This window comes from Vitis vinifera, chromosome 11 (assembly GCF_030704535.1).
Source record: "Vitis vinifera cultivar Pinot Noir 40024 chromosome 11, ASM3070453v1".
In the NCBI taxonomy this organism is placed as follows: Eukaryota; Viridiplantae; Streptophyta; class Magnoliopsida; order Vitales; family Vitaceae; genus Vitis; species Vitis vinifera.
In genome coordinates, this window is record NC_081815.1 from 19,217,031 (window position 1) to 19,494,805 (window position 277,775).

The 277,775-nt window shown below is 34.8% G+C and overlaps 19 protein-coding genes, 1 long non-coding RNA gene, 1 other non-coding gene and 3 pseudogenes across 30 annotated transcripts; 18 read left to right on the plus strand and 6 right to left on the minus strand.

Annotated features, from left to right (window-relative positions):
• Nucleotides 1–1,709: 1,709 nt before the first annotated feature.
• LOC100256457 (xyloglucan endotransglucosylase protein 7) lies at nucleotides 1,710–3,170 on the minus strand. The gene is made up of 3 exons (XM_002274368.5): nucleotides 2,743–3,170; nucleotides 2,299–2,492; nucleotides 1,710–2,203 (listed from the first exon to the last, which is right to left on the minus strand). The coding sequence occupies exons 1-3, from the start codon at nucleotides 3,091–3,093 to the stop codon at nucleotides 1,810–1,812; spliced, it is 939 nt and encodes a 312-aa protein (XP_002274404.2). The 5' UTR covers nucleotides 3,094–3,170; the 3' UTR covers nucleotides 1,710–1,809.
• Nucleotides 3,171–9,491: 6,321 nt separating this feature from the next.
• Nucleotides 9,492–10,857, plus strand: LOC100251303 (probable xyloglucan endotransglucosylase/hydrolase protein 23). Its single transcript, XM_002274516.4, has 3 exons — nucleotides 9,492–9,913; nucleotides 10,013–10,206; nucleotides 10,302–10,857. The coding sequence occupies exons 1-3, from the start codon at nucleotides 9,629–9,631 to the stop codon at nucleotides 10,711–10,713; spliced, it is 891 nt and encodes a 296-aa protein (XP_002274552.1). The 5' UTR covers nucleotides 9,492–9,628; the 3' UTR covers nucleotides 10,714–10,857.
• A 2,367-nt stretch (nucleotides 10,858–13,224) lies between these two features.
• LOC100246166 (xyloglucan endotransglucosylase protein 1) lies at nucleotides 13,225–14,588 on the plus strand. Its single transcript, XM_002274565.4, has 3 exons — nucleotides 13,225–13,606; nucleotides 13,713–13,906; nucleotides 14,002–14,588. Exons 1-3 carry the CDS (start codon nucleotides 13,319–13,321, stop codon nucleotides 14,411–14,413), a joined length of 894 nt encoding a protein of 297 aa, XP_002274601.1. The 5' UTR covers nucleotides 13,225–13,318; the 3' UTR covers nucleotides 14,414–14,588.
• Nucleotides 14,589–16,426: 1,838 nt separating this feature from the next.
• LOC100241056 (xyloglucan endotransglucosylase protein 7) lies at nucleotides 16,427–17,743 on the plus strand. Its single transcript, XM_002274822.5, has 3 exons — nucleotides 16,427–16,779; nucleotides 16,877–17,070; nucleotides 17,167–17,743. Exons 1-3 carry the CDS (start codon nucleotides 16,495–16,497, stop codon nucleotides 17,576–17,578), a joined length of 891 nt encoding a protein of 296 aa, XP_002274858.1. The 5' UTR covers nucleotides 16,427–16,494; the 3' UTR covers nucleotides 17,579–17,743.
• A 6,865-nt stretch (nucleotides 17,744–24,608) lies between these two features.
• LOC100263324 (probable xyloglucan endotransglucosylase/hydrolase protein 23-like) lies at nucleotides 24,609–25,901 on the plus strand. Its single transcript, XM_002274791.5, has 3 exons — nucleotides 24,609–24,958; nucleotides 25,057–25,250; nucleotides 25,346–25,901. Exons 1-3 carry the CDS (start codon nucleotides 24,674–24,676, stop codon nucleotides 25,755–25,757), a joined length of 891 nt encoding a protein of 296 aa, XP_002274827.1. The 5' UTR covers nucleotides 24,609–24,673; the 3' UTR covers nucleotides 25,758–25,901.
• Nucleotides 25,902–27,933: 2,032 nt separating this feature from the next.
• On the plus strand, nucleotides 27,934–29,083 carry LOC100258257 (xyloglucan endotransglucosylase protein 1). The gene is given in 4 exon segments (XM_019223127.2): nucleotides 27,934–28,441; nucleotides 28,548–28,741; nucleotides 28,834–28,954; nucleotides 28,956–29,083. Coding segments are annotated over 4 exon segments (621 nt in total). The 5' UTR covers nucleotides 27,934–28,153; the 3' UTR covers nucleotides 28,974–29,083.
• Nucleotides 29,084–31,534: 2,451 nt separating this feature from the next.
• Nucleotides 31,535–32,844, plus strand: LOC100252949 (xyloglucan endotransglucosylase protein 1). Its single transcript, XM_002270380.5, has 3 exons — nucleotides 31,535–31,873; nucleotides 31,972–32,165; nucleotides 32,262–32,844. The coding sequence occupies exons 1-3, from the start codon at nucleotides 31,589–31,591 to the stop codon at nucleotides 32,671–32,673; spliced, it is 891 nt and encodes a 296-aa protein (XP_002270416.1). The 5' UTR covers nucleotides 31,535–31,588; the 3' UTR covers nucleotides 32,674–32,844.
• A 1,434-nt stretch (nucleotides 32,845–34,278) lies between these two features.
• Nucleotides 34,279–35,679, plus strand: LOC100247836 (xyloglucan endotransglucosylase/hydrolase protein 22-like; annotated as a pseudogene).
• A 1,474-nt stretch (nucleotides 35,680–37,153) lies between these two features.
• LOC100242697 (probable xyloglucan endotransglucosylase/hydrolase protein 23) lies at nucleotides 37,154–38,544 on the plus strand (annotated as a pseudogene).
• A 1,779-nt stretch (nucleotides 38,545–40,323) lies between these two features.
• On the plus strand, nucleotides 40,324–45,451 carry LOC104880784 (uncharacterized). The gene is made up of 2 exons (XR_786930.3): nucleotides 40,324–40,723; nucleotides 45,059–45,451. It is a non-coding gene; the product is annotated as an uncharacterized LOC104880784 (long non-coding RNA).
• Nucleotides 45,452–47,021: 1,570 nt separating this feature from the next.
• LOC100258185 (uncharacterized) lies at nucleotides 47,022–51,564 on the plus strand. The gene is made up of 3 exons (XM_002275363.5): nucleotides 47,022–47,368; nucleotides 49,101–50,315; nucleotides 51,267–51,564. The coding sequence occupies exons 2-3, from the start codon at nucleotides 49,120–49,122 to the stop codon at nucleotides 51,379–51,381; spliced, it is 1,311 nt and encodes a 436-aa protein (XP_002275399.1). The 5' UTR covers nucleotides 47,022–47,368; nucleotides 49,101–49,119; the 3' UTR covers nucleotides 51,382–51,564.
• Nucleotides 51,565–53,842: 2,278 nt separating this feature from the next.
• LOC100264980 (calmodulin-binding protein 60 B) lies at nucleotides 53,843–68,124 on the minus strand. Of its 2 annotated transcripts, XM_019223085.2 has the most exons (10): nucleotides 67,978–68,124; nucleotides 67,763–67,887; nucleotides 65,532–65,607; nucleotides 64,693–64,751; nucleotides 64,527–64,634; nucleotides 57,940–58,433; nucleotides 57,675–57,835; nucleotides 57,391–57,594; nucleotides 56,498–56,732; nucleotides 53,843–55,777 (listed from the first exon to the last, which is right to left on the minus strand). In XM_019223085.2, exons 2-10 carry the CDS (start codon nucleotides 67,876–67,878, stop codon nucleotides 55,194–55,196), a joined length of 2,037 nt encoding a protein of 678 aa, XP_019078630.1. In that variant the 5' UTR covers nucleotides 67,879–67,887; nucleotides 67,978–68,124; the 3' UTR covers nucleotides 53,843–55,193. The 2 variants fall into 2 exon arrangements, with proteins under 2 accessions (XP_019078630.1, XP_002270522.1); XM_002270486.5 differs by lacking the exon at nucleotides 64,527–64,634.
• A 3,399-nt stretch (nucleotides 68,125–71,523) lies between these two features.
• LOC100259784 (bifunctional dethiobiotin synthetase/7,8-diamino-pelargonic acid aminotransferase, mitochondrial) lies at nucleotides 71,524–114,328 on the minus strand. 3 transcript variants are annotated; one of them, XM_002270515.4, is made up of 14 exons: nucleotides 113,467–114,328; nucleotides 108,878–109,048; nucleotides 108,404–108,665; nucleotides 108,091–108,171; nucleotides 95,466–95,586; nucleotides 94,576–94,724; nucleotides 85,080–85,174; nucleotides 83,664–83,779; nucleotides 83,429–83,575; nucleotides 82,368–82,501; nucleotides 82,151–82,282; nucleotides 80,930–81,064; nucleotides 72,685–72,797; nucleotides 71,524–71,923 (listed from the first exon to the last, which is right to left on the minus strand). In XM_002270515.4, exons 1-14 carry the CDS (start codon nucleotides 114,225–114,227, stop codon nucleotides 71,749–71,751), a joined length of 2,592 nt encoding a protein of 863 aa, XP_002270551.1. In that variant the 5' UTR covers nucleotides 114,228–114,328; the 3' UTR covers nucleotides 71,524–71,748. The 3 variants fall into 3 exon arrangements, with proteins under 3 accessions (XP_002270551.1, XP_059596595.1, XP_059596596.1); XM_059740612.1 differs by having other exon boundaries at nucleotides 108,878–109,069; nucleotides 113,467–114,316; XM_059740613.1 differs by lacking the exon at nucleotides 108,878–109,048 and having other exon boundaries at nucleotides 113,467–114,316.
• Nucleotides 114,329–122,831: 8,503 nt separating this feature from the next.
• Nucleotides 122,832–144,883, plus strand: LOC100253052 (uncharacterized). Of its 3 annotated transcripts, XR_009466873.1 has the most exons (16): nucleotides 122,832–123,069; nucleotides 124,391–124,470; nucleotides 124,733–124,850; nucleotides 124,990–125,168; nucleotides 125,925–126,007; nucleotides 126,125–126,309; nucleotides 128,130–128,191; nucleotides 128,396–128,504; nucleotides 128,576–128,695; nucleotides 129,361–129,480; nucleotides 129,585–129,705; nucleotides 129,798–129,954; nucleotides 139,497–139,569; nucleotides 141,748–141,875; nucleotides 143,431–143,661; nucleotides 144,405–144,883. XR_009466873.1 is itself a non-coding variant. In XM_002275649.5 (15 exons), the coding sequence occupies exons 1-15, from the start codon at nucleotides 122,865–122,867 to the stop codon at nucleotides 143,551–143,553; spliced, it is 1,863 nt and encodes a 620-aa protein (XP_002275685.2). In that variant the 5' UTR covers nucleotides 122,832–122,864; the 3' UTR covers nucleotides 143,554–143,758. The 3 variants fall into 3 exon arrangements, 2 of the variants coding, with proteins under 2 accessions (XP_002275685.2, XP_059596573.1); XM_002275649.5 differs by lacking the exon at nucleotides 144,405–144,883 and having other exon boundaries at nucleotides 143,431–143,758; XM_059740590.1 differs by lacking the exons at nucleotides 143,431–143,661; nucleotides 144,405–144,883 and having other exon boundaries at nucleotides 141,748–143,217.
• A 9,033-nt stretch (nucleotides 144,884–153,916) lies between these two features.
• LOC100254679 (probable LRR receptor-like serine/threonine-protein kinase At3g47570) lies at nucleotides 153,917–157,223 on the plus strand. The gene is made up of 2 exons (XM_002270551.5): nucleotides 153,917–156,551; nucleotides 156,768–157,223. The coding sequence occupies exons 1-2, from the start codon at nucleotides 154,106–154,108 to the stop codon at nucleotides 157,106–157,108; spliced, it is 2,787 nt and encodes a 928-aa protein (XP_002270587.2). The 5' UTR covers nucleotides 153,917–154,105; the 3' UTR covers nucleotides 157,109–157,223.
• A 7,210-nt stretch (nucleotides 157,224–164,433) lies between these two features.
• LOC100249567 (probable LRR receptor-like serine/threonine-protein kinase At3g47570) lies at nucleotides 164,434–167,659 on the plus strand. The gene is made up of 2 exons (XM_003633162.4): nucleotides 164,434–166,964; nucleotides 167,182–167,659. Exons 1-2 carry the CDS (start codon nucleotides 164,519–164,521, stop codon nucleotides 167,520–167,522), a joined length of 2,787 nt encoding a protein of 928 aa, XP_003633210.1. The 5' UTR covers nucleotides 164,434–164,518; the 3' UTR covers nucleotides 167,523–167,659.
• A 19,973-nt stretch (nucleotides 167,660–187,632) lies between these two features.
• LOC100854288 (metalloendoproteinase 3-MMP-like) lies at nucleotides 187,633–188,685 on the minus strand. The gene has a single exon (XM_003633161.3). The coding sequence runs from the start codon at nucleotides 188,602–188,604 to the stop codon at nucleotides 187,645–187,647; it is 960 nt and encodes a 319-aa protein (XP_003633209.1). The 5' UTR covers nucleotides 188,605–188,685; the 3' UTR covers nucleotides 187,633–187,644.
• A 1,526-nt stretch (nucleotides 188,686–190,211) lies between these two features.
• LOC100854235 (probable LRR receptor-like serine/threonine-protein kinase At3g47570) lies at nucleotides 190,212–193,513 on the plus strand. The gene is made up of 2 exons (XM_010658518.3): nucleotides 190,212–192,926; nucleotides 193,039–193,513. Exons 1-2 carry the CDS (start codon nucleotides 190,316–190,318, stop codon nucleotides 193,290–193,292), a joined length of 2,865 nt encoding a protein of 954 aa, XP_010656820.1. The 5' UTR covers nucleotides 190,212–190,315; the 3' UTR covers nucleotides 193,293–193,513.
• A 4,258-nt stretch (nucleotides 193,514–197,771) lies between these two features.
• On the minus strand, nucleotides 197,772–197,899 carry LOC132254701 (U11 spliceosomal RNA). The gene has a single exon (XR_009467007.1). It is a non-coding gene; the product is annotated as a U11 spliceosomal RNA (small nuclear RNA).
• Nucleotides 197,900–197,967: 68 nt separating this feature from the next.
• On the plus strand, nucleotides 197,968–199,980 carry LOC100244409 (probable LRR receptor-like serine/threonine-protein kinase At3g47570). The gene is made up of 4 exons (XM_059740572.1): nucleotides 197,968–198,244; nucleotides 198,320–198,466; nucleotides 199,224–199,721; nucleotides 199,943–199,980. The coding sequence occupies exons 1-4, from the start codon at nucleotides 197,968–197,970 to the stop codon at nucleotides 199,978–199,980; spliced, it is 960 nt and encodes a 319-aa protein (XP_059596555.1).
• A 6,382-nt stretch (nucleotides 199,981–206,362) lies between these two features.
• LOC100266729 (uncharacterized) lies at nucleotides 206,363–225,092 on the plus strand. 4 transcript variants are annotated; one of them, XR_009466928.1, is made up of 10 exons: nucleotides 206,367–209,324; nucleotides 209,408–209,512; nucleotides 209,666–209,818; nucleotides 217,355–217,518; nucleotides 217,689–217,836; nucleotides 218,092–218,214; nucleotides 218,348–218,435; nucleotides 224,244–224,427; nucleotides 224,535–224,717; nucleotides 224,807–225,092. XR_009466928.1 is itself a non-coding variant. In XM_059740778.1 (8 exons), exons 1-8 carry the CDS (start codon nucleotides 206,862–206,864, stop codon nucleotides 224,408–224,410), a joined length of 3,411 nt encoding a protein of 1,136 aa, XP_059596761.1. In that variant the 5' UTR covers nucleotides 206,368–206,861; the 3' UTR covers nucleotides 224,411–225,092. The 4 variants fall into 4 exon arrangements, 1 of the variants encoding a protein (XP_059596761.1); XR_009466927.1 differs by having other exon boundaries at nucleotides 206,368–209,324; nucleotides 224,244–224,717; XR_009466929.1 differs by lacking the exon at nucleotides 209,408–209,512 and having other exon boundaries at nucleotides 206,363–209,324; nucleotides 224,244–224,717.
• A 20,977-nt stretch (nucleotides 225,093–246,069) lies between these two features.
• LOC100256441 (transcription factor MYB36) lies at nucleotides 246,070–247,776 on the plus strand. The gene is made up of 3 exons (XM_002270730.4): nucleotides 246,070–246,360; nucleotides 246,501–246,630; nucleotides 246,867–247,776. The coding sequence occupies exons 1-3, from the start codon at nucleotides 246,225–246,227 to the stop codon at nucleotides 247,693–247,695; spliced, it is 1,095 nt and encodes a 364-aa protein (XP_002270766.1). The 5' UTR covers nucleotides 246,070–246,224; the 3' UTR covers nucleotides 247,696–247,776.
• A 2,656-nt stretch (nucleotides 247,777–250,432) lies between these two features.
• Nucleotides 250,433–252,299, minus strand: LOC100251288 (protein DETOXIFICATION 16-like; annotated as a pseudogene).
• Nucleotides 252,300–266,110: 13,811 nt separating this feature from the next.
• LOC100247930 (protein DETOXIFICATION 16) lies at nucleotides 266,111–276,855 on the plus strand. 2 transcript variants are annotated; one of them, XM_010658514.3, is made up of 9 exons: nucleotides 266,111–266,520; nucleotides 274,067–274,611; nucleotides 274,716–274,802; nucleotides 274,925–274,981; nucleotides 275,069–275,307; nucleotides 275,671–275,789; nucleotides 275,902–275,988; nucleotides 276,076–276,148; nucleotides 276,559–276,855. In XM_010658514.3, exons 1-8 carry the CDS (start codon nucleotides 266,251–266,253, stop codon nucleotides 276,139–276,141), a joined length of 1,470 nt encoding a protein of 489 aa, XP_010656816.1. In that variant the 5' UTR covers nucleotides 266,111–266,250; the 3' UTR covers nucleotides 276,142–276,148; nucleotides 276,559–276,855. The 2 variants fall into 2 exon arrangements, with proteins under 2 accessions (XP_010656816.1, XP_002276239.2); XM_002276203.5 differs by lacking the exon at nucleotides 276,559–276,855 and having other exon boundaries at nucleotides 276,076–276,379.
• Nucleotides 276,856–277,775: the final 920 nt, after the last annotated feature.

Sequence of the window (277,775 nt, forward strand, 5' to 3'; positions counted from 1 at the left end):
TAACCGACATGGCAACTAAAGTTCTACCAGTAAGCAAATTCAGGTATTACCTGGATTTGGTCCAAGTAATGTGCAACTACTATTTAAGTCAAATCTTCATCCGAAGAATCCAAATTCAATTTTTGAACCAAGGTGGAGAATGTGGAATTTGGTGGTCCAAAAATTAATTAGCCACATAAGCAAAGTTAGTTGATTAACTAACTGAAAGCATACCTGTTTTGCTTAGTTTTTTCATGTACTTGTATAAAAGTGTGACGAAAAAAAAACAGAGGGGTGTGAGTTTTCTGAATTACAAAACAGGTGTGAGAGGATTTCAAAGTGTGAGTCTTGTTCATTGTACTGTAGAAAGAGTTTGAAAAATCTCAAAGATTCTTGAAGGTGTAAAATGGTTCAATCTTAGTGGATTTTTGGAGATGATCTTGATCCATGGATGTAGGATTCAAATCTTGGATCCGAATCACATAAATTTTGGTTGTTTTGCTCTGTTTTTTCTGACTTCTGGTATTGTTTTTCTTTGTTTTCTTAAATTGGTGTTCGATCTCAATTTATTGAGGAACTTGGATAAAACCTCAACACATATCATCATCAACAATTTGTACTCCTACAACAGAGCCTAGAGATGAAAAAAGAAGGCCTTGGAAAATAAATAAATACCACATATTTTAGGGGCATAATAGGAAGTCTTTGTTATTTGACTTCTACAAGACCATATGTTGCTTATGGAGTTGGAATTATTAGTCGATTTATAAAAATAAAAAAGCATATCAATCATACTTGCAAGCAATAATATGAATTTTAAGGTATGTAAGTTGTACTCGTAATTATGCTTTAGTTTAGTGGCCTACACACACACACTTTTATATATATATATATATATATAGGTGATGGAAAGGCTAGAAATAGTACTATTTCTTATCTAGGAATAGAAGCATTATCGTAATCAACAAAGAAACATTAATTAGTTATAACATTATCAACTATTGAATATATGGTAGTAACTTTTGCAACATGCCAAGTAATTTGGCTTTCCATGGTGGTTAGTGAATTAAAGTGTAAATAATAAAAGGGTCCTACAAATATTTTGTATGATAATAAACTTGTTATTACATCAACAAAGAATATGATGTTCAAAGCAAACAAATAAGTATCAAATTTCATTATATTAGAGAAATCATAAAAATTGATGAGATCAAACCTAAATTTTGTAGATTAGAAGATCAAATTACATACATTTTTATAAAGCCACTAAAATAGTTGTGTTCAAGAATAAGATTTTTTTAGTTTTAAAAATTATTTTTATATATATAAAAACTTATTAAAATAGAAAAGAAATTTAGCTTCAATTTTATACATATAATATTATATAATTCTCCTACCCGGTTAGTCCACCCCAGTCCCACCCCTATTTAACTTTTTTTCATTTTTTCTAAACAAGACTAAGAATATATTTATAAAATAGCAAGGGGTTGGAATCAGTCTCATTTTCCATTCCTAGAAATAGTACACGAATACAACACCTAAGGCTGTAAAGTGTACCCACATTTTCAAGAAACCTTTATGTAAAGTAAAGCTCTCAATGTCAATTACCACCTCACACTTACATATCACCGACAGATACGACAAAGAATTTTGACTTCATATGTTTACTTTCATACCTCTATTCATTGGCCACTTCAATCACAAACAAAAATTAAATTCCAACCAGCCCATATTCAACATTTACACTTTATTGAATACATAGAAATATGTACAGTACCAAGCAAAAGGCCTTGTTTTATACGAAGAAAGTACACAATTTCCATTCAAGTCTTAAGCACATTCAGGGGGAGGGCTTTGTGGGAAGCGCTTAGTGTCAGTGCAGTAGTTGTAGATCATGTAATTCTTCTGCACCCACCTCAGCCTTGCCTGGCTGGTGGAGTCCAGCTCATGTTTCATCCATGGACTGTTGCTGGAGGATGGAGACTTGGAACTGCATGAGGATGCTCCTGAAGACCACACACAGGCATTACTGGCATCAAAGTTCCTGTAGGAGGCAGTGAAGGGTGCTTGGGACCAGTCTGTTTTTACGAGTCCACCTCTTGTAGCCCAGTCATCTGCATTCCAGAGACTGGAGTATATCCTCATGGGCTGCTTCTTTGGGAATGGAATTCCCATGGCCTCCAGGTTCTTGAACACTCTAATGGGTGTGCCATCCACTGAGAATCTGTACAAAAAAATTCAACCCCAAGTTGAGGATTAAATTAATCAATCTTATATGATAGTGATATGTATTTGTAGCAGTTATGCAAGGGTTCTCACAGGATGTTATGGGGATTCCAGAGGACGGAATATGTGTGAAAGTTGGCAGTGGGATCGAACCAGAGGTAGAACTGTTGCTCTCTGTTGCCCTTCCCTTGGCTGAACACATTGGTGTGAAGAATGTAAGGATCACCACTGAGGTTCCCCAAGAATTCAAAGTCTATCTCATCATGGGTTGACCCTAGTGACGAAAACTGCAACACATGAAGCCAAGATTAAAAAGAAGCTGTACTCCCCAACTTCACCTTTATTGCAACATATAAATATATAATAAAGACTAAGTCTTCACGTTATTTTCTCGATCATAAAATATTTGGAAATAAATTTTATCCATTGAATTTTGACTAGTTGTCAATATTTTGGATATACCTACGTATGAGTATACCTCCGGAAGTACTGCAAATTTTTTCTAAAAACTAAGACTAATAGAAAAGTTAGTCATACATAGTAGGCGGTGACCGTGCCTGCAGAGTTGCCAGGGACAAGCTTAAGCTGCATATCGATCTTTCCAAACAAATACTCATTCTTGGACTTGAACCCTGAGCCAGATGCTCTGTCCAAGGAGAGAGTGAGGAGCTGGCCCTTGTCAAGCAGCTTAGCACGGTCATTTCCCCAAGTGATGTCAAACTCTTGGTAAAAATTGCCAGCAGAGGCAGCCATGAGAGAGCAAAACATGTATACAACCAACCCCAATAGAGAAGATGAAGAAAAAGGAGAAGAAGCCATTGAATAAGTGACTGAGACTTGGAAGTGGTATTTTAGTTGGGGTGGGATAATTGAGCATTTTGTTGGCATTTTATAGGAGGGAAGAGATAGAGATGAAGATCGAAGAGAGAAAAGGAGAGGTTAATTTTGAGTCTCAAGCCAAGTACTAGCCAGCCATGAGTCTGCATGGGGGGGCTCGAAGTTGGGTACAGTTGGCTAAGTGAAAGTGATAAGTCATTAATGACATCCCAACCACTACTCACAATACTTGGTTCTCGAGAGAAGACACCTGATTTGCCCCCTCTCCAAGAGATCATCACCAATTCTTAGCCTATTTTAGATTAGAGCAATTGAGAAGATAAGCTCAAACCCTAGTGTTATGCTTGAGGATGTGCCAAGATTTTATTGGTTGATTGGCTTCAAATTTCAAGTTTTCTATTTTATCAATTCACTTTAGGCATGAGGTTGATGTATTTTTTAGAACATGCATGTGAATAAGTTATATTTATATGACTGAATCATCTCTTTCTCGACTAATTTAACTTGGAAAGGAGCATTACTGTTGGAGGAGATGGGCACACCTGTGAAAAACCTTACGACTTTTGTCAAGCATTAGTGGTAAAGTTAAGTACACTGCATCAGAAAAAGAAAAAGAAAAAAATATATAAAAGAAATAGGGGAGGAGGACTTGGACTTATGATGTGATGCTTTTCAATTGGTATCTTAGCTGTGGAGCTATTCAGATAACATCTTACTACTATTGATGGTGGGGGCTATTCAGATAATATCTTACTACTATTGATGGTGGACAAACATCAGTTTGTTACAAATTTAGTGGCTTGCATCTGGATGGAGAGAGAGAGAGAGAGAAAGAGAGATAGAGAGAGAAGTGCGTGGCTAACAAGTGGCTTGTGTTTGAAGATAAAAGAGACGTGTTCGAATAAGAAAAGAGTGACAAAAAAAGGGGAGAGAAAGAGAGTAAAAAGATCTTAAGATATATAAAATTTTCATATATACTTAGATTTTTTTTCACATACCAACCTAGTAAAAGGTTAAAATTAATATCTAAATGAAATTCAAAGCAAAAGACCAAGTAAAAATAAATTGGGTCTTAGTAGGATGTTTACTTTCCTTAGGGCTAGTACAATCTATAGACTAGTTGCAAACGAGTAAAATTGATTAGGTAATGTTAATTATTCTTAAATCATATTTCTTTTAAATTAAATTTCAATGATAGAATGAAACACATCTTTATTCTTTCTTCTTTTTTTCTTTTCAATCCCATAGTGATATTCCATTGATTCAATTATTTGAATAAGCATGATGTCTTTTAGTGGGATCCTATTATTCTAGAATGTGGAATAGGCAGGATCAAATCCAATCAGCTTGATGGTATGTTTGAAAAGGAATGGTTTGTGGAAAAATGAAAGACATCTCAACCATCTTCCTCACTCAAGGAAATTTTACTTTAAAAAATAATTGTTTTAAAGGTAAATATAAAAATACGAAACTTTTTCTCATTGGTTTTATTTTTATCCAAATTTATCTTTTTAAAAGATAACTTCATTTTTAGCCTTTTTCTTTTTAAAAGACAATTCATTTTATATTGAATTCAATTTTTTATCCTAAACTAAATTTTTTAATAGATTGGCTCACTTTTACACTAAACTCATATTTTAAAAATGCGACTTCTACTTGAAATAAAAAAAAGTATGATTATTTAATAATTAATTTTTGTGGTACATTTTTTTAAAACAAATACATTACTTTTACATAAAACTTGTTCACTCAATTGCCTCTCGCTCTTGGTAATTTGCAGCAATTAACATCACAAAACTTTTCATTTATATCTATAATCCTGTTGATCATAGAATTTTGTAATTGGTAATTTCAAGAAAATACAAACAAGTTATAATTTTTATTTTTATTTCTACAAGGGAAATTCACTTAATTTTAAATAAACATTAAAAACTCTTATTTAAATTGATATTTTAAAAGATAAATCTCTTTTCTAAATTCCATATGAGTCTTCACCCATATTTTATGGTTTAATAGAAACATTTTAATTTTCAAAAGCTTAATATATATATAAAAATAAGAGCAATTTCTCTTAGAAATTATGTTATATTTGATTAAATATTTATGATAACAAACTTGTATTTTTACAATTATAATTTTTAATTAAAAAAATAATTCAATTAGAACAAAAAATTTATAATATTGTTCGATTGTGAAGTTCAAATCAATTTTATTATATTTTGCTCAAGATGTCAAGTGTCGAGATATTCAGTCAGTTTTGTTGTGCTTTGTGAAAAAAAAAATTATGTATTAATTAATGAGTTTATCCCTATTATATATTTAAGGTTTTATTTTTTAAAAGTATAGTCATAATTAAAAAGTATTTTCAAAAGTTTGATCGTTATAACTATTTTTTTGGTTCTGAATAATAGATTATTGAATATTTAAGAACCAAGTTTTTTTTTTTTCTTGCTGGCGTATGGTGTGATTAAGAAATATCCCAAATATAAAAATATAGGAAAAGTGGGATATTTTGGGTGTCGGGGACTCTTGGCACCAAACTCTGAAAGGACTATCATCACCATTATTTTTGTATTATAATTATTATTTAGAGTAATGATTGAAAGAAACAACACTATGAAAAAAGAAATGGGAGAAAGTCATAATACCAAGACAGATACATTAAAAGGGAGCAAGAAAATGTGCCCAAAACCAGCTAGCAATCCTTGACAGTAGTGCAGGACATATGGCTGGTGAAGGAGACAGGCTGACAGCAGAGGTTTAGTTATAAATGTTGTCCTTGCATGATGATATTAAATAATTGTATCATTACAAAGTCTCATTGTCAGACTTTTATATCCACAAGTTTTCTTCTCAACAAAACTAAGAAAATTTCTCAACCACTTGACATATATTCTTTCATTATTTATTGTAGACTGACCTTATAAAATATAGCTTTAGGCTATGTTAGGTCCCGAAAAGTATAAAAAAATAAAAAATAAAAAATATAAGAAAAATGATTTTCTTTGTCCTATAAAAAAATATAAAAAAAAAATTAAATATAATTAAAACTAATTAAAAATTTATGTATTTTTAAATTATTTAATCTTTATATTGATGAGTTAAAATAAATAAAATGAGTTTAAAGTAACAAAAAAAATAATTGATCAACTTTTAATCTATTTTTTTATTTTCCTTCACTTTTTATTTCCTTCTACTTTTCCTTTATATTTTCTTTTCCTCGCATTTTCCCTCAAATTTTCCAGGAACCAAACATAGCCTTACAGAATTTTTTTTTTTTAAAAAAGGGAAAAAGAAAAGAAAAAAGTTCAAATTTTCTACACATTTAAGGTGATTAATGACTTATAAAAGAATAGTTTCAAAAATAGATTTTATAGTTTTTAGAATAAAAGTCTATTAGAGGATTTGGAATGGTGTTAACATATTTCTTGTGTTTTCAATTTTTTTTTTAAAATAATTTTTATCTTTAAAGTCTTTTTTCATATTTATATAATTATTTTTTAAAACAATTCTAACAAATAAGTGAAAATAATTGAGATACGTTATTAAAAAATAATTTTTTTTAATTTTTTTTTTTAAAGTTCAGATTTTCCACACATTTAAGGTGACTGGTGACTTATAAAAAGTTGATGCTATTTAGAAACATTTTTAGAAATGATTATAAAAGAATAGTTTTTAAAAACAAATGTGATATTTCTTTAGAATAAATTAAAGTCCATTTAAGGATCTAGAATGTTCTCAACATATTTTTTGTATTTTCAAATATTTTTTTAAAAAAATACTTTTTATTTTTAATCATTTTTCATATTCATATAATTATTTTTTAAAATAGTTCTAACAAATAAGTGAAAACAATTTAAACCAATTGAAGTACATTATCAAAAATAATTTATTTTAAGAACAATTCTCCGAAAATGTAGTTTGAAAACAATTAATAACCAAACATATTTTCCTTTTCTTTTTCTCAAAAATAAAAATTGTTCTTGAGAACAATTGCCCAATATAGTCTTAGGTTTGATAGCTTTTAGTTTAAAAAGTGTTTCTAAAAAAAAAAAATTAACTATTTAAAAAAATTTAGAAAATACTTTTAAAAACTTAAAAAATCATTTTTACGGTTGGAAAATTACTTATAATTTCTAAAGAAATACTTAGAGTCTGTTTTGTAGTAATTTTAGGAAAGTTTTTAATTTTTCTAACACTTTAAATTTTTTGTTATTTAAATATTAAAAATGTTATAAATGTTTCCTAAAATTACTCTCAAACACACTCTTAGAGTCCATTTAACAGTGATTATAGGAAACGTATCTAACTTTTTTAAAGATAAAAATTTTCATATATTAAAAATGCTAAAAATACTTCTTAAAACCACTACCAAACGCACTCTTAATAGATGATTCTTCTAAAAATACTTTAAAAAAAAAAAAAAAAAAGGGAAGAAGAAGAAGAAGAAAACACTTCCACTAAAAAATGCATAAACAATAACAAATACACTTAAAAAGTTGTTCAATGTTGGTCTTGAAATTCATTGCCTCAAGCTAGCATTAAGAGAATTAAGTAACTGGGTTGGGCTTTGCTCGGGGCAACCTCTCATGGCCCAATTAAGTTTTCAGGCTGGACCAAAGTAGGAAGCCCGGGCCAAGCTCAACCTTGGCGTGTAAGTACCTCGAGCATAAATCTAGATGTAGAGTTAGGCTTAGATTGGGTTAGTGAAATTTATACAAAAAATATATAAAAATAAAATAAAATCGGCCTAGCGAATTACATAACTTGGATTGACCACATTGGAACTACTTCGGTTGAGTTCCTTACCAATGTGATTAATACAAATTCAATGACTAAGATTTGATTTTGCTCAATCCAACGGGTGAAAAAAAAATGGAAAAATGGAAAAATGGAGGATAGAGGTTGATAGAATTAAAAAATAAATAAAATTGAAGGAGACTTTTCCTTGACCTAACCCAAATAAGGAAAGCGCAAGTGGAGGGCTAAAAATGTTCAAAATGTTTTCTTAAATTATTATCAAACAAATGATAGTATTTTTATCTAAAGTATTTTCAGTAAAATTATTTTTTTTAAAGCATTTTTGAAAAAATCATTTATCTAGTATTTTTTTAGGAGACATTATAAATATTTTTTCAATATTTTTAAAAGTGTTTCCAAATTTGTTAAACACCTTTTTTTTTTGTGCCTAAAAATCCTTTCTTATATTAAAAATGTTTTCTAAAAATACTATCAAACAGAACTCTTAATAAATACTTCCTCTAAAAATCAATTATTTGTTGTATAGCAAATTATTAAAAATACTACCAAAGAAAGATTCTTTTCTTTAGATTACAACACTAACTATTTCTTTATAAAACCTTTTTTTATATAGAAATGCTATTGATAAAAATATTATAGTTTGAAAGCACTTTTATTAAAATCACTTCGAGTACATAAGCTATGTTTTCAAAAATATGAAGAGGTCTTTTTCCCTTAATAGCATTTTTAGTGGATTAAAAGCATATCTTTAGTGATTAATTTGAGAATGATAAAAAAATATTATTTTTTAAGACATTTAAAAATAATATTTTAGTTGAAGAGTGCATTTACCAATAATTCTAAAAAATGTTTTTAATTTTTTTATCTTTCAAGTATTAGAAACATTAGAAACCTTTTAAGCATTTACTAAAGTCACTATCAAAAATATTTGAAGAAATTTAGAAACAATTTTAGGTCAAAATATGTTGGTGGGAAGGTAACTATTTTTGAATTCATTTCAAATATCCCAAATTAGAAAATTAGCTTTGAGTGAGATTTTTGGAAAAATTCTAATTATTTATCATCTATTAACCATTTAATCTAATAGAAATGCCAATTTAGCAATATTTTGGCAAAATAATACTTAAAAAAGAGTCCTTAAAAAGTTTTTGCAAATAATTACTAATTATTTTTAGGAATAAATTCCATTTAATAATTCAAATACAAAGAATAATTATTTTAATTCATTCTTATAAAGATATTATACATTTAAAAAACAATTGAAAATCCCTTAAATTTATATATATATATATATATATATATATATATATATTTTTTTTTTTTTTAAATTCTCAAATCCATTTTGGATCAAAAATTTTAAGTGAAAAACTAATGTCGGTTGAAAATTTTTGGAAGACCTAAAATTCCTAATAACTGATATCTCGGGAATAGAATATCAAAGAAGCGTCTGAGAAGTAGATGAAAAAAACATTTGTGAGCAACGCGGTTTCAAGGAGTTTGATTCGCTTTTGTTTTGTCACTCAATGGGGGTGGTGGCTTTAGGTATGGGCAATGAATGGTGTTTGGGAAATGGGAAAGTGGGTCTACACTTTTCTCTTTCAAATTCGTGCAAAATCCGCTTGAAAATGAACTGGGTTTTGCTATTTGATGACCCCTCTTCTTTACTTACATTAGGAGTCCATCTGTATACAGCTGCTGACTGAAGCTTCCTCATCTCCTTCCAATTCCCCCAGAACTTCTACTATAAAACCCCACATACCCACGCTATTCTCTTCACTTCCATACTCGAGCTGTTTTTCATTTCTCATCTCTATATTCGCATTCAATGGCTTCTCCTTCTACTTCAAATCTTTCACCAAAGTTGCTCTTGCTCTCTCTTCTGTTTGGTTCCTTTGTGGTTGCTTCTGTTGGTAACTTGTACCAAGATTTGGATATCACTTGGGGTGATGGCAGAGCCAAGATCCTCGACAATGGACAGCTTCTTACTCTCTCCCTTGACAAAGCCTCTGGCTCTGGCTTCCAGTCCCAGGATGAATATCTGTTTGGGAAGATTGATATGCAGCTGAAGCTTGTGCCTGGTAACTCTGCTGGCACAGTCACTGCCTACTATGTAAAGCCTCCTCTTTACCAAGCGTTTTTCCATTAAATGCTTTCTTGGTTTCATCTTCTTCTGACTCACAAATCAATATCCTGATTTCTGTAATTGCAGCTATCTTCACAAGGGCCTACCCATGATGAGATAGATTTTGAATTCTTGGGGAATCTCAGTGGGGATCCATACATTCTTCACACTAATGTGTTCAGCCAAGGCAAGGGAAACAGAGAGCAGCAGTTCTACCTCTGGTTCGACCCTACTGCCGATTTCCACACATATTCTGTTCTCTGGAATCCTCAGCGCATTATGTAAGTATTATTATCCTGATCTCCAAAACTGCAATCTGGTTTATGTTTTTTGGGTTTTGGCATTGATTTGCTCATCCGGGGTATCTCTGTTTCAGCTTCTCTGTGGATGGCACCCCCATCAGAGAGTTCAAGAACTCAGAGTCCATAGGTGTTCCATACCCCAAGAACCAGCCCATGAGGATATACTCCAGTCTCTGGAATGCTGATGACTGGGCAACAAGAGGTGGGCTGGTGAAGACAGACTGGAGCCTAGCCCCCTTCACAGCCTCCTACAGGAACTTCAATGCCAATGCATGTGTTTGGTCCTCTGGATCATCTTCTTGCAGTTCAAACTCTCCATCTTCTACCTCCACCAATGGTGGATGGTACTCACAGGAGCTTGATTCCACAAGCCAAGAGAGAATGAAATGGGTGCAGAAGAACTACATGATCTACAATTACTGCACAGACACAAAGCGATTCCCACAAGGCCTTCCTCTTGAATGCACTGCCACTACCACGTCCTAGAAAGAACCGAATCTAAGTCCATTCAATCAATTCTATTCTTTCATTCTTTATCATTATAGTTGCTGTTACAGCAGCAGAAACATCATACTGTTTACATTGTAATATATGAGCCAATTCGGATAATAAAAGATTCTTTATGAATGACATGCACTGTTCTTCGAGCCTCAATTTGGATGTCAGAAACCACTAGAGAAAGAAAAGGGCATTGTCGAAAATAACTGAAGAGATTAACCATTGTCAATATAATTTTTAGCTTTTTTTCAATTTGTTTTCCCTGTTCTTTAACTTATGAGACACAGATGGGGCCTCGAACCAAATTTAAGGAGTAAATAATTTTGATTTCCTTCCTTTAAATTGCAAACAGCAAGAAAGTACAGTTAAAACCACAAACCAAGCACTGAGTCACATAAAAGCTCCAAGCATGATGAAGGGGGCAAACAGACACGTGAAAAATCACCAATCCATGAACCCAAAAACAGTCCCATGCCCTATGAGTTATCTATTGTTATTTTCTGTCCTGCCTCCTTTGCTTGTGGAAGTCAGCAAGCCTCTTTATGGTGCTGGTGATATGTAGATTGGGTGTGGACTCATCTTAACATTGTAAATGTGTTTTAAAGTTGGGAATGATCTTTAGCCTCAGAAAGAACAAATATCTATTCATTGGGATTGGATTGTTATAAATGATATTAAAATCGATCTCTAACCCCTCACGTGAGAATTTGTATAGTCCCGCAAAAGATGTACGTCTATTTTGCCCCACAATTCTATGAAACACAACAACGACGTTATGTCTATATGAGGGGTGGATAATTGTGATATCTTATATCGGATGAGGAGGAAATTTTTCTGGAGCTATATAAATGTATTAACTCCTCTTAATCTTATAAAAACATTTTAAAGCTGTCAGGATCTTTTGAGTCTAGAGCGGACAATATCGTTTAACATACGAGTCTGATCCTCTTCTTATGACAGATAAATTGATTATTAGTTACTTCTATTACAATAGATAATACATGAATACTAAGCCACCTCTGATTTTTGTTTTATGTTTTTGTTTAAAGTTTCTCCCCTGTTCACATTAGGTAAGCTCTACTGTATGTGAGTAGGTAACTGGATCTTACTATGGGTGTTGAACAGGCAGTGATGGAGTCTTGGGCAGGTGCTGCTTGTCTTTCTCTTGTTGTTTTGACATTTAGGATCTTTATACTTGGAAAAAGTGGATGACAGTGGGTGGAGTTATCTATATAGGAAGCTCTTGTCTAGCACATTTTTACACTAACACGCTCTTTTAAAGTTTGGTTCTGGTAAAAAGAAATGACTTCAATCAATTAATCAGCATCCACCAATCATGACATATTCTTATTGAGATGATATTACAGAGAAGTGAATACATTGTAATGTGGTGTCTGGTGAAGATGCTCTAATTTTTCAAATAATTCAGTGAGTAGGAAGAGAATGATCATTCTTTGAATATAACACTTTATTAAACATATGCAGCAAAAGATGCAAGAGAGAGGACTTAGATTTTGTTAGCACAAGGGACTTCAAAGGAGGAGAACTTGCGTTCTCTTTGGTCGGAAGAAGCTATTTATAGAGTTTTTCCTTGGGTTTCTAATGAAATTTCTTACTTATTCAGATCTCTTTCATTTTAGTAGGATTGGCAACTTTATAAACCTTGGAACTATGATCTTTGACTATTCTTGTTCTTGCAGTAGTTTTTTTTCTCTGATATATGTTTTTGTAGTCAAGCCATCATGTTGGTGATTTTACTGGCCTCCAGAAAAAATGAATACTTTGAGATGCCCAAAGTGGGGATTGTTAAATCTTCTGCACCTCCATCTGGCATTTTTGTTTTTTTTTCTGTACTCTTAATTCAGTGCAAATAATAAGAAATAAACTGCATATGAGAATCACCTGCCTTTTTCGGGCTGTAACTCGGCTTGTGCTATCAGTGTTTATTTGTTGTCTGATTGATGCACTTGCAGCTACCAACTGGCAGTGATGATGGCTTGGGCAGGTGCTATTTGTCTTTCTCTCCCCTGTTTTTTGGCATTTAGGATCCTTCACACTAGGAAAAATGTCTAGGGAAGCTGTAGTCCAGCACATTTTTACACTGAAATGCCCTTTTGTGGTCTGGAACTTAAGCCACAAGCTTTACTACAGTAAAAAGAAAATGATTGGAATCAAGTAATGATCAAACCAATTGATCAGGACAACTTTTTGTTAAGCTGTTAACAACTTTGATATGCTGAAAAGGATTCCAAACCTGGTTGGGGGACGCGGCAGAAGTTAAAAGCAATGATATTTGCTCAGTACTTTTCCATTGGAATACCGTGTGATTGTGATGATTTTAAAAATATCAGGAGGAAGTCGGTTGTGGTTGTATTGTGAGTACTGATGAAGGAGGCCCGTTTGCAAATGGGTTACCACTGCCACCTGTATACAACTCATTTTTTGGCTCTCCAACTTTGAACCTTCCCAGAATTAACACACCCCTCTCTCTCCTCCCTTAGTATAAATGTCGGCTGAGAAATCAATTTCAATTCACTGAAATCAAACATCTTCTCTTCAAACACCTCTTACCAACCATACAGCACATCCCTCAATGGCACCCATCTATTCTTCTTCTTCAGCTGTTTCTACGGCCCTGCTAATCTCTGTAGTGGTAAGCTTCTTAATGGCTGCCTCAGCAGGTAACTTCTACCAAGACTTTGGCATCACTTGGGGGGATGGGCGTGCTAAGATACTCGACAATGGAGAGTTTCTCACTCTTTCCCTTGACAAGACCTCTGGATCTGGTTTCCAGTCCAAGAATGAGTATTTGTTTGGGAAGATTGACATGCAGCTCAAACTTGTTCCTGGAAACTCTGCTGGCACCGTCACTGCCTACTATGTAAGCCCGCCTTTCATATTACTTGTTGCACATCATCCTCCATTTGATGATCATTTGTTCTCCAGATTAATATGTAGTTCTCATTCATGTATGTGTGGATTTGCAGTTATCTTCACAAGGGCCAACCCATGATGAAATCGACTTTGAATTCCTGGGGAACCTCAGTGGGGATCCATATATCCTTCACACTAATGTGTTCAGCCAAGGCAAGGGAAATAGAGAGCAGCAGTTCTACCTGTGGTTTGACCCAACTGCCGATTTTCACACCTATTCCATTCTCTGGAATCCCCAGCGCATTATGTAAGTACTATTATCCAAATCTTCAAAACTGCAATCTGGTTTATGTTTTTTGCGTTTTCATATTGATTTACTCGTCTGGGGTATCTCTGTTTCAGCTTCTCTGTGGATGGCACCCCCATCAGAGAGTTCAAGAACTCTGAGTCAATTGGTGTTCCATACCTAAAGAATCAGCCCATGAGAATATACTCCAGTCTATGGAATGCTGATGACTGGGCAACAAGAGGTGGGCTCATCAAGACAGACTGGACCCAAGCCCCCTTCACTGCTTCCTATAGGAACTTCAATGCAGATGCCTGCATTTGGTCTTCTGGAGCATCTTCTTGCAGTTCAAATACCCCCACTTCTATCTCCCCCAGTACTGACTGGTACTCACAAGAGCTAGATTCCACAAGCCAAGAGAGAATGAAATGGGTGCAGAAGAATTACATGATCTACAATTACTGCACTGACACAAAGCGATTCCCACAAGGCCTTCCTCCTGAATGCACTGCAACCACCACATCCTAGAAGGAAACTCAACATTAAGGCCATTCAGTTGATGCTTTCTTTGTTGGCTTGTATCATTTTTGTAACTCTATTCTTTCATTTTTTTTTTTTATCATTTAATTGTCATCAAAACAACAGAAGCCTCACATTGTTTACAGTATAATATATGAGGATTTCTGAGTAACTTTTATCATCACTTATTGCTTCAAAGTTCAAATGAAATAGGGTGGGAGATTTGAAACTCAATCTAATGATCATCAGTGCGGTAGAAAAGTGTTCTCGTCCGTGCCAATCTCTGTAATGGTTAGCTTCATAATGGCTGCCTCTGCAGGTAACTTCTACCAAGCTTTGACATCACTTGGGGAGATAGGCTTGCCAATATACTCATCAATGGGGAGCTTCTTACTCTTCCCTAGACTTCATGAAAATTTCAGCATTCTTTAACAAAGAAGTCTTGTAATCTAATCATATTGAGAAGTGACAGTGACACGATTCAATTCGCAGTGGCGTTTGTTATTTTAACTTAGGTAAGCAAGTCGTTTTAAAATTTAAGATAAAAGTTAAAAAAAATAAAATACTTTTTTCTTTCAAATAAAGTTGTTTTAAAAAATAATAATAATTCAAAAAAACCAAACCGTTTTAAAAATACTAAACCCTCTAAACATTTTTTTTAAGACTTAATTTTTAGTATCCTAATTTTAAAAAAAAAAAAAATTGGTTTTAAATATATAAGGTAAATTTATTCTTTTATACAAAATGTTCTTTTTATATAGAATTTATTTTTATTTTTTTTAAAAAAAAAAGGTGTATCCAAACAAATATTAAAAGTATAATAATTTTAAAAACTATTTAAAATTTTGAGTTACTACCTCAAATTTAAAACAAAAAAATTAAAGTGATTCTTAGTATATTGTAATCAATACTTTTTATATAAGATGTTTTACTTCTATATAGAAATCAAAAAGTGAAATCCAAATGATGATTGGTATATGTTTAGATAGTTTTTTTTTATAAGATAAAAATAATTATTATTATTTTGTACAAAAAAAAAAAAAAAGATTTATATTGTATCTTTAAAGTCACTTCAAAAGTTTTAAAATTTGAGATGGTAAAAAAAAAATTATAACTCAATTTTTTTTAAATATTTTTAAAATCATTATATTTTCAATAAAAATATCTAAAAATTATGGCATTTTATATAAATATTACTATTATTTTTTATTCAAAAATATAAAATAAGAAATGTATTAGATAGACACTAGTATTAAATATTATTTAGACTTAAATTAAACTACAATCTATTAAATCCACTGTAATCATTATTGAAAAGTAACTTAATTACATTTGGAATTAACTTCATCGTATCCGTAGGTCCATCGTATAATTTGGTCATTATTGGAAAGTAATATACTCATGTATGAAAGTAAGTTGATCATATTTAGGAGATGAATTGGTTATCCATATGAATTTAATTATTAAAACTGAAGATATCATACCTCTACCACCCTACAATGCACAATGTAGACAAAGGTCCATCAATATTACACATTAAGCCCCAAAGCCCAATATAGAAATGAGTCAAATGACAGATAGATACTTCAAAACTTGAACCAAAAAGTGTGAAGTAGTTATTTTCAACACTAGAGATACATTTCCAAAAATCATAAGTTTATCTCAATGACAAACATAGTTTTCAAGTAAATTAAAGAAATTAACTTTCACAAGCTTAAGAATACAATTAAATCAACTAGGTGGGGGTGGTTGGTTCAAACTTCAGGGACGGTGGTGGCTCTAGGTATGGATAATAATTGGTGTTTTGGTAGAAGGGAAAGTGGTTTGGCCCTTCTGTTTCTTTTTTCAAGTGCATGCATAGACCGTGTCAAAATGAAAGTGGGTTGCGCTTGTGCCATCAGATGACAGCTATTGCCTTCACATATTGAGCTCAACTGTGAACAGCTGCTGACTCATCCTTCCTTCTCTCCTTCCAGGCTTCCGCTTTTCCCCCTCACCATCTATACTATAAAACCCCACGTACCCACACCGTTCTCCTCACTTCCACACTCCAAACTTCTCCCCATTTCCCATCCCTATATTCACATTCAATGGCTTCTCCCTCTACTTCGAATCTGTCACCAAAGTTGCTCTTGATGTCTCTTCTGCTTGGTTCCTTTGTGGTTGCTTCTGTTGGTAACTTGTACCAAGATTTTGATCTCACTTGGGGTGATGGCAGAGCCAAGATCCTCAACAATGGACAGCTTCTTACTCTCTCCCTTGACAAAGCCTCTGGCTCTGGCTTCCAGTCCAAGAATGAGTATCTGTTTGGGAAGATTGATATGCAGCTGAAGCTTGTGCCTGGAAACTCTGCTGGCACTGTCACTGCCTACTATGTAAGCCTCCTCTTTACCAAGTGTTTTTGCATCAAATGCTTTCTTGGTTTTATCTTCTTCTGACTCACAAACCAATACCTGCTTTGTGTAATTGCAGCTATCTTCACAAGGGCCTACCCATGATGAGATAGATTTTGAATTCTTGGGGAATCTCAGTGGTGATCCATACATTCTTCACACTAATGTGTTCAGCCAAGGAAAGGGAAACAGAGAACAGCAGTTCTACCTCTGGTTTGACCCCACTGCTGATTTCCACACCTATTCCATCCTCTGGAATCCCCAGCGGATTATGTAAGCACTATAGTAATTAATCTTCAAAATTGCAATCTGGTTTACGTTTTTCGGGTTTTTGTATTGATTTACTCATCTGGGGTATCTCTGTTTCAGCTTCTCTGTGGATGGCACCCCCATTAGAGAGTTCAAGAACTCTGAGTCCATTGGTGTTCCATTCCCAAAGAACCAGCCCATGAGGATATACTCCAGTCTCTGGAATGCAGATGACTGGGCAACAAGAGGTGGTCTTGTGAAGACAGACTGGAGCCAAGCACCTTTCACAGCCTCCTACAGGAACTTCAATGCCAATGCTTGTGTTTGGTCCTCTGGATCATCTTCTTGCAGTTCAACCTCTCCATCTTCTACATCCACCAATAGTGGATGGTACTCACAAGAACTAGATTCCACAAGCCAAGAGAGAATGAAATGGGTGCAGAAGAACTACATGATCTACAATTACTGCACAGACACAAAGAGATTCCCACAGGGCCTTTCCCCTGAATGCACTGCCACCACCACATCCTAGAGGAAACTCAACCTTAAAGGCCATTCAGTTAGATAGTTTGCCTCTGTAGGTTTCCTCAGTTCTGTTCTTTCATTCTTTATCATTTTAGTCGGTATCACCACAGCTCATTGTTTACATTGAAATATATGAGATGAATAAAAAATCCTTTTAGCCCTTTTTCTGTTTCTTCTCCTTGTTCTTTAACTTCTGACAGATACAGATTGGGCCTTATACCAAATTTAAAGAGTAAATAATCTTAATTTCTTTCCACTTTAATCACAAACAGCAAGAAACTTCAGTTAAGAGTCACCAAAACTATGTACTGAGTCACACAAGAAGCTCCATGCATGATGAAGGCGGCACACAGACAAATGTAAAATCGCCCCCAAATCCATGAACCCTATAAAATAATATTTTTCAAACTAAGAGAAATTATTACCTTAATGGCATGGTTGATTTATTCATAAATGAATAATTTATTAATTTATTGATAAATAAATAATTATCAATTAATAAAGAATATTATATTCGTATTATATAGTTCTTGTACATATGACTTATTAATCTAAAAATAATAGATATAATAAAAAGTTAATATATAGAAACTTAAGAAACCTGAAAAAATAAAAAATGGTTATTAATTATAAAAGATAGCGGGACTCTGAAAAGAAAAAAATGTAGTATCAAAACTTAAAAATTTATTTGATAATAATTTTAAGTAACACATTTAATTTTAAAAGCATTTTTTTTAAAAAAAGAAATAAAAAAGACATTTCACAAGATTTGGAAAACACTTTTAAAAATTAATAAAAAAAGGTTTTCAACAAAAACACTTTTGAAGAGAAACAATGTCAAATTCACTTTTAATTGCTAAAACATAAATATTATTCATAAATTTTTTTAAACTCTTATATATTTCTAAAATAATATTATTATCTTTTATATTTAATAAAGTTATTAATTTAGTACACAGCTCGAGGCGTTATCGAGCCTTTACCGTGTCTCCGATGTTCACATTGGGTAAGCTCTTCGATATGTTGTTGGCTGGCAAGGAGATGAGCAGGTGACTGGATCTTGCCAGTGGTGTTCAACTTGCAATTACAAATTTACAACTGGCCATGATGATGGCTTGGGCAGGTGCTACTTATCTTTCTCACCCTGTTTTGGCATTTAGGATCTTTAGACTTGGAAAAAAGTGGATGACAGTGGGTGGTGGAGTGATGTATGTAGGAAGCTCTGGTCCAGCACATTTTTACACTAGAGCCCTCTTTTGAGGTTTGGTTCTGGTAAAAGGAAAATGATTTGAATCAAGTAACCATCATCATCAACTAATCATGACAAGTTTTTTTTTTTGAACTGTTTGATATATTGGAAAGGGACAAAACCAGGTTGGGGAAGCAGGTAGACGAGGCAGAAGTAAGATCTATGATACTTCCTGAGTAGTTTTATATTGCAAAACCGTGTGGTTCTGATGATTTAAAAAGTATTAGTTGGGAGGAGGAAGCCCATTTGTAGATATGGTTGCCACTGCCATCTGTATACAACTTATTCTTTGGTCTCCCACTTTGAACCTTCCTGCAGCACCCTCTCAAGCTCACTAGATCTCTCCCACCAAGTATAAATTGGAGTTGGAAGAGATCAATTTCAAGTCACTAACATCAAACTTCTTCTCTTCAAACACCTCTTAGCAACTATATAGCATATCCCTCAATGGCACCCATCTATTCCTCTTGTTCAACTGTGACAACAACCCTGCTCATCTCTGTATCTCTACATTGATCATAGGATATATGTATGAATTCTGCATGTTTTATTGCAGATAAATGAGTGGTTATTCAGAGGGCAGTGCATTGTAATGGCAGCCTCCAAATCATCTTAGTTCATTCAAAACATTGAGCAGTTTATTATAACATCCTTTCTAGTGCAGGATTACCAGCTAGAGAGAAGAGTTCTTGATACTGATATATGTAGTACAGCTCTAATAGAAGTTGTTCTAAACCTTCAAGGTTTAAATGAAGGTGGCTTCCTAATCTTAGTTGCTTGCTCGAAGCTATATGCAATCTCGATCATATTGTCACTAGTTTTATGGGGCATCCCAGGTTGGTGTAAAAAGTTGACAAAAGCTACCATGAAAAAAGATATTATTTATTGTAATTTTTCTCTTCATTTTTTAAGTGATACACCGGGTGATAGTATGACAATTGAAATGAATCACAATAAATTATTCAAATAACAAAAATTATTACATTGTTTGAATTAATTTTTATTTTTATTAATAAAATAATTAAATATTTTATATCGAAGTTATAAATATTTTTTATTTTTAAAAATAAAAAAATTATCTACATACCAATATACAATTTGTATGTATACACAGAAAAATCATTAAAACATTCATAGATAAGGATGAAAATATTGGTTTTTACAAATATATTAGTAATTGGATTTTATGAATATATTAAAAAATATTGATGAAAATTTTAATAAAAGATATCAATAGGACGAAATTAATAAAACCTCATACAAAATGTTGAAAAAAAATTCTAAAAGATAATAGAAGAAACAACAGTAAAGTTATATATATATATATAATTTTTATGATATCAAGTAATATTATATAGAACTCGGAAATATATTTATAGATGAATGTATTCAAAATAAAAGAGAATTATTATATATTATTTTCAAATTTATGTTTCTGTTACTTTCTTAAAGAAATGTTTTGTTGATTTTGAGAATCTCCTTTGATTTTTATAGCCGTTTGTGGTTGATGGCATAGAGATCATAGTAAATAATTACAATTTTCTGACCATTTTTCTGGCCTATTGTTTTGTTTCGTGAAATTGAAAATTTGGTAATAAAAACCTTTTTCCAATTTGTAACACTGAAAACTTGAAGTTGCAAAAAAGGTAAATTCATGGAAGTTTGTGATTGACATGTGATGGTTTAAATTTTAGCCTGTGTGGGCTACAATGGAAATTTCAGTGGCTAAATGTAACTAGTTTCTGCAACATGTTTTTAACACGCTAGGCAAGAAAATTTGTTAATATTTTTTTTCTCAATTTTATTAATCCAAATAGTCTAACCATAGATGGAGAATGAACAATACAAATAGTGGTGTGTATCACTGAATATAGTTAGAGGGAGGGTTGAATGAGACTGATATCTTTTTTACCAATCTACTCTAAGAGTTTAATTTTTGTTTTCCTGAAATTTTTTTATTATTTAACAAATTGATAATCATCTAAAATAAATTGTTAATTTTATTTTTCTTCCATTTTTCCTTTATTTTATTTCGTGGTTAACCAAACAAAAGAAAATGAATTCCTTTTTTTTTTTCCTTTAATTTTTCATGGATAACCAAATAAGTGAAAAAATTTATATTTATTTCCTTAACTTTTTCTTTTTTTCCATTTTTTCTCCCATTTTTCTTTCTCTTGCATTTTCCCGAACCAAACATAGCCTAAAAAAACAGGTTTTCTCATATTTAGTTTTATCATAGAAAAAATATATATATATATATAAGTTAAAACCTCTTTAGGAACTTCTATCTTGACCTTACGCTAAACCAGCCCACCAACCTATCACAGTTGACAATTGGTTGAGCTCTGGCGGTGAGTGGCTTTTGTCAGAAGCCGAGTAGATTTCAATGAAGCTAGCTAGCACCGATCTTTTGGGCTGTTACTGGGTCCAGCATGAGCGTATTTGCTGGGTTGGTGATGCTTTTTCAGGTACAAGTGGAGATGGTGGTAGCTGGGCCAGGTGTGTAATTTGTCCTTGTCTCCCTGTTTGGCCATTTAGGATCCTTTTGACTGAGAAAAAGTAGCTGATACCGACAGGAGTGATCTCTCCAGGAGCTTCTCTTCTAGGAGAAGGCGGACGCGGCAGACAGAAAGAGTCTTGCAATCAATTTCCAGATTTTTCTATTCCAAAACCGCGTGAGTATTGTTGATGCCTTGCGTTCTAGGATACACATAGCTGCCAAGTGGACACGCGCCTTCAATCAAGATTGAGTCCTGACTCAGTCGGCCCTGTAAAAGGTATCCGGATAGGGTGTCCGGACACACCATCCGATGATTTTGTTAGCCATGACATAAGATGAAGATACTAAAAGGAAAGCAGCTTTAAATGTATCAAGAATACTGATGATGGAGGCCCACTTGTAGACGGCGCTACTGTATACAGCTCAGTTTCTGCTCTCCAAATATGAACTTTCCCAGTAGTATCAGCATCATTATAACTAAGAGATTAGAGAGATTGATTTCATTGATTCAGCATAACCAAATTTCTTCACTTTGAACATTTCTTACCAACCATACAACATAGTTTTCAATGGTATCTCCATATTCTTCTTTAGCTTCAGGCCTGCTGATCTCTCTACTGGTCAGCTTCTTAATAGTTGCTTCAACAGGTAACTTGGCATTACTTAGGGGGATGGGCGTGCTCAGATACTCAACAATCATCCCTATTTGATGTGAGATATCAGATGGCATTACTTAAAATGTGTTTACATGATTAAGAGGAACTCACACTTTTACAGTATTAGAAACTTTCTCCCTATCTGATGTGGGATATCACAATCATCCCCATAAAAACACAACGTCCTTGTTGCATCACAAGGGATTACAAGGTCAAACAAACCCTTACATTGAGGTTAAAGATCAACTTGATACCATTTGTAAGACTCGTTCTTAACTATGTAGATTTTATCCTCTCTAAACCCAAAATAACCCTCAATACTTCAAAACGCATCTACATAATTAAGAGAAGTACACATTTACATAGCGTCAAGAGTTTATCTCGTCTACGATGTAGGATATCACAAAGCACCATTCACTGCCTCCTACAAGAACTACAATGTCAATGTTTGTGTTTGGTTCTCTAGATCATCTTCTCACAATTCAACCCCTCCCTTTTCTACTTCCACCAATGGTGCATGGTACTCAAGAGCTAAATTCCACAAGCCAAAAAAGAATGAAATGAAGGCAGAAGAATTACATGATCTACAATTACTGCACGGGCATAAAGCAATTCCCACAAGACCATGCTCCTAAATGCATTGCTGCCACCACATCCTAAAGGAAACTCAACCCTAATAACATTCAGTTGACTCTTTCTTTGCTTGTATCATCTTGATAATTCTATTCTTTCATTCTTTATTGATAATAACAACAATTGAATCAAGAAAAAAAGTGTGATATCTCATTAATTGTTTAAGTTATGAACAGAGGAATTATTTATACAAGGGCAAGCACTAATTCCATAGCAAGATGACATGTTGGTTGAGTGGTTACAACTGAGTAGTAGCTTGTATAACAGTTTGGTAATTAATCAGTTGTTAGTTTAGTCACTGTTAACTATCTAGCATTTATAATCACGATTTTTATAATGTAATTATGAATTATGAAATTTACTTATTCTGAAATATTACCTTTTTTAATAAATGACCAACATAAATAGAAAAGCTTTAGGTTATGTTTGGTTTCCGGAAAATACAAAGTAAAGAAAAAAAATACAAAGGAAAGAAAAAAAATACAAAGGAAAATGATCTTTTCATGTTTGATTGTTCTATGAAAAATATAAAAAAAATCAAATATAATTAAAATTAATTAAAAACTTATGTATTTTTAAATTATTTAATCTTTATATTGATGAGTTAAAATAAATAAAATGAGTTTGAAGTAACAAAAAAAAATAATTTATCAACTTTTAATTAATTTTTTTATTTTCCTTCACTTTTTCTCTCCTTCTACTTTTCTTTTGTATTTTCTTTCCCTTACATTTTTCTTCAAATTTTCTAGGAACCAAACATAGCTTTAGTCTAGGCAAAAACCTTGGATTTGCAATGGCAAAACTTGTGTATTTTATTATTGTTCTATATATACACAAAAGGACGTTACTTTACAAAAAAGAAGAAATACAAGAAGTATAAATTAGGAAAAAGAAGGAATTATGCTCAGAGAAGATTCAATCACAAATAAAGTACACCAAAATCAAAGATGTACAAAAACAAAATATTCGATAATACTCTCCCTCAAGTTGAAGTATGGAGGTACGAACACCCACTTATGAATGAGGGAAGGAAAAACGTTAACTCTTAAAGTCTTGATAAAGACATCGATTAATTGGTCTTTGATTTGAATATATGCAATATGAACTAAATCAACTTTAATTCTTTCGCGTATCACATGACAATCAATTTCGATGTATTTAGTGTGTTCACAAAATGCTAGATTTACAACCATATTGAGCTTAGGTTGTTATTGCAAAACATGATAGTAGGTTGCATATGGGTAATGTGTAGATCATGGAACAATAAAAGAAGTCATTGAATTTCACAAGTTGTAACCATGACACGATATTTCGGCTTTATTAGAGGTGATTCTTTAAAAAATCACTTGTTTATATATCAAAAATCAAAATGGGTGTTATTTGTAAACACTTCTTGCTTTATTCCTAGATTAAATGTAAAAAATACACTTACCTTTAAAAAGTAATGTATTTTAAAAAGTATTTAAAAAAATTGAAATATTAAAAAAAAATTACTACTTCAAATTTTAAGAATTTTAAAAATACATTTTAGAGATATAAAGTAAATTGATAGTTTTATATAAGAATTATTCTATTTTATATAAAAGTTAATATTTATTTCTATTTTAAAAAATAAATAATAAAAAATATATCCAAACAGGCATTAAACAATTATTTTTTTAAAGGTCCGGGATGAACTGTTAATAAAAGTATACAAACAATAACGTTTTAACTAAAAATCACTCTACAACAAACTTTAAATTATGTAAAATTCAGGGTTTGATAAGTTTCCAACTCAGGGTTTAATAATGTGTTTGGTAAAAGGGAAAGTGGATCTGCCCTTTTGTCCGCTTTAAGTGCATTCATAAACCGTGTCAAAATGAAAGTGGGCTCTGCTTGTCCCATTTGATGACAACTATTTTCTTTACATTTTGGAGCCCAGCTGTGCCCAGCTGCTGACTGAACCTTCCTCATCTCCTTCCAATTCCCCCAGAACTTCTACTATAAAACCCCACATACCCACGCTATTCTCTTCACTTCCATACTCAAGCTTCTTTCCATTTCTCGTCTCTGTATTCGCATTCAATGACTTATCCTACTACTTCAAATCTTTCACCAAAGTTGCTCTTGCTCTCTCTTCTGCTTGGTTCCTTTGTGGTTGCTTCTGTTGGTAACTTGTACCAAGATTTTGATATCACTTGGGGTGATGGCAGAGCCAAGATCCTCAACAATGGACAGCTTCTTACTCTCTCTCTTGACAAAGCCTCTGGCTCTGGCTTCCGGTCCAATAATGAGTATCTGTTTGGGAAGATTGATATGCAGCTGAAGCTTGTGCCTGGAAACTCTGCTGGCACTGTCACTGCCTACTATGTAAGCCTCCTCTTTACCAAGCGTTTTTCCATCAAACGCTCTCTTGTTTTCATCTTCTTCTGACTCACAAATCAATATCCTGCTTTGTGTAATTGCAGCTATCGTCACAAGGGCCTACCCATGATGAGATAGATTTTGAATTCTTGGGGAATCTCAGTGGTGATCCATACATTCTTCACACTAATGTGTTCAGCCAAGGCAAGGGAAACAGAGAGCAGCAATTCTACCTCTGGTTCGACCCAACTGCCGATTTCCACACATACTCCGTTCTCTGGAATCCCCAGCGCATTATGTAAGTACTATTATCCTGATCTCCAAACCTGAAATCTGGTTTATGTTTTTCGGGTTTCTGTATTGATTTACTCATCATGGGTATCTCTGTTTCAGCTTCTCTGTGGATGGCACCCCCATCAGAGAGTTCAAAAATTCAGAATCCATTGGTGTTCCATACCCGAAAAACCAGCCCATGAGGATATACTCCAGTCTATGGAATGCAGATGACTGGGCAACAAGGGGTGGGCTTGTCAAGACAGACTGGAGCCAAGCACCCTTCACTGCCTCCTACAGGAACTTCAATGCCAATGCTTGTGTGTGGTCCTCTGGATCATCTTCTTGCAGTTCAACCTCTCCATCTTCTACCTCCACCAATGGTGGATGGTATTCACAGGAGCTAGATTCCACAAGCCAAGAGAGAATGACATGGGTGCAGAAGAATTACATGATCTACAATTACTGCACTGACACAAAGCGATTCCCACAGGGCCTTCCTCCTGAATGCACAGCCACTACCATGTCCTAGAAGGAACCGAACCTAAGCCCATTCAATCAATTCTATTCTTTAATTCTTTATCCTTTTAGTTGCTGTTACAACAGCAGAAACCTCATATTGTTTACATTGTAATATACGAGTCAATGCAGATAATAAAAGATTATTTATGAATGACATGCACTGTTTTTGAACCTCAATTTGGATGTCAAAAACCACTAGAGAAAGAAAGGAAATTGTTGAAAATGACTGAAGAGATGAACCATTGTCAATGCAATTTTTAGCTTTTTTTTTCAATTTGCTTTCCCTGTTCTTTAACTTATGAGACACAGATGGGGCCTTGAACCAAATTTAAGGAGTAAATAGTTTTTATTTCCTTCCTTCTAATTGTAAACAGCAAGAAAGTACAGTTAAAACCACAAAAACCAAGCACTGAGTCGCACAAGAAGCTCTAAGCATGATGAAGGTGGCAAACAGACCCATGAAAAACCACCAATTCATGAACAAAACAGTCCCACGTCCCATGAATAATCTATTGTTAATTTCTGTCCCACCTCCTTTGCTTGTGGAAGTCAGCAAACCTCTCTGTGGTTCTGGTGACATGGACATTGTTGTATAGACTCCTCTCAATATCTACCCAATTGGGAGGAGATCGTTACAATGATATCAAAGTCGATCATCGACCTCAATATGAGAGTTTGTTTGGCCTTACAAGAAGTGTCTGTCTATTTAATTAGATAATCTTATGAAACACAATGAGGATGTTATGTCTGCATAAGGAGTAGGTGATTGTAATATTCCCTAAATACATATGAGTTTCTCTTTACCTTATAGAAATGTTTTAAAGTCGTGAGGATTCTTTGAGTTTAAAGTTGACAATATCCCCTATCATATGAGTTTGATTCTCTTTGTGATAATAGGTAAATTGATTATTAGTCACTTCTACTATAATAGATATGACACATGAATACTAAGTCACCTCTGATTTTTGTAGTGTGCTTTTTTATAAGTTTCTGCCCTGTTCACATTAGGGAAGCTCTAGAATATGTGAGTAGGTAACTGGATCTTACTATGGGTGTTGAACTGGCAGTGACGGATGCTTGGGCAGGTGCTGCTTGTCTTTCTCTCCTTGTTTTGGCACTTCGGATGTTTAGAGTTGGAAAAAGTGGCTGACAGTGGGTGGAGTGATCTATGTAGGAAGCTCTCGTCCAGCACATTTTTACACTACAACGTCCTTTCAAGGTTTGGTTTGGGTAAAAGGAAATGATTTGAATTAATCGATCAGCATCTACCAATCATTACAAGTTCTTATTGAGATGATATTACAGAGAAATGAAGACATTGTTCTCTGGTGTCTGGTGAAGATGCTATAATTTTTCAAATAATTCAGTGAGTAGGAAGAGAATGATCATTCTTTGAAATATGCAGCGAAAAATACAAGAGAGGACTTAGATTTTGTTAGCACAAGAGATATGGAGGAGAACTCGCCTTCTCTTTGGTCGGAAGAAGCTATTCATAGAGTTTTTCCATGGGTTTCTAGTGAAATTTCTTACTTATTCTTATCTCTTTCCCTTTAGTAGGAATGACAACTTTATAGGCTTTGTAACTATGATTTTTTACCATTCTTGTTCTTGACAGATATGGTATGGGGGGGCGGGGGCGGGGTGTGGTTTCTTGCTCTTAATTCAGTTGAAATAATAATAAATAAACTGCACTTGAAGCCATGAGAATCACCTGCCTTTTCGGGCTGTAACTCGACTTGTACTATCAGTGTTTGTTTATTGTCTGATTGAAGCACTTGCAGCTACCAACTGGCAGTGATGATGGCTTGGGCAGGTGCTATTTGTCTTTCTCTCCCCTGTTTTTTGGCATTTAGGATCCTTCACCCTAGGAAAAATGGCTGATGGAAGAAGCTGTAGTCCAGCACATTTTTACACTGAATTGCCCCTTTGTAGTTTGTATCTCGAGCCAAAAGCTTTACTACAGTCAAAAGGAAATGACTGAAATCAAGTAATGATCAACATCAATTGATCAGGACAAGTTTTTGTTAAGCTGTTAACAACTTTGATATACTGGAAAGGATTCCAAACCTGGTTGGGGGACGCGGCAGAAGTTAAAAGCATTGATATTTGCTCAGTACTTTTCTATCGGGATACCGTGTGATTGTGATGATTTTAAAAATATCAGTAGGAAGTCGGGTTTGGTTGTATTGTGAGTACTGATGAAGGAGGCCCGTTTGCAGATGGGTTGCCACTGCCACCTGTATACAACACATTTTTTGGCTCTCCAACTTTGAACCTTCCCAGAATTAACACACCCCTCTCTCTCCACCATTAGTATAAATGTCGGCTGAGAGATCAATTTCAATTCACTGAAATCAAACATCTTCTCTTCAAACACCTCTTACCAACCATACAGCACATCCCTCAATGGCACCCATCTATTCTTCTTCTTCAGCTGTTTCTACGGCCCTGCTAATCTCTGTAGTGGTAAGCTTCTTAATGGCTGCCTCAGCAGGTAACTTCTACCAAGACTTTGACATCACTTGGGGGGATAGGCGTGCTAAGATACTCGACAATGGAGAGTTTCTCACTCTTTCCCTTGACACGACCTCTGGATCTGGTTTCCAGTCCAAGAATGAGTATTTGTTTGGGAAGATTGACATGCAGCTCAAACTTGTTCCTGGAAACTCTGCTGGCACCGTCACTGCCTACTATGTAAGCCCGCCTTTCATATTACTTGTTGCACATCATCCTCCATTTGATGACCATTTGTTCTCCAGATTAGTATGCAGTTCTCATTCATGTATGTGTGGATTTGCAGTTATCTTCACAAGGGCCAACCCATGATGAAATCGACTTTGAATTCCTGGGGAACCTCAGTGGGGATCCATATATCCTCCACACTAATGTGTTCAGCCAAGGCAAGGGGAACAGAGAGCAGCAGTTCTACCTCTGGTTTGACCCCACTGCTGATTTCCACACCTACTCCATCCTTTGGAATCCCCAGCGCATAATGTAAGTAGTATCGTTATCTTCATAACTGCAACCTGGTTTATGTTTTTGCGGTTCTTGTATTGATTTACTCATCTGGGGTGTCTATGTTTCAGCTTCTCTGTGGATGGTACCCCCATCAGAGAGTTCAAGAACTCTGAGTCCATTGGTGTTCCATTCCCAAAGAACCAGCCCATGAGGATATACTCCAGCCTCTGGAACGCAGATGACTGGGCAACAAGAGGTGGGCTGGTGAAGACAGACTGGACCCAAGCCCCCTTCACTGCTTCCTATAGGAACTTCAATGCAGATGCCTGCATTTGGTCTTCTGGAGCATTTTCTTGCAGTTCAAATACCCCACTTCTATCTCCCCCAGTACTGACTGGTACTCACTTCAAAAAATTGAAATAATAAAAAAAATTATATAAATCTTAACGGTTATTTCTTTATTCAAATATATAAAATAGGAAGCGGATTAAATAGACACTTAATTTTTAATATTATTAAATAGTATTTAGACTTAAATTAAATTAAAATCTATTTACATTTAAGACAAAAAAAAAATAACAAACAAACATTACCTTGACGAAAAAACTTAGAGTCTATTTGATAGTAATTTTAGGAAGCGTTTCTAAAATTTTTAGTACTTAAAAAATTTTATTTTTTAAGTGTTATAACCCATTTGGCAATAATTTTAATAAGTGTTTCGAAACTTTTTAACACTTTAAAATTTGTATTATTCAAGTGTTAGAAAGGCTAAAAGCATTTTCTTGAATCACTACCAATTATGCTCTTAGAAAAGTTAAAAACGCTTATTGGAATCACTATCAAACGCACTCTTAAAACATGTTTAACAGTGTTTCTACTCAAAGTGTTTTTAGTAGAAATGTTTTCTTTTAAAGTGTTTTAAAGATAATTACCAATCAAGTGTTTTTCCATAAAACACTACAAGTGATTTTCCACACCAAAGTGATTTTTTATATTTTTTTAAAGTGTTTCCTCAAATTTGTCAAACACTTAGACCCCATTTGGTAGTGATTCTAGGAAGTGTTTTTAATATCTCTAATACTTGAAAAAATTTATCATTCAAATGTTAAAAATTCTATAAACGCTTTCTAGAATCACTCTTAAAGTGCATTTGACAATTATTATAGGAAGTGTTTTTGGACTTTATAATACTTAAATGATGAAAATTTCAAAGTGTTATAAAAGCTTAGAAACATTTCCTAGAATCACTACCAAACGCACTCTTAATTGTTTTCAAAAACACTTTTTAGATTAAAAATGCTTCCTAAAATCATTGTCAAATACAAACTCTTAATTATATTTAGAGTTAACTTGATGATATTTGCAAGTCCATCATATAATTTGGTCATTATTGGAAAGTAAAATACTCATATATGAAGAGTAACTTGATTATAGTTAGGAAATGAATTGGTTTACTTAGTTCCAAATATATCCATATGAATTTAATTATTAAAACTGAAGATATCATACCTCTACAACATGACCACATGACCTAAAAGGTACAACTAAAACACTCCAAAGGAGGTTGGCATGGATGGAAGAATTTTTAAAATTTGGCTAGGTCAAGTTTGGTATTGAACACTTTTAATCTATAAATTATTTCCATATTGTGTAGATATTATCCATTGTTTTCCACGAAATTCCTTATGTTAGATCTTTGAAACCTCTCATACAAGTTATTCTCATTATTTTCCACAAGGAATCAACTCTGGAATTATTTAGCATACTTCATGCAAAAGCTAAAATTCTTCATGAAAAACTGAAATTTTATTCCATCATTTGTTGGAGATAAAGAGGGATTTTTGCAATTTGGTAGATGCAGAGCGTAATTAGATTGAGTAGGAGGACCACTTTTTGTCATGCAGCTTAGGGTTTATATAGCTAGTGTATTCTATCATGAGTCAAAACTTTTCCACAGGTTGGCACATGGGATAACAGCCTTCGTTCATTAGAAGCCAATAGTTTGTAGTATCTTCTCGTGAGGGTCAAGTCTGTTAGTTTATCATACTCGAGGTAGATCGTTGCCAAGGTATCTATTTTTGGACGAGTCGATTTTAGGTAGCTTCATGGTTTTGTGTCGTTTAACTACAGATACTCTTTACTTGAGACGGCCTTGAAATTGGATGCCTAAAGGGTAGTGCTTTGGGATGGATTCATTCTATCCACTTCACTTCACCTTCTCACATAAATAATATTAGATCTAGACTCATCAACACTCACAATTTCAAAATAAGACCATATATTTTAGAGTAGTAACTCCTTATAAATACTAGGAACTCCTCCGATCCTCTCATCCTATTACCAAAAATCAATATTGGCCGGATTTCACATTTATTTTAGCATATTGTGGACAAAGGTCCACTAATATTACGATCATCTTACACATTAAGCCCCAAAGTCCAACATAGAAATGACAGATAGATACAAATGCAGCTAGCATTTAAAGCTAGCTACTTCAAAACTTGAATTAAAAAGTGCAAAAAAGTAGCTATTTTCAGTGGTGGTTCAAACTTCAGGGGCGGTGGTGGTCCTAGGTATGGATAATACTTGGTGTTTGGTAGGAGGGAAAGTGGTTTCGCCCTTCTGTTTCTTTTTTCAAGTGCATGCATAGACCGTGTCAAAATGAAAGTGGGTTGCGCTTGTGCCATTAGATGACAGCTATTGCCTTTACATGTTGAGCTAGCTCAACTGTGTACAGCTGCTGACTCATCCTTCCTTCTCTCCTTCCAGGCTTCCGCTTTCCCCCTTCACCATCTATACTATAAAACCCCACGTAGCCACACCATTCTCCTCACTTCCACACTCCAAACTTCTCCCCATTTCTCATCTCTATATTCACATTCAATGGCTTCTACTTCTACTTCAAATCTTTCACCAAAGTTGCTCTTGCTCTCTCTTCTGCTTGGTTCCTTTGTGGTTGCTTCTGTTGGTAACTTGTACCAAGATTTTGATCTCACTTGGGGTGATGGCAGAGCCAAGATCCTCAACAATGGACAGCTTCTTACTCTCTCCCTTGACAAAGCCTCTGGCTCTGGCTTCCAGTCCAAGAATGAGTATCTGTTTGGGAAGATTGATATGCAGCTGAAGCTTGTGCCTGGAAACTCTGCTGGCACTGTCACTGCCTACTATGTAAGCCTCCTCTTTACCAAGTGTTTTTGCATCAAATGCTTTCTTGGTTTCATCTTCTTCTGACTCACAAACCAATACCCTGCTTTGTGTAATTGCAGCTATCTTCACAAGGGCCTACCCATGATGAGATAGATTTTGAATTCTTGGGGAATCTCAGTGGTGATCCATACATTCTTCACACTAATGTGTTCAGCCAAGGGAAGGGAAACAGAGAACAGCAGTTCTACCTCTGGTTTGACCCCACTGCTGATTTCCACACCTATTCCATCCTCTGGAATCCCCAGCGGATTATGTAAGCACTATAGTAATTAATCTTCAAAACTGCAATCTTGTTTACGTTTTTCGGGTTTTTGTATTGATTTACTCATCTGGGGTATCTCTGTTTCAGCTTCTCTGTGGATGGCACCCCCATCAGAGAGTTCAAGAACTCAGAGTCCATTGGTGTTCCATTCCCAAAGAACCAGCCCATGAGGATATACTCGAGTCTCTGGAATGCTGATGACTGGGCAACAAGAGGTGGTCTTGTGAAGACAGACTGGACCCAAGCACCCTTCACTGCCTCCTACAGGAACTTCAATGCCAATGCTTGTGTGTGGTCCTCTCGATCATCTTCTTGCAGTTCCACCTCTCCATCTTCTACCTCCACCAATGGGGGATGGTACTCACAGGAGCTAGATTCCACAAGCCAAGAGAGAATGAAATGGGTGCAGAAGAATTACATGATCTACAATTACTGCACAGACACAAAGAGATTCCCACAGGGCCTTCCCCCTGAATGCACTGCCACCACCACATCCTAAAGGAGACTCAACCTTAAAGGCCATTCAGTTAGATAGTTTGCTTCTGTAGTTTTCCCCAGTTCCATTCTTTCATTCTTTATCATTTCAGTTGATATTAGTATTACAAGAGCAGAAAGCTCATATTGTTTACATTGGAATATATGAGATGAATAAAAAAATCTTTTTGAATGACCTGCACTACTCCTTGACCCCCAAGTAATTTTTAGCATTTGTTTGTTTGTTTCCCTCATGTAAGATAAAGTTTATATTAATTATATTTAATTTTTCTTACTGACAAATTTAATCATTTTTGGTAAATTCATTTTTTAGTAAAATTGCATTAGATTGGTGTAATTTGATTTATTTTAACTCAAAATTAACAAAAGATTTCCAAAGTGAATTTTGTTTTATCTAAGTTTGAGTCTTGAGGAAGTTCCATGGATATAAAACGAGCCCGACAAATGAAAAAAATATATATTTTTATAAAATTATCTTAAAATTAATCATAAGTTGAAAATTAACTAGTCCCAAATTGTTTTATAATGTGTTTGATAGAAACTTTAAAAAGCGTTTCTAATCTTTTTAAAACTTGAAAATTTTTATCTTTCAAGTATTAAAAGGTTAAAAATATTTACTAAAATCACTACCAAACTCAATCTTAAAACATACTTTGTTTTAATATTTAAACAAATAAAAAAATTATAGCTTGAAGTAACAATTTTCACCAAGAGTTATAGGCCTCTAAAAATAATATATATATATATAGAAGAAAGTAACCTAGACATTTAAAATAAATTTTGGTTTATGAACTACTAATGTTATTTAGTTTTTTAACTTTTTTGTATTAATTAAATTGGTTTTTGAGTTTCAAATTATTTTTTAAAATTAATAAATTTTATGTATCAAATGTTGTATTTACTTAATGAAAAATTTTAAGAATTAAGAAAAGTGCATATAATTTCAAGAAAGACCATATTTTAAGTTTTTAGGTTTCATAATTAAATCCTAGAGAGATAAATGAAATAATGTCATGTTTAATTTTATTTATTTTTTATAATTTAAAAAAAAAATATGTTTTTCTTTTATTTTAAAAAACTAGTGAAAACTTCTATTTATTCTATAAAAACTATTCTTTATTTTACTTTATTTTTAAAAACCATTTTTAGATAAAAAAAACATCAAACATTATTGAAAGTCTTTAAAAATATCTTTCTATTTTTAAAAATGAAAAAACTGTTTTTAAATCATATGACGAGATAGACTCTTACTCAAGTCATCTTTTCAAAGACTATAAAACAAAACAATATTAAAAAAATAGAGTACCAAATGACATTGTGTGAAATTAAAAGTACTTGATAAAATTTGAAATATGAGAAATATGTCACATAGATACAAAAGAGGAAAATGTCCTCAGAAATTTGTTTCTCTCTTTTCTTTTTTTTTTATCCAAGTGGCGGTGGTGGGTTTAGGTGTAGATGATAATTGGTGTTTGGTACAAGAGAAAGTAGGTTCGCTCTTCTTCCCTTTTTAAGTGCATTCATAAACCGTGTCGAAATGAAAGGAGATTGTGCCTGTGCCATTCAATGACAATTCGTCTTTACATTTTGGAACCCAACGTGTCCAGCTGCTGACTGAACCTTCCTTCTCTCCTTCCACTTTCTCCCACAACTTCTAGTCTTCTACCATAAAACCCCCAATACCCATTCCATTCTCTTCACTTCTGCACTCAAAACTTCTTTCCATTTGTCATCTCTAACATTCTCATTCAATGGCTTCTCCTTCTACTTCAAATCTCTCACCAAAGTTGCTCTTGGTCTCTGTTCTGTTTGGGTCCTTGGTGATTGCTTCTGTTGGTAACTTGCACAGATTTTGATATCACTTGGGGTGATGGCAGAGCTAAGATCCTCGACAATGGACAGCTTCTCACTCTCTCCCTTGACAAAACCTCTGGGTCTGGCTTCCAGTCCAAGAATGAGTATATGTTTGGGAAGATTGATATGCAGCTGAAGCTTGTTCCTGGAAACTCAGCTGGCACTGTCACTGCCTACTATGTAAGCCTCCTCTTTACCAAGTGTTTTTGCATCAAATGCTTTCTTGGTTTCATTTTTTTCTGACTCACAAATCAATATCCTGCTTTGTGTAATTGCAGCTATCTTCGCAAGGACCTACCCATGATGAGATAGACTTTGAATTCTTGGGGAATCTCAGTGGTGATCCATACATTCTTCACACTAATGTGTTCAGCCAAGGCAAGGGCAACAGAGAACAGCAGTTCTACCTCTGGTTTGACCCAACTGCTAATTTCCACTCCTATTCCATCCTTTGGAACCCCCAGCGGATTATGTAAGTAGTATAGTAATGAATCCCCAAAACTGCAATCTGGTTTATGTTTTTTTTGGTTTCTTTATCGACTCAATCATCTGGGGTATTCTCTGTTTCAGCTTCTCTGTGGATGGCACCCCCATCAGAGAGTTCAAGAACTCTGAGTCCATAGGTGTTCCATACCCAAAGAACCAGCCCATGAGGATATACTCAAGTCTCTGGAATGCAGATGACTGGGCAACAAGAGGTGGGCTCGTCAAGACAGACTGGACCCAAGCCCCCTTCACTGCTTCCTATAGGAACTTCAACGCAGATGCTTGCATCTGGTCTTCTGGAGCATCTTCTTGCAGTTCTACTACTCCCTCCTCTACCTCCACCAGTGGTCAGTGGTACTCACAAGAGCTAGATTCCACAAGCCAAGAGAGAATGAAATGGGTACAGAAGAATTACATGATCTACAATTACTGCACAGACACAAAGCGAGTCCCACAAGGCCTTCCTCCTGAATGCACTGCCGCCACGATGTCTTAGAAGGAATGGAATCTATGCCCATTCAATCAGATAGTTTGCTTCTGAAGTTTCCTTCAGTTCTATTCTTTCATTCTTTTATCATTTTAGTTGGTATTACAAGAGCAGAAACATTGTATTGTTTACATTGTAATATATGACACAATTCAAATAAGAAAAGATTCTTTATGAATGAAATGAACTATTCTTGGAGCCTCAATTTGGATGTCAGAAACCACTAGAGAAACAAAAGAAAAATGTTGAAGAGAACTGAGGAGATGAACCATTGCCAAAGTAATTTTTAGCATTTTTTTTCTGTTTGTTTTCCTTGTACTTCAACTTCTGAGAGAATCAAGAGATACAGATGGGGCCTTAAAAAAAATTGAAAGAGTAATAACCTTGATTTCTTTCCATTTTAATTACAGACAGCAAGAAAGTACAATTAAAGTCACCAAAACTATGTACTGAATCACACAAGAAGCTCCAAATATGATGAAAGCAATCAGACAAATGGAAAATCACCAATGTCTCAGACCTAAAGGAAATATTCTCCCCGAAATCCATGAACCCTATAGTCATTGGCCATTGAATTTATAAACATAACCATTTCCCTCATAGGCTTAATGGCTTTTGAGTCTGATTCTCTCTCGGATGAAAAACAGATTGACTATTAGTTACTGTTATACAATAACATGAATAGACAATAAAAAAAAAAACAAAAACAAAATAAGAACACAGATTTACATAAATAAAAAAAAACCCTTAATGAAAAAAATCACTAATAGAAAAGAAGGAAATTCACTATATCTAAAAATTGGTACAAAGAAAGGAGAGATGCGATTGGTTACAACAGAAATATAATCATCATAACCCTAAAACTATACATCATCACACACATGTAATAGATATATGTGAGTAATTAACACATATTTTTTTCATCACAAACCCCCTAAAAAATCTCATAATTATAATTTCATCATATATGTTGCATCGCAAGCTTTTCGGGTATGATCAAATAGATTTTGGATCACCAAATTCTAACAATTGCTATTACAAAAGATATTATACATGAATATATACTTAGCCACCTCTGATTTTTGTAGTATGCTTTTTAAAAGTTTCTCCTATGTTCACATTAGGTAAGCTCTACTATATGTTGTTGTTGGGTGGCATGGAGACGAGGAGGTCACTGGATCTTACTATTGGTGCTCAACTTGCAATTACAAGTTCACAACTGGCCATGATGATGACTTGGGTAGGTGCTACTTATCTTTCTCTCCCTGTTTTGGCATTCAGGATCTTTAGACTTGGAAAAATTGGATTACTGTGAAGTGATGTATGTAGGAAGCTCTGGTCCAGCACATTTTTACACTAGAGCCCTCTTTTGAGGTTTGGTTCTGGTAAAAAGAAAATGATTTGAATCAAGTAACCACCACCACCATCAGCTATTCATTGCAAATTTTTGCTAAACTGCTTGATATATTGGAAAGGGACAAAAGCAGGTTGGGGTGGGGGGGCGGCGGGGGGGCGGGCAGGTAGACGCGGCAGAAGTTAACAACCATGATACTTCCTGAGTACTTTTATATTGCAAAACCGTGCGTTTCTGATGATTTAAAAAGTATTAGGGGGGAGGTGGAAGCTCATTCGTAGATATGGTTGCCACTGCCATCTGTATACAACTCATTCCTTGGTCTCCCAATTTGAACCTTCCAGGCAGGACCCTCTCAATCTCTCTAGATCTCTCCCACCGAGTATAAATTGGAGCTGGGAGAGATCAATTTCAAGTCACTAACATCAAACATCTTCTCTTCAGACACCTTTTACCAACCATACAGTATATCCCTCAATGGCACCCATCTATTCTTCTTCTCCAGCTGTTCCGACAGCCATGCACATCTCTGTAGTGGTGAGCTTCCTAATGGCTGCCTCAGCAGGTAACTTCAACCAAGACTTTGATATCACTTGGGGAGACGGGCGTGCTAAGATACTCAACAGTGGAGAGCTTCTCACTCTTTCCCTTGACAAGACCTCAGGATCTGGTTTCCAGTCCAAGAATGAGTATCTGTTTGGGAAGATCGATATGCAGCTCAAACTTGTTCCTGGAAACTCTGCTGGAACTGTCACTGCCTACTATGTAAGTCCCCCATTCATATTAGCTCTTGCCCATCATCCTCCATTTTTTAAAATTTTCTCCTGATTAGCATGCAGTTCTCATTCTTGTATGTGTGTATTTTCAGTTATCTTCACAAGGGCCAACCCATGATGAAATCGACTTTGAATTCCTGGGCAATCTCAGTGGCGATCCATACATTCTTCACACTAATGTGTTCGGCCAAGGCAAGGGAAACAGAGAGCAGTAGTTCTACCTTTGGTTTTACCCGACTGCTGATTTCCATACCTATTCCATCCTTCGGAATCCCCAGCGGATTATGTAAGTACTAGCTAGTATACTTGAACTCCAAAACTGCAATCTGGTTTATGTTTTTCAGGTTTTTGTATTGATTTACTCATCTGGGTTATCTCTGTTTCAGCTTCTCGGTGGATGGCACCCCCATCAGGGAGTTCAAGAACTCTGAGTCAATTGGTGTTCCATACCCAAAGAATCAGCCCATGAGGATATACTCTAGTCTCTGGAATGCTGATGACTGGGCAACAAGAGGTGGGCTTGTGAAGACAGACTGGACCCAAGCTCCCTTCAATGCTTCCTATAGGAACTTCAATGCAGATGCCTGCATCTGGTCTTCTGGAGCATCTTCTTGCAGTTCAAATACCCCCACTTCTACCTCCACAAGTACTGACTGGTACTCACAAGAGATAGATTCCACAAGCCAAGAGAGAATGAAATGGGTGCAGAAGAATTACATGATCTACAATTACTGCACAGACACAGAGCGATTCCCACAAGGCCTTCCTCCTGAATGCACTGCCGCCACCACATCCTAGAAGGAAACACGACCTTGAGGCCATTCACTTCATTGTTTGCTTCTGTAATCTCAAAATTCTATTCTTTCATTCTTTATCATTTTAGTTACCAAGTGAATAACAGAGACCACATTGTTTACAGTGTATTGTATTCATAAAATGGAATTTTGCTTTCTCTATGAATGGCATGTAACATTATCTCAACCTCAATCATGGATCCCTTTAAATTACTAGACAAAGAACAGAGAAACAAAAAGTATATATATATATATATATATATGTGTGCGCGCGGGCGTGTGTGTGTGTGTGTGTGTGTGTGTGTGTGTGTGTGTGTGTGTGTGGTGTGTGTGGAGAGAAAGAAGAATTTCCTTCCATGTTCAGTACAAACCAGAAGCAAGTTGAATCCACAAAAAAAAACAATCTAGTAAATCACTGAAAGAAGATTATCAGGATTTCTGCTCACATAAACCCAAATGGAGAGGAAAAAAAGGGTCAAAAGAGACTCATAATTTCAGGGGTACAAGCTTCTAAAACAAACATTTTCTTTTTTGCCTCAGCCTGCAGCATGAGTGTATTTGTTGGCTTGGTGATGCTTGCAGGGTGAGGTGTTATTTGTCCTTGTCTCCCTGTTTGGGCATTTATGATTCTTTTGACTGAGAAAAAGTAGCTGATACTGACAAGAGTGATCTCTCCAGGAGCTCCTCTTCTAAGAGAAGGCGACCACGGCAGACAGAAAAAGAGCCTTGCAATCAACTTCAGATTTTTCTATTCCAAAACTGCATTGAGTGTGTATGACATAAGATGAAAATACTAAAAGGAAAGCAGCTTTAGATGTATCAAAAATACTGATGATGGAGGCCCACTTGTAGATGGCCCTGCTGTATACAGCTCAGTTTCTGCCCTCTAAATATGAACTTAATTTCCTAGTAGTATCAGCAACGCTATAACTGAGAGCTTAGAGAGATTGATTTCATCAATTCAACGTAACCAAACTTCTTTACTTTGAACATCTCTTACCAACCATACAACATAGTTTTCAGTGGCATCTCCATATTCTTCTTTAGCTTCAGGCCTGCTGATCTCTCTACTGGTCAGCTTCTTAATGGCTGCTTCAGCAGGTAACTTGACATTAATTGAGGGGGTGGGCGTACTAAGATACTCAACAACGAGGAGCTTCTCACTCTTCCCTTGACAAGGCCTCTGGATCTAGCCTCCAGTCCATGAATGAATATCTCTTTGGAAAGATCGATATGTTTTTCCTGTTCCCTACTGACTTACTCTTGTGCCTCTGTTTCAGCTTCTCAGTAGATGGCATCCCTATTACAGAGTTCAAGAACTCTGAATCCATTAGTGTTGCATACCCAAAGAACCAGCCCATGTCTCCGGAATGCTGATGACTAGGTTGGCTCATCAAGACAGACTGGAGCTAAGCACCATTCACTGCCTCCAACAGGAACTTCAATGCTAATGCTTGTGTGTGGTCCTCTGCATCATCTTCTTGCAGTTCAACCTCGCCATCTTCTACCTCCACCAATGGCGGATGGTACTCACAAGAGCTAGATTCCACAAGCCAAGAGAGAATGAAATGGGTGCAGAAGAATTACATGATCTACAATTGCTGCACAGACAGAAAGAGATTCCCACAAGGCCTTCCTCCCGAATGCACTGCCACCACCACATCCTAGAAGGAAACTCCCTGATAACAAGACCCATGCTAGCTTTGTTTGCTTGTGTCATTTATGTAATTCTATTCTTTCGTTCTTTATCATATTTGTTTACAGTGTAATTATGAAATTTACATGTTCTGAAACATCACTTCTTTATAGGGAAAGTTGTATTTGCAGTGGCCCATTTGAAGGTAATATGGAAATCAAACCCAAAGAAATTGAAATATGGGCTTCGACCGTTAATGGCAAAACTATTATTCTTCTTGTGCACTATATACTGTTTTGGTAAGCTATTCCAAAATTGCCCTTTAGTTTTCCATGTCAGCAGCCATGGGTCTCCATGTCAACAACACCACGTAATTTTTTTCCTTAACGGTGGAGGAACATCGTATCTTTCCTCACGTTTTCTCTGTACTTTCTCTCTTTCATCATCTTTGTCCAGTCCTCACGTCGGCAACACTGTTGCCGATCTATCTCCGTCGACGGGAGGCTACTCTACTGCAAACACAACTTTCCCCTCTAATAAACTACTAAACGGACGACGCAAAGGACAAAGAAAAAGGGATCAAGCCACCCTCCAAAACGGTGTCATTTGGACCATCACTGCTCGTTCGCCCTATACCTAGCGGACCAAACTCTCCGGCAAAGCTCAGGTGCGTCCTTTTCCGAGTCTCTCACTCTACGATCTATATCAATTTCAGATCAATAGATCAATATTGGCCCTTCGCACCCTCATTTTCTTTCTATTTTCATGGCCGCGAATCATCGATTTGTGGAATTTTGAGTGTTTGGTTAGATCTCTGTGCGGTGAAATGATTTTTCTGAGTTTTGTGTGTTTTACGTTTGGTTAGCGTGGGTTCGATTGGAGGAAGCAAAGATGTTGGGGATTATGAGTCGGAATGTGAGTAGGTGTTTTGGTAGAGCTGAGAATATTGATGGTTTGGTTTGTGGAGTGGATTTGTTGTGAATGATTGGTTAGGGAGTGTGGTTATGGTGAATTGATGACTGTTTGTATCAAGTTTTGGGGCAGTCATTGGGGAGGATTAGGCCTACGGTGTCGGCATTGAGGAACTACTCGTCTGTGGAAAAACAAGTGAGAAGTGTGGGTTGTGTTGATTGTGTTACACTTGTTGCTCTATTTGGTTGGTGAGAATTGGCTACAAGAAAAGTAAATTATTGACACAGAAAATCGAGGTCTCCCATTGTAGTTGTTGGGATTTATTAAAATGGGTTTTTAATGTTTTGAAAAACAAAACAAGAAAAGGAAATGAACATGAAAAAAATGGTTGTTTCGTAAAAAGGTGGAGGTTCTGGGTTTGGTTCTTTTTGTATTTAAGTCCATGTTTGCAATAACCTTTTGTTTCTGGCTTCAGCTTCAGCTAAAGCAAAAACCATAATTTTCAAGCCATAATATTTAATAAAATTATCCCAACAGGTATAGAAGCTCTTATTAAACTTATCTAAAATTATCCAATTTAGGGCCTAACTCCACTGGCTGTGAATGTTTCCTTGAACTCCAAAATTTTCAATTCAACCCTTCTAGTTATACATAAAGGGCCAATCTTGTTTAGCAAGAAATGTAGAATGGTGAAATGAGAATTTCACTCATTGGTGGCTCATTCAACATGTGGCCTTCATTCGTATTTCATGTCAAACTTATGATTTTCATTTCTCTGTCCCTATTATCATTTCTCCTCCAAGGGAAGAAATAAAAAAATATACAACAAGCTATCAAGAAGCAGTTTAGATCACAAATAAAAATATCCATTTATATTAAATTTCATATTTTATATATTTTGGTTGATGAGTAAGTGGGATGTTTTGTTTGGTTACTGAGAAAAGGAGGAAACAAAGAGAAAATGACGAGAAAGTGAGTAGTCTCTATTTAATTGTTGAGAAAATAAAGGAAAAAGAACTGATAATTGAATTCTTTCTTCAATTTCATGTTTTACACCTATTTAGATGATGAGAAAGTGAAGATTTTTATTTTTTGTGTTTTTTGTTTAGTTGCCAAGAAAATGGAGAATAGTCAGAAAAATGATTTGTTTTATTTCATGTTTTGCATTATTTTGGTCAATGAAAAATTGAATTTTTTTTTGTTTGGTTGCTTAAAAATGATGGTAAATAAGAGAAAAATATTTTTTTAATACTTTGTTCGGTATCGTTTGGATCTTTTCATTGATAAGAAAAATAAAATTTTCTAGATGATTACCTAGAAACTTGAGTAAATCTTGAAAAGTAGTATTGGCGAAAATTTATTAAATTTTTAATTTCATTTCTACTATTGGCAAACACTTAAATGGAAATGAGGGGTTTTTCCAATTTTTTGATTCCTAACCTGTCCAAAACATAGGAATGAAATTTGAAAAAACTATTCTCATTCTCCAAGAGGAAGTGTAAAGGAATATTCATTCTCAATGTTGCATTCCGATTAACCAAACAAGGCCATAAGGAAGTTGATTTTTTCTATATATGTGTTGATCCGCGGTATGACCTTTTCCCTAGGTACTACCTTAGCTAAACTTGAACTCTACCTCTCCCAAGCATCGGGCCTTCCTTTGTGACCCTTAGACTATGCCATTATGTGGTTCTCTTGTGTACTCAAGTGGTCCACCAATGGTTTTTTTGGGATTGTACCTTAAGTACTACCTTAAGAGCCCTTAGGTACTACCTTAATGGCCTTTAGGTACTACCTTAAGGGACCCTAGGTACTACCTTAAGGGACCCTAGGTACTACCTTAAGGGACCCTAGGTACTACCTTAAGGGACCCTAGGTACTACCTTAAAGGACCCTAGGTACTACCTTAGATAAACCTGAACTCAACCTCTCCCAAGCCTCAAGCCTTCCTTTGTGACCCTTAAACCATGCCATTATGTAGTTCTCTTGAGTACTCAAGTGGTCCACCAATGATTTTTTGGGACTGTAGCTTAGGTACTACCTTAAGAGCCCTTAGGTACTACCTTAATGGCCTTTAGGTACTACCATAAGGGACCCTAGGTACTACCTTGGCTAAACTTGAACTCTACCTCTCCCAAGCCTAGGGTCTTCCTTTGTGACCCTTAGACCATGCCATTATGTGGTTCTCTTGTGTGCTCAAGTGGTCCACCAATGGTTTTTTGGGATTGTAGCTTAGTTACTACCTTAAGAGCCCTTAGGTACTACCTTAATGGCCCTTAGGTACTACCTTAAGGGACCCTAGGTACTACCTTAAGGGACCCTAGGTACTACCTTAGCTAAACTTGAACTCTACCTCTCCCAAGCCTCAGGCCTTCCTTTGTGACCCTTAGACCATGCCATTATATGGTTCCCTTAAGTGCTCAAGTGGTCCACCAATGGTTTTTTGGGATTGTAGCTTAGGTACTACCTTAAGACCTTAATGGCCCTTAGGTACTACCTTAAGGGACCCTAGGTACTACCTTAGCTAAACTTGAACTCTACCTCTCACAAGCCTCGGGTCTTCCTTTGTGACTCTTAGACCATGTCATTATGTGGTTCTTTTGTGTGCTCAAGTGGTCCACCAATGGTTTTTTGGGATTGTAGCTTAGGTACTACCTTCAGAGCCCTTAGGTACTACCTTAATGGCCCTTAGGTACTACCTTAAGGGACCCTAGGTACTACCTTAGCTAAACCTGAACTCAATCTCTCCCAAGCCTTAGGCCTTCCTTTGTGACCCTTAGACCATGCCATTATGTGGTTTCTCTTGAGTGCTCAAGTGGTCCACCAATGGTTTTTTAGGATTGTAGCTTAGGTACCATCTTAAGAGCCCTTAGGTACTACCTTAATGGCCTTTATGTACTACCTTAAGGAACCTTAGGTACTACCTTAGTTAAGCTTGAACTCTACCTCTCCCAAGCCTCGGGCCTTCCTTTGTGACCCTTAGACCATGCCATTATGTGGTTCTCTTGTGTGCTCAGGTGGTCCACCAATGGTTTTTTTGGGATTGTACCTTAGGTACTACCTTAAGAGCCCTTAGGTACTACCTTAATCGTCTTTAGGTACTATCTTAAGGGACCCTAGGTACTAACTTAAGGGACCTCAGGTACTACCTTAGCTAAAGTTGAGGTCTACCTTTCCCAAGCCTCGGGCCTTCCTTTGTGACCCTTCTACCATGCCATTATGTGGTTCTCTTGTATGCTCAAGTGGTTCACCTTTGGTTTTTTGTGACTGTAGCTTAGGTACTACCTTAAGAGCCCTTAGGTGGGACCAATTTCCTGCTTTCTGACTTGATGAGCAACTCAAGTTACTCATTAATGCGGAATGTTTCTTTCAGCTTGAATGATCAGGTTTTCTGTGATCTGTTGATTTAAGTATACCTTAGTTGGTTTTTTCTAGGTATGGAAATAAATGGAAATACTACTTATCTCAACTAAAAATATAGCATTGTCCCTAATATTTTTGGGGTCTAGCATGCAGATTGCACTCTGCCGTTCACTTTATCTAGGTTACAATGTAATACTTAATAAAAAAATCCCACCACTCATTTATTGATCAATAAAAATCCTCTGAAACCGAATTGATCAATTAACTTATCAAGCATAAATACATGCAGAAATTTACTAAAAATTTCTAAAAATTTATGGTGGATTTACTAAAAGTTTAGGAGAAAAATTTGAAACCTGAATGTCCTTCCCCTGTTTCTACTGCCTATGTACAGAGAAACATTGCAGGGCCTCTATAAGGTAAAATTTTGTGAATGGAGCAAATTATGTGGAAACCTATATGATAGTACTATTACATTACATCATAAAATCATTTCTATTTATGAAACATAATTTCATGCCATGTATATTATGGTTTTGTAAATGCATGTATGAAGTTAATGCATAAGGGATGATGATAATGTAATTGAAATTTGAAGACCATTTATTCTACTATATTTGGAAGAGGTTTTGTAATACAATAGACACCTTCTTTTATTCCTTTTTTATCTATTCAAAGGACCTGGTGCAGCCACAGAGAGTTAAGAATTCTTAGATTTTAATGGCAGGTGGATCTCTGGAAAGATGAAACAGCTTTTGAGGAAGTTTTCAAGAAAGATCAACCTTAAGGAACTGTTAGCACCTTCAACCACTGGAGCGGTATCCAGTTAGAGCTTGTGGCCCACTCTTCTTTGAAGTTTCAAGTTACTTTCCTTCTCTGACATATGTTGACCAGATTCAGTAGCTTTGGATGCATTTTGCTCTGGGTTCGCCCAGATATTCTCCTGTTGTGGCCCATTGATTTCTTCTCTGGATGTTAGGCAAATAATGGCTAAGTTGGCATTTTGAAAATAAGCTAATAGTCTCATATATCAATTTAATCAGAATGGTGCCATTTGTGTCATGAATTTGATGTTTAAACAATAATTGAATGGATGTTTGATGCTGAGCTAAAGTTCCTTTTATCTTATAATGGAAAACCATCCTGTTGTGGGAACTAAAGTACTAGATGATTTCTTGTGTAGACTGTTGCCTTTATCTTTGGAATGGTTCCTCATCTTCGGAAGTTAATCAATCCAGGTTTCTGATTTGATGAATGAAACCAAGTTTCTCATATACCAGAATGGGTGTTGCTCAACATGCAAGTTGGTTTTGTTTGTGCTAATTTGTAATTGTTTTGTGTTTCAACAGCCTTAACAAACCAATATTTCCCTGTAAGAGAGTTGATGCAAGGTGGGGCAAGCTGAAATGCGAGCTGAGTGCATGTTATCTGCAAGGAACTCCAGATTTTGGTGAGGGATGACATTAACATAATTACCAGAAACCATCAACAGATGTTCAGTGGTACTATTGCAAATAATAACAGTCACTTGAAATTAATTAACATAGGAAATCATCTGAATGTCTTGTATAACTATTTCAAGGATAATTTCAACAATGGTTGTCTGGTTTTTTCTTAGCAACCAACCAGAACACAACATCCTTCCCAATTTCCAAAACGAGAAGAACAAAAAAAAGGACTCAATAGTAGAACCTACAACTCTAATGTGCTATGTTGAAGCTTCTGCTTGATTATCTGTGGTTGGAAATGGAGGGGCTGGCCAAATTTCCGTATATATGCAGTTTCATAGTTTGATACTTTCCCGCATCATTACCTTGAATTGATCCCACCTCATAACTCCTTCAGAATCCGATTGTTTCTTATTCCACCACTCCTTCAGATTAAAATGCACGAATATAAATGAGCTCTATTAACTAATGAAATAGAGAACGTACAAGAGTTTCCAGCCTATCCTCTGTCCGTCCTCCAGCTGTCCCTCTATACCAAACCTACGAGCCAAATCATGGGTTGGTATTCTGCTGTAAGTGGTCATTCTGTGAGAAGCAAACCGAAGTTGGTGAAGATGATGCGTCTTTCTATATATTTTTTTAGCATTTGGGCTATTCCACATCTTCAAACAGGTTTCCATGCTATAAGGTCCCTCCCTCTCATTGAAGAAGGATTGACCTAAGCAGTACCAAAAAGAGATAATAAAATCTTATAGGCTCTTAGGTGCCTCTAATCATGACCTTGCCATTAAATTAACTCCATTTTGACCACTTATTTGCCTTGCATAGGTGACAACACTGATGCTCTGAGTCTGAGATAGTGCAAGTGTTTTTACCTCAAACCAACTCCATTTTGACCGAGTATTGTAAAGAACACTCTTTTGTCTCTCATGATCCACCTACAAAATTAATGGACTTAAATTAAGAAGAGAAGACAAAATCAAACTTCACTGGCAGCTACTGATCAAAGTCTCAAACAATGAAAAACCACAAAGAATCATTTGCAGCAGATAAATGGGAAAATATTATACATGAACCCAAGTTGCACGTTTTGATATAGGAAGCTTGCTTACCCAATGCACCCTCCTTTTTCCAGGGTGCTAGAAGGGGCTGCCTCATTTCACATACATATCTTTTTTTATATTTAATTATCATATAAATAATATAAAAAAGACTTGTTATAATATTGATTTTCATTTTTTTATTAATCAATTAAATATAATTTAAAATCAAATAATTAGAATTATATTTTTTTAATGATGAACCTTAACAAATTTAAATTAAATATATATTATCAAAGAGTAGCAGGATTGAACCCAAGCCACGGTTTTGATTTAATAAAAATTAAGATAGATAATAATTATTTATATGGAGCAAATTGTTGTCATGATTTGTTTCCCTTTTTTTTTTTATCATACTAAATCTAAAACTCAAAAGGACCACCCACTTCTCTCACTCGGGCATCAAGGAGCCCTTTTCTGAAGTTGCCCTCCAGACAAGAGAATCCCTAAAAAGGCTCTATTTTCCTCTGCCACTCTCAATCTTCCCAGGTACTAATCTAATCACGTTATTAATTTTTTTTTCTTGCAACCCCCGTTTGATTCCCAAGAAAATCCATCCCCCATTTGATTTCCGGGAAAATTCATCCTCGTTTGATTTCCGAGAAAATCCATGCAAAACCCCCAAGGAAAACAAAAAAAAAAAAATTGCTTTTTTTTTTCCTCCCCGTGTTTTCTGGATCTGTTATAGGGGTCTCTTTGCTTTTGTGCCATTGGATTTAAATTTTACAAACCCTAAATCCATGATTTTTGAGCCAGGCTGAAAAATACAACCTTTGCCTGCAAATCGTGATCAGATTACCAAATAGCATTTTATATTTTTTTTTTTAATTTATGTTTTTCTGTTTTTTTTTTGCGTGTATAGGAAGATTAAATAAATTCGGTTTTAAAATTTCATGTTTTTATTTTTGGTGGAAGAAAGGCATTGAATTTTTTTTTCTTTTTTCTTTTTTAGGAAATTATTTTTCTTTTCTCCTTTTAATTTCAGGTTTTTGGTTTTTGTATTACGGAGGAAGTTGTGAATATTGGTTTGTTCTTTCTTGAGATGGAGGAAGGAAGAGAACACAATTTCGTCTCTTTAATTTCATGTGTTTCGGTGTTTGGGTTGCTAGGGATTGGGGAATTTTTGTTCTTCCCTCGAAAAAAAAAAATGAAGAGAAAACCTTTTTTTCTGACTTTTTTTTTCTTTTTTTTCTGGTGTTTGGGTTGCAAAGAAAGTGTGAATCGTTGTTAGGTTGTGCGGAAAGTGGAGGAAAGGAAGAGAAGATGGAGGGTTTTTATTTTTATTCTTTTTTTTCATGGTTTATGTTGTTTTAGTTTATGAGAAAGTGAGGAGTTCTGATTGGTTGTTAGGAAAGTGGATGGAAGGATGAGAAAATGATTTTGCTTTTATTTTAAATTTCCCCTATGTGTTGTTTTGGTTGCTGAGAAAGTGGAGGGAATGCAGGGAAAGGGTTATTGTTTTATTCCTCTTCTTCCATATTATAATAGATTTAAAACCCTAATTATCTCTATGCATATGCTTGTTTGTATCAATTACTAGTGGGAGTTCTTGAGGACTCTCTGAACTTGTTCTAATGTATGGACAGTTTTCTGTTATTTTATCCACTGTTTGGTTTTGAGAAAATTTAGGAAAAGACAGAAGATAGCAAACCTTGAACCTTACGGTTTATGTTGTTTTAGATTCTAAAAGATGAATAGTTGAATAAGTTGTGTGGGGCTAAGTTGAATAAAGGTTTTGGTTTCCTTAAATATCTAAGAATCAAAGTCTTAGATATTATATTTTCTAAGCAACCAAACTTAGAATTATTATGTTTCTAAACATTAGTATTTCTTGTTTGAAATTCATGCTTCATATGCTTGATATATTTTTCTATCAAACTTTATTGCAAACTAGATATGCCAAAATTTGTTTCTAAGAGAGGGTTTTCTCGATCAAGCTTGTATCTGAGTTCAAGCTTGGCATATTGAGAATGTGAGTCCATGTCTTGTGTCTATTTTAACCTCCCAAGAGAAAAAAGGCTAATATGAACTGTTTCTGTCAATTTCATCACACTTGGGCAGAGATAGAAGCTAATTCCTCAAGGCCCTACCTCTTCTTTCTTTCTTCTAAAACCCTAGTCTTCTTTATGGCGGTTATCAGTTAAAAAATTACAAATACAAACCCTAACCTTATCAAGCTTGTACTGTCCTAGAGTTTCACCACTTTTTGTTTTTATTCCAGATATTATTGAAGAACAACAATGTCTGTTACAGCGGGTGTGAGCGATACTGTAATTGCTATTAGGGATAAGCTCAGAGGCAAAATTGGACAAACCAAGGTCAAGCGTTACTGGCCTGGAAAGGCCCCAGAGTGGGCTGATGATGTTGATGAAGATGCCCATATTGGCACCACCAGTGGAGCTTCCATTGCACTAGAAAAGGCCTTCCCCAGTCGGGAAGAAGATGTTGGGATTGTTAAAAAGGATGATCCTAGGTTACGCCGTTTGGCTGAGAGTAGGATTGACAACCGGGATGAAGTGAGGGCCGATCACCGCCGGATCCGACAGGCCGAGATTGTTTCAACTATTGAGGAGGAGAATAAGAGGCAGGAAGGTTTGGATTTGGAAGAAGAGGATGAGGATGCATTGGAGGAGCGAAGGCGGAGGATTAGGGAGAGGTTGCTGCGGCAGCAGCAGGAGGAGGCAGCATTACTGCCGGAGGAAGAGGAAGACGAGGCTGAAGAAGAGGAGGAAGAGGAGTCTGAATATGAAACAGACTCAGAGGAGGAGTTGACTGGTATTGCTATGGTGAAACCTGTTTTTGTGCCAAAGTCGGAGAGAGACACGGTGGCAGACCGGGAGCGGCTTGAGGCAGAGGAGCGTGCACTTGAGGAATCAGTTAAGAGGAGATTGGAGGAGCGAAAGGTTGAGACAAAGCAAATTGTGGTTGAGAAGATTAGGGAGGATGAAGAGATTTTAAAGAATTTGGAAGTGGAGGCAAATGCTGCTGATGTAGATACTGATGATGAAGTTAATGAGGTGGAGGAGTATGAAGCTTGGAAGGTGAGAGAGATTGCAAGGATCAAGAGGGATAGGGAGGCCCGGGAGGCAATGTTGAAGGAGAAGGAAGAGGTCGAGAAGGTGAGAAACATGACTGAAGAGGAAAGGAGAGAGTGGGAGAGGAAGAATCCCAAACCAGCCTCAGCACCCAAGCAAAAGTGGAGGTTCATGCAGAAGTATTACCACAAGGGAGCTTTCTTCCAGTCTGAAGTAGATGATGTTGCTGCTACTGCCGGATCTGATGGTATTTATGCTCGGGACTTTTCTGCTCCTACTGGAGAAGATAAGATGAACAAGACCATATTGCCTAAGGTCATGCAAGTCAAGCACTTTGGTCGCAGTGGAAGGACAAAATGGACCCATCTTGTCAACGAGGATACAACAGATTGGAACAATCCGTGAGTTCACTTTTTCCCTTGGATTATATGCTCCAAATTTTTTTCTGAAATTGCTCTATTTAAGTATATTTACCTCTCATAGGTACTAACTCAGAACTGAACCACATGTAACTTTAGCTTTTGGTTAAGTCGGCATCTGTTTTTTCGATTTTCCACACATGAAGATTAATTACTTGTTGGGTCTAAATCCAAAAATTGCACCAAAAGGTTATATCATTTGAACCTTACCCATGTCTAGAGTTATTGCGTGGAGGCCCCATAACATTCATCTACCAGGAAGTTTTTTATTTGAAATTATCACTATTACTATTATCCTCCTTAAAAAATTGCCCCACAATAGACTCTAGATCCCTGAGACATTTTTTTGTGCGAAGTAAGAACAGAATAAATATGGATTCTTATGACAGTAGGTGGATATTCAATTATTACAAATGCCTCAATAACCGAAAATTAACTGACAAGAATATAAGATGGGATAATGTGGCCCTTCAAGATTTGTAAGCTGGATTTAAAATAAGTTTTTGTTTCTTATGTCACTTTTTAATCCTTGCTGATTTTATAGGATTTGCAGAAACATCTGTTTTATTTACTTCCTTTTTTTTTTCTTTTCTTTCATGATACTCCACTTTAGCTGTGCAGACCTGTACTTCCAAATGATAGAGAAACAAAATTCTAGTATTTTATTCTCATGAATCCATGTCAGAAGTAGGATTAATTAGATTCAAATCCATATTTCAAGTCCTCTCTATTTTTTTCAAAGAAACTTCCTAGCTGAAAGAGAGAGTTGCTGTACCCTTCGCCCAATAATTAGGCATTTGCATTCATATCTAGCATGCAAGAAATCCCACAATTTGTTATCTGATAAACATGCATGGGCATCATGAAATTTGTTTTGAGTTGATATGTAAGATCTCTTAAAACCCTTGATGCTAATGGTTGGTTGTAATGCAGGTGGACATATAATGATCCTCTTCGAGCAAAGTACAATGCAAAAATGGCAGGGATGAATGTGCCGATAGCAAAACCCAAAGGAAGCAAGAAATTGAAGGACTGGGATTCTCGTTAAATTTTTTAGAAAATTTTACTTTCTGTCCTATGCCATTCATCCAAGAGATTGCTAACACATATGTTATGCTTGTCTACCTTTTTCTTTTCATGGCAATCTGAGTAGCCTTGGTCATGTTGCAGTATAGTTGTTTATGCATCTCTGATCCGTGAAATTTCATATAATAGAGTAGCATTTTGGATATTTTGAGTTCCTCTCTCTTCTTTTCTTTCTTTTTCTTCTCTTTTTAGGGATCTGAGAGTGGATGGTGATTACTTTTCTTTTTCTTCATTTTCACTGTGATGCCCGCCTTCTGAGTTGTGTGTAACCCCTGCATTTCAATAGTATTTGGATTTAGGGCTAAACTCTGGTGCCGAAGATGATGCTGTTTCTCAAAATCAGTGTATTTTGAGCAATTATTAGGAATAAGCTCATCTGCTGCATGCCACTTTTGAATTTCATAAATGTCATACCTTGGATGGTTCAAAATTGTAGTTTTAGAGGTTAAATGACATGCTCTCTTGATTTTCAAGACCATGTCCAAAAGAAGGCTTGTTTTGATTGAAATACAGTCTCAAAGAGGTACATTCCCAAAGCTTCCATTTCAATTAGTTTACTTGATCTAGCTAGCTTTTTCAGTACCTATTGGTGGTGTCATGTGCATATTTTTAGGTTGCATTTGCACCCTAGTTCCATCTGTTTGTATCCCTGTACATTGGTCTTCTTGTTTGGTACCTTTAGCATTTTCCTTTCTTTGAAATCAATCTCAAACCATTTCAAATAGAAAAGGGCAGTAGACCAGTTTAGGGTACACCCAGTCTGCTCTCACCCATTTCTCTCCTCCCCCATATGCCCCCTTCTCTGTCTTTTCATCTCTCCCCCATTTTACCTCTTTCATTTCATGGCAAGACAACCACCCATTTCCCTCACTGAGGTATCCTGCGACTGAGAGCTGCTATTTTCAGAGGTTAGAATAAGCCTACCTCACACAAGGCGTTGACCATCTTCATTCAGAGCTCTGATTCAATCTTCCAAGATGATCTTTAAATTCTGGAGATGGGATCAGTAAATTGAAGGTGCGAAACTCTCGTTTCTTTTGTACTCCATGCATTGATTTTTCTTAAAGAGAAAATCCATCGTCTTGAAATCTTATACATCATTTTCTGTTTGGCTGCCAATAAAATGTGGGTGAAGTGAAGAAATGGAAACTTTCAGTTTTTATGCATATCATTTATACTGTTTTGATTTCCAGAAAACTGGAAATCCCAGTTCCATGTAGCCTAGTAATGGTGTTGGGACTTTTTGATAGCCCAGAAATTTGAAGAAAATCATATAATATTTTTTATAGGTTAACATTTTTTTTTCCCTTTTTCATCATTTGTGCCTACTAGGAATTAAATCCAGAACCTCCCACAGATGACAAACCCACCTCAACCCTTTACCGCTTGAGCTTCAATATAAAAAAAAAAAATTTTTTTTTTTTTTTTTTTCTTGGCATTTAACAGAAATCAAGCTAACCGAAATGAAAATGCTATTCGCTTTCTGTGCTCATCTTACTCATTTGGATTTCTCATAGAACTGGAATGAGTTTTGTCTCAGCATTTGCAGACATTGCTAGTGTTTAAGAACTGAATCATAGTAGAAGCACTATTTGCTGCATCTACGGCCAATTGTCTTTCTTCAAATGCCATGACAAATTAATTTTTTTTTTTTCCAGTTATTTTCGCTGAACTTGTGCACTTTCTCTTAGTGGTCATTAATGAGTACCAATTATGTTTGTTAATAACTGCCTTTTTTTTTAATTCTTATCATAAATAACTGCACTTTAGTTCTGATTTTTATATTTTTGTCTTAAATTAGTTTTTTTAATTAATAAATATGTAGCTTTCTCCTCCCTATTCTTGTACTACCTTTCTTTTCTTATTATTTCTCTCATCTTAAAGTAGTAAAGCGTCTACATGAACATTCATTTTGTTAGAAAACAAGGCTCTTTGAGGTTGAAAATGATAAGGTTTGAATTATATTTTTGTTTCTTAATTTTTTTTTAAATAGAAAATTGTGCATTAACCGATGGTAATTGGATAAAGTTTTTTAAATAAATTTAAGTTTTTCTTTATTTGAATTTCTAACGATACCTAATTAATAATAAGAGTAATAGTGTATTAAGGGTATTAAGTAAAAAAAAATTGTTTTATTTTGCAAACTCAATTAAGGGTATTAAGTAAAAAAATAAAAAAATAATTATAAATCATTATGAGAGAAATGTCATTGAAACATATTCCTAAGGATAAAATTTGAAAAAGGGCATCATGTTTATCATATGACAGGTTGTAATATAAAATCATTGGGCGTGTCAGTGCTCAAATACCCACCGTTGTTTTCGCAACATAAATAATCCCTCTTCCGCTCAACAAGGTCACCACAGTTTTTCTCCATTTCAACAACACCCACCCACCCACCCACCAAAAAGAACACCCTACCATCTTCAACCATTATTATTCAATCAAACAAAAAAGTACAGGGTACCAAGAAAATTTTCCATAATAATAAAACCGAAAAAGAGCTGCAGACGTACACCTGCTTCATAGCATCTCACACACAATCTCCACAGGAACTGCATTGAAAGCTTTTTCTACAACTCTGGCAACACACAAGCTAGGAGAGAGAGGAGGGGTATTTTAGAATACCTCATGGGGTTTGGATTTGGAGTTTTTGGTGGGAGCTCCATGGGGGGCTTGGGGGCTTCCCCTTCCACTTCTATCTCTTCTAGTTCTTCTGCAATTAGAAAAAGGAAAAGAACCCACAACCCCAGATCTGTATCCGCATCTCTCTCTCTATTTATAAGATACAGCGGAGGTGTCCTCACCGATCCACCCCTAGGGAGAAATTAACGAGGTAAACAACAAACGGGTGCGGACTCCTGAGAAGATGTGATTTCAAGTTTCAACACGGCTCTCGTGAGTCATGCCTCACCTCTATTTATTTTTGTTTTTTCTCTCTCCCTGTGCCTGCTCACCTCTCTCTTCTATTTACGAGAAAACAATCGGATGACTTACATCACCACCTACACACCATGCTTTGTTAGCAACCAAGAAAAAGAAAATGAATCCAAATACCGTGACGTTGGCATCTGTTTCTGTTTCTAGTATTCTATAAAGGTTTCCGGTCAGCCTCGAGGCCTATGCAATGAAATTGGAAAGACTTCCAAACAGATGATAAAAAGAGTACATGCTAAGAAATTTAGAAAGATGTAACATCATTCTATAACTATGCACACTGGCTTAGCAGTTTCATGAATGGTTTCAAGAATAATCCGACTTGAATGCAAACTTCATACAACTGATTAATGTAAAATCCCAGACTGTTCAATGCACGGAAAAATAGGCTAGCATGATAAGATTAAGAAAAACTACCCATCATTCTTATACCATACAGAATTTCAAAACCAGACTTAAGTTGACATCACCTAGAATTCACAAGTTCCCTAGATGTTGTCTCCAACATGGAAAGGGTTGTTAATTGAACAGCACAACTACCCTTCAGAAATCTCAAATGCATATATCATATCATTCACAAACCAGAGGCAATGTGATGAGTGAAACCAGAGGGAAGTAATAATTAGGGTGTTGAACACAACAACTTACTGTACAGGCAGCTGTACAAGAAGAGATTCCTAGATACCTGACACGAATCTTAGAAACAACTCAAGACTTCTGAAACCAACCTTGAGTTGTTGTCAGCACTGTTGAAGAGTCCCAATAATTGATATAATAGAAATAACGTGGGAAGAAAGGCTTCACAGGAGAAGTCCACGAGCATCCTCACAAAAATTTCTAATCATCTTCTAACTCAACAAGCTGTGCCCGCTTCTCTGCTGCTTTCTTCCTGATAAAGAAGCCCCACCTCATTGCTGCCTTGATCTTCAGCCAACCGACAACAGCTTTTCCAGGACGGCTTCGATCCTCCTCCTCATAGAGACAGTTTGAAGGCGATGCCATGTATGGTGGGAAACCATACCCATCATCGGGAATAATATGGCCTCCCATGCTGAAGACTCGGAGCAATTGCTGCATATCATCGCTCTCAAGCATCTCATGACTTCTAAGCCGAATCTCTTCCTCCGTGAAATAGTCATCAACTCCCTTGTCTCGGTTATTCAACAAGTCACTAAAAGGGTTAAGATTGGAGTGCTGAATAGATGAGTTGAGAGCCTGGAACCCCATTGTAGATGACTGTGGTGGACCAAGGGCCAAACCAACACTGCTATCGTTCCTAGTGCTTTGGATTTGGTGAGAATTGTTGACCAGCTGGTCATGTGAAGGGAATGAAGGGCCATCAAACTGGGCACGGGAACTGGAATTTACAAGCTGGGGCTGAGCCGTGTATCTGGTTGCAAGACCATCATTGTACCCTGAACCTGAAAAAGGAAAAAGATGGAGAAGAAAAAGCATATGGGTGGTTAGTAAAAGCTCGGGTTGAAATAACTAAGCATAGACCACTTCCATGGAACATGCACATGTGTGTGTAGCCAAGAATATTCAATAACGTGGCCTAGCTTTGCTTTTCTTTTTCTTTTCTTTTCTTTTCTTTTCTTTTTCTTCTCTTGTCTCTTCTTTCTTTATTTATTTTTTTCCCCATTACTCCAGTTTCCATTAAGTACTTTTCCACGCCATCATAAAAATGTTAACAGTCACACATAGGTAAAAATTAAGCATATGACACTCCACACCCTGGCTTCATAAATAGCATTTTGAACAGACATTAAAAGTAGGTAAGAAGCTTGTGGTCAAGACAGCATTTAATAGAAACAACCTTGCAGACCTATCTCCCTGTTGATAGGTAGACTAAACTGCACAAGTGATTTTGCTTCCACAACCAGCCATGTGATTTAGAAACTCAGATGCTCAATCACATAGCTAACATCATTAACAGTTTTACAAAACGACAATTCATTGCATCTTGAATTAAAAGAACAAGAAGTTATCCTTCAAAGGTGAACAAGACAAAATAGCAAAATCAGCCACCCTAGAGGAATCAAAAAGTCCAAAACTTCACTAATCTCTATTTATTATCAATTCAGCAAGATAAAATAAATATACAACTACTGAAAGGGATATTTTGTGCCAGAAATGCTTACCTCCAACTGATATGCCTGGATCCATCAAGGACTGCTCAGAAGGACCTGCAACTGGCGGACGTGGAAGAGGTAGCAGAGGCTCTAAAGCAGTAGGATAATCCATGGAGCCTATCATATGTTCATTTCGCGATGTACTTGACCTGATAATTTGCTTGAAGCTCAAAGACTTGCCATCATACTCTTCAACTTGATTCCAGTTTTCGTATGCTTTCTTAACCAAGTTATCGACATAGACCTGCAAGTAAAAGCATTTGACCTTGGATCATCTTAAGGTGGGAGGTTAAGACATGGCTAACTTATTAAGGAGCAACCAATTATGATTCAAGGTCTTTGTGTTATTTTAAATTGCTTGGGTGCCCTAGATACCAGGAGGAGATACTTATGAGTTGGAATGGTAGATGCATCAGTGGGAGAATGATGCAAGGAATTGTCCATCATAATATGGCCTGGTGCATTTGGGAAACAGGAATAATTTGAGTGAACAGAATATACAATCCACAAAATAGAGAGAGAGAGAGAGAGAGAGAGAGGCAAGAAAGAGGGTTGTTTGAGGGAACAGACTTCATGATTTCCAGGTAGCACACAGAATAGAGCAGAAGACAGATGAATACTGAGTATAATGAGTATTGCAATCTGTAATAAGATAACAAGGTTGAGATAAGAATGGTGGAGAGGGACATTTTGTTCTTAGCAATTAAAATGTATGATCTGGACCAGGGGAATAGTGATAAGAATGAAAATTAGCAAAGAATAGTATTATGGATTCAGCAAAGGAATAGTATTCTGGATTGAAACGTCATCATGCAGACTAGATCTTAAAGGGAACCACTTAAACACAATATAACAGCAGAATATCATTTAAAAAACAAAATAAAAGCATATACGATACCAACCTTTTGGCTCTCAGAAAGAGAATCAGCAGAGAAATACTGCTCCCCAGCAATAAGACCACTCAGCTCATAGATGTTGTTAAAAATAACACCAACATTTCTTGTATCATCAGAATAATAAACATAGAACTTTCCACTCATGGTGCAAGTCTTTGCATGCTCTATAAGAGCCTCCCACATCTTATTTGACATGCCACTTCCCAGGATCTACAGCAACCAGAAAAATATATCAGGAAACAAGATTAGATCATTGTATTTCTAATTCAGCAACTAAATATTGCACTTACACTCCGCAATTTTTGGGAGTCTCTAACCACAAGCCGGAGGAAATCTTCCACTGTGTAAATGTGGGAATTATTTAGCCTCTTGTGGAATGAACCATCCTTGCCAATCTTCTCCAATCTCCACACATCATCAGTTAATGCAGGTGGATAGTGTTTCTTATACACTACCCAGGGAAAAACAGCAGATTCAATAACATGTCATCACAGATAAGAAAAAGAACAATAAAATAATTCAATAAATAAAAGACAAGGATGAGCCTGAACCTACATTCCCCCCTGTGATCTTTAACAGTGAAAGCTTCTGTTTTGGCTTCACGTATGTGTATGCCTTCACAAAATCCCAAGGCAACCTTCAGCCCAAGCCTAAACTTCCTGCTCCGTATCCAACTAGAATTATCTGTAAATGTGAGGTCTCCTAGTGTTCCAACACCTTCTTTGAGTGTTACTTGCAAGTCCCCAGTTAAAAGTGGTCTCTTTCCTTCACGCTCTTTAACCACATGACTGTCAAATTCTTCCTGAGTCCAGCCCTCTTCATCTTCATTATTGAAATCACCTTCAAGGACAACAACATCCAGTTTTACAGAGGATTCAGGTCCAGAAGTTACAACACTGCCGCTGTTGGCATCCACCAGGACAATATGGATTGCAGCACCCTGCTCCCCCTCTACTTTTCCTCCTGTAAAAAGGGGAAGAGACAGCCTGGACCTAAACTGCAACTGCAAGTTCCTTCCATCAGGTCCTTCAATTCGTTTAGGGGAAGACCTGAAATGGCAATTGTTAGAAATAAAAAACCACCAAGCCAGATATGAAACAAGTCATTTACCATAGCAGTGAGATATGATCAAATAGGGAAGAAGGTAAATCAGGGAAAAAGGAAACATTTTAGGCCAGAAGAAGATTATTTAATTGCAATATTTTCCCAGCAGATAAAGAACCAATGGGCTCAATTGACTCTTTCAGCAGCATAGCCACCCTTACACACCATAAGTTATAAATATGTCATGCATGTTAGGTGAAACATGATTATGCTTGTACATCTAAAATATTATGGTTTACATACAAAAAGTTGAAGCTAAGATAAATTGCTCAAATATTTGACATCTTTAGCAATTATAAACATAATAAGAAATTACTTCTGATTGATTTCAATTGTTACTAGATTTAATCAATTAGAAGGAATGAAAAGATCCCAAATTTGTAAATTTAACCTCTCCAATTTTTGAACTTGAAAAGTAACTCCTGTTTGACATAAATGCCCTTCAACATGTAAATTATTTATGTGTGTTTAAAAAGAAAAGGTTATTTTAGCAAGAAAAAAGTGAGGGATTTTTGTTCAAAATGAATATTTTTTAGGGTGAAAAAATGGAGGGTTAGATTTGCAAATTGGGGATGATTTCATCCCTTTTAATCAAATAACCCTTGTTACTATCATATTTAAATTTATAATCACTTCAAGATATCATGATTCTCTTGCAATTCAATCCCCTTATGTTGATAGATGCATAACTTTGCAAGGCATGCTCTCAAGCTATGATAATGTAACAAACATTGTGAGCAATGCAAAAGATATTAAGAAAAATAGCAAAAGACATTAAGAGAATTAATAGCTCAATCAACTTGCAAACAAATTTGGGTTGAAAATTTCCAACCCTATGTAAAGAAAGTTTGGGTCTTGATTCAACTTTGACCTACTCAAATAGTAGCCCTAAGTTCAAGCAACTCCACAGAACTGCAAAATGGTAGGTGCAAGAAAATGATACCCAAATAATGAAAAAGCATTAGAGGAGATGGCTGAAAATAAAGGGGCAATATTGGAGGAAACTTTTGAGTTGCATTGTCACATCTATGGCTCTAAACTGCTGTATCCAGGTCTTTAGAGTGGACAGAGAGTGGAAACCAACTTTTGGAACTAACTCATCTTGGCTGGAGAGGTGCTTTGAGGATGAGGTTGTCAAAGAGATTGGTCTCAAGATGGTTAGGACTAGGACAGGAATACGATACTGAGACTGTTGGACATTTTTGCCATAGCCCTCAAGAATTTGGAATGAGATCAAGGGTGACCTTTCTTTATAGGCAATAACAAATAAATTAACAAGCGACTAACAAAGCAGGGGTCGCCATCTAAATACACAAGAAGTATACATAAAGCACTACAAAGAAAGAAAAGGAAGAAATAAACAAAAACAGCACCCTAGCCTAGATTTAACCCATCAATGAAATCCACCAAAGAACTACTCTGGAGCCCAAAAGGAATTCTAGACCAATCTAATAGAAGTTTGATTAAGAGCTCTTCCCACTTCTAGTGCGGTCTTCCTACGTAAAACCTCTGTCATTCTACTCCCTTCACAGGCACCAAAACAAACAAAGGAGAGTCATCCTCCACACCATTCTCTGCCATTTATCCATAACCCACAAAAACCAACCAATCAAACTCCTTAACTGCCCTTGAGAGCACCCAAGTAGAGAAAGTAAGAGATCCCAAACCAGCTGAGCTTGTACAAAATGGATAAAAATATGATTTGCTTCCTCTTCGCTATTCCTATATAAAATACACCTACTTGCAAGGGTCAACCCCTCTTTCATGAGCCAGTATATGGTTAGAATCTTTGCCCAAGTTGCTTCCAAGCAAAGAAATATGCCCTTGGTGGAGCACTTGACCTCCGTGATTCCTCTACAGGGAACTGACATATCCCTTCAGCAGACAAGGAAACATAAAAAATTTTAACCTAGAGGAGCCCTTTCTTTCCTCACTTCCAAACAAGTTTGTCTTTCCAGCTCCTCTGATCAACTGTGATACTAGGAGGATGTTCGCAAAATTTCACTCCAATGATGTGCTTAAAGGATGAGTAAATTCCATCTCATTGCTTTATGACAAGGATGCACCCTTCAAACTACTCATGAAGAATAAAAAGAAACAAAGAAATTAAATAGTACTTGTAGATCTAGCTCATTAGGAGTCAAATTTAATGATTCTTAGTTATGTGAGTCCTTGTACGATTTAGAAAATGTGAAATTAAATTACCATTTTCTGAAAGTTCCTATTTCTTTTAATCCTATTGTCTATTATTGGGAAGTTGTAACAGTCTTCTAGCCCACCCTTCTTGGTTATGGCCAATCACCTAAGGGTTGTCCTACATTACATTATGTCCTCAAAAACAAGAACTCTAATGTGAGAAAAAAATTTAGCCCCATTAGCATCACTACTAGCTTGTACAAGATTACTATAGGGTCATATCCAAGAGACTATGCTTCATGATACTATTTCTTCCTTGCATGGAACCCTTTATAAAAGTTGGAACATTTTATGAGTTGTTAGCTTGCTAATCCAGTGGTTGAAGAGTGCATCAATTATGGAATAGGAGGTTTATTTCGAAGATGATGGATTTTTGAAAGCATATGATCATCTTTTTGATAGAAAAATAAAGTGAGAATATTATATTAAAGGCACCAAAGTATACAGGACGTATACAACAAATTTCAAATGGTCAAGCCAAAAATTGAGGGAACACAAAAAACTACCCCCTCCCTCAACAACGACCTAACTAATTTATAAAAGAATTAAAGGCATAGAGCCTTCATCCATGTACAACTTGATCCACAATAAAAGGTAAGAGAAGTACTTTTGAAACTTTAATGAAACTTCTCATTTTTAAACGATGTTCAATTCCTTTCTTTCCACATTATCCAAAAATTACATTAAGGAAGCGGATCTCCATGCCTTCTTTCTTCTTTTTCCAATAAAGAAGTCATGCCAACCTAAAAGAATCTCTCTAAACATGGAAGAAAGGCCTAAGATACACCAAAAAAAGACAACAACAATTGTCATAAAACTTTAGTCTTGACACAGTGAAGAAGGAAGTGATCAATAGATTCTTCCACAACATTACAAAAGAAACAACAACTAACATATGATCATCCCCTTCTTTGGAGTTGATCTAAAGTCAACACTTTACCTTAGCCTCCCAAGCAAAAAAGCTCACTTCAGATAAAACCTATGGCTTCCAAATTATCCCCAATGGAAAGGAATGCTACAACCTGGCTCCAAGATAGAATAAAGGGCTTTAAACTCCATTACTAGAATCCATCTAAACCACCCTATCCTCCTCTTCCCTATACATCGACTTCCCTTGCAGTCTATAGAGAAAATGTTCTACATTGTCCAAACACTTAATAATTCAAATTCTTGGCAAAGCAAGGGTTCCAACGTCCTCCTTCACAAGTTTGCCACACATGCCTCTTTTGAAGAAACTAAGGCATGCAATGTGGGGAAGGAAACACACAAAGGCTCCTCACCACACTAGTCTTTCCAAAACTTCACCATCCTCCCATTTACCCACAAAAAAAAAAAAAAAACCAGAAAAATTGAGGCCCTACCATTGAAGAGGTCCCAATCCTTTCTTATAGCTTTCCATAACCCGACCCCATACGCATCACTTGCTTGACAAAAGTGCCTCCCCTCTTTTTCCTCCACATAACTACCACCTATAATTTGCTTCTAGAGCAATTCCCTTTCAGATGCACATCGCTAACTCTATTTGCACAGAAGGACTTCCTCTCTTGGTTTCAAGTCTATGGATTGCTTTTGTATACTCCCTGTATACCTTGAGGGCACTAGTTTGGTGTTTCCTCTTTCTGTTTAATATTATTCTCTTTATCTATCAAAAAAAATTTGCATAAAAGGACTTCGTTAAGCAACGAGAGGCATTTAACAACCAAACCCCCTTTCCTCTTGACCACGCACACAATCAACCACTTCATTGGGTGTTATTTCTTTCTCTAGAGCCCTACCTCCCCATAGGAAATCACCTTGAATCTTCTCTATCCTCAATCTAACTTTCCTTTGGATGCTAAACAAGGGCATAAAATAAATAGACAAGCTCAATGGAGACATTCTAAACTATATTGCAAATAATAAAGGCTTTGCTCTAGGTAGTGGAGTCAAATGAGGAGTTGAGGCTAGTTGCATAGTGTATATCTAGGGAAGCTAGGTATCTTTTTTGGCATCAAGATTAGCAATTTGGTTCATCAAGCATAGGAAGGTATCCTACTCAGTTTGCAAGTGAGGAATGATATGGTCACTCATCTTCAATTCACCAATGCCACATCTTATTTTGCTCAAAGAACAAGTTGGCCAATCATGAGATGCTTCTAAGATTGTGAAGTCGCAAGGTGGGGGATGGGGTTTTAGGGGATTTATATATATATGTATGTATAAAGGAAGTCAAACTAAAGTAGAAAACATAGTATACCAAAAGTATACAAGTGAGAAACAAAAAAACAACTAAAATAGCTCCAACCCTACCTTAAGAAAATAAGCACAACCATTTTATAAAATCTAACAAAGAACCTGGAGGTCCCTACTACCTCCTAGGAGGAACCCTCAAGACCACATATATAGATTAGTTATGAGGGAATCCTTAAGAGCTTGGATAGCGCGTTCCTCCCCTTCAAAGGTTCTTTGATTTCGCACTTTCCAAATTGTCCATAAAAGGCAAAGAGGAGTTGTTCTCCAAAACTTCCTTCTTTTCCTGCCTAGAAAACCACTATGTCATCCCTTTAACAAATCCTTAACAGAAAAAGGGAGAACCCATAAGATGCCAAAGAAGGAGAAGCGAAAGTGTCATAACTCTCTAGCTATCCCACAAATGATAAGAAGATTGATCTATCGATTAATCTACATCTTTGCACATACAATAAAAACCTGTCAAAACCTAACCTCTCCTCTTAAGTTGGTACATAGTTGGGATCCAACCCCAAGTCACTTCCCAAGTAAAACAACTCACTTTGGTAGGAGCCCAGGAACCCCATATTATCTTTGAGGGAAAAGTCACTTCACCCTCCGCTTCCAATGCATTGTAGAAAGACCTCACAGAGAACAACCCACTCTTGCTAGCTTTCCAAACCATTTTATCCTCTTCACCTCTAATTCTACCAAACTTATTAAGTTTTAGAATAAAATTCTGCACAGCATCCATTTCCCAATCATGAAAGTTTCTTGAGAAGCAAGAGTTCCAAGTGACCATCCCTCCTTCTACCCCCCAAACATCATCCACTCATGCCTCCTTAGAAGCAGCAAAGGTGAATAAAGAAGGAAAAGAACCCTTCAAACATCATCACAATATGCGTCATGCTTGCTAGAATCAAGAGATCATAAATTGGGTAGCTGTAACACTTCGTGACATTCAGAACTAGGCAATGAAAGGAGCAGTGAGCTTTTGTGACCCAACCATACTGGAAGCTTCTAGGGATGGATTGTTGGAATAAGTTATTTTCAATCCATTCTGGATTAATTAACCCAGTCTTGCTTACCCAATGTCCTCGCCTGCTTTCTTTCTTCCTTTGGGATCCCTGATGCAATGAACATCACAGCAAAACTACAGAAAGAGTCATAGTGATTTGGCATAGAAGAGTCGACAGACCATCAGGAGAGTAGGGAGATGTGTGTCAATCTAAGTAGAAATCCTGAAATAGGATTGGGAGGGAGAGTCACTCTTCCAAACAATTTGTTGCTAAACCAAATACAATCATTCAACGATTTATTCCAAAGATGTTTCCTTGAATTCTTTGCAGGCCCCGACCTAAAAAGAGTTAAGGTATATAATCTTCCCCAAAAGTTCATTTAAAATCTGCAACCTTGCCTTGAAAAATTCTAAATTTCTTCATCCATACTACCAAACATTCACTAGAATTATGCATGACAATAAAGCCCTCCCTCTTGTAGTTCTACCAAACTCTGGGCAACTGAATACCGTGAAAACTGTCTGAATAAAGGAGTAAACAAATAAGTGGTTGATGGTATTCACACCAAGCAGACACAAGACATATAACCCAAAACAAACCACGTAAATGACATACCAATCACGGCAGAGAGCTTTAAAAGGCCTTCCAACCCATCTCATAGGTATTAACCTTTGTGAGCTACTGACTAAGCAATAACTTGAGTTTTTGGCCTTCCAAATCAATCTACATAGAAGGAAGTAACAAACAGTAGTAAAAAGACACTAAAATGGAATTTTCTTACCTCCCATTGAGCCTGGCAGGGCCTAATTTTGCCAAAGCACGCTCCACTTCTTCACTGACCTGTTTAGCATTAGTTGCAGTATGAACCACTAAGGTAAAAAAAAAAAAAAGGCACAATAATATGGAAATAACTAGACAAGCCAAAAAATGGCTGCTGGCTTCTGTGTGCAGAATTTTTCTGTTAGATGAGAAAAATTGCTTTTAATGCATTTTCACATAGAAAGAAATATGTCTTAACAGAAATAAAGCAAAAAAAAGAAGTCACGGTAACAGTAAAAAAGATGATGCAAATATAGTCAAAGTAACTTTAAGGTTTTTAAGACAAGAAAGCAGTTTAGCTGAGTCAAGTGCTGCTACTGATCACTTAACAAAAACTCTTATGGGGTGGAGGGGCAATAAAAAAATTTACGAAGTTCTAGCATGCAACCAATCTATGATTCAAGTATGCCAATTAAAGTTTCACCCTTGCAAATAAAGAATAAGTTGCTTAATTTTGATTGATTATCTTTCGAAAAATTGAAACCTGGTTATTAGTACAACAAATTCCCATCATAACATATATGAAACCACTATGATTGAAGACTAAAAATGATAATCAAAGATCACTCATACTAATTTTCATGAAGAGGAACACCAAGGTGTCAAAGTTATTTTCTTCTACTTTTGAAAGTTAGTATTAATGTATTAAGGATCCAGATTGAATGGTTGAAGCATGCACTCCATTCTAAGTTGAGGAGAGTATGTTCATCAAATATTTGACATTAAATGGCAGTCAGTCATCTCAATATGAGAGGAAAAAAATATTTAACAGAGTGGTAGAGTACATAAAGTCTATCTTACAACTCTACGAAGAATAGGTTCCAAGGATGAGCAAAGTTTCTGCAGACTATCCACCTTGAGAGCTTCCACTATTACACTGCATGATATATATATTCTTTACTATATTAGAACTGACATAAAAATAAGTGTTAAATTGAGACGTTCATAGAGGTTTAATAGAAACAGGCAAGGGCAAAAAGAGAAAGTAAATATCAAGAAAAACCATAGGTTTAGAGAACAAGATTTTTCCCTTCCAACAGCAAGCAAGCATTTTGGCAAACATATTTTAAAACCATTAACAAGAGACATGAACACAACTGACATCACAACTAAGCAACACTTCATTGCAAAACAAAAAAATTTAAATTTAAATATCAAGAAAAACCATAGGTTTAAAGAACAAGACTTTTCCCCTTCCAACAGCAAGCAAGCATTTTGGTAAACATATTTTAAAACCATTAACAAGAGAAATGCACACACCTGACATCACAACTAAGCAACACCTCATTGCAAAACAAAAAAAACTAAAAACAAAAACAAAAAAAATCAATTGACAAAATTAATCACACATGAAAATTTTGGCAAGAACTCCCATGTGAGCTGCACATCTTATTTAATTTTGTCAAGTTAACAACTTAAACTTTTGGGTTAAATTGGTTAACATAGGCCTTCATAGAATATTAGAAAAATCCAATACCAGGATTTTGGTTAGGGACTTAACATTCTGATTAACTCCTAAAAGAGTCCACTATGGAATCACTTTTGAAAACAACACCCCCAATTGCTTTGATTTCCAGATGCTCTTCATCTCCTGACTCGGAGATAGAAATAATTAATTAGGGAAACCAAGTTTGGAGCTTCTATTGGGCTCTAACCCATACTATGAATTAATACAGTTCCATTGCACTCCAACCATAATTAGGAATTAAGAGAAATTTCAATGAGGCTATCACATTTCTTGGGGTTTATTTGTAACCTAGATTGAAATACTCTATTGCTTAGTTAGCCCCTTAAAATTGCAGAATCAAATGTTTGATGGCCAAAATCCTAATTTGGGTTCATCTGAGGTTCACAGTTTCCAACGAGGCTACCCTTGTGTTTCTCTCCGCATTTTTTGCCTTTGGCGCCTTATATACTTTTGTGTGTTGCCCTCATGGTAGGCACTTTTAATTCAATTGAGATTACCAAAATCAAAATATGTTTAGTTGGTCCATTAAAATTGCAGAATCAAATGTGTGATAGCCAAAATCCTAAGTCAGGTTCATCTGAGGTCTACAGCATCTCATGCAGATATCAAACCCTCCCATAACAAAGCATTAACTGTCTTTTCTCAAATTAAGCACCAGAAGAAGCCACATAATAGTCAGCAGCACAGAAAAGTGAGGGAACCACAGGACTACAAAATACCCTAAGGCTGCATTTGATGTGGAATTAGATTTCATTTAGCATTTGAAATTGTTGGAATTCTAAAGTCTTGCTTTTTATTTTGGAATCATATATGTGGATTCCAGATCTGAAATTCAAATTCAATAGAAAATAACTAACCTATTATGCAACCAATCTATGGATCTGTGTGGCCCATCACAAGGGAATAAGTGAATTAAGCTTTTGGGGGAGTTTTGGGGAGCAAAAATACCAGTATTTCCCTCCAAAAGGATAAGAAAATACAGTTTTTGCACACGGCCATGACTATCAACCCCTTTACCCAAGTTCAACTCCCGGAAGCAGCCAGACATGATTCACCGGAACACCCTCTTCAGAACTTCCTAATTAAATCAACTCCTACTCCTACTCCGAAAAGAAAAAACCCACGATACCCGCTACAACAAACCATTCAATCAAAGCTTCAACCGCAAAACCAAGAAAATCGATCATCCTGCACCAAAGATCACCTCAAATACCAAACGGTCAACCAAAACCACAAAACAAACAGAAGCTACCTATCAACTCCCACCCTAAAATCCAACAACAGGTTGCAATAATTGATAAAAAAAATTTAAATTAATAATAATATTAAAAATTAAAACTAGCAATTCAACCATCTACGACCAAAAATCAACTCCGACTCCAAACTCAAACAACAGAACGCAAAAATCGCTCCAAAAAATGGCCTATCCAAGCACAACATGCAACAAACCACTGAACCAGAGCTTCAACCACCAAAAATCCATCAATTCAGCCATCTAGCACCAAAGGTCAACAGTCACCAAATATCGCCGAGCTAAAGGCACAAAACAAACACAAGAACCCACCTTGCGAGAGCCGGCCGCTTCCGCTCCGGCTGCTCCTCCTCCTCCCCCTCCAAAGTCCGCTTCCCTCTATTCATCGTATTCGACCTCTCCATCAACCGCGTCGTCGGCCTCTGCATTTTTCAGATCTGCACACCAAAAACCACACCAAACAATCACTACACCCAAAAAACTCTCTCCAACCGAAGCCACAAACCCTACCGCACCCCGCCACTCACCTCAAACCCTAGAGAGAAACCAAAGGAAAACGCAAGAAAGTGAGGGAAAGCATATGGAGAAGAGACACAAAAAATTGAAAAATGAAAAATAATAATAAATAAATAAACAAGTCGGCGGTCTTCGAGTCTACTCTGACGACTCTCTCTTCACTGTGTTTTTATGCTTTTCGTCGTCGCTTTAAGTTGTCCGTCCGCTTCGTCTCATCCTGGCCGTTGATTTTTCCAGATGTGATGTCATTACATAAGGTAGTCGCCACGTCACTCGAGTTTGTCGCTCTTTTTATCTGGATGATGGGGTTGGTTGACTGGAGTGACTAGGAGTTTATGAGCTTTGCATGCCGTTGAATAAGAGTGTTACACGTGTTGTAAGGTTAAAGGATGTCATTAATTGGATTTTTCCTTCGTTGTGAAGCCCATTTATTAATATGCTTCATAAATGACGCCAACGTAATAAAAGAACAAAAGGTTTATTAATTAATATAAAATATATTAAGAAAAAAATAGGGTTTATTAGGTAATATTAAAAATATTAAATTTTAATATATAATTTGAGAAAAATCTACCTTCATCAACAACAACAATACAGCATAAATCATTAAACAAAAATAAAACAAATAGAATTAGAGATAATGATGGAATGAATTTTTTCGAATACTTGCCATTAAGACGAGTTTATAAATTTTTTTAATCAAATCATAATGATTTAATGCCTTTTCTTGTCTTTTTAAATATATATTTTATGTTATTTTTGTCTAAATAAAAAGTGAACTTTTAACGCTATCTAAAATTTTTAATAATACTTTTAAAATAGAGTTTTTAGCTTTTACTTGAAAATTTTAATAAAACATTTAAAAAATCAAACCTATTCTAATTCAACTTCAAATGAAAAAGTTCAACCTCAACATTAAGGTTTGTTGTGATACCTTTTTATTATTATTATTATTATTATTTAAGTTATAATTTGAAGGGGAATAAAAGTGATCATTTTCAAAAGGTTTTATTGGTATTATAAAAAAAATCATTAAATAAAAATTTATTATCTTGATGGGTTAAGAACATAATTTGTATAAAAATTTATTTTTACCTTAAAATTGTGTTTTAATTATTTCAAAAAGTTATTTTTAATATTCATCAAAAAGTCAAATATTTTAATTTTTTTATTAAAAAAAACTTAAAAAAATATCATAAGTTAAAAAATAAAATAAACACAAATCATTCAAAATCCGAAAACAAATTACCTTTAGCATTACATTAAAAAAATAAACACCACTTTAGTTTTATTTTCATTTTATTTTTTACTTACACAGTATTTGTTGAAAACGGTTTTCAAATAATAATATTTAAGGATAAAATTTTGTTTGAAAACTCAAATAAGCACTATACACCTATATATAACATAAAATTTTCAAAAAATATTCTTAAAATTTTCAATTGTTTTTAATAATACTTTGTAGAATAAATTTTTAAAATATTATTTTTAAATTGGAAAAGTATTTCCTAATAGTTGTCGTATGATGTCTCATAAACCTTTTTGTTTTTGATGTTGTGGAGTGGGGTTGGGGGCTGGGGTTTAAATTCTTAGTTGGGCCCATGCTTGTTGCTTTGTTTAGTCTTCTTGAGAATGAAGCTTCCATTGGTTTGATACGAAATCAATTTTGTTCTCTTTCATTTTTTTCTTCCCAAGAAAAGAGGATTTGACGTCAAATGGAAAAGCAATTTTCTAGTTGTAGAATGGGAAATATGTTTCCTTTTATTGAATCATTGAAAACAGTTTTCCATAATTTGTTTTGAAAATAAGATATTTTCTAAAATAACTTTAAAAAAGGAAAAATATTTTAATTTTTTTGTGTTGTATATTAATGTAAAATGCATTTATAAAGAATAAATTTGAGAATAATTAATTTTTATATTTAAAATTATAAATAGAATTTTATATTTAAAGTAATTAGAAACCATGTTTAAAAAATATTCTCAAAAACTATTTTTTAAGAATTGCAATCAAGAAAGTTATTTGCTTTGACCTTTTGTTTTTCGCTATTATTAAAAATATAAAGATAGAATTTAAAGATTAATTTCAAAATAAGATTTTAACATTTAATACGATTAAATGTAAATTAATAGTAAGATTTTTATAAGTCTTTTATTTTTATATATATTTTTTCCATTTGTTTATCTAAAAAATAAAGTTGAAATCCCACATTTTTTTACTTCATTTATTTTTTCTATTCAGATTTGATTGTACACATCAACGATGCATTCAAAAAGTATTGTTATTAAAAGTAAATGATGAAATTTACGTCATCAGATAAAGGTATAAATAACACCAAAATACAAATAGACGAGACCAAATTTTGACATAAAATAATAAAACTTAAATTATATGCGTAGGATGATGTGATTGATTTCATTTTTTGGATTGGATCAAATGGGTTCATGAGATTACAAATATTTGTCTTCCTAATCACTATACTAATCATTTAAATCCAATAGTGAGCTTGTATTGACTCCACTATTTAGATAAGTTGGGTGTCATATTGGATGGCAGCTCAAAAGTTTGAAAAAGTTGGTTAACTTATACCTTTTAGGGATATTTTGGAGTGTGTAGGCCCAAGCACTTTAAGAAAATTTTTAATTCTAATGATAACAAATTACTTAGAAAAAGACAATATTATAATTAGTAATTGTTGTAATTGATAATTAACAAAAATATTCTAAAATTGAGTCATTATTTTTTTTTTATGGGTGGGCTTGTCTTGGGCTTGAAGACATAGCAAGAATTTTTTATTTATGTTTTTTAATATTATAAATTAAAATTTTGAAATAATAATTACCACTTCTCTAATTCTATTATTCCACCATCCCAAACAAAATCAAAAGCTAAAAACAAAACAAAAAAAGGAAGACCGAAACAAAACAAAAACAAACCTATTTTTGACCCAAGCCTTGATTGAAATATCAAGAAAATAAGATGCCCAATATGAAAATTTTGTATAAATTAAAGAAAAAAGAAAAAGAAAATCAGAGTCAGAGATATGGATAAGGAGGCGGCCGCCAATTCCTAAGCTCCAACTGCAAGTGTGAGCCACAAATTTGGAGCGACCGTGTCCTCAAAGTACAAGGTTCATCTTTCCAGGGTGGCTGTGGGCAACTTTTGATGAATGATGGGTGGTGAGAAAATATAAACAATTTTATTTTATTGTTTTTTCAAAAAAAAAAAAAAATTATCCTTGAATATGGAAAATTTTGAAATGGGAATTCTTGATATACTAGTTCCTCAAATGCTAATTTCAAGAACATTTTTTGCTATTTGATGCAAGATATAACATAAAGTTTGTTTGGGAACGTTGTAAACCCATTGTTTAAAAACAATTTTTTTAAAAACAACCATATAATGCTTTTTAAAACAAAATTCTTAATTTCTTTTGTATTTTCAAATATTTTTTTTGAAATAATTTTACAGTAGTACATTATTTACTATCAGTTTTCATATTTATAGTATTGAATGAGAGACGAATACCTTTCATACAAATTCCCACAAGCCAAACATGGTAACAAAAGCAAATTACATTTTTCTTTTGGTTTCATTTTCATGAATTGAGCTACTTCGTCTCAAAGATTTGGTTCTAAATAGTCCAGCATACCTTAGTACTCTAGTAAAGAAGAAATGCCATAGCTATCCATCAGCAACCAGAGGGCTTAAAATTCTAGTGTCATTGTTAATGAATAATGGAAACAACTTCTGTAACTCACAGGGTTTTGAGGTCTGCTTAGCTAGCTAGGCTTAAACTCCTCGAGTCGACGGTAGAGTTTGATGAGAAGTTGGCTGCAGGTTTCTGGAGATGTGCAGGGGCCACACATGAGATATATGACATTGCCCAGAGGCCTCAGGTAGACACCATCTTCCCGGAGCTTCAGAAGAAGAGACCTCGCGTATAGGGATCCATACCTGCATAAAACTCAGCTAGGCTTTAGGAGGTTACTTCTTAAATCTTAGAAGCAGTGAATGTAAATATCATAGAACTAGGACTTGACTATGAAAATAAAAATGGAGATACAAATCCATTTGTGGACAATAGAGGTTAAAAAAAAAAAAAAAATCTTGAAGAGAGGTATGGCACTTATACTACCCGAATTCAAAGAGCTGGAGCATGGTTTGTGTGTAAGGACATACCCCCGAAGAAGGGCAGCAAAGCACTTACACTAACTTATGACTTGGCATGTGCCCACAAAAGAAATCTTACAAAAATGCGAAAGCAAGCAATGCCTAGACTTCCACATCTGCGATATCTTGAATTGTTTTGAATTAAGCATCACTTTCTTGGGCCACCCTACATTTTGCTACTTGCTTGGTGGATTAATTCTACAATCTGCTAATTCTACTGTCCAGACAAATATGTGAGTCATGTACAGGATGCTTAAAGAAATTGCCCTTAATGGAAACGGAAAAACAATAGACTCTCCCTTATTATTTGAAAACATTGTCTTAAAACAGTGTTTGAAAGTGAGTAGTCATGAAAATATTTCAAGAATACAACATTCAACTGTGACACAAAGGAACAGAAGTTTTCCTCTCCTCAAAATATACTATAATGAAGTGATAAACTTGAAATTGTCCAGGCAGCATTTGATACTCTTGAGTAACTATGACAATACTACAAAGAATACAACATTCAACAATGAAAAGACTAGAAGGTAATGAGATAATACCCAACATTGCTGCCTTCTGCTTGGAGTTCTAGGGCAAAAAGTGTTCCCAATGCAACCACTCTTTGTACTGCTGGATGTGATGAGATCTGGTGCACTAGTTCCGCATCCCATAACTGCAAATACAAGTAAAAGTTCACTTGAATGCTTGAGAAGAATGAATTTTTCACTATAAGCAGAAACTTTTTTTTTTTTTTTTTTTTATCAGAAACGAAAAAGATTATATTAATAAAAGAACAAATACAGAAGAGAAAAAAGAGACAAAAGAAAGAGAAAAAAACCAAGGGAAGGATAAGAGGTCCTTCCTACACAAGAACCAAGGAAAACACCCAACAATAGAAAACTAAAAACAAAAGAAAACCCAACAAACTTCAAACTCTTGAAACGCAAACCCCAATCCAATTGATTTGTAGAATGCTTAGAGGAACTCCTCTAAAAGCTTCAGTACAAGAAGCCCATAGAGAAGAGTAAAACCGAATCAAATCCCAAACCACCTCTTCCGTTCTCCCTTTATCCTCAAAGATTCTATTATTCCTTTCTTGCCACACCATCCAAATCAAAGTAAGGCAAGCAATTTGCCAAAGAATCTTGCCTCTTACTGAGTTCCCCAAGCCTTTAAAGGAAATAACCAACATATCCTCAATGCTCCTTGGAGGAACCCAAATCACACCTACTAGATTGAACAACCTGTGCCAAAGTCCAATGGTGACGGGACAATGAAGAAAAAGGTGGTCAATCGACTCACCATTTCCTTTGCAAAGAATGCACCATTGAGGACAGAGGGCTTTGTAGGGTCTTCTCAATTGCAACTTGTCATTAGTGTTTACCTTCCCATGTGCTACTAACCAAGCGAGGGCCTTAACCTTTGAAGGGACTTTTGAGCTCCATAAAAACTTGGCCGGAAGGAACATTAAAGGATTTGAATCTTTTGACAAGGTATAAAAAAAAGATTTCACTGAAAACGAGCCTGACGAAGACAAAGACCACGCTCTTGAGTCTGATGAGGAAGGGGAAAGAAGCACAGAATGAAGAAAGGACATTAATCTCTGAAGGAGATCAATTTCTGAATCCGTTAGATTGCGGCGAAAGTTAAAATTCCAAGACAATGGAAAGGAATTGCCAAGGACGTTTGAGACAGTAAGGTTTCTCACAGAAATAACTCTGTAGAGTTCAGCAAATTGAGCACACAAAGTTTGGTTTCCCCACCAAAGATCTTCCCAAAACCGAATTCTCTCCCCATTGCCCACCACTAGGTGAACAAAAGGGGAGAACTCTTGGAAAACTTGAGCAATAGCCTTCCAAGGACATCTGTGAGACCATCTAACCACCATGTTGGCGTCCCATCCATTAGGATGTGTCCCATATATACTCGCAATAACCTTATGCCAAAGACCGCTCCTTTCTCTAGGAAACCTCCAAAGCCATTTCCCTAAGAGGGCACTATTTCTCATAGAAGTCTTCCCAAAGCCCAAACCTCCCATCTCCCTTGGTCTACTGACAACCTCCCATCTGATTAGGTGATCTCTCTTCCCTTCCCCGGCCCCAGACCAAAGAAAATCCCTTTGCATCTTCTCAATCTTTGAAGCTATTTTTTTGATAGGAAACCACACTAGAACATATTGATAGAAAAGAAGTACAAAAGGAGGATGAGAAATCCTCCCTCCAAAAGAAAACTAGACAACAAGAAAAAATAACAAAGCACTAGACCGTCCCAATAGAACTATTTGAACAACACACTGATAGCCAATCAAGTTGTAGTACGTTAAGGGGGGTGCCCTTAAAACCCGCTGAACAAAACGCCCAAAGGGCCGCAAGGAAATGAATGGAATCCCAAAGATTCCTTGCATTCCTAGCCTTGTCCTCAAATATCCTAGCGTTTCTTTCACGCCACACAACCCAGATTAACGCTATACTCGCGTTTTGCCATAGAATTACCCCTCTCTTGGACTTGCCAAATCCTTTGTAATTGATGAACATCATGTCTGAAATGCTTTTCGGAGGAACCCAATCCATCTTGGCTAGCTGAAAAAGTCTGTGCCACAACCCCAACGTAACTGAGCAATGAAGGAAGAGATGATCTGCTGATTCTCCTTGTTCCATACACAACTTACATATGTCAGGGCTAATAGCTTTGTGGGGTCTCCTCAATTGTAGCAAGTCATTGGTATTCACCTTCTTATGTGCCACAAGCCAGATAAAGGCCTTAACTTTGAAAGGGACTTGAGATTTCCAAACAAACTTAATGGGGAAAAATGGAGATGAATCAAGCATTTGGGATAGGGCTGTAAAGAAAGATTTGACTGTGAACAGACCTGAAGAACATAAGGACCATGATCTCGCGTCTAAAGCGGAAGTGGATAAGTTCATACAATCTAGAGAGTGCATGAGGCGCTCTAGATCTTCTATCTCAGAATCGGTTAGATTACGGCGGAAATTAAAGTTCCATGTGAAAGGGCGAGACGAACCAAGGATTGAAGATATTAGAATCAATCTTTGAAGCTATAAATACAGGGATTTTGAAGAGGGAAAGGAAGTAGCTAGGGATGTGAGACAGACAAGACTGAATTAGAGTAATCCTCCCTCCCAAAGACAAATAGGCCTTTTTCCACCCATCCAACCTCCTCGAAATTCTCTCAACCACTGGATCCCAAAATCCTATTGTCTTTGAGTTCCCTCCTAAAGGAAGGCCTAAATAAGACAAAGGCCACTCTGACACTCTGCACTCCAAAACCAAAGCCAAACTAGACAACATTTCCTGCCTAGTGTTAATACCTGAAATGGTGCTTTTTTCTAAGTTGATTTTTAAACCAGATACTTGCCCAAAAACCAAAAGATAATCTTAAGGTTTTGAAGAAGATCCAAAGAGGCTTTAGAGAAAAATATGGTATCATCAGCAAACTGTAACAAGGACACTCTAGTCCTATCCCTACCCACAAGGAAACCCTCAGTTATCCCAGTTTCCTCAGCTCTAATCATCAACCTACTTAGAACATCTGCTACTAGAGTAAAAAGGAAAGGAGAAAGAGGATCTCCCTGTCTCAATCCTCTAGAGGCCTTAACCCAACCCTTTGCATTCCCATTAACTAGGATAGCAAAACTAGAAGAAGATAAACAACCCCTCATCCAAGATCTCCATTTCTGGCTGAACCCCTTCCTTTGAAGCACATGATCTAAAAAGCCCCACTCCACATGATCATAGGCCTTCTCAAAATCAATTTTGAAAACTACCCCTTCCTCTCCTGACCTTCTTTTCTCATCCACCACTTCATTGGCTATCAATACAGCATCCAATATTTGTCTCCCTTCCACAAAGGCTCCTTGCGAGCCAAAGATTGTTTCATGAAGAACTTTGCGTAAACGCCCTGATAAGACCTTAGCAATAATCTTATATAAACCTGTAACCAAACTAATAGGTCTATAATCTGAGATTTTGAAAGTTTGGCTTTTCTTAGGCACCATAGCAATGAAAGTCGCATTTGTGCTTTGATTTATTACCCCTTTAGTGTGGAACTCAAAAAACACCCTCATGAGATCCTCTTTTATCACATCCCAACACTCTTGATAAATTGCTAAGGTAAAGCCATCAGGGCCAGGGGCCTTTTCCTTATTCAATTGGAAAACTGCCATTCGAACCTCCTCTTCCGAAAACGGCCTATCCAACCAAATTGCACTCTCTTCAGAAATAGGGGCCCAATCAATCCCTTCAATCTTCCAAGAATCACCTTCAGGTTTGGAATAAAGATTCCCAAAGAAATTTACAATCTCCTCAGAAATAACCTCAATGTTATTTAAAGTCTCCCCCCTCTCAGAAATCAGAGACTTTATAAACTTCCTGCTTCTTCTTCCAGTGGCCACTCTGTGAAAAAACTTAGAGTTGCAATCCCCTTCTTTAATCCACTTAACCTTAGATTTTTGTCTCCATTGTACCTCTTCCTTCAATAACAAATCCTCTAACTCCTTCCTTCTTAAGATCCTTTCCGAAACCAGCTCAAGATTTAAATTCCCTTCTTGTTCAATTCTATCAATTCTGCCTAAGTCCGTAAGAATATGCTTTTTCCTCTCTCTTAAATCTCCAAAGACCCTTGTATTCCACTCTTTCAACTTTGATTTAATAAACTTTAGTTTCCTCATAAATTTGTGACCCTCCCAACCTTCAACCGTACACTCTTGCCACCAATCTCTAAACTTCTCTTTAAACTCAGGATGGAGCAACCACATATTCTCAAACCTAAAAGGAGTCGGCCCCCACATAAAAGGATTAGTTTCCAAGCAAATTGGGCTATGGTCAGAGGTCCATCTAGGAAGGGCCTCTTGAATATTTTGAGAGAAAAAAGAATCCCACTCAGAAGAGAACAAAAACCTATCTAACCTCTTGCAAATAGGATCGACTTGCATGTTTGACCATGTAAAAGCCGCATTCCTAAGAGGGGGGTCCAACAAACCACTTTCCCTTATAAACTCGTCAAAGCGCCTCATGTTGACTGTTAGCCTAGAATCACCCATCTTCTCAGATATCCTCCTGATCACATTAAAATCCCCTCCTACACACCACCTTGGGAAAGTCAGACCATGTAGATCTTGAAGCTCCAACCAAAAGTCCTCCCTCCACACTGCCTTATTCGGGCCATACACTGAGGTTAACCAAAAAGACTCTTCCTCATCAGAGTTCAATTTTACAGTAACAGAGAAGGATCCTAACACCTTCTCTGAACAATTGAACTTAACTGAATCCCACAAGATCACAATCCCCCCCGATGCCCCACAAGCAGGAAGAGCAACCCAATCCAGACTTTTACCTTTCCAAATACTACTCACTAACCTCCTATCCCAAATTTCACGCTTTGTTTCCTGAAGCATCACCACATCTGGGTTTTGAGTACTTAAAAACCTTCTCACAGTCCTCCTTTTCTTCCTAGAACCTAAACCTCTTGTATTCCAGCTTAAAATCTTCATGAGAACAATCACAACCCAACACAACCCGCACCCAGGACTAATCCTCTCCTCGAGTTCCAGAATCCTTTTTCTTCTTTCTTCTGGAATAAACCTTGTCCGCAGAGAGAGGATTCCTGTTCTCTCCTTCCACACCTTTCCCATTATCCCTGACAATTCTAACCCTCAAACTCTCCAGAACCGACTGAACCTTGACCATCTTCCGAGGCGTAAGCCCCTCAACCTGAAAACCTTCCAGTGGGAGAGTGGAAGGTTCTTGCACTGGGAACGAAGCCTCACCTAAGACACCACGCACCTCAAGGTTGCTAAGAGTTTCCCTAAGGAAAGGTCGGTCTTTAGATTTTTGGTTAGAGGTTTCTAGGGGTACCACCACACCGTTCGAACAGGACGCACCACCACGATGGTTATCATACACCACAGGAGAGATAGAAACAGACCCACGCTGAAAAGCGTGGCTTGACTCCAACGGATACGAAGAAGAAGAGTGAACACAAAAAGGATGAACCAAAGAAACCGAGGTTTCGGGAATAAGATTTGGCTCAAAAGCCCCAGACAGAGGAAGATCTCGCTCAGAAACAGCTGAGATAGGATTACGCACCTCATTGCTCAATTTGCATTGCAAAATCCCCTCTTCTCCCTCTGTCTTGCCGGTGGAAACTTTGGATGTTTCCAAACCAGTGGAGAAATCGCTCTTTCTGGAGTGAGATTTGCCCCGAGAAATGTCTCAATTTGTCTCCATTGAGCCACCTCCTTCAAAGCTACGCTTCGGGGAAGAAGACGCCTCGTCAAATCTCGGCGGCCCACTTCTTGCTCTGCGCCTCACGGAGACTGGAGATCCCTTCGTCTTTGACGACACTTGAGGAAGACCTTCCGACGCTTTATTCTTTGCAGAGAGCCCTGGTCTTTGGAGCTTTGAAGACGAAGAAACAGCTGGGCCACCATTTGAAGATCCTTTATGGGCTGGACCCGCTATTGGCCCAAAATCCTTCGCCCCAACTTGGGCCCAACCAGAACGGGCTTCAAGGACGTCTGGTGTTGGCCCGAAATTGCTTCCCGCCATTGGGCCCAACACCCATCTTCCCTTTCCTTTCTCCCCCTTAGCCGATTTTGAATCTGAAGAGCTAAAATGGAGACGATAACGGGGCATCCATCTTTGGCAGTCACTGGTCCTATCAATAGCTCATAGCCCCTCAACCATCTGTGGCTTCTACAAGACGCAACCCCCGGCTGACCTCAGCTCGTCCTTGCTGCGACTCGACTCAGGCTTTATAGAGTCTCCTCCGTCGTCTTCTCCGTCATCTTCTCCGGTGACTGTAACTGCAACCGTGTATGTCTGATCTCCATCTTCTACCTCTAATAGCGCTGGAAGCACGACCTTTGGAAGCATTTCCACCCGCAATGTTACTTTCGACAAATCAACAAACTTCAAGGAGTTTCTTGCCACCTTCGTTACCCTCCCCCACTGCTGCAAAACGTGACTCAACTGCACCTCATCCCACAGGTGGAAAGGGAGACCTCTTAGTTCCAGCCACCCCCGTCTAAATTTTCCCCTAACCACTGAGTTCTCTTCTGGCGACCATCTCCTCAGAGCAAAAACCTCTCCTCTCACTGTGAAACTACCTCTTTCTTGAAACCACTGAGCTTTCCTTGCATTTTCCACAAAAAAACACCCTTTGTAAGCAGAAATGGGTGTTACAGATACCATTCCTTTCATCCCCACCCTTCTCGCTATAGCTTTTCCAACCTCACACCAGTCTCGTATTTCTCCTTTGCCTTCACAAACCACCGCTCTTGCCCATTTTCCAACTGGCATCCCTGCACCATTCCTTGTTCCTTTCTCTGCAACCACCTCAGCGTAGGTCCTCTCACCTCTGTACATTCCTTTGCTCTCTTGAAGCTTGTTTTGCGTCTCCTGCGATTCTCTCCCAACTTGAACAGAGATCTCTTGGACTGAAGCAATCACCTTCCTGAGGTTTTCCCACCCACAACCATTAACACCTCTTGGAATAACTAAGACCAAAGGTTTTCTCTTTGCACTGTATTCTGTAATTTTCATATAACACCCTCTGCTATTAAAACATATCTCCATCATATGAGTCCTGGTCTTGCCCCTCATTTTTCGAATGTAACCCCTCGAATCCTCCAACTCCACAGCTTTCTCTAACTGCTCCACTAGCCAACCCGTCTCCTCCTCTCCAAAATCTAAAGAAACCACAAAACCTCGACTTCTCTCTGTTATTGAAAGCCATTTTCCTCCATTGTAATCTTCAGACTTCACCTGGAAAATCTTTCTCTCCACTACAACCGACTGATTTCGAATCATCTTCCTACCTAATAATATTCTAGACCAGAAGGGACAGCACTTCAGTATGGACTAGATTTGCTAAATGAAACTGGCATGTTAATAGTAAACCCAGCTGACTATAAGCAGAAACTTCAGACACCATAATTTTGTCTCCCCATAGAATGCTTGTTAAAATCGTGAATAATTGCATTATGCATTATTAATCCTAAGAGACAAATCAAATTTTAACTAGATGATTCATATCCTGGGCTGGAATTCTTATGTTTTCCTCTAGGTCTTAAGGTTAAGATTGAATCCTGAATCATATATTAAAATTTCAGTTTAAAACAAGTATAGATGTTTATAGAGAAAAAGCTTTCTTCTTCTTCCTTTTTCTTTCAACAATGGGGAAGTGATAGTATAGGAAGCATCACATTATCATGCACATCAATTATATAATTATTGCCTAACCAATTTGAATTTTGAGGCTGGTACTGATTAGGGCATAAGCCTTGGATCTTTTATTGGATATCAGAAACCAATGCATATATGGAAAATGAAGTGGCATTAGTACAAAAAAAGGATATAGCAGACAAGTTGGATACGTGGCTTGAGTAAAGACATAAGCTTAACTGATGTGGTAAGCCACATCCAAGGGAACAATATCATAATAAAGATTAAAGAATAATTGCCTGATTTGCATGTTAAGGAGTTTTTGCTGCAAACTTAAGAGTATTATCTCATTGAATATCTTTTTTAGGTTGGATTCTGTGCAAATGATCCTCTTTGTTTATTTTCAACCATGCAAGATCCACATGCACGATGAATAAACTATACCCCTCAAATGTCTGACATTCAGACAACTGAATTCACCATCTGTAGATTGTATCAACATGACATAAGATCGTCGCCTGGAATATCTGCTAATAATAGATAGCATCTGCCAGAAATACCAGCAAAACACAAATCCAGAAAAAAAAGGAAATAAAAGCGAAGCAATACACTTTCACAAACCTCTCTAAGTAGCCTTCCTTCAGAAGTAATATTAGAATTTGTCTGAGGATCCTTGAACCATTTTATGGATTTAACAGCAGCAGTACACCCCATCGCATGTGCAGTGTAGGAGTGTCCATGCAAAAGTGCCTTGAGCTGTAGCCAGGGCAAAAGTAGATCAGAAACTATAGTTCCAAGTCCGTGTGTATGAACTCCAAGATAGGAACACCAAAAAAATGTTTTTCTCACCTTTGAAAGAACTTAGGAGAAAATTTAAAAAGGGAATATAAAAGAAGGAAAAGAACTAAGCGACTTGGCTAGTGAAATTTCCAAATAAAAAGAAATTCATTCAATAACAAAAATAATTCAAGCTTATCGACTGTAATAGGGAAGAGAAAAATCAACTTAGTGTTGACATTTCAGACATTAAAAGAAATTGATGGTTTTCATCTTTAAAAAAATTGGATGCATCAAAACATTTTGAAAGAACCAGATTTGCCATTGGAGTTTAAAAAGGGAAAATGATTAAGCTTGAAATCTAAAACTCCTAAACCATGAAACTAGCTCTGTAGCTGGTGAAAATTACATTCCCATATGTAAATTGATGCTACTCATGTTAGCATTAAAGGAAATATGGAACAAATATGCATGGTTAAGAAGCTTCCTCCCCAGGCACAAAGAAGTGCTTGAATTTAGACAAAAATTTCCTGTAATTGCAATCAGAACTTTACAAACTAAAAATACACTTGAATTTGCCCAATTACTGCAATCCAACTTTAATCATGCTGCAATCTACTTGAAAACTTGACTGCATATAACGAAATCAAATTGTTCAAGATCATAAGTATCAAAGGTACTTGTGCATGATTCAACATTATCTACATTAGAAAGCCAGCTTTTAATAAGAGAAACAAAACAAAAATTCAAACATGCATTCGTGGTTGTCTCTGCTGAAAAAGGAAAAATTCAAGACTTGATGCATAAATTGATATTTTTAAATGTTCAAGCATATATTATTGAACCACCTACTCGGTAAATCTATTTTTTTCATCAAGCATATATTATTGAACCACCTACTCTGTAAATCTATTTTTTCATCTTTGAGTTTAGCATGAAATGCAATTAACAAAATTATCATCGAATGTGGCAGCCAAGGGGTTATAATCCCACCAGTCATCAAGTCAATTTCCTTAGTTATATCAAATGCCTCTCAACTCTATGCAACCAACTACATTAGATTACCTTTGAGTCTCCAGCAAATGCATTAAAAACAGCATCTGTTGCCAATGTGGCAGCCAGTGGTATAATTCCACCAGTCATCAGCTTCGCAAAGCAGGCTATATCTGGTTGACAGCATAGTAACTCTGATGCAGACTATAAAGAAAAATTAAATTCCAATCAAATAATTGAGCAAAAGAATGAGAAAGAAATGCAATTATGAATATTATAGGCAACCAACCTCTGCACCCAGACGCCAGAACCCTGTAAAAACCTCATCAAAGATAACAGGAATTTTTCGGCTTCGACACTCATTCACAAGTACTCTTTGAAAAAGTGGATCAATCATATGCATTCCACCAGAACCATGTACAACTGAAAAACAGAAACATTATTGAAGTAGATACTTGGAAACACTATCAGGTAACTCAATAGAGTACACTGAATCAGATGGCTTAATCCCGGCCCATCCAGGACCAACCATGGAGTACATAAACACAATTCAGCTATTCCAGTCAAATGGAATTTTCACAATGCCAGACCTGACTAATACCAAAAATAATTAGCAACTTGGAAAGCGATAAAAAGAAAAGATGCCATGGGTAATGGCCAAAATTTGAAATAATTTTCCAAAACAGTTATGGAACATTAAGTAGGAGCAAAGCAATGATTGTGATGGCTTACAGGGAAAAAAGAAGAGAAAAAAACAAGCCTTTATCATCAGCTTGGAATTAATCAATATATTTGGGAAGTTCACTAAGAAGTACTCCCAGAATTCACAATTTGAATTGCATTAAAAGTTAGTTCACCTATGCTTGGTAAAAAGTTATGTCTCACTTTTTTCCAAAAATGTTCACAATAGGTCCAGGCTAGCAAATCCTATGTTGCATTTAATCTCATATCAGTTACTTTCACAATATCCGATTATTCTTTTATTGTCTCGACACACGGTATGCAGTTGCTCACTTGTAGAAATCCCATGGCATGAAACTTTGTAGTAAGAACCTCAGTCACCGAACTGATGTACCACTATTGAGGCAAGAAAGGGTCAGGACACAGTAGAAAGATATGGTTTCTCCACAATCAATTGTTCATGTTTAGAAGTAGGATGAAGAGGTGCATCAAGTTGTAATGGTATTTATCAAAAATGGGATGGATAAAAAACATAAAATAATTCAGCTGTCAGCTAAGAAAATATGTCATTTTTATGATAATCTAATTCCAAACTATTAAAGAACTAAAATGGAACTTGACCAGACAAAGCAGTAATAATCAAAGACATAAAAGTACTGAATTTCTTGCCTGGTTCTATAATTAATGCTCCAATATGACCAAACCCTCTTAATCCTGAATATGCTGATAGTTGCTGTGATATAAAGGATGAATAACTTCCAGCAAGACTCGAACCATCCCTGCTCTTACTAAAAAATTCCCCTCGTGATTGAAAGGCTGTAAAAAATTTCAATACACATTACACTGTTCTCCAAATAAAAAGGGTAATAGTAGCACTAAGGTGATTCAAATATGCTTCACTTACTTAGTTCTTCCTGTTTCAGTTTTTCGGACTGCACTCCCTCAGGTAAGGAAAGCTTCCATATGCCATCACACATAAAGATTGTTGGTGGATCTAGGAAAAGGCCTTTTCCTGTGTACCTTTCAAAAGCCATTACATAAAAAGATTAACAGAAAAAAAGAACAATTTCCAGTTAACATATAGTTATACATTAAAGCTAAAACCAAAGTTTAACAATTGCAGCATAAGCTTAGAGCAGAGATGTAAAATTAGAACTAATAGCCATAATTTTTTAGATTGCTGCCTTGGCTTAAGAAAATCCTCATTCTAGAATCATTAAATCATGTAAAAGGTGGTAAGACATCACAAAGTTGCAAGAGAACTAGTTTCAACATCACTGAGGCTTTTACTACGATTGAGATTTCAGTTGGGTTATGGGCACCTAAGTTCAGCTACAAAGGCCTTTTGAATCAGAGAGTATGCTCTTGAGTTTAGAACAAATTCAATGCAATTATGAACTGCCAGGCTCTTTGCAGGTGCCCCTCCTTGCCTGAGTTGAGTTCCATTCTTATGGTATCAGTTGCATCCCTTCGCCATGTAGAATACCAAAAGTAACAGTTCTCTCAGAAAATCATAATCACATTTGTATAAGCTTGTTCTTTGAAACCATATTTCTATTTTTGAATCTCCATCTGCAGAATAAAAAGCTTGCAACCATGTACCATATGATTTGTAATACATAAGCACCATGAAGCACATGTATTTCGTAAATAACTATTCCATACTTGAGTTGAAAAACCTTGTTGATGATAGATATTTAGAAATATAAACCAGTCAAAACAAAATTTCCCTAATTCTGTATCGCTAAGAATACTTACTGTTTACCATCAAAACTCCCTCCATAAATGTGTAGTTTTATTGATAAATTGACTTCTAACCTCTTCAATCTTTGAAAGAATTTTGAAATGTTTTAGTTTTACAATTTTTAAAGAATTGCAGCAGATTTCGGTAATTTGCTTAGACAGTTGATTTTTATTTTTCCATGATCACACTTGATGTATAATTAATTCTCATGAAGAAGAATACCTATAATCCTTAGCGGCTCTACACATAGCATTATGAATATGTCCATTTCCATAGTTTTTAACATGTTAGCATCCAAACTTATTGTGGGCTATCTTCTTTATGTTCTCCCTCTGCCTCACATTTTACAATTCCACTTCTTAATTCTTCTGTGCACTTTTCTCACTTCTTTTGGTGTATTATCCTGATTTCTAAACAGTAAGACAAAAAAGTAGAGCTGCAAAAATATAGCTATAAAGTTGGTGAAAATATAAGACATGAAACTACATTGGAAAGAAGACCTAGTCTTCCATAAGAAAAAACTTAAGATTTGGTAGATCTGTTCTCATAAATGCTTTTCTGACAAAATATCCATACCATGGTTGTTGAAGAAATCCCGTATACGATGATGGCGCCTGTGCTTCCATAGCGCCTAAAGTATCACCATGATATGATCCTTTAAGAGCTATGACCTGAATGAAGACACAGAATATCAAAATGATTAGTAGTTCAACATGAATTAGCAGCATGCCTAACTAGATCTAATTGAGTAAATTTCACTTTCGATAACCCTACTTCACAGATTTCTTATACCACATATCACATCTTTTAATTTCTGCAGTTGATAATAAAGCAATCAAAGTGTCTAGATAATGTCTAAACAATTGGGTCTACCCAGAAGGTGCAGTGAGGCAATGCTAAGAACTACCAGAGCAACAGGAAAGTACTTCCAATGCTTCGTTCAGAAAAACACTAAAATTTGGAGAATTTATTGGTAGATAGAGTAGAAAAGTAGTCAAGATATTAGCATTTTTAAATTGTGGGTGCATTGAATCCGAAACTCCAATACTCAACCAAGCAAAATATGAAATACTGCACCTTATAGAGTGCAAAATAATTTCTACAAAACCATTAGATGCCCAAAAAAAAAAAATACTCTTCATGGGTTTTGTATTTGTTCTCAAAAGAGGTAAAATGGATGGTAAGATTTCTTCTCAGTGATCAAGAAGAAAATATATACTCCAACTCAGTTACCATATTAAAAAGGCATGTCTCATATAGTGAATATAAAAGAAATAAAAAATTGAGACTAAAGATAACAGGCCATGCAAGAAATCTACCACATGAAATGCTAGGGCAGTCAGCAAGTCTTAGAGCATTGATTACACTCTTTAAATAATAGTAAAAAAAAAAAAGTGTAGTAATGTGGTCTATAATCACTTTATCAAAGTTATTTTTTAAAGAAAAAAAATTATTGAATTACACAAGAATAACCAATGAAGGATTTATCATCCTAAATAAAATTAAAACAAAAAGAAGAAAGACCTACAGAGAGAGAAAACAAGAATAAAAAAGAGGCTAAAAACAAAAACTACAAGAAGCCTTCCAATACAAAACAACACCAAAGCTAACACAGTGGTAAAAGATCCCCCACAAAATTCCAACAGGCCTCATGCTTACCTAGATAGTTTGCTTTTTGATTAGCCAAACAAGGAATCTAAGTAAAACCACCCTAAAACTCTAGCAATTTTGATGATCTCATCCAACCAATGATCTCACTTCCAAGGACAGTAATTACTATTCCCAAGGTGGCAATAGAAAAAACTGCCAAAGAGATTGGAAACCCCATAGATCTATCCAAAAGCAAACCCTTTAGAATCTCCACCTCCATAGTTGATCCAAGACTAACATTTTTAGAAAAGACTCTCAGAGCACTACCATCATGTTCCCTCATTACATCTCCTATCCCAAGCTAACCCTGGTTACCCAAAGGACAACCATTAAACTTTAAATTAAGCGCACCGGCTAAGCAAGATCTCAATTCATCCACAAAACACTCTTAGAAGAAAATACAAAGCTCCAAAACATAGGAATATCAATCTTAATGGGGTTCCACAAAAATCATCCACAACTAAAGTCTAAAAAGACGACAGAATAAATGTAGCCTATCATAAAAGCCTTAATAGACGTCTATCTATCCAAAAAGATTCTATGGAGACTTTACAGATGCTGTCCTCTGTGTTTTATTTTCCTGATTGCATATTTTTGTTTCTCTATACACTTTCTAGGGGAATGTTTGGCTTCATTTCAGCCCTTAAGGGCTACTGAACATGGCTGAATCTAGGAAGAGAGGAAGCGAAGGAAAAAAAAAAAAAAAAGAAAAGAAGAAGAGGCTGGTATCTTTCCATGAATTAGGTTCTAAGTTATTCTTAGAGACCAATAATCAATAAAATTTATTAGTTTAAGTTTTACTAGGTGTTGATTAGGTTTCATTGGGTTGATAAACTTTAAATTTCGTTTTGTTCTAAGTTGAGTGGAATTCATCTTATATATGAAAATATTTTTCATATTGATGTGAATTTAGATGTTAGCACATAGGTTACGAAATGAGAGAATATTTATCAAGATCAAGTTGCTGAAATTTACAATTGTGTAATTGCTATAGTTTAGAAAGTTAAATCGTGTTATTTTATTAAGGTACACTTGTTGAAGAATCATAAAGGGAACTTGAAAGCTTAAGTAATATACATACATATACATACCTTTGTGTGTGTTTGTGTTTATTTTATTTGCATAACACCACATATTTTCTTAGATTGTAAATGCATACCATGATTTGATTTTGCATGTAAATATCATTGTGATAGGGTGTTGCATAATATACATGAGAATATGATTGGATAATGTAAATATTGTTAAAGTGTCCAAGCTTCAAATGTCAACATCTAGGTTTGAGACCATTAGCATGGATGAACATGAGACTTTTGGAAACTTTCATGTAAAATTGATGGATAATCTTGGTGAACTCATCCTTGACTCTAAAGTGGTAAGAAAAATTTTAAGGTCTCTCCCGGAGAGGTAAAGAGCAAAAGTGATTGCCATTGAGAAGTCCAAGGATATGAATTCACTGAAGATATATGAACTTGTAGGCTATCTCTAAACTTTTGAAATGACCCTTGAATCACCTAGGAAAGCTAAGGGAATAGCTTTAAAAGCTATTAAAGAAAAAGTCCTAAATTCCAAAAGTGAGGATGATGAGAAAATGTCAAAGGGTGAGATTACTAGGTTTGCTAGAAAATTCAAAAAGTACATGAAATTCAGAAAATTTGAGAATTGGTATCAAAGCCAAAGTCATGGGTTTGAGCCACAGGAATGTCATGTTAGGGAAGGAATTGTTGGGGTGCAATAATGTCGGTCTTAAACTAAGTGGATGGGTCACCTAAATGATGGTAGTCAAATGTTTAAAGGCCCTAGCCTATTCTCACTAGATACCAATTCTTGGATCGGGGTTTAACCATCTCATCTGAAAACCAATTAATGTCCAACAAGGGTAGGCTAAGCCTTTTATAACATTCAACCACCATCATTTGGGTGAACCATCCACCGGGCTTTAGAGTGGTATTGTTGCCCCCAATAGAATAGTTTGTTTCTGATTAAAAAAAAAAAATTACCATACAGATCCTTTCACTTGTTGAAATAGCATAGTTTTTTTTTTGATAAGTAAATGAATTCATTAAAAAAGACGCTAAAATAGCGACTCAAAGTATACAAACCTATACACCCGCCATCAAAGGCCAAAAGACAAAAAAGAAAACCGACTGCCACAGCCTACTTAGACCCCAACCAATCAACAAAATTAGCTATAGTTAGAGGGCAATCGTCTATGAACAACTTAGCCTCAGCCCATAAGGTAAAAATAAAAGAGTGTTTCAATCTCTGAATTGACAACGATTCATCCTTGAAAGCCAATCTATTCCTCTCCTTCCAAACCGTCCAAAAAATGTGAAGAGGAACAGCTCTCCACACCTTCTTGCGATTTTTGCCTAGAAAATAACCATTCCAACTTAGAAGGGTCTCTCTAACTGAAAAAGGCAAAACCCAAGACACCCCAAATAAAGCAAAAAGAAGATCTCATAACGCCCTCGTCCTGGAACAATGAAGAAGAAGGTGGTTTATGTTCTCCTCTTTCTCAAGACACATAAAACATCTACTCACCAAGGCCCATCCTCTTTTCTGGACTAGATCCAATGTTAAGGCTTTTCCCCATGTAGCCTCCCATGTGAAGAAGCTCATCTTGGGCTGCACATTCACGTTCCAAATAAAGCTTGAAGGAAACAAAGATGAGCCACCCGCCTCAAGAGCTATGTATAGGGACTTGACCGAGAATTTACCGCTTTTGGTTTCAGTCCAGGATATCGTATCCTCCACATCCTCAAAAACTCTTTTACTCTGAATCCTCTCCATAAATCTTTCCGCCTCCTCAATCTCCCAGTCATTGAAAGCTCTTAAAAAACAGGGGTTCCAACCCCCCCTTTCCCCCTAAACCAAGGGAGCCCAAATATCTGCCACCCACGCTTCCTTCACAATTGTCAAAGCAAAAAGAGAGGGAAAGGTCATACACAGAGGAGACTCCTCACACCATCTATCCCTCCAAAAGCTCACCCTTCTCCCATTACCAACTATGAAAGCCAACCTATCACTCACCAACTTCCAGTCCGCCCTAATTCCTTTCCACAAACCCAACCCATGAGCCTCTCTCACTTCCCGCGAGCACCATCCCCCTCTGGCTTCTCCATACTTCCCTCTAATCACTTGATTCCACAAGGCCTCTCTTTCATTTGCGAAACGCCAATTCCACTTAGCAAGAAGAGTCTTGTTAAGGAGGGAAAGGCTTTTGACCCCCAAACCTCCTTTCGCCTTACTTAAACACACCAACTCCCATCTTACTAAATGAGACTTATGATCCAGATTGCCCCCACCCCATAGAAAATCCCTTTGGATTTTCTCTAATCTCCGTCTAACTGAGCTTGGTAAGCACAATAATGACATTAAATAGATGGGTAAATTCGATAATGTACTACGAATGAGAGTCGCCCTTCCTCCCTTGGATAAATATTGCCTCTTCCACATAGATAACCTTCTTCGAAAGCGCTCTTCCACACCATCCCAAACTGTAACTGACTTAAAAGGAGCACCCAGGGGCATCCCCAAATAGGTGGTTGGAAGACTACCCAGACTACAGCCAAAATCCCCAGCAAGATCATCCATACTCTCCACCCTCCCTACTGGAATTAGTTCACTTTTTTCCAAGTTTATCCTCAATCCTGAAACCGCCTCAAACCACATAAGAAACCAACTGAGATAAGTCAACTGATCTTGTGAAGGTTTGCAAAACACCAGTGTGTCATCAGCAAACAACAAGTGGGAAATTAGGACCCCTTCTTCGCTTCGACCTTTCACCCTACAACCAGATAAAAAATCTCCCTCTACTACCCTTTTAATGAAAACACTAAAGACCTCCATAGCAATAACAAAGAGATAAGGGGAAAGGGGATCGCCCTGCCTCAAACCCCTGGAGCTTTGAAAGAAGCCCGTAGGGGTTCCATTGATCATCACTGAGAAACTTGCAGTGGATATGCACCACTGAATCCACCTAATCCATTTCTCCCCAAAGCCCATTTTCTTCATAATTGTGAGAATAAAATTCCAGTCCACTTTATCATACGCCTTCTCTATATCCAATTTGCACAAAATGTCGCTCTCATTATTCTTAAGGGTCGAATCAATGGCTTCATTGGCTATCAACACTGCATCTAGGATTTGTCTACCTTCCACAAACGCCCCTTGAGCTTTGGAGACCACCTTTCCAACCACCTTTTTTAGCCTATTGGCTAAAACCTTGGCCAGCCACTTGTACAAGCTTCCCACCAAGCTTATAGGCCTATAATCCCCTAAAGCTTCAGCCCCTACTTTTTTTGGGATTAAGACCAAGAATGTTGCATTTAGGCTTTTAACAAATTTGCCATTTTCGTAAAATTCCTTAAAGAAGCCCATCGCATCAGCCTTTACGAAATCCCAAGCAAAAAGCCAAAAGGCCATAGAGAATCCATCTAGCCCCGGGGCTTTATCCCCATTACAGCCCACTAGAGCATCAAATACCTCCTCTTCCATAAAAGGAGTCTCCAATGCATTAGCGTCCAAAGGCTCCAACATCTCAAACTGCAGCCCAGAAACAGAAGGCCTCCATTCCCCCGGGTTAGACAACAATGTCTTAAACGCATTGGCAATCCCTTCCCTAATATCATTCTCCTCCATAAGCCAAGCTCCGTTAATCTTAATTCTGTCCACATTGTTCCTCCTCCTGTGTGCGTTGGCCATTTTGTGGAAAAAACCGGTATTTCTATCTCCCTCTTTCAGCCACACTTCCCTAGATTTTTGCCTCCACGTGATTTCTTCAAGCAAGACCCATTTTTTATATTCTTCCTTCGCTTCGTTTCTAGCTTCCAGCTCTTCCAACGACAGCCTGCTGGTTTTCTCCTTTGCATCCCAATACTCCATCTGCTGCAAAGCCGTATTCTTTCTATATTCAACCCTTCCAAAACTGTTTCTGTTCCACTCCTTCAGCTTAGCCTTCATAAATTTTAGTTTTTTAGCCAAGATAAAACTTGCGGATCCACTGAAGCTGCCTTCCTCCCACCATAGCTTCAATAGATCCTTTACACCTTCCGCTTTCAACCACATATTCTCGAATCTAAACGGGATAGGGCCTCTTCTCAGACCCCCACCATCCATAAGAATCGGAAAGTGATCGGACACAGGTCTTGGAAGAAGAAACTACCTCGCATCTCCAAAATGGCTATCCCACTCCTCATTAACCAAAAATCGATCCAACCTTGAAAAGGACTGGTTATCCGTTCCTCCAGTCCAAGTAAAAGGGCCCCCCACCATGGGCAGATCTTTTAACTCCAACTCTTCTATTACTTCTGCGAACCTTCTCATAATTGAGTTCAAGCTCCCTCCTCTGCTGCGCTCTTCCGGTCTCAAAATGGCATTAAAGTCCCCTGCAACGCACCACGGCCCATTCCAAAGCCCCTTAATGGCTCCCAACTCTTCCCAAAAACTCTCCCTCTTCCTCCTTAAAGTTGGCCCATAAACCCCTGTAAACGTCCATATAAAACCATCCTCGCAGCTCTTAAAAGTGCACGAAATAGAAAACAATCCTTTTTGCATGTCAACCAACTCCAACATCCTGTTGTCCCAAATCACCACTATTCCTCCGGCTGCACCCCTTGAGTCTACAGCTCCCCAATCAAGGAACCTACCCACTCCTAAGCTCCGAACAATGCCCGTTGACATTTCCTGAATCTTGGTTTCCTATAGGCAAACCAAGTCCACCCTATTTTTCCTAATCAAGGCTTTGATCACCTTCCTTTTGTCGCAATTATTAGCCCCTCTTACATTCCAATTGAGCATTCGAAGCTTCATTTAGACCTGTTCATGCTTCCCCCTCCTTCTCCTCCTCCTCCACCTCCAATATATTTCACAATTCACTCCAATTTTCTCAATTCTCTTTCGAATTTTGACGACTCTAATTTCCTCCTTTTTCTACCATCCAACTTGCCTTTTTGAAGCTTCCTCTCTTTCATTCTTTTGAGCAAGAACAATATTTCCCCTTCAAATCCCTCCGTCGGCATTCCTAGATAGCGGCTAAATTTAGCCAAGCTACTAGACTGCCAACACAGATCCCCTTATTTGCCCCTCTCCTCCTCGTCCTCTTGGGAGACTCTTTCCAAAGCCCCTACTGATAACTCCTCGGTATTCCCAGACTCTCTACCCACCAAATCCGAAACCTCAGCCTCCCTACCATCTGCCAATATCATCCTTAGCGGGTCCATGACTGCTCCCCCTCCGTCATCTGAAGCTGTTCCCCGGTCGGAAACCTTAACCATGACAGCACCTTCCCCATCCCACCCAGAAGGAGTAGAAAAGAGAGAGATATCCCGTTTCCCCAAAGACAAAAAAGGAGAATAGGTTTGATCGGAATACCTGGAGGCCTCCTCCAATAACGCCTCGTCAGTGATTTCTGAGAGATTGACGGTCGGGCGAGGCGATCCCAGCTTGGACCCAAACAAATCCCCCTCCTGCTCTCCGCCACCACTGTAACACCCATCGGGAGCCCTAACCTCTTTTGCGATCTTCAAAATGGGTCGGCACTCCCCCACCAGGCCTTTAGTAAGCTTCAGATTGGGCCTGCCCATTTCCTCTGAGCTTTTAATCCCTTGGCCCTCCACATCGGGCTCTCTTACCCAGCCCGATTCACCTTGCCGGCCCAGTGGCAGATTTCCTCCAAGCCCAGGGCAAGGACTCTTCCCCCAAGCTGAAGATCGGTCTCCTGTTGACCCATCCGCCTCTGTTCCTGCTCCCGACACAGTACCAGAGGACTGAGCTTTCTTGCTGCAACTTCCTTCACCTACTTTGTACTTCTCAGCCACTTTTGCAGGTTCCCCATATGTCTTTTCTCTCACCCTTTTGAATCTGGCGCGTGTATCTCCTTCTCCGTCATCCCTAACCTCCCGCTCCTTGCCCTTTTCTTTACTTTTCGCCGGAACCACTTCCGACAAGCCTGGTTTCACCTCCCACCATAGCTGGAGAGCATAACAAAGTGATCTCACTACTACTTGCATGGTACTCGGCCACTCTACGCCTACATATCTCACTGATATTCTGGCCCACCTTAGCTCCTTGAACTTGGCAGTGTTTTCATCCACTGCGACGAACCCCCCGCAACAGTCCCCTATCTTTCTGAACGCTTCCTGACTCCAAAAATGCAACGGCAATCCCACGACTCTCACCTAAACACTCTCGCCTCTCTCGCCATTTTGAGAACACCCCACTTTTGGGTCCCACCTGTCCAAATGCAGAGTCGATTCCTTGAACCATCTGCTTCCTCTTAAAAGCACCTTATCTGCCTCATCTTTATTCTCAAACTCGATCAGCAAGAGAGGGCCCCCTATCCTCGCAAACTTCAACCCTCCTTTAATATTCCAGTGGGTTCTCCCCCAACTTTCAAGAGCATACATATCTGGATCCGACAGTGGAGTATGTCCCCAACTGCCAACCAGACATCGGTCCATTAACTTCCTCTCACTTGAGATATCTTTCTCTCCCAACTGTAACCAAAGTGTTTCCCCTACCTTTTGCTCTCTTGATTTCACCACATCAACATAGGATTTTTGGGCTTTTCCTTCAGATTCCCCAACTGTACTCCCTGTCCCATAGAAAGTAGCATTTCCCCTAGGCTCATCCCGAGACATAACGCCAAGGGAGCGGAGCTTTTCAGCCAACAAAACCCAACCTCCCATAATACCTTTTCCTTCTGGAAACACTAAGCAATATCTCTTTGATTCCAGGTCAACCACGGAACACAATAAGAATCTCCTTGCCTCATTTGCTCGACTTTCCAACTTAAACATCCTTCCTCCATCTTCCCACCTTTTGACCAGACCCTGCACAATAACACCCCTACAGCAAGCCTCCACCCCTTCCAGCAAGCAGCACAAGCTGAAACTTCCAAACCTGACCCACGAAGTAAAGCCTCTACTCCTTTCCACAATGATTCCCTTACATCTCTCCCCAAACACCTCTACAGAGATTTCAAAAGATTTTGAATCCACTGCAAACCAGCATCTGCCTCCTCCCTTCATCATTTTCCAGTTAAAACCAGCATCTTTTCTCTGCCCGGTTCGAAATTTCGAATCTACCAAAAAGTCATTCTATGATTGAACAACTCCATGGCTGACAGTGATGTTATTCTTGTTGAAATAGCATAGTTAATGCAACTCTAAGCTAACTTATGTGTTAATGTAGGTTATCAGAACATGTTAGCACTCAACTAGTAAAGACTAAAAAGAAATTGCTTTTAGAACGTGTACCAAGAAAGAGAGTGAATTTAAAAACCAATCTGCCACAGCATGAGATTATCAACACAAAGAAACTCATTTTCTTTAGAAACAACCAAAAATTTTGGGTAAATGTATAACACATGATGCAAATATTTCAAAGATAAATATGAGAGCTAATTGGTGAAGAGCACCTTGACTTCAATGAATTTCCCAATCGTGTTAGGATCAGTGGAATCTAAAATGATGCCATGATCAAGAGAGAATTTTCGAAATGCCATCTTAAGAGCAACTTCAATTGCTGTAGATCCATTATCCGAAAAGAAAGTTCGAGAAGCCCAACCTGCATAATGAGAACATGATTTAACCGTTACAACTAAAGATTGGAAATAAAGCATGACAGGAAAAGTAATGAATAAAAACTTCAACAAATCCAGAAAATCATAAATAACAGAAAAAAAGCTGTCAAATGGGTAAAATGTCCATCTTCTATTATGATCAAGAAGTTCACAACATGCAGTATAAATTGATTAATGCATATACTAAAATTTGGCTATTAAGCATTTGATACAATCCTTTCATCAATTTTTTGAAGGGTGATAAAATCATTCTGGAAACTTTATCTTTCAATTCTATTAAAGAAACCTACCTCCAATTCTTTTAGGGCAAGTACAATCAAACTACAGTTGGGTAATCAAGCTGATACTTACCACAACTCATCAAAGATATTAATTTTTTTAGCGCTTAATTTAAATATTTGAATGGATGATAACCTCAATGGGCCAATCGATTTACAGAAAACCAAATTTAACCCCAAAAAAAGGATCATCAATAGCACTGCAGAATCTAATTCACAGTAGATTACCATTCTATGGATCCCACTCATACTAACAACAATACCTTTGCTAACCTCAGGACAAAAGAGAATGGTGTATTCAGTTCAAATAGAAGCAGACATGGGTTTCATAAATCTAGTGAGACAACTTCAGAAACCAATGGCAAATATATCTTTTAAACCTGTAAAGACAAATTAGGGGAAAAACTTTACCATAAAACTTTTAGAGAGGGGAAAAAAAATTCAAACCTTTCCCAACACCTTCAAGCAAAAGTTCTGCACATTCTAAAGCTGGCTCATAAACATTCTCAGGAAACATTACATGCCCAAATCTTGCAGCAGCATAACCCACATCTCTTGCAAGCTCAATCTGAAACCACCTAAACAAATAACCACAGTTAAGACAAACTTACCAACACACTTTTGAAGCAAATAAAATCAATGATTCTGGCATTATGCAAAGACTCAACAAAAAGGGAAATAAGATGAAAATGACTCAAGCCTGCAGTCTTAAAGCTTATAGCCCATGATAGAAAAAATAATAAAATGAAAAACTCACTGCTTCAGGCACCTACTTAATGAACAAAGATCAATGTATAAGAGAACTATACAAACACATAGGTTTGCACCTCCTTTTGTTTTGGCTTTTTTTTTAATATATCTTCTGTTTGCCTATCAAAAAACATATATCAAAGAACTAAACATGAGCACATGATATGGTTTTTCTTATTGCTTCATTTTTATATGCAGCTTCCCTTTCATTGTATACATCAAAAGTGGAGACCACATAGATATGAAACTAAAGTAATACTGAAAAAAGGAAAAGGAGGAGGAGAAACCCCAAGAGAATCCCAGCAGTGGACCAATAGATACCACCTTTTTGTCTTATAATAAATGGGTATTTTTTTGGTGGCGGTACAGTTGAACTGATTTGGTTCTAGTTTTAAAGCCTCATTTAATTTGGAGAAATCTTGACATTTCCTTATTTTAGGGTATTTAGGAAATTTATAAATTAGGGGCTTCCTCAACTCTTGCTTCACTTGGGATTGGTTTGGTTTTATTCAGTTAATATAAGGCCCTTTCCTTGTTTTAGTAAAAATTACTAAATTGAGCCATACAATTTGAAAAGTTTCATGGAAAGTCAAGATTTCCCTGCATAAGACCTAAAAAGGCTTCTTACTTAGTTGGGTAATTTTGTGTCATTTAGAGTTTAGGAAGTTCTTCATTGGTAGAAGTTTCATATCTTGAAAGTTCCAGGTTAGAGGGATATGGCAAATATGCTTCTGTTAGTGAAAGGTGGGCTCGTTCACAAGGGCTGAATGATGAGCACATCCAGTAGCATTAGATGGTCCTTATCTCCAAGCCAATGAGTCTCATAGTGTAAGTTTCGTATTTAGTCGCATTTTTTTTTAATATTCGAGTCACAGTTAGAGTTCATAAAGTCTTTTCATTCGTAGAAGTTCCATATGGTGAAAGTTTCAAGTTAGAGAAATTTCATATTATGCTTATGTCAGCATCCAAATTCATGTGCATCACATGGACTTGTAAATGCATGCATTTAAATCAAGTCTAATGACAAGTGGGCTTATTAATATCAACCTCAGTTATGTACTTAACCCTCTTTCTACTGCTTACATGGATGATTTGAAGTATAAGGTTTGCTCCTGTTCTAGTGGATAGAGAGGGAGACTAAATTCACTGCTATTCTTGGGACAAGTGTCAACAGATATGCATCATATGCCAGCAGGGGTGATGTAGGATAACCCTAGGATGGTTGTCCACACTCAAGTAGGTGGGCTAGGGTTTTTATTTTTAAATTAATTGGTTAAAAGGGATGAAATAATCCCCATATTTGTGAATTTAACCCCTTCCATATTTTTATTTGAAGAGTAACTCATTTTTGACATAAATGTCCTTAACTATTTCAAGTATTTACATGTGTGTTTTAAAATAAATGGTTATTTTTACAAGAAAAAAATGAGGGCATTTTTGTCAAAATGAGGCCAAAAAACGATTTTTTTTTTTTTTTTTTTTTTTATAAGTAAACACACTAACAAAAAATATATATATGAAGAGAGAAAATGGCACCTGAAGGCTGACCCAAAGCATACAAAGGGTATCCAAGAGGCACCAAAAGGCAAGAACAAAAAGAAGAGGAACCACAAATAATTCACTAGTGCTCAACTAGAACCCAGCCAATCAAAAAAGTTGATTAAAGGTAAAGGTCCTTCATCTATAACCAACTTAGTCCAAGACCAAAAATTACATACAAAGAATTTTTCATCCTATGAATCAAAAGTTCCTCATTTTCAAAAGCGATTTTATTTCTTTCCTTCCACACCGCCCAAAAAAGACATAAGGGATCTGTCATCCACACCTTACTACGCTTCTTGCCCATGAAGGTACCATGCCAACCAAGAAGGGTATCTCTAACCGAATAAGGAAGGACCCACATCACTCCAAAAAAAGCAAACAATAGCTCCCATAAAACTCTTGCCTTGGTGCAATGAATTAGAATATGATCAATAGACTCTTATTCCACACAACAAAGGAAGCATCTATTAGCTAAGGTCCACCCCCTCCTTTTTAGTTGATCCAAAGTTAACACCTTACCCCAAGAGGCTTCCCAAACAAAAAAACCCACTTTAGTAGGAACACAAGGACTCCAAATGACACTCTTTGGAAACTGAACAGCACTTCTTGAATCTAGAGCACTATAAAGAGATTTAACTGAAAAAATCTCGTCCTTAGTCTCTTTCCAAAGCACCCTATCTTCCAAATTAGAATTAAGCCTCCTTCCTTGTATTGTCAAAAGTAACCTCTTGAATCTATTAGCTAAGGCCAAAAAAGAATTTTTTTTTTTTTTTTTTTTTGATCAGAAACGAAGAAGATTATATTAATAAAAGAACAAATACAGAAGAGAAAAAAGAGACAAAAGAAAGAGAAAAAAAACCAAGGGAAGGATGAGAGGTCCTTCCTACACAATAACCAAGGAAAACACCCAACAATAGTAATCTAAAAACAAGAGAAAACCCAACAATCTTCAAACTCTTTAAACGCAAACCCCAATCCAATTGATTTGTAGGATGCTTAGAGGAACTCCTCTAAAAGCTTCAGTACAAGAAGCCCATAGAGAAGAGTAAAACCAAATCAAATCCCACACCACCTCTTCCGTTCTCCCTTTATCCTCAAAGATTCTATTATTCCTTTCTTGCCACACTATCCAAATCAAAGTAAGGCAAGCAATTTGCCAAAGAATCTTGCCTCTTACTGAGTTCCCCAAGCCTCTAAAGGAAATAACCAACATATCCTCAATGCTCCTTGGAGGGACCCAAATCACACCTACTAGATTGAACAACCTGTGCCAAAGTCCAATGGTGACGGGACAATGAAGAAAAAGATGATCAATCGACTCTCCATTTCTTTTGCAAAGAATGCACCATTGAGGACAGAGGGCTTTGTAGGGTCTTCTCAATTGCAACTTGTCATTAGTGTTTACCTTCCCATGTGCTACTAACCAAGCGAGGGCCTTAACCTTTGAAGGGACTTTTGAGCTCCATAAAAACTTGGCCGGAAGGAACATTAAAGGATTTGAATCTTTAGACAAGGCATAGAAAAAAGATTTCACTGAAAACGAACCTGACGAAGACAAAGACCACGCTCTTGAGTCTGATGAGGAAGGGGAAAGAAGCACAGAATGAAGGGAGGACATTAATCTCTGAAGGAGATCAATTTCTGAATCCGTTAGATTGCGGCGAAAGTTAAAATTCCAAGACAATGGAAAGGAGTTGCCAAGGACATTTGAGACAGTAAGGTTTCTCACAGAACTAACTCTGTAGAGTTCAGCAAATTGAGCACACAAAGTTTGGTTTCCCCACCAAAGATCTTCCCAAAACCGAATTCTCTCCCCATTACCCACCACTAGGCGAACAAAAGGGGAGAACTTTTGAAAAACTTGAGCAATAGCCTTCCAAGGACATCTGTGAGACCATCTAACCACCATGTTGGCGTCCCATCCATTAGGATGTGTCCCATATATACTCGCAATAACCTTATGCCAAAGACCGCTCCTTTCTCTAGGAAACCTCCAAAGCCATTTCCCTAAGAGGGCACTATTTCTCATAGAAGTCTTCCCAAAGCCCAAACCTCCCATCTCCCTTGGTCTACTGACAACCTCCCATCTGATAAGGTGATCTCTCTTCCCTTCCCCGGCCCCAGACCAAAGAAAATCCCTTTGCATCTTCTCAATCTTTGAAGCTATAGATACAGGGATTTTGAAGAGGGAAAGGAAATAGCAAGGGATATGAGACAGACAAGACTGAATTAGAGTAATCCTCCCACCCAAAGACAAATAGGCCTTTTTCCACCCATCCAGCCTCCTCGAAATTCTCTCAACCACTGGATCCCAAAATCCTATTGTCTTTGGGTTCCCTCCTAAAGGGAGGCCTAAATAAGACAAAGGCCACTCTGACACTCTGCACTCCAAAACCAAAGCCAAACTGGACAACATTTCCTGCCTAGTGTTGATACCTGAAATGGTGCTTTTTTCTAAGTTGATTTTTAAACCAGATACTTGCCCAAAAACCAAAAGGATAATCTTAAGGTTTTGAAGAAGATCCAAAGAGGCTTTAGAGAAAAATATGGTATCATCAGCAAACTGTAGCAAGGACACTCTAGTCCTATCCCTCCCCACAAGGAAACCCTCAGTTATCCCAGCTTCCTCAGCTCTAATCATCAACCTACTTAGAACATCTGCTACTAGAGTAAAAAGGAAAGGAGAAAGAGGATCTCCCTGTCTCAATCCTCTAGAGGCTTTAACCCAACCCTTTGCATTCCCATTAACTAGGATAGCAAAACTAGAAGAAGATAAACAACCCCTCATCCAAGCTCTCCATTTCTGGCTAAACCCCTTCCTTTGAAGCACATGATCTAAAAAGCCCCACTCCACATGATCATAGGCCTTCTCAAAATCAATTTTGAAAACTACCCCTTCCTCTCCTGACCTTCTTTTCTCATCCACCACTTCATTGGCTATCAATACAGCATCCAATATTTGTCTCCCTTCCACAAAGGCTCCTTGCGAGCCAAAGATTGTTTCATGAAGAACTTTACGTAACCGCCCTGATAAGACCTTAGCAATTATCTTATATAAACTTGTAACCAAACTAATAGGTCTATAATCTGAGATTTTGAAAGTTTGGCTTTTCTTAGGCACCATAGCAATGAAAGTCGCATTTGTGCTTTGATTTATTACCCCTTTAGTGTGGAACTCAAAAAACACCCTCATAAGATCCTCTTTAATCACATCCCAACACTCTTGATAAATTGCTAAGGTAAAGCCATCAGGGCCAGGGGCCTTTTCCTTATTCAATTGGAAAACTGCCATTCGAACCTCCTCTTCCGAAAACGGCCTATCCAACCAAATTGCACTCTCTTCAGAAATAGGGGCCCAATCAATCCCTTCAATCTTCCAAGAATCACCCTCGGGTTTGGAATAAAGATTCCCAAAGAAGTTTACAATCTCCTCAGAAATAACCTCAATGTTATTTAAAGTCTCCCCCCTCTCAGAAATCAGAGACTTTATATACTTCCTACTTCTTCTTCCAGTGGCCACTCTGTGAAAAAACTTAGAATTGCAATCCCCTTCTTTAATCCACTTAACCCTAGATTTTTGTCTCCATTGAACCTCTTCCTTCAATAACAAATCCTCTAACTCCTTCCTTCTTAAGATCCTTTCCGAGACCAGCTCAAGATTTAAATTCCCTTCTTGTTCAATTCTATCAATTCTGCCTAAGTCCGTAAGAATATGCTTTTTCCTCTCTCTTAAATCTCCAAAGACCCTTGTATTCCACTCTTTCAACTTTGATTTAATAAACTTTAGTTTCCTCATAAATTTGTGACCTTCCCAACCTTCAACCGAACACTCTTGCCACCAGTCTCTAAACTTCTCTTTAAACTCAGGATGGAGCAACCACATATTCTCAAACCTAAAAGGAGTCGGCCCCCACATAAAAGGATTAGTTTCCAAGCAAATTGGGCTATGGTCAGATGTCCATCTAGGAAGGGCCTCTTGAATATTTTGAGAGAAAAAAGAATCCCACTCAGCAGAGAACAAAAACCTATCTAACCTCTTGCAAATAGGATCGACTTGCATGTTTGACCATGTAAAAGCCGCATTCCTAAGAGGGGGGTCCAACAAACCACTTTCCCTTATAAACTCGTCAAAACGCCTCATGTTGACTGTTAGCCTAGAATCACCCATCTTCTCAGATATCCTCCTGATCACATTAAAATCCCCTCCTACACACCACCTTGGGAAAGTTAGACCATGTAGATCTTGAAGTTCCAACCAAAAGTCCTCCCTCCACACTGCCTTATTCGGGCCATACACTGAGCTTAGCCAAAAAGACCCTTCCTCATCAGAGTTCAATTTTACAGTAACAGAGAAGGATCCTAACACCTTCTCTGAACAATTGAACTTAACTGAATCCCACAAAATCACAATCCCCCCCGACGCCCCACAAGCAGGAAGAGCAACCCAAGCCAGACTTTTACCTTTCCAAATACTACTCACTAACCTCCTATCCCAAATTTCACGCTTTGTTTCCTGAAGCATCACCACATCTGGGTTTTGAGTGCTTAAAAACCTTCTCACAGTCCTCCTTTTCTTCCTAGAACCTAAACCTCTTGTATTCCAACTTAAAATCTTCATTAGAACAATCACAACCCAACACAACCCGCACCCAGACTAATCCTCTCCTCGAGTTCCAGAACCCTTTTTCTTCTTTCTTCTGGAATAAACCTTGTCCGCAGAGAGAGGATTCCTGTTCTCTCCCACCACACCTTTCCCATTATCCCTGACAATTCTAACCCTCAAACTCTCCAGAACCGACTGAACCTTGACCATCTTCCGAGGCGTAAGCCCCTCAATCTGAAAACCTTCCAGCGGGAGAGTGGAAGGTTCTTGCACAGGGAACAAAGCCTCAACTGAGTCACCACGCACCTCAAGGTTGCTAGGAATTTCCCTAAGGAAAGGTCGGTCTTTAGATTTTTGGTTAGAGGTTTCTAGGGGTACCACCACACCTTTCGAACAGGACGCACCACCACGATGGTTATCAGACACCACAGGAGAGATAGAAACAGGTCCACGCTGAAAAGCGTGGCTTGACTCCAACGGATACGAAGAAGAAGAATGGACACAAAAAGGATGACCCAAAGAAACCGAGGTTTCGGGAATAAGAATCGACTCAAAAGCCCCAGACAGAGGAAAATCTCGCTCAGAAGCAGCTGAGATAGGATTACGCACCTCATTGATCAGTTTGCATTGCAAAATCCCCTCTTCCCCCTCTGTCTCGCCGGTGGAAACTTTGGATGTTTCCAAACCAGTGGATAAATCACTCTTTCTGGAGTGAGATTTGCCCCGATTTGTCACCAGTGAGTCCCCTCCTTCAAAGCTACGCTTCGGGGAAGAAGACGCCTCGTCAAATCTCGGCGGCCCACTTCTTGCTCTGCGCCTTACGGAGACTGGAGATCCCTTCGTCTTTGACGACGCTTGAGGAAGACCTTCCGACGCTCTATTCTTTGCAGAGAGCCCTGGTCCTTGGAGCTTTGAAGACGAAGATACAAACGGGCCACCATTTGAAGATCCTTTATGGGCTGGACCCACTAATGGCCCAAAATCCTTCCCCCCAACTTGGGCCCAACCAGAACGGGCTTCAAAGGCGTCTGGTGTTGGCCCGACATTGCTTCCCGCCCTTGGGCCCGATATCCACCTTCCCTTTCCTTTCTCCCCCTTAGCCGATTTTGAATCTGAAGAGCTAAAATGGAGACGATGACGGGGCATCCATCTTTGGCAGTCACTGGTCCTGTCAATAGCTCGTAGCCCCTCGACCATCTGTGGCTTCTTCAAGACGCAACCCCCGGCTGACCTCATCTCGTCCTTGCTGCGACTCGATTCAGACTTGATATAGTCTCCTCCGTCGTCTTCTCCGTCATCTTCTCCGGTGACTGTAACTGCAACCGTGTATATCCAATCTCCATCTTCTACCTCTAATAGCGCTGGGAGCACGACCTTTGGAAGCATTTCCACCCGCAATGTTACTTTCGACAAATCAACAAACTTCAAGGAGTTTCTTGCCACCTCCGTTACCCTCCCCCACTGCTGCAAAATGTGACTCAACTGCACCTCATCCCACAGGTGGAAAGGGAGACCTCTTAGCTCCAGCCACCCCCGTCTAAATTTTCCCCTCACCACTGAGTTCTCTTCTGGCGACCATCTCCTCAGAGCAAAAACCTCTCCTCTCACTGTGAAACTACCTCTTTCTTGAAACCACTGAGCTTTCCTTGCATTTTCCACAAAAAAACACCCTTTGTAAGCAGAAATGGGTGTTACGGATACCATTCCTTTCATCCCCACCCTTCTCGCTATAGCCTTTCCAACCTCACACCAGTCACGTATCTCTCCTTTGCCTTCACAAACCACCGCTCTTGCCCATTTTCCAACTGGCATCCCTGCGCCATTCCTTGTTCCTTTCTCTGCAACCACCTCAGCATAGGTCCTCTCACCTCTGTACATTCCTTTGCTCTCTTGAAGCTTGTTTTGCGTCTCCTTCGATTCTCTCCCAACTTGAACAGATAACTCTTGGACTGAAGCAATCACCTTCCTGAGGTTTTCCCACCCACAGCCATTAACACCTCTTGGAACAACTAAGACCAAAGGTTTTCTCTTTGCACTATATTCTGTGATCTTCATATAACACCCTCTGCTATTAAAACATATTTCCATCAGATGAGTCCTGGTCTTGCCCCTCATTTTTCGAATGTAACCCCTGGAATCCTCCAACTCCACAGCTTTCTCTAACTGCTCCACTAGCCAACCCGTCTCCTCCTCTCCAAAATCTAAAGAAACCACATAACCTCGGCTTCTCTCTGTTATTGAAAGCCATTTTCCTCCATTGTAATCTTCAGACTTCACCTGGAAAATCTTTCTCTCCACTACAACCGACTGATTTCGAATCATCCTCAATCCCACAAAACCCTAACCTTGGTACAATGTTCCTCCCAGAAAGGGCCAAAAAAGAATAGAGAGTTAGATTTCCAAAATTAGGTTTTCAATGACCCTTTTAATAAAATAACCCTTTATTTTTTAGGGTGTAAGGAGAGGAACAAGGAATAAAGTTTATGGTAAAGAAAAAAGAAAAAAAATAGAGAGCAAGAAGATATGATGAAGAAGAGATGGAAACCTTAAAGTCTCACTAAGGCTTTTTAGGAGTCTCGCCATTGAGGATGACAACACTTGCAATAAAAAAAACATAATATTATTAATATCAATCAATTTATTACTTTGATTTACATTGATTAGTCTTATTTATAAGCTTTTCTAAAAAATCTAAAGTCTACTAAGATTCCAATAAACTCAAGCAAACTGCCTTCTTGTAGCTACATCCTTAGCAATCAGCATCCAGAGCCGAAAGACCCCTTAGGAGAGAGTGGAGGAGAGCAAGGGTATCTAGACACCTCGGACAAGAGAGCTTGGTCGAAGATCTCTGGCCTACAGATCATCGACCAAACAACAAACATTGAGGCCTTTAAGGCAGTGGGTTCTGGTTGCGAATTGGTGGGGGAGGATCCTGATAGCCTTCCCAGGAAGTTTGCCAATTTCTGTAGATTTATGGGGATGCCTGCTGCCAGCTTAGAAAAGGAGATCAGTTCCCTTTTGAGGAAGCTGGAATCAAGAAAAGGGCGTGGGATTGAGGTCTCAGGGGGGAAGAGGAAACCTTTTTCTATATCTCATGTTAAGAGAGAAACCTGAAAGTTAGAATGCTTGATTAATTACAATAGGTCTTCGTTCCCTGTCAAGGAAAGGGGGGCGCACTGGGGTTCCAACGCTTGCTTAGTGAGTTTGTTGTTTCGTTACCATTTTGGATGAGAGTTTTTTATTGCAATTGGATTCAAGGGGAAAATTTTGTTCTTCTAAGTTGTATTTCAGTTGAGGTATGTTTTCAATTGGGGTATGTTTGGGTATTCTCTATTTTTTGGGTTCTACTACTAGGGTGAGTGTAGTTCTTTTGGGGGCTGGTCACTGTTAGAGTGGTAGGTGTTTGTTTTTCCTATCTTCCTCTTGCTTGCTTTTTGGCCTTAATTGTATGCTCTGTGTGTACTTTGTTACGCCATTTTGCAAGTGCCTTTAATATATTATTATAATTTACCTATCAAAAAAAAAAAAAATTCTAATAAACTACTATAACTCTAATTCTAATTATCATATAACCTAATTAGTTAATCTTAATTTAACTCTAACAGATACTAATCCTTCTTCAATTCCAACCAATACTAATTTAATTTAATTCCAGCTAATATTAATCCTAATTTAATTCCAACTAATATTAATCCTACTTTAATTGCAACTAATACAAATTCCCTTTCTTGATATATATCTTAGAGATCCATCCTCATCAAGGGGTTGCTGGCAAACTCCCCATCTAACTCCACCCTTTGGCCTACTTCCCTTAACACATTGGATTTACCCCATTTGCAAGCCTAAGCACCTTGTAGAGACCACAAATGACCCTGTGCTAAAAGGCATCTCCTATTAGGTGCTTCTACAATTGGCTAAAGGCCCATCCAAACTAACTAGGCATTCCCTTGGAGGACTAGTCTAAGGTAAAGCTTAAAACTTGCCTTATTCAATCATGGTTTTACAGCCCATTGCTTGATCTACTTTGCTATAATATTTTTCTTACTAGGCTGGAATTCATGTCTACTTTCTTCCATTCCAAGTGATTGACAAGACAGGTGACAAGAGAAGAATAAATTGACAGGCACTTGGGGAGCATCTACCTTAAGATCTATTTATACTTGGTATGCAAGTTCCATTTTAGAATGTGGATCTTTCAAGCATTTATATATAAAATCTCCAGTATCGGTTACTCATTATAATGGATTGTTTGTTTCAGTTTACTGGAGCTCAGTATTTGTAAAATACTAGCATGCTCTGTTTATATAAATATAATAATCAGGTTGAATTAGCAATTCATTCTGAGCTCTTTCCATGTCAGGTTACAGGGACTAATATGTGAAATGATAGTCATGCCCTTGGTTTCTAGTGAGTCTGGGTGGGGCAGTGATGGGAAACACCCATTGTGTTTTCTCAATCTTGACAGCCATCCTGTAATAGGGATTTTGGAATGGAGGGAAGAATGTAAGCAAAGCAGGATTAATTCAATGTGATGATGCTGTGTAACAAAATCAACAACCTTCTTCCAACCATCTAATCATTCAGATGCTTGATAACTGAATCCCAAAAAGTAGGTGCTCCCTGGCTACTGCAACTCACTATCCACTTACTGATACACAACCTAGGGGAGAAGTTAGACACCAAAGCCAATCCTAGTTGAGGTTCACTCCCAACAATAACTTTCTCAAGGTGAAATCTTCAGCCCCAAAACCATACTGAAAAAATCCTAAACATAGTTGTTATCAAAACATGTGAAAGAGCAGAGGATAGCATCATTAGAAAACTAAAGATGAGGTTCACTCCCAACAATAACTTTCTCAAGGTGAAATCTTCATTCCCAACACCATACTGAAAAAACCCTAAGCATGGCCTTGTGATTAGTTGTTATCAAAACATGTGAAAGAGAAGAGGATAGCATCATTAGAAAACCAAAGATGAAATACTTTGACACCTCTCCACCCAACCTCAAAGCCTTCCACAAAACCTAGCTTTCTGCTAAGAATTCCATGAGTTTCAATTGTCAGGTTTCCCCACCCTCTCACAGGTGCAACCCAAATGTCTACGATTGAACCATAAGGAATACATAATTTTAACTATTTTTTTTGATAAGTAAGCACAAATTGTATTAAAGGGCAAACCGCCAAAGGCATACAGGGAGTATACACATAATTTTAACTATTTGGCAGGTTTTGTAAATAACTGTTATCTTCATCATTGGTTGCCACATTTCCTGCATCTGACAAGATCTTAATAACAGAAAACAAAACCACAAGTTCACAAGAGTTCAGAATCTTAAATGTTTTGAAGCATGGCTTCATATTTTCTGCAATGTGGTCCCTAAGATACAGCCCTGAAGGCACCAAGTTCTCAATTCAGAACTGGGGAAACTTTCATTAATAAGACACTATTACGTCTATTCCCTCATGAGTAAAGAGAAAATTTAAATAGAAGACACTGATTTACCTGAAAGTATAACAAACCGAACACGCAATATGATTAAATCAATTGGTTAGGGTGATTATTGTTTTACATTGATATACTAAAGGCATGAATAAGATTAACCATGATTGAGTGACACACCATCTTAAACTTTGAAAAAGGCAATAGACAATAATTAAGTTCAAAAAAAAATTCAGTAGTGGCAAAATACTCAACATATACACAGAAAAAAGCAAAAGAAACACTAGGACCTCTTGTATATTATTGTATGCACTCACACTTTTATCAATCTTGCCCTCTACTCTAGTCGCATGTGTTAAAATAAACTAGGTATCTCAAACAGGATAGAAAATCACTATTCTTTCCAGTAAATCATGTAATAAGAAAGGATTATGATAACAAGAATTTTAACAGTGAGCAACAGGAATTAATAAGAAATTGGAAAATCCAGAGGTGGAGCAACAAAGTCAAAGCTGAAAGATATTTTCCTCAAGTTGTTGCACACAAGTCCAGGGATCCTCGTGTGAACAGCCCTCACTTGGACTGAACAAGAAAAAAAAAAAAAAAACTCACAAGTCATTTGCTGCTTGCTGCTAATTATAAAATAAAATAAAATGAAAATTCATAAGTCATTGATAGAGTATCTATATACTTATTTAAAAAAACAAGCAAGAAAAACTCTTTTAGTCAAAGGATGACCTGCAAAGTGGCATCAGGTCCTTGAGTCCACCAACTAGCACATGCATCAAACTGTTGTGCAATGAAATCATTATTCTGGACCTATATTGGACATAAAAAATGAAAAAATTAGTTCAGAATACAATTGCATCTGTATTTATAGCACCATTAAGAAATGTATTGTATAATATGTATCTACCTGGAAAAAAGGTAAAAATAAAATACATTATGCCTCAAGTGCAACAACTTAAACCCTTCCATTCTTCCAGTCATGGACAGTTTCCAAGGGATTACAAAAGACAGACTAACTAATACAAGTAATTACGAAACAGACCTTGTGGACAGAAAAATTTTCACCACAGCGTGAGTCAATTACTGTAACAGTTTCTTCAGGTACAAGTTTGTGCTGAGTAAATGGCCACCAGAAAATATCTCCTGCCCTCTTTGGCATGTCATGAAATCTCTGAATTCTTTCTGAATAAACTGACAACATTATTTCTTTGAGAGAACTAAACACAGCCTGAGACTTATCAAACCACTCCATCAGGTTGTCTGATGGATCTTGAGGAACAGGTGGCAACACAAGCACAGGAACCCTATAAGAACCAAAAAGATATAATAAATATAAAAGTCAAATGCATAAGCCTAAAGGAAAAGAAACAAGCAGATATCAAAAGCATGAGAGAGAGAGAGAGATCAAATGGTAATTCAATATCAAAGTCAGCAAATGGTTGCTGCAAGATCACGTATAAATTTGAGAACAGACAATTGGGCCCCAAAATATGACATATTTAGAGTATCACATTACCTATTACCCAAATAAGACAATAATGGCACCTCATTAACAAGCCCATGATCTTCAATGACAATAGCAACAACATCATAACCACGGAGTTTTAAACTCTCGTATGCTGAAATAGTCCCAGAAATACCGCCAAGCCGCCCATCTCCCACAAGAATGGCAGGTAACCGAAATGGTCTGCTAATATGTAAGAAAGATCTGAATCAAAGCAGAGAAAATAAACATATATACAAACATACATATATATACACACACCAAAGGTAGTCATTTCCTTCACCATATCAGCCTGATCTATGCATTTCAGATGCTCATCCAGATTATTTAAGTAATACTTTTTTTTAATAGGAAAGTGAAGAATGTATTAAGGAGAACAAAAAGAATACATGATGTATACAAAGCAACCAAAAGACCAAAAAAAGAGATGCGAAGACACAAAAACTAGCCACATCCTACAAATAGGCTAACTAGTTCACAAATTCTAACAATGACAAAAAACCATCTCCAATATAAAATCTAACCCAATCCCAAAAAAGGTTTAAGAAAGAATTTCGGATCTTTATTCTATAGCCTCTTCAAAAGATCCTTGGGTGGTTGGTGGTAGTTGGGGCCTTAGGTTTGTTAGACGGTTGCATGATTGAGAGCTAGAGGAGGTAGATGTATTTTTTGGGAGATTGTATGACCACTTCATTAGTTTAGGTTGTAAGGATTCTATGGTATGGTTGGGTTCACAGAATGGTAACTTCTCAGTTAAGTCTTTCCACTCCTCTTTGGCAAGTAGAAGAGTGGAGCCGTTCTCTTACAATATAGTATGGAATTCTTGGGTCCTAGTGAGAGTTAGCTTCTTTGCTTGGGAAGCAACCTGGCCAAAATTTTGATTCTAAATCAGTTCAAAAGGAGGAGTTGGAGGATTCCTAATAGATGCTACATGTGCAAAGAAAAAGAAAAAACGGGTGATCATATTATCCTTCATTGCAAGAAAGCATGCATTATGTGGCAATTAATTTTTTCTTTGTTTGGTGCATTGTGGGTGGTACACTCTTTAGTTAGGGGGTTTCTCTTGAGTTGACACGGTTCTTTTGGTGGAAAAGAAGAGAAAGAAGGCTTGGAAGGTTGTTCTATTATGTGTGTTTTAGACCATCTGGAAAGAGAGAATTAGGAAAGACTTCGACAATTGTGAAAGCTTGGACCAACCAATTAAAAATTCCGTTTTGACCTTGAATGCAACCTATCTACCTTTGATTGCCTTCCATGCCCCCACTCCATATCCCTCTCTCTCACTTCTTTAGTACACCACCTCCCTTTTTCCTACCTGTGCTTTCCTGCAATTACTTGTTTCCAAAGAGCGTTCCCAAAGCCCCTTTTTGTTTTTCCATGCATACAATAGGCCAATTCACCAAATGCGACTTGTGATCCTAACAAACCCTCACTCCCTAAAGAAAATCCCTATGAATCTTCTCCAATCCCAATGCTACCCTCTTCAGGATAGCAAAGAGGGACACGAAATAAATCAATAAACTGGAAAAAGTGCTCGTTATCAAAATTTGTCTCCCCCTCTCCCCTAAAAGAGATTGTCCCTTCCACCAAGCAATCCTTTTTTGAAAACATTTTTCCATCCCTTTACAAACCTTGTAGGACTTGTAAGGGGTCCTCAACGAAAGGTCTAAATAGGTGGTTGGAAGAGCACCCACCTTACAATCTAAAATCCCAACAAGCTCCTCCATATTAGAGACATCCCTAACAAGGATCAACTTACTTTTCTCCAAGTAAATCTTTAGCCCTGACTGAAATCACCCCAAACTACAAAAAGGCCCAGCACAGGTATTCTAGATTCTCCTTGCTAGCTTCACAAAAAATGAGAGTATCGTTTGCAAATAACAAATGAGAAACCTCCACCCCCAAACCCTTTCTACCCCTTACTAAGAAGCCATCAATAAACACCACCCCCCTTCTCTCTCTCTTCTTTTGCCCTAATAAAAAGGAGGGAAAGAGTCTCTATTGCCGGAATGAACAAATAAAGGGACAAAGGGTCTCCTTGTCTTAACCCCTTAGAGATTTGGAAGAAGCCTGAAGATGATCCATTTACCAAGACAGAGAAACATGTTGTAGAGACGCACCAACTTCAATCCAAAACCTAATTTTTCTAGAAATGCAAGAACAAAACTCCAATCTATATGGTCATAAGCCTTTTCAATGTCAAGCTTTTTTTCAGTGTTAAGCTTGCAAATGATTCCTCTCCAGTTGCCTATAAGTTTAGAATCAATGGTCTCATTTGTTATCAAAACAACATCCAAAATTTGTCTACCTGCCACAAAAGCATGATAAAAATCCAAGATTAAGTTGTCCACCACTTTTTTAGTCTATTCACAAGGACCTTAGCTAGGAGCTTGTATAAACCTCCTACCAAGCTAATTGGTGGTCTAAAGTCCTTTAGGTCATCTGCTCCCCCTTTCTTTGGCACGAAAATTAAAAACGTGGCATTTAAACTCTTCTTAAAAGACCCTGGTTTATGGAATTCCTCGAAGAACCCCAAAACCTCTCTTTTTCACAAAAACCCAACAAAACTGTCAGAATGTCAATGAAGCCATTCAATTTAGGAGTCTTATCCCCATTTAAGCTATACAAAGCAACTAAGACCTCCTCATCAAAGAAGGGGATCTCCAAAGCTTCTGAATCAATGCTAGGCAAGGAGTTAAAGGTCAACCCAGTAATGCTCAACCTCCATTCCCCAACTCAACCAGGATCATACTAAAAGCATTAGCCACACCGTCTTTAATGTTGTCTTCCTCAATTAGTGATTCATCATCCACCCTCAACTTGGCTACAAAATTTATTCTTCTTCGAGCATTGACCATTGTGTGAAAAAAATTGGTATTCGTATCCTCCTCTTTTAGCCAAAGTTCTCTTGAATTTTGTCTCCAAGAGATTTCCTCTATTGCTGCCCACTTTTTGAAATCTTCCACCACCACCTTCCTAACCTCCCCTTCCTCCTCTATGAGACCCCTTTCCCTTTCCCTTGAGTCCCAGTACCCTATTTGCTCTATGGCTCACATATTCGATGCACTGTCTAGCTAACATTCATGGTTAACATTCACATTCATTATTATTACATGCTTATGGTGCTACTTACATAAGTGACTTAGTGCTTCACGTTTTATAGGCTTTTTGGAGGAGAATGGAGAATTAGGATTTATGGTGGTAGTACAAAGAAAGTAAAATCAACAAGAGAAAAAAGAGAAAGATAAATGCTAGTCTTACTAAGATTTTCTAGAAGTCTCACCCATAAGAGAACAATGAGCTCACCATTAAAGATTGAAAAAAGCCAAAATTTGCAAAAGTTATCAGCCCTAATTCCATTCAATATTTATTCACAGGTTTTTGAAAATCTAAGCACTCAGCAAAACCACCAAAAAAGAGGAGAAGGGGGGGGAGAGGAATATATATATAGTTATCCTAATAAGGCACTAATTCTTTTCCTAAAACCCCTAACTTTCTAAATAATGAAATCAAATCATAAATGAAACTTGTAATTGAATCAAGTTGTAAACTAAAAAAAGTATAAATTTGAGAAAATTATAAAATTTTTATAATAAACAAATTTCCAATGAAGAAAATTTTGAAAACTTGGAATGTGACTCTAATAAACAACCATCACTACCATCGTCTCCAAACAATGGGAATATGGGAAATTACCAAAACACCCTAATCTAGAGTTTGCATCTTCCTTGTCCTCCTTTTCATGAATGCCTACCATCAGCTACATTCCTGCTGTAGAGGCTAAGAAAGATCCTCAAAAATTCATCCCATGATGTGAAGCTAGTTTTTTTATCGGTAATGATGTGAAGTTAGTTTCCCTTCAATTGTGATACCTTCTTCAATTAACTTTTGAATATTTCCCTTATTCCCCACTTAACAATGGCCATGGCTTCAAATTCAACAACTAGTCATGACTAGTTGGCTGGATTGAAATTCATACAGGCACCCCAACTCACAATCATGAATAATGCCAGAACTCAGAAGTAATCACTTAAGAAGTTGAGAGAAAAAAAAAATGAAAATCAGAAATGTCATCCACTTTAACATATATTATTAGTTTGCTGAAACTTCTAACAAACTATTCAATATTTTAAAGAGTAAAATCAGATTTCCGCCCACTTTCCCCAGTGAGCAATAAATTTTAACAGTTATAGAAAAGTTGATTTCAGGCCAAAGAAAAAAAATTGCCCAGCAATTCATACAGTTAAAACCCTAGTGTAGATTCAGCCAGAAGCTCTCTGTTAAATGTCAGTCAGCTCAATCTACAGAGTTCATTTTCTAATAATTCTCGATTTTGGGTCAAGTTGTTCTCTACATGCGCCAAATTTTCTCCCATTCCTTAGTAGCTTCAGCAGCTTAGCCGTTGAATTTTACTTTTGAATTCTGTCAGTGACATACCACATCACTGTATACAAAATTAGTAAGTGCTTTATGCATATTCGGAAAAGCAAATCACACTAGCTAGTTAGAAATGTCAAGCTAATCTTCTAACTGTTTGATGTGCAGAACTTGTTCCAGATTATCAAATTTCCAACCAGAGAATAAAAGGAACAAGTACGTACCGATACAAGTCACATTGAAGTGTTCCCGAAGGCCCGGGACTCGCAACACCCCCGGCAGTCTCAACCACACTCCATACATCCATCCTCCCTCTCCCATCTTCAGAGCCAATCCTCAAACATCTCCCCAACACCTCCAGCAGCACCTTGTCCGGCACAGCTCCACCCTCCCTCTCCACGGCCAAATGCGGCGAAATCGCCTCTCTCCATGCATACATTGTCTTGCAAGTCAACTCGGATGCCGCTCCCGCCGCCCATTCCTCGCCCAGCAGCCTCCTCTCCTCATACGCACCCAAATCCCTCAACTCACCCTCCCCTTCGGACCCGAACCCTAGCACCGCCTCCGCGGCGGAAGCTGAAGCTTTGAGAACGTGATTGGAGGCGGATACCGCAAAGGAGGGGCGGCGGCGGAGGACAAGCTGGGAGAATTTACGGAAGACGAAGGCGGAGTCGGAGTCGGAAGGGAAGCCGGTTTGGACGGGCTTGATGTAAATGAACTTGGCAGAGTCGGAGGATGGGAATGGAGAGAGAAGGGTGGCGGCGGCGAGGCCGGTGGAGACTAGGGTTTTGCCGAGGCCAGTGTTGGAGGCCCAGATGGTGTAGATAGGATGAGAGAGAGGAAGGTCGAGTAGTGGTGGGGGTGACGGTGACGGTGGCGGCGAGGATGAGATGGAGCGGCGGAGGTGGATGTGGAGACGAAGAAGGAGGAGGCGGCTGTGGGGGGAGGAGGAGGAGGAGGAGAAGAGAGAGGAGAGTAGGAGCATGGTGGGAGACGTGGCGCTCGTGGGACAGTGGATTGCAACGGTCAGAGAGAGAGTGGCAATTTCAAATCTGACTCAGAGACCTTTCGATTTTTCGTTCGGCCAATATTAAATTATTAATTCATTGTATTTATAACAAATATCACTTATTATTTACAAAATAATAATATATATATTATTTATCTATTTTTGAAGTTAAATATTTTGCAATAAGAGCCATTCAATAAATATCGCTACTTTTGCTAAGTGTTTAAAATTTTTGAAATCTTGGATGAGTTGGTATTATTTTGTTTTGTCCTAATTATATATGTAATTAAATTAAAAATAATTTAATTTAAATTTTGTATGGCATATAAAATAATAAAAAAACTATTTCTTAATAAAATAAATTATAAAAAAAATAATATTTTATTTATTTATAGAATATATTTAGTTTTTAAAGGTTATATATTTTACTCCTTCATATTCAAAATTCAAAATAACACTTTACCTCACAAGCATGATATTTTACTCCTAATTAGAAACCTTTCATAAAATTATATACTCTAATTTTATGGACTTAAGTTTGGGTTGAATTAACTTTGAATTAAGAGCCTTAAAATGAAAATTTTAAAATACTTTATAAATATGATATGCATCAATATTGATTTTTGAGATTTGTTTACATGGGATTCGTGATTTTCACATGCAGCTCTAGAGTATGACAATTTCCAACATGGATAATAAAAGTTTTTATTTACATTTCAACATATTTTTTCTTTGCTTGACTTATAGATTGGTTTGTATAACAAAATTGAATATTAAATATTGAATTTTAAATGTGATTTGATAAAGTGTAAAATACGTCAAAAGTTGATGATTAAAGTATATTTAAATTTATTTTTAATATAATTAAAATTTATTTTTAAAAATAAAAATTAAACTAGACTACTTAGGTCAAGAAGGGTATTTATTAGAGTAGGTGTTGAGAATAGATTTATATAAAGGGGACGAGGTGGAGAAGGTAATCCATCCCGAACCTACCCATTGTCATCCCTACGCAAACCCGTACATTGTTTGGAAAAAAATTAAAAATGCTTTGTTTGTCTTTCATCATGTTTTTGTGATTAATTTGATAATTTAATATTATTTAAAACTTTGATTTATGTAAAATTCGAAGGAAAAATAAGGTGTTTGTGTTATTAAAAATTGAAATGGATAAGTGACACTTTGTTTAAATATTTGTGAATACCTAAACTCGTGAGTTTTTCTTTCAAAATTATATATTTTTTTTCTTTTGCAGTTGAACACAGTGGAAAATACAAAAGATGTAGGGTATAAACTATTAGTATGCTTATTTTAATAAAAATAATATATTTTTAAAAAATAATTATATCCATACATTGAACAATATAACCACAATTAAATAAAAAATCTCATTAATATCCAAATTTCAAGTTCACTCTTTCATTTATCTTTTGACTTAAAATAAATATATATATATTTACCTAAATATAAATATTAATAATATTAAAATTAATATTTACCAAATATATGAAAACTGAGATACAATTTTTTTGTAACTTAACTCTTACTTCCATTTAAAAGGAAAAAAAAGTACATGAGACACAAGTAGGATGCTATGTCCACATGGGGAAAGAGAGTGATTATGATATTCCACATAAAATAGATGAAAAAAATATTTAATATCATTTTCAATAAGATATAATATCATAAGATATAATATCATAAGATATTAATTTAATAGAATATGTTATATCACGCTTATAACTAGTTTGTAAAATGAATAAAAAATATATTAATTTTATTGTAAATACAATGGTGAATGACCACATTGATGGTTATTTATGAACTCCATTTACTCATATTTAAGATGAATAATGGGAGTTCATATTGTGAAACCTATAAAAGGCTTCTTACACCCCATGTAAGAAGCATTCCGAGCAAAATAAAGATATTATCTTCCTCTCATTATCTCTATCTCTTTATTTCATTCTCTCAACATTTCTCTTGTTTGATTTCTCTATCCCCTCTATATATATATATTATTAAAGTAATACATAGTCATCTCTACTTTTATTTGAGTCGCATTTATTCTCATTTTACAACACGTTATTAGCACAAATTGTTTTGAAGGTAGTTCTCGTATCTTAAACTTGAAGTTATTTATATAGAATAAAATTTTACATATTTATATTATTATTGATTTGTTTTGTTACATATTGTTAAAAGTTATAAACAAATTATTTGATTTTGTTTATAATCAAAGTTATATCAATGCTATCAAGTTATTATAATTGATTCTAATAATATTGTTTTGTCATATATATGAAGTTATTTGACAATGTTGAATATCACAAAACTCGAATTTGTGGCACTTGACATTTCGGGAAAGAACTATCTATATTGGATTCTTGATGCTGAAATACATCTTGATGCTGAAAATCAAAATTTAAAAAATGAGTATCTTACGGTAAAGGACCTTTTACTCTATGGAGTAATTTGAAGGAAAGATATGACCACCAGAAAACTGTGATTTTCCCAAAAGCTCGATATGATTGGATACACCTAAGGTTGCAAGATTTTAAAACTGTTAGTGAATACAACTCCGCACTTTTCAAAATTAGCTCTCAATTAAAGTTGTGTGGAGAAAAAAATCACAGAAGAAAACATGTTAGAGAAAACTTTTACTACGTTTCATGCCTCAAATGTGCTATTGCAGCAGTAATATCAAGAGCGTAGATTTACAAAATATTTTGAATTAATATCATGTCTTCTTGTTGCTGAACAAAATAATGAGCTTTTGATGAGAAATCACCAGTCTCGTCCAACTGGATTTGAACCATTCCCTGAAGTGAATGCAATATCATCCCAAATTCGTGGACATGGACGATGACATGGTCGTGGTTGTGGAAGAAATTCTCAATACCATGGTTCTTATGATAATAATTCTTAGAAAATGAAAGTCTCATTGCACCACAAGAAGTGGAACAATACTGAGACAAAATAAGAAAATGGGAAACATTCACAAGATAACCTCCTAAGAACCATGACAATAATTGTTATAGATGTGATATGAAGGGGAATTGGTCGCGTACCAGTTGTATCCCCAAACATTTGGTCGACCTTTACCAAGCATCAATAAAAGCAAAAGGAAAAGAGATAGAGATGAACTTTATCGATGGTGATGGATTAGACCTAACCTACTATGACATTGATTTCTTTGGAGGTCCCAATGAAAAAATAGACCATTTGATAAATGATGAGAAAATTAACATTGATTGATGTTACTCTATATATGAAATAATATATTATTATGTCTTATATTTACATCTGATTTTCTTTGTTATTTATATTATGCCTTGTTTTTTTCTGTTATATTTGAAATCCATGTGTTATTTGGTCTCAAGATGAATGAGGATGTTGTATGTCTCGCAGATCGTGTGACCACGCATACAATTCTTCGAGATAAAAGATATTTCCTCGAATTGACATTAATAAAAGCTAATGTAAGTACCATATCTGGTACTACAAACTTAGTTGAAGGCTTTGGAAGAGCAAACATAACGTTGCCAAATGGAACTAGATTCCATATAAATGACGCTTTATATTATAGCAAATCCAGAAGAAATTTGCTCAGTTTTAAATGTAGAATATCTTTACATTACTTCCATTATATCTAGCCAAAAGCTTATAATGGAAAAACTTCCGGCTTTCTCCTCTAGGTTGTATCATACAACTATAAAGCCCATTGAATCATATATTGTTGTGAACTAGAAGTTCAACGACCCAAAAGTTTTTGTCCTTTGGCATGACTGGTTAGGTCACCCAAGGTCTTCAATGATGCGTCGAATAATCGAACACTCACATGTGCATCCACTAAAGAACTAGAAAATTCTTTCGCCCAATGAATACTCATGTGCTGCTTGCTCACAAAGTAAATTGATAATCATACCATCTTTTATTAAAGTCATATCTAAGTCACCAGTCTTTTTAAAAAGAATACATGACGACATATGTGGGCTTATCCATCCACCATGTGGACTATTCCGTTATTTTATGATCTTAATAGATGCTTCTACTAGGTGGTCACATGTTTTTCTCATTTCTACACGTAACATTGCCTTTGCTAGACTTTTTGCACAAATAATTAGATTACGAGCACAATTTCCAGATTATCCAATTAAGACAATACATCTTAATAATGCTGGCGAATTTACTTCTCAAACATTCATTGACTATTGCATGTCAGTAGGGATAAATATTGAGTATTCTGTTGCTCATACTCATATCCAAAATGGTTTAGCAGAATCCTTCATCAAACGTCTCCAATTAATAGCTCGACCATTACTAATGAAAACCAAATTACCTACTTCCGCCTGGGGACATGCTATTATGCATGCTGCAGCTTTAGTTCGTATTCGACCTACAACTTACCATGAATACTCCTTTTCACAACTTGTGCTTGGAAAACAACCAAATACCTCTCACTTATGAACCTTTGGTTGTGTAGTATATGTACCAAGCGCACCTACACAACGCACTAAAATGGGTTCCCAATGAAGACTTGGGATTTATGTAGGTTTTGATTTTTCATCTATCATAAGATATCTTGAACCTTTGACAGACGATGTTTTTACAGTCCGCTTTGCGGATTGTCATTTTAATGAGAGTGTTTTCCCGTCATTAGGGAGAGAAAAGTTGATTCTTGAAGAACGATGAAAAATTAGTTGGAAGATATCTACTATGACCCATCTTGATATTCGTACAAATCAATGTGAACTAAAAGTTCAAAAGATCATTCATTTGCAAAATCTTGCAAATAAATTATTAAATACATTCATTGATACAAAGAAAGTGACAAAGTCACACATCCCGACTGCAAATACTCCAACATGAATTGATGTCCCTATAGGACAGTTAACAAATGAATCTAAGATATGTCTGAAGTGTGGTAGACCTATTGACTCAAAGAATGTAACTCCCCGGAAGAGAAGAACCCAAGAAAAACCTAGCACTCTAGAAAAGGCCATCAAAATGATTGATCAGTTTAAAATTGATAAATCTATAGCCCTGGAAGAGGCACAAATAATGCAGAAAGCCCCTGAAGAGGCACATATTGAACAAGAAGCCCCTGAAGAGCCATCTATTGAACGAGAAGCCCCTGAAGAGGCACAAGTACCTGAAAATTGTGAGATCTCAGTAAGTTATGTACACATGGGAGAAAAATGGGATTGAAATAATATTGTTATTAACAATATTTTTGCTTTCCAAGTGACCTCTAATATCATAAGAAATGATGAAGATCCTGAACCACGAAATGTGGAAGAATGTCGACATATAAATGATTGGCCAAAATGGAAAGAAGCTATATAGGCGGAGTTAAACTCATTAACAAAACGAGAAGTTTTTGGACCTGTAATCCAAACACCTGAAGATGTAAAGCCTGTTGGGTACAAATGGGTATTTGTACGAAAGCGCAATAACAATAATGAGATCATAAGATATAAAACACGATTAGTAACTCAAGGTTTCTCGTAGAGACCTGGTATTGACTACGAGGAAACATATTCTCCTGTCATGGACACAATCACATTTCGTTTCTTAATTAGTTTGGCAATCTCAAAAGAACTGGATATACATTTCATGGATGTTACTACAACATATTTATAGGTATCCATGGATAATGATATATACATGAAAATCCCTGAAGGATTTAAATTGCCTAAAGCAAATAATACAAAGCCTCGTAGCATGTACTCAATCAAGTTACAATGATCCTTGTATGGATTAAAGCAATTTGGACGCATGTGGTACAATCGTCTTAGCGAATACTTGCTAAAAGAAGGGTATGCAAATAATCCTATATGCCCATGCATCTTCATTAAGAAATCAGAAATCGGATTTGCAATTATTGCAGTGTATATTGATGACTTAAATCTTATTGGAACTCTTGAAGAGCTCGTAAGAACCACAAATTACTTGAAAAAGGAATTTGAGATGAAAGATCTTGGAAAAACAAAATTTTGTCTCAGCCTGCAAAATGAGCATTTTCCAAATGGAGTTTTAGTACATCAATCAACATACATTAAGAAAATTTTGAAGCGTTTTTATATGGATAAAGTGCATCATTTAAGTTCTCCAATGGTTGTCCGATCACTTGATGTGAAAAATGGCCCATTTCGTCCATGTGAAAAAGATGAAGAGTTACTTGGTCCTAAAGTACCATATCTTAGTGCTATTGGTGCACTTATGTATCTTGCCAATTGTACACATCCAAACATTATTTTTTCTGTCAATTTATTAACAAGATACAGTTCCGCTCCAACTCGAAGACATTGAAATGATATCAAACATATATTGCGTTATCTTCGCGGAACTACTGATATGAGTTTATTTTACTCAAGGGAATTAAAGCAACATTTGCTTGAATATGCAAATGCAGAATATATTTCAGATCACATAAAGGTAGGTCATAAACAAGGTATGTGTTTAATTGCAATGATACTACTATTTCATGGAAATCTATCAAACAAACAATGGTGGCCACATCATCAAATCATTCAAAAATACTGACAATTCATGAAACAAGTCGTGAATGTATATCACTAAGATCTATGATCTAACATATTCAGGAATCATGTGGACTCTCCTCCATCAAAGGTGACCCGACAATATTATTTAAAGATAATGTTGCATGCATTGCATAAATAACAGGGGGTTATATTAAAGGAGATAGAACTAAACACATTTCACCAAAATTCTTTTATACACATGAACTTCAGAAGAGTGGTGAAATTGATGTGCAACAAATACACTCAAGTGATAATCTAACAGATTTATTCACAAAATCATTGTCAACCTCAACATTCAAGAAGTTAATACATAGGATTGGAATGCGTCAACTCAAGGATATTGACATGAAGGGGAGTATGTTTGTAAAAGGGTGTTAGTGTACTGTACTTTTTTTTTTTCCCTTCGTCTAGGTTTTGTCCTACTAGGTTTTATTGGCAAGGTTTTTAACGAGGCAGTCCTAACATACCAAGAAAAGAATATTATACTCTTTTCATTCACTAGGTTTTTCCTATAGGGTTTTTCACTAGCAAGGTTTTAATGAGACATATTCTTTTAATATGGTGATCATCCAAGGGGGAGTGTTGTAAATATAATGGTGAATGACCACATTAATAGTTATTTATGAACTCCATTTACTCATCTTTAAGATGAGTAATAGGAGTTCATATTGTGAATCCTATAAAAGGCTTCTTACACCCCATGTAAGAAGCATCGTGAGCAAAATAAATATATTCTCTTCTTCTCATTCTCATTCTCTCTCTTTCTTTCATTCTCTCAACATTTATCTTCTTTGATTTCTTTCTCCCCTCTATATATATATATTATTAAAGTAATACATAACTATCTTTACTTTTATTTGAGTCACATTTATTCTCATTTTACAACAAATTTTAAATATTCCATATGTTTTTAGAATAAAAATTAAATTAAATTATAATAATTACTTGAAAATAGGAAATTTCTCTTATGTTCACTAATATTTAATATTTTTTTGAATAATTTCAAATATAGTAAACAAAAAATTATTTATTTATTAATAATATTAATGTTTAAAGTATTTAAAATTTATAAATAACAGATTTTATATTATGTTATTCAGTATATATTTGCATTAAATAATGCATACAGTAGTATTATTTTATAAATATTTTTTAGTTATTTCTTTAACTATAAATTTAATTTTTGTTAATCAAAATATTTTAATTTTACAAAATAAGTATTATAAAATAAAACAAATGATAAAAGTAAATTTATGATAAATGTATATCCTATATCTCAGTTTATGATTAACATATTCCATGTGTAAAAAATATATAAAAAAATGAATTAAAGAATTAGGCTTTTAATAACATTGACAAGGTTGGTCAAACAATCAAATTCGATTTTTGTAAACTTTTACTAATTAGTTAAGGTGTAAATAGAGGATCTCTCAATGATAATGATGAGTTTATGGATTGGCCGAAATTAAAGAAAGGAGACAGTTTTATTGTTTATCTTTTTATATTTTAATTATGTTTTTGATTAATTACAAAAAGGTAATTTAAATATTTAAAAAGGTAATTTTTGAATAATTACAAATCAAGTTATTGTCAAAAAAAGAAAAAAAAAAAAAGAAAAGGAAGATTTTTTTTTTTACTTAAAAAATATGTTTGATAATTATTTGACAAAAAATAGATTTTTGATGATTAGTTTCTCAAAGAAGGCTATTCTTTTAGAAAATCTTTGAGTTAGTTTTAGTTTTTAAAAATATTTTGAATAATAATTAAAAATATAAAAATACTTTATAAACTTTTATATTATTACATGATTATTAAATATTTTCATAAAAAATAAATAACAAATAATGTTTTTTATATGTGACTTTTTAAACTAAATTTTATTATTTTTTTATAAGAAAATATTTTTAAACATTGAATAACGTATCACCTTTTTAGTCTTTATTTTCAGAATCAAATTATTTAATTTATTTATAATTATTAAAAAAATACATCGGCAAATAAATTTAATAATTATGTAAAACCCGATTAGAAAGTAATCAAAATCAAATCAAGAACGAACAAAAAAATGTCTGATGCAAGAAGAGCCTGGTCGGATAATACACCACGCCTCACCCCTCACCACTATCGCCACCGCCTTGGAGCCTCCGCCTTCTCCGATCGCGGCGCCTCCGCCTCGCTCGAAATGGCCGCCACCTCCGCCCCTGAACCCGCCGCCCCCCTCCGCTCGGTTCTCCTCGGCGTCGATGTTGGCACCGGGAGCGCTCGCGCTGGTCCAATCGCTTCCCTTCCGTCTCTATATATGACGTTATTTTAGGTTTTTTTTTTGGTGTGTTTTTGTGATATGCTGTGCCTACTGTTCTATCACTGTGATGATTTGACTTTTTTTTTTTTTTGTTTTTCCCCAACAATTTTCTGGCTGTTTGGTTGCTGTGAAACGGGATAACTCGATATTAAAACGATGAACAGCGTAACGTGTTCTTTTTCAGTTTTCTGGAACTGTTTTTCATAGTTAGTTTGAAGTTCCGTTTTGTTTATTATTATTATTATTACTTGTTTATCAGTATCAAGGAAAAGCACTAATGGTTTGTTTGCTTGTCGAGAAAATGGGGGAAAAGAAAAGAAAAAGAAAAGTAAATTCTTTGGGATAATAGTGCGTTGTGGTGTTTTGGCTATCCCGGAAAAACTCTCTTCATATCGACAATTAGTTTTTAGGGAAAATTTGGTGCTTTTATTATTCTAACTTTGCACATTCCAATTTTACCTGCTAAAAGAAGCAGGCTTTACCTACTTATTAAGCAACGCAATTGCTTAAAAATAGATACTTTTGGTTCATGGTTTCTTACATAAGAGTTCATTGTTAAGATTTAAGGTTTGTTTTGCACTGTTTTCAATGTGAAAGTTCTCAAAATATTGTACATAATTTTAATATTTTCTCAAAATATTCTTAAAAAAAAAAACACTATACAACTTTTTATTTATTTATTTAAAAACTAACTTATTTTGAAAACAATTTAAAAAAAAACTGTGTGCAATAAATAATTTCCCAAAAATGTCTTTTAAGTCAAAAAACCATTTTCAAGGACAGTTTGCAAAGAGGCTGTTTCTGTACAAGTTTAATCAGTCTCAAGTTCTTTTTGCATCGAAGTTACTTCAAACATTTGAATTGTGTTCTTGTCCTTTTCCAATCTGGGTCCGGTTTTGTCTTCAGACTACTGCCATGTGCCTCACTTTTGTTTCACTCTGTACTTTGTGCTAAACCAGTGTCTAATTTGTTAAATTGGCAATTTTTTTTGTGAATTCATTTAGCGGAGAGAATCTACTCATATAAGCATCTAGAAGTATTAATATATTATGTTAGGTTCTCAACATATCACAGTATTAAATCCTGGCCCAATTGTTTTCAAAAATTTTCTTGCTGTAATACCTCTGATAAACACTGATATCTGAAGTGCATTGAGGAGCTGACTGTAAATGATTTTTGTTTTATAATATATTTGGTTATTTATGTTCTACTTACTATAAAGACAAACATAGATACACAACATGCTGTTTAGGCATTGTAATGTGTTCCTTACCTAATACTGGATGCAGGCCTTTTTGATGAGGATGGGAAGCTTCTAGGTTCTGCTAGTAGCCCAATACAGATTTGGAAAGATGGCAATTGTATTGAGGTGATAACCAATTGAGCTTCTCAGTACTGATATGGTTCTTGAATAAACTAATGAACTATAGTGACTTTGAGTACTAGTATGGGCCAGGAACTTATTCTGGAGAGACCTCACCCCGTTCAAACAGTAAAGAAATTCATCAGCCAAAACCTAGGATAGAATATGTGTTACCCCATGTATGGACACTGCAATGTCTAGAAAAGCAACAAGTATTGAAATATGCATGATCCAGACAGTTATTGATGACATTTATTTTCCATACCAGCAATCTTCAACAGACATCTGGCATGCAATCTGTGCTGCTGTAAAAGCAGCATGCTCTCTTGCAAATGTTGCAGGGGAAGAGGTGGCGGGTTTGGGATTTGCAGCTACTTGTTCTCTCGGTTGGTGAAATTCAGCCAATATTTGTGCACCTCATTTGAATAATGGAACTTTTTTCTATAAGCTGCATGATATGTTCTATATGTTCCATTTAGAGTATGCAGTCTAAATATATTTGGATGAAATGGTTTCTTTATGCAGTTGCTGTGGATGCCGATGGCTCTCCTGTTACAGTATCTTTGAGCGGTGATACAAGAAGGAACATTATAGTATGGATGGACCATAGAGCTGTCAAACAAGCCGAAAAGATTAATTCCTCTAGTTCACCAGTGTTACAGTACTGTGGTGGATCTCTTTCTCCTGAAATGCAGCCACCGAAGGTACTCAGGCAGCTAGTCTGTTTAGCAAATGTTTTCAAACCATACCAGTTATATTGTATTTCGTTAGACTTCATTTGGGTGGGAGAGGAAAAGAAAATGCCAAAAGTTACTTAAAAATGATTATGCTCTGTCTCTTTATCTCTCTCTTAGATTGTTAATTGAAGAAGAAAGAAAACAAGGAAGGATGATATGTCCTTTGAGACAAGAATAACAGCAGCAATGAAGAGGGATATCCAGCAATACAAAGCAACCTGCAAAACCAATGAAGTCATCAATAAGTCAAGTAGGGTGGGTATTCCCCCAATGGCTCTCTAGGGATCTAGTACACCTCTTTCCCGAACTGTCAGCGGCTTGGTTAGCTGATATTTGTATCCAAATAAAAGAAGACACTATGGCTTTAATAAGAGCATGAACACCCTTTCTTGAATGAAGAAGTTTCCTGACATCCAAACTAGAAGCCATTTCCAAGCCTAGCCAAAAACCACAGTTCTTTTTAAATAATAGTCACAGTACCATTCTGTTTGAAATAGATATATTCTCTATAGTTGCCAACCCTAGTCTACCCAAAGCCCAACTAACAAAATTCAACTTGAAGCTACAAAGGGAGGAGGAGACCAAAAACATACAATTGTCTCTTTTATAGTAAAAATGGTTTTCTTGAAATCTGGTCATTTTTTAGTAAATACTCGTACATGTAGGATACTATGACCCATGAAAAATGACACATTTTGGATGTAATATTTATATTTTTTTCAGCTCTTATGGGTAAAGGAAAATTTGCAAGAATCTTGGACAATGGCATTTAGGTGGATGGACTTGAGTGATTGGTTGGCGTACAGGTATTTTAGATCTTCTTGTCATTTATTGTATGAACATTCTTGTCTAGGCATCTCCTTATGTAAGGCTCAAGGTGGAAAGCTTTTTGTTGCTTTTTCCCTATTTTTGTGTTTTTCTAGAGCAACAGGAGATGATACTCGCAGTCTGTGCACCACAGTCTGCAAATGGACATACCTTGGTCATGCACATATGGAACAGATCAATGAGAAAGATTCTCGAAATATGGAAGCTTGTGGATGGGATGATGACTTTTGGGAGGAGATTGGCTTAGGTGATCTTATAGATGGACATCATGCCAAGATAGGTATGCTCAGGATTTCATTTCGATTTTAAAAATGTTAAAAGTGATGCAACTTAAAGGCAAATTAATGTATAGACAGGTTTCCCTACAGCCTGAGCTTGTTTAACCTAAAAGAGGTGGTGGAAAATAAAATGGGTAATAATGCCAGTTTTCATTTGTTTGGAAGTTACAAAAAATTTTATGGTATGCAAGTGGTTTAACACAAAACAAATCCCTACTCTGAAAGTGACTCGTTGAAAATTTCAACATATGTCAATCGGTATCAAGATCATGTTGTGTCTTTAAGATTTGATGAACTCTTCAACCCTCTAATGGAACCATCACCGACCCTGCTTTCTGTCGTCTGGAGTTGAACCTGGATTCTGGAACCCTCTGCATCCACATCCCTACCTGAGACCATTTGAGCCAAGCCTCAAGACCCCCCTGTCTATTAAATCCATCTCCTTTTCAAAAGCCATTGAAGGTGTAGCATGCTTTGAAATGACCAGTGAATTTGGACCATCAAAATCATGTGGTACCATCTGATTGCATTGGTCTAGATTCCACTATGTTTCTCAATCATTAAACAATCATTTCCTAGAGTTAAACATCAGCAATTTTGCCTTTGAATTTCTTTGGGTATGTCTCCACTTAGGATTACATGGAATATGATGGACATGGAATATCTGAAGAGAAGTAATCTATGATATGATAACATATTGGGAGGGTCTTGTTGGAAAGATGGGTTAATAGAGATTATCCTATTTGGGATATTTCTAGACTCTATATATATATGTAGAAATTGATGCTATATTTACTTAAAAAGATGTTAAAGCATATCTCTCTCTTCCTCCCTCCCTTCCTTTCCTTTTTTATTTAAGGATACAACTGAACATAAAAGAACACACAGAAAATTTTTCTTTCCATGTAAACTATTTTTCAATTTCAGCTGCCAGACCTTTTATGATAAAAAAAATAGAACCATTATTGTTTTTTTTTTTTTTTTTTTTGAACTTGTGATAACTGAGAAATGAATAATAAGATCAATGATCCTTTTTTGTATACTCTGGTTTAGGATTGTAATCAGATTGATATTTAAATTGCAGAGTGGCTTTTTGTTGAAGAGATTTGTGAATTTTAATACTCTTTCCCTTAATACCATAGACTTTAACAGATATGAATATGTCCTTTCCATAATATTATCCCTTGGTTCTAGATTTTCTTTTTCACAAATGCATGGAACTTTTGAAGGTCATTCTCAAGCATGGAATTAAAGTAATTATGAGAAAGCATGACAATAGTTGTGAATTCTAGAATTAATTCTAGAAAATTATGTGAGTCATGTAAATTACATAGTTTGCTATTTACTAAAGAAACTCTAAAGAATAGAAAAATGTTTTTGGGAACATAAATTCCTTTGGTCTATTTTGAAAAATCAAACATTGAAAGGAAAAAAAGAGAGGTGCATGCACACTCTCACACAACCACATCATAAACACCCCAAGAAATTAGTGAGCTTGATTACTATTGAAAAATACCATAAGCCATTGCAGGCAGATGTGGATTTTCTGCACATCCAGAAGTGTTTCTTCCCTGGTATCGTATTTCTGGAGAGCAGTTTTGCTTCTTCATTTTTAATTGTCTATGCATGTCAGCAAGTTTTGAAGATGATATGATTTTCTCAGCAAAGAAAAGAAAGGAAAAGGACCTCGAAAAGAAACTTGAATACTGTATCTCATTGGTTATTACGTCAACAGTAACATGTTAGGACTGTCTCCTGTACCATTTCTCACTTTCTATTTTCTTGCTGAAGTTCATTATTTGACCATGGATGATATCAACAGGACGGAGTGTAGCTTTCCCTGGCCATCCATTGGGTTCTGGTCTAACCCCAGATGCTGCGAAGGCAAGAATTTTGTACTGAAGAATTCACATTGATTTCAAGTGGCACTCCATTGAGGTCTATTGACAAAGCAGAGACATTTATTTGGTTATAAAAATGAAAGTATTGTTTTTGTGGGCATTGGAGCATGGTTTTGCATGATGTTATTTACTGCTCTGTGGTGCTTAGTGTTATTTACCTCTGATAAGAAGGGATTTAAAATTTCAGGAAATGGGTCTGAGAGCAGGAACTCCTGTTGGAACTTCATTGATTGATGCTCATGCTGGTGGTGTGGGGGTAATGGAAAGTGTGGCTGTGCCAGATTCTGAATCTAAAGGTTGTTCATGATTTATTTTTTTAATGATCAGTTGCTCAACACATCTTTCTCACACAATGATATATGTTCAGAGTATGAGAAGGGAGCTATTTGCCATCGCCTGGTTCTTGTCTGTGGGACTTCTACTTGCCATATGGCTGTATCTCGCAGAAAACTGTTCATTCCAGGGGTCTGGGGTCCATTTTGGTCAGGTAAGCTTTTGGAATTTAATAATCAATGTTTTGATTTGAAGGATTTTGAAACATATTGTTGTGTCCTGAGAGTCCTTTTATATAAATGCAAAGGCTGCGGATGAACTCAAGAACAGGTGGAAATTAGTTGCTGGAATCTTCTAAATTTGGTGACATTGAGTATTTGGAACTTTAAATCATGGTTCATATTACAGGCCTTTTGAAACTTGCATTCTGTTGTGACAAAACCAAAATCAATCTTGACGGTCTTTCAAATGTATGGTTTGAATTATCAAGAGGCTAACTTCTTTTCTTCTATAAGATGTTTTGTCATAGAGGGAAAAATGTAATTCCAATGTTAACGTGGAACATTCTAAGAGCATAAAAAACCTATTCTTACTTGTTTTTCAAATTTAAAAACTGAATATATCAACTATTCATTCTGTACTATTTTTCTATATAACCATTTGATTATAATTTTAAAAATCTAGTTCATCTCCATCAACAATTTGAATTATATATACATATTTCTCTTACTTGGATGCTTGTTTCAGGCTCCAAATATTTGTTTCATGTCCCTGATTTGCTGCTGTTGTCAGGAGATCTTGTTTGTTTTCTGTCATTATGGATGGTAGCTAATAGTGATTATTAATGTTAATCCTCCTTTTGATTTTCTGTGTATTCAGCCATGGTACCTGAATACTGGCTCACAGAAGGTGGACAGAGTGCTACTGGTGCATTACTGGATTATATAATTGAAAACCACGTTGCATCTCCTCGCCTTGCAAATCGCGCTGCTTCTCAAAGTAAGATATTATTCACTCAATGTAGTTATAGTTAACACATGATTAAAATTCTTGGTCAGTGTTATTTACACAAATTCTGTCTCTATACATTTTTCAATTTCCAGATATTTCAGTCTTTGAGCTACTGAACAAGATACTGGAATCGATGATGCAAGACCTGAAATCTCCTTTTCTTGCTGCTTTGACTGAAGATATACATGTGCTTCCTGACTTCCATGGAAACAGGTATTTGGATATAGATTGAAGAATAATTTCCTGGATTGTACTGCCTCACAATTGCTTTTGGAATTTAAGCTTCTTATTTTATGATGGTTCAGGTCTCCTATTGCAGACCCAAAAGCAAAAGGGGTTGTATGTGGCTTAACACTTGACACAAGTGAGAAGCAGCTGGCTCTTCTATATCTTGCTACAGTACAGAGTATCGCATATGGTACCCGACACATTGTGGATCATTGCAATGCCCATGGTCACCAAGTAAGAATATTGACCTCTTTAGTTATGCTTCAATATGTAATAGGAATTTTTTTTTTTTTGATGGGTAGAGCAAGAGAATATTTTAAAAAAGAAACACCAACAATGTGCCCCAAAGTATACAATGGACGCCTAAAGGTGCCTTTAAAAGAATAAAGGGGTGCCAAATGACACCACCTCCCTCAATAAGAGCCCAACCAGTTAACAAATTCTACTAAGGAAGAAGGACCCAAAACTACTTACAACTTAGACCAAACCCAAAGATTATAGAGACGAGTGTTTCAGCCCTCGAAAAGAATGCTCCTGATTTTCAAACGATCTACTCTTCCATTCATTCCAAATTGTCTAGAATAAGCATGAGGGAGTAGCCCACCATGCCTTTTTCCCTTTTTTACCCATGAAGGAGTTATGCCATCATAATAGCGTATCTCTGATTGAATAGGAAAGCACTCAAGACATGCCAAAAATAAAAAACAGTAAATGCTATAAAACTCTTGTCTTGACATAGTGGATAAGGATGTGATCAATTGATTCTTCCTCTAAATGACAAAGGAAACATTTGTTTGTCAAAGACCACCCTCTCCTCTGTAAATGATCCAAGGTTAGGACCTTTCCCATGTAGCCTCCCAAGCAAAAAAAAACCCCACCTTAGGCGGCATCCAAGAGTTTCAAACAACACCTGTCAGAAAAGATATGAATTTCCTGGCTCAAAAGCTATGTGAAGGGCTTTAACAAAAAACTTACCATTATTTGACTTCGACTAGATCACCTTATCTTCCTCTTTCCCTACACACCTCCTCCCTTGTAGTCTTGTAAAGAAACACTATAATTTCCACCTTCCAATCATTGGGACGCCTAGACGCGAGGGGCCCAACAACCCCCTTCATTTGACAAGTTCCTAACATCCGCCACCCATGCCTTATTTGAAACAAAAATAGAAAATAAAGAAGGAAAAACAATACACAATGGTTTGTCACCATATACTTGTCCTTCCAAAATCTCATCCTTCGCCCATTGCCCATTGAGAAAGCAACTCTACTTACACCAACCCCATTTACAAAGAAGGGCTTTGTTAAGCATCGAGAGATTCCTAACCTCCAGGCTACCTTACTTTTGTTTGAACAAACAATAACCGACCTTACTAAATAAGGCTTTCACTCAGGGATCCCTTTTTCCTATAAGAAATCCCTTTGAATTTTCTCAAACCTTAACTTGATAGCCTTTGGAATGCAAAATAAAGACATAAAATAGATAGGCATACTAGATAAAGTGTTTTGAATCAGGGGAAGCCTTCCACATTTGGAGATGTGCTGTATTTTCCTCATAGTTATTCTTTTGCAAAACCTCTCCTATGCTCCAACCCATACCGCCATACTTAAAAGGAACACCTAAAGGATGACCCAAGTAAGAAGATGGAAGCGCACCCACCTTGCAACCGGACTCTAGAGCCCAGTCTTCTAAGTTCTCTACCCTTCTCATTGGAATTAGCTTGCTCTTTTCTAAATTAATTCTTAGCCTCAAACTAGCCTCAAACCACATGAGCATCTAGCTCAAATAAGTCAATTGGTTCTAAGCAAGCTCATAGAAGACTAAGGTATCATCGACAAACAACAAATGAGAAACTTCCACCCTTTCTCCACCTTGGCCCTCTTGAGAAGGCAACTAAGAGCCTCCATGACAATTACAAATAAATAAGGCGAGAGAGGGTCCCCTTTCCTCAAACCCTAATAGCTTTAAAAATCTCAACGGAGTGCCATTAACAAGAATGAAATACCTTATTGTAGATATACACCATTTAATTCAATTGATACACTTTTCCCTAAAATCCATCTTTTTGAAAATCGAGAGCAAAAAGTTCCAATTAACATGAGCATAAGCTTTCTCAATATCAAGCTTATTGATTTATCCACATTCATTGCTTTTCATCAATGAGTAAATGGCCTCATTAGTAATAAGCATTGCATCCAAAATTTTGTCTTCCCCCTACAAAGGCAATTTAGGATTTGGAAACCACCTTACCCATCACCTTCTTAGTCTATTGGGTAATACTTCAACCAACACCTTGTAAAGGTCACCCACCAAGTTGATAGGCCATAAAATTCTTATGGTCTTCCATTTAGGAATTAAAACAAAAAAAGTTGCATTCAGGCTCTTTACAAATCTACATTGCTCATGAAAGTCCTTAAAAAAACCACCCAATACCCATTTCTTCACAAAATCCCAATTGAATTGGCAAAACACCATAAAAAATCCATTAGGGCTTGAAGCTTTATCCCCACAAAGGTCTGAAATGGCACTAAACACCTCTTTCTCAGAGAATGGGTCCTTTAGCATTGCTTCATCTTAATCACCTAAGACATCAAGCGACAACACGTTGATGCCAGGTCTCCAATCTCTTGATTCAGACAAAAGATTCTAAAGAGCCCGAACCACCCCATCCTTAATTTCACTCACCTCTGATATCTTGGTGTTGTTGATTTTAATCTTTGCTAAGAAGTTCCTTCTTCTATGAGCATTAGTCATCTTGTAGAAGAAATTGGTACTTTTGTCACCCTCCTTCAATCATAACTCCTTTCACTTGCGCCTTTAGGAAATTTCTTCCCCATAAGAACCCACTTCTTATAACTCCTCTCTAGCCTCTTTCCTAGCATTCAACTCCTTTAGAGTCAAAATGCTAGTCCTCTTCGTGGAATCCTAGAAAACCTCCTAGTTCAAAGCCATCTTCTTTCCAATTGTAGCATTGCCAAACACCTCTTTGTTCCATCTCTTCAAATTAGACTTTAAGGCTTTCAATTTTTCTGCCAAAAATGAAGCTAAAGTAACCATTGAAGTGGTCTATTTATTCTTTTTGTATAAATCTCCTTGTAAATCGGAGGTTTTCATGGGTATTTTGATTAGGTTTGTATTTTATGGGAAGGATTTCTCATCCTTCTTATGTTTTATTATCTTTAATTAATACATCTTTGGTTTTTGATTAAAAAAAAAAACAAAAAAGTTACCACTGAAGTTGAGCCCCGACCACCAACATCTTCGAACCATTCCTTAAACCAGATATTCTCAAATTTGAATAGGGACAGGACAAAGAGGTCTTTGGTTATACTAAGGTTATTGTTAATTACACAGACATCCTTGTAGTTTCTGATATTAAACTGGCACCTCTCATCAAATTTTGTCCCTAACACTATTAGGTAAGAAATGAAATGATGCAAATGCTATTACTTATTATAAACACCAAATTACAACGTTCGAATTGACTTCTTCCTCTTCCACTTAAAACGTGGTTGTTTTGATTTTTTATTTATTTTTTCCTAGATTTTCTAATCTTTTCTATCCTCAGTTTCTTCTTGTAGTCCTTACCAAACTCTAAATCCTAAGCTTATCTATTTTATGCACAACTTAATCCTTTTTTTTTGGAAAAAAAAGAAGGACAATTGTGTTTTTAGGATGTTCAAAATATGAAAATGAGCTCAATGTCCTTGTGAGTCATAAGTGGGTTGAAAGGGTGGAAGATTATGCAAATTATGCAACAACTCATATGTACCTTAGGCCCATTATTAGGTGTTGGATGCCTTGAAGCACAATTGACCCTTGATAAAAAGTTAAGCATAATTAAAAGAAGACCTTCCTTTGCTTGTAACCTTTGGGCTTGGTGCAAGATGCACCTAGTTCCTAGTCCTCTATCCTTTGTAGACTTTGTGGAGTGTTTGAGTTCTGGCTAAGGGGGTTGTTGATGTTCCTCTTTGTTTTTGTGTTGCTTTGAGGTGTTTTTTTGTATACATCCTGTGTACTTTGGAACACTTTTTCCGACATTACTTTTTATAAATTGATTTTGATTACCTATAAAAAAAGATTAAAAGAAAACCTAGCCATGATTGAAACATTTTCTTATCCACCAAATACTAGGTCTTCTATAGGGGATGTTTATTTAATTTAAGTTCGGTTAGGTTTTATTTCAGAATTTATTTGTCATTACTCAAAAGTTAAATTATTATTCAATATGTATTTAATCTTAATTAATTGGACTTAATCAAACTAAGGATGTTGCTACTTTCACCATTACTTTTACCACCATTTTTATCATTCGCTTATATGGCAAGTGGGGATGGGATATAATAAAAAGTGGTCCTTTTTTTTTTATTAAATTCCAACGTTTGTTGGTATTCAATCACCATTTGTGACCTAGAAAGGTGGTAAAAATGGTGACAAAAGTGATGGTATGAACAACATTTTCCTTAAACTAATTTATATGATGATTTAATAATTAATTCTAATTTGATTTAAGCAAGGGAAAAAATATTGTTTACATTAGCGAACGAATAGTCAACTAATAGTAGGCAAGGGTCCCATTATTTGACTAAAACCTCTGGAATATGCAATAGAATAATATCATTACGTGAAGGGGTGTGAGTGTATTTTTTACTAATCTTACAACTGTTAGTATACTTTTCTCTATGTAATGAGATGAAGTTTTTTTTTTTCCCACTTCTGACATGCTTGAAGTTTATTCATTTTATTTTGATTTTTAGGTAAATTGTGTTTATGTGACGTATGGTATGATGTGCAAGTCTTTTCAATTTTAAAATTGTCTGACATTTTGTTTTAGGTTTTTACCCATAAAAGAGTGAATTGGAAATGTTATATTTGTTATATAAGAGAAAAAGGTTTTTTTTTTTTTTTGATAACCGAGGAACCTTCCATGGCCAAACCCTTAGGACTCTCCATGGGGACCCAAACCTTGGGGTGCTGATCGCCCCGCAACAATATGAGAGAAAAAGTTGTCTTATTCACTTAGAAAATAATAGAAGGCATATACACATATATGGTCTCAAATAACATAAAAAACAAAACTAGCCCTTGTTAAACAAAACTACCACTAATAAGCCTTTAATACTCCCTCTCAAGTTGGGACATGTATATATTCCTAAGACCTAGCTTAGAACATATGATAGGAAAAAAAGATTCTTTCCTAAAGCTTTAGTGAAAACATTGTTGTTGACTATGAAAACTACGATACCTTCTTTTATCTAGAAACACAGTGCTATCTTTGCAGTTAAATTTAACATTTTGCTCCATAGGGGTTTCAGTTGGCTTTACATCTAGTATGCTGGTTTCAGTAATCAAATTTAATAAATATTTCATTTGGGAGAAAAGAATCTCTCCTCTACAATGTACTACAACTTCAATGCCCAAGGTGTAATGCAATAACCCAAGATCCTTTATCTAAAAAGTCTTTTTCAAGTAACTTTCACTTCTTCAATGGTTGCAATATACAGTAATATCACGAGTAATATTTTGTTTGTTTCCCTCTTGAGAACAAATGTGTAGCAGTCAGAATTCCTTCTAAAACTGCATGATGGAAGAACAGTATTAAATTTATCAAGAGGAAATTGTTTTAATCCTTAAACCATGTTGCTTGACGCTTCTTTAATTGCAAATGAAGTGATAGACACGTGGCAGAAACAAAAAGAAAAGGGCATTGTATGCAAATTGGATATAGAGAAAGCCTATGATAGCATCAATTGGAAGTTCTTGTTGAAGGTGTTGCAAAAGATGGGCTTTGGGTCTAAGTGGGTGGGGTGGATGTGGAGTTGCCTATCCTCAGCTAAATTTTCAGTGTTGGTTAATGGAGTGCCCGCAGGTTTCTTCCCTAGCACTAAAGGCCTTAGACAAGGGGATCCTTTGTCTCCTTACCTCTTCATTATGGGGATGGAAGTGCTAGATGTTCTTATCAGGAGAGCTGTGGAGGGGGGGTTTTTATCAGGATGCAACATAAGGGGTGGAAGTGGCCCCTCTTTGAACATCTCTCACTTGTTTTTTGCGGATGACACAATTATTTTCTGTGAGGCCAGAAAGGATCATCTAACTCACTTAAGTTGGATTTTATTCTGGTTTGAAGCGGCTTCAGGCCTAAGGATTAATTTAGCCAAGAGTGAAATCATTCCAGTTGGAGAGGTGGTGGAGATGGAGGAGTTGGCTGTTGAGCTAGGCTGCAGGGTGGGGACTTTACCTTCTCAGTACTTGGGTCTCCCTTTAGGGGCCCCAAATAGAGCGCCTTATATATGGGATGGGGTGGAGGAGAGAGTAAGGAGGAGACTAGCTCTTTGGAAACGACAATATATTTCTAAAGGAGGAAGAGTCACCTTAATAAAAAGTACCTTGGCTAGCATGCCAATCTATCAAATGTCTATTTTCAGAATGCCCAAGGTTGTTGTTAGAAGGATTGAGAAAGTGCAAAGGGATTTTTTGTGGGGAGGGGGAAATATGGAGAGAAAAGTTCATCTGGTTAAATGGGAGGTAGTATGTACAGATAAGGATAAAGGTGGGCTAGGACTTAGGAAGCTAGCTTTGTTGAACAAAGCTTTACTTGGCAAGTGGATATGGAGGTATGCCTGTGACAAAGATAATTTGTGGAGACAAGTGATCAAGGTGAAGTATGGGCAGGAGGGTCTTGATTGGAGGCCCAAAAAGGCAAATGGGGCGGTTGGAGTAGGGGTTTGGAAGGAGATTTGGAAAGAATCAGAATGGTGTTGGGATAACATGACATTCCGAGTAGGGAAGGGCAACATGATCAGATTTTGGACAGATGTGTGGTGCTCAGAATCCTCATTGTCCCAATGTTTTCCTCATCTCTTTGGTATGGCTGCGCAATGGAATTCGACGGTTGAGGAAATGTGGGATCAAAATTCTGGTCAAGGAAACTGGAACCTACACTTTTTGAGGGACTTCAATGATTGGGAGTTGGAGTTGGTTGGGGACTTTCTCCACATATTGAGGGGTTTCAAACCCTCCTTGGAGGAAGATTCAGTTCTATGGAGGAAAGGAAGAAGTGGTCAGTTTAGGGTCAAGGAAGCTTATAGTTTGTTGACGAAGTCTGATGATATAGGTTTTCCTTCAAGAAGCATTTGGGTGGCAAGAGTGCCAACTAAAGTTGTCTTTTTTGCGTGGGAGGCGTCATGGGGGAAGGTGCTAACTTTGGATAGACTTCAAAGAAGAGGACTTCAACTTCCAAATCGTTGTTTCTTGTGTGGATGTGAAGAAGAAAGTGTAAATCATATCCTTATATATTGTACAGTGGTTAGAGCTTTATGGGATATTGTTTTTGGTTTAGTTGATGTGAAATGGGTTTTTCCAGGAACTGTAAAGGAGGTTTTAGCTAGTTGGAGGGGATCGTTTGTGGGAAAGAAAAGGAAAAAGATATGGGATGCCATTCCGTTATGTATTTTTTGGACGGTGTGGAAGGAGAGGAATAGATTAGCTTTTAGGGGGGGGGGGGGTTTTGAACGTTCAAAAGTTAAAAAATTCTTTTGTTTGTAATTTGTGGAGTTGGGCCAAATTGTATGTAGGTGAGGAGGCGTTCTCCCTTATAGGCTTCTTAGAGTGGATAGCTTCCACTTAAAGGGAGGTGATTCTTTGTTTTTGTTTTTTGAGGCCTAAGCTGCCTTGTATACTTCCTGTATGCTGTGCGGCGTTTTGCCTTTTTTAATGCATATCCTTTACTTATCAAAAAAAAAAAAATTTGCAAACTCTTTAACACTAGACTCCTAAGTAACAAATCCAAGTTACATCTAACTGATGCAGACACCTCCCAAAATTAATAGCCTAAGGAAGTCAGAATATGTGTTGAATTAAAGTAGGCATAAATGAAAGGTTTCAAAATAACCCATATCATAAGTTTGAGTATACCCCTTGGCAACTGACCAATCTATGCTCCCATCTGGATGATACTTGACAACAAAAACAAATCGACAGCCAACAACATCTTTTCCCTGGAGGTAAGTTAGTAGACTCCCATGTCTTCGGTGACTTTTTTCAAGTTAGTGTGATATAAAGCTTCATGATAAGACATAAGAATAGAAATGGAATACAAGATGTGAAAAAAGCTTAAAGAGTAGGAGAAAGATTATTAGAAGACACTTAATGAGTGAGAGGAGAGCAAACACACTATGCTCACCTTTCCTGAGTGCAATAGGAAGGCTTGACTCATCAGGTACTAAGGCAACTGAAATATGCGGTGCTGTTGGATCATCCATTGAAGAATCTGGAGAAGGCGTGATTGAGCTTTATCTATTTTCTCTGGCTCTAGAAAGTCTTTTCCTTTGATATTCTTGTAATGGTTTGTCTATCCAGATGAAGAAGTATCAGTAACAAAAGGGAGAGGAACAACTCAAACTGAAACAACCCATTGTCTAACTGTGAAGCATTAACACCAGTGTGGATGCTATGTTAGCTTTTGAATCAATTTTTGATTTTTAGATGAGACGTATACAAAGGTTTGCATAAACAAGAGAACCTAAAAACAGACAAAGTATTGAAAGCTATCCAATGAAATGCTAAGGTATAGGTTAAACTTATTGCATTAGAAGAGATTTGGATCATCATAATACTAATTAAAATTGGAACTAAAAAAAGTAGTTGTATAAAACTGAAAAAAGCTGTTGGTTAATTTTCATTTTAACCATATGGAGGTTGATGTGGGAGAGATTGATGATCTAATTTTCTTAACATGAGATTTATAAATTTTAGATTGAATAGTACTATTGCATTTAATAAGGCCCTAAATCTCACTGAGATAAGATTGTTGAGATCTTCTTTCTTGGCAAGATACAGTGTTTTTATTTAAATATTTTTAATTTTTTTCATTTACCTAGAAAAAATTGTTTTTGTGCTGTTTTGTTTGAGAATATTGAGAAGTTGACATGTTCTTTTTGTTGTATTCTTCCTTATCCCAATTATTATTGCGATCCCAATTATTATTCCAAGCACCTTATGAGTGGTGCTAAGAGAGAGGTTGATGTGTGCTTTTCATTGTTGTCTGCCTTAATTTAGCCATATTTCCAGGATCTCTTTAGTGTTGTGGAGGGGGCCGAGCGGGGAAGGGAGACAGTATTGTTGGAGTGCATGATATACATTGTGGGCTTAAATTTTATAAACTTAAGCTTTTCAGTAAATTGGTTGTCTAACAAATATAAACATCTCATATAAGTAAATACTACTGGGTAGAAATGCTGTTGGTTCTTTTTGTTTTATAATTTAGCAAACAAATCTATATACATTGTTAAACTACCAATGTGACCAAAAATCTTAAACTGTTAGGTATGGGTCAATAATGTGTATCAGGTAGACTAGGCTAAAGCCCTAACACATAAACGCGTGCTGTGCAAATAGATATATACACCACATGCTGCATGACCATCCTGTAATGTTTGATGTGACTACAACAGACCGTGCTCTGAAATGCTCGACCATTGAGGACAAGATAACTAACAAAATGTATATCAAACAGATTGGGCTAGAGCCCTAACTCACAAACATGCTGTGTGGATATAGATATTTACCCCACATGTTGCATAACCATCTGGTAAGGTATAATGTGACAACAGATCTCTATGAAATGCTTGACTATTGAGGACTAGATAACTAACCTATTAGCAATTAGCTTTCAAATTAAAAGCGTTTTTGAGTTTAGGTAAACTGCTTTCTATCTCATTATTTCTCCGATGTTCTCATTTTTTTATTGTTCAAAATATGTTTTTCTTGCTTTGCAGATTGACACACTACTTGCATGTGGTGGACTTGCAAAGAACCCCTTGTTCCTTCAAGAGCATGCAGATATAGTTGGTCTGTCTCTCTTTCTCTCTCTTTCTCACACACGTGCGCGCACACACATACACAATGGATACACTCTGCTCACGGTAAAACTTCATATGGGTTTGATGTACCTTTATCTTCAACAATTGGCTCCCCTCCCCCCTCCCCCCACCCCACACACACAATGGATACAATCTAGTCACAGTAAAACTTCATATGGATTTGATGTACCTTTATTTTCAACAATTGGCCCATGGTAAAACTTCATATGGGTTCGATGTACTTTTATCTTCAACAACTGGCCCGACATTCAATGTGGGGCGAAGCGCGCACACACACACACACACACACACACACACACGAGTATGATATGAAAGTCAAGAAAATGATTCTTCTTGTAGAAGCTCTATTTTGGCATATGTAAGAAGTTCTTCGATCTTTCATGTTCAATAGAACACACATGAGTATAATATGAAAGTCAAGAAAATGATTCTTCTTGTAGAAGCTCTATTTTGGCATATGTAAGAAGTTCTTTGATCTTTCATGTTCAATAGAACTTTTAGACCAAAAAAGATTCAAGGGACTTCCTTTGAGGAGACACACACACACGAGTATAATATGAAAGTCAAGAAAATGATTCTTCTTGTAGAAGCTCTATTTTGGCATATGTAACAAGTTCTTTGATCTTTCACGTTCAATAGAACTTTTACACTGGAAAAGATTCAAAGGGACTTCCTTTGAGAAGGGGGGGCTTTGGTCAATAAGCCACATATGGTGAATTGGTCTCTTGTTTACTTGGAATAACAGAAAGGGGCTTGGGCTTCAAAAACGTTTCCATCTTTAACAAGACTCTTTTGGGAAAATGGTCTTGGAGATTTGCGAGTGAAAGGAATCCTCTTTGGAAATGAGTAATTGTAGGTAAGTACGGGCAAGAAGAAGGGGGGTTGTGTACTAAAGAAGTGAGAGAGAGGTATGAAGTGAGGGTGTGGAAGGCAATCAAAAGTAGTTGGGAGGCTTTCAAAGATAAAACAGGCTTTAAGGTTGGTTTTGGGAACATGGTGAAGTTTTGGAAGGACAAGTGGCGTGGGGACACGTTTTGGAAGGATTCATTTTTGGATTTTTATTCCATAGCCTCTTCAAAAGATCCTTGGGTGGTTAATGTCTAGGATAGTGGTAGTTGGGGCCCTAGGTTTATTAGGCAACTGCATGATTGGGAGTTGGAGGAGGTAGATGTCTTTTTTGGGAGGTTGCATGATCACTCCATTTGTTTGGAATTGGGCATTGATGATATTATGGTGTGGCTGGATACAAAGAACGGTAACTTTTTAGTCAAGTCTTTTTACTCCTCCTTGGCAAGTAGGAGAGTGAAGTTGCTCCCTTATGGTATGGTTTGGAATTCCTGGGTTCCTGTATGAGTTAGTTTCTTTACCTGGGAAGCAACTTGAGTCAAGATATTGACTTAGGATCAACATAGAAGGAGTTAGAGGATTCCTAATAGATGCTATATGTGCAAAGTAGAAGAAGAAGCGGGTGATCATATTCTCTTTCATTGTATGAAAGTATGCATTTTGTGGCAATTGATTTTTGCTCTATATGGTGTAAAGTGGGTGATGCACTCTTTAGTGAGAGAGTTGCTTTTGAGTTTGCTCGGCTCCTTTGTTGGAAAAAAGAGAAAAAAGACTTGGAAAGTTGCTTTGTTATTCTTGTTTTGGACCATTTGGAGGGAGAGAAATAGGAGGACCTTTGATATTTGTGAAAGCTTGGTCCAAACAATTATAAATTCTTTTTTGTATCTTTTTTGGAATTGGGTTAGCTTGTATATTGAGGATGGTTCTTTGTCGTCGTTAGGTTTTGTGGAGACTGGTTAGGCTCTTTGTAGGGTGTGGTTGCTGGTTTTTGTCTTCGCATTTTCTTGGGCTTTTGGTTACTTTGTATACATCTTGTATACTTTCTTTTTCCATTAATACAATCTTTATTTAGCAATCAAAAGATAAAATAAAATAATACCCAATATAGAGGTTAAGGGACTGAAGGGTAGATGTGATTTTTTTTTTTTTTTTAAAGCATATTAAAAAAAAAACCCCTTCAAACAGAGATCTTTGAAAAAGTCATGTCAAAGGCTACTCAATTTTACTAATAGGCCTTCATTCAAGTATCACAACACATTTCAGTGCACCTGAGTATTTTAATGGAGTAATGCTTTTGCAGGTTGCCCCATAGTTCTTCCTCGAGAAAGTGAGTCTGTGCTCTTGGGTGCAGCCATTCTTGGTGCAGTTGCCTCAAAGAAATATTCTAGTCTCAGTGATTCCATGAAGGCATTGAATGCAGCTGGTCAGGTATGCACCGCAAAGCCTGATCTTGTTTTATTTTATTTTATCCATTTTGTTAATTTAACAAAGGTAGTAATCTATGGAGGTTATTTTATTCCAAGGTTGGGTAAAATCTCCAACATGGTTTATTAACCACCCTGCTGGTAGAGGTATAGAAATTTAATGTAATTCTGATTTGTCAAAGTTGCAGGATATTATATTGGCTGAAATATAACACCTTTATATTTTAACTTAAAACTTATGTACATATTTTGCTACAGCTGAAAATATTAAGATCAACAGAGTAACCTGCATGTTTTTTGTCGAGTCTTGCTGTTTGTTTTTCAAGTTAAATTTTGTTTTCAGATATTTTGTCTGAACACAAAAAGGTCAAAAGATTAACTTTTATCTGAAATTTAAAGTTTGAATCACATTTTTACATCGATTTCAATTCTAATTTCAAACAAATTCAGACATATTCAAACTTAAAACGACATGGGGAAAGAAAAAATAAATGTCGTTAGTCTCACTCAGACACAATCTAGGTTGTAAAAACATCGTGTTTGATAAACTCAACAATTTTGGGAAATACTGGCAGTGAGAGAGCAAGAGCATTGTGTTATTACAATTTATTGTCATAACATGCACATATGTCTTGGTTTGTGCTTCTGTTTGTTTTTAGGAGTTGCAGTAGTCCTGGGCAGGCATAGAAGTAACTATCAGTAATGAGGTTGAATTTAGTTTGGGTTATTCGAAAGCCTAGACCTGGGAACATCTTGTTTATAATTGGGAAGGGAACTTTGAATTCCTTTTTAAGTCTGTCATCAAATCCTAGGGCTCAACCCTGGACAGGTGGTGGAAACTACCAAGTTGGAGTATGGTAGGGGTAGAGGGAATTTTCAGTTGAGCGGTGAAATATGTAGAGATGAAAAAGAACACCAATGTTTAAATTTCACCACTTATCAATGTTAACCCGGATTGATTGATGGGTGAGCATCAGATATTTCCAGTACTAGGAGGCAGGTCAGTGGTCAGGCTTCTGTTATGAGATATACGACTTGTTAATAACATGTAAATCTAAAGATTGCAGAGGCAGGTGCTAATCCAAAAATTGGCTGGGCCTAGATCCAGCCCAAGATTGCCTGGTCCTGCTTTATTTGCCTACTGATGGCATAGATTTCCGATTTCAATATTGTTTCAAAGTAGAATTTAGCAGCTCCAATTTGGAGAGATTTGTAATATATAGTGAGACCACTCTTTTCTAATATTGGGGGTGTCAAGTAGGTTTCTTTAACATGGAACAGAATCCTGGCCTGTAGGAGTCCCTTTAAGGGGCTGCTACTGATTTGAAATATTGTTATTTGGATTCTCCCATGTTGCCAGTGCTAAAGGACTTGACAATCTCCTTGATAAAAATTTAATTACCAGATGAACAATTCGTGCAGGGAATGGAGCACATGGGCCTCCTCCTTTAAGTCCAAAATCCAAACAAAACAGCATATAATCATCTTTAAAGTTCCACTTAGGAAGACCTCAAGTCCTTTCATTCTTCTCGTTGAATTAAACACTTGCATTTGAGCAGGTCATCCATCCAGCTGAAGACCCGAAGGTAAAGAAGTACCATGATGCCAAATACCAGATTTTCCGTGAGCTTTATGAGCAGCAGCTATCTCATCGTTCAATCATGGCCCAAGCTTTGGCGTAAGACTATGATTTCGAACCTCATGATGTGATGCTTCTCAGATGAAAAAGACTGCTTTGATGGTCCATACATGTTTGGTGGCAACTGTTACATACATATTTGTGATTTCCAGTAAGTAAATAATTAGCGGAAACGATGAAATAAAGCTAATTCTATGCTTTTTGGGTAGTGTAAATTGAGAAAAGCCAATCTCATCCTTCTTTTTTCATTTGACATTTGTTCAATGCTTTTGTTTTAATGCAATTTTTTCATGCAGTAATCTCCTAGGAGGAAGAAAAAAAAAAACTACTAATCAAGTTAATGTGAGCAATTAATGCTAAATTTTATTGGCCTTTTGACCTTGACTGGTTTTAGTTTGATCGGGTAGTGTTGATCAAACTAAAACAAGTTTTGGATTCAATGCTGTATTGAAAATTATTACTTAATATAGACTCATCAACTTCCAGTTCCACCCAAGGAGGGGCAGGCCGGGATAACAGTTGACCATTTGATTGGTTCATGGAAAACTGTATGGACTGAAGGCCTTGATGGTAACCAACTTGAGGAAAGCATTCCGAACGAGATTTGCCTCCTTAGAAACTTTGGGGAAATGAGCCTTGTAAATAATAAACTGTCTGGATCAATTCCAAGTTGCATAGAAAATGTTAGTTATTTACAGATCATGCTGTTGGATTCCAATTCGTTGTCCTCATCAATTCCATCCAACTTGTGGAGCCTTGAAAATCTCCGGTCTTTGGATTTATCATTTAATTCACTGGGTGGAAGCCTCCATGCAAACATGAGAGCATTGAAAATGATGCAAACCATGAACTTTATTGTATCTGCTCCAATAATTGCTTTTGAATTTTTGATAGAGTATGGCTTGGAAGGAAGGGTATCCTCAAGAGGTGATATTTACAGCTATGGAATAATGTTGTTAGAGATGGTTACAAGAAAGAAGCCCATGGATGAGATGTTTTCTGAAGAAATGAGTTTAAGACAATGGGTTAAAGCAACAATTCCCAACAAAATAATGGAGGTGGTGGACGAAAATCTAGCAAGGAACCAAGATGGGGGAGGTGCGATTGCAACACAAGAAAAACTTTTGGCCATCATGGAATTGGGCTTGGAGTGTAGCAGAGAATTACCAGAGGAGAGGATGGACATAAAAGAAGTTGTGGTTAAACTTAACAAAATCAAATTGCAACTACTTTGAAGTGGACATGTTTTATTTAAATTTGTCCTAGTCAATCTTCATGTTTTTGCTTTGTATGCATAGCCAATGTGCATAACTATTTATATCAATTCTGTTATGAATGCAGTATCAACTCCATGGTAGTTTACGGTTATCAAATTGGCCATCTTCTATGTCAATTCTGTCTTGAAAAAATTGATTGAACAATATCTCTTTTAAAATGGAAGTCAAATATTGTAGTGGCAAATTCATTTAGACCATGGCCTGGGTTTAGATTAAAGAAACTAGATATATATATAAGTACATATAATTTCATTTTCCTCTATAGTTTTTATAAAATTGAAATAAATAAATTTGACATTTTTATTTTGCTTTTCATTTTTCTTTTCCACATGCTATCTTGAGATCCAAGAGGGCACCATAACCTCAATTTCTGGGAATTCTAGAAGGGATGCAATTGCAGCACAAGGCGATCTTGGTGATAATGGAACTTGCCTTAAGAGTGTAGGGAGAGGATTGGCATTAAAGATGTAATCATCAAGTCGTAACAAGATCAAATCGCAAATACTTTTAAGTACACATATATGTGCTTTAATTTATTGCTTGAGTTAAGTTGTACCTTTCAGATTTCTAGTCAATTTTTATGTTCTTGTTCAATGTTTCAAGCCTAAACATGCAAGGTGCAAAGGCGCAAAGCCATTTCCTACCGTCTGCTATGACTGCATTAACAACATTCCCATTAGCAATATCTTGAAAAAAATAATGTCAACATTTTGTTTGAAAGCTCAGATACAGAGGCAGGCTTTAATTTCAGTAAGAAGTGTCATCGGCCACTCTCACATGTGAGGTACACCTATGGATAAATAGCGAATGACTGACATCCAAACTTTATATGTTTTCCTTGATTAAAAAAGGCATCAAAGAAGAATAAGCATAGCAATATGCTTGACCACTTAAAGGTCTTATAAGTCAACAAACCGGGCATCCATGAAGCTTCTTCTCACCATCCTTTCCATGAAGTGGGGTTTTTAGAAAGTTTTACAAAGTGGGCATCTTGAAAGCTTATTCTCAGGGTAAGACTTTCTATCTCTTTTCCCAGAAACTTTAGTTTCCAGTGTGAAATGTCTCATTGTTGATAATATTCACAAGGAAATTCATATATTGCCTTTGTCTCTCATGCCAACCATTAAACTGTTACAACATTGACTTGGTGTCATTAAAGAAGACTCAAGTCAACCTTGCCCCCGAAACAAGTTGTGGGGTGGGGTCGATAGCCTTTAAGTCCAATGAAGATATGCAAAATTTCAAGTGGAGGTGAACTTTTTCTTTAAAACGTCTAGGACACTCCTTTGTCCCTCTTACCATCTCAATCACGTGTCAACCCCCTTTTTCATGTGGTGGTGGAAATTTGTCTCACATAATTTTTTTTTTCTTTTTTTTTGAAAAGTTTGTTTTTTTGGACAAAAGTAAGTTGACCAAAATTCTAATTATATAGATAACTTTAGAATGGAAGGGACAAAGGTGATGAATGAAATTTATTAAAATGACTAGTTGTGGGAAAATTATAATCATAAATTCATAAACTCTAATTTATTATTTGTCAAAATTGAGTGTGATTGTTAGATCTAATTTATAGTTATAAAGTACTTGACAAAGAATTAAAACAAGTGTCTATTAAGTATTAACAACAAAATTATATATGGGAAAATTATGTTTTCACTCCCGCTAGACTTGGTAATTGAGGTAAGGTTTTCCTATCATTCATAATTAAACTCAAAACCCAATGAAAAAGTAGAAATTGAGAGGAATGATATTATCTTTAAAAAATCTCTAAAATACCCTTAACTATTAAATGAAAAAGCTAATCGACTACCCCACATTTTTAATTTTTTTTTTCTGGCTCTTTCACCCTTCTCTCACCTATTTATTAGTGAGACCAAGTTGAATAATTTCCTAATCATTTTTCTCCATCAAATTGAATATGAAAGATAAATGGTTAAAAATTATTATTACTAAATATGAGAAAACTTTTGGGTTAGAATTGAAAATCGTTTTCGAGTGAAAAATCTTTGTTTAAAATGGGTTGATTCACCGTGTTCTTCATCCTAACTCTCATATTGTTCTCATATTCAACTGATTGGGGTAAAATCCAAGATTCTTGTTGTGTGGACTCAAGAAGAGGTTGAGATTAAAGTTTCGAGTGGATTATAAGTGTTTTCCTGAAGAAGAAAAGTGGAAGCTGAAGCTTGAAGGTTTTAGGCAAGTAGTCTAGAGTAGGATAGAAGGTTTGGGCTAGGTAAAAACCTTGTACTCAACTAATTTTTCTTCATAGTGGATTATTTGATTGCTTGAGGCTCGTGATTTTTTTTATCTCCTCGTAGGATTTCGACGTTTAAAAAATTGGTGTCATTGTCTTTCTATTTTCTTTTGTCTTTGATTAGCATTTCATTAGCTTATGATATTTTTTTATTGAGTTATATTGAATGCTTAATTGGAGCATGAACTAATATTTGTTATTGGAGCTTCGAAAGAACAATATATATTTTAGTTTTTGTTGATTGATATCAAGGGGCATGTGAAAATGAGTGTGTTGATGCAATATCTTATATATTATGTTTGGGAAGTGTTGTTTCATTTGCATGTGACTTGCATTAAAAAACTTGTTTGGGAGAGTGTTGGTGCATCCATTATTGCTTGTGATTTGCTTATTTGTTCTTATTGTTGAAAAAGAAAATTCATTCATAGGAGAAAAACACCAGAATTGTTAGCATTTGTAAGACACTTTCTCTAAATGTTGCAAAAACACATATTCACTCCCCTCTAAGTGTTATCCATAGGTGAGATTCATCTTCCATTTCCATAGCAATTAAGTAGCCACTTGGTTCACATCTTTATTTTTAATATTTCACAAGTTTTTATTTTTATTTTTTTATACAGAAATAATTTGACCAGGATGTAATTATATCTTGATTATAGATAATTCAAATCCTAGATATAATTTGGGCTTGCCAAGTGTCAAAATGAGAGGTAGGATAAATCCCTCAAATAGAGTCTCCAAGGTGGCTACAAAAGATAGGTTGTATGAGTAGCAATGGACCACAAGGGAATTATTATAGAGTATTGAAATAACACCTAAGGCATGTGCTAAAAGGACAAAATGAAGGGTCTACACATGTTTTTCATTTCATATATTTGGTACTGATTAACATAATATTCTAAAATATTTTGATTTAATCTATAAATAATTATATTAGTTTTTTGAATTCAAAATTATTCTTAAGAATTGAAAAATTCATTAGAGAATTTAAATTATTATTTATATCTTACTTAATTTATAATTTATTTACCTAAATTTAAAAAATATAGTTATTTGTATAGGAGAAATAATAAAGTTATGATTCAATTTTGATGTACTATTTTTTTTAGTGATTAGATGTATTTTTTAAGTTCCAAATTATTTTTAAAAATTATTAAATCCATTAATAAATTTAATACAAAGTGTCACTCGAGTTGAAGTTCATTTTTATAATGACAAAATTTATAAAAATATAATTATGTGTAGAAAAAAATTAATAGAGTTATTATGAACCGACTTTTATCTATAAATTTTTTAAATTAATGAGTGTATTATTTAAGTTTTAAATTATTTTTAAAAATTACTAGACTTGTTAATAAATCTAACATATTAAATCTTGTTTAATTTGGAGTTGATTTTCCTAATAAAAAAATTAGAAAATAATTACCACATGATTTAAATCTTAATAGAATTGAATGCTTAACATAAAGCTCATATGTTTGTTTTTATTAAAATCTAAATGCTATTGTGTTAGGTTGTTTATTTTGTATGCTAGTAATATTTGAAAATAAATAGAAAAAAGGAAAGAAGAAAGAAAAAAACTTTTTTTTTACTAAGATAAATGTAAAAAAAGTATCTCGGCAATCTTGAAATGAATCACCTCACTAGTCTACTACCTCAAGAAATCTTTACCATCCTTTCTCGATGAAGTATCTCTATAGCATATAACTGTTTTTCTAGACTGCAGACTCTTAGTAGAGCAAACTATGCAGAACAATTCTTGAGTAGGCTTTGGAAACATTATTGCTTTGGGATGCCATATACCTAAAGGGATTAGTTCTATGAGAAACTTGGTTACATTTCAACTGACTGGAAAAAATGGGATTGGCAATTGGAGGCTTGAAGCGGTAGAAAGGATGAATTTTCTGATTTAAATGTTGAGAAATTTTTTAACATTATAGTTCCATTGATTTAAACGATGATTTTTATACTATGGATATTTGGGTTTATCATAAACCCTAGTTTTATTATTTGTTGAAATTGAGTCTAAGAATAAGATTTTATATCAACAGCCGAAGAAAAACCTTGATTCAAATTTAGTCCATTTTCTATATTTAAATTAACAAGTTAACTACATTTCTAAAGAAAAATAACCTCTCGACTTTTAAGAAATACCAATGAACTTAATCATTCATATTCATTCTTGCATATTCAAATGAATACTTACATACTCATGGGATCACATATATACTCATATATACATATATATGAATACATAAATTTATGTATATTCCCATTTATACAAATATGCATACAAATATCTCGATTTTACTTACTGGATATTGCCTTAGTGAGGATGTTTGCTAGTTGGTCTTTTGCTTTGACAATGGGAATCGGATTATCTTAGCTTCTAAGTTCTGCTTGATAAAATGCCGGTCTACTTCCACATGCTTAGTTCGATCATGTTGGACTGGGTTATGAGCAATATCAATGGCTGCCTTATTATCACAAAGCAAGTTCATCTCGCAACTAGGAGGAAAGCCAATTTATGTCAACAATCTTCTTAGCCAGAGTAACTCACACAACCCTTTAGCCATTCCTTGAAACTCCGCCTCTGCACTAGATAGTGCTATTACTTTTTGTTTTTTACTTCTCCATGTTACCAGGTTTCCTCTAACAAATGTGAAGTAGCCTGATGTGGATTTCTTGTCGGAGATATTTCCTGTCCAGTTAGCGTCGGTATACCCCGTAATTTCCAAGTGCCCATTCTTTGAGAACATAATTCCCTTTCCTAGGGTTCCCTTAAGGTACCTATAAATTTGAGTCACTGCATTCATATGATCTTCATTAGGGCAATGCATGAACTGACTCACTACACTGACTACATAGGTAATATCAGGTTCGGTATGTGAAAAATAAATTAGTTTTCCAACCAATCTCTGATATCTGCCTTTATTAGTGGGGATCTGGTCAGGGTATTCTCCAAGCCTGTGATTCTGTTATATTGGAACATCTATCGGTTTACAATCTAGCAATCCAACTTCTGATAATAGATCGAGAGTAGACTTTCGTTGGGAAAGAAAGATACCTCGTTTAAATTGAGCCACCTCAATTCCTAGAAAGTATTTCAACCTACCTAAACTCTTCATTTCAAACTCTGTTCCCAACAGTTTTTGAAGTTTCACAACTTCCTCAGTATCATTTCTTGTGATGATCATATCATCTACATACACTATTAGTGCTGCTATCTTGGCTTGTCGATGCTTTAGAAATAGTGTGTGATCAAAATTGCTCGTTTGAAACCCATACTTTCTCATTGCTAGGCTGAGGCGTCCAAACCAAGCTCATGGAGACTGTTTCAAGCCGTACAGGGTGCGCTGCAATTTACACACCGTCTTGCCATACGTTTCAATGTACCCAGGGGAAATATCCACATAAATTTCTTCCTCGAGGTCACCGTGGAGGAACACATTCTTTACATCAAATTGGAGTAGCGGCCAATCAAGGTTCGCTGCAAAGGATAGAAGGACTCTTACAGTGTTCAACTTGGCTACAGGTGAGAAGGTCTCCATCTAGTCAACTTCGTACCATAATCCTTTCGCTAAAAGTTTCGCTTTGTAGCGCTCAATCGACCCATCCGCCTTGCATTTGATGGAGAATACCCATTTGCACCCCACTATCATGTGGCATTCTGGTAAAGAGACAAGAATCCATGTCTTGTTTTTCAACAATGCTTCCATTTCTTCCTTCATCGCTTAGACCACTTAGGGTCTTGTAGAGCCTCCTATACACTTGTAAGAATGTGATGCGCCGATAATGCATTAGAAAAGCTTTTTAAGGATTTTGAGAGCTTCTCTGTTGAGACGTAATTGGCAATCGGGTAATTTGATTTGTGTGTCTCAATATCTGAAGAGTAGTGTTTTGGTGGTTTGCCACGATTGTGCCTGTGAGGTAACTGATAACAATCGTCAGTTAAATGTTTTGTGACAAGAGGAAAACTTACCTCAAGAATCTCTTTAGGAATATTCTCAGAAGTTGAGTCATGAGGTATTGTAGAATGAGGGGGTGTCTCAGCGATTAGAGTTGGTGTCTCAACAGTCGACATTGGTGGCTTTGTAGTCTGTTCCATACCCATGGTAGTTGGTAGCTCTGTAGTCAGTGGGATGTCCGGGATGTCCCTGAACCAATTCAACTCTTCATTGTGTGTCTTCCCCTGAAGAGAAGAATTGGATGGATGATAGAACATCTCGGACTCGAGGAAGGTGACATCCATAGTAATATAGAGCCGCCTATTTGTTGGATCATAGCACCGGTAACCTTTCTGATTGGTGACATAGCCTAGAAAGAGACAACGACGAGCACAAGAGTCGAGTTTGGTGCGCTGGTTGCAGTGAAGATGAACGTAGACAACTCATCCGAAGGTTCGGGAAGGAAGCGTCATAGTCGGAAGTACTGATATACTCGCGGCTAAGGCCTGGAGAGGTGTTTTGAAACCCAAAATCCGGGATGACATTCGATTGATGAGATGCACGACAGTTGTAACCGCAACATGCCAGTGAGAACTAGGTACATGTGCCCCTAATAGGAGGGCATGTGTGGTCTCGAGAATATGGCGATTCTTACATTCTACTACACTGTTTTGCTTTGGAGTATGAGGACACGAGGTTTGATGTATCAACCGATGTTGGTGGAAGTACTCCTGGAATTGTCGATTCATGTATTCATCATCATTATCAGAGCAAAGAACTCTGAGTTTGATAGAAAATTGGGTCTGAATCATTGTGCGAAAAGAGCAGAAGACAGTAAAAACCTCATTATTTGTTTTTCAGTAGGTAGATCCACGTCATTCGAGTGCAATCATCAACAAAGAGAACAAACCAATGATAACTTGATAGAGTAGATTTTGGGGATGGTCCCCACATATCAGAATAAATTAAGCTAAAAGTTACATCACTCTTATTGTTATGTAACGAATAAATTGCCCTGTGACTTTTGGCAAAAATACAGGTTTCACATTGAAAATCTCAGATGGATAAATCAGAAAATAAACTAGGTAGTAAATGCTTCAAATATCCAAATGACGGATGGCCGAGCCGTCGATGCCAAAGCTAGATTTGTTCTATTTTGGAATTACCTGATTGTCCCATATGATGTGCCTGTCCCATTTTGAAGTCATCCATATAGTAGGGTCCCCCTTTCTTAGTACCACGCACAATAATTTCCTTCGTGAGAATATCCTAGATAAGACAAAAATTAGGGTACATCAGTGCTGTACAATTTAAGTCCTTAGTAAGTTGACTGACAGAAAGCAGTTTATGAGATATGGATGACACAAATAATGTATTGGAGAGTGATAAGGCTGGTGATAGCATCACAATTCCAACCATTTGTATTGATGAAATAGTGCCTTTAGCATTCGCAATGCTAATTCGCCTAGGAGTGGTATGCTGACAAAAGTCCTGTGCATCAAATGTCATATGATCCGTGGCTCCGGAATCCAGGATCCACAAGTTGCATTCACTGTTTCTAGTAGATCCAAGAGATGCTATACCTGGAGTGTTGTTGGTAGAGTCAGTAGGAATTAAAGACAAATGGGGTTCGTTGCTGCTACTACCATTTTATTAGTACTGGGCTCAATATTGGTGCCATTACGTTTCTTTTTAGCCTGGAGCTCGTGCCCCCAATCTGGGTATCCATGGAGCTTAAAGCAAGTGTCCTGTGTGTGTTTGGAATTTCCATAATGGGAGCACATTAAGCCCTCTGTCCGTTGCTTTGAATTTGGACTAGTGGGGTTAGATTTATTGAGTACTAGAACTTCGTATTTGCCAAATGGGTTGGGGCCTGTTTTCAACTCCTTGGAAGCCAACCCAATTCCCATCCCTTCATCAGAACTATTCCCCATCACTGTCTGTAGCACCATTTCTCGCCGGATGCACATGTAGGCTTGCTCAATCGTTGGAAATGGCTGCATCTGTAGCACGATGCTCTTGACTTGGTCGAGTTGATCATCAAGGCCGTCGAGGAACACATAGACCCTCTCCTCCTGGAGAATTGCGGTGTACCATTGCACATCCTTAGGGCACTCCATGGGATTTGGTTGCCAAAAATCTATTTCCCTCCACAAGCCTTGCAGCTCGTTATAAAATTTCTCTAGAGATCCACCATTTTTCCATAGCCTACTCACTCGTCGCCGGAGCTCATACACCTGAGCAGTGTCATTCCCGTCGAAGAAAGTGACAGCAATGGCGTCCCAAACCTCTTTCGCATTGGGATACCAAATGAACGTGCTAACAAGGGATGAATCCATGGTGTTGATGAGCTAGCCTTTGACGATGGTGTTTTCGGTTCTCCATCCTCGGAATAATGTATCAGTCGGATTAGGTTGGGGTAAATCATCGTTAATGTACCCTAATTTGTCTCTCCTAGAGATAAACATCTCCACAACTTGGGACCATAGTGCATAATTCGATCCATCGAGTTTTATGCCAATCGGGGCAGCATCCGCCGCTGTAGTTGGGGTCGGGGCCTTGTTCAGCACCTTGGCCATCTTCATGGTGAGTTTTGATAAAATAGAGGTTGTCGTTGGTGGAGACCCTCTTGTCTGAGAGTATGATTCAGACATTTTCCTGGGTCGTTGTTAGGTTGTTGGGGTTGGGTAGAATCAAGAAGTTGATACCAAAGAGTAGAAACAAACCTGCTTTGATACCATGTTGATGAGAAAGGAAATAATTTGTATATATGGAATTTGTATACACAATTGCTATATTAAAATGGTACAAAGGAGCTCAATATATAGCCCATTTACGATCTTAATTTGTCTAGAAAAATGTCTAAGGAAAGTTGACTAATCTGATCCCTTCAGTTACCCCCAATCTAATCCCTTCAGTTATGCCTGTAACGGATTATACAACTCATGTCCACATATAGAGCTAAAATTTAGTAAACATTCCATCACATCAATTTGAAGCTTCCAGGGAGTTTGAAAATGACGTGTTTCAACTAGACCTCTTAATTTTCTTAGGTAAGCCATGCTCATTCTTCTTTAGTTGTGAGTTTTCTTGTTGATCAAACAAGACCTACGAAACATGTCTGTGGAGAGGCTTTTCATGGAGTCCCTTGTAGGAGTGCTGTTAGTGCACTCATGTTTGGCCATTTCTTCCTCCAACGTCACTGATCTATCTGCTCTGCTTGCGTTCAAGTCTGAGATCAAGCTTGACCCCAACAACATTTTGGGGAGTAACTGGACTGAAGCTGAAAACTTCTGCAATTGGGTTGGCGTCTCTTGTAGCAGTCGCAGACAGAGAGTAACACTTTTGAGCCTTGGACACATGGGTCTCCAAGGCACCATTTCTCCTTATGTCGGTAATCTTTCCTTCCTGGTTGGACTTGATCTTCGTAACAACAGTTTTCATGGTCATCTGATTCCTGAAATCAGCCATTTGAATCGCTTGAGAGGACTCATATTACAACAGAACATGCTGGAAGGATTGATCCCTGAAAGCATGCAACACTGCCAAAAGCTTAAGGTCATCTCCCTTACAGAAAATGAATTTACAGGGGTGATACCAAATTGGTTAAGCAACTTACCCTCACTTCGAGTCCTATACCTTGGATGGAACAATCTTACAGGTACTATTCCACCTTCCTTGGGTAACAATTCAAATTTGGAATGGCTTGGTTTAGAACAAAACCACCTTCACGGAACCATTCCAAATGAGATAGGGAATCTTCAGAATTTGATGGGCATTAACTTTGCCGACAATAACTTCACTGGGTTGATACCCCTTACAATTTTCAATATCTCCACCCTAGAACAAATATTATCAGAAGATAATTCTCTTTCAGGGACTCTTCCTGCAACTCTTTGTCTTTTGCTTCCAAACCTTGACAAAGTTCGCCTAGCCAGAAATAAGCTCAGTGGAGTTATCCCTTTGTATCTATCAAATTGTTCTCAACTCATACATTTAGATTTAGGAGCCAACCGATTTACCGGAGAAGTCCCCGGAAATATAGGCCACTCAGAACAGCTCCAAACACTTCTTCTGGATGGAAATCAGCTAACAGGTTCAATTCCGAGGGGAATTGGTTCCTTGACAAATTTGACTCTGCTTTCATTAAGTAATAACAATCTGGGTGGTGCCATTCCATCAACAATTAAAGGAATGAAAAGCCTGCAGAGGCTATATCTCGGTGGTAACCAACTTGTGGACAGCATTCCAAACGAGATTTGCCTCCTTAGAAACTTGGGGGAAATGGTCCTTCGAAATAATAAGCTGTCTGGATCAATTCCAAGTTGCATAGAAAATCTTAGTCAGTTACAGATCATGCTGTTGGATTCCAATTCGTTGTCCTCATCAATTCCATCCAACTTGTGGAGCCTTGAAAATCTCTGGTTCTTGAATTTATCATTTAATTCATTGGGTGGAAGCCTCCATGCCAACATGAGATCAATGAAAATGCTGCAGACCATGGACTTGTCTTGGAACAGAATCTCAGGTGACATTCCAACCATTCTTGGGGCCTTCGAAAGCTTAAGTTCTCTAAATCTGTCAGGAAACTTATTTTGGGGGTCTATTCCCGAATCTCTTGGCGAATTGATCACATTGGATTATATGGACCTCTCTCACAATAATCTATCTGGATCAATACCCAAATCATTGGTGGCTCTTTCACATCTCCGACACCTGAATTTGTCTTTCAATAAGCTGTCGGGGGAAATTCCAAGGGACGGGTGTTTTGCCTATTTTACAGCAGCATCCTTTTTGGAGAACCAAGCACTCTGCGGGCAGCCCATCTTTCAAGTCCCACCTTGCCAGCGTCATATCACCCAAAAATCAAAAAAAAAAATTCCCTTCAAAATTTTCCTTCCATGCATTGCATCAGTGCCAATCCTCGTGGCTCTCGTCCTCCTGATGATAAAACATCGACAAAGTAAGGTGGAAACACTGAACACAGTTGATGTAGCACCTGCAGTGGAACATAGAATGATTTCATATCAAGAGCTTCGTCATGCTACGAATGATTTCTCTGAAGCTAACATCCTTGGAGTGGGAAGCTTTGGTTCTGTCTTCAAAGGACTGCTTTCCGAGGGGACACTAGTGGCTGTTAAAGTTTTGAATCTACAACTAGAAGGTGCTTTCAAAAGCTTTGATGCAGAATGCAACGTGCTGGCAAGGGTTCGACATAGGAATCTGGTTAAAGTCATAACTTCATGCTCCAACCCTGAGCTAAGAGCTCTGGTTTTGCAATACATGCCCAATGGAAGCCTTGAGAAGTGGTTGTATTCTTTCAACTACAGCTTGAGTCTCTTCCAAAGAGTGAGCATCTTGTTGGATGTGGCATTAGCTTTGGAGTATCTTCATCATGGTCAATCCGAGCCTGTGGTGCACTGTGATTTGAAGCCCAGCAATGTCCTCTTGGATGATGAGATGGTTGCTCATGTGGGCGACTTTGGAATTGCAAAGATTTTGGCTGAAAACAAGACTGTGACTCAAACCAAGACTCTAGGTACTCTTGGCTACATTGCACCAGGTACATCTTTTAGCCCCTGCTACCATTGAATACTGTAACATAGCACTAAGAAAATTTGAATTCAATGATCTAATTCCAAGACCATTTTTTTTTATGTAATATAATTTAAAATACAGAATATATGTAAGATAAAGTCCAACACAAAAAAAAAAAAAAAAAAAAATGGAAATCTTGTTATTGTATCTGCTCCAAAAATTGCTTTTGAATTTTTGATAGAGTATGGCTTGGAAGGAAGGGTATCCTCAAGAGGTGATATTTACAGCTATGGAATAATGTTGTTAGAGATGGTTACAAGAAAGAAGCCCATGGATGAGATGTTTTCTGAAGAAATGAGTTTGAGACAATGGGTTAAAGCAACAATTCCCAACAAAATAATGGAGGTGGTGGACGAAAATCTAGCAAGGAACCAAGATGGGGGAGGTGCGATTGCAACACAAGAAAAACTTTTGGCCATCATGGAATTGGGCTTGGAGTGTAGCAGAGAATTACCAGAGGAGAGGATGGACATAAAAGAAGTTGTGGTTAAACTTAACAAAATCAAATTGCAACTACTTTGAAGTGGACATGTTTTATTTAAATTTGTCCTAGTCAATCTTCATGTTTTTGCTTTGTATGCATAGCCAATGTGCATAACTATTTATATCAATTCTGTTATGAATGCAGTATCAACTCCATGGTAGTTTACGGTTATCAAATTGGCCATCTTCTATGTCAATTCTGTCTTGAAAAAATTGATTGAACAATATCTCTTTTAAAATGGAAGTCAAATATTGTAGTGGCAAATTCATTTAGACCATGGCCTGGGTTTAGATTAAAGAAACTAGATATATATATATATATATATATATATATATATATATAAGTACATATAATTTCATTTTCCTCTATAGTTTTTATAAAATTGAAATAAATAAATTTGACATTTTTACTTTGCTTTTCATTTTTCTTTTCCACATGCTATCTTGAGATCCAAGAGGGCACCATAACCTCAATTTCTGGGAATTCTGGAAGGGATGCAATTGCAGCACAAGGTGATCTTGGTGATAATGGAACTTGGCTTAGAGTGCAGGGAGAGGATTGGCATAGAAGATATAATCATCAAGCGTAACAAGATCAAATCGCAAATACTTTGAAGTACTCATATATGTGCTTTAATTTATTGCTTGAGTTAAGTTGTACCTTCCAGATTTCTAGTCAATTTTTATGTTCTTGTTCAATATATCAAGCCTAAACATGCAAGGCGCAAAGGCGCAAAGCCATTACCTACTGTCTGCTATGACTCCATTAACAACATTCCCATTAGAAATATCTTGAAAAAAATAATGTCCAACATTTTGTTTGAAAGCTCAGATACAAAGGCAGGCTTTGATTTCAATAAGTAGTGTCACCGGCCACTCTCACATGTGAGGTACAGCTATGGATAAATAGTGAATGACTGACATCCAAACTTTATATATTTTCCTTGATTAACAAAAGGAAAAAGTCATCAAAGAAGAATGAGCATAGCAATATGCTTGAACAGATAAAGGTCTTATAAGTCAACAAACGGGGCATCCATGAAGTGGGGTTTTTAGAAAGTTTTACAAAGTGGGCATCTTGAAAGCTTATTCAGAGTAAGACTTTCTATCTCTTTTCCCAAAAACTTTAGTTTCCAGTGTGAAATGTCTCATTGTTGATAATATTCACAAGGAAATTCATATCTTGCCTTTGTCTCTCATACCAACCATAAAACTATTACGACATTGACTTGGTGTCATTTTAGAAGACTCAAGTCAACCTTGCCCTCGAAACAAGTTGTGGGGTGGGGTAGATAGCCTCTAAGTCCAATGAAGATATGCAAAATTTCAAGTGGAGGTGAACTTTTTCTTTAAAACGTATAGGACACTCCTTTTTCATGTGGTGGTGGAAATTTGTCTCACATAATTTTTTTTTTCCTTATTTTTTGAAAAGTTTGTTTTTTTGGACGAAAGTAAGATGACCAAAATTCTAATTATATAGATAACTTTAGAATGGAAGGGAAAAAGGTGATGAATGAAATTTATTAAAACGACTAGTTGTGGGAAGGTAATTAGAAATCAAGTCTTTCTATAAAATTTGAAACTAAAAATTTTATGGATGGATCCATGTAAACAGAAAGTCCCGACTCTTAAGAGATTTCAAGGTGCCCTATTCGTAGACTTTAAACAAGATATACTTTCTTTAAAGTGAGATGAGAAAACCATCCAAGTCCAATTACATCTACTTTATGAAAAGTATGATAAGGTTCTTAAATTTTAGTAGACTCTAATCTTATTAAGTTATAATAGAGCATAATGCTTAGGTCTTAATGCTATCATGTGCTAATTTTGTTTACAAGTTAAAAATATTTTTAAATAAATGGAGAAGGGAAAAAAAAATAAAAAGTGATTTTTTCTATTACAATATATATTTTTTAAATCTATTTTTTCATTAAAATAAATTTATCGATTCTTCTACAATGTTTTAAGTCTAAAAGCAAATTGTTGCAAGACTCCAAGTTAAAAAAAAAAAAAAACCTCTCTTGGTAAATCCTAGGAGTTGTTGCCAAGAAAGTGAAGATTAAGGTTCCACTAACTAAATCAATGATTTTTATATAATGGATCATACAATTTATGCATTTATGATTATATAATCATAAATTCATAACTCTAATTTATTATTTGTCAAAATTGAGTGTGATTGTTAGATCTAATTTATAGTTATAAAGTACTTGACTAAGAATTAAAACAAGTGTCTATTAACAACCAAATTATATATATATTAATCTAAATTTAATCGATGTTCGATAATTAAATTAATGAGTCAACTTTTGAACAAGGACACTAGCCTAATCAAAACTACATTTCTAAAAAGAAAGTAACCTATTAACTTCCAAGAAATTCCAAGAAACTTCATCATCATTCATGCATATGTATACATTCACATATATATATAGACACACACACGGGCATATTCATATGAATAATTACATGCTCATGGGCCTAGGTGTATACTTATATATACATATACATATTCATTTGAATACTTACATGCGCATGGGTCCACATATATACTCATTTATACATATACATGTGCATATGAATACTTATAAGCTCATGGGCCCACATATATACTCATATATACATATACATGTATGCTACACACACACACACACACACATAATAGATAGGCACATACAAATATCTAGGCATTGTTTCATTTACTTGTTCCAGGACATATCTTTAATTTGGTTAAAGAATCAAACACGGTTCACATGTGGTTGTTAGCCTTCTTTCTTTTTATTCTGTAAGTGTACTTTGTGTATTGGCAATATTGGGTCAAAATTCCTATTATGTCTCTTAGCTCATACTTCTAAAATCCTCCCTTGGATACTCACCTTTTCGAAGTTATTCATGTTTGAAGATGGCTAGAGGAGATGGTAAATATTTTTGAGTTGTTAGATGATGACAAACACTGATCAACCTTGTTATAAACTCTTATCATTTCAGTGAAAATGTGAGTGGTTGTTTAAGGAGTGCAAAACATAATGTTTAAGTCATTTGGATTGATTTCTGATCGATCGAACTTAGGGGTATTAGTCTCTGTTGTATCTGGGTGGTTTCTATTCTCGTTTGGCCGATCAAACTTTGATCGCATCTACATTCCTTCATTTTTTTTCCAAATCATTCTCAATTGTAGGGTGAGTTTCCATATGTGGTGAGGGCTGTTGTGAGAGTGAAAACCTTGGTTTTTTGAGCTTCAAGTTTCTCTTACCATATTGGGAAGTGTTTTCCTTGTGAGAAAACTTTTGGGTTAGAATTGAAAATCGTTTTCGAGTGAAAAATCTTTGTTTAAAATGGGTTGATTCACCGTGTTCTTCATCCTAACTCTCATATTGTTCTCATATTCAACTGATTGGGGTAAAATCCAAGATTCTTGTTGTGTGGACTCAAGAAGAGGTTGAGATTAAAGTTTCGAGTAGATTATAAGTGTTTTCCTGAAGAAGAAAAGTGGAAGCTGAAGCTTGAAGGTTTTAGGCAAGTAGTCTAGAGTAGGATAGAAGGTTTGGGCTAGGTAAAAACCTTGTACTCAACTAATTTTTTTTCATAGTGGATTATTTGATTGCTTGAGGCTTGTGATTTTTTTTATCTCTTCGGAGGATTTCCACGTTTAAAAAATTGGTGTCATTGTCTTTCTATTTTCTTGTCTTTGATTAGGATTTCATTAGCTTATGATATTTGTTATTGAGTTATATTGAATGCTTAATTGGAGCATGAACTAATATTTGTTATTGGAGATTCGAAAGAACAATATATATTTTAGTCTTTGTTGATTGATATCAAGGGCCATGTGAAAATGAGTGTGTTGATGCAATATCTTATATATTATGTTTGGGAAGTGTTGTTTCATTTGCATGTGACTTGCATTGAAAAACTTGTTTGGGAGAGTGTTGGTACATCCATTATTGCTTGTGATTTGCTTATTTTTTCTTATTGTTGAAAAAGAAAATTCATTCATAGGAGAAAAACACCAGAATTGTTAACATTTGTAAGACACTTTCTCTAAATGTTGCAAAAACACATATTCACTCCCCTCTAAGTGTTATCCATAGGTGTGATTCATCTTCAATTTCCATAGCAATTAAGTAGCCACTTGGTTCACATCTTTATTTTTAATTTTTCACAAGTTTTTATTTATTTATTTATTTTTATATAGAAATAATTTGACCAAGATGTAATTATATCTTGATTATAGATAATTCAAATCCTAGATATAATTTGGGCCTGCCAAGTGTCAAAATGAGAGGTAGGATAAATCCCTCAAATAGAGTCTTCAAGGTGGCTAAAAAAGGTAGGTTGTATGAGTAGCAATGCGCCACAAGGGAATTATTATAGAGTACTGAAATAACACCTAAGGCATGTGCTAAAAGGACAAAATGAAGGGTCTACACATGTTTTTCATTTCATATAGTTGGTACCGAATTAACATAATATTCTAAAATATTTTGATTTAATCTATAAATAATTATATTAGTTTTTTGAATTCAAAATTATTCTTAAGAATTGAAAAATTCATTAAAGAATTTAAATTATTATTTATATCTTACTTAATTTATAATTTATTTACCTAAATTTAAAAGATATAGTTATGTGTATAGGCGAAATAATAAAGTTATGATTCAATTTTGATCTACTATTTTTTTAATGATTATATATATTTTTTTAGTTCCATATTATTTTAAAAAATTATTAAATCTATTAATAAATTTAATACAAAGTGTCACTCGATTTGAAGTTCATTTTTATAATGACAAAATTTATAAAAATATATTTATGTTAGAAAAAATTAATAGAGTTATTATGAACCGATTTTTATCTATAAATTTTTTATTTTAATGAGTTTATTATTTAAGTTCTAAATTATTTTTAAAAATTACTAGACTTGTTAATAAATCTAACAGATTAAATATTGTTTAATTTGGAGTTGATTTTTCTAATAAAAAAAAATAGAAAATAATTACCACATGATTTAAATCTTAATAGAATTGAATGCTTAACATAAAGCTCATATGTTTGTTTTTATTAAAATCTAAAAGAAAGAAGAAAGAAAAAAAAACTTTTTTTTACTAAGATAAATGTAAAAAAGTATCTTCGCAATCCTGAAATGAATCACCTCACTAGGCTACTACCTCAAGAAATCTTTACCATCTCTTCTCGATGAAGTATCTCTATAGCATATAGATTTTTTTCTAGACTGCACTCTCTGAGGAGCAAACTATGCAGAACAATTCCTGAGCTGGCGTTGGAAACATTATTGCTTTGGGATGCCAAATAAAGAGCCATATTCCCAAAGGGACTAGTTCTTTGAGAAACTCGATACATTTCAACTGACCAACAACAATCTGACTGGAGAAAATCGGATTGGCAATTGGAGGCTTGAAGCGGTAGAAAAGGATGAATTTTCTATATTTAAATTAACAAGTTAACTGTATTTCTAAAGAAAAATAACCACTTGACTTTTAAGAAATACCAGTGAACTTAATCATTCATGCACGCATATTTTCATACTTGCATACTTGCATACTCATGGGATCACATATATACTCATATATATCTAATGTGGAAAAACTTGAGAATGTCAAGAGATACTGATGGAAGTGATTTATTGAAAACATTTAATCTTTATAATCCCATTTTTCTTTCTTTTCATCTCGGATCATATCGTTTACATCTTAGTGGCCTTCTTTCCTTTTATTTCCATGACAAGCGCTTGGTTTGGAAATGTGGTTTTGTACTTGAATGGATGCAGTACTATAATCAAGATTCATATCTTTATTTTTAAATTTTGAAAAGTTTGTGATTTTGGACAGAATTAAGTTGACCAAAATCTAAGTATGTAGGTAACTCAGAATGGAAGGACAAAGGTGAAGAAATGAAGCCTTTTTGAGATGGAACTAAAAATGTTGTGGACAGAGCCATGTCAATACAGAGTCCTCACTCTTAAGAGCTTCTAGTGTGCCCTGCTTTCAGACTTTGAACAAGATACACTTTCTGCAAAGAATGATAACAAGGTACCCTGTTGCATCCCAAAGCTGCACATCAGGCATTCATTGTGAAGCCAGAGCCCTTGATATGATATGTTTTGTGCTGCTGTGCAGGTAATATATCAATGAAATTTGGAATCTGCAGTTTACCTTTCCCATATTTTCTCAGCTAAAAACAGAGAGCTACAGAATACTGCTGCAATGCCTGGAAGAATGAATTTGAAGAGAATTTATTTTGCTCTGGATTCCAGGGTCCTATTGCCAGGGCAAGGAGAGACCAGTAAAGATAGATTCAGGTACTTGAAAAGTGACAGTTCTTCAAGAGACATGGGATATTGTGCCTGCTGATAGATTATTGTATGAAAGGTCCATGAATTCCAACACTCTCAAGTCACCAAATGTTTTGTGGAATTGCTCCTTGGAATGAGTTTCTGGATAGGTTGAGACAATCCTGGCTTGTAGAAGTCTCTACAAGGCCGCTACAAACTATTAGAAGTCTTGAAAGAGTTGACACTCTGCCTGGTAAATGCTTAATCGCCAGATGAACATTCGTATAAGGAATACAGTGTAGGGACCTCCTGCTCAAGTTCAAAATTCAAACGAAATATCATAGAATCATCTCTTAAATTCCACTTAAGGGGACCTTGGGTCCATTATATATATATATATATATATATTTTTTTTTTTTCTGTTCTTTTAGCTAAGTGCTTGGATTCGAGCTGGTCATCCATCCATCTGAATACCTGAAGGAGAAGAAGTACCATGATGCCAAATACCATATTTTCAGTGAGCTTTCTGAGCAGCAGCTATCTCATCGTTAAATCATGACCCAGGCTCAGGCATTTAGATAATATGATGTCCAGCCTTGTGATAATGGGTTGCCCCCCAGATGAAAAAAAAATGGTTTAGGAAATAAAAATTACATGTTTTGTGGCAACTGTTTCATTTATATTTGTGATATCTATTAAGCAGAGTATTTGCAAATATATCTAATAAAGCTAATTAATTCTGTGCCTTTTGGGTATTTTGTTTTTGGTTGTTTTATTCACCTTATTATTGGACAATTGAATTTCTTCTTCATACCGTAATCCCCGATGATATATAAAAGCTACAAACCCTGCATTCTCTAACCTAATCTACTCCCTTTTAGGGTTACTCAACCTCCACCTTAAATGTCAAGAGAATTAATCCTACCAAATCCTAAGATGGACCCCATCAAAAAAAGGTCAAGAAATAAAACACATGGTGATGGATGACTCACAGTGAAGATCTTATCAGGAAGCATAGATTATGAAGCTAAAATTTAGTAAACATTCCATCACAATGATAAGGTGTTTCAACTAGACCTCTTAATTTTCTTAGGTAAGCCATGCTCATTCTTCTTTAGTTGTGTGTTTTCTTTTTGATCAAACAAGACCTACGAAACATGTCTGTGGAGAGGCTTTTCAAGGAGTCCCTTGTCGGAGTGCTGTTAGTGCACTCATGTTTGGCCATTTCTTCCTCCAACGTCACTGATCTATCTGCTCTGCTTGCGTTCAAGTCTGAGATCAAGCTTGACCCCAACAACATTTTGGGGAGCAACTGGACTGAAGCTGAAAACTTCTGCAATTGGGTTGGGGTCACTTGTAGCCATCGCAGACAAAGAGTTACAGCTTTGAGGCTTAATGACATGGGTCTCCAAGGCACCATTTCTCCTTATGTTGGTAATCTTTCCTTCCTTCATTGGCTTAATCTTGGTAACAACAGTTTTCATGGCCATGTAGTGCCTGAAATAGGTCATTTGCATCGCTTGAGAGTACTCATATTACAAAAAAACCTGTTGGAAGGAGTGATCCCTGCAAGTATACAACACTTCCAAAAGCTTCAGATCATCTCTCTCACAGAAAATGAATTTACAGGGGTGATACCAAAATGGTTAAGCAACTTACCCTCACTTCGAGTCCTATTCCTTGGAGGGAACAATCTTACAGGTACTATTCCACCTTCCTTGGGTAACAATTCAAAGTTGGAATGGCTTGGTTTAGAACAAAACCACCTTCACGGAACCATTCCAAATGAGATAGGGAATCTTCAGAATTTGAAGGGCATTAACTTTTTCAGAAATAACTTCACTGGGTTGATACCCCTGACAATTTTCAATGTCTCCACCCTAGAACGAATATTATTAGAACAAAATTTTCTTTCAGGGACTCTTCCTTCAACTCTTGGGCTTTTGCTTCCAAACCTAAAGGTCCTTGCCCTAGGCGTAAATAAGCTCAGTGGAGTTATCCCTTTGTATCTATCAAATTGTTCTCAACTCATATATTTAGATTTAGAAGTCAACCGATTTACCGGAGAAGTCCCCAGAAATATAGGCCACTCAGAACAGCTCCAAACACTTATTCTGCATGGAAATCAGCTAACAGGTTCAATTCCAAGGGAAATTGGTTCCTTGACAAATTTGAATCTGCTTGCATTGAGTAATAACAATCTGAGTGGTGCCATTCCATCAACAATTAAAGGAATGAAAAGCCTGCAGAGACTATATCTTGATCGTAACCAACTTGAGGAAAGCATTCCGAACGAGATGTGCCTCCTTAGAAACTTGGGGGAAATGAGCCTTGGAAATAATAAGCTGTCTGGATCAATTCCAAGTTGCATAGAAAATGTTAGTTATTTACAGATCTTGCTGTTGGATTCCAATTTGTTGTCCTCATCAATTCCATCCAACTTGTGGAGCCTTGAAAATCTCTGGTCTTTGGATTTATCATTTAATTCATTGGGTGGAAGCCTCCATGCCAACATGAGATCAATGAAAATGCTGCAGACCATGGACTTGTCTTGGAACAGAATCTCAGGTAACATTCCAACCATTCTTGGGGCCTTTGAAAGCTTAAGTTCTCTAAATCTGTCGGGAAACTTATTTTGGGGGTCTATTCCCGAATCTCTTGGCGAATTGATCACATTGGATTATATGGACCTCTCTCACAATAATCTATCTGGATCAATACCCAAATTATTGGTGGCTCTTTCACATCTCCGACACCTGAATTTGTCTTTCAATAAGCTGTCTGGGGAAATTCCAAGGGACGGGTGTTTTGAGAACTTTACAGCAGCATCCTTTTTGGAGAACCAAGCACTCTGCGGGCAGCCCATCTTTCATGTCCCACCTTGCCAGCGTCATATCACCCAAAAATCAAAAAATAAATTTCTCTTCAAAATTTTCCTTCCATGCATTGCATCAGTGCCAATCCTCGTGGCTCTCGTCCTCCTGATGATAAAATATCGACAGAGTAAGGTGGAAACACTGAACACAGTTGATGTAGCACCTGCAGTGGAGCATAGAATGATTTCATATCAAGAGCTTCGTCATGCTACGAATGATTTCTCTGAAGCTAACATCCTTGGAGTGGGAAGCTTTGGTTCTGTCTTCAAAGGACTACTTTCCGAGGGGACACTAGTCGCTGTTAAAGTTTTGAATCTACAACTAGAAGGTGCTTTCAAAAGCTTTGATGCAGAATGCAAGGTGCTGGCAAGGGTTCGACATAGGAATCTGGTTAAAGTCATAACTTCATGCTCCAACCCTGAGCTAAGAGCTCTGGTTTTGCAATACATGCCCAATGGAAGCCTTGAGAAGTGGTTGTATTCTTTCAACTACAGCTTGAGTCTCTTCCAAAGAGTGAGCATCTTGTTGGATGTGGCATTAGCTTTGGAGTATCTTCATCATGGTCAATCCGAGCCTGTGGTGCACTGTGATTTGAAGCCCAGCAATGTCCTCTTGGATGATGAGATGGTTGCTCATGTGGGCGACTTTGGAATTGCAAAGATTTTGGCTGAAAACAAGACTGTGACTCAAACCAAGACTCTAGGTACTCTTGGCTACATTGCACCAGGTACATCTTTTAGCCCATGCTACCATTGAATACTGTAACATAGCACTAAGAAAATTTGAATTCAATGATCTATTTCCAAGACCATTTTTTTTTATGTAATATAATTTAAAATACAGAATATATGTAAGATAAAGTCCAACACAAAAAAAAAAATAAAAAAAAAATGGAAATCTTGTTATTGTATCTGCTCCAAAAATTGCTTTTGAATTTTTGATAGAGTATGGCTTGGAAGGAAGGGTATCCTCAAGAGGTGATATTTACAGCTATGGAATAATGTTGTTAGAGATGGTTACAAGAAAGAAGCCCATGGATGAGATGTTTTCTGAAGAAATGAGTTTGAGACAATGGGTTAAAGCAACAATTCCCAACAAAATAATGGAGGTGGTGGACGAAAATCTAGCAAGGAACCAAGATGGGGGAGGTGCGATTGCAACACAAGAAAAACTTTTGGCCATCATGGAATTGGGCTTGGAGTGTAGCAGAGAATTACCAGAGGAGAGGATGGACATAAAAGAAGTTGTGGTTAAGCTTAACAAAATCAAATCGCAACTACTTTGAAGTGGACATGTATCATTTAAATTTGTGTTAGTCAACATTTTTCATATTTATGCTTTGTATGCATAAACAATGCGCATACTATTTATATCGATTATGTTATGAATGCAGTATCAACTCTATGGTAGTTTACGGTTATCAAATTGGCCATCTTCTATATTTGTCAATTCTGTCTTGAAAAAATTGATTGAACAATATCTCTTTTAAAATGGAAGTCAAATATTGTAGTGGCAAATTCATTTAGACCATGGCCTGGTTTAGATTAAAGAAACTAGATATATATATATATATATATATATATATATAAGTACATATAATTTCATTTTCCTCTATAGTTTTTATAAAATTGAAATAAATAAATTTGACATTTTTATTTTGCTTTTCATTTTTCTTTTCCACATGCTATCTTGAGATCCAAGAGGGCACCATAACCTCAATTTCTGGGAATTCTAGAAGGGATGCAATTGCAGCACAAGGCGATCTTGGTGACAATGGAACTTGGCTTAGAGCGTAGGGAGAGGATTGGCATAGAAGATGTAATCATCAAGCGTAACAAGATCAAATCGCAAATACTTTGAAGAACACATATATGTGCTTTAATTTATTGCTTGAGTTAAGTTGTACCTTTCAGATTTCTAGTCAATTTTTATGTTCTTGTTCAATATATCAAGCCTAAACATGCAAGGCGCAAAGGCGCAAAGCCATTACCTACTGTCTGCTATGACTCCATTAACAACATTCCCATTAGCAATATCTTGAAAAAAATAATGTCAACATTTTGTTTGAAAGCTCAGATCCAGAGGCAGGCTTTGATTTCAGCAAGTAGTGTCACCGGCCACTCTCGCATGTGAGGTACAGCTATGGATAAATAGTGAATGACTGACATCTAAACTTTATATATTTTCCAACAAAAGAAAAAAGGCATCAAAGAAGATTGAGCATAGCAATATGCTTGAACAGATAAAGGTCTCATAAGTCAACAAGCCGGGCATCCATGAAGTGGGGTTTTTAGAAAGTTTTACAAAGTGGGCATCTTGAAAGCTTATTCAGGGTAAGACTTTCTATCTCTTTTCCCAGAAACTGTAGTTTCCAGTGTGAAATGTCTCATTGTTGATAATATTCACAAGGAAATTCATATCTTGCCTTTGTCTCTCATACCAACCATGAAACTCTTACAACATTGGCTTGGTATCTTTTTAGAAGACTCAAGTCAACCTTGCCCCCGAAGCAAGTTGTGGGGTGGGGTAGATAGCCTCTAAGTCCAATGAAGATATGCAAAATTTCAAGTGGAGGTGAACTTTTCCTTTAAAACGTCTAGGACACTCCTTTTTCATGTGGTGGTGGAAATTTCTCACATAATTTTTTTTTCCTTCTTTTTTGAAAAGTTTGTTTTTTTGGACAAAAGTTAAGTTGACCAAAATTCTAATTATATAGATAACTTTAGAATGGAAGGGAAAAAGGTGATGAATGAAATTTATAAAAACGACTAGTTGTGGGAAGGTAATTAGAAAGCAAGTCTTTCTATAAAATTTGAAACTAAAAATTTTATGGATGGATCCATGTAAACAGAAAGTCCCGACTCTTAAGAGATTTCAAGGTGCCCTATTTGTAGACTTTAAACAAGATATACTTTCTTTAAAGTGAGATGAGAAAACCATCCAAGTCCAATTACATCTACTTTATGAAAAGTATGATAAGGTTCTTAAATTTTAGTAGACTCTAATCTTATTAAGTTATAATAGAACATAACGCTTAAGTCTAAATACTATAATGTGCTAATTTTTTTACAAGTTAAAAATATTTTTAAATAAATGGAGAAGGGAAAAAAAAATAAAAAGTGATTTTTTCTATTACAATATATATTTTTTAAATCTATTTTTTCATTAAAATAAATTTATCGATTTTTCTACAGTGTTTTAAGTCTAAAAGCAAATTGTTGCAAGACTCCAAGTTAAAAAAAATCAAAAACCTCTCTTGGTAAATCCTAGGAGTTGTTGCCAAGAAAGTGAAGATTGAGGTTCCACTAACTAAATCAATGATTTTTATACAATGGATCATACAATTTATGCATTTATGATTATATAATCATATTCATAAACTCTAATTTATTATTTGTCAAAATTGAGTGTGATTGTTAGATCTAATTTATAGTTATAAAGTACTTGACTAAGAATTAAAACAAGTGTCTATTAACAACCAAATTATATATGGGAAAATTATGCTTTCACTCCCGTTAGACTTGGTAATTGAGGTAAGGTCTTCCTATCATTCATAATTAAAATCAAAACCCAATGAAAAAGTAGAAATTGAGAGGAAGGATATTATCTTTAAAAAATTCCCTAAAATACCCTTAACTATTAAATGAAAAAGCTAATCGACCACCCCACATTTTTTTTTTCAGGCTCTTTCACCCTTCTCTCACCTATTTATTAGTGAGACCAAGTTGAATAATTTCCTAATCATTTTTCTCCATCAAATTGAATATGAAAGATAAATGGTTAAAAATTATTATTACTAAATACATTTTTGATGTAAATAACTTTTAAATACCTCATCAAATATTATTCTATTTTTTCAAACTTATATAATATATAATAAATATTATTCTTTATTTCAAACTTATATTATTTCTCGTACATATTAAATAATTTTTAAACACCTCATAAAATAATAATATTCTTTGATTGTTCTAACTTGCAAATTAGACATCATCAAGTATTATTATTATTTTTTCTCAAACTTATAGAGTATATAATAAATACTTTTTAAATACCTTAGCAAATAGTTTTTTTTTATTTCTTACTTACAAAATGATAAATATGTTGTACATTATTTCTTATATATATATATATTAAATAATTTTTTAATACCTCATAAAATATTATTATTCTTTTTTTTTTCTAACTTACAAATTAAACACAAAGTGTTTATTATTTCCCGTATTATTTCGAAAATAATTAATGTAATCACTCACATGCTATATATATATATATATATAATATTAATCAAGAAAATAATATTTCTAACACTAATTTACCAATCTTCCAATAATTTTGAAAATGTAAATAGGGTAATTGACAAAATTAAAGTTTTCAAGATATTCAAAATTTCTTAATTCCAAAATTACCTAATTGCTATCCATACTAATCCTAAATATTTTTAAATAAAGATTTAAATATTTAAAACTATTAAAAATAATTATTTTCTTATTAAAGCAATTTTTTAAAAGTAATAAGATAAAAATCATGATATCTTCAAAATTATAATTACAAAAAATATTTTTAATTTTAAAACTAATTTCATAATTTAAATTAATGATTTTAAAAAATAAAAATGTTACAAAAATAATTTTTGTTTATTTTTAATTTCATTTAAATATGTTTTTTAATCTCTTTTGATAACAATAAAATTATGTTTATAAAGTTCAAATAGTAAAAATATATATATATTTCAGTTAGTTTACTTATAAGTTATAATAAACAATTCAAACATGATTGATTTTAATTTTATTTCCTATGTGTTAATTTTTGTAGGGAAGGTCTTAATGACATAGTTTGGTAAAAAAAAAAAAAAACCTATCAATAATCGTCTTAATGTCAAGTTCAAGTTGTTCAAAAATTGTACAAAACTTATTAAAAGTCTTGTACACCCTTGTACACTTGACACATTTCCCTTATATGATTAGTGTAATACCTTTGTACAATAGTGTAAATTTCATATCCCTCTTAAGTTTTATGTTCATGTAGATGTATTAACCATGTTTTTAACGATTTGGTTGAGAAAATGGTGGATGACTTAGAGTTAAATTCCCTCCCCCCAAATATCACTATTGAGGAAAATATTAAAATTTTCATGTGGGAGTTAAATAAAGTACATGACATAGGTGTACAATCTTTGGGTGACAAGGAAAGTAAAGGAGTGGTTCGGTTGAAATATTTCATAAAAGGGTAGTTTTGTACACCATTGTACACTTAGTGTAATACTTTTATATAGTAACACAAATTTGATAGTCCTCCTAAGTTATGTATCCACGTAGGTGTGTTTAACCATATTTCCAATGGTTTAGTTAAAAAAATGGTGGATGACTTACGGTCAAATTTTTTTCCTCAAATATCATTATTGGGAAAGTAATGAAATTTTTATGTGAGAATTAAATAAAATGCATGACATAGGTGTACAATTCATGGATGATAAGAAAAATAAAGAAATGGTTCAAAATAAATTAAAAAGTTTCACAAAAATGTAGCCTTATACACCCTTGTACACTTAGTACATTTCCCTTATATAGTTAGTATAATAACATTGTATAGTGGCACAATAAATAAATAAATGAAATTTAATTCTTCTTTTTTTATTATTTTCATTTTAAAAAATAGTACTAAACACTGTTTTCAATTTTCATTTTTAAAAATAGTTTTCATTTTTTAATTAAACATATTTTCAAAAAGAGATAATATAGAAAATAAAAATTATTTTTAAAAATAAAAATAAAAACTAGAAAAATATTTTTAAATCAAACTCAAACATAATCTATATAATTTTTAATTACTTGTTTTCATCTAAAATGAGTAAATATACTTTTCAACCCTTTTATATAAAAAAAATTCAATCTCTACCATGTATTGATATAATCTATTTCTAAAATTAGGTCATACAAAAATATTTTAATTGGATATTTAAAATAAAAACTCTCCATTCATCCTCTTTAGTTCTTTTTCTTTTTCTTATTTTAATAAATTTTCAATTAATTCAAATCATTAAAAAAAATCCTTAGTAAATAAATTTGTAACATTTCATATAACTTATTACTAAAAGTCATGTTCAAAAAGTTATTAAAATAAAGAAGGAAGAATTTTTTTAAAAAATTAAACTTTTATTTTGTAATAATAAAAAAACTTTAAAATACTTTTTAGTATAAAAGAAAAGAAAATAGTGAATATATTTATTTTAAATAGTATTTTAATCATTAAATTATTTACTTCTAAAATGTAAAAGGTAATATTTATTTATTTAAATTAATATTTTTTAGAAAGTATTTTCCAAAATAGTCTTTAAATCATTAATATAATTTTTTATATTTATAATTTAAAAATAGAAAATAATGTTTATTTTTTAATTATTTATAAAATAGTTTTAAAAAATAATGAAAAATCTAAAAATGGTTAAATAAGAGAGAATTTGATGGTAGTCACATGTGAAAAGTGGTAGAATAAAGATAAAAATGAGTCAAAAGAGTATTTTTGTCCATTATTATCTCATATCTTTATAATCAATTATGGGTGATTAAAAGACTTTATGTTAATTATCAAGCCTAAGTGGGTTGAAAACACAATTCTCTCATTATATATTAATCTAAATTTAATCGATGTTTGATAATTAAATTAACGAGTCAACTTTTGAACAAGGACACTAGCCTATAATTAATCAAAACTACATTTCTAAAAAGAAAGTAACCTATTAACTTCCAAGAAATTATGAAAAACTTCATCATCATTCATGCATATGTATACATTCACACACACATATATATATATATATATATATACACACACACATTGGCATATTCATATGAATAATTACATGCTCATGGGCCTAGGTATATACTTATATATACATATACATATACATATACATATTCTTTTGAATACTTACATGCTGATGGGTCCACGTATATACTCATTTCTACATATGCATGTGCATATGAATACTTATAAGCTCATGGGCCCACATATATACTCATATATATATACATGTATCCTATACACACACACACATAATAGATAGGCACATACAAATATCTAGGCATTGTTTCATTTACTTGTTTTGGGACATATCTTTAATTTGGTTAAAGAATCAAACACGGTTTACATGTGGTTGTTAGCCTTTTTTCTTTTTATTTCTGTAAGCGTACTTTGTGTATTGGCAATTTTGGGTCAAAATTCCCATTATGTCTCTTGGCTCATACTTCTAAAATCCTCCCTTAGACATTCACCTTTTCCAAGTTATTCATGTTTGAAGATGGCTAGAGGAGATGGTAAATATTTTTGAGTTGTTAGATGGTGACTAACACTGATCAACCTTGTTATAAACTCTTATCATTTCAGTGAAAATTTGAGTGGTTGTTTAAGGAGTGCAAAACATAATGTTTAAGTCATTTGGATTGATTTATGATAGATCAAACTTAGGGGTATTAGTCTCTGTTGTACTTGGGTGGTTTCTATTCTTGTTTGATCAATCAAACTTTGATCACATCTACATTCCTTCATCTTTTTTCAAATCATTCTCAATTGTAGGATGAGTTTTGAGATGTGGTAAGGGCTGTTGTGAGAGTGAAAACCTTGGTTTTTTGAGCTTCAAGGTTCTCTTACCATAGTGGGGAGTGTTTGCCTTGTGAGAAAACATTTGGGTTTGAATTGAAAACCGTTTTCGAGTGAAAAATCTTTGTTCAAAATGGGTTGATTCATTGTGTTCTTCATCCTAACCCTCATATTGCTCTCATATTCAACTTATTGGGGTAAAACCCAAGATTCTTGTTGTGTGGACTCAAGAAGAGGTTGAGATTAAAGTTTGGAGTGGATTCCAAGTGTTTTCCTGAAGAAGAAAAGTGGAAGCTGAAGCTTGAAGGTTCTAGGCAAGTAGTCCATAGGGGGATAGAAGGTTTGGGCTAGGTAAAAACCTTGTACTCAACTAATTTTTCTTCATAGTGGATTATTTGATTGCTTGAGGCATGTGATTTTTTATCTCTTCGGAGGATTTCCACGTTAAAAAAATTGGTGTTATTGTCTTTCTATTTTCTTTTGTACATTTTCTATATTTAAATTTCATCTCAAACCATATCTTTTGTTAAAGAATCAAACATGGTTCACATCTTGGTAGCCTTTTTTTTCTTTTTATTTCCATGACAAGCAATTGGTTTGGAAATGTGGTTTCTTACTTGAATGGATAGAATATATATTATAATCAAAATCATAGCTTTATTTGTAATTAGGTAAATTTTACTCATCTCCCCTCGTGTTTGAATTAAATGTACTTAATCACTACGAGTTTGGAATTTCATAATAAATAAGAAAAATAATAAATGAAAAACGAAAATGAAGTATTTGATGAAATTTCAAACTAATGGTAATTATATGTACATTCCCCTCAATGGCAATGAATGAAATTAACCATTTTTAAATTTTGGAAACTTTGTTTTTTTTTTTTTTTTAAACAAAAGTAAGTTAACTAAAATTTAATTATGTAGAAAACTTAGAATGGAAGGACACAAGTGAAGGAATGAAATTTATTAAGATGATTAGCTGTGGGAAGGTACTCAGAAAGAAAGTCTTTCTATAAAATTTGAAGCTAAAATTTTGTGGATAGACCCATGTAAACGCAAGGTCCCGACTCTTAAGATATTCCAAGGTGTCCTATTTATAGACTTTGAAGTAAGATGGAAAAAACATACATGTCCCCATTATATCTACTTTATGAAGATTTTTAAATCTTAGTAGACCTTAATCTTATTAAGTTGTAATAGAGCGGAATGCATAAGTCTTGACTAGCTGTAGGAATTTAATAAAAAAGAAAGCCTTTCTATAAAATGTGAAGCTAAAATTTTATAGATGAACCTATGTAAACGCAAAGTCCCGACTCTTAGAAGATTCCAAGGTGCCCCATTTATGGACTTGGAACAAAATATACTTTCTGTAAAGTAAGATGAGAAAAGCATTCACATCCCCGTTACATCTACTTTATGAAAAGTATGACAAAATCCTTAAATCTAATTACTAAACCTTAATCTTATTAAGTTGTAATAGAACGGAATCCTTAAGTCTAAATACTATTAAGTGTTATTTTTTTAAAAGTTAAAAATATTTGAAAATATGTGAAGAGAAAAAAAATAAAAAAGTGATTTTTTCTATTAAGGTAATTTTTTTCATTAAAACAAAATTGTTGATTCTTGTAAAATGTTTCAAGTCTAAAAGAAAATTGTTGTAAGACTTAAAGTAAAAAAAGGAAAAAAAAAAAAAAAAAAAAACTCTTTGGACAGATGGATGCCAAGAAGGTGAAAATTATGGTTCCACTAACTAAAACTCTTTGAATTCTAATTTTATATTTCTCAAAATTAATGAGTGTGAATGTTAAATCTAATAGATAACTTTGAAGTACTTGGCTAAGAATCCGTGTGTCTATTAACAACAAAATTAAGAAATGTATTGATTCAAATTTAGTCCATGTTCTATAGCTAAATTAACAAGTCAACTTTTGAACAAGGACACTAGCCTATAAATGATCAAAACTACATTTTTAAAAGAAAGTAACCTATTAACATATATAGTAAAAGCATCAAGAGTTGTTGTTAGCTCAAGATATACTTTCAGAGTTACATCTCCTTTACGAAAAGTGAGATAAGGTTCTTGAAGGAGTGCTGTCGGCTCAAGTTGATGTGGGTGTTTTTACTTGGTCTTCTTCATAGAAGCGCTGCCTTCTTCAGAAATTAATTTTGAATATTTGATGAAGTGTAACTTGGAAGGAAGGATATCAACAGCAGGTGACATTTATAGCTATGGGATGATGTTGTTAATAATGGTTACAAGAAAGAAGCTCTTACCAGTAGTGAATTTTGCTCCATCTTCTTCGAATTTTATTTGATCTATTTTTCAATTTCTTTCTTAGCTTTGGATATATTTCTCTTATAGCAGCTGTCTGGATTATGTTCCCAAATTGTGTCTTGAGTTCATAAGAGTTGTGCAGTCAGCTCACCTCTCTGATTATTAAATCCTTTATGTGACTGAATTAATTTTGCATGCTAAGAAATCCCAAATAATACAGAACATCATATAGAGGTTTTAATTTGTATTTCAGACAAATTCAGACATTCAAACTCAAAACATTTGATAAATGGTTATTAGCACTAATGAGGTTGAATTTAGTTTGGGCTACTTGAAAGCCTGAACTTGGGAACATCTTGTTTATCCTTGGGTGTAAAGGACAGCAGTTAAAATGTTTAACCCGGATTGATTGATGGTTGGCTCAAGCTAATTTTATGCCTTTTGGGTAGTATTGATTATGATCGAAAAGCCAATCTCATCCTCATTTTCACGCATTTGAGACTTGTTCTATGTTTACTTTTGTTTTAAGACAATTTTGTCATGCAGTGATGTGCAAAGAAAAGACTACTAATCAAATTAAATAAATACATGCAATTATGCTCAATTTTATTGGTCTTATGGCCTTGAAAGGTTATAGTTAATTTGATCAGCTAACAGGTTCAGTTCCAAAGGGAATCGGTTCCTTGAGGAATTTGAATCTGCTAACATTGGTTGATAACAATCTGAGTGGAGCCATTCCACCAACAATTAAAGAAATGAAAAACCTGCAGAGGTTATATCTTGATGTTTAATCAACTTGGAAAAAGCATTCCTATAGAGATTTGCCTCCTCACAAACTTGGGGGAAATAGGCCTCCAAAGTAATAAGCTGTCTGGATCAATTCCAAATTGCATAGGAAATCTTACTAATTTACAGACCTTGCTCCTAACTTCCAATTCATTGTCCTCATCAATTCCTTCTAGCTCATGGATCCTTGAGAATCTCCATTTCTTGGATTTATCATTTAATTCACTGAGTGGAAGCCTCCATGCAAACATGAGAGCATTGAAAATGTTGCAGATCATCGACTTATCTTGGAACATCATCTCAGGTAATATTCCTACCATTCTTGGGGGCTTCCAAAGCTTATATTCCCTAAACCTGTCAGGCAACTCATTCTAGGGACCGGTTCCTGAGTCACTTGGAGAATTGAAGACACTGGATTAAATGGACCTCTCCCACAACCTCTCTGGAGCAATTCCCAAATCCTTAGAGGCACTTTCACATCTTCAATACTTGAATTTGTCTTTCAATAATCTGTCAGGGGAAATTCCAGGTGGAGGTCCTTTTGCAAACTTTACAGTCACATCTGTTGTGGGGAATGAAGCACTCTGTGGGCTGCCAATCTTTCAAGTCCAACCATGGAGAAGTTATGGTACCGACAAATCAAAAATTAAATTTCTGGTGAAAGTTATTCTCCCAGCCATTGCATCAGTGTTAATCCTGGTTGCTCTCGTTCTCATGATGGTAAAATATCAAAAGAGGAATATGGAAACACAAAGGACGGTTCTTGTATTACGTGCAGTGGAGCATAGAATGATTTCATATCAAGAGCTTCACCATGCTACAAATGATTTCTCTGAAGCCAACATCCTTGGAGTGGGAAGCTTCGTTCCGTCTTCAAAGGAACACTTTCTGATGGGACCGCTGTTGCTGTTAAAACTCTAAATCTGCAACTAAGAGGGAGCTTTCAAGAGTTTTGATGCAGAATGCAAGGTGCTAGCAAGGGTTCGACATAGAAATCTTGTTAAAATCATAAGCTCATGCTCTAACCCTGAGCTACGGGCCTTGGTTTTGCAATACGTGCCAAATGGAAGCCTTGAGAAGTGGTTGTATTCTTACAACTACTGCTTGAGTCTCTTCCAAAGAGTGAGTATCATGTTGGATGTTGCATTAGCTTTGAAGTGTCTTCATCATGGTCAATCCGAGCCTGTGGTGCATTGTGATTTGAAACCTAGCAATGTCCTCCTGGATGATGAGATGGTTGCCCATGTGGGCGACTTTGGCATCGCAAAGATTTTGGCTGAAAACAAGATTGCAACACAAACCAAGACACTAGGTACTCTTGGCTACATTGCACCAGATAAATCTTTTGGCCCATGATGAAATTTAGTACTACAACTTAAATAGCACCAAGAGAATTTGAATTCAATGATCCAATTGAAAGACCATATTTTTTCTTTTGCTAATGTACTATAATGTAAAATGCATATTAATGACTGTGAGATAGACAATGAAAAATGATAGAAATCTTGTTATGTTATCTTCTCCAAAAATTGACTTCGAATCTTTTATAGAGTATGGCTCAGAAGGAAGGGTGTCCACAAGAGGCGATATTTATAGCTATGGGATAATGTTGTTAGAGATGATTACAAGAAAGAAGCCCATGGATGAAATGTTTACAAGAGAAATGAGTTTGAGGCAATGGATTCATACATCAATTCCCAACCAAATGAAATCTACTGAGGAACCAAGGTGGAGGAGATGCGATTGCCTCACATGAAAATCTTTTGGCCATCATTGAACTGGGCTTGGAGTGCAGTAGAGAATTGCCAGAAGAGAGGACAGATATAAAAGAAGTTGCGGTTAAGCTCAACAAAATCAAATTGAAATTAGCTTTGTTGGGAATTGTCCCAAATTCCTAATTAGTAAATATTCCTTTTTGTAAAGAATATTGTATAGAATATTTCTAGGTTGATATATTATTGTAATATTAGACTTCCTTATAGAATAAGGAAGGTTGTTGGAAATATCTCTATAAATATTCTAGGTCATGAGGGGAAAAAGTCATGAGATGGAGATGGGCCTATAGAGACTATACGAGGTGGATAGAGATGTGAGGAAGAACGGGAGGTACCTGGTGGAGCGAGAGGGCTCGTAGTAAGGTATGGATACAAGGAGTGGGGAAACATGGGATGTTTCGGGAACCCAATAGTTGTATCTGGTTTTATCCTCTGTAATATTCTCTATTGTATAGTGGAATTATTCTCTCTCATCCGTGGACGTAGGCATGGTTGGCCGAACCACGTTAAAACCTCGTGTACCGTATGTGAGATTGTTTTATCTTTGTGTTCTTGAACTAACATTGTTGGCATCAAAGCTTTCGCTGGCACTACAATTGGTATCAGAGCTTGGGTTGAAGATTTCTGGAAGAGTAAAAGATCACAAAGCACACAAGATGAAAACAAAAGGAATTTTCACTTAAGGTGGAGTCAATTGCTCTTTCGTGGTGATATGATACAAAAAGGTTTGTGTCATGGAGAGATTGAAGATTAACTTCATGTAATTTGGTCCAAGGTGGAGATTGTTGGGAATTGTCCCAAATTCCTAATTAGTAAATATTCCTTTTTGTAAAGAATATTGTATAGAATATTTCTAGGTTGATATATTATTGTAATATTAGACTTCTTTATAGAATAAGGAAGGTTGTTGGAAATATCTCTATAAATATTCTAGGTCATGAGGGGAAAAAGTTATGAGATGGAGATGGGCCTATAGAGACTATACGAGGTGGATAGAGATGTGAGGAAGAACGGGAGGTACCTGGTGGAGCGAGAGGGCTCGTAGTAAGGTATGGATACAAGGAGTGGGGAAACATGGGATGTTTCGGGAACCCAATAGTTGTATCTGGTTTTATCCTCTGTAATATTCTCTATTGTATAGTGGAATTATTCTCTCTCATCCGTGGACGTAGGCATGGTTGGCCGAACCACGTTAAAACCTCGTGTACCGTATGTGAGATTGTTTTATCTTTGTGTTCTTGAACTAACATTGTTGGCATCAAAGCTTTCGCTGGCACTACAATTGGTATCAGAGCTTGGGTTGAAGATTTCTGGAAGAGTAAAAGATCACAAAGCACACAAGATGAAAACAAAAGGAATTTTCACTTAAGGTGGAGTCAATTGCTCTTTCGTGGTGATATGATACAAAAAGGTTTGTGTCATGGAGAGATTGAAGATTAACTTCATGTAATTTGGTCCAAGGTGGAGATTGTTGGGAATTGTCCCAAATTCCTAATTAGTAAATATTCCTTTTTGTAAAGAATATTGTATAGAATATTTCTAGGTTGATATATTATTGTAATATTAGACTTCTTTATAGAATAAGGAAGGTTGTTGGAAATATCTCTATAAATATTCTAGGTCATGAGGGGAAAAAGTTATGAGATGGAGATGGGCCTATAGAGACTATACGAAGTGGATAGAGATGTGAGGAAGAACGGGAGGTACCTGGTGGAGCGAGAGGGCTCGTAGTAAGGTATGGATACAAGGAGTGGGGAAACATGGGATGTTTCGGGAACCCAATAGTTGTATCTGGTTTTATCCTCTGTAATATTCTCTATTGTATAGTGGAATTATTCTCTCTCATCCGTGGACGTAGGCATGGTTGGCCGAACCACGTTAAAACCTCGTGTACCGTATGTGAGATTGTTTTATCTTTGTGTTCTTGAACTAACATTGTTGGCATCAAAGCTTTCGCTGGCACTACAAGCTTGAAGTAAACATGTATCATTTAAACTTGTCTTGGTCAATTTTCATGCTCTTCTTGTGTATGCATGTACTCTGGTTATATTATGAATGCATTATCAACTCTCTAATGGTTTTCAATTATCAAATTTATGGCTTGTGTTTCTTGTTGATCAAAGAAGACCTGAAAAACATGTTAATGGAGGTGGGTACCAAAATGGTTACGCAACTTACCCTCACTTCATACCCAATACCTTGGAAGGAACAATCTTACAGTTACTATTCCACTTTCATTGGTAATAATTCTAAGTTGGAATGGCATTCATGGAAACATTCCTAATGCGATAGGCAATCTTCATAATTTGAAGGAACTTCTATTCAGATTCTATTGAAAATCTTTTAAGTTCTCTTAAATTTTTTTGCACATTCATGTAAAATAAAGGGTCCAATTCCAAAGGGAATTGGTTCCTTGAGAAATATCCCATCAACAATTAAGGGAATAAATGCCACCCCCCTTTCTATTCATTCAAAAGGCCCACCCTCCCTTTTTATCGTTAAAAGGCCCAAGGCCCAAATAAACAATTTTCATTTAAATGTTTAAAATTTTCATTAAACAATTTGAACTCTGGGCCTCAAACTCATTAAATGAGTTGAGACACCACTCCACTACATCTTAACTTATTGTTTCATACGACGAACAAAATAAATACATTTTTTACTAAAAAAATATAATATTAATATATATATATATAAAATATTTTTTAAAATTATAAAATTAGTTAAAATAAAATAATTAATTTTGCTTTCATTTTCAATATATTCACATTTAAATATTATATAAATTTTATTTAATAAAATTTAAAATATTAATACATTTATACTTATGCATAAGAAAAAAATGAAATATAATTGATTTTTAATTTATATATATATTTTAAAATTTTTATAATAATATATAATTATATATTTATGATGTTATCAGTTTGATCAGGTTCAACTATTGATTTGACTAGTGAACCGTAAACCTATAACTTTTTCGATTTAATGATCGGTCTAATTCTAAAAACATTGAAAATTTAACTTATCAATGACTTGGGGAACTGAACCTAAAGAATGATAAACTATCTCCAAATCAATTCCAAGATGCATAGGAAATCTCAATGGTTGTTCTACCATGTTTTTTGGAACTTGTTTTTAAGTTCAAAAATAATAATTCTCTAGTCTTTAATAAAAATAAGAGTGTTGGACAAGTCATTTTTAAAATAAAAAATAAAAAATAAAAAATAAAAAACTTGTTTAAAAAAGTTTTTAATTAATTTATCTTTTGTTTTGGTTTTGTAAAAACATTACAAATTGAATTTATATTATATAAATTTAATTTAATTTCAGTCTTATTAAAAATGAAAGTATTTTCTAATTATAAATAAATAGTTTTTTTTTTAGTAAACACAAATACTAATATTATAACACAATCATAAGTTATATATATTTTTTATTAAAAAAATATACCATTTTAGTATAAGTTAAAAACATAAGGATATTAACATCATATTTTTTTAGATTAAAAATGAATAATAATAATCTTAATAATATTTTATTTTAAATGAATAGTGAATACATGTTTAATTTTTTAAGATATAAATAAGTCAAAATTTTCATTTCAACTGAATTAATATAATATTCTAAAATGTTTTTTTTACTTAAACTATAATTAATTAAATTAGTTTTTTTTGAATTCAAAATTATTCTAAAAATTTGAAAAATCTATTAAAGAATTTAAATTATTATTTATGTCTTAGTTAATTTATAATTTATTTACCTAAATTTAAAAAATATAGTTCTTTATATGGGAGAAATAGTAAAATCATGACTTATAATCTATCAGTTTTGATTTATTATTTTTTTTAATGATTAAATCTATTTTTTTGAGTTCCAAATTATTTTTAAAAATTATTAAATACGTTAATAAGTCAATATAAAGTGTCACTTGATTTGAAATTCATTTTTATAGAGAGAAAATTTATAAAAATATAATTATGTATATAAAAAAATAATAGAGACATTATGAACTAATTTTTATCTATAAATTTTTGGTATTAGTGAGTTTATTATTTGAGATTTAAATTATTTTTAAAAATTACTAGACTTGTTAATGAATCTAACACATTAAGTCTTGTTTAATTTATATTTCATTTTCTTGGGAAAAAAGAATAGAAAATAATGACTTTATGTGGAAAAGAAACAATAGAGTCATTCTAGACTAATTTTTGTCCACAAATTTCTAATATTGATTGGTTCATTATTTGAATTTTAAGTTATTTTTAAAAATTATTAAACTCATTAATGAATCCAATACATTAAGTTTTGTTTAATTTGAAGTTCATTTGTCTAATAAAAAAATAAAAAAATAATGATTCTATATAGAGGAGAAACAATAAAGTTGTTTTATATCAATTTTTGTCCATAAATTTCTAATATTAATCGAATTCTTATTGAAGTTTTAAGTTATTTTTGAAAATTACTTTAATAATAATAATAATAATAATAATAATGATTATTATTATTATTATTTGTTTTGGTTATGTAAAAACATTGTAAATTCAATTCATATAATTAATATATCTATATGTATTAAATTTAATTCAAGTGTTATTAAAAATGAAAATAGTTTTGTAATTACAAATAAATTTAAAAATAAATAGTTTTTGGTAAAACATGAATAATAATATTATAATAAAATCATAAATATATTATTTTATTAAAAAAAATACTATTTTAGTATATGCATGCTAGAAAGATAAGGATATCACATCTTTGTAAGTTTTTTTTTCCAAGTGAATAATAATAATAATTTTTAATAATATTTTATTTAAGGTGTGTAATGAATAAAGTTTAAATTTTTTAAAAGGTAAATAAGTCAAGTTTTTCATTTCATGTACACATTTAGTACTTTACGAATATAATATTCTAGAATGTTTTGATTTAATCTACAATTAATTAGATCAATTTTTTGAATTGAAAATTATTCTTAAAAATTAAATAATCAATTAAAGAATTTAAATTATTATTTATGTCTTACTTAATTTATAATTTATTTATCTAAATTCAAAAAATATAATTGTGTGTAAAGGAGGTTTAATTTGAATTTCATTTGCCTAGTGAAAAAATTGGAAAATAATGATTCTATATAAAAAAGAAACAATAAGGTTGTTCTATACCAATTTTTGTCTATAAATTTTCGGTATTAATTGTTTAATTATTTAAGTTTTAAATTTCTTTTAAAAATTACTATATTCATTAATGAATCCAACATATTAAGTTTTGTTTAATTTGAAATTTATTTCCCTTGTGAAAAAAATAGAAAATAATGATTCTATATAGAAGAGAAACAATAGAGTTATTTTAAACTATTTTTTTTTCATAAATTTCTAGTATCGAATGAGCTATTATTTAAGTTTGAAGTTATTTTTAAAAATTAGTAGAGTGGTTAATGAATCCAAAGCATTAAGTTTTGCTTAATTTGGAGTTTATTTTCCTAATATTTTTTTTTTACAAAAATATGATATATATATATTTTACTAACCTTGCATATATAATAAATTTTGGTCTATGACTATCTAATGTTATTAAGTTCCATGACTTTTTTAATTGAATCGGTTTTTGAGTTTTACATTATTTTTGAAAATTAATAAATTTTACGTATAAAGTACAATTTGATTTGAAATTTATTTGCTTAATGAAAATTTTTAGTGAAGTTAAAAGAAATTTTAAAAACACCTATAATTTAAAGGAATATCATATTTGAAGATTTTTCATATCAGTATTAGATTGTGTAAAAAAAAAAAAGGGAATGATATCATGTTCAATTTTATTTGTTTTTTAATAGTTTTTTATTTTTTATTTTTACTTTTTAATGCTTTCCTTTGTTTTAAAAAAAAAAAATGATGAAAGCAACTCCTATTTGTTAATTATCTAAAAACTATTTTTTATTTCACTTTGTTTTTAAAAACTATTTTTATAGAACATTGACCAAACAATGTCAGTATTTTTTTATAAAAGTTTTCTATTTTTAAAAACAAAAAAAGTTTTTAAATCACACGGCCAAGAGGATCAAAGTTCAATCCCATGAAAATGCTGCTCTTTAATAAAACTTTATGCCTAACTTATCAATTTTAACCTGTAAACTACTTGGAATTAATCATGATTTACAATTTTTTATTGGTAACCATATCAGATTCATGGGCTAACAGAATGTTATCAAATGGCCCACTGCGTGGGAATTATTATTGGATATAAAAGGAGCCTCATTTGACTCTCCATAGGAAATAGCATTAAGACAATCACATATCAATAATTTCAAGAGTTTATTTGATAATAATTTTAAGAAATGCTTTCGATATTTGAATTTTTTTATCTTTTCAATTATAAAAAATATTAGAAGCATTTTTTAAAATCACTAACAAATGCACTCTAAATTGACTGATAGTGTTTCTGCTTCTTAGGACCCTTTTACCTATATTGAAAAGAAGGAAAAAGGTATTTTACCGGGAGTGATAACTACAGTCAATCAAAAATGCTAAGGCTTTAGATAATTTGAATTCAGTTTTCCTTTCCCATCTACCAAACATGGCCAATCTAATACCTAAATTTAGATTGAACATGACCCAGAAGACAGATAAAAAATAGTTTGAAATTTAGTACTCAATAAGCCAAATTGTATTACTTGCATTAATCATTGATACACACCTATCACCAGATATTGAATGTATATATTACAAAGTGAACAATTCAAAAGTTTCATTTCATGCGTCTGCATGTTTCTGAAATCTATACGACATATGCAAGAACAAGAATAATGGAAAGAAGCAGCAAACATCCCAGTTGATCCGCATCAAACAATCCTAAGACCATGCCATGGAAAAAAAAACCTAGAATCCAAATTGCTAAAAACCCGCTCTGATACCAATTGAAAATGTGAATCTCAATAATGGACTACACTTAGGGGGGAGCGCTGGTGAATAGGTGTTGTAGAACAATTTAAAAATTCTCCTAACAAAGATTACCTAACCTTAGACTTTCTTAATGTCAAGAAATTTCTCTTCCAACAACTATTCAACAAAGTATAACATACACAAGTAAGAATATATGCAACAACACTCTCCCAACAATTTATAAATGCAAACCACATGCAAATGCTTCAACAATCCTCAAAAATAAATCAAAAGAACAATTATCTCTTCAACTCACATCAATTCACTTCATGATATCATTAACCAAAATGAGCAAAAAGATTATTAAGGATATTCCATAGATCATCACACTTATATAACCTCATATTTCTTCCATTCAACATGTATACCCAAGTAATCAATGATATCAAAAACAGAAATTAAATCAAAGTGTAGAGTAAGAGAAAGAGACAATTAGCACAGGATTTTAACATGGAAAACCTCCGAAGAGATCAAAAACCACGGGCCTACCACCGATTGAAAAACTCCACTATGAAAAATAAAAACCGAGTACAAGGTTTTACCTAGCTCAAGCCAACCAATCCTTCTTGGACTACTTGACTACTGCCTTCACTTTCAGCTTCTCACCTTCATCTTCCGGAGCACACTTGGAGTCCACACCAAGTTCAATCTCGGCCTCTTTTTGAATCCACACAAGAAGAAAATGAGTTTTTGCACAAACCCAAATAGAATGAGAGATTGAGATATGAATGAAGGAATGAATGAACCCATTTATTACTCAAGAAAATCCATTAAAAACTTGTTTGGAAAATATTAAAAGAAGTGGATTTTCTTTGCAATAAAAAACGTCAAATTAGGAAAACAATATGAGAAAATGAAGAACACATGGGGTGGCTGCTCTCTCCACGTTTTCTGCAGTCATTCTCTAGAAATATGAGAGAAAATTGCTTTTTAAAGAGTTAAGAGAAGGCCTTAATCTAATGGTTGAGATTTGATTTTTAAAAAAAATAGTTGGATTGATCCCCCCACACCTGGATCGATCTAGAAACAGGGGAATAAAAGTCTTGCACCAAAAACCATTTCTCCCAACTTTCTAACACATTTAAAGATTAAAAATCGGATTAATTCACATTCAATCACCACACACTCGACTACATACCTCGGCTTCTTAGCAAAGTCTTAGTCTTCAAAGTCAAGTGGTTCGAAGAGGAATTGGAAAGTAGAGTTAGGGGACACTTAGGAATTTTGTTCGGAATTGCCAACCTAGCTAAACACTCATAGGGTTCACGCATCCAAGTTGCATCTAAGCCGAGGCAACATGCTCTTGTATTGCTACTACATACACCTATGTAGGCGGCCCTTGTGTGTGCCAAGACCTACCCTTGGCTTGCATGTTGTGTACGTCCCCATGCGACCAGCTCTACGCCCCATGCATGCTGCCTGAGTGCTTTCCCCCATGTGTGGTCTGTGTGCAACCCGTGTGTGTGGCTTCATGCACCCGCCCAAGTCCTACTTCTTTTCATCCAATTTGATGTCATAAACCTTTCGTCACCTTAGTCCTTCTCTAGGGGCTCCCTCATGGGTGCAAGATACCCACTTATGATGCCCCCTTAGTGTCTCATGGTCTATGTCAAGGGTCTAACACTTGTCTTTTATGTCTTTTCTCTTTTTCTACGTACTTCCCTATGTTGAGTTTTACTAATTTTCCAATTTTTATTATTGTTAGATTCTGTTGAACTGTCAATTTTCTTGAAAATATAAACTTATAGGATTTAGGCTCGTAATATATATATCATTCACTCTAACAATAATATCTCCAATCCCAAGAATGTGAATTGTCCTTTTGGTTGATTATACAGTGGTGAGAAAAAGAAAAATTTCAAGTTGAGTTTAATTTCGAAGTATTTAGTGTTGTGCCTTACACTTATACTGCTACCTGAATTCATGTTTGAATATGGAAACTGATTTAGAAATGTCCACAAATATTAATCTAGAATTAAAACAAAAATAAAGTTTACATATATATTTTTGGGAGAGAGCTCCATATCCACCACATCTACATAATTTCATAAGAGCAAGAGCCAGTTCTAGTCCTAAAGTTGTACAGAGCCTGAATTCCTTGAATGTCATCCTCATTCAAACCCTTAGTCACTCCAAAGGCAATGGTGGGAAAAATGATAGCGCCTTCAACTGAACTATGACCAAGTCCAAGAAGATGACCTATCTCATGCAAGGCAACAGTCTCCACGTCAAATGCACCAGCAACAGCACCTACTACCCATGATTCATCCCCATCAAAATGAAGCCTTCCATCAGTTGGGGAAAAAGAATGAGCTATGGTTCCACCGGGGCCATCAAACGGGAATCCATCTCCATGATCACCCCTCTGAAAACCAATTTTCATGTCAGCATTCGTGTAGTCTTGAGTCTCTGCAAAGGTGAAGTCCGTTGCAGAAGCCCACTGGCCAAAAGCTCTCGTCACAGCGCTCATGGTCGTACTTGAGGTGCCGGAAAGAAATGCATAGGTGAGATGGGTATTGGAAGGTGGCCATCTTGGGGATCCTGCGAAGAAGGAATAATGAGCTACTGTATGGAGAGATCCATAGCCATGCGGATAGCTTCTGCTTCCCGACCTCATTCTGCTCGTGCCATTGATGATATCTGCTACGCCACAGCGAGGCTTCACCATCACGGACACTGTTTCAGAGTCTAGATTTCCACTGGCCTTGAGGTAGTAATTGGTCTGGTAGGTTTTGATGGCAAACTCTAAGAGATCATCAAAATCATCATTGTCGGCATGGGTTTGGTATTCGGAATGGCTATAGCTCAAGTAACCAAACTGTTGAAGGTACTTCTTGAGCTTATGGATGTCTTTAACTTTGTGTCCCTTTTGACATCCCTCAAGATCCTTGATAAACTCAAATGGAGATGGGTTTTCACCATTTGCATGAGATGTGATAGGAAACATGAAAAGAAAGAGGAAAATGAATGACATGGGAGAAAGATTAGGTACCATAACTAAACACAGACATAAGAGAGAGCACTCTGTTAATTCTCGCAAGCCAATTTACATGTAGACTTGTTCTGAGCTGAAGAAATTGAGGTCATCGGGACAATTCCACAAAGCAATTAATGTCGAAGAACTATTATACTAAATGTCAATGAACCCGGTAGATCGAGTAAAGACTTTGCAAAGCAAAGAAGACTATTCCACATAGCAGTCAAAGGTTAGTAACATAGATCACACGGTAGTGGCAATTCAATGGTCAGCGGTCCTCCACTGCAGCTATATGCTTCGGTTTTTTCTGAGTGGTGGAGAGCTGTTCTAATAAGCAGTAGGATAGAAGTAGTTGCTTCATGGAAAGTACTGCACATTTCTAGAATATCCTTGAGTCAAGTCAAGGGGTAGAAGAAAATTAAACAAATAAATGAGGGGTTTTGGGCAGTTGCATATTGGCAGGCTGCAAGTATTTTTAAAATCAATCATGAGAAAATAGGGGAAAATATGCAAAAACAACTAAAAGATGTTCTAAAAAACACTTTGTCTCTATTTGAAAAGTGTTTTTAAAAATAGTTTTGAAAAACAAATTTTAAGAACAGTTTTTACAAATTATTTTTTGATGTTTTATAGAATAAAAGTTTGTTTAAGAACTTGAAATGCTTTTAATATGCATTTTTTATGTTTTTAAATATGTTTTAAAAATAACTTTTATCTGTAATGTTTTATTTTTAATTATTTATTTGTATTTTATAATTATTTTTTAAAATAATCCTTATAAGACAAAGTGAAAATAATTAAAAGATATTTTTTAAAAATATTCTAATTTTTGTTTTTATTTTTGCTTTTAAAAACAAAAAATGTTTAGCTACTAAACATGTTTTTTTTAAGAGAACAAAAAACTTTTTGAGAAATAGTTGTCCGGCCTAACAATTACTATCTATAACTCAAAGTATTCTATTAAACCCTCCTAGGGTATAAAATTAAATAAAAACTCTATGTAAATCATTAAATAAAATTCAATTTTATCAAAGATAAATAATATATAATTTAATTAGATAATTATATTGTCAATGTAAATTAGTAATTAGTTTATTAAATCTAAAAATTTAAACATTTTTAAAAGTATTTAACAAAATACCAAATACAATATTACCAAAAAAGAAATGTATTAAAATTTATTTTATCACGTATATTAAGATTTAAATAAATTTAATTTATATTTATTTAAGCTAGAAGATGAAGAAATTAGTTGAGCTTAATCATGCTTTGCAGGATCGTCCATTGGATTGATTGGATACTGGTTTGTTTCAATCAGCTTTGCAGGAACCCAGAGATTTCTAACCGCCTTTAAAGGTCAAATGAGAAAAGCAATCAGCAATAAAACATGAAGATTGCCTATCTTTTATCTGAGTACGGAAGCAGGAATGTGACCAGGAAGGTACACATTTTCACACTCGAAGCTAAAGTTTTTGTGAAAAGAGATGGAAAGCCTTACCCTGAAGAAGCTTCCAGGATGCCCAGTTTGAAAAACTTCCTAAGAAACCCACTTCATGGAAAGTGTGGCAAGAAGCTTCAGGGATGCCCTGTTTGTTGACTAAAAAGACCTCTTCAAATGCATTTTTCTTTTGTTTATCAAGGAAGATTCATAGAGATTTGATGTGGGTCAATCATTATTTATTCATAGAGGAAATTCAAGCCTGCCTCTAATTATCAGCTCTCAAACAACATGTTGATGAAGAAGCACTTTTACAAGATCTCCCTTATGGGAATGCTGATGGTGCATTCATTTAGGGTCAGCCTGGCTATTTCTTCCTCAAACGTCACTGATATATCTGCTCTACTTGCCTTTAAATCAGAGATTGTGGGAAGTAACTGGACTGAAACTGAAAACTTCTGTAACTGGGTTGGAGTAACTTGCAGCCATAGAAGACAGCGAGTAACAGGTTTGCGCCTTGGAGGCATGGGTCTCCAAGGCACCATCTCTCCTTATGTTGGTAACCTTTCCTTCCTTGTTAGGCTTGATCTCTCTAACAACAGTTTTCATGGCCATCTGATACCTGAAATAGGTCATTTGCGTCGCTTGGAAGTGCTCATATTAGAAGGGAACCTGTTGGAAGGAGCGATCCCTGCAAGTATACATCACTGCCAAAAGCTTAAAGTCATCTCTCTTTCAAAGAATGGATTTGTTGGAGTCATACCAAAAGAGTTAAGCTTCTTATCTTCACTACGTCACTTATTCCTTGGACGAAACAATCTTACAGGTACCATTCCACCTTCCTTGGTCAACAACTCAAAGTTAGAATGGCTTGGTTTAGAACAAAACTACCTTCAAGGAAGCATTCCAAATGAGATAGGGAATCTTCAAAATTTGCAGCAACTTAGCTTGTCTCAAAATGGCCTTACTGGTTTGATACCCCCCTCAATTTTCAATATCTCCTCTCTACGAGGAGTGTCCTTGTCATTCCATTCCCTTTCAGGAACTCTTCCATCGAGCCTTGGGCTTTGGCTTCCAAATCTTGAAGAACTTGACCTAGGAGGTAATCAGCTTAGTGGAAATATCCCTTTGTGTCTGTCAAATTCTTCTTACCTCAAAAAATTACGTTTAAGTTCCAACCAATTCTCGGGACCAGTCCTCAAAAGTCTAGGCCACTTGGAACACCTGGTAGAGCTTGATCTGGCAGGAAATCAACTAACAAGTCAATCAGGAAGTCTTGAACTTAGCTTTCTTACAGCTTTGACAGGATGCAAATCCCTGGAAAAGTTGTCTATAAGCAATAATCCATTGAATGGCCTACTACCAGAATCTGTTGGAAATTTGTCAAGTTCCCTTCAAATGTTTGTTGCTTCTTCATGCGAAATAAAGGGTCCAATTCCAAAGGGTATTGGTTCATTGAAAATTTTGAATTGGCTTGAATTGAGCAACAACCACCTGAACGGAACCATTCCATCAACAGTTAAGGGAATGAAAAGCCTGCAGAGGTTGCATATCGGTGGCAATCGACTTGAAGAAAACATTCCAAATGAGATTTGCCTTCTAACTAAATTGGGGGAAATGGAACTTCAAAACAATAACCTGTCAGGATCAATTCCAAGTTGCATAGGAAATCTAAATCATTTACAGATCATGGACCTGAGTTCCAATTCACTATCCTCATCAATTCCATCCAGCTTATGGAGCCTTGAAAATATCTGGTTCTTGAATTTGTCATGTAATTCACTGCATGGAAGCCTCAATGCCAACATGAGAGCTTTGAAAATGCTGGAAAGCATTGACTTATCTTGGAACCGAATCTCAGGTAACATTCCAACCATTTTTGGTGCCTTTGAAAGCTTAAGTTCTCTTAACCTCTCAAGGAACTCATTCGGGGGACATATTTCTGGATCACTTGGTGAATTGATAACATTGGATTTTATGGACCTCTCCCACAACAATCTATCTGGTGCAATACCCAAATCTTTGGAGGCTCTTTCACATCTCCAATACTTGAACTTGTCTGTCAATAACCTATCAGGGGAAATTCCAAGCAGAGGGCCTTTTGAAAACTTCACGGCAACATCTTTTCTGGAGAATGGAGCGCTTTGTGGGCAAGCAATTTTTCAAGTTCCACCTTGTAGAAGTCATGGGCCCCGGAATTCAAAATCTGCATCTCTCTTGAAATATATTCTTCCAACTTTGGCATCGGCGGCAATCCTTGTAGCGGCAATCCTTGTAGCTCTCATTCGAATGATGATGAAGAACCGAAGGTGTAATGCAAGAACAGGTGAACATCTGGTACGTGAAGTGGATCAGATAATTTCATATGAAGGACTTTGTCAAGCTACAGATGATTTCTCAGAAGCCAACATTATTGGAGTGGGAGGTTTTGGTTCTGTATTCAAAGGAATACTTAATGACAAGTTCACGGTTGCCATTAAAGTTCTAAATTTGCAACTTGAGGGAGCTCTTGCCCACTTTAATGCGGAATTTGTGGCTCTCAGAAACGTTCGGCACACGAATCTTGTTAAGCTCATATGTTCATGCTCTGAAACTGAGCTTGGTGCTCTAGTTTTACCATATATGCCTAATGGAAGCCTGGAGAAGTGGTTGTATTCTGAAAACTACTGTTTGAATCTCTTCCAAAGAGTGAGCATCATGGTGGATGTTGCATCAGCCTTGGAATATTTGCATCATGGTCTACCAGACCCTGTGGTTCACTGTGATTTGAACCCCAGCAATGTCCTCTTAGACAATGACATGGTTGCACATGTGGGTGACTTTGGCATTGCAAAGATATTGACACATAAGAGGCCTGCCACACCAAGCATTACTCTAGGTACCCTTGGTTATGTTGCACCAGGTAAATCTTTCGAACCCATGGATAAATGATTTTTTCCAAGATTATTATCACAAATTTGTTTCAAGTTTAATCCAAGCTTACATATTTGCTTTGAAATATTGAATTTTCACAGAGCATGGCATGAGTGGAAGGGTGTCAACAAGAACTGATGTTTACAGCTATGGGATAATGTTGTTGGGGATGCTTACAGGAAAGAAGCCCACTGATGATATGTTTTCCGGGGAACTAACTTTGAGGCAGTGGGTTACGTCTTCAATTTCTAACAAAATAATGGAAGTCATAGATCGTAAACTATTGAAGACCGAAGATGGAGGAGATGCAATTGCCACAAATTGCAATCTTTTAGCCATTTCAAGTTGGGGTTAGAGTGTAGTAGAGAGTTGCCGGAGGAGAGAATTGACATTAAAGAAGTTGTGATCAAGCTTGACCAGATCAAATGGCAAATGACAAATGGAAACTAGAAAAGTTACTTGATATGCTATTGAAGCAGTACCATTTAGAGTACCATTCCTGAATTTAACTTTTTATTTTTATCTTTATCTGAAAGCTGAAGTTACAGCTAAAACCATCATTTGAAATAATCTATCTTCGTGTGTGTGTGTGTATATATATATATATATATATATATATATCACCTTCCAAAGTAATAGGAGCCCAGGAAGCAATGTTTGATCAAATTCTTTTCAAAATCATTGTGCCAGCATTGCAGCAGTACCAGTATTCATAGCTCTGTTTTTATGCTGAGAAAATATAGAAAAGGTAAAGTTGAGATTCCAAATTTCATTTGATTTATTATTTGGAATCTGAAGCTTCAACTTTCCACACATTGCTTCTGTGAATCAACCTGCTTATATTAGGAAGCTTTGGCTTGGTATACTATGGAATTCTTTCTGATAGGACAACTATTGCTGTGGGGTCCTAAAATTGCAATTTGAGGGTACTTTCAAAAGTTTTGATGCAGAATGTAGGGTTCTGACAAGAATTTGACTCAGAAATCTGGTTAACGAATCCTGAGATGAGACCCCTGTTTTTGCAATACATGCCTAATTCTAAGTAATTAGTTGAAAGATAACCTTGCACTAGAGATTCGGAATTCTAATTGGCTCTGCATCATTTAGAACTAAATAAGTTTCAGTAATTACTTCAAAGATAACCTTGCACTAGAGATTCGGAATTCTACTTGATCCTGCATCATTTGGAACTAAATAAGTTTCGGGGTCTTGGTGTTTTTAGTTTAGTTGTCGTATAACTTCTTTTTGAAAGAAAGTCTTGAAATAATCCACCCAAAATGCTAGGGGATTTGATTCCTCTCTAGAAATTCCTTCCTAAAGGGAGCCATGATCTTACTATTTTTCTTTATATACACACCAATGCCATACCACCTAGCAAAAGAGTTGTCCACAAAGAATAGGCCTAGTTAGGGTCTCTGTCGATCTCTGTCCCCTTCTTTAGCCATGGCATGCCTCCTCTTCTACTGCAGGGAATTCTCAAACAGAGGAAAGCCCGTATTTTTGTCCTACCTTCTTCTTTCAAAAGGCAAGGAAAGCCTCAACCTCTTCTCTAAAAATTCCTTTAAATAGGGCACATGTGATATCAAGCTCACTATATCGAGTTGGGTCCCCCGTTTAGTCCATGGACATTTGATATGCCAACTCTGATGTGGAACCTAGGAGATCAGCCTTTCTTTCCTACCCCCTCTACTGTAGGTGATATCTATGGGAAAGAAACCCAATGATGAAATGGTCACTAGAGAACTGTGTTTGAAGCAATGGGTAAATGTATCACCTCACAAAAAATAATAGCAGTTGTTGATGTTGGCTTATTGAGCATAGAAGAGAAAGAAGCCAGAGGAGAGGTGATGGTCACAGGAGGTAATATTTTTCTGGCTGTCATGGAATTGGTCATATCTTGAATTTCCAAATTTCTCACCCTAAATTTCATTACAAACACTTTCAATAAACTCATGGATTGCCCTGCTGTCAATAAGTCAAGTCCTATAACAAAATCCTAAAGCAATGAAAAAATTCCAGAGAATCAGCACTTGATTGGTGGTATAATTTCCATTAACAATGTGAAGAAGGCCAACTTTATACAAAGTATGACAAGGTATTTCAATCATAATATCATCCATGTTGGTTGTTTACTGATACTGGTAACACAGACTGGCTAAAGCTTTCTCTTTCTCTCAAAGAACATGTTGATGGGAAGGTTTCACATGGTCTCCCTAGTAGGGGGTGATTTTTGAGCATTCATGAATGGTCAGTTTTGCCCTTTCTTCCTCAACATCAAGGAAATTCATAGCTCGACTTTGCTCCTCTAACCAACCATGAAAGTCAATCTTGAGCTCCAAACAAGTTGTGTGGTGGGTTACATGGCCTTCATATCCAAAGGGGATGTGGAAAATTATGAGTGGAAAAATAGTGAAAGATACATTCATCAATAAGAAAGTAGTTGAGCTTAAGCATATACTGTTATAATTAAGGTTGCTGCCATGCTTTGCAGGAGCCATCCATTGGACTGATTGGATATTGCTTTGTTTCAATCAGCTAAACACAAGAGGGTCACAGCAGTCAAAACCCAGAGATTTTCTAACCTCTTTTCAATATTTTCTTGAACTTCTGATTAATCAAACTAGCTGGTTACAAGTTCGATCTTAGATATAAACTAGCAGATCCTGTAGCTTCTGTGAGTCATGCACCCTTTTTTTTTTTTTTTTTGCATTATTTAACTTCAAAACTAATGGTCCTAAGCAGTTATAAAATGAAAATGTTTCTCAAAAACTGTTATTTCATTTTTGTCAATGTATATGTTAATAATTTTATCCAAGAAATTTTCTATAATTAACAAAAGAAAAAAAGAATAAAAAATTATGTGAGAAAAATTTCCATACCACATGATAAAGGGAGGTGACACTTGATTGAGATGGTGAGAGGAACCAAGGCGTGTCCTAGAGGTTTAGAAGAAAGGGTTATTTGATTAAAAGGGCCTCTCAAAACCCAAATTTTGAAATTTAACATTTCACCATTTTTTGGCATTATTTGGACAAAAATACCCTTGTTATATTTTTATAAAAATGATAATTTCTTTTAAAACTTACATATAAATACTAGAAATAGAAAATGGTATTTATGTCAAAAATTGATTACTTTTCCAGAAAAAACATGGGATGGGTTAGATTTCCAATTTGGGGATTATTTCATCATTTTTAACCAAATTTTTTTAAAAGAAAAAATTCAATAGGATTGAAACCGATTGATGGAATATATCTCTCCCATTCTTCCACTTAAAATTTTCCATATCTTCTTTGGACTTAAGAGGCCATCAACCCCACCCCACAACTTGTTTGGGGACTAGGTTGACTTGAGTCTTCTATGGTGACACCAAGTCAATGTTGTTAGAGTTTCATGATTGGTATCAGAGACAAAACCAAGATATGAATTTCCTTGTTGGTATTATCAATGGAACATTGAAAGATTCGTAAAATCAAGCAATAATGAGACATTTCACAATTAAAACCAAGGTTTTTGGGAGAAGAGATAGAAAGTCTTACCTTGAATAAGATTCCAGGATGCCCACTTTGTAAAACTTTCTAAGAAACCCACTTCATGGAAAGGGTGGCAAAAAGAAGCTTCATGGAATCCCTGTTTGTTGACTAAGAAGACCTTTATGTGTTCAAGCATATTGCTAAGCTCATTCTTCTTTCATGGCTTTTTTCTTTTGTTAATCAAGGAAAATAATAGAGTTTGGATGTCAGTCATTCACTATTCATCCATAGGTGTAGCTCACATGTGAGAGTGGTGACACTACTGAAATTAAAGCCTGCCTCTGTATCTGGGCTTTCAAACAAAATGTTGATGTCATTTTTTCAAGATCTTTCTAATTTGGAATGTTGTTTAAGGCAGTCGCAGCCAGTGAGTAATGGCTTTGCGCATTGCATCTCTCCCATCTTCAAGCCTCAATGGATTGCCGTCTATGACCTCCATAGATATAACTATCATTTGTTAAATTTTAATTGGTTAAAAGGAAGAAATAATCCAAAAGTTATATCTAATCTCTCCATTTTTTTATTTATTTAAATAACTTATTTTTAATGTAAATATTTTCCATCATATAAATTAAAAAAAAATGTTATTTTATAATAAAAAAGTGAGAATATCCCTAGCCTCCTACATAGCCAGGCCCATACTTGGATTAAAAAATCGGTTTTTTTAAACTGATAGAAAATCGGGCATGGAAAGTCGGTTGGACCGAATTTCGCCGGCATTTTCCCCTGAGTTTGCTGAGTCTCACGACTAGGGCAGGCTACTCTTAATAGAGAAATGTTTATTAAATTAAATATATACTAGTGGTGTAATTTAAAGCTTTTTTCAAATTAAAAATAAAATATAAATAAAGTTTTAATAAATCAGTTTATTTTAATTATCTCATTTTTAAAGTCTATTTAATTAATTATTGATGATATAAAAACATCATAATAATAAGTAAACATAAGATATATGATTATAAACTAACAAATAAGTCATAAATATCATTTTTAAATAATAAAAAAAAAAGTTATAGACATCATATTATTTTTTATGTGAAATATATTTATGGAACTTTTTTCTATCAAAATTATCATTGATATTTCAATGAGTTTTTAATACTACCCTTCAATAAAATTACAAAAAATAATCATTTAAAAAAATCAAATTGAGGATATTTTTATAAAAAAAGATAATAAATAAATATTATATTTTCAAATTTGAGTTTTTGCCTTTCTCGTAAATACTTCTGTTAAACAGAGCCGCTAACTAAAATATTCCAATTGGGCCCTAACGACAGAGCAAAAGATTATAGTAGTAATGAAGGGTCGGCCAGAGGAGCCAACCCTATGAGGTTTCCATAAATTATGTCGGCCATATGTCTTGATAGCCATACAGCACTCACCAGACGAGGGTGAGAGTGGCATATTTAGCCAACCGACCCTTTTAAATCAAGAATATTACAAGTTCTCCTTATTTATATGAAGGTCCTTTCAGTTGGTTATTACGTCCAACCGATGTGGGATTGCTACACAGCATCCTTTAAATCTGGAGCAACTCATACTAGGAGTAAATCAACTTTGTGGGAATATTCTTCGGTATGTTCTCGGCTCACATGGTTGGCATCAGCTGCAAACCAATTTGCGGGTCAAGTTCCCACAAGTCTTGGTCTCTTGGAACACCTCGTCTCACTTAATCTGGTAGAAAATCAACCAAGAAGTCAATCAGAAAGTCATGAACTCAGTTTCCTTACTGCTTTGACAAGATGCAGATCATTGGAAAGGCAGTACAGAAGTAGGAATCCATTGAACGACCGCCTACCGGATTTTGCTGGAAGCCTTTAAAGTTCCCTTCAAATATTTCTTGCAGATTCATGCCAAATAAAGGGCTCAATTCCAAAGAGAATCATGTCCTTGAAATATTTGAATTGGCTTGATTTGGGGGACTACAATCTGAATGGAGCCATCCCATCAACAATTACGAGAATGAAAAACTTGCGGAGATTGTATCTTGCTGGTAACCAACTTGAGCAAACCATTCCAAACGAGATTTGCCTCCTTAGAAAATTGGGAGAAATGGACCTCGGGAATAATAAGCTGTCTGGAACAATTCCAAGTTGTAAAGGAAATCTTACTCATTTACAGAGCATGCTCTTGAGTTGCAATTCACTCTCCTCTGCCATTCCATCAAGTTTATGGCAACTTCAGAATCTCCTTTTCCTGAATTTGTCATTTAATTCACTGGGAGACAGCCTTGATGCAAACATGAGAACGTTGAAAATGCTGCAAAGCATGGACTTATCTTGGAACAATATCTCAGGTTACATTCCGACCATTGTTGGGGCCTTCCAAAGCGCAAGTGCTCTTAACCTGTGAGGGAACTCATTCTCTGGCCCCATTCCTGAATCAATTGGCGAATTGGTATCATTGGATTACATGGACCTCTCCCACAATAATCTCTCTGGAGAAATACCAAAATCTTTGGTGGACTTCACATCTTCGATACTTGAATTTGTCTTTCAACAAGCTTTCAGGGGAAATTCCAATTGAAGGGCCTTTTGCTAACTTCACAGCAACATCTTTCCTGGAGAATGAAGCACTCTGTGGGAAGTCAATCTTTCAAGTCCCACATTGCAAAAGTCATAGTACCAAAAAATCTAAAACTAATATCAAAAGACTGTGGAAACACTGAATGCGGTTGATGTATTACTTGCAATGGAGCATAGAATTTTTCATATGAGGATCTTGCCATGCTACAAATGATTTCTCTGAAGCCAACATCCTTGGAGTGGGAAGCTTTGGTTCTGTTTTCAAAGGAATACTTTCTGAGGGGACACTTGTTGCTGTTAAAGTTCTGAATCTACAACTGGAGGGTGCTTTCAAAAGTTTTGATGCAGAATGCAAAGTGCTGGCAAGGGTTCGACATAGGAATCTGGTTAAAGTCATAAGCTCATGCTCCAACCCTGAGCTAAGAGCTCTTGTGCTGCAATACATGCCCAATGGAAGCCTTGAGAAATGGCTGTATTCTTTCAACTACTGCTTTAGTCTCTTCCAAAGAGTGAGCATCATGGAGGATGTTGCATTAGCTTTGGAGTATCTTCATCATGGTCAAGCCGAGCCTGTGGTGCAATGTGATTTGAAGCCCAGCAATGTCCTCTTGGATGATGAGATGGTTGCTCATGTGGGTGACTTTGGCATTGCAAAAATTTTGACCCAAAAAAAGACTGAAACACAAACCAAGACTCTAGGCACTCTTGGCTATATTGCACCAGGTAAGCATTTGGATCTTGGAGTGATATTTCTTCTAAGATTATTGTCACTAGTTTTATAGCGCATAGATCATGTATGTGTCCATAAAAGTGATCGAAATTTTACTATGCTTTCTTCCTCAAAATTAACTATAGATTCTTAACAGAGTACAGCTCAGAAGGAAGGGTGTCCACAAGAGGGGATACTTATAGCTATGGAATAATGTTGATGGAAATGCTTACAGGAAAAAACACACTGATGATATGTTTTTCGGAGAATTGAGTTGGAGGCAATGGGTTAAGGCTTCAATTCCGGACAAAATCATAGAGGTCATAGATGACAATCTACTAAAAAGTGAAGATGGAAGAGATGCGATTGCTACACAAGGTAACCTTTTGGCTAAAATAGAATTGGGCTTGGAGGGTAGCAAAGAATTCCCAGAGGAGAGAATTGATATAAAAGATGTTTTGGTCAAGCTTCATATGATCAACTTGCAATTACTTTGAAGCAAACTTGTTTTGGGTTTGAATTATTGCTTAAGTTGCTTCTTTGAAGCAGTACCATTTAGTTGCTTCAAAGCAATGTTTCTATAGGTATACTTCAACAAATAATTTGGTTGAACTAGCTCATGTACTATTATTTGTTTTTTTAACTTTGATCATGGTTCAAATTCATTATTTCTTTCATTGAATTCTTAATAGCTTTGCACCTTATTGCCATCAGAATGAGCCTATCCGATATACTTCCTATCACCTTATAGCTCTTGACTTCGATCTTACAAGACATTTTCTCCCTCATTTATCTCCCTAGATCTCCAATGACAACCAACTCTTTTGAATTTAATATTTTCAAAATACCTTATTTTTTTTTTTTAAAAATTACTTTAAGGTAAGAATTAAATGGATCTTAAGTTTTTATGTCAACAAATAGAACAAAATTTATAAGAATGTCATCTTAAGTCCTTGAGTATTGCCCTCAGTTTCATCGGGGGCACCACTTATAATTTACAATTAACAAAAGAAAAGGGGGGAAGGGGAGAAGAACATAATAAAATTAAGGAATAACGATTCACTTGTAGTTTGTATGATCCGAACAATGATGATATCTTTGATCATTCACACATTGATTGATGGAGTATATCTCTCACAACCTTAAACTTATAATTTAATTTAATTTCCATACTCCTTTGAATTTTGAAGGGTCATTGACGCTATCACCCAACTTATAATAAGCTGAATTTAGTCTTGTCAATATGCACGACACCAATTTGAGGAAAGGTGATTAAGACTACCTATGAATTTCCTTGGAAGTGTTTTGGTTTCTCCTTGTAATGCACTGCAATCAACACCATGTTGAAAATTCAAGATATGCTTGAGTAGTTTATAAATGGTAAAATAATAGTGCTTGTTTGATGAAGATGGATCCTCCTAAGTAACAAAGTTATATACCACCACCAATATCAAGTGTTGGTTGTATGGAAGATTTTCTTTGACTTAGGATTTTGTTGCAACTTATGAGTTTTATTGAGGAAACTATAATTGTAATCAAAATTAGGTGGACAATTTTGCAAATTCGAGTTACAACTATGATCAAATTGAGGCTCCATGGTGGATCTCAACATTCCTAGAGAAAGGAAAAAGAAATTCTCAAATTCTTTTTACTTGATCTTTTGCATGATCAATGCAAGAAAATTAAATTCAATAATCAAGATCTCTAATTGATAACCTTAATTTTAGCCTAACATGAATTTTGAGTTCTTTGTCTGAACTATATTAATGTTTTTATTTTACCTATCAAAAATAAATAAATAAATGTTTTTATTCTATGTGTGTTAAGAAAAATAATTGTCCAAAGCTATTCATTTCAATATAGATAGTTGATAAAGAAAAGAACCAATTGATAATAGAGGACTAATATGCGGTTAGTAATGTATCGATAATATAATTAAAATATCATCGATCATACATATGGGCTATTCACGTGGACTAGAAACATTAAAATTGATTGGAAATCTAAAGCTATGTTTGGTTTTCAAAAATATTTAGAGAAAAATATGAAGGAAAAAAAAATGAAGGAATAGTGTAAAAAAAGAAAAGGTTAAGAAAAATAAAATATAGATTTAAAATTAATAAATTATTTGTATATACTACTTTTAACTCGTTTTCCTTTTTTCAATTATTCTATAAAAAAAAATTAAATAATATAAATATATATAAATTTTTAATTAATTTTAATTATATTTGATTTTTTTTTTCATAATTTCTATAATAAAATCAAATAAGAGAAAACCATTTTTCTTAATGTTTTTTTGCTTATTATTTTCTTAGAACCAAACATTGTGTAAAGGGTACCAATAACAAAAATACTAGAAATTCATGGAATATTGATGATTGGATTAATTAACAAAAATATTAGATAGAAATTCTAAAAAACAATATATTGAAGGCACAAAAATTGATTAAAATTGATAGAAATGTTGGAAAAAAAAACTAAATAATAAAAAAATTATAATACCCATATTGAAGTTTTCTTTTTTAAAACACAATATATGTATGATAAAATTTGTTACATTGGATAATAATATAATATGCACAAATAAAAAAATATGAATTTCAAAAATATATTTGGTATGAATGCAAAGGTAAAAATTGTTTAAACTGTTTTTTTTTCTTATTATCAAAATCATACTCACATTACATATGTGGTAATCTAATTAAGAATAATACATTTTAAAAAGTGAATGACGAATGCTAACATGAAGATAAAAAATTATTTGAATTTCATTATATGAAAGAATAATACATTTTAACACTTCAAATACATTACATTCATAAGAAAATTTAACTTTTACACAAATTTATCTAATTTTCTATGTGTATCATGATGTTTCATTTCTTGAATGTACTGCTCCTTCAAATAGAATTGATTAATAAATTTAAGTATATATAATGTCTATTTCAAAGTAGTTGTAGTTTGATCTTATTATCGTTAACCGTTAACCACAACATATTTTATTTCAATCCTCTCTTGTAGGAATTTCTATCTTTATTACACTCCAATGGCCAAAAGATTACCTTGTGTAGCAACAAAATCTCCTCTATCTTTAGTCTCCAATGCTTTGTCATTTATGACCTCCATTATTTTGTTGGGAATTATTGCATTCACTCAAACTCATTGTTACATCGCAACAAAATCTTCTTTCTTGTAACTACAACAATTTTATTCCACAACTTATCATCAAGAATTGGAAGTTTATTTTAAGGAAGAAAATGTAATAAAATTTTCATTATTTTTTGTGTCATGAGATTTTAAGCATGGCTGAGATTTTTTATGGACTTCTGTATAGCCTATATATATGCTATGAAATTTGTTATAATAACCTTTGAAAAGTAATATCACCATAGGTTCAAATGCTTACCTGATGTCATGTAATAAAGAATACAGAGACGATTTTAGATGGTGTTTATTTTTTTTAATTTAATATTAAATGCAATTTGTTTTCTTATTTTTAACATTTTTTTACTTATTACTTATTTTTAAAATTTTTTAATTAAAAAAAAGTCAAAATATATTACTTTTTGTTGAATGCTAAAAATTTTATTTGAAATAACCAAAATACAATTTCAACACAACCATCACCATATTACTACTTAATACTTAATATAAAAAAACATAATATTTAATACTTAGTATTGAGAGTTAAGTTAAATTAAGTTCTATTTAAACTTAAGTAAATAAATAAATAAATAAATAAACCAACTCCATTTTAGTTTGTATCACAACCTTATTTTTGACAAAAATTTGTCCAATGCCAAAATGATCCACACGAGCAACTGTGTCATCATTTGTTATGGTGCTTTTTAATGAATATGAGCACCAAGGTTATTTATTTGGTTCCATGCTCCATGAAATCATAGAAGATAATGACAATTAGGAATTAACATCGTGATTAAGAATTGAAAAATAAGTATTTTGTAAATTGAATTTGTTGTGACCCTTCTTCTATTTTATTATTTTGATTTTGTGATTAGGCTCAAGGCAAGACAAAAAAAAAAAAAGAAGGAAACATTAAGAACTCGGGATTGTGAAGTTTTCACAAATGATATGCTTGAATCATTTTCTTCGAAAATAGAACTCTTACATATTAATGAGAGTATTAATTATGTCTCCCAAGTTCTAAATTCTCGTAAACATAATTATATAACATATGAAAATATTGAAACACATTTACCATTTTAATTCTAAATATTCTTTGTTTTCTTTCTTAACGGGAAGTTGTACCTTAAATAAAGTTGTTATACTTGTACATTTCTTTTGTTATAGATAGATGACCTTATACTTCAATTATAAATCATTCCCAAAAGAAGAAAGCACAAATAATTGAAATAACCAAGAGAGGCAATTTTTATTACTTCAACATTTTTAATTATTTCCATAGGCTAAATTATTTTCTTTGAAATCATCAAAATCTCTACTTTTTTACTTTCTTTCATTTGATTCTTTTCTTATTCTTTTTGCTAAATTTTTATCAGTGACTCTTTAAACATTTTCTTTCATTAAGAAGATTCAAATAAGAAAGACTCAAAATTTTCGTACGTGAATTTTTTTTTAAAATATCAAAAAAACTTATAACAATGAAATATAAAGATTACTAAAAATTCATTTATTTTTCTAAAATTTAATAAGAAAATAAAGTCATATCTCACAATTTGCTTGTATTCCTTTTGGATGCTTTTAATTATTGGATGCCTTTTTATGTTTGAAATTTAGACCGATCCTTAGATTTTTTATATTGTTATACTAATATTATGTGATATAAATTTAAAATTTTTGTATGCAACATTTTCCTACCATTCCATTTTGATCCCAAATCACCTATTTAGAAAGTGAGTGATCATGGTGATACATTTATATCGACTCAAAATAATTACAACACAACAAAAATGGGAGACTCACAAATATCACCCTCCCTCACATATGCGTCTCTCAAACCCATCACACCACCCACTTCTTTTTTGTATCTTCCTCTACCACCACCATCACCTGATTGTCCCACCACCACCACTTGCCATCCACCCATGGTGGCACCACCTCCTTTTCTTAAGATCATCCCCTATTTAGAGTTGTAAATTTGGCCCGTTAGCCCAAGTCCAATCAGCCCTACTATGCTTGCCAGTAAAAATTGTGCAAGAACTACTACAAAATTAAATATTGTTATTTTATATTTATAAATAAACTTATTAAATGTGATTGAAGTTGAGCTAAAAATTAGATTATGTGGGTGTTTGATAAACTAATTTAATAACTTAATTTAAGTCATTAATTAAAGACGTAATGTAAATATCTAGAATCTGTTTGATTGTATGATTAAAAACCGATTTTTTGTTTTTAAAAACAAAAAACTATATTTAAAAATTCAGAAGAGTATTTGGACAATGTTATTTGAGAATAATTTTTAAAAACAAAATGAAATAAATAATAGTTTTTAAAGGACAAGTAAAAATTATTTTTATTAATTTTTTTAAAAAATAAACATAAAACACAAATAAAAGTGGATATGATATCATTCTTCACCATCCAATACCAATGCCAAAAATCGCTTTTCTAAATTTCTTTTTTTTTCCTTAAAAAAAAATCTTCATTAAACATATAAATTATAAATCAAACTATATTTAATACATAAAAATTATTTTTAAAAATAATTTATCCAAACAAATTTTTTATTATTTATTTTTTAAAATCTATTTTTAAAAAACAATTGCCAAACACCTTCATTTTTTTTATAAAACACTCAAAAACACTTTTTTTGTCCTTAAAACTTAAAAACATGTTTCTAAAACAAGATTAAAAAAAGCATGACCGAGCAGCCCCACAATTTTTTGTGTATAGAAATTTTTTATTTCAAACTTAGAAAACAAAGAATTATTCAAATAAATATTTCATTATTATAAATAAAATAATGAAATTTTGTTGATTCCTTTTATTAAAATTCACCCCAAAGCTAAAAATTAATTTTTTTCCTACTCTATTACATGACCCTAACTACATATTCTATAAATAAAATAAGGGACTTTTTTTTTTTTTGAAGTGTCAATTAATTATAAATTGCACATGTAAAAAACTATCTCATTTCTTGGTATCTTATAAATGATTCTATTATTGTATATTTAAATGTTATTATTATTATTTTCTATCTTGACCAAATTTCTTTTTCCTGAGTTTCATATGATTTTCATTTAAATTTAGTCATGTACTTCAATAGCTTAGATTGCAAATTTTTTGTGACATAGATTTGATCTCATTATAATATTAATAATAAAGTATGATATGAACAAGGTATCATTAATTAGGAGGTCGTGGATGGACATCTTAATTTGGTCATATTGTAATTTTATTTTGTACCTTAATTACAAATTTATATCTTAATTATTTATGTTTTAATTTTATATATTTGTCTTAATTATTTATACACTTGTACTGTCGCTTAAAAAACGGCTCGGATTGACGGTGGAGTATATCAAATTGGTGGCGTAAATTTTTCCTAAAAGGATTTTATTAGTTGTACACGAATGTGGAGTGAGGGGACGCGCGGGAGGAGCGTGGAGGGCGGAGGATAGAGAGATGCTTTGAGCTGCGGAAAGGAGGTGTTGCCACGTGGGACATTACCTGGCAAGCAGGCATTGTAAGGCGGGGCTATGGCGGTCCTTCGTCTCCATTCATCATCATCCACATCATCATCATCACCATCATCATTTTCACCTCACACAGAGAGGCAGACGAAGAAGAAGAGGTAGGGAAACCACATCATCAGAGCCACCGTCTTCTTCTCACCACTTTCTTTCTCCCTACTTTCTCTCTCTATCCTCCTCCGACTGCCTCCACGCCTCTCCATTTTTCAGGTACTTTGATTTTTATTTTTTTCGGATTCCGAATCCAGATCGAGGAATTAGGGTTTGTTTTTCCGAGCTGATTTTTCTTTTCGGTTAGAATTGGGGTTTTTGATTCGTCGCGTTAGGGTTTTGGGTGAAATTTTTTGTTTGTTCGTCTGTTTTTCCGATGGAGAATCGATTGATTTGGAGTGGGAAACTGGGGGGTTGCGGGTGTGCATCGGAGGTGGTGATTGGGGAATTCGTGGGCCGTTGTATGGCTTGAATTCCATACTCATGTGTAATAAAGGAATTGCACGCGTGAGCGACTCTGTTGATCAGAAACAGCACCAGGCTGTGTATTTGATGGATAGCCCTTCTGCGACTCCTAGTTCAGCACATGGGTCGAACGATGAGAACCCTCGTGTGAAGTTTTTGTGTAGTTTTTCTGGTAGTATATTGCCCAGGCCACAGGATGGGAAGCTGAGGTATGTGGGTGGGGAGACGAGAATTGTAAGCGTGCCCCGGGATATTGGTTATGAGGAGCTGATGGGGAAGATGAAGGAGCTTTTTGATATGGCGGCAGTTTTGAAATACCAGCAACCTGATGAGGATCTTGATGCTCTTGTCTCGGTTGTGAACGATGATGACGTGACCAATATGATGGAGGAATATGACAAGTTGGGTTCTGGGGATGGGTTCACTAGGCTTAGGATTTTTCTGTTTTCGCATCCCGACCAAGATGGTGGTTCTTCGCATTTTGTTGATGTTGATGATACTGAGAGGAGGTATGTGGATGCTTTGAATAATTTAAACGATGCTTCGGATTTTAGGAAGCAGCAGGTGGGTGAGTCGCCGACTATGAGTGCAATTGATGATATTCATTTGGCCGAACAGTTCTTTAACTCCATAAGTCTTGAGGGTGGCCTCCATAACCAGAGAAACTGTGAGATGCCTATGTCTCAGTTCAACTTGCATCACCTTACAATTCCTCATATGGGGTCGGGGCAACACCAACCTGTTGCTCAGAGGTATAATGAAATGGAGTCTCAGTGGAACCCTGCCTACTTTTCCCCTAGGCATCACGGACACCATGATGCAAGGCCGCTGGCAGAGTATCCATCTTCACCTTCATCTGCGAGGTTCCGCATGCCATTTGGGGAGTTACCAGATAAATGCATTGATAGACTGCCTGAAGAATACAGTCGGCAGCCAGTGAATCCCCAAGCTCCATATGATCATCAACCACAAGCTTCAGATAATGTTGTATGGCTGCCAACAGGAGCTATATCCAGTGAGAAGGCAGGTTTTCCGGGTAGCATGCTTCATGGCCCCAATGTTTTTGAAGGGAATAGTATCTGTGAGCATTGCCGGATGACTTTCCATAGACATTTAGAGCAACCCAACATGGGGAATGGATTGCCTCCAGTTGCTAATCCATGTGCAGAGTGCCCCCCAGGTAGGGAGTCTTTTTTGTTGAATACAGATGCAAAAATGCAGCATGGAATATATCCAAAAGAGCACAATGATCCTCGATCTCTGTATAATGAAACTCATAATCATGAACGGGGATGGATTCTACAGCATCAGTTGAATCCTCGGGCTGAGGATGCAAGAGCTCAAATCTCTGGAGCTGGAAGGTTGAATGATCCGTACATTGTAGATGGTTCTGGCGTGAATTTTCCAGTTGCACATGGTAATTTGCTGGATAACCATCATGTGTCTTCAAATTATGTCCATCATGAAGACCCACGGTACATTCGAACTGGACCTGAATTGGGGAATGGAGTATTCCATGACCAAGCTGCAGCTGCTGGCCCTGCTATCAATGTTCCTCCTCTGGAAGAGCGTGCTGTTCGCTATGGCAATTTGCCTTATCCTTATGGAGCTGATAATCTTTACCAAGTCTCACACGGACATGTACCTGCACATGCTTTATGGAGAAATGTTCAGAACCCAATGCATGGTGCTCCCTCTTATGAAGCATCCACTTCTACCTGTCAAGCAAGTGGTTCAGTTAATCCAGGACCCATTAGGGGTACACGGGAGGGTAGTCCTAGGTTCTGTGTTGGGTTAGATAATCAAAATCCTTGGGGTGAATCATCACAGAAAATACTAGGTTTTGATGGCTCTGCTCTCCCTGATTATTCTTATGGCCATGCTACAAAATTGAACCCAAACACTCATGGTCAGGAAGGCCAACACCCATTTACTCCAGGTCCTGTTCCATCCCCATCTGACATGTTAAAGTTTGCTGCTCCTATGGAACCATTGCATTTCACAAATTCATCTCCAACTTTAATGGATGATAAGTTTGTTGCTTCAGCCAATTTGAGTTACAATCCAGAATCAAGGAATGATAATAATGTAAATCAAACAGTTATAATGGAGGCTAAACAAGCTTTTAGAGAAGGAAAAGAAGAGATTCACATGGAGAAGGTTGAAGATAATGATATGCCAGTTACCTCCCTTCCAGAGAAAAACAATAATGCAGATAAGAAATGTGAGGTGGCATCTCTGGAGCCTGTCAATTTACCAGCTGAAGATAATGTTTTTAAACCTGTTGTCAACGATTGTGCTCCTCTTGAAGAAGATGCTAAACTGGATGTTAGCAATTTGTCTTTCTTACCAGAGTTGATTGCTTCTGTCAAAAGGGCTGCATTAGAAAGTGCTGAGGAGGTGAAAGCTAAAGTTCAAGAAAATGCTGATGCAGTGCATGCTTCATCAACTAAAGAGGCCTCAAACGAATTGGAGACAGCCGTGAGTTAACTGAACTTTCTTTTCTGAAAGATTGCTCTTTAATATTATGTTTTCTTTTTCTCAAGATATCCTTTGTCCTTTAGAATGCCCTGGGGGATTTGGAGTTGGATTCTGACAATGATAATGTGAATACATTCAAGATTGAGCCAACAAAGGCTGAAGAAGAAGCTCTTTCAAGGGGATTACAGGTTCTCGACCAATATACACCATTATTTTTGTAAAACATCTCTTTGGAAATCACACCTTTATCTCTTCATTATCTCTTCTCCATCTTAGTGTCTTTTTACTATTTCATGCATTTTATTTCCTCTGCCTAACTCGAATTTGTGTTCTTTCTTTAGACAATAAAAAATGATGATCTGGAGGAGATTCGGGAATTAGGTTCTGGTACGTATGGAGCTGTTTACCATGGAAAATGGAAGGGGTCTGATGTAGCAATAAAGAGAATCAAAGCCAGCTGCTTTGCTGGGAGACCATCTGAAAGAGAACGTTTGGTAGTAACTGAATCCTTTTAATTATAATTTCTTGTTTTATCAGCCACTTTTGGTGTCCAAGTGGTGCGATTTTTGCATATGATTGCATTATTTTTCATGTATGTATATAAAGTCGAGAAAGAGATAGTTTCACATATGTAGTAGTATGTGCTGTTATAACAGCAGTCTGCATTTCATGATTAGCACTTAAATTGAAGGCAAGATATTTTGATAGCTTCAAGCTAGTTCCTTACTATCCCAGCATCTTTTTTAACTTTCAAAATGGGATTAAATAAATTATTTTCAGCCTGTATATTTTCATTTTAATCTAATATAGACATGTCTGTTGATGCTCTTTAAATTTGGAAAAAGTTCTGAAATAGTGTTAAACAATTTCTTTTTAGCCAATAGAGGTTGTTTACTTATTTCTGAAAAAGAAAAGAAACAATTTGAGCTGATTACTTATACTAATCTGCTTATACCATGTCTAGATTATATGTTTTGCTAGCATTGAAGTTGGTTTACCTCTGGTGCCATCTGTATACAATATAGGCCTTGTAGGATTTATAGCAGATATGAAAATGTCTTTTTGCATTATTGACTTGGTGCTGAGTGATGCTTATATTAAGGTATTCAAGTTTTGAAGTTTTATGTGTTGGTGTTCCGGAGAAAAGAGGGAAGGTGTGCAATTTGAGTCTGCCAAATGCCGTTAGAAGTGGATGAAATACTTCACATTTAAGGATGAGTATTGTCATGGGAGATGATCTTAGATCCAAGGTCTGGGTGGTGTGTGATGTGAGGAATCCCCTTGAAGGATTGTTCCTCAATTTTGTTTAGCATGGTAGCTCATGAAAAGGCTTGGGTGAATGGGATAGGGTGGGATGTTGGGGCTGCTGGAACTGATATTTTTAAGGAGTTCCAACGTCCAATGATGGGGAGTTGGAGTTGAAATTTTCTTCTGCACTATATACACTCTGAAGTTGTTTCAGGTGGTTGTGGTGATAGATTGGTGTGGAAGATCTTTAGAAATGTTTGCTTCTCTATGAAGCCTTTATGTGAGTCAAATTTAGGGGCCTCCTGTTGCGAATAAGTGTGGGATTCTAAGGTTACATCTATGTTGGATTCTTTGCATAGGAGAGCAGTTTGGAGAAATGATTAGCTTATTGTTGGGTGGGGTTGGACTTATGTGAATTGGTGATGCTTATGTAAACAATGGTGTTGGCTAAACGTATTTTCATGCACTGTGGGAAGGCTTGCTGTTTGTGGACTTTGTTATTTCCTTTGCCTGGGGCTTCTTGGGTGCTTCCCCATACTCATAAGGATATGATGCTCTGCTTACATGGTAGTTTTGTGGGTAAGAGTCATAAGAGGTTAGATGGTTACTTTATGCTTATTTTGTTGTGTTTAGAAAGAGCATATGAATATGATTTTTCAGGGCTTGGAGGATTCTGAATTGGCAATGAAAGAAACTTCCCTCAAATCTTTTTCCATTTGGTCTAGAGATCCTTTGGGTTGCTAGTTTATTTAGGTGATGTTTGAATACATTTCCTAATTTTTTGTTTTTAAAAATAGTCTTATATTAAAGGTATGAATGCTGTTATAAAACATACGTACAAACTTTGTGCACTTGAAAACACTTCTTAAAATTTTTTTGTTATGAGGAAGTAAAAAGTTTTCACTTCCTCAAATTTTTGAAATTTTGTAAACAGTTTTGAAGGACACACAGTAACTTTCTATTTTTTGTACAAGAATTCTTATGTTTATATAGGGGTTTCTATTTTTAAAATTAAAAAAAAAAAGGAAGTGCATCCGAAGGCCACCTTATTTATTTACATTTTTGTAGATTTCATTGATGCCTTGGGTTATTATGCAATTATAGCACCTGCTGTTTTTCCCTGTTGTTTCTTTGGCCTTCAGTGAGCTGTATATAATTTCTATGTATTAGGGTTCAGTCACATTTTGCTAGGCACCTGTTTTTTCCTGTATATAATTGGCATGTGAGTTACTCGGTTGTAGGATCTACCAGTCACTGTCTTGCTGAAAAACTGAAATCCCTTAAAAGGGACCTAAGAAGGTGGAACAAGGAAGTTTTTGGTAACGTTTCTGCTAAAAAAGTCGAGGCTCTTTCTCAAATATAGTTCTGGGATTCAAAGGCTTGTCTTAATCCCCTGTCCTCTGAGGAAGCAGAGGCTCGTTTGGGGGATTTGGAGGAGTATAAGAAGTGTGTTTTAATGGAAGAAACCTTTTGGAGGCAAAAATCCAGGGAGACATGGCTAAAGGAGGGGGATAAGAACACCAAATTCTTTCATAAGATGGCCAATGCCAGGGCGAGAAAGAACCTCTTATCCAAGGTGAACATTAATGGAAACTCCCTTACTAGTGCGGAAGATATCAAGGATGGGGTGTGTAGGGGTTATAGGACTTTGTTAGCGGAAACCGAGGATTAGAGACCAAGGATGGGGAATCTATAGTTTCGTGTTTTGGGATCAGAAAGGGCCAGAAGCTTAGAGGAGCCTTTTTCAGAAAAAGAAGTTTTTGAAACCCTCTACAGCCTCTCTGGAGATAAAACGCCAGGTCCGGATGGGTTCACCATGGCCTTCTGGCAATTCTCCTGGGATTTTACCAAAGCTGAGATTTTGGCCTTTTTTGATGAGTTTTTCCGCCTTGGCACTTTCCAGAGGAGCTTAAATTCCACATTTCTCGTCTTAATCCAAAAAAGGGGGGTGCGAAAGAGCTGAAAGACTTCAGACCAATAAACTTGGTAGGGAGCTTTTACAAATTACTCACCAAAGTCTTGGCTAATAGGCTGAAACAAGCTATTGGGGAGGTGGTTTCAGAGTACCAGCATGCATTCATTCGGAATAGGCAGATTCTGGATGCCGCTCTCATTGCAAACGAGACAGTAGACTCTAGGCTGAAGGTTAACATCCCTGGACTCCTCCTGAAACTAGACATTGAGAAGGCGTTTGATCATATGTCAACTGGGATTGCCTTGTTTCAGTTATGTCCAAGATGGGGTTTGGGTAGAAGTGGATAAATTGGATCAGTTGGTGCATTTCCACAACCAACTTCTCAATTTTAATTAACGGGACCCCTTCAGACTTTTTTCGCAGCACTAGGGGCTTGAGACAAGGGGATCCTTTATCCCCTTATCTCTTCTTATTAGTCATGGAAGTTCTCAGCCAGCTGCTCTTCAGAGCTAGAAGGGGGGGCTTCATTGAGGGGTTTAAGGTGGGAAACAATAACGGAATAGAAAGGGATCTGATTCATCTTCTGTTTGCTGACGACACCCTTTTATTCTGCAAGGCCGACAGTGGGCAGCTGCGTTACTTGAGTTGGGTGCTCTTATGGTTCGAGGCGATCTCAGGGTTAAACGTGAATAGGGATAAAAGTGAGGTGATCCCTGTAGGAAGGGTTGACTATCTGGAGAATATCGTCTCGGTTTTGGGGTGTAGAATTGGGAATCTTCCCTCCTCTTATTTGGGACTTCCCTTGGGTGCTCCTTTCAAATCTCCAAGGGTGTGGGACGTAGTGGAGGAGAGATTCAGAAAGTGCTTGTCCTTATGGAAGAGACAATATCTTTCCAAAGGGGGAAGACTTACCTTGATAAAAAGCACCCTTTCAAGCCTCCCTATTTACCTAATGTCTCTCTTTGTTATTCCGCGGAAGGTGTGTGCAAGAATTGAAAAGATCCAAAGAGACTTCTTGTGGGGCGGTGGCGCTTTAGAAAAGAAACCGCACTTGGTGAATTGGAGCGCGGTTTGTACTGATATGAGACAAGGAGGCTTGGGTATTCGCAGTCTTGTGGCCCTAAACAAAGCCTTACTTGGGAAATGGAACTGGAAATTTTCTATAGAAAGGAATTCTTTGTGGAAACAAGTAATTATAGACAAATATGGGGAAGAAGAGGGAGGTTGGTGTTCTAAAGAAGTGAGGGGTGCCTATGGTGTGGGATTGTGGAAAGCTATCAGAAAAGATTGGGAAATCATTCGCTCAAGATCCCGCTTTATAGTTGGGAATGGGAGGAAGGTCAAATTTTGGAAGGATTTGTGGTGTGAGGACCAAGCTTTGAAGGATGCCTTCCCCAACTTATTTAGATTGGCGGTCAATAAGAATCAATGGGTATGTGATGCTTGGGAAGAGGAAGGAGAGGTGGGAAGCTGAAATCCTTTGTTCTCAAGAAGCTTTAATGATTGGGAAATGGAAGAGGTGGAGGCTTGCTCCAAAAAATACACCCTTTGGTTTTGCATAGTGATGTGGAGGATGCTTTAAGTTGGAAGATTAGTAAGAATGGCTCCTTCTCTGTTAGATCTCTCTACCGATCCCTCACAGCTACCTCTAGTGAACCTTTTCCTTGGAGCATCATTTGGAGATCTTGGGCACCCATGAGAGTTAGTTTTTTTGCTTGGGAAGCGTCTTGGAACCGAATTTTGACTACTGATCAGCTTAAAAGAAGGGGCTGGATACTACCAAATAGATGTTATTTGTGTAAAATGGAAGAGGAAACTAGTGACCACTTGCTCCTATTCTGCAAGAAGGCTACATTGTTATGGAGCTTGCTTTTCTCCCTTTTTGACGTGCAGTGGGTCCTGCACTCCTCAATCAAAAGGAATTTGATAGCTTGGCATGGTGCTTCTGTGAGTAAGGGAAAGGAAAAAAGCTTGGAGGGTTGCTCCCCTTTGTTTAATGTGGACATTATGGAGGGAGAGAAATGAAAGAGTGTTCAATGACAATGAACGTACCGACCAAGCTCTAAAACTCTTTTTTTTGTACACTTTTGTGAATTGGGGTAGGGTATATTTAGAGACTCATTCTTTGTCCTTGTTTGACTTTGTAGAATGGCTTTTGTCTAGATAGAAGAAAGGTTTTTCTTTTTGGCCTAGCTCCTTGGGCGTTGCTTGTATACTTCGTGTGTACTCTTTTCGCCTTTCTAGGCTTTTATAATACATCCTCTTATTTGCCTATAAAAAAAAAAAAAATATAATTGCCATGTGAGATGCATGGGTTGTGCTAGAGGTTTGCCATGACTCAATGTTTGTGCATCATGTACAGATTATAAATTCAACACCAAAAGCTAAGAGTTTAGTGTCTCTCAACAGATTAAATTTCAAGGTCATGTAAAGTCTTTTAGATGTGACACCAACACTGCACATGTCATATGGTGGGATATTGTCATGTAGAGTTTGCTGAGGTGTGAACCTTAAGAATTTGAGACTTATATTTGGTGCATCCTTCTCATTGTACTCTCAACCACTAAGTTGGATATATCTGATGCCGGACATACATATGGTTGACATCTGTGAAGCAATGATACAGAATCAGGGTTTTGTGCACTTGGACGTATATTTCTGTCATGGTGCAACGGGGCATTTTTCTTTTCTTCAATTTTTTTCCTGAAGAACTGGAGAGGATGTGGCTGGGTAACCCCAAAATCTTCTTTGTTTTGGTGATGTTGCTGACACAGGCACTATCAGTGGGGTTTTCTACACCCCCAAACCATTTAAATGAACTCTTCAAGTTAACCTAGAAGACCTATTTAAAGTTTATGGCTTATGTATAATAAATACCCCTACATTTCTTTAACTCTTATTAAATTTCAGTTCATATTTTGACCATTTACATTGTTTTCTAAAAATTAAAACTATTCCTCTTATTTAAAAAGGACATTACAAATGCTTTGCTGTTCTTACTAAATGCTTTGTTCTTAGTAATTATTAGCATATTGCTCCTTTATTTATTTATTTCTTTTAAGCCTCTCTCTCACTGACACATGCACATAAATGCATTTGTATAGATGCATCTCAAACACACTATTCATATTCTTAGTGGGTTCTACATAGTTCAGATTCCTATGTTTGCTTCTTTGCGTTCTGTAAATGCCCTTGATCTGTGTTTGAAGTTTGGATAAGGAATAAAGAAAGAGGCTACAAGCAGAAGAAAATAATTTGAAAGGGAAGTTGAGATTGTTAGTGTGGAAAGGACATTCAAAAAAATATGATTCATCTTCACTCAGAATCCTCTAAGAGGCCCAGAAGAATGTACCACCTCAAGGAGTAGAAAGAATTCATGTTTAAATTTATATAACAAACCAGAAAAGTCTCATTTAAAGAATCTACAAGAGTTTTGAATCTCTTGCTTTATGTCCTTATGCATCTAAATACATTCCTTTTCAAGAGTCTGCAGCCAAGGTTGTCCCTCGTTTCCTTGGCCAGTTGATTAACTCTTTATTTTTTGAAATAAAATAAGGAACTATACTTGTATTTTATTAGATAGAAATAAGTAAAACACTTCGGCTTGGACAACTACCCACCCCCCTCCCGCGGTCCCTTCTCTCTCTCTCTCTCTCTCTCTCATGTTTGGGTGGTGGTGCAGGGATGTCTGTTGTGTGGGCCACTGGGTCTGGAAGTATTTGGCTTTATTTGGGGATCTGTTTTAACATTTTCAGGCTCAAAATTGGTGATGGGTTGCACAAAAATTGGAGTTCATCTACAGTTCAATATGCTCATGCTATACATAAGATGACATGCTCTTGATAGTATTGTCTGTTCTACCTTTTAAAAGTAGTCTCTTGCATATTCTTTTATCATTGTTTAATTAGTGAAAATGATGGTGTAAGATGTAGGTGTCCTTTTAAGTTTTATGCATCGTAAATTTTTAATTCCAATTTTTTATATATATAGCCCACAAATTATGTTAAATCCTGAATCCTTGTTGGACATAATAGTATATAACACACACACACACACACCTTGGTAAGTAAATGTGCGTTGCAGTTGCTCATGTATTAATCTAAAAATATTAATGGACATATGACTAAATTAATTGTTAGCTTCTATCGGTTTTATTTTATTTTTTATTTTTAAATTTTTTTTGGGCCTTGGTAAGTTTGTGGGAACTTGTAAACTTCTGCTGTTGTTGAGTACCAGATATGGCGAGTTTTTTTATTTTTTATTTGCTTACAAACAAGAATGTGCTTAGTTTTTAAGAAAATTACAATTCAGGACAAGGAACTAGAAGTATGTATCCTTGAAGTTCTCATTTGATCTCTTCCATAATGGTTTAATTGTTGAGCCTCATCATGTCATCATCGTTATTTTAGCTACTATTTTAGCTTGTTGACAAATGTGTGTTGAGGAAGTTGAAGTCTCTTGCTGGAGGACACTTTTGTGATCATTCCATGCTGGTGTGGTGCCCCTTAATTTTTCCTTTTCTTTTTTCCTTTTTCCCTTTTTCCATTCATTCTTTGTAAGCCTTGCTAAGGGACTTATCCCTTTTGCTTTTTAATTGGTTTCTCATAAAAGAAAAGGCATATGTATCTGATTGTCATAGACAGGAATGTTTTCAATTGGCAGTGAGTCCATCTTATGTTAGTGCAAATTGTCAGGCCCTTTCTACTTATAGAATTTATTTAGAATTATATTTTGAATATTTTCTTTCTTTCTGGGAAGCAAGCTGATGAGAATAATTTTGCAACTTCAGTGTTCTGCTGTAGTTCATTACCAATTACACTTGCTTCAGTTTGCATTGACTGTTTGTCTATCCATCTTGCCGTTACAGATTGCGGATTTCTGGAAGGAGGCTTTGATATTGAGTTCATTACATCATCCAAATGTCGTTTCCTTTTATGGTATAGTTCGTGATGGCCCTGGTGGCTCTTTAGCAACTGTGACAGAATTCATGGTTAATGGTTCTTTGAAACAATTTTTGCAGAAAAAGGACAGGTAATTGTTTTGATGGTGGTTTACTGAATTGCAGTTTATGAGTCCTTTTAACTTTCTTCTGTTTTAGGATGTAGGCTATAAAGCATATACTTAGAAGTGCTCATTTTTTGCTGAAAAGAAATGAAAAATTTATTTCCTGTGGAATGTGACAATTTTATGCTATTGAACAGGACAATAGATCGTCGGAAGAGACGCATCATAGCTATGGATGCTTCATTTGGAATGGAGTATTTACATGGCAAGAATATTGTACATTTTGACTTAAAATGTGAGAATTTATTAGTAAATATGAGAGATCCACATCGGCCTGTTTGCAAGGTATGTTTGTTATAATTATAAATATTAATTTTTGAGCTTTTCTGCGGCACCTAATCTTGTGAATTATGTTATTCCCTTCCATCATTTGTCCTAGAACTAGGATGCTTGGGGAGAACAATGAAACTTTTGGTGTCGGACTCTTGTTAAGGACATTCTTTAGCAGATTATGTTGCATATTTACTTGCTGTACCTAATAGTAATCATATATATTAAATGGGATTGGATTTGGGAGCTTATCCATTTCATATCTTGTAGATTGGTGACTTGGGTTTATCAAAGGTTAAACAGCATACGTTAGTATCAGGAGGTGTTCGTGGAACACTTCCTTGGATGGCACCAGAGCTTCTTAGTGGGAAAACCAACATGGTAACAGAAAAGGTGGGGATTAATCTTAAATTTGAAAACTTTTAGTGTTGTTAGTATATGATATTTGCCAAGGCCTTCTTCAAGATCTCCAAGTCCTATTCTTTATCTTGTTTCTTACTTGTTTATTTCTTTTTCTGTGTTGTAGATTGATGTATACTCATTTGGAATTGTGATGTGGGAATTGCTTACTGGGGACGAACCTTATGCAGATATGCATTGTGCTTCTATAATTGGTAGGAGCTATATTGAAACATAACTATATGTTCTGTTTCATTTACAACGTAATTTGTTTCTATTCTTCCTGATCTTGATATGCATGTGGTCATTATCATCTAATTATTATAATATTAAGGAAATAGTTGGTTCCAGTTCTCTGCTTCAATCTGCTCAGTCTATCTTGTAGATGTGTTGCTCTGAAAGGAATAAACAGTTCCACCAAGAAATGATGCTTGAACATTTTAGTGGGCATGGGTATTTAGGAAGGAATAAACAGTTCCACCAAGAAATGATGCCTGAACCAAGAAATGATGCCTGAGCATTTTAGTGGGCCTGGGTATTTGGGAAGGAATAAACAGTTCCACCAAGAAATGATGCTTGAACATTTTAGTGGGAATGGGTATATTTGGGAAGGAATAAATAGTTCCACCAAGAAATGAGTTGGTTTAATTAGGATTGGTGATGCAGCTCATTTATTAGTTGGTTTCAGTTCTTCACTTCGATCTCCTTATCTTGTAGATGTGTTGCTTTGAACTTTTTGGAGGGAATGGGTATTTGGGAAGAAATAAACAGTTCCACCAGGAAATGAGTTGGCTTAATTAGGATTGGCCTTGCAGCTTATTTACTAGTATTTCACACAGCCCTTCTCCCCAATTATTTTGGATCATAACCTGAATAATGCTGGGCAAGGAAATTATCCTTTTGTTTACTGGGTGGTGCTGTATGTCATTTTTCTATGTTGGGCAGGGGTGCAAGAGTTGGTATCTAAAATGTGTACTAATGTTGGATTTGAAAAATATCAATAAATTAGGGTTCTTGAACACATTGCATTTGAATAGTATTATTTGTGAACTTAAGATGTTGGAAGAACATAAATTGAATAGATGGTACATATTAAGAATTTGATCATGCATTCCATTTATGTAATTATATTGGATTTGATCCTATTTTGGTCTCTCATGTATAGATCCAAGTGCATATCTCTGTGCATGGACTGCCAACATTTAAGAGGAAATGATTTGTTACCTAAGTCATGGTTGTTCACTTATGAAATTCATGTAATGACTTATGCTTTGGACATGTAATGATATTTTAAATGAGCAGTGTCATAACAAAGCCATGTGGGTTGGAATGACTTGTTTCTGATTGTGGATTCTAATGCATTAAAACTATTCATCTTATGCAACAACTTTAATCCCAACTACCTGTGGTTGGCTACATGGATCCTTTCTTTGCCATAGGACTTCTGTTTGATCTTTGTGAATTGTATGTCTTTTTCATTGCATCTCTTTTTGGACCTTGCATTTAATCCATTGACAAAATCAAACATGTACATGGACCCAACCTCTAAGCCCCCTTTTGTCCATTCTAGAAAGTTACACAAAAACAGGGATTTAAGCTTTTGATCTGATAACTCAACATTTTCTAATGCTCTTCTATTTCTCTCTCTCTCTCTCTCTCTCTCTCTCTCTCTCTCTGTCTCTCGATAGTCCAAAACAATCATAGAAAACCAACATTCCATGCTTGGCTTCTCTTTTTTCCAACGAAATGACCTTTACCATTTCATGTACTTATTCTAAATGATTCAATATATGTTGCAAGACAGTTTTCATATAGACCTGTGCTTATCACTAATGTCATAGGTGTATCTGATTATTCAATTGGATGCCCTTATGAGACGGTGTGTACAATAAACGCTAGTAGGAAAAGTCAAATTTTGAACTTTTCCTTAAAGAAGATCATTATATTATTGATTAAAGGATGCTTTTCGGTAAAGTAAGTTTTAGGAAGTCTCTTTTGTGGCGCTTAGTCAAAAATTTTGTATGCAATTTTTCTTTTTAATTATTATATATTAAAAATGGGTAATCAAATATAAATTAGAAGTGGGTTGAATGATGGGAGAAAAGGGGATGATCTTGTGTGGAGACGAAGTGTATGTGTTGTTGAAGGTGTACCATCGAAACTGGAATGTAATTATTGTTGCAATAGAAGGGAGCTTTATTTGAGTGAAACACATGATTTGGTTAAATAGATGACAAAGAGGGAAGAAAGAGAGACCATGATCTTAAGTGGGAACAGGTACAATTCGGATGATCTGAATAGTAACCTTAAGGATGATAATAAATATAGAATGATTTCTTAATATATTACTTTTTCCTTTTAAATTTATCTTCCCTTCTTATTGAGGGAAGGGCTAGGAACAATGAATTTAAGAGTATAGAAATCTTAACATGAGTATAAGCAAGTGTATGGTTGTAGATGCTTGTCGTTTCTTTTTTAGTATATTAGTTGGAGATTTGTCTCAAGTTTGGAATATCAAACTATAGTTAAAAAGTTAAGTTTATTTTTTGGATTTTTTTTATGAATCCATGTTATTTGTCATATGTTGTTAAGTTGGTTTCATGAGAACTCTAATGTCCAATGCTACATGTGTGGTATTATAGGTTTTATTTATCTATTTTTCCCTTAGTATCTTTTATGATGTTGGTTAAAAATTGTTATACTTAATTTTTTCTGTATGTATGTACTCCTTATTTATGTGCCTATCCTTGTCTATCTATTTCCCAATGTACAGAAACACAATATGGTTTACAATATGACAACTGGATACAAGTCCTTATATTTGATGCAAATGCAAGAGAATCAAGGCTTTGTTAGTCATCTTGAGAGCTCTTGTAATGTATCTATGGACAGTATCAGTACTTGATCTTACTGTTTAGCAGAGTTTTTGTTTGGTTATGTGGCTAAGATGAGCTCCTATATTCACTTGAGATTTTTTTTTTTTTTAATTATCATTCAGGTTTTAGTTGTTTTTCTTTAAGAACTGTATTTTTTCCTTGTTATCTTTTATTTGTAGGGCTGCTATATAATGTTTCCATAAGCAACCAGCCATTGTCTTTGGTTTTCTAACCTCTAGAACCCCATTTTTGTCCCTTCTTCCTTTGACTTTTACCAAAACATCCCAAAGCCTAAACTAGTTGCTATCCAAAATTTCAGTTGCCCATTTGGAAGTTTCCTCAATACTTGTACTTCATGTGTGAGAACTAAATCCATAATCCAACTTCACAACCATAGACCCATCTATTATCCGGAGTATGTTTTACTTGACATTTCAGGAATTATTATTTTGGGCCCTCTACCAACGTGATTAGGGATTTGTATCTTGAATTAATCAAGTGAATGCAAGTGTAGGATTTATCAAAAAAAAAAAAAAAAGTGAATGCAAGTGTAGGAACCATCAAATCTATTCTTTGACCTTGAGCATGACATATACTCATCCACATATCCAAGCACAAATCGGTATCACAACCAATTCTTGGATATCTTTTAAACATATTAGAGTAGATCTTTATCAAAAAGAGATCATCTAGTTAGCTGGGATGTAGTGTGTAAGCCGAAGACAAAAGGGGGATTGGGATTTGGAAAGATTTCTATAAGGAATTTCGCTCTCTTAGGGAAGTGGTTGTGGGGATATCCTAGGGAGGGTTCAGCTCTGTGGCATCAGGTTATTTTAAGCATTTATGGATCACACTCCAATGGTTGGGATGTCAACAATATAGTCAGATGGTCACATCGTTGTCCTTGGAAGGCCATTGCACAAGTCTTCCAAGAGTTTTCCAAGTTTACTCGGTTTGTGGTAGGAGACGGGATAGAATTTGGTTCTGGGAAGACTTGTGGTGGGGGGACCAACCTTTGGGGGTCCAATATCCAAGACTACTTATTGTAGTCACGGATAAAAATACTCCTATTTCTTCAATTCTTGGATCTACTCGCCCATTCTCTTGGAACTTTAACTTTTGTCGAAATCTTTCCGATTCTGAGATAGAAGATTTAGAAGGCCTCATGCGGTCTCTTGATCGTCTACATATATCACCTTCGGTTCCAGATATGAGATCCTGGTCTTTGTCTCATTTAGGACTTTTTACAGTCAAATCTTTCTTTCTTGCCTTATCTCAATTTTCTGATTCGCCTCTAGTTTTCCCTACTAAGTTCGTCTGGAATTCTCAAGTCCCCTTCAAAGTCAAGTCCTTTGTCTGGTTGGTGGTTCACAAGAAGGTTAATACTAATGACTTGCTACAGTTGAGAAGACCCTACAAAGCACTTAGTCCCGACATTTGTAAGTTGTGCATGAAACATGGAAAAACAGTAGATCATCTTTTTTTCCATTGCTCTTTGACGATGGGGTTGTGGCACAGATTATTTCAATTAGCAAAGACGGATTGGGTCCCCCCAAGGAGCATCTCTGACATGTTATCTATTAATTTTAATGGTTTTGGATCTTCTAAGAGAGGGGTTGTTTTATGGCAAGATGCATGCATCGCTATAATGTGGGTGGTGTGGCGGGAAAGAAATGCAAGGATTTTTGAGGATAAAACAAGGAATTCAAAGAATTTTTGGGATTCTATTCGTTTCCTAGTTTCTCTTTGGGCTTTTTGTTCTAAGGTTTTTAAGGGGATTCCTCTTAACGTGTTACAACTTGATTGGTTAGCGGTGTGTAATCCTAATGGGTTGGTCTAACTAGAGTAATTGCTTGTTTTTTCTTTGTATTTTCTTATATTTGATTCATTGTAGTTTTGTTTTTCTCTGGTGGGAGGATTCCTCATCCTTCTCTTGTACTTCCTTTTTATCAATATATTCCTTCGTCGTTTCCTATAAAAAAAAAATAAAAAAAAGAATCCAATCAACATTTGAATTTTGAAGTATTATTATTTATTTATTTATTTTTTATAATTGAGGAATCTTCCATGGCCAAGCTCTTAGGACTCTCCATGGGGACCCAAACCTCGGGGTGCTAACCACCCTGCAACAACCAGCACCGGGTAAATTCAGGGTATCATCAGTAGCAGGATTCGAACTTAGGTCCATATGCCACTTATTGTGACCACACTGAATTTTGAAGTATTATTGGTGACTGTGATTTCTGGTTTGCCTTAATTCTAAAGGGAATGTTCGCTCATCTATCTCATGGTACCCTATGACATCATCGTTCCTTTGTGAACACCCATGACATTTCGAAGAATATGCAACACGAGAAGTAATGTCGTTTTTTTAATTATCAAACAAAGGAGCATGAAAATTTAAAAAAATACTTTGTACAAAGGAAACCTGACTCAGAATCTACTTAAAATTCCTAGGAATCTAGGATATACTTAAAGAGCATATACTGACCAAAGGTTTTGCAACAGTATTCGCATTATGTTTTTCCTCTTAAATGATTCATGGGAGGGCTTGTGATTCGCTAGATTTATATTCAACAGGAAAATTATGAGCTTCACCCATGACACCTAAGTTTTACCTATAAAATTTATTAACTACATGTATGATGATAGAACACATACATAATATCCTTACTTGCCTTCCCATATCATAGGTTGATGATTCATGAAATAGTATCTAACATAATCTTTGCGTTTGCTCTTATGGGAGTGAGGTGGGTAGGTGTTGCCCATGAAGTAATGGTCACTCTGAAACATGTAGGACATTCAATTAATATCTCCAATTGCCTTTCATCCTCAAGATCATCTTGACATTTCAACGTTGAAGTTAATGCTTTAGTTATATAATACCTTTCGTTTTGATATTTTCTGAATTAGGATTGGGGAAACTTATACATCTTGAGGAGATTGATTTTGAATAATTTCTCCTTTTAGAAGGGTGTGATTTTTGATACAGCGTATTTCTAAACTTCAAGTTGTGTATGTATGAGACTGAAATAGAAAGGGACCAAAACCTAATAAAGTAGTTGGCAATCACGGTAACCTGGGTGTTAGTACACAATCTCTAATTCATTTGTTTGTTTCTGTTTCTTTCCTCTTCTTTTATAGGAGGAATCGTGAACAACACATTGCGTCCACAAATTCCAAGATGGTGCGAACCCGAATGGAAATATTTGATGGAGAGTTGCTGGGCTTCCGATCCAGCAGAGAGGCCATCATTCTCAGAAATCTCTCAAAAGCTGAGGAATATGGCTGATGCCCCAATTACAAAATAATGCTGGACTTGCAACCGGTTTGTTTGCCTACCCTGTACAGTAGCAACTATTGGGCCCAAAAGTGAAATAAGAAATCTAGATTTTGCTTTTTATAGTCACCTAATGGTTCCCTGTGTATGCACAGGCTAATAATGCAACACTATGCCTTCGTCCATCTTGAATGAAATGAAACTTTTATAGTACTCCCATGAAATGATATTTGTTCTTTATAGAGTGCACTTATATATGCACTCCAAAACTCTGAACTGCATTACAGTAGGGAAAATTACCTAATGCGACAAGAAGAGCTGCAAGGCACAACTGAGATGTGAGTTTTTCCAATTTATATCACTCTTTTAGAATCTTCTGTTCATTGAAAATAGTCGGATATGAAACGTTTTTAACTTTCCTTTGCAGGTCCATTATTTTGAACATGATTAGGATGGTGGCACCAATCTTAACAACATGGGTGCTTTCTATATACTCTATTATATGTCCTCGAGGAGAAACCAAGCTACCATGGAAGGATGTGTATATAAATTTATTCTAATAGAGTGTTCTAAACTTCATCTTCAGAGGATAATGATATGCATTATGCTCTATAACTATGGATGAAACTTGGAACTTGGAACTTGGATTCATGAGATATTCTTTGTTGATTCTTCACTTATATTTTTATAATATACCTAGGGTTTTTCATTCATCATTAACTCTCTCTCTAGTAGCTGTAAGATGTATAATGATATTTTTGTAGTAAGAAGCCTGTTTTCTTATCTATTAGGATTCTTCCACCGTCTTTGTCCTAACAGATTCATACTGGAGTCTGAAGTTACGCTGTAAATCTATTATATTGTGTGTTGATTGATTAAATATCAGAGTATAGATCTGGGATGATGGAAATGAACGAAAGGATATCAGCCCTTTGTGTTTTCCTTTTTTGGGTTTGAGCTTCTTTGCTAAGTTTTCAGGGTCTTTTTATGGTTTGTTTGTAAGGTTTTTGGTGCAAAACCCCGAAATGAGAGCATCTACCAAACCCCAGGAAGGGCTTCTTTCTCCAGTTTGTCTCAGTTCTGATTCACTGCTGCTTCATTCTGTGTATTGTACAGGGTGTTGATTAACCTTTTATACCTAGCTGTACAATAATGGTGGATAGGAAAATTGATTGTTTATGAAAAATTTATAATTTTTTAAATTTGATTGTCTATGAAAAATTTGAGAGAAAGGAAATTAAATTATTGAAGAAATAGTTTTTTAAACTTTTTTTTATTTTTAACAAGAGGAAATTATTTTCTTCTTTTTATCCTTAATATGTATAAGATATATATTTATTTTTTTGAAAAATTCTTTTGGAGACAAACGTGGCTTGAAGGAAAGAGGAAGGGGAAGAAATTCAAATATTTTTCTTTGGTTGGTTGTGAATATTTGGATAAAGGAAAATTAATATTTTATTTATTGTTTTGCAAACTAAAAATCAAACTTGAACTTTAGAGTGGTATTATGTTTACTCTTTGAACTGATAGATAGGTCAAGTCTTCCTCTTAAATTTTATCGAGTCAACAATTTAACTGTATTGTTCCTAACTCAAATGATGACCCGGATCGAACGGTTTGATTGACCGATCTAGTTTGATTTTTAAAACATTAGTTTTATTTGTGCTCTTATTTCTTTTCATGTTTTTCCTTAAATTTTTTTGTGATTGTAGGGAAATACAAGAAAAAAAAAAAAACTACAATTATCATTAAAAATTTAAAAAGAAAATTACACTTTTACCAATGTGAAATTCATAAAAAAAAAATAAATCAGAAGCCAATAAATGGAGATAAAAAGTAATTTAATTTTTTTTTAAAAAAAATGAAAAATTGACATTTAAACTTTTTACCTAAAATATAAAGGAATTAACACATAGTATGAAAGAGTGATTTCAAGATTGAGAATATTGGGTGATTATGGTAGGCCCCAATAGCCAGTTGACTTGATTCTCCGATAAGGGTATAAACCCATTGATTTTAATTATATATATATATAATGGGGTGACACCAACTCTATTAAGGTCAATTTCTATGACGCCAATCGACAATACCTAATACGCGCCTTTGACCTACGTTTTAAGGTCAATCTTCCCACGTGCCAGGTCACTCCTTACACGTGTAAACCTCGATGTATATTTCTAATCTTTGGGTTTGGTAAATCAGAGATCCCAATTTTTAAAAGTGGACTTTCCCAAATGTCTTCAATCTTATGGAAGCAGTTGAGTTGAGGGGCATAATTTTATGTAAATAAATAGGTGTAGCCTCCTTTTTATATTTAAATCAAAGTACCTTTTAGATGTGAGTAATCAAGTACACGTTTTACTACTTTTGAGGCTGCAATTTGGTTTGTTAATTGCGGTTTTGAGGGATTTTTTTTTTATTTTTTTTTATTTTTGTATTTTGATATAAATTAATAATCTTTTTCTTTCTTAACTTTTCCACCTAGACCAAAAATAATAATAATAATTTGTATTCTTTTTCTTTCACAACCTTTTATTCATACATGTCTCAAAATGCCATTCACCCCAAAAAAACATAAAAACTCCAAATTTGTTTGGAAGGTTGTAAGAAAAATATTGGGAGAAAGAAAAAAAAAGAAAAAATATATTTAAACTTAATAAATCTTTCTCAAATATTCTTCTAATTTATTTTTATTTTTTTCCTATTCTATATAAGGAATAAATTTCTATAATAAATCTACTCAAATGGTCTCCCAATTTTTTTTTTTCTATTTAATATGTAGAGAATGAATTTATAATTTTTTTTTCATGGTAAATCAAACAAGAAATGTAGAATTTTATTTTATTATTTATTTAGCATATTTCCAATATTTTTTTTGATCTAGAAAAGGTCCTTAAAGAATTGCATTTGGGCATAATTGAGCCCCCAACAGTGGTCTTTCCAAGGAGGCATGTCCTCCATAAAGATGAATCAAACTAATTGTGATAAGAGCAAAGTCAATTCCTTGGATGCTAAAAGGTTGCAGGGTTGTTAGTAAAAAAAATTTAAAAAGAGAGATGGGTTGACAAATGTTAGATAACTTGGAGAAGGGGTTGAGGCCACATTGAGCTCAGCAACTGCGTCTGTTAGTAGCATATTTGTTGATTATTTTACGTAAAAGGCACCTTCAATCCAAATTAATCAAAAAGTCATTATTTTTTGTCTTTTTTCAAGCAACTTCGCATATCATTAACATATGATGATACATAATCCATGAGACTATATTTCATGTTTGTCAACCCTAGTGACGAATGATACATGATCTTATAGTAATCTTTGATGACAATATTTACAACTAACATTCCATTCGGCATATAGTATCATGCAACCAATTAAGCTCTTAGAAATAAGTCCCTCCCATAAGTATACTCTATAAAGTGTTCATTGTTAATTTAAAATAAGGTTGAAAATTTAAGTTGGAACTTGCTAACATGGGTTGTTTCAGATATGTGGCACTTGTAGATAAGATTAATTATGGAGGTTGATTGTGTTGGGAGACTTGTAACCATTATGGGACTTTTTTTTGCAATGTTTTTGAAAATTGTTATCAAAAAATTCTTTTAAAGAGTTCTTAATTGCTTTCATAAATACAATTTTGTTAGGAATTTTGGCTTCTTTTTTTTTTTTTTTAATTTTTTTTTCATAATGGTACTTTATGTTTATGTATAATGCAAAAGTTCTCAAAATATTCTCTATATTTTTAATTGTTTATCAAAATATTATACAAAAATTCTTGAAAACACTTCAAATTAATTTTAAACTAACTTTTTTGTGTTTAAAAATTAGAAACATGTTTTCAAGAACAGTTTTGAGTAGATTCTTTATCTTTTTTTTTTTTTTTTTTTTAAGTTTAGAGCAAGGTTATAGATTAGGATTAAAGGTCATTGTCAGTACTGTGTTGAAACTAAGAATTGATCGTTTAAAGATGTGTATGTTGGTTTTGGAAGCCTTGCGGAAACAATTTAAGAAAATTTAGGCCTTAATTGAACTCTTAATTATGAAACAATAAGAATCATGTGACTAAGAAGGAAAGGGGGTGGAAAACATATTTAAAGCTTAATTTATTGAAGCTCATAAGGAGAGGTTGAGTAGATGTTCTACCTCTAACTTTAAGAGCTTTCAACCCATGATCCATGGAAAAGAGGGAGACCGTAATCATCGGATGCACATGGTAAAGTTATCAAATTCTTTTCTTTATTGAGATTCTTAATTTGAGTATTTAATAACTTACATTTTTAGGTTAAATTAATAATTTAATAGCTACGTTATCAAATCCTTAGATTCACCAGAGCTTAGGTTTTAGGCTGACCGTGATTTATATTCCTATATATTAAATAATTGATGATTCAAAGAAAATAGCATGTGAACGGAAAATACTTATGTTACTTATAATTATGAGTTTGTTGATCCCTGACAAAGAGGGAGATGTAGCAAATAAGGTTTGCAGGAACCAATTACCTCACACTGAAATTGAAGTAAAGTAATGTAGAGGCGGGAAAATCTCTCCTACGTGTGACAATATTATTTTTAAAACCCATAACAAATTATGCATAGTGTAAGCACTACCATGCATCTTAAGAAAAAAATGTATCCACACCATGGAATATAAAAGAAAACCATATAACTATTGTTAATAAACCACGTATACACACAAATGGAAAATAAAGAAAAAAAACAAGATTTTTATGTGATTCGACGATCAATGTATCCTTACATCTATGGAGTGCACTAACACTCAACAATCCACTAATAAAAGCGAATAAAAAGAGTTATAATAATAAAACTTTCGGTTATTGCTATACTTTCTAAAAAATAAAAATTTAAACAAAAAATGTTTAAATATATAATAGAGATAAACTCGTCAATTATCATAAAAAAAAAAAAAAAAAATTCTTCAAAGAACACTGTCCCCTTCAACCTCTACGAGCTAATTGAGTAGCTTGATACCTACGAGCTTAGTAGGGAGCTCGACCCCTACGAGTTGATCAGGCGACTCGGACACTTATTTGTTAAGGGGAAACTGATTCAATTCGGAGTTGTTGATGTCTATAGCGATTAATCATAAAAGAAAAATTCTGATTCAGTTCAATTCGATTAAACTTCCTTCTTATTAATATGGAAGTTCTTTTTAGATACAAGGAAATGATTCAATTCCAAAGCCAAATATCGTAGTTTTCAAAAGAGCAATCGAAAAGACTTTGGAGCATCCTGAGGGTTTAGGCACTACAAGAAAACTTATTTTTCCTGACAAAAATTTAGGGGCGAATTGTAATTTTGTCGCTAAAAGGAACTTTTACCAATGAAATTTTAGATATCGTTGCTAATGTCAAATTTCTGAAAACTTTTGGTAACGAATTTGAATTTTTCGTCGCCAAAAGACATGGCGGGAAAATTTGGCGGCTTTTTTTTGGCGCAAACGTTATTGTGATGAAAAAAAAACTATTTGCCAACGAAAATATTTGTTACTAAATACAATTTTTTTGTGACGAAAATAATTTCCTTACTAAAAGTTACAAATTTTTATCCATATTTGCTTACAAAATGGTTTCATCAGTAAATATATTATTTTCTGACAAAATGAGTAATTTTGTCACTGAATAGTGTTGCTAAATTGTAATAGTAATAAGTCATATTGACAAATAGATAAAAGGTTTATGCTATAAAATAATATAATACGTATTTTTTGAGACTTGATATTTAAATTATAATATTTTATTTATATATATAATAATAATACTAATTAAAGATTCATAAAATTAAATACTAGAATATAGATTTATAGAAATTTAAATGTTTTTTTATGTAATAATAGTATTGTTATGAAATAATAAAAAGGTAAATTATTTAAGCAATTAATTTTTATAGTGTAATATATATGTTATATTTTTTTTATATAGATAATAACAAATAATCCAAGATATAATATAAATTTATTTAAATTTCAATATTATTATATGATGTTAACCAAACATAAATAATTTTAAATCTTTTTTATTATACAATGTAAAAGTTATTTTTGCAAGTTTAATATAGTAGTATTGAACTTAAATTAGCTATGAATAAGTAATGATCCTCTAATTTGTTCTCATTCAAAATCATGTCGTCTAAAGTAAATTTATACTAATATTTAACTACCTAGTTTAAATTAATAGATTTTTATAATTATTACTTGGTTTTTAAATAGTTTTTCATAATTGAAATTATCAAATAAATTACCTAATGTCTATAAAGACATTATATTTGCATAGAATTTCAAATAATACTTGTGTGTATAAAAAATATCATATATTATCAATACATATATGATTGCAATTAAATATTATATGATATGATATATGGCATTATATGCCTAACTACTATAATATTAATAACAAAATAAAAAATGTGTCATATATATATATATATACACACACATATTATAATGGGTATATGAAGAAATTAATATATGAATGATATAAATTGTAATATTTTATAATAATCAACAGTATTTGAAAGCATATTTAATGTTAAAATGATAATTTATTTACTTTATAATATGTGAATAATTATTATATTTTTATTTCATTCATGATTTTTGTGCTTTCAATAATAAATTAAATGGAAAATAAAATCAAACATTTAAAATTAATAGATTTATTAAAACTTTATCTTAATATTTTAATATTTAAAATGTATATAAAATTTAGGTGTAAACATAATTATATATAATGTAGACACTTTAATAACTCAAATAAATGACTATCCTAGTGGTGTATAGTTAACTTCGTAAGCTTGGGAAGTATGAACACTTTATTGATCTCATTATAAATTTTTATTTTTAATTGTTAAATATTAATTTATCATAAATGATTACTTATTAAAAATAAAATCATAAATTATATCACAAAATAGTAAATGTTGTATACTAACTTGTAAAGAAGTTTTTATATTTGTATACAATTTTTTAATAAAACATGTAAAACAAATATAGTTATCTAAATAATTGTAACATATCATAAAATAGTATATCATTTATATTTATAGTGTTTTATTGCATTTGATATTTTTGTTTGAAATATAAGAGAAAGAAAATGAAAAAAAGATAAAGATGACTTGTTGACACGAATCGTTGCACTTAGGCTTATTCACTTTGAAAGTAAATTTATACTAATATTTAATTACCTAGATTAACCTAATAAAAATATTTTTTTTAATTATTGTTTAGTTTTTAAATAATTGTTAATATTAGAAATTATCAAATAATAACCTAATTTTTGTCAAGATATTCTATTGACGTAAATTCCAAATATGGTTTATGTTTATAAAGATATCATATATCATTAATGAATATATGATTGTAAGTTAAATATCATATACATTGTACCATATGCATAACTACTATATTATTATTTTAGAAAATAAAAAATGCATTATATATTAGTAATATATTATATACATAAAAAAAAAAATTGTAAGGTATCTAACCACTTCTTAATTAACAATTGATTAGTTTAATTTTTAAATAATTTTATGATTTATTAATGATCTTTAGCTTAACTACTAAAATAAGATAATAAATTATGCCACAAAAGTAGCAATTATTATAGCTACTAATTTGTTAAGGATTGTTTTACACTTTTATATGTTTTTTAATAAAATATTTAATCTATGATTTTTATTCCTTACTTTAAATTTCAATTTTTATTTTACTCTAATTTCGAATATATGAATTCTGATTTAAAAATTTTAAATTTTAAATTTCTAAATTTTAAATAATACAAAACTCATAAATCTTACATTTTATTTTTAGTCAAATTTGTAATTTATAAATTCTAATTTTTTTATTTTTTTATTTTCTAAATTTTAAATAATAAATAGTCCCAATAATAGGCAAATAATAAAGTTTCAATTTTATTTTTAATCTAATTTTTAATTTATATTTTTAATTTTAAAAATTTTAAATAATATAAAACATAAAACATCATGAAATGCATTAAATGCGCCGAGTTGTAGCAGCAAGCTTATGAGATTTGGTTGCAGAGACGGCACAATGGATGGTGTGGAGTATTGGTTGGGAAATGAAATGAAAAGAAAGTGAAATAAAAAAGAAAAAAAAAATCTCCCAAGCACCCACGTAGCACTAGGACTTTGAAAAGTGAGAAGACTTTCTCACCAACTCTCCATCATTTGCCTGCAACTTTGAAAATGAAAAAGAGCATCACTTCCCACCACATCTCTAACATCTACCATAACCTCCTGAACCTTCCACCATTTTCACCATCTCATCTACCTTCTTAAAAAATCGTTTCCCACTTGCAAGCCATATCCACCATTCTCCACCAAAGTTTACCGAGCCGGCAAAGCTTCTTATCTGCCATTTTCATAGGTCTGTTATACTACAGAAATCTACCACCGGTATGTTCCCCTTATAATTTTTATTGGTTTTTTTTTATTTGTTTACATGTTTGTTAATACTTGATTATTCTCTTTATTTCACTTAAAATGTTGAAATAATTTGTGTTTAAATTTAATAAGTATTTATTTTTCTTTCTCTCCAATGGACTTAATTTCTTAACAAAATTTTCTAATAATTTGGTTTGAGTTGAGCTAAAAATAATTTGAAATTGAAAATGTAAACTAATGTAAAAATAATTTTAGTTAAAATTCAGGTTTTTAGAGTAGAATAAAATTTTTGACGAGTGGAAACAAGCAAATTATATAGAAAAAACTAGATGTGAGAGAATATAAATTAGGTTATTAAAAATTAGTTTATAGAAAATTAGTTAAAATAATGCTAGTTTATGGTAGTTTAAAAAACTGAAATAATTTTGTGAGTTAATCCAAACATTATATTAATAAATAAATAGTCATCATTTGAATTAATTTATTTAGTTTCACTTTATTAGTAAAATAATAAAAAATAATAAAGTAGTTATTAGGGAAGGGTAATTTTGCATGGATTAAGTAATTTCAATGAAAAAAAGAATATTAAAAAAATGAAATAATTTTTGTGAGTTAATCCAAACATTATATTAATAAATAAAAGTCATCATTTTAATTAATTTATTTAATTTCACTTTATTAGTAAAATAATACGAAATAATAAAGTAGTTATTAGGGAGGAGTAATTTTTGCATGGATTAAGTAATTTCAATCAAAAGAATAATATTTAAAATAAAATTGTTATTTTTTTAAAGTTAATTTAATTAAGGAAAATACATTTTGATAAGAAAATAGAATTTTAAGCTAATAAATAAAATTTGATTTGTTACCTTTGACCTATCCATTTCAATATATTAGATATTATATAATGGATTAATATTATATATCATCTATATGTTCTATCAATTAAATTTATAAATGACATGTTTATATAATTTTATTTATTTGTGCTTTACCACATTGTTGTCTAGATTTGCTTCAAGGATTAGGTAAAAATGTAGTGCTTTTCATTTACATTTTTATTATCACAAAATGAATTATTTAGAGTTTCTACAACTTATGTTAAAATGGTACATTACATAATTCCCTTTATAATTTGTAATTAAAAAAAAAATCATTTTTAATTATTTTATTTATTATGTATTATATCTTGGAATGTTAATTATACCATTATCTTTATCTTGTAATTATAATTTTTTTTCATATTAAGACAATATAAGTTAGAAGAACTAAACTTAATAAAATAAGTTTAGGAAAAACAACAAACATCTTTTTATTAATAATGAAACTACATGCATGAAACCTTAGATATCTCGTTCAAGTATTAGTGTAGGACAAGTGTATCTTATCATATACTTAAAGACAAATAAGTTGTAAAATTATGAAAATGACTCTCTTTGAGCCAAATTCAAGTTGACAACTTATATGTCTAGCATATGATTAGTGATTTGTCTTCAAATAATGCTTGAATTGTCCGTTTGGACAGTTTAGGAATGCATAATATTTATTCAATCACTGATTGGTGCTTTGTCCATATTGAAAGATTATGACAATTATTCCTATTGTTCTCTGGGTGCATATTTGGACAAGGTGACATATTGTTAGTTGCTTAATTAAGCTAACTAATAGTTTGTTTGTGCCTTGGCCAAGTCGTGTACTTGGAGAATTATGGGGAAATGCTGCCGATTTTTTCTCAAAATGGATCGAAGCAACTTGGTGATTGACTCTTAGATATTATGCAATCCTAAATGGGATAGGAACCACCACCTAATTTATGTAGGAAGTACAACTCATGCATTAGATTTTAACATTTACATGTATATAACAAAATATGTAAGGTGAGTTAGAGTTTTATGTTGGTTAAGCCCAAGTTTCCATCTTATTCAAAACAAGCCAATGAGTTGGGTAATTGAATTTTAGTGCAATATTGGGGAAAATGACATTTCATGGAATTCCATATTGGGCATATGAAATAATATGAGAAAAACAATGTAAGATTGAGAAATAGAAATCAATATTTTATCTTTATTGAATATGAGATTCATTTTTAATTTACAGGATAATAAGAATGGATAGGGATTGGATGTGGTTGCCAAATAGGTTATCTAGAGATTATGTTGAAGGGGTCAAGTCATTCATTCAAGTTGCAAAAGAACACTTGCGATGGGATAACAAGACACGTTGTCCATGTCGAGATTGTCAAAATGCACGATTCAATGATTTGTTGACAATTGAACGTCATTTGATTAGGTTTGGGTTTTCTAGAAGTTATCAAAAATGGATTTTTCATGGGGAAGAACATGAATCTCAACCTAATGAGCAAAATGATATTGGTGTTGATACAGAAATTGTTGACGCTACTGATGCTGATATCCTTAATGAAGTTGTGGATGCATTAAATGATGCATGTGGACACATAGACAATGATATTAACTTAGAGGAATCCACTACTCATGGAAAATTTGATTACTTACTTGGTGAAGCTAATAAAGAATTGTATCCGGGTTGTAAAAAGTTTTCTGCTTTGACATTCCTTGTGAAGTTAATGCATATTAAAGTCCTCAATCATTGGAGTGACAAGTCTTTTGACATGTTACTCCAAGTTTTAGTTGATGCTTTTCCAGAAAGATCAAACATTCCAAAGACATACTATGATGCTAAGAAGATGTTAAGAGATTTGGGCTTAGGATATGATTCAATCCATGCATGCAAGTATGATTGTGCATTGTTTTGGAAGGAGAATGAGACTCTTGATAAATGTCCAGTGTGTGATGAGCCACGATATAAGTTCTGTAATGGAAAAGGTAAAAAAATTCCTCAAAAAGTATTGCGTCATTTTCCACTAAAATCAAGGCTACAAAGGTTATTCATGTCAAGGCATACAGCATCAGATATGAGGTGGCATAAAGAAAAACGAATCAGTGAGGAGGGAGTCCTAAGGCATCCAGCAGATTCTGAAGCTTGGAAGGATATGGACACCCAATTCCCTTGGTTTTCGCAAGAACCTCGAAATGTTCGATTAGGGCTTGCAACAGATGGTTTCAATCCATTTGGGAACATGAGTAATAGTTATAGCATGTGGCCAATTGTTCTTGTGCCATACAATATGGCACCATGGAGATGTATGAAAGAGATGTTTTTCATGTTATCATTACTAATTCCAGGCCCACAAGCCCCAGGGAGAGATATTGATGTATACCTACGTCCTTTGATAGAAGAATTAAAAGAGTTATGGCATGAAGGTGTTCAAACATTTGACGTGTCAACAGGAGAAAACTTTCGCATGCATGCATGTGTTTTATGGACAATAAATGACTTTCCTGCTTATGGGAACTTGGCTGGGTGGAGCACAAAAGGATATAAAGCATGTCCAGTTTGTAATGAAGACACATCATCACTAGGTATTAGAAGTAAAATATGTTACATGGGTCATCGACGTTTTTTACCTCTTGATCATGGATGGCGAAGGAGTAGACAACACGATGGTAAGCCGGAGTTTCGACCACCCCCAAGAATGTTCTCTAGTGATGAAATATTGCAACAATTGTGTTGTCTTAAACATCGAAAGCCTGGTAAGCATCCAAACAACGTTGATAGAAAGCGAAAGCGGGTGCCTGAAGAATTAAATTGGACAAAAAAGAGTATTTTCTTTGAGTTGGAGTACTGGTCAAAGTTGAAGTTGAGACATAATATTGATGTTATGCATGTTGAAAAGAATGTATGTGATAGTGTTGTGGGAACTTTATTAAATATTGTAGGAAAAACAAAAGATACAAACAAAGCTCGCTTAGATTTGGCTGATATGAATATAAGGAAAGAATTGCATTTGCAAATACAAGGGAACAAATTGGTAAAACCCCATGCATGCTACACATTGACTGTAGAGGAAAGGAAAGAGTTCTGTAAGTTTCTAAAGTCTGTTAAATTTCCAGATGGTTATGCTGCAAATTTATCTAGAAATGTTAGCATCAATGATGGGAAGATCTCAGGGTTAAAGAGTCATGATTGTCATGTTTTGCTGCAAAAATTACTCCCTATCGCTATTCGTCCATATTTTAATAAAGATTTGTGTACAACACTGGTTGAGTTGTGTAGTTTTTTCCAAAAGTTATGTGCAAAGACCTTGTACGTGAATGATTTGGAAAAATTAGAAGAAGGGATTGTCCTAATATTGTGTAAGCTTGAGAGGATATTCCCACCGGCTTTCTTTGATGTCATGGTTCACTTGATGGTACATTTACCACGTGAGGCCAAACTTGCTGGACCAGTTAGCTATCGATGGATGTATCCATTTGAGAGGTACATTTTTACCTTTTTTTGTTTATTAATATTCTCATCTAACTATGTTACACAATACACGTGTTAAGGCTTATTTATTTACACTATTTCTATTTAGGAACTTAGGAACATTGAAAAGATATGTGAGAAATAAAGCTCGACCAGAAGGTTCAATTGCAGAGGCATACATCGTGAATGAAGCTTTAATGTTTTGTTCAATGTATCTTACTGGAATTGAAACACGTTTTAATCGAAGTGAAAGGAATGAAGATCGATTTGAAGATCGAGTACAAGGATGTCTTTCCATATTTTCACAGCAGGCTCGACCATTAGGCAGTCGACAACATCTCCAATTTTCGAAGGAAGAGTTAACTAAGGCACATTGGTATATCATGAATAATTGCCCAGAGTTGAGACCATACTTAGAGTAAGTTTTAGAATCAACATTAAAGATATTTCTTTAGAACCTCGTTACTTAATATCTATTTAATGATGTAGTGAACATACAAAAGAATTGGAGAAGACAAGTTCACATAACTTAGAGAAACGACAAGAACAAGAGTTTCCTAAGTGGCTTGCAGATCGTGTAAGTTTTATTTGTGTAATTTGCTTGCTACAATATAGTTGTAATGAACTAATATAATTTTAATAAGATTTGATATTAAACTATAAATAATTATGTATATCTATATTGTAGATGAAAGCTTTGCGTGTTAAACAATCACCAGAAGCAACTGATGAACTATACTCATTAGCATGTGGACCAGATAATCGAGTCCACACATACATGGGTTGTATTGTTAATGGAGTTCGCTTCCATACAAAAGATCGTGATGATCGGCGTATCACCCAAAATAGTGGGATATGTGTCTCTGGGGAGCATGATGGTGAGGAGATTGATTTCTATGGTGTTTTATCAAATGTGGTTGTTTTGAACTATGTCTTGGGGTATAAGGTTATTCTTTTCAAGTGCACATGGTTCGACACAAACCAAAAGAAGAAGAGAATAAAACATGACTATAATTTTACCACAATCCAAGTTACCTCCACCTGGTATGACAATGATCCTTTTATACTTGCTACACAAGCACAACAAGTTTTCTACCTAGATGACTACAAAAATGGTCATAATTGGAAAGTAGTACAAAAAGTGAATCATAGACACATGTGGGATGTACCAGAAAGGGATACTAATATAGAAATCGATGAAGAAGTGTGCGGGGGAAGTGATGAAGAAGCTTACCAAGATAATGAATCTCATGAGCTTAACTGGTTTGTAGAGCAAGATGATGGATTTGAATTTCAACGATCTGACCGCTTAAACATTGATCCAGAAGTTGTTAATGATAATGTTTTGATTTTAGAGAACATGAATGACAATGATGATAACTTCATATGTGATGACATTGAGGAAGAAGATGAAACACTAGATGATTATGCTAATGAGAATGAAATGTGGCTTTCAAGTGATAGTGAAAGTGAAAGTGATTAAAGAGACTGGTAAGCTACATTTTATTTACTTTATTATATGTTAAATAACATAATGTAATCTAGATCTAGTTCTTTAAATTTATGTTATGTGTTGTGATATTCCTTTTGTATTATTATTTATTTGTCTTTATTGTTATTTTATTATAGATGGCTCCTGGACGAAAGCGGTCACCTTCTGAGTTAACTCAACCACGCACAACAACACCCATGACTCCTTTTTATGTTGATGTTCCAATGCACACATCCAATGAGGGCACTAGTAGTTGTAAGAAACTTCTTACATTTATATATTTTACTTATTATAATTTTGTAAGATATTTTATTTTATTTTTTTAAATTTTAAATTGTAATGAGATGTAATTTATTTTTAGTCTTTTTATTAACTCTTATTAATTGTTAAAGTTTAATCAATAATTTCATGGTAGCACCTAATAAAAGAAATGTAAGAGGCAAAACTAGAGGTGTCATTCTTGACAAACTTATTGAAGCTAATGGGGGCAAACCTCTTCCGATCACAATCAAGCCATCAGATGGGAAGCAAACAGGAAAATATTGTGAGAAATTGTCAAATGAGATTGGGTTAACAGTGAGACAACATGCACCTGTTAGAGTGGAAAAATGGAAGCAAATGCCTCGAGCTGAGATCAATACAATGCTTGATCGAATCAAGGTAAAGTTGCTTGAAATATATATTTTTTTTAGCTTGTAATTATAACTAATTGTTGGTTATCTCTAAACTTACTTTATCTCATATTAGTTCTTCCCTTGTTTGACTATGAAGGAAAAGTTTGCCCTAGATTTGACACAAGAGCATGTGAAGAAAAGTTTAGAAAAACAATTATCTGACCGGTTTAGAAATTGGAGATGCGATTTGCACAAGCACTTCAAAAAGTTCCCAACTGTGGTGGAGGCTAAACGAAATCCTCATGAATCTGTGTCAAATCAAGAAGATTGGGATTATCTTTGTGATAGATTTTCAAGTGAAGAATTTAAGGTAAAGTTTTCAATGAATAATCATTCAAACCTATTTCTTATTGAATATTCTACTAACTATATTTATATTATTTTCAATAATAACTATTGTTACAGCGTCGTTCAACAATCAATTCAGTAAATAGATCAAAGATGCCTTTTCATCATCGAGGAGGCTCTCGTTCATTTATCCAACATGGTCTACAAGTGGTAAAATATAAAACTAAGGTTCTTTAGTTATTCATATAACTGATAATTCTTAATATTAATGCATAATACTTGACAGTCAACAGAGAATGGAGAGATGGTTGGCCAAATTGAACTATTCAAACTAGTTCATTGGAAAAGTCAAGATGGATGGATAAATCAAGAGGCTAAAGATTATTATGTAAGATTATTTTGATAGCTTTCTATGTTTAAATCATGTTTGGGATTATGAATCTTTGTGGAAGTGTCATCATGATAGTTTATTTACCATGTGATGATAAATAAGGCACTTCCTTGGTAGTTTTCATAAATCTTTAAATTTTGATTTGGTTATTGATTGCTTGGGTGTTCAATGTTGTTAAATTGATTAATAGCAGGGAAAATTTGGCAAAGTCTAAAAATTAGGGGAGACTATGCCAAAATTTCTATTGAAATTTTATCTTACCAACTTATTATTATAACTTTTCTTACTCAAAATTACATTTAAGATTATTAGTACTTGTAAAGTATTATTATATCAACTTGTATACTAGATTCTTATTTCAATTTTTATATTATTTAATGTGTGATTACAAGCTAATTAGGTTCTTCTTAGGTAGAATCCTTGAAGTAAACTTTTGTTTGGGCATTAACTAATCATAAATCTTTATTGTTAAATATTTTATTATGTGGTTGGTAAAAATTTGTGGAAATAGTAAAGAATTAAAGAGGGATTAGTATATTATTAACTTGAATATATAATAGGTCAAATTTTGGAAAAAAAACTAAGAAATATAAGAGAATATGCCAAAATTTAAATAGGATTTTTAACTTGTTAACTTCTTGTTATAATTTTCCTTGCTTAAAATTAAGTTGAGATTCTAAGTACTTTTCAATTTTTACCATTTTATTATGTATATAAGAATCTTGTTTACGTGATAACAAGTTTAGATACTTTTTTTAGCCATTTCTTTGCTTAAAATGAAGTTTAGGATTATATGTGCTTGTGGGGTGTTACAATATTTGTATAAAAAATATCATATCCTTATTTGAAATCTAATATTAAGGGATTATTCCAAAATTTAATTAGGATTTTTAACTTATTAACTTCTTGTTGTAATTTTCTTTACTTATAATTAAGTTGAGATTCTAACTACTTTTCAATTTTTATCATTTTAATATGTATATATGAATCTTGTTTATGTGATAACAAGTTTAGATACTTTTTTAGGAATTTCTTTGCTCAAAATGAAGTTTAGGATTATATGTGCTTGTGGGGTGTTATAATATTTGTATAAAAATATCATATCCTTATTTGAAATCTAATATTAAAGGACTATTCCAAAATTTAATTAGGATTTTTAACTTGTCAACTTCTTGTTATAATTTTCTTTACTTATAATTAAGTTGAGATTCTAACTACTTTTCAATTTTTATCATTTTAGTATGTATATAAGAATCTTGTTTATGTGATAACAAGTTTAGATACTTTTTTAGGCATTTCTTTGCTTAAAATTAAGTTTAGGATTATGTGTGCTTGTAGAGTGTTACAATGTTTGTATAAAAATACCATATTCTTATTTGAAATCTAATATTAAGGGACTATGCCAAAATTTAAATAGGATTTTTAACTTTATAACTACTTGTTATACTTTTCTTTACTTATAATTAAGTTGAGATTCTAACTAATTTTCAATTTTTACCATTTTAGTATGTATATAGGAATCTTGCTTATGTGATAACAAGTTTAGATAATTTTTTAGGCATTTCTTTGCTTAAAATTAAGTTTAGGATTATGTGTGTTTGTGGGGTGTTACAATGTTTGTATAAACATACCATATTCTTGTTTGAAATATAATATTAAGGGACTATGCTGAAATTTAAATAGGATTTTTAACTTACTAACTTCTTGTTATAATTTTCTTTACTTAAAATTAAGTTAAGATTCTAACTACTTTTGAATTTTCACCATTTTAGTATGTATATATTATTCTTGTTTATGTGATAACATGTTTATAAACACTTTTTTAGGCATTTCTTAGCTTAAAATTAAGTTTAGGATTATGTGTGCTTATGGGATGTTACAATGTTTGTATAAAAATACTATATTCTTGTTTGAAATCTACTATTATTTGCCATATAATAACAAATTAAGGCACTTGGATGTTTTGTTGTGCTAAAAATCAATTTGATTATTAACTAATTTGAAATTCCAATGCTTATATTTATTATATATAGTAGGTATAATTTAAAAAATATCTACTAAATATGGGAGATCATGCCCAAATTTAATGGAAATTTTAATTTACTAACTTATTAATTATGTTTTGGTTCTTTTTTTTTTGTTTTATTTTTTATTTTGCATATATAGGAGAAGATGTTGGAGCTCCAACGCCAGCCTATTGCAGAAGGAGCTGTGGCTATGACTGAGGCAGAAATTTGTGAGAGAGTTTTGGGACAAAAATCAGGATATGTCAAGGGCCTTGGTTTTGGCCCTAAACCAATCTCATTTTCTAAATCTAGACCATCATCTTCTGAGCATGAAATTGAGTTGGAGCATAGACTTGTTGAGACTCAACTACTTGTGGAGACTCAACAACAACAACTTGAGACTCAACAATATCGAATTGACCAATTGGAGGCCTTGGTACAAAAACAAAACCAACAACATCATCAACAATTTGAAGAAATATTGCGTCATCTACGATCAAGCCAAGGGTCCTCATGATCCCTTTTTTTATGATGTGCATATGATGGACGTTCATTTCCTTTTTTTGCCTATGCTAATATAGTTTTTTGTGAGAGACACTTTGTTAGTTATATTAGCATAGATATTATACTACTATGATCACATGTTATGGTTACATATATTAATTACCAATGAAGTTATGTGATATATATTTTGATTTTTGTAAGCAGGTTTCAGAATTAACTTTTCTATTATAATTAATGTTTTAAATACCAAATACCATACATTTGTAATATGAAAAATAAAAAATGTAAATACATTTCCTAACAAAAAAAAATTATTACTAAAGATATTTCCCGATGAAATATTTTTGTTGCTGAAGATTGTTGTATCATCCACAACTAATTTATAATTCACTGGCATACGTTTTAGGGATGAAATCATTTTGTAAATAAAAGAATTTAGCAACGAAATGAATTTGTCAGTATTAATGATAAATATTTTAGTTGAAAAAATCCTTTAGCAATGAAATATCTATTTCATCAAGAAAAACTTTTAGTGACAAAATGGAACTTTCGTTGGGATTGCAAAGCCTAGGGAGACGAAATTAAATTGTTACAAAAAATATTTGGTAGCAAAATAAATTCGTCAGCACTAAGTATTGACGACTTTGAGGACAAAAATTTATATTTTTTAGTGGCAAAAATTCTTACTTTTGTTAATGAAAAATTTCGTTGGGGAAAATATTTAGTAACAAAATTTTTATTTCATCAGGGAAAATATTGGGCGACGAAATAGGATTTTTGTCGGGATACTTTTAGCGACGGGTCTAGGGCGACGAATGTGACACGAAACATTTTTCGTTGGGAAATATTTTTGCAGACGAAATTTAGACTTTTAGTGACAAAATATTTTATCACTGAAAGTCAATTTTCTTGTAGTGAGGTATTGTTCCTCCAATGATCGTAGTACCAAGTATTTCTAACATTCGGAGCAAAACATAATAAAACTGATTCAAACTTTATAATCTAATAAATATAACTTGTCATTAAAAGAAAATATTAACTTAATGTTTTAAGAGAATTTATTTGTCATGTTTTGATATTATTGCTTTTATTTGAAAAAGATTAAGAAAAATTTATACTGGGAACTTACATAGGTAATTAAACTTTATCCAAGAGTTTGTGAAGACAAGGGATTGATATCTAATTCTCATTGTCATGATCCTCACCTAAAATTCTTAAATTCTTCCCATCATTTCAATACTTATTCGTTTGAAAGGTCTAATCTCCATCAAACCTCACCGGCCGGGCGAAGGGGAAGGAAGGGATGGGTGGTTCGGGAATAGCAAGAGGATAACATCTTGTGACATGCTAGATTTATGCGTATTTGTGTTTGCCTCATTGAACCTTTAAATGCATAAGCTTAATCCATTAATTCTGTAGTTTTTTTAAAAAAAAATATTAATTAGCCTAACAACTCAAAGTCGGGGTTGTAAAACAACCTTCAATTAAATTTCATATATATTTGAAACTACTTATATTAGTTATGAAATAGTAGTTCTCCAAAGTATTTCAGGACATTTTTTTCCAAACATTAATGTTTACGGGCTCTTGTGAGTAAGATCATAAATAGAGAATAATTTGTTTTTCTAAAAATAAATAACTAAAACCTGATATATATTGATTTCAAAAAAGTTGAAAGTTTTTCTTTTAGGTTATGTTCTGTTTTTAGAAAGAAAAATATAAGGGAAAGAAAATAAAGAAGAAAAATGGAAAGAAATAAAAAAACTAAGGAAAATAGAAAATAGATTTAAAGTTAATAAATTATTTTTGTACGCTTCTTCATATTTATTTAACTTATTTTCCTCAATTATATAAATATCAAATAATTTTAAAATGTATAATTTTCTAACTAATTTTAATTATATTTTAATTTTCAAACTTATCATAAGTCTTAAAGTTCCATTAAAATTTATACACGTGTTTAGATATTTTTTTTATTAAAATGGGTTTCTAACTTGAAAAAGTAAATTAATGTGGCCTGGAATTCCCATTTTGGCTTATTTTGGAAGTTGTTTCAGACTTTCCAAATACCCTTTTTGACTTGAATTTATGATCTGGCTTCAATTTTAGCTTCTAATTGCCAAAGACTCCAAAAAAAAAAAAAAAATCCTCAAAGGCTAGATTTGAAACTTACGTACACTCATCACAATTCACAACAATTTCATTGTAACCCTAAATCAAGTTTATTTCACAACTCTGTAGGAAGAAGGCAGCTGTCATGATGTCTCTGCTCGACCAGACCATTTGCTACCAAAAAAGGTAAAGGATATATATATAAGAAACAGGCCTGTTAGACCAATTTTTGATGAGCGGATCGAAAACTAGCAAGGGTTAGTACAATAATTCCACATTATTTTTTGTATTTAGTCAGTAGTGATCCATGTTTATCCTCTTATCATCAGGACCACCTTCACCAGCTCTCCTTAAAGACTTTTTAAGTTTTTGGTCTTGCTGATGATGAAATGCAGTGCCAATGGGCGGAGATTCTAGGGTTGAGAGAAAGACAAGCAGAAGCATGTTTTCTTCATCCCAAAGATCTGACTCCATTTGATGAATAAGAAATTAGTATTTGTAGAAGTGAGTGCTTTCAAACTTTGATAGTTTTCCTCTTGTTACTTCTGTGTGGGTGGGGTTCTTGACCTCTTTCATGTATTCTTCAATATAAAATTGCTCTTACAAATATTAGAGTATGAAACCGAGGTCAATGAATGGTGCTCCTCTCCAAAAGCTTTGAATTTTCATGCCTTTCCTTTTGGTGTTTTCTTCCATTCTCCTTAAATATTGCCTTCCCTCAATACTTTAATGCAAACCCTAGCCAACTTGGCCAGTAGGGTTCTTCTTTCCTCAATAATTAGAGAACCTTGTGATGCTCTGATTGGCTGCAACTCGGATAATTGAGGGCGAAATCTCGATTCAAACCTACCCAACACACTTTTTGCTAGACCTTGAACCTGCCTAGTTGTGAAGGTTTTGGTAGAAATGACATTAACATGTTGTGTGACCATGTCTACTTTTGTCTAGGGCACCCCCATATTATAGTTATGCAAGTTTTCCGAAACTCGCTTCATTGAAAAATAAATTGGTGAGATGTGTTTTGTTTTGTTTTCCCTAAGAAACACTCATCGAGAACCATGTACAGCAATGCATGGTCTAGAAAAATGCATCCGAATTCAGATGATTATAATTTGGTATTGTCAAGGGGGTTGATATTCCTTTTTCATTAAAAATTTCAGGATGGCCAATGGCCGTGTAAATTTCTCTTACATATCGAGGATGTTGGCAAGAAGCATAGAGGATGGAGGCTTCTTTTTGCTCATATTACCTGTAGCATTGGATTCAAATGATAAATAAATGAAAGGAAGAAGCTTCCCAATTTAAAAAGATAAGAGAAGAAGAAATTCGTGTTATACTTTGTCTGGTTGTATAAGCGAACTAATCCAAAAGGCAGAGAGAGAGAGAGAGAGAGAGAGAGAGAGAGAGAGAGGACCTTGAACAAACCCTAGAAGAGAGATATTTGAATATTGATCAGGGAGAGGGTGAGGTGTAAGACTTTTTTGTCCCCATAAGCATCACATCAGCCACTCTTCCTACCTATAAAGGTCGGTCTTCCTCTTTGCAGATTTTCCAAACAAGCAGAGACAGTTTTCTTCAGATATATTCTATCAGATTAGCTGGGGAAAGAGAGGAAAGAGGAAAACATAGAGATGGGTCGAGCTCCATGCTGTGACAAAGCCAACGTGAAGAAGGGACCATGGTCCCCTGAGGAGGATGCTAAGCTTAAAACTTACATTGAGCAATATGGTACTGGAGGCAACTGGATTGCTCTTCCCCAGAAAATAGGTAGTATACATGCATCTCTCTCTCTCTCTCTTTCCTCCTCTTCCTCTCTTTTTCATCTGTGTCTTTCTTCCTGTTTGGAATTTTGCACATTCTAAAAGTTATTTGTATGCCTTTCTGGTGGAAATTAATTTAATTCACAGGACTTAAGAGATGTGGAAAAAGTTGCAGACTGAGATGGTTGAATTACTTGAGACCTAACATCAAGCATGGTGGATTCTCTGAAGAGGAAGACAGCATCATCTGCAACCTCTATATAAGTATTGGTAGCAGGTCTCTCTCTCTCTTTCTCTCTCTATAAATTTTAGCCTAAGTTACTTCAGTTTTTTTTTTTTTGTCCATGATGGTTTTTCTGATATACTAACTTCTTAAGCTCATGATTGATTCAAATCCTTTTATGTGGCTTTGCTTTCTATACCTTGCAGTCCCCCCACCCCCACCCCCACCCCCCCTCAAATTCTCTTCTTGGTATAAAAGCTGATCTTTTTTCAAATTTCCTCTACTTCTAGGTGGTCGGTAATTGCAGCCCAATTGCCTGGAAGAACAGATAATGACATTAAGAACTACTGGAACACAAGACTGAAGAAGAAGTTGCTTGGAAAGCGTAAACAATCTCATTTCAATCGACTTTCGGTTGCAGGTCAGGACCCTAAAGATGCAACTGGTGTAGAAGATAATCCATATTCACAGGCCTTAAGCAATTCTGCCCTTGAAAGACTGCAGCTCCATATGCAGCTTCAGAGCCTGCAACACCCCTTTGCTTTCTACAATAATCCTGCACTGTGGCCCAAGCTGCATCCCCTCCAAGAAAAGCTGATCCAGAACCTCCAGAATGAGCTCCCCAGCCCTCTGATGCAACATACCCCACCTAGTTCTGACCCGATGGGACAAGAACAGAAGTCTGGGTTCTATGAACCGCCCACTGCTTCCATCACACTTCAACAAGAGTATCCGAAAACCAACAATCCAAAGGGAGATGAATTTGAGAAATCTTTAAATGTTTTGCCCTCCTCAGACAGTTCGATGGCCTACAACAGCGAAAATATGGTGGGTGCACCTATTATGTCTAAACCAGATGGTGTAGACCAATCCAACATTGCACAACAAGCAGTATCAACCTTTCAAGCTGAGCTTGATGACTTCCTTAATAACAAAATGGTTGGTTTCCTCCCACAGGAAGAGCAGATGACTGAAATAGATGGCTCCAAGGACAGCTTGGCTTGGTGGTCTAATGACTTTGACACAAAATCGGCATCCTCACACTCTTGGGATTCCACTTCTGTTATTCAGTCTGAGGGGATGTTCCAAGATTATGTATTAGGTTACAATCTGCAGTGACAAACCATAGAAGGTTTGATGATGTAAGCTTAATATATTTGTAATGCTCATAAAGAGTGGAGGAAGACGGGAGAATCTGTTACCTCGGTCTGTGAATTATGTGAATAATAATGTTGATTTCCTTAGTGTCTTCTTGAATTTAAATTAGACATTATCAGTATAATAAGATCGGGAGTTAGTTACTGAAAACTACTAAAGAAAGGAAAAAAAAGAAAAGAAAATGATTTTCTTACATTTTGGATAAAGAAAAAAAAAATAGTAGTAAAGAAGAAAAGAGAAAATGTTAAAAAGTTGTTCTCCTTCTTTTCCTTAGAAAAAATAAGGGAAGTTGGGAATAATTGTATTCCTCAATCGATTTGGGTTGTTCTCCTTCTTTTCCTAAGAAAAAAAAAGGAAAGTTGGAAATAAACGTATTCCTCCATCAATTTGGTTCTTTGCCATTCCACTTGGTAGTTAAAATCATGGTCCTTTACTATTAGTTTTTGAGAGAGAGAGAGAGATTAAACATATTTCTTTTCAGTTACCTAGCTCTGCATGTAATACCTAAGAAGTCACTCCTCATGTCATTCCTCATTTATTTATCAAACTACCAATTTTCCTAAAGCTTGGAGTTGTAGGAAGTGTAGCCTCTCTTTTTTGGGCTTCAATGTGAGTTTAATAAATTGAGAAAATAAATATATGACCAATTGAGGTTCTAATACCATGCCAACTTTTCAATTTTCTTAAAAGTATAAGCTTGTAAGATTTAGTTTCTCAATATAAATCATATTCTCCAATATTTACCAGTTTTGCTTGAGCTACAAAGAGGAAGAGGCTTTGGGAGAGGGCTGCGGTGTGGTGGGCTAATTCATCAAGGCTACAATCAAGCCATGGATTTTCTTTTTTCAAAAGTAAATAATAACGTGAAGATAAAAGCAGATAACAAACAAACTGAAATTCATATAAACATGAAATTAATGGTACTGATGAAGGTTTTGGTGAACAAAAGAGTGGAACAATGGCTCTTCACAAGCAGCTGGACATTTCTCGAGTTCCTGATAATGACGGATGAAGACTATAAAAAGGTACATGGTTAATTCGTGAGACAATCATGTCTATTATCTTCATGCATTCAACCAAAATACAAGGGTTTCATTGATAACAGATGAAAACAAGGAAAATAAAACAAAACAAAGCGAGAATTACAAATTTGTTTCAAATCTCTGCTTTCTTTTGTCTTCTTCCAAATATATTCTTAAGTAACCCTATGTTGAGACTTTAAGCCACATTCTTGTTCTTGAGAGACAGCCAAAATGAGAACTGTTGGCTATTCCCAATACCAAACTGTGGTAATCACTTTGGGTGCTGCAGTAGAATGTGGATTTATCCAAATAAGAGACCAAAGAGACACAACAACCATTACAATCCTCCAAGCTACATATCTTAATAACCAGACCATGATGCACCAAATGGCATGTGGTCAATCACTAAGGTCCAATTATTTTTAGTGGCTTCTATCTCATGAGAACAGATACAGAAGAAGGTAACAAGAAAGTTGTGGTCATCGTGGGGCCGAATTGGCCTTTCTCATGGGAACAAATCTTCTTCTGTAGAGATAAAAGAAGAGCAATAAGGCTTCTCTTTCTCACAAGAACAATTCTTATCTAGGGATAATTGGAGAAGACATATGACAAGAAGCCTGTTGTCCTGGCAGTGGCCCTATCCTCAAGAATATGGGCTAAGGGTCAGGGCAATGGATAACAAGAATATGGGCTTCAGAGTCCACATTGGTGTCAGGCCGTGAAAGAAGAATCCATGCATTGCAACCAAATAAACTTGGCTACTTGTCCCGCAGCCACAATATGCTGGTGTACTTAGCTCTAATTAAATGGGTATTCATAACACAATTTAAAGAAAGTGGATCTATTCATGGATTCAAAGTCCATCCCGTGGCTAAGGCCAAGTCCCTAGCCAAGATTTCGACAAAACTTTCAATCCAGTTGATAAGCAAACAACAATTCATTTAATTCTCTCCATTGTTGTCAGTACTTGCAATTGGAAAAATTGGTCAAAAACGTGAAAGACACCTTTCTCCATGGACATTTGAAGGATACACGAAGCAATTAATCGACAGGGACAGTAGGGCCTGTAACAAGCCTCTTGTCCCTGGATCAACCAATTGTCTATTTCAGCTTAATTAGTTTTGAATGTGGTAAGGCTGATTCTTTGTTATTTATGTTCAAAAGTGATTGTGAGTCAAATTACTTCTCATTCATTTGTGTTGATGATCACTCACAGGCAATGACAATTTGTTTGTCAATAAACTGTTTCGGCTAAAGGACACTTTGCTGGCTATCAAGGATCTCAAAAAATTCAGTACTTTCTGGGTTTCGAAGTTCATTATTCTCAAAGGGGCATGAAGAACGCATGTTACTGGCAAGCTTTCAACAAGTCAATTTATAAGATACACATTAATGGAAATGAACAATCCCGGAATGCTGAACCAAATAGGCTTACATGTTAAATGCAAGTTGGTTTCTAGTCATGAATTACAAACAAGATTGAGAATTATTTATATAGATTTAGTTAGAAAATCAATGTTACTTCGATGCCAATTTGATGATACTGCATTCACAGGGCCATAGTCGTATACTCTGTCAATAGCCTTCTTTGCCTGCAAAAGAAAGAGATGAAAGAGAGAATTAGCGAATTCAATAAGAAAATTTTGAGACACGTACATAGATATCGGTGAAAGCAACTATACTTCTTTCTCCCAATTAGTACAAAGAATTACGATTGCAAGAGATATTGTTTGCACAGAGTGAAACTATAACTCCCGTCCAGAGTCCCTGTGTACCAAGCAGATATTCAAATGGGTTAATTTTTTCTTCTTCAAGATGACAAGTGGGAGAAAGACTGAAGATAAGAGCAAGAGTTACCTTTCCTCCACCATGATAGACGAAAGCTATTACTACACCAAGCGGAACTCCAACAAGATAATAAGCTCCTAAGTTGACCAAAGCGCCAATTTTTTGCTTGCCACTTCCTCTAACCACGCCTAACAAATATTATTAGAGTCACCCAATTGATTAAAATGTTGATTAAGCTTTTCTTTAGATAATAGGATGAGTGTGTTTTCATTACTTATTCATAACAACTTTAGTTAGAAATAAATTCTTAATTGAGCCAAAGAGTGGGAAACACCAACATATGTTTGTGTATTTTAAGATATTTCATGTAGACATAGTGGGGCTAATACTAGAGTTAGACATATCTAATATATATGCATTTTCATTTTTTCATGGTTATAGTTTTAGCATAAGCAAATATGCATAAAAACTTTGATCGTTATGAACAATCTAATTGATAAGTAACTACATACTGCAGATTGGCACAAACCTGAAAGTACCGATTGGATGCCATAAAAAAAGTGGGATATTGCAAGCAACAACATCATTTCTCCAACATATTTCACTACACTTGCCTCATTGCTATACGAGTAGCCCCAAAAATTACGCCCTAAGATCAGGGCGGTGGCTACTAAAATGCCTTCTATGGCGACCATGAATAACACAACATATATTGCTAATTGTGCTGCTTGTGGTCTCCCAGCCCCCAATTCGTTTGAAACTCTTATGCTGAACGGGGGAAAAAAAAAAGAATAATTGAAGCAACATGCTGATTTATAGGAGTTTTAACAATTAAACTAACTGAAACATACCTTATTGCGCCACTAAATCCGAAGGGTATCATGAAAATTACTGAAGACGTGTTAAGGCTACAACATAAAAAACATAATTCATTAGTAATGTGGCCAATTTGTTCAAATCTTTAAGGAATTGTTATATTAAAACTTTATACTCATTTGAAGTGTGCAATTATGGGATAGGTACCTGATTGATAGAACTGATGTCTCAAGCTTTGGATTAGGAAGAAGACCAGATAACAATACCATCATTTCAAATGACCAGATTGCCAAGCTGTTCCAAGACACCAAACAAATGAAACTACGTGATATATTCTAGCTAATATTTCTAATACACAACAATTTTATTATTTGAGTGAAAGGGCACCTGAAGATTACCAAATCATTACAGCCGAAGGAATAGCTAGTCTTAGAAACTTTAGCACATCATGGAAGGCCTGCATTGAAAAACCTGTCCAAGTTTTCTTGCAGGAAGGGGAGATCCTAATGTAAATTGCTAATAATAGGACATTGATCCAATAAGAGATGGCATTTGCAAGTGCAGCCCTGATTTGAAGACCAGCATCCAACAAGCGAAGATGTGGAGTAGAGTTGTGAATCCTGTGGTTATCATCATAGGAACCACAGTATTTTGAGCTTGTAAGAATCTGATATGGCATTGTAGAAGCGCAATAGCGAAAATGCTAGGTATCATAAAGTGAGCATAAAGTCCGGCTTCAGCTGATATTTCTGGATCTTGTCCCAATGATGCAAGAATATGGCCTGTATTGTTCCAAATAAAAGCAACAGGAATGCTAACCAATAGAAGCACAACCATGGCTCTTTGCTTGTGTACACCAAGCATATGATATTGTTTTGCTCCAAATGACTGACCGCAGAAGGTGTCTAATTCACTTCCCATTCCTACCTATTAAACAAAAGTGAAATTAATGCTAAAAACATCACAAAGAAAATGTTACATAATGTGTCACTCATATAAAAATTAGTTTTTTGTGTTTATATTTTGTGTGAATATTATTCATCCATGTAGAGACATTTAATTGATTAAATTTGTTAAAAATGTGGATTGCAATCTTCAAATAAATTAGTAGTGGAATATAAAAAAACAAAAAAACAAGGCATATAGGTAATTAGAGACTAAAATGTAGAGAATAATGGAAGATTCAAATAAAATTTAATGGTTCAAGGATAGAGAATAAAAGTGTTTCAAGATGGGTAATTAGAGACTATAATGGTACTATAAAAATGGTTACAAGTAGGCATATAAATAATACTTTAATAATTATTGTAGAGTGTATGACTTTAAAAGATGACATTTTAATTGCCAAGAACAATGAGTTCTTAAACCTAGAGATTTGAGGGAGACTCGAGAATAGTTATAGATTGTTATAATAAAAGGAGTAATATTCCTAGTTCTATTATGTTCTTAATAGGGGATATTTGAAAGTTATCTTAAGATCTAAATATTTATAATTATCATCATATTTATAAGGAAGCAAATAAAATAACAGATTGCTTGACTAAGAAAAGTATTGTAATTTAGAATTAATTATTTGGTGGTCAAATTTCCCTAAAGATGTTAGAAAGTTTAGTTTTGAAGATTAGTGTGGTTCATTTTTCAATTGTATTTGTAGGTATTCTACTTTTTAGTCTTCTTTCATAATATATATATATATATATATATACATATAAAAGATATCAAGTTTCAGTTGAGTCTTGCGTTTTTAAATATCCTTTTTATTTTCAATTTTTATCCCATGTTTTTTATTGAAATAATAACCAACAAAAGTTGAATACAAGCCAACAATTTTACATTTTCATATCCTACTCTTAACTCTTCAAATTGTTTTGTTGTTGGATAGCTTTGTGTTTGTAGGTTTTCTCCCAAACTCGTACTTTCTCTTCTTTCTCCAAGCATTCTTCTTGTCTTTTGTCTCTAGTGGCACACTCCTTATTTATGGAATCTTGATAAACACATATTATATCAGAGAGGGGGAATTCTAAGTTTTCTTTTCTTCCTAAAGACCGGAATCCTTGGCAATGAAGCTAGGGTTTGGTGGAGGAGAGAAATGGTAAATATAAAAGGATTTTGTATAAGGAAATAAGGTATAAGTAGGTGGTTCTCTCTCTATTGCCTTTTTTTTTTCAATGCTTCAACCCAAGAAGAAAGAGAAAGAGAAGAAGACGGTATTGTTGTGGTTCAATAAGATTGTGTAAAATCAAAGTTGTGATTAATGAGCTCAACAACTCAGTTGCTATTTGAGAAGGAAAATAACAAGGAACCTTCACCCTTGAAGTAGAAAAATCAAGGATTTGTAGAGTAAATCAGGGTTTATGTTGATTTTCGTGCAATGATTCTTGGTGAAAAATTAAAGAAAAACGAAAAAACACACACACAAATTTAACGTGGTTCGGCATATTGTCTACGTCCACTAGAACAGGGAAGAAGACTTTTACTATATATCAAATTAGGGTTACATAAAAGAGTATTTATACTAACCCTCAAGTAATGAAATTCCAAAAATACCCCTGAACTGAACTCTCCCCCACACCCTCCAACCCATCATTTGCCCTTAACAATAAAAATACAAGCTTGAATGACAAATGTCGTCATTCCACTCCGCTCCACTCCAACATTTGCCCATTTTTTCTCCATATATGTCTTTCCCTTAATATGAGCCACATACTACAACAAGCTAGTACAAGTAACTAAAGTATAAGTTCTCAATTTTCTTTTATTCCATTATTTGAAGGGGAAAACCATGATTTTTGGTGTGTGACAATGAAACTATCATTTATGTTTCAAGATGTTTGGGATTTTGTTGAAAATAGCTTTGAGTGAACCTAAAAAATGCAACAATAGCGACTCTAATTGAAAAAGATCATTAGTTAAAATTGTTGAGAATTGAAAAATGGATTCAAAGGATTTTTTATTTTTTATTTTTTTATTCAATAAGGTGTTGACAATATTATTTTCCCAAGAATTATGAGAGCTTCCAAAGCAAAAGAAGCATGAGACATCCATCAATAGGAGTTCCAAGGAAATAGAAGAACATGATCAGTAATGCTCCAAACTTTACGAAGAAAGCTTAAAAATAGGAACACGAGGAAAAATGGAATTTTAAATGAGTTTTCTTCCAAATTCATGGACTTAGCAAATTAGATTTAGTCACACTGTGGAAAAAAAATAGTGATAAAAGACTTGTTGAGACACTTTTAATTAGCCTACTTGATAAATTTGACCAAATTCTAGCTATGGTTGAAGAAATAAAAAGACCTCTTTTTGTTAAACTTACATGAGCCATCTGGGTCTTAAAAACTTATTTACAGGGATTATTGAGGCATTATGAAAAATCAATTGAAAGTGCATTTTAGTCCAAGTTGAGCATTAACTCAAGATATGTTGAAAACAAACCCACAAGCAATGAAAATAAAAAGCGATTCATTTAGAGTTGGTAGAAACAAATGAGAAAGAGGAAGAGACAAAAATATTAGAGGTAAAGAAAGATTCAACGGTGAAAGAAAATTCACTAATGCATTCTAAAATGTAATATTTGTAATCCAGGATTGGTAGAAATAGATGAGGACGTGGTAGAGGAAGAAATGGAAGAGGTAGAGATAGATTCAATAGTGGAAGAAAATTCACTAATGCATTCCAAAAATGTAATATTTGAAAAAAAAAATAGTCATGTTGAAGAGGATTGTTGGTTTAAAGGGAAGCCATAATTCTTTAATTATATTAAAAAAAGAAAAAGAAATTGGGCTTGTTAAAAAAAATTGTAGACTTAGAATGATAAAAAAAAAAATAAGTTGTAGTGAAGAAAAAGAAGATAAAAAATATGTTTGTTGAAGTACTATTGAGAAAATGAATAATATGTGGTTTGTTGATATTGGTTACACAAACCACATGTTTTGTAATAAAGATATTTTTCTTGACATGAATATAACCATAAACTCACAAGTCAAAATAGGTAAAGGGTCATCTGGTGCATGTAAAGGGAAAAGACAAAATTGGTATCCAATCTAATATAGGAACCAAATATATTAGAGATATTTTGCTTGTTTCAGCTTTAAATCAATATTTGCTTTGCGTGGTAAAGAGTACAAGCTTCACTTCAAAGACAATGAGTGCACCATCTATGATAAGAGACAATGAAGAAGTGTAGTGAAGAAGATAGAAATAGAAAGAAAAAAAACATGCATTCCAATTGTCTTCAGATATGCTAAGAATGTGGCTTTCAAAGTATAAGATGTTAAAAAAGAATGGTTTTGCATAGCAGGTTTGAGCACTTTGAACTTCAAGATAAATTTGAAGTTGCTCTGCTAAAAGAAGATAGTATAAGGACTGCCTAACACCATTGAAAAAAAGAATGAAGTATGTAAAAGTTGTGTTCTTGGAAAATATCATAAACAAGTATTTCCCAAGGGAGTTTCATGGAATGAAAAGGAGGCATTTGATCACATTCACCCTGATGTTTCATGGAGAGAAAAAGAGGCATTTGAAACAATTATTTGGTATTCTTTAAGAGGTAAAATTTTAAAATGTTAGCTGCCTTAAAAATTTTCAAGAGTTTTATTGAAAAATAAAGCGGTTGTTATGTAAAGACCTTGAGAAGTAACAAAAGCAAAAAATATGCTCCATGCCAATTTGGGAAGTTTTGTTAAGATGAAGAGGTTGAGAGATAACTCATTACTACATATACTCTTCAACAAAATGAAGTAGTGAAAGAAAAAAGTCAAACTATTATGAAAATAGCAAAAGCAATGCTACATGAGGAGTTACCTAAAATCTTCCAAGATAAAGTTGTTAACACTACTGCATGCTTATTGAATAGATGCCTAATAGAGGCATTGTTAAACATAACTCCAATTGAAACATGGGGTGAAAGAACACCATTCAGGAGACATTTGATAGAGTTTGGTTAAATATGTTATTCACAAGTACCAAAGGAAAAGAGGAGTAATGTGGATGAAGCAAGTGAAAATTGTAGTTCCATGGATTAAAACTCAAAATCAAAGGGCTGAAAGCTATAAAACCTAGAATCAAATAAGTTGATGATAAATAGAGATATCATTTTTTTAATGAAAAAACTACTTGGAATTGGGAAGAAAGAAAAGTTAAAAACAAACAAACAAATTTCTTTTATGAAGTCCAACCAAAGCCCCCATGGAAAATGATAATGGTGAAAACTCAATTTAATCACCTCAAAACTCCCTAAGTTTAGTTTCATTACCATCCTCAACCGAGTCTTCAACTTCATGCTCATCATCACCATCTTTAACTCCAAGAAAAATGAGGAATTTGAATGGCATTTATAAGATATGCAATTTTTTCATTACAACCTCAAAGCTTTGAAGAGGCAATAAAAAAAATGAAGATTGGAGGAAAACAATGGACCAAGAAATTGATGTCATAAGAAAAATGCAACATGGTAATATAAAATAGAGTGGCAAGGAGATGATTAGAGTAAAGTGGATCCATAGGAGTGAAACACCATTTTGATAGTAGGGTTTAAATGTTTGATGCAAGGTTGATCGCAATTCCATAAGACTTTTGCTCCTATTGCTCGTCTTGACACTATTAGAGCTATCATTGTTGTGGTTGTGGAGAAAGGTTGGTTATTGTACCAACTTGATGTAAAAAATCTACATTTTTGAATGGAGATTTGAATAGAAAAATTTGTACTAAAAAATCTCAAGACTTTGTTGTTATTGGCCTAGGAAACAATGTTTATAAGTTGAAAAAGGCTTTGTACGATTTGAAACCTCATGTTTGGTATATTTAAATCACTAGCTACTTCATTGAAAATGACTTTAATAGAAGCAAGAGTGAGTCTAGCTACTCTATATTTCAAAGCCAAAGGTAGCTTTAAGATCCTTATTGTTGTTCTTTATGTTGATGATTTGATTTTTTTTTATTGGAAATGATGAAAAAATGATTGAAAAATTTAAAAAAAATGATGAAAAAAAAAATAAAAATGAAATGAGTGACAAGAGATTGCTGCATTATTTTTAGGATTTGAATTCCATCAAGAAGATCATGCGTTTATTTGCTAAAAGAGGTATGTTGAATATCCTACACAAATTTGGCATGGTTGGTTATGAACCTTTAAATGCTCCTTTAACGGTGAATGAAAAATTGAAGAAAGAAGATGAAAGAAAAAAGGTGGATGAAACTCATTTTAAAAACTTGGTTGGAAATATCTTGGAGTGTTGGGACATTGATAATGCATACTAAATAATTAACACATGAAATCTTTCTCAAAATTTCCATACATGGAAATAAATAAGCAGAATTTATGTAAAATAAGTAACAACTCAATCGAAACAGATGGACAAATTTACTTACAAAGCACAAGTACACTATTCTTGATACTAGTAGTTATTCGTCAATTACTATACCCCAATTTTAATTTAATGATGTTGGAGACATAAATTTTTTAACTAAATATACACCTACCGCCATGCCAATAAGGTAGACAAGATTGCTCTATTGATTAAGACTAGAACTCCAAAGAACTCCAAGTGAGGATAAGGTGCTCATGGATTAGGCACTTTACTATTCTTGATACTAGTAATTATTCATTAATCTAATGATGTTGGAGAAACATATTTCTTAATTGGAATTTTATTTCTAGGGCACCCTATAACTTCTCGGTCATGTTGAAAAATAGCAACTAATGAAAAATTAGCAAGTCATGAAAATGGTTCACTAAGACCATAAGAAACCATCTTTTGATACCTTTACAATTATATTCTCCTTTTTTTCTTATCTAAATCTTGTTTTCTAATGCTTAGCTGATCAATTTGTTATATAATAATAACACAACAACAATAATAACAACAATGACAATAACGATAAATATAATAATAATAATAATAATAATAATAACAACATCAATATGTTATAACTGAAGTAATGGATGCCACCACATTAATTATAATAAATGGTTCACTAAGACCATATGAAACCATCTTTTGATACCTTTACAATTATATTCTCCTTTTTTTCTTATCTAAATCTTGTTTTCTAATGCTTAGCTGATCAATTTTTTATATAATAATAACACAACAACAATAATAACAACAATGACAATAACGATAAATATAATAATAATAATAATAATAACAACAACATCAATATGTTATAACTGAAGTAATGGATGCCACCACATTAATTATAATAAATGTTAATTAAGTATTATTTATGACTTCCATTAATACTCATTAATGGAAACCATTAATGTTATTTATGAGTTCCATTCACATTCATTAACGGAAATATTAATGGAAGCCAATTGGAAAACCTATAAAAGGGTTTCCCATTCCTTTTAATAAGCATCCCTAAGCAAGAAAGAAATTTCTTACTTTCTCTCATTCTCTCTGTCTTTCATTCTCTTTTGTGATTTCTTCTTCCCTATTATATATTATTATCAAAGTAATATATAATTATCTCTACTACTTTATTTGCATTGCATTTATCCTTGTTTTACAACACATTATCAGCACGAATTGCTCTGAAGGTAATTCTCGTATCTTAAACTTGAAGTTATTTATATAGAATAAAATTTTACATATTTATATTATTGTTGATTTGTTTTGTTATATATTGTTAAAAGTTATAAAAAAATTATTTGATTTTGTTTATAATCAAAGTCATACCAATGCTATCAATTTATTATAATTGATTCTAATAATATTGTTTTATTGTATATATGAAGTTATTTGACAATGTCGAATCTCACAAAACTCGAATTTGTGACACTTAACCTTTTGGGAAATAATTATCTATCTTGGATCCTTGATGTTGAAATACATCTTGATGAAATGAATCTTAAAGCTATGATCAAAGAAAGAAATCAAGCATCCCTTTAGGATTGCGCAAAAACAAAAATTTTCCTTCATCATCATCTCCATGAAGGTTAAAAAAAAAAAAAAACTTTTTGTTAGCCCAAGGGTTCTCCTAATCGGGTTTTGATGATAACAAACCATGGTTAAGTAACTAATTGGTTTAATGTTTAAGAATCTCAGGTATAAACTCGAAAATTCATCAAAGGATCAAATGGATATAAGATCGAGACGCTTGGAAGACTTGAGATCATAGGAAACTAATGTAAGATGAATGCATGAGTGCACTTAGGATTTTCATACGTTTTCATGCATCTTAGAAAACTCGGTTTATTCTTTAAAACGTCGACTTCATTAAAACCCGATTTTTTAACTAATTTACCTTAGGCAAAATGTTTCAAAATTGGCTTAATAATTTACCTAAAGACCTTGCCTAAGTGTTAGAAAAGAAAAGAATCAAAAAATAGGTTTTTTAGGGCCAAAAAGGCTCAACCTGTCGAGGCTATGGCCAACCGGTCAACTGGTTGAGGAACCGGTCGACCGGTTGAGGTCGTTCGGTCGAGGTCCGGTTGAGGCAACGGTAACTTGTCATGCATTAAATGCTCCAACGGTTAGTGAACCGGTCGACCCCTAGCTCGACCGGACGAGGTTGCCTTTTGCTGATTTTGACTCCCGAGCTTAGAAACCTATAAATTAAGAGCTCCACTTCATTTATTGACAAGAGAACACTTGCATTCAAAGCCCACCTACTTGTTCTTGATCAAAAAGCTCTCATTTCTTTCATAAGTGCATTAAATCACCACTTGCATATCCTTTAGTGCACTTTTGTTGTCATCCTAGCTTTGTCTTGTATTTGAGCCATCTTTAAGCTAGGTTGAGTGATTATATTTTGTAACAATCTGAGTGTTAAAGCCTTCAAGAGGGTTGAATCTTGAAGAGGTTGTGTAAGAGCCCATTGGAGTCGGAATCCAAGTGTAAGAAGATTGGAAGCTTGGTTGAAGCTTCAAGTTAGTGGAACCCTCACTCGATTAGAAGGTTGAGGAGAGTGGACGTAGGCAAGGAAGTGCCGAACCACTATAAACCCGAGTTTGAATTCTATAAACCCGAGTTTGAATTCTCTAAACTCTATCTCTTTACTTTGCTTATATTTTGTTTAATTTTGTTGTGATTGAAAAGATTTTAAAAACCCAATTCACCCCCCATTTTGGGTGTTTTTCTTAACTAAACATAGCCTTTGTTTTCTCACTTTTGATGAGAAATCACCAGTCTCGTCCAACTGGATTTGAACCATTCCCTAAAGTGAATGGAATATCGTCCCAAACTCGTGGATGTGGACGAGAACGAGGACATGGTTGTGGTCATGGAAGAAATCTCCGATACCATGGTTCTTATAGTAATAATTCTCAAAAAAGGAAAACCTCATTGCACCACCAAAAATGGAACAATACTGAGGCAACAAGAAAATGGGAAGTATTTATAAGATAAACCTCCTAAGAACCATGAGAATAATTGTTATAGATGTGGTAAGAAGGGGCATTGGTCACGTACCTATCGTACGTCCAAACATTTGGTCGACCTTTACCAAACATCAATAAAAGCAAAAGGAAAAGAGATAAGATGAACTTTACCGATGGTGAGGGATTGGACCTAACCTACTATGACATTGATTTCTTTGGAGGTCCTAGTGAAAAAATAGACCATTAAATAAATGATGAGAAGATTAATATTGATTGATGTTACTTTATATATCAAATAACATTATTATTTCTTATATTTACATCTAATTTTTTGTTGTTATTTACATTATGCCTTGTTTTTTTTTTAGTTATATCTTAAATCCATGTGTTATTTGGTCTCAAGATGAATGAGGATGATGTATGTCTCGCAGACTGTGCAACCACACACACAATTCTTCGAGATAAAAGATATTTTCCTCGAATTGACATTAATAAAAGCTAATGTAAGTACTATATCTGATACTACAAACTTAGTTGAAGGCTCTGGAAGAGCAAACATAACGTTACCAAATGGAACTAGATTCCATATAAATGATGCTTTATATTCTAGCAAATCCAAAAGAAATTTGCTCAATTTTAAAGATATTTGCATAAATGGATATCATATTGAAACTATGAATGAAGATAATGTAGAATATCTTTACATTACTTCCATTATATCTGGCCAGAAGCTTATAATGGAAAAACTCCTGGCTTTGTCCTCTGGGTTGTGTCATACAACTAAAAAGCCTATTGAATCATATGTTGTCATGAATCAGAAGTTCAACGACCCAAAAGTTTTTGTCATTTGGCATGACAGGCTAGGTCGACCAGGGTCTTCAATGATGCGTTGAATAATTGAACACTCACATGGGCATCCACTAAAAAACCTGAAGATTCTTTTGTCCAATGAATACTCATGTGCTGCCTGCTCATAAGGTAAATTGATAGTCAGACCATCTTTTTCTAAAGTCATATCTGAGTCACCAGTCTTTTTAGAAAGAATACATGGGGACATATGTGGGTCTATCCATCCACCATGTGGACCATTCCATTATTTTATGATCTTAATAGATGTTTCTACTAGGTGGTCACATGTTTGTCTCATTTCTACACGTAATGTTGCCTTTGCTAGACTCCTTGCACAAATAATCAAATTACGAGCACAATTTCCAGATTATCCAATTAAGACAATACGTCTTGATAATGCTGCTGAATGTACTTCTCAAAAATTCATTAACTATTGCATGTCAGTAAGGATAAATATTGAGCATCCTATTGCTCATACTCATACCCAAAATGATTTAGCAGAATCCTTCATCAAACGTTTCCAATTAATAGCTCGACCATTACTAATGAAAACCAAATTACCTATTTCTACCTGAGGATCGACATGTTATTATGCATGCTGCAGCTTTAGTTCGTATTCGACCTACAACTTACCATGAATACTCCCCTTCACAACTTGTGCTTGGAAAAACAACCAAATATCTCTCACTTATGAATCTTTGGTTGTATAGTATATGTACCAATTGCACCTACACAATGCACTAAAATGGGTCCTCAATGAAGACTTGGTATTTATGTAGGTTTTGATTTTCCATCTATCATAAGATATCTTGAACCTTTGATATGCGATATTTTTATAGCACGCTTTGCGGATTGTCATTTTAATGAGAGTGTTTTCCCATCATTAGGGAGAGAAAAGTAGATTCTTGAAGAACGAAGAGAAATTAGTTGGAAGACATCTACTATGACCCATCTTGATCCTCGTACAAGCCAATGTGAACTAGAAGTTCAAAGAATCATTTATTTGCAAAATCTTGCAAATCAATTACCAGATGCATTCATTGATACAAAGAAAGTGACAAAGTCACATATCCCAACTGCAAATACTCTAACATGGATTGATGTCCTTGTAGGACAGTTAACAAATGAATCTAAGATACGCTTGAAGTGTGATAGACCCGTCGGCTCAAAGGATGTAACTCCCTGGAATAGGAGAACCCAAGAAAAACTTGGCACTCTAGACGAGGCCATCAAAACAACTGATCAGTTTAAAATTGATAAATCTATAGCCCCATAAGAGGTACAAATAATACAAAAAGCCCATGAAGAGGCACATATTGAACTAGAAGCCCTTGAAGAGGTACAAGTACCTGAAAATTGTGAGATCTCAATAAGTTATGTGCACACGGGAGAAAAAGGAGATCGAAATAATATTGTTATTAACAATATTTTCGCTTTCCAAGTGGCCTCCGATATCATAAGAAATGATGAAGAAAAAGGACCCATTTCATCCTTGCGAAAAAGACGAAGAATCACTTGGTCCTGAAGTACCATATCTTAGTGCTATTGGTGCACTTATGTATCTTGCCAATTGTACACATCCAAACATTGTTTTTTCTGTCAATTTATTAGCAAGATACAATTCTACTCCAACTCGAAGACATTGGAATGGTATCAAACATATATTGCGTTATTTTTGCGGAACTACTAATATAGGTCTATTTTACTCAAAGGAATTAAAGCAATAATTGGTTGGATATGCAAATGCACAATATATTTTAGATCTACATAAAGGTAGGTCACAAATAGGGTATGTGTTTAATTGCAATGGCATTGCTATTTCATGGAGACCTGTCAAACAAACAATGGTGGCCACATCATCAAATCATTCAGAAATACTGGCAATTCATGAAGCAAGTCGTGAATGTATATGGCTAAGATCTATGATCTAGCATATTCGGGAATCATGTGGACTCTCCTCTATCAAAGGTGACCCGACAATATTATTTGAAGATAATGTTGCATGTATTGCACAAATAACAGGGGGTTATATTAATGGAAATAGAACTAAACACATTTCACCAAAATTCTTTTATACACATGAACTCCAAAAGAGTGGTGAAATTGATGTGCAATAAATACGCTCAAGTGATAATCTAGTAGATTTATTCACAAAATCATTGCCAACCTCAACATTCAAGAAGTTAATACACAGGATTGGAATGCATCAACTCAAGGATATCGACATGAGGAGGAGTATGCTTGTAAAAGGGTGTTAGTGTACTGTACTCTTTTTTCCTTCGTCCAAGTTTTTTCCTACTGGGTTTTACTAGCAAGGTTTTTAACGAGGCAGTCTTAACATACCAAGAGCAACTTAAAGAATTATAAGAATATTGTACTATTTTTCTTTTACTAGGTTTTTCCCATAGGTTTTTTTAGTAACAAGGTTTTAATGAGGCATATTCTTCAATGTGGTGGACATCCAAAGGGGAGTGTTATAACTAAAGTAATGAATGCCACCACATTAATTATAATAAATGTTAATTAAGTATTATTTATGACTTCCATTAATACTCATTAATGGGAATATTAATGGAAGCCAATTGGAAAGCCTATAAAAGGGCTTCCCATCCCCTATAATAAGCATCCCTAAGTAAGAAAGAAATTTCTTACTTTCTCTCATTCTCTTTGTCTTTCATTCTCTCAACTTTCTCAATTCTTTTTTATGATTTCCTATTCCCTATTATATATTATTATCAAAGTAATATATAATTTATCTCTACTACTTTATTTTCTCTCATTCTCTCTGTCTTTCATTCTCTCAACTTTCTCAATTCTCTTTTATGATTTCTTATTCCCTATTATATATTATTATCAAAGTAATATATAATTTATCTCTACTACTTTAATAATAATAATAATAATGATAATAATAATAATAATAATAATAATAATAACTATACCCATAGGCATATCCACTTTTTTATATCCATTTTAAAAAAAATCTAGAATATCCATATTATAATAATTATTTCCTTTCTTTACTTTTTCTTTTATTCAACATTTTTTGTGTGTCTATATATATATATATATATATATATATATATGTATATAATCTAGAATATCCATATTATAATAATTATTTCTGCTGACATTCTTTTCTTTACTTTTTTTTTTCTTATCTAACATTTTTTTTATTTTTTCGTTTTCTTGTTTTTCTAACTTCACATACACACAGACAGTTGTTACGACATTACTCACACAATACCATTAGGAATGGCAACGGGGCGGGTTCGGGACGGGTCACCCCCATCCTAACCCCGTCCCACCCTGTTTAGCTTTTTTTTTATTTTTTATTTTTAAAATACTTTTAAAATTTTTAATTACATTAAAATAAATATATTTTATAAATAATAAAATTATTCTATTTTTTATAACTTATTTTATTAAATTTTTTTTATTATCTATATATTAAAAATAGTAAAATAAAATTTTAAATTAAATTAATTTTAAAATTTAAATTAAATTAAATTTTAAAATTAATTTTATATATAATCGGGGCGGAATGGGGCAATACCCGAACCCGACCCGAGTTTAAAAAAAAATCTTATACTCGTCCCAAACCCGTTTATTAAATTTAAACCCCGTCCCATTAGGGACAGGGCGGGGTGGGGTGGGTACCCAAAAAAACTCGCCCCGTTACCATCCCTAGGCAATGACAAACATACACTATTGGTTGATAGGTCCTCTATCAGGGTTGGGCGTGAGCAGATCATAGGTTACATATTTTTGAAAATGCTTTATTGACTATGTTCTTGAAGGCTTGTAATAAACTAAAGACAAATAAATATCAACACTGTCAGTATAGTGCATTACTTCCATTAAAGCTAAAAATTATGTTTTAATTTGGCTTTTCAAATTATTTTGTAACAACTTGAAACACAGTTGGTAACAAGGCATTTTGAAAAGAAGAGAATATATTATGATTTAGTAATACTCCCAGAATCTAGTGACAAAGTAATAAACCCCAACTAATATTAAAAGGTGAAGGATCGTATAAATTACATTTCTTCCAAGGACCCACTACTTCTATCTTCTTTCACTTCACTGGCAGAATCTCTACTTATTCCCCAACAAAGTGTGGTGGCCTTAGGATTAATTTATTTTTCCATCATCCAAAATGGGGTTCTCTTGTAAAGCTAAAGAATCAAATTTTGTTTGGAGAATAATGTCCCTTTTCTCCTATGTGTATTTTAACCAAACAAAACTATGATATAATGGAAAAATAAATAAATAAATATTAATTTTTTCCACTTTTTTTCTTTATAATCATAAATTTAAAATAAAATGAGTATTGAGATTATCATAAAATTATCTCATTAATTTTCTTTTCAGACACTACTACAAATATATTAATAAAGTATTAAATTCTGATTCTATATATATATATATTTCCAATTTCCTTTCACAAAAAATTTAGTAAATATCTCACCTTACAAGATTGAGAACCATATTTTAAATTTGAATTAGTGGAAAAATAGTAGGAACCCACTGGACACGCTTGGTCTATAAATATTGGACTATATGTAGATGTGTCTACCAAAAAAAATATATTAGAAAATGAAGATACTTCAAGTTCAAGGTGAAGAGTACTTTTATAATAACATCTTCAGCTTTGTCGGCTGAGAATTGTGATTTGTATCCCGAGCGGCGTGAACAGTAACCAGCCCAATCTCCATGGATGGAAAAGACCAGAAACCAAGTCTGGAATCACCATTGATTTCTCAAGAAGCTGTGTCTGTATCCAGAAATGGAGCAAAAAGAGAGGAGATATTGGGTGAAGTGAAGAAACAATTGAAGCTGGCGGGGCCTTTGGTGTCAGTCAATCTCCTACTATATAGCTTACAGGTGATTTCAGTAATGTTTGTGGGTCATCTGGGAGAGCTAGCTCTCTCTGGTGCTTGCATGGCCACTTCCTTTGCTTCAGTCACTGGCTTCAGCTTGATGGTAAGTAACATGGGTTCTTCCTTTTTTATTCATTTTCTCACACATTACCCACATTTGATTTAGCTCCTTTTGGGTTGTACCCTTTCAAATATATGTTCTATCTCTTATTTGTTATACTGAGTTCTTCATTGGATTGATGACATAGATCAGAAAATATTTATCTAAATTTAGAGGTTACTATAATATTCTAGAATTCATCCTACCTTTGTTTCCACAGCTTGTTTCCAGTTTCCTTTCTGGACCGAAAATTTGTCTCATTTGTCCATTCTTATCTCATACAATGACAGCAGTGTCCCTTCAACCTTCTTGATTCAAGGCTCTTGGCTCTTGACCCACTCTAGGCCCACTCTACATTGGACAATGCAGTGATGGTACTGTGTGAATAATGTCGTAACAACGGTCTGTGTGTTTGTGAACTTACAAAAACAAGAAAACGAAAAAAAAAAACAAAAAGTGGATATGCCTATGGGTATAGTTTATTGCCCGGATATAGTCATTATTATTATTATTAATATTATTATTATTATTGATGTTATTATTATTATTATTATTATTATTTTTATATTTATTGTTGTTGTCATTGTTGTTATTATTGTTATTGTGTTATTATTATATAAAAAATTGATCAGCTAAGCATTAGAAAACAAGATTTAGATAAGAAAAAAATGAGAATATAATTGTAAAGGTATCAAAATATGGTCTCATATGGTCTTAGTGAACCATTTTCATGACTTGCTACTTTTTCATTAGTTGCTATTTTTCAACATGACCGAGAAGTTATAGGGTGCCCTAGAAAGAAAATTCCAATTAAGAAATATGTTTCTCCAAGATCATTAGATTAATGAATAATTACTAGTCTGAAGAATAGTAAATGGCCTAATCCATGAGCACCTTATCCTTGCTTGGAGTTCTTTGGAGTTCTAGTCTTAATCAATAGAGCAATCTTGTCTACCTTTTTGGCATGGCGGTAGGTGTATATTTAGTTAAAAATTTCGTCTCCAACATCATTAAATTAAAATTAGGGTATAGTACTTGATGAATAACTACTAGTTTTAAGAATAGTGTACTTGTGCTTTGTAAGTAAATTTGTCCATTTGTTTCGATTGAGTTGTTACTTATTTTACATAGATTCTGCTTATTTTTTTCCATGTATGAAAATTTTGAGAAAGATTTCATGTGTTAATTATTTAGTATGCATTATCAATGTCCCAACACTCTAAGATATTTCCAACCAAGATTTTAAAATGAGTTTCATCCACCTTTTTTCCTTCATCTTCTTTCTTCAACTTTTCATTTACCGCTAAAGGAGCATTTAAAGGTTCATAACCAACCACACAAAATTCGTTTAGGACATTCAACATACCTCTTTTAGCAAATAAATGCATGATCTTCTTCTTGATGGAATTCAATTCAAAATAATGCAGCAATCTCGTCACTCATTTCGGCTTTTTTTTTCCATCATTTTTTTTTCAATCATTTTTTCATCATTTCCAATAAAAAATTAAATCATCAACATAAAGAACAACAATAAGGATCTTAAAGCTACCTTTGGCTTTGAAATGTAGAGTAGCTAGACGCATTCTTGCTTATGTTAAAGTCATTTTTGATGAAGTAGCTATCAATTTAAATATACCAAACATGAAGTTTCAAATCGTACAAAGCCTTTTTCAACCTATAAACATTGTTTCCTAGGCCAATAACAACAAAGTCTTGAGATTGTTTAGTACACATTTTTCTATTCAAATCTCCATTCAAAAATGTCGATTTTTTACATCAAGTTGGTATAGTAACCAACCTTTCTCAACAGCCACAACAATGATAGCTCTAATAGTGTCAAGACGAGCAACAGGAGTAAAAGTCTTATGGAATTGTGATCAACCTTGCATCAAACATTTAAATCCCACTATCAAAATGGTGTTTCGCTCCTATGGATCCACTTTAATTACCTCCTTGCCACTCTGTTTTATAAACAATTACCAACTTGCATTTTTTTTAATGACATCAATTTCTTGGCCCATTGCTTTCCTCCGATCTTCATCTTTTTATTGTCTTTTCAAAGCTTTGAGGTTGTAATGCAAAAATTGCATATCTTATAAATGTCACTCAAATTCCTCATTTTTCTTGGAGTTAAAGATGGTGGTGATGAGCATGAAGTTGAAGATTCAGTTGAGGATGGTAATGAAACCAAACTTAGGGAGTTTTGAGGTGATTAAATTGAGTTTTCACCATTATCATTTTCAGTGGGGGCTTTGGTTGGACTTCATAAAAGAAATTTGTTTGTTTGTTTGTTTGTTTGTTTTTAACTTTGCTTTCTTCCCAATTCCATGTAGTTTTTTCATAAAAAATGATATCTTTATTTATCATTAACTTATTTGATTTTAGGTTTTATAGCTTATAGCTTATAGCCATTTGATTATGAGTTTTAATCCATGGAACTACAATTTTTGCTTGATTCATCCACATTACCCCTCTTTTCCTTTGGTACTTGCGAATAACATATTTAGCCAAACTCTCTCAAATGTCTCATGAATGGTGTTCTTTCACCCCATGTTTCAATTGGAGTTATGTTTAACAATGCCTCTATTGGGCATCTATTCAATAATTATGCAGTAGTGTTACCGACTTTATCTTGGAAGATTTTAGGTAACTCTTTCTCATGTAGCATTGCTTTAGCTATTTTCATAATAGTTTGACTTTTTTCTTTCACTACTTCATTTTGTTGAGAAGTATAAGTAATAATGAGTTGTCTCTCAATCCCTTCATCTTAACAAAACTTCTCAAATTGGCATGGAGCATATTTTTTTATTTTGTTACTTCTCAAGGTCTTTACATAACAACCACTTTGTTTTTCAACAAAACTCTTGAAATTTTTTAAGGCAACTAACATTTTAAAATTTTACCTCTTAAAGAATACCAAATAATTGTTTCAAATGCCTCTTTTTCTCTCCATGAAACATCAGGGTGAATGTGATCAAATGCCTCCTTTTCATTCCATGAAACTCCCTTGGGAAATACTTGTTTATGATATTTTCCAAGAACACAACTTTTACATACTTCATTCTTTTTTTCAATGGTGTTAGGTAGTTCTTATACTATCTTCTTTTAGCAGAGCAACTTCAAATTTATCTTGAAGTTCAAAGTGCTCAAACGTGCTATGCAAAACCATTCTTTTTTAACATCTTATACTTTGTAAGCCACATTCTTAGCATATCTGAAGACAATTGGAATGTGATTCATGCCCAGTCGGTGTATCAGCTGATTTATGTCGAGCTAGTGCTCCTTAGCTGAGGGAGTAATCAACAAAATTTATAACCTACTACACCATGAACTAGGGTAGCAAAGACAAAGCTACTATAACATAGTGGCTCTAGGATCGTTCACTGGGAAGGGTTTTCAATTCATAAATGATACCAATTCAAAGATAAATTGGTGCCTTTTCATTTCAAGGTTAACTTAAGAAAGAAAACATAAAATAAGTTGAAAAAGGTTTTGTGTTAAGCTAACTAAAAAGAGAATAATGGAAATTATTTATGAAGAAAAACATTCCTTGGAGGTTTGGGTTTATAGGGGAGATTCCTTATGCAAAAACAGAGCTCCGGTCATTTGGTTCATTTCCTCGCATTAGAGAATTAACATATAGTCAATTCTCTAATCGGTGTTGTACAGATGCTTCCCCTTAATGGGTTCAAACATTAAATCCCTCTCACTGATGCACCTTGCAATGGCTCATGCCTCTCACTTAGCATTTGCCATTCAAGGTGATCCTTAACCTTGGATTATCTGTCAAAAGCTTGCAAGAGATAACTAATGGATGTCTCCTTGGAGTCCAAAAGCTTACCAAGTGTTGGCTATTCTAGAAAATCCTACCTTCAAATCACCTCCCAAAAGCTCGCAAGAGGTAAACTAGTGCATCTCCATGAACGGAGATCACTTGCTTCACCAAGTGTTGGCTCAAGTGAATTGAAAGCATTTTAAGTTAACTAAAAACATAGAAATCATTAAAGGATCTCACTTTCTTTTCATTAATGGCTGAAACCACAAAGCTATAAATTCTTGTAATTGGAACCTTTCCCGGCAACCTTAACTCCAAGGAACTAAAAGTCTAGCCACTCATTCTCTGAGGAAACTTCCTCAGAGCTTGTTTGGCTAGTAAGAAAACTAACAAGAAAACAATTATATCTAGGAAAAACAGAGCAAGTGCTCTATGAATTCTATATCTTCTTCCTACTGATTACATCCTCTCGCTAAAGAAAAATACAAATTATCTATATATCAGGTTATTCACCCTTTTCCTTGCTTAAAGACTAAGGAATCCTATGATAGGTGGATTACAAGGAGACTTTGGGGATTTAGACAATCAATATCTAATGCAAAATATCTTAGGATGTCGGTCGGAAATAACAGGAAGCTTTAGGAGACCACCGTGGCACTGTATACCGAGAGAAAAACTCTGCGAGTAAGTGTTATCAGAGAGTCCGGATATGTCTATCCGGAGAAGTTGAAGCGTCCTTCTCTCCCATCCAACTGTGAGAAATCCGGATATAAAATGTCGGCGCACGGAATTCCTCCCCCAGGTGAACTGAGCTATGCTGCACCAGGGGGACCGTCTACGTGTGCAAGGTGTAGGGACCCCTCTTCCGGGTGACACGGAGTGCGCAAGGCTATCCTGATCAACTCCATCCGGATTCCCCAAGAGGACACGCGGCGCTCGTGAACATCACACCCGGACGATAGCATCTCCTATCCAGATATGTAGTCCGGATTATTGACTTAACATGAGCAAGCCTTCCTATCTATTTCCAAAAATCTGCAACAGCCCATGTTCCGCCGCCCTCCGATAGTGTGTCCAGACGCCCCTGTCCGGACATCTTTGTATTGGATTCCAAAGAACTCTTCTCAATCTCAGATTTGCTTTGGTGATCCAAAAGCTATCAAAACACCAAAACTTAACACAATTTGATTAGAATTGATTGCAAGGGTCCTTAATATGTTAATTGGGTTAAAAGTTGATAACTACTACTCAAAAGTATTTAAAAGAGTTTATTACAAGCTATCAAATAGCACTTTTTGAGTAGTAATCAGAATGCATTTTTTTTTCTTTCTATTTCTATCTTCTTCACTACACTTCTTCATTGTCCCTTATCATAGATGGTGCACACATTGTCATTGAAGTGAAGTTTGTACTCTTTACCACACAAAGAAAATATTGATTTAAAGTTAAAACAAGCAGAATATCTCTAATATACTTGGTTCCTATACTAGTTTGGATACCAATTATGTCTTTTCCCTTTACATGCACCAGATTACCCTTTACCTATTTTGACTTGTGAGTTAATGGTTGTATTCATGTCAAGAAAAATATCTTTATTACAAAACATGTGGTTTGTGCAACCAATGTCAACAAACCACATATTATTCCTTTTCTCAATAGTACTTAAACAAACATATTTTTTACCTTCTTTTTCTTCACAACTTGTTTTTTTATCGTTCTAAGTCTACAATTTTTTTTAACAAGCCTGATTTTTTTTTTTTTTTAATATAACTAAAAAATTATGGCTTCCCTTTAAACCAACAATCCTCTTCAACATGATTATTTTTTTTTTCCAAATATTACATTTTGGGAATGCATTAGTGAATTTTCTTCCACTATTGAATCTTTCTCTACCTCTTCCATTTCTTCCTCTACCAATCTTGGATTACAAATATTACATTTTAGAATGAATTAGTGAATTTTCTTTCACTGTTGAATCTTTCTTTACCTCTTATATTTTTGTCTCTTTCTCTTTCTCATTCATTTCTACCAACTTTGGATGAATTGCTTTTATTTTCATTGCTTGTGAGTTTGTTTTCAACATTTCTTAAGTTAATGCTCAACTTGGACTAAAATGCACTTCAATTGATTTTTCATAATGCCTCAATAGTCCTTATAAATAAGTTTTCAAGGACCCAGACGGCTCATGTAAGCTTAACAAAAAGAGGTCTTTTTATTTCAACCATAGCTAGAATTTGGTCAAATTTATCAAGTAGGCTAATTAAAATTGTCTCAACAAGTCTTTTATCACTATTGTTTTTTCCACAATATGACTAAATCTAATTTACTAACTCCATGAATTTGTAAGAGAACTCATTTAAAATTTCATTTTCCCTCGTGTTCATATTTTTAAGCTTTCTTCGTAAAGTTTGGAGCATTACTGATCATGTTCTTCTATTTCCTTGGAAGTCCTATTGATGGATGTCTCATGCTTTTTTAGCTTTGGAAGCTGTCATAATTCTTGGGAAAATACTATTATCAACACCTTGTTGAATAAAAATAAATAAAAAATAAAAAATAAAAAAGCATTTGAATCCATTTTTCTCAACAATTTTAACTGATGATCTTTTTCAATTGGAGTCACTATTATTGCATTTTTCAGGTTCACTCAAAGTTGTTTTCAACAAAATGCCAAACATCTTGAAACATAAATGATAGTTTCATGGTCACACACCAAAAATCATGGTTTTCCCCTTCAAATAATGGAATAAAAGAAAATTGAGAACTTATACTTTAGTTACTTCTACTAGCCCCTGATTTACTCTACAAATCCTTGATTTTTCTACTTCAAGGGTGAAGGTTCCTTGTTATTTTTCCTTCTCAAATAACAACCGAGTTGTTGAGCTCATTAATCATAACTTTGATTTTACACAATCTTATTGAACCACAACAATACCGCCTTCCTCTCCTTCTCTTTCTTCTTGGGTTGAAGCATTGAAAAACAAAAGGCAATAGAGAGAGAACCACCTACTTATACCTTATTTCCTTATACAAAATCCTTTTATATTTACTACTTCTCTCCTCCACCAAACCCTAGCTTCATTGCCAAGGATTCCGGTCTTTAGGAAGAAAAGAAAACTTAGAATTCCCCCTCTCTGATATAATATGTGTTTATCAAGATTCCATAAATAAGGAGCGTTCTACTAGAGACAAAAGACAAGAAGAATGCTTGGAGAAAGAAGAGAAAGTATGAGTTTGGGAGAAAACCTACAAAGACAAAGCTATCCAACAACAAAACAATTCGAAGAGTTAGAGTAAAATATGGAAATGTAAAATTGTTAGCTTAGATTCAACTTTTGTTGTTTATTATTTCAACAAAAAACATGGGATAAAAATTGAAAATAAAAAGGATATTTAAAAACGCAAGACTCAACTTGATCTTTTTTTTATTTTATATATGAAATGAGACTAAAAGGTATAATAACTACAAATACATTGAAAAATGAGCCACACTAATCTTCAAAACTAAACTTTCTAACATCTTTAAGAAAATTTGACCACCAAATAATTAATTCTAAATTATAAATACTTTTCATAACTAAGCAATCTATTATTCTATTTGCTTCCTTATAAATATAATGACAATTATAAATATATAGATCTTGAGATAACTTCCAAATATCTTCTATTAATAACATAATAGAACTAGGAATATTACTCTTTTTATATGAGTGACACATTATGTAACATTTTCTTTGTGATGTTTTTAGCATTAATTTCACTTTTGTTTAATAGGTAGGAATGGGAAGTGCATTAGACACCTTCTGCGGTCAGTCATTTGGAGCAAAACAATATCATATGCTTGGTGTACACAAGCAAAGAGCCATGGTTGTGCTTCTATTGGTTAGCATTCCTGTTGCTTTTATTTGGAATAATACTGGCCATATTCTTGCATCATTGGGACAAGATCCAGAAATATCAGTTGAAGCCGGACTTTATGCTCACTTTATGATACCTAGCATTTTCGCTATTGCGCTCCTACAATGTCATATTAGATTCTTACAAGCTCAAAACAATGTAGTTCCCATGATGATAACCACAGGATTCACAACTCTACTCCACACCCTCACTTGTTGGATGTTGGTTTTCAAATCAGGGTTGGGAAACAAAGGGGCTGCCCTTGCAAATGCCATCTCTTATTGGATTAATGTCCTCTTGTTAGCAATTTATGTCAGGATCTCCCCTTCCTGCAAGAAAACATGGACGGGTTTTTCAAAGGAGGCATTGCATGATGTGCTAAAGTTTCTCAAATTAGCTATTCCTTCAGCTATAATGCTATGGTAATATCTTTGGGTGACCTTTCACTTCAATAGTACATTTTTTGTGTGTATTAGAAATATTGGTAGATATCATGTAGTTTTATTTGTCTGGTGTCTTGGAACAGCTTGGAAATCTGGTCATTCGAAATGATGGTATTGTTATCTGGTCTGCTTCCTAATCCAAAGCTAGAGACATCAGTTCTATCAATCAGGTACCATATCCCATGCTTATGCACTTGAAATAAACATAAACCTTTAATAACCTTTGAGAATTCCTTAAAGATTACTAAAACTAGTTACATATTACTAATGGATTATGTGCATTTCATCACAGCCTTAACACATATACAGTACTTTATATGATACCCCTTGGACTTAGTGGCGCAACAAGGTACTTTTTAGTCATTAGTTTAATGGTTGTAGCTCCTGAAAATCAACATGTCTCTTGAATCATTCTTCTTTCCATTTTTCTTTTTAGTATAAGAGTTTCAAACGAATTAGGGGCTGGACGACCACAAGCAGCACTTTTAGCCGTGTATGTTGCATTATTCATGGTCGCCATAGAAGGCATTTTGGTAGCCACAGCCCTGATCTTAGGACATAGCTTCTGGGGCTATTCTTACAGTAGTGAAGAAAAAGTAGTGAACTATGTTGGAGAAATGATGTTCTTGCTTGCAGGATCCCACTTTATAGATGGCATTCAATCAGTGCTTTCAGGTATGTGCCAATTTGCAATATGTACTTTTAATCTTTAATTTGATTATTCATGACAACTGAAATTTCTATACTAATTTGTTTATACTAAACCTATATCCATGAAAAGATGAAAATTAATAAAAAATATATACAGCCCAGTGTTAGATATAGAAATTATCTTCCTAAAGTATAGTCCTAAGCTGCCTGCATGAAATATGATCTGAATTCACAAATATATATTGGTAGTTCCCACTTTTTGGCTCTAAGCATTTATTTCTTACTAAAGTTGTTATCAATAAGTAATGATAGCACACTTACCCTATCATCTAAAGAAAGGTTAATCAACACTTTAATCAATTGAGCGACTCTAATAATATTTTCCAGGCGTGGTTAGAGGAAGTGGCAAGCAAAAGATTGGGGCTTTGGTTAACCTAGGAGCCTATTATCTTGCTGGAATTCCATCTGGTGCATTATTAGCTTTCGTCTATCATATTGGAGGAAAGGTAACTCTTACTCTATATTTAATCTTTCTCCCCGCTTCACATATTTCGTTCTAGTTTATATGCTCCAAGAAAAAGAAAAATTAACCCATTTGTATATCTACTTGGTTCACAGGGACTCTGGACAGGAATTATAGTTTCACTCTTCATGCAGGCATTATTTCTTGCAATCATAATTCTTTGCACTAATTGGGAGAAAGAAGTATGGTTCTTTCATCGATGTTTGTGTATGTATGAGAATTTTCTTGTTGAATTCACTAATGCTCTATTTCATCTCTTTCTTTTGTAGGCAAAGAAGGCTACGGATAGAGTGTATGACTCAATGGTCCCTGTGAATGCAATATCATCGAGTTGACATTGAAGTAATATTTCTTTCTAACTAGATCTATAAAAATTATGCTCAATCTTGTTTGATAATTTATAATAATAAAGGTAATTTATGACTATAAAATAATTTGCTTTGAACATGTAAGCCCTACCAATTTGGAATAGCTCATGGTTGTTCTGTCTAGTGTTCTGGGATTGTTCATTTCCACTAATGTAATCTTATAAGGTTAATTTTGATCAAGCAATACATTAATACTTAAAACCAAGGGTGTATTGTAGCCCTCATACTACAATAGGTATATTGAAATGACCTCATTTTTGCATCTGTTGGTTCTCATTACTATCTGTATGACTACATTGTCTTGTACCATACACCCAATTTCCATTAATCCTATCTAAACCTACTTGTTCAAAGCTTGGAACTAAGTGACTTAAACATGTACACAATCCGCTGGAGACAGCTAGAGTCCCAAGCCATAGCAGATCTCCCAGCTGATTTCACTGTAGTAATAGAAAGAACATCCAGGGATCGCATACCTATGGTGTTGAGGTGAAGGATGGAGAGGCAAAGGCCAACGGACACTATTGATAGATGGGTCCTCTATCAGGGTTGGGGGTGAGTAGATCATAGGTTACTTATTTCTGAAAATGCTTTATTGAATATGTTCTTGAAGGCTTGTAATAAACTAAAGACAAATAAATATCAACACTGTCAGTATAGTGCATTGCTTCCATTAAAGCTAAAAATTATGTTTTAATTTGGCTTTTCAAATTATTTTGTAACAACTTGAAACACAGTTGGTAACAAGGCATTTTGAAAAGAAGAGAATATATTATGATTTAGTAATAGTCCAAGAATCTAGTGACAAAGTGATAAACCCCAACTAATATTAAAAGGTGAAGGATCGTATATATTACATTTCTTACAAGGACCCACTAGTTCTATCTTCTTTCACTTCACTGGTAGAATCTCTACTTATTCCCCAACAAAGTGTGGTGGTCTTAGAATTAATTTATTTTTCCATCATCCAAAATGGGGTTCTCTTGTAAAGCTAAAGAATCAAATTTTATTTGGAGAATAATGTCCCTTTTCTCCTATGTGTATTTTAACCAAACAAAACTATGATATAATGGAAAAATAAATAAATAAATATTAATTTTTTCCACTTTTTTCTTTATAATCATAAATTTAAAATAAAATGAGTATTGAGATTATCATAAAATTATCTCATTAATTTTCTTTTCAGACACTATTACAAATATATTAATAAAGTATTAAATTCTGATTCTATATATATATATATATTTTCAATTTCCTTTCATAAAAAAATTAGTAAATATCTCACCTTACAAGATTGAGAACCATATTTTAAATTTTAATTAGTGGAAAAATAGTAGGAACCCACTAATAATATCTATCCACAAAGCACCGGAATAAAAAATAAAACCTGTTAGGGGCCATTTATAAATTATAATCCCATGAAAGGTGCCCTTTCGCCCATGGAAAAGGTAGAAGAAGGACCCTTTGTGCCGTTAATTCAATTACATGGGCTCCCAAAGAAGCTAAAAAAGGGCTAAGGGTTCAGACAAGCATCACATCAAATGAACATCATCAGTGGCAAAAGCTTGGTGTTTTCTTAAATGGCCACCCTTTTTTAATAT

What these genes read in the sequence shown, in the direction of transcription:
- LOC100256457 (XM_002274368.5), bottom strand. Translation starts at nt 3,093, where the DNA reads ATGCCAACAAAATGCTCAATTATCCCACCCCAACTAAAATACCACTTC. An exon ending in GCACGGTCACCGCCTACTAT is followed by an intron (nt 2,493 to 2,742) that starts GTATGACTAACT and finishes CATGTGTTGCAG; the next exon opens with TTTTCGTCACTAGGGTCAAC. An exon ending in TGGAATCCCCATAACATCCT is followed by an intron (nt 2,204 to 2,298) that starts GTGAGAACCCTT and finishes TTTTTTGTACAG; the next exon opens with ATTCTCAGTGGATGGCACAC.
- LOC100251303 (XM_002274516.4), top strand. Translation starts at nt 9,629, where the DNA reads ATGGCTTCTCCTTCTACTTCAAATCTTTCACCAAAGTTGCTCTTGCTC. An exon ending in GCACAGTCACTGCCTACTAT is followed by an intron (nt 9,914 to 10,012) that starts GTAAAGCCTCCT and finishes CTGTAATTGCAG; the next exon opens with CTATCTTCACAAGGGCCTAC. An exon ending in TGGAATCCTCAGCGCATTAT is followed by an intron (nt 10,207 to 10,301) that starts GTAAGTATTATT and finishes TCTCTGTTTCAG; the next exon opens with CTTCTCTGTGGATGGCACCC.
- LOC100246166 (XM_002274565.4), top strand. Translation starts at nt 13,319, where the DNA reads ATGGCACCCATCTATTCTTCTTCTTCAGCTGTTTCTACGGCCCTGCTA. An exon ending in GCACCGTCACTGCCTACTAT is followed by an intron (nt 13,607 to 13,712) that starts GTAAGCCCGCCT and finishes GTGGATTTGCAG; the next exon opens with TTATCTTCACAAGGGCCAAC. An exon ending in TGGAATCCCCAGCGCATTAT is followed by an intron (nt 13,907 to 14,001) that starts GTAAGTACTATT and finishes TCTCTGTTTCAG; the next exon opens with CTTCTCTGTGGATGGCACCC.
- LOC100241056 (XM_002274822.5), top strand. Translation starts at nt 16,495, where the DNA reads ATGGCTTCTCCCTCTACTTCGAATCTGTCACCAAAGTTGCTCTTGATG. An exon ending in GCACTGTCACTGCCTACTAT is followed by an intron (nt 16,780 to 16,876) that starts GTAAGCCTCCTC and finishes GTGTAATTGCAG; the next exon opens with CTATCTTCACAAGGGCCTAC. An exon ending in TGGAATCCCCAGCGGATTAT is followed by an intron (nt 17,071 to 17,166) that starts GTAAGCACTATA and finishes TCTCTGTTTCAG; the next exon opens with CTTCTCTGTGGATGGCACCC.
- LOC100263324 (XM_002274791.5), top strand. Translation starts at nt 24,674, where the DNA reads ATGACTTATCCTACTACTTCAAATCTTTCACCAAAGTTGCTCTTGCTC. An exon ending in GCACTGTCACTGCCTACTAT is followed by an intron (nt 24,959 to 25,056) that starts GTAAGCCTCCTC and finishes GTGTAATTGCAG; the next exon opens with CTATCGTCACAAGGGCCTAC. An exon ending in TGGAATCCCCAGCGCATTAT is followed by an intron (nt 25,251 to 25,345) that starts GTAAGTACTATT and finishes TCTCTGTTTCAG; the next exon opens with CTTCTCTGTGGATGGCACCC.
- LOC100252949 (XM_002270380.5), top strand. Translation starts at nt 31,589, where the DNA reads ATGGCTTCTACTTCTACTTCAAATCTTTCACCAAAGTTGCTCTTGCTC. An exon ending in GCACTGTCACTGCCTACTAT is followed by an intron (nt 31,874 to 31,971) that starts GTAAGCCTCCTC and finishes GTGTAATTGCAG; the next exon opens with CTATCTTCACAAGGGCCTAC. An exon ending in TGGAATCCCCAGCGGATTAT is followed by an intron (nt 32,166 to 32,261) that starts GTAAGCACTATA and finishes TCTCTGTTTCAG; the next exon opens with CTTCTCTGTGGATGGCACCC.
- LOC100258185 (XM_002275363.5), top strand. Translation starts at nt 49,120, where the DNA reads ATGTCTGTTACAGCGGGTGTGAGCGATACTGTAATTGCTATTAGGGAT. An exon ending in ACAACAGATTGGAACAATCC is followed by an intron (nt 50,316 to 51,266) that starts GTGAGTTCACTT and finishes GTTGTAATGCAG; the next exon opens with GTGGACATATAATGATCCTC.
- LOC100264980 (XM_019223085.2), bottom strand. Translation starts at nt 67,878, where the DNA reads ATGCAGAGGCCGACGACGCGGTTGATGGAGAGGTCGAATACGATGAAT. An exon ending in AAAGCTCTCTGCCGTGATTG is followed by an intron (nt 58,434 to 64,526) that starts GTATGTCATTTA and finishes TTGCCATTTCAG; the next exon opens with GTCTTCCCCTAAACGAATTG. An exon ending in TCCAGGCATATCAGTTGGAG is followed by an intron (nt 55,778 to 56,497) that starts GTAAGCATTTCT and finishes TTCCTTTTTCAG; the next exon opens with GTTCAGGGTACAATGATGGT.
- LOC100259784 (XM_059740612.1), bottom strand. Translation starts at nt 114,227, where the DNA reads ATGCTCCTACTCTCCTCTCTCTTCTCCTCCTCCTCCTCCTCCCCCCAC. An exon ending in TTGTCTTATTTGGGTAATAG is followed by an intron (nt 108,666 to 108,877) that starts GTAATGTGATAC and finishes TGGTTCTTATAG; the next exon opens with GGTTCCTGTGCTTGTGTTGC. An exon ending in GGAAATTCATTGAAGTCAAG is followed by an intron (nt 85,175 to 94,575) that starts GTGCTCTTCACC and finishes GTCTTCATTCAG; the next exon opens with GTCATAGCTCTTAAAGGATC.
- LOC100253052 (XM_059740590.1), top strand. Translation starts at nt 122,865, where the DNA reads ATGTCTGATGCAAGAAGAGCCTGGTCGGATAATACACCACGCCTCACC. An exon ending in AAGATGGCAATTGTATTGAG is followed by an intron (nt 124,471 to 124,732) that starts GTGATAACCAAT and finishes TTTCCATACCAG; the next exon opens with CAATCTTCAACAGACATCTG. An exon ending in CTGAAATGCAGCCACCGAAG is followed by an intron (nt 125,169 to 125,924) that starts GTACTCAGGCAG and finishes TATTTTTTTCAG; the next exon opens with CTCTTATGGGTAAAGGAAAA.
- LOC100254679 (XM_002270551.5), top strand. Translation starts at nt 154,106, where the DNA reads ATGTCTGTGGAGAGGCTTTTCATGGAGTCCCTTGTAGGAGTGCTGTTA. An exon ending in TCTTGGCTACATTGCACCAG is followed by an intron (nt 156,552 to 156,767) that starts GTACATCTTTTA and finishes AATTTTTGATAG; the next exon opens with AGTATGGCTTGGAAGGAAGG.
- LOC100249567 (XM_003633162.4), top strand. Translation starts at nt 164,519, where the DNA reads ATGTCTGTGGAGAGGCTTTTCAAGGAGTCCCTTGTCGGAGTGCTGTTA. An exon ending in TCTTGGCTACATTGCACCAG is followed by an intron (nt 166,965 to 167,181) that starts GTACATCTTTTA and finishes AATTTTTGATAG; the next exon opens with AGTATGGCTTGGAAGGAAGG.
- LOC100854288 (XM_003633161.3), bottom strand. Translation starts at nt 188,604, where the DNA reads ATGGTACCTAATCTTTCTCCCATGTCATTCATTTTCCTCTTTCTTTTC.
- LOC100854235 (XM_010658518.3), top strand. Translation starts at nt 190,316, where the DNA reads ATGTTGATGAAGAAGCACTTTTACAAGATCTCCCTTATGGGAATGCTG. An exon ending in CCTTGGTTATGTTGCACCAG is followed by an intron (nt 192,927 to 193,038) that starts GTAAATCTTTCG and finishes GAATTTTCACAG; the next exon opens with AGCATGGCATGAGTGGAAGG.
- LOC100244409 (XM_059740572.1), top strand. Translation starts at nt 197,968, where the DNA reads ATGTGGGATTGCTACACAGCATCCTTTAAATCTGGAGCAACTCATACT. An exon ending in ATTGGAAAGGCAGTACAGAA is followed by an intron (nt 198,245 to 198,319) that starts GTAGGAATCCAT and finishes TATTTCTTGCAG; the next exon opens with ATTCATGCCAAATAAAGGGC. An exon ending in GCGGAGATTGTATCTTGCTG is followed by an intron (nt 198,467 to 199,223) that starts GTAACCAACTTG and finishes ATTTCTCTGAAG; the next exon opens with CCAACATCCTTGGAGTGGGA.
- LOC100266729 (XM_059740778.1), top strand. Translation starts at nt 206,862, where the DNA reads ATGTGTAATAAAGGAATTGCACGCGTGAGCGACTCTGTTGATCAGAAA. An exon ending in TTTTTGCAGAAAAAGGACAG is followed by an intron (nt 217,519 to 217,688) that starts GTAATTGTTTTG and finishes GCTATTGAACAG; the next exon opens with GACAATAGATCGTCGGAAGA. An exon ending in CCAACATGGTAACAGAAAAG is followed by an intron (nt 218,215 to 218,347) that starts GTGGGGATTAAT and finishes TCTGTGTTGTAG; the next exon opens with ATTGATGTATACTCATTTGG.
- LOC100256441 (XM_002270730.4), top strand. Translation starts at nt 246,225, where the DNA reads ATGGGTCGAGCTCCATGCTGTGACAAAGCCAACGTGAAGAAGGGACCA. An exon ending in TGCTCTTCCCCAGAAAATAG is followed by an intron (nt 246,361 to 246,500) that starts GTAGTATACATG and finishes TTTAATTCACAG; the next exon opens with GACTTAAGAGATGTGGAAAA. An exon ending in TATATAAGTATTGGTAGCAG is followed by an intron (nt 246,631 to 246,866) that starts GTCTCTCTCTCT and finishes CTCTACTTCTAG; the next exon opens with GTGGTCGGTAATTGCAGCCC.
- LOC100247930 (XM_010658514.3), top strand. Translation starts at nt 266,251, where the DNA reads ATGGATGGAAAAGACCAGAAACCAAGTCTGGAATCACCATTGATTTCT. An exon ending in ACATCAGTTCTATCAATCAG is followed by an intron (nt 274,803 to 274,924) that starts GTACCATATCCC and finishes ATTTCATCACAG; the next exon opens with CCTTAACACATATACAGTAC. An exon ending in GCACTAATTGGGAGAAAGAA is followed by an intron (nt 275,989 to 276,075) that starts GTATGGTTCTTT and finishes TTTCTTTTGTAG; the next exon opens with GCAAAGAAGGCTACGGATAG.